Source organism: Uloborus diversus, chromosome 1 (assembly GCF_026930045.1).
Source record: "Uloborus diversus isolate 005 chromosome 1, Udiv.v.3.1, whole genome shotgun sequence".
NCBI classification, from domain to species: Eukaryota; Metazoa; Arthropoda; class Arachnida; order Araneae; family Uloboridae; genus Uloborus; species Uloborus diversus.
Window position 1 is genome coordinate 130283391 of NC_072731.1, and position 288358 is coordinate 130571748.

The 288358-nt window shown below is 33.4% G+C and overlaps 2 protein-coding genes across 3 annotated transcripts; one reads left to right on the top strand and one right to left on the bottom strand.

Annotated features, from left to right (window-relative positions):
* Positions 1 to 364: 364 nt before the first annotated feature.
* LOC129232154 (tubulin monoglutamylase TTLL4-like) lies at positions 365 to 102329 on the bottom strand. Its single transcript, XM_054866398.1, has 19 exons — positions 102218 to 102329; positions 77877 to 78444; positions 73831 to 73874; positions 54869 to 55030; positions 49130 to 49240; positions 45015 to 45097; positions 38683 to 38868; positions 32596 to 32675; positions 30993 to 31121; positions 28631 to 28753; positions 27170 to 27268; positions 25696 to 25830; positions 21159 to 21195; positions 20923 to 21008; positions 15372 to 15477; positions 10865 to 11069; positions 5731 to 5804; positions 4029 to 4066; positions 365 to 490 (listed from the first exon to the last, which is right to left on the bottom strand). The coding sequence occupies exons 2-18, from the start codon at positions 78332 to 78334 to the stop codon at positions 4034 to 4036; spliced, it is 2151 nt and encodes a 716-aa protein (XP_054722373.1). The 5' UTR covers positions 78335 to 78444; positions 102218 to 102329; the 3' UTR covers positions 365 to 490; positions 4029 to 4033.
* An 8693-nt stretch (positions 102330 to 111022) lies between these two features.
* On the top strand, positions 111023 to 149227 carry LOC129232165 (cyclin-dependent-like kinase 5). 2 transcript variants are annotated; one of them, XR_008581327.1, is made up of 11 exons: positions 111023 to 111198; positions 111436 to 111524; positions 116351 to 116418; positions 116823 to 116940; positions 119192 to 119287; positions 122020 to 122094; positions 132292 to 132388; positions 135939 to 136008; positions 140195 to 140259; positions 143025 to 143105; positions 144002 to 144059. XR_008581327.1 is itself a non-coding variant. In XM_054866412.1 (11 exons), exons 1-11 carry the CDS (start codon positions 111162 to 111164, stop codon positions 144098 to 144100), a joined length of 891 nt encoding a protein of 296 aa, XP_054722387.1. In that variant the 5' UTR covers positions 111023 to 111161; the 3' UTR covers positions 144101 to 149227. The 2 variants fall into 2 exon arrangements, 1 of the variants encoding a protein (XP_054722387.1); XM_054866412.1 differs by having other exon boundaries at positions 140199 to 140259; positions 144002 to 149227.
* The last annotated feature ends 139131 nt before the right edge of the window (positions 149228 to 288358 follow it).

Sequence of the window (288358 nt, forward strand, 5' to 3'; positions counted from 1 at the left end):
ACTGAAATTGATTTTGCAAAGAAACCTTACATGATAGAAGTAAATAGATAGAAAATGTGGATTCAATACATTAACATTACATAAAATCATTTTACCTTCAATAACAGTTATGAATAACACTAGCTGCTATTTCAAACTTATCTGAAGATGACACGTACACAAGATGGCATGTACACAATTGCTTGGTTAAATATTATACTAAGAACAGTTCTTTTTATTAACTTGTAGCTGAAGATGTGTCATTTGTCCGAAATGCCCTGAGTTTTAGAAAAGTCAGTTCTCTAGGTATCCATGAACCTGAATAAAACAAGCTGTGTGCATCCCTCAGAGCACAAGGATGTGAACAAAGAAAAAAGGACATAAAAATAAATACACTTTATTATTTTCATCAAATGGCAGTTATGTACATACAGAAGTCCAGTTAAAAGGTTAAAAAAATAGCCTCCTGCGGATGAACACTGAGCAAAAAGGAGAGGTCATATTGTTTTACCTGAAACAGAAAAGGAAATACATTCAATGATCAAGAAAGCTCAATGCTCAAAAGACTTGAAGTATTTTTGAATTTTTAAATAACTCCACCCACCAAATTGGTTTTTGTACAACATTGGATAAAAATAGATAGATAATGATAGATTTAACTGCTTTAGACTCAAAGATATTATGCTCAGTATTTTTTTTTAATCAATTTTTTAAAATTTTCCTCATTTTTTATTCCTAATTCTACAAAAAAAAAATATACAAACCAAATTTCATGTGAGAGATTATAAGATGGTAGGCAAATTTTATTGGTGTTTGATAGAAAAATCCGATTTTTTAATTTTAATACCAGGGTTCAAGATTTTGAATTTTGCAAATTGTGATCCAATGTTCACCCCTGAATATTTTCTTAACACTAGAAAGACCGGAAGCGGTCATTTTGACCACAAGCGGTTTTCGAATGATCATAACTGCTACACCTAATTTTCAAACTCGTTTTCCTTCATTGACTTTTCCTAACTATTTATTAGGATCTTGCAAAGGTTAATTTTATTTCCTTAGGTTCAGTATTGTAGTTGCGATAAAAGTGTATACCTAGAAAGACTGGCTATGGTCATTTTGACTGCTCAACGAACTTGTATTTATGTGTCTAGTTTTTTTTTTTTTTTTTGTTACCTAATGTATGTAATATGAATTTGTTTATTGTCAGGGTGATCAGTAACATTATTTTGTAATAAGTGGGTTTGAGCCGCATCTGCTGGTCAGATATACTTTAAACCGTTAAGAAAATGTGAAACACCTGTTGGTCACATGCGAATTCTTTCCTGTTATCATGACAGGAAGCAAAGTGGAGAAAAGGGAGCATATTACTGGACAAGTGAAATTTTTTTTTGTTCTGAAAAGTGGAAGGTTTAAAACAGGTGGATTCTAAAATTTTGGCTGGAAATCTTATGTGCACCAGAACATGTGCTTTCTTGAAATGTAGACATTTATTTCCTACGATGTTCTTGAAGTGACCACTTACTTCATGTTACTAAAAACCGTTGATGAACAAAACTACTTTAAAAATGCATTCCTACAACTGTTGCAGAATGAGTCTGAAACTGATTTTGGTTCGAAAGACTTATCTGAAGAATACATACCTAGCGAAAGGTATAGGTTACATTTACAGGTGATTGTAATATTTTTCGAAACCTAGATTCTGCACAAAGAGATTCTTCTTCAGAGTTAGAATCAGAAGAAACTTCGCTAATAAACCCTGATGCGTAAGTTATCAAAAACAATAGAGAAAAATGAAAAAGCGTCAGATGCGAAAAAAAAAGAAATTCGAAAACAGAACTCTTTCTCTCAAAGAGAGAGAGAGAAAAAGAAAAAAAATAGCAAAGAATTGAACAGTTTAGAATAGGGTAGGTCGATGCAAGTTTAAAAAAAAAAATTCTTCGATCTAGCAGCTTTCAGTGCTTAGGTCATTAAGAAAGAAATTACTGGTACAAAGATTGAATGAGATTGAAATTTAGCAGACGAACTCCGTAAAAAGTATATTTCCTCCCAGTCACATCCCCTGATCAATTTCACTACAAATGATAAAGTCTCACCCTTGGGAAAAAACGAAAACGTCAAATGAAACAATGCAAAAATAAAGCTACGAAAATTTGTGCTAAGTGCAAAAAAAGTTTATGGATCATGTACAGCTTAAGTGATAAAAATAAGAATTTGTAAATGATGTAAAATTTAGTAATGTAAGTGCATTGCGATATTTTTATGCATTTATGAAAACAATCACATACATAGTTGGAATTACTTATTAGTTATTTCATGCATTGAAAATATCTTCTATTTTGTAAAAAATTAAGCTTTCTCAAGATCAATTGTGTAATGCATTTGTATATTTCACTTGATCAAACGTAAAAATTAAAAAAAGTTGCCTGAGATGGATTTACGAATTATACTATGATTAAATTGTTAAACTAATTCATGACGCATCAAAACAAATCTTTTCCATGATTCAAAATCCTGAAAAGAAATGATTTCCAATCTTTTAAGCATGGCGGTTAAAATGACCACTGCTAGTTTTTCTAGGTATACAGAAAACGTTTTTCTAGTGTTAAACAAGCAAAACTAAATGCTATAAATTTCAATCAACCTTCAAAATCATTACCAGTTTTATTTGTGAGATGAAAGGTATTTAAATTACTTTTTGATCACAGAATAGATGGAAAAGCAAACTTCAGTTAAGAGGCAGAAATGGACACATCTATTAGTTTTCAGGGATGCCAGTTTTTGCAGATGTATTTAGCATCTAAATTAAGCAGAGTTACTTAAAAATAAGCAGAACATGCACATCATATTTTTACTTTTCCCCCTCATTCAGATAGACCCTTCTTAACTGGGTGTTTGCCAATTCCATACAACCTGAGGTGAAACTATTTTGGTTAATTGTAAACAGAACTTCTATTTTGCATCCAGCACTATGAGAAACCTTAAAGCCTAGATTAAAGAAATATAATATTCAAAATATTATATTTCTTTATTTTGTCTGCTCTTTAAAGACAATTGCTGAATGCTCTGAAGTCAAAACTTTCAAACCCTGCAAAGGATGTAAAGATATTGCACATTTCAATAGACTAGTTGCTAAAAATAGACCTTGAAGAGAGAAAACCTTAAAAATTTCTTATCTTGTTATTTTTGATTGAAAGGGAACATCATGTAATCGAAAATATCGGGGGAAAAGTGATGAAATTAAAAACGATGATACAAGATGAATAAAGTAAAAAAAAAGGGCAATAAATTTCGAGGTTTTATATGTTTTCCTCCAATTTATATGTTGAAAGTCTTCTTTCAACAGACTTGCTATGGGAAAAAAATTAACCATTTTACATGTACTACTATTGAATAGAAAAAAATCGAGGGAAACATAAAAACATTAACAAAATTGGGAAATTGAGAAGTATGACAAAAAAGCGGAAAATTGAAGAGCCAAGGAAGAGTCTCATTCATGCACGTGCATGTGTTGTGTACATGCATATTAATTTTAAGGGGTTTAGGATCTTTTATGAAGGGGTACAGAAATCTATTCTCTTTTTGTGCCAAAGCACTTAGGCTGTAACACTAATTCTTGGATTATTCAAACAGGGTGTGATGTGTCGCTTTGTTGTGATAGAAACTTGAAAATTGATTGCTTTATGATTATGGATGAAAATATACTGAAGATTATTTTAGATCCTGTCTTTTCAACCAGCAAAGATTACTGCTTCAAGAACAGAATAAAAATGAAGGAGTAACATTAGAACATCCAAAAGGCACACACAATAGGTATAAATTTTAGAATTTTTTGTCAGAATATCATGGGTTATGGTTTTGATTTACAAAAAACGACTTTCATGAATAAGTATAAACAGCCTTTGCATATTACAGAAAAGAACCGCTGATGAGGAAATATATTTGTGTCTAGATTTTCTGAATATCAGATATTGATTGGGAAAGAAAACGTTTTTTTCTTCAAAAAGGAAAAGCACTAGCCTAGCAAACAAATGAGTAAAATTGAATAATACCTTTGTCACGCACTCTCAGGTGCAGGGTCTGGATGGACCTAAAAAGAAAAGAACAATTTTAACCACAATGCTGTTAAAGAACAATTTCATGTCTAATTTGCAAAGACAAAATGAGGAGAATAATTCAACTTCTCTTCAAATACCCAAAGAATTCAGTAATTACGCAATTTTTGAGAGTGACTGTGAAATTTTCTAACAAGTACTTAATTGATTATGAAAAAAAAAATGTAAATATTTAAAAACCACAATTCAATGTTCATTATAAATACAGCTATTATGTGAAACTAAATATGTTAATTGCTCTACTGTTACTAAATACATGTGCCAAGTCATTTCTACCTGCAGTTCTCTCACACAGTCATGTATAGGTACAACAACAATAATTAAACGCAGACCCCGAAGTGGCTTTTTTTTGGGGGGGGGGGGAGTAGGAAATAAGGAAGCTAAAGATGATAAAGTAGGAAAAGACAGGATTACACACAGGTCACGAGGAAAGAAATTTAGCAGAAATTTCATTTCCAGAAGAAAAGATAAAGTTAAGAGTTATTTTTTTTAAAGCTGGACACTTTTGATAGTTGATGTCTTCAATTTCCGTAAAAATTTCAGGATGTGTTACGAATCATTCTTAACATAGTGATACTATGGTAAGAAAAAGTGAAGTTTCTTTTACTAAAAAACTGATTTGTTTGTCCTTGAGTAGAAGTCTAAAGTTTAAGGTCGTGAAAAAAAAAGAGCAAAATATATGATTGCTTTGCTTCAAAAGCAATGAGTAAACTGAGCCAATTTTATTAAATGTGGATACTACTTGATACTAGATACATGCTAGCTTAAATACTTTGGTGACTCACTAGGTCTATTGAAACAGCTACTTTTTTTGCCTTGTTTAGGCCCGGATATCTGCTAAAGTCTTGAGTAACCCCTGGAAATAAGTATATGATTAACTACTCACCACAGTGTAGTACAAAGAAAAATATAAAATAGCTGTCGTATCTCTTGACTTTAATAGTTAAACAATCTCAAAGTCAATGATTTTTTTAAAGTGTCTAAGTTTAGAAGTCAATAATATGAAAATTTAGGAGATATAGGACTATGAGCCATGTATATGTCTCAACCACACACATTCTCTATTTTTTTCACATCATTTGTCAATTTAGACCCTTTTAAACCTCCAAATTTATAAGAACTACTTCTCAACCCGGAGTAGCACATCTCATACTTTCCCCAGTGCTGCCAAGTTAGATTGAAACAGACTATAGGAATAAAGGTTAATTAGGACCAAAGTTTTGACAAAACACTTATCTATTGTTAAAAATAGCTTAAATTCATAGACAGTAGACATTTTGTTTCGAAAGCAATCGAGAATTTTTTTTTCATACGCTATAAAAGGTTGTTTTGAACATCTTTTTCTATTTGAAGCTTGTTTCATCAACATTAATATAGTTACAGCCTGCTTACATACAATGTTCTCATCAATAGGACGATTCTTTATTTTTACTTTATTATGCAAAATGGTTACATGTTTTCAACGAATGCTTGAATTCAAAGGCTCATGGTTCGTATACAAAATTAAAAATGTTTTCACGGATAGAATGAGCTCTTTCAACAAAATATGGCTGAAATTTATATATTAACTACTATATAAAGCATGCATATATGTTAACATATGTTCCATCAGTATCTGTTAAAGAATGAATCATCTCACCAAGAAATTTCCTTCCGAAACTTTCCTCTTGAGGTGGTAACGTTCCTTGCACAATGATTGGAGAAGCTGAACACCTGCAAATAAAAAAACCTTACAATAATTGTATGCAAGAATAAGTAAAAGCATTATAAGAAAATGAGAATAAAACTTTACTGAAGGGTCATTCCATGTCAAATCAACACAATTTTGGTAGATTTTCAGAATTAATGTCTCAGATTTTCATGATTTTTGGTATGCGACTATATATTATAGACTTATGAAAAAATACCAAATTTAAGTTATAAAGCAATTATTTTTAAAGTTAATAATTTTTTAAATTGATTTTTTTTAAGTTCATATTTTGGCACGTTTAGATGCCTACAGACTGGCAACCAGTGATGATATGAACTTGGGAGTGGTCTTATTTTAAAGCTGTTGAATGGGGCTTTAAAATGATATGCCATAAGATAAAGGTTACAATCTTAAAAAATTTTAAAATTAAATTTTTAAATTTAAATATCTTAATGAGCAGCAATTTTAAAATTTTCAAAAAAGTACCAAAAAGTAGTTTGTTGCATCGAAAATCATGTAGCAAAATTCTATCATCAGATCTCAACAGGATCAAGAGGTCAAAAGGGCTTCAAAAATACACATGTTTTGCAAATAGTGTACCAAATTAGTAAAATTTTATTTTTTTAATTACTAATTTGTCTATGCAGCGTGCAGGGCACTATTAAAGTAATAAACCACGATGATTACTTTATAGTACCATGTTTGGAAACCTCTCTTTAAAAGAAAACTAAAGTGGATTAGACTAGCAAGTACCGGAAAATCCCTTTTAACTCAGATAAAATGGGGATTTCCCTCAGGGGGCAGGGCCGGCTCTAGTAGTTTTGCCACCCTAGGCGATATTGACAAATGTCACCCCCCTCCCCCATTGAATAATAAAAATAATAATATAAAATAATAATACATTAATAAAATCGAAATACTAGTAAAGTTCTTGAAATTTTGTGAGTTCTATTTAAATTCCAAACTGGATTTTTCACATCCAAGCACTGGTAAACACTTTAAATGAGCTTTTTTAACATTAAAGTAGTATATCTTATGGTGCTGAAACAGATATTAATACACTCCTGTTTGTGAAAATTGCAGGAAATGTAAAGGCATGATATACAAATGATTAGAATTGCAGATCGGTAGCGCATGCGTATGCTGAGCAGCGCCCTCTGAAAGGCGGATCGAACCGAATATAAATAGATGGCTGTAGCAAGGCGTGTATGATTATCGGTGGTTATACGATAGAGTAAACGTTAACCAAATCTTTACTATGCCTCTTCAACGAAAGAAAGCGAAATTTGAGCAGATTTCGGAGTTCGAACGGGGCAGAATCATCGGCCTTTGTGAAGCTGGATTGTCTTATTGTGCAGTAGCCACTCGTGTGCAGTGCAACAGCAGCACAATCATGCATTTTTGGAAGCAGTGGATGGACGTTGGTCGGACATCTCGGAAATCCGGGAGTGGACTCTGAAATTAGACGTCAGCTCGTGATGACAGACACCTGGTGCATATGGCGCTGACGGACCGCAAAGCTTCTTCTAGACCAGCGTTTCTTAAGTTGTGTTCTGCGGAACCTCAGGGTTCCACGAAGCTCTCTCAGGGGTTCCATGAAACTTGAATGTTTTCATTCCACATCTTTTAAATTTGTCACTTAAAAAATCGATAAAATCGCTTTTCTAAAAGTTAAAAAAAAAAGATTACTTTTACTTTTTTATACTAATCTGAGCTTTATTACTCATCAGGGTTAGCCACTATAGGAATAATTTTATTTGTTGCCTGAAACAGTGCCTTAAAGATTCAACTTCGAAATTTTTCCAAGCTCAGTCATAAAGCATCTCTTTCTCACTTTTAAACACTTCAATTTCGAAAAAAATCCGGAAGAAGCTATTGACCCCTTAATATTACCAAAGATAGTTTAAAAGCAACTTGGAACGTTGAAAAACTTATGGAATGACACCCCAAATTCCCTTTCCTGCATCATTAGCAAATGTTGCCTAAAATTACGATTTTTGACGTACATTTCAAATATTTTACTTTTAATACCAGCCACTCTCCCAGAATCTATGGCAGCAGTTGAAAGCACAATTTTAACATTTAACGAGTGAGGACCAATTTAAGTCAACATAACATACAGTGACATCAAAGTCAGATATATAAATAACTTTAAAATTTATTTTCCTAACTAAGAAAATATTTTAATCATCTAACTCATGCATATATTCTGAGGTTAATTATCCCTTTTAAAAATACCGAGAATCACAAATAGGCATAGGCGGCTCCTACGAGAGGGCAAGGGGGTAATTGCCCTTTCACTTTCAATGGTAAAGGGACTTTGCCCCTCCACTTTTCTAAGTTCAAAACTAAGGGTCGAATAAAAAATGACAGTCATCTATTCACGTGTTTAATAAAAGAACTGACTTAAAAATTGTTTGTTTTATTGTTTTTTCATGTTATTATTCCGTAAAAATTAAAATGGAACTTTGATTTTGTAGGAGGGAATTTTCTGAGGCCGTCTGGTCCCTCTTTTTGAGTCTGATTCTCGAATTTTGGAAGAAGGTCAATTCATTAACAATGACGTAAAAATTCAACATCCCCATTTTTGAAGAAAGAATTTAGCTTTAAGGGTGTGTCGCCCACCAATCCTGCTCCCCTTCCCCCTGCACCTCCTTTGACCCTTTACTTTTTTGGGACACCGGTCGCCTATGCAAATAGGAGTGTTTTGGTATTTTATAATAATTAACAGTTAGCATTAATTACCATGGTTTATAATGAAGTCTAATTATCAATTTAACGAAAAATAGTTAATGTGACAGTCTGAGATAAAAACCTGAGCTCTCTCTCAAACAGAATCTTAGCTACGCCACTGCAAACTATTGACAAAAAACTAAAAGCCTTTAAGGGTGTATTACAATTATTTCTAAGCAGCAGAGAATTAAAAAAAGCTGGACAAAAAAACCACGGAAGTTCTGTGACTAGACCATAGATGAAGGATATGTCTCTGAAACTATGTTTTGTTCCCTACCTCCAGGACATTTTGCTTGAAAACTGTGATGCTATGAGCGTGAGGAAAGGTTTCACCAACATTTAGACACACGGCAGTGTGTCAGCCAAGTTCGGAAATCAGGCGACACATCTGCCAGTGTGTATCTTACACGAACCATTTCAAGTTACTTTTGACTCCCTCATTATTTATTAACTATTAAACTATTAAATCTGTGTGCTTGAAATTTTGTATGTCTAATAGAGCTGCCTATCAGAACTATAATCCTAAATTTCATGAATGTACCGCTTATAGTTATGGAATTATTATCTGAAAAGTGTCATTTTTTACACTGACTCACTCACTCATCAAAATGTTTACGAACTTCCAAGTGTCTCACATACTTGAAATTTGGTATAAGGATAGATTTTCATGCATATGTAAAGGGCAAATCTAAAAAGCCAAAAAACTACATTAAAATAGCAAAAAACTACGCTATTTTTTATGAGCATCACGGCGTAATCACTTCACCGCACGACTGCAAAATATTTTGCCAAATAAATCAAAACAAATGGGCTCGTCAAACGTTGTCAAAACAAAGTTGTTAAAGTTTTAAATTAACAATTTTATTTCTAACCAAAATGGGGCTTGAAACAATACTTTAAGTTCCGCTAAAATTAAAAATGATCCATCAAATAATTAAAATTGCAAATCTAGAGTTAAGCCTTTAAAATCAAAAATAACCAGCTTCAAATTTTTTAAAAACTTTAGATTTCAATTAAATGCAAAATTTTACAGGAGGAACAAAAAGGCAGCAATAATTTTAATAAATGAGAAATATTTTCGCAAATTCTGCATATTTTACGATCTATGTTATGATAATCTCCCCGAACAATAAAGAAACTATAGACAAATTTTGAGATGAGTTTTAGCAATTTTCCTAATTGTCGACAAATGTGAGGAAGCCAAAGAACAAGATCTAATGTACGTTGGCCTTGCTGATAAATGGGAAAACAGATGATTATTGCCCAAAATTGGTGATCGTGCCAAGTCCCCAGTTATCAAAATATCTTCATAACTTCTAATAAAAAGAAACCGCAAACCAGTGTACCGTAACAGCAGGCAAAAAAAAAGAAAATCATATATTTGCAATATATGCTTTTGCATTTATAACTGTCTAAATTAGAACATAACCTTTGATTTAGTTTTTCAAAAAGTAATGATATCCCAACAAAACATAAATGTGAAAAAGAAGCCAAGTTCAGTTGAAATGAGGTGCGGGAAAGACGGTGTCACCGACAAAAAAAGTTCAGATCTAAACAGTTACCAAGTTCCATAGCAGTTCCTCATAGAAGTTGGATTTTCCCATGTTCTTCAATTCATTTAGAAAACAATTTTTTACTTTCTTTGATACTGGATTTAAAACTTGGCAAGTTTGGAAAAAATTTTTTAAAATAGTGATGACTAAAACTTGCCACAAATTTAAAATCCATTATCAAAGCAAGTAAAAAATTGCTTTCTAAATGAACTGAAGAACATGGGAAAATCCAACTTCTATGAGGAACTGCTATGGAACTTGGTAACTGTTTGGATCTGAACTTTTTTTGTCGGTGACACCGTTTTTCCCGCACCTCATTTCAACGGAACTTGGCTTCTTTTTCACATTTATATTTTGTTGGGATATCTTTATAATGGAATGCAGATATCAGGGTCATTGGTCTGAGTTAATGCCTACCAAATGCTGCTGAACTATTAAAATGAGATTGTCATCCTTTGAGTTATAAAAAGCAATCGAAAATGAAGCATTTACAATAACAGGTCAAAAGTAACCACCAATTTTAGAAAAAAAAATTGTTTAATAAAAAAGGACCTATTTAATAACATCTATTGCACAGGATTTTCTTTTTTTTAACCTCCCCTTCAAATCATCTTGTGGTTGTTATGCATCTTTCTCCAGTGGGCTTTCGTGTATCTTGAAAACGAGCTAATTAAAAAATATACACTATCCTAGAAGTTTATCTTGATCTGGAATTAGTAGGAACTATTTAAAACCAGAATGCAGACAAAAAGTTCTTTTTTTGTTGTGTAGTGTAATTAGTCAGGAAGATCACTCACCCTCTTGTCTCTGGGCATGGTAAGCCCTCTCCCATGCATCTAATAGCAGGTTGTAGTAACGGGTGTGTTCGAAGAGGGGAAAGTAGTGGGAGGTGGTGTGAGTGGGGAAGATGCGAGAGAATGCTCCCCGCCGATGGAACTCATCCTCACTCTCTACCAGGCACCGAACGTCATCGGGTGTTAGGGATCCCAGGATGTCTTGGCCCTGGAAAGGCAATTCTTTTACAATTCTTAACTTAAGGATCTTTTGTTAAAGCAATCAAGATTGCTTATTGTTCACTTAATCAATGGCTGGTGTTTTCTCTTTTCATTTACATTGTACTTATAATAGAAGAAAAACATGATCCATTGCCAATGAATGACAAACGAAATTCACAAAAGCTAGATTATTAAAGAAAGAAAGTGTCTCTAGGAAGAAATATTAGTTTTTTTTCTTTTGGATTTAAAAATGTGCTCATTCTCATTTATCCTTTCTTTTCCGCCTTACTATATTAACTCTTTAACAGGAGATAAAACTTCTCTTTTTTTTTCCTGTTCCTCGTTTTTAGTTATTTTTGTCTTTTGTCAACTTGTCAAGTTCTCAGCCATTTGAATAAAAAAAGAAGAAAAACTTAAGCTGTGGCAATTATGAAAAATTATTATTTCAAGCATTTCTGGAACTAAAGATTTTGGAAGGAATTCATTTCTTTATCACTTTGTTAGCTTTAAAACAAATAGGTTTTTTTAGATTATTTTTTTAAACAGCATATTTCATTTAGAATTACAAAAGAGCACAATTCTTACTCTATGTATAATTAATTTTGATTGCTTCAGGTGTTATGGCACAACCCATTTCCCCAAAATTTACAAAGAGAGCACAAGATTTCCTCAAAAATGGAGAAATTTTCCCCCAATCTGGAAATACTGATATCCCTGCAGCCTCAATTGTTTTTTCTGTCACGTGTTTCTATCCCTCAGCTAATAATTCAAAGAGAACCTTTAACCGTTCTGTCATTGTGACTGCAGGACAATCCGTATTGGTTTTTACATGTATAACAATAAAACAGTACGAAGCATAAACTGGTAGCGAAGACAAATTATTGATTTTTAAAAGAAAAGTATAAAAACATACATGCATAATTAATAGCCTATGTCACTCAGTAAGAATGCACCTTTCATGTAGTGAAAGAATTTTTCAAATAGTTGCTATGGTTCCTGAGATTACCTCGAACATAAAAACACACAAAAATCCGCTCCTCTCTCTTTATAATATTAGTATAGATTCAAACATACTCAAGTCAATGGAGTTTTAGTGATGAGACTGGAGTTTACAGTGACCTCCTGGGCAGAACTCAGGGAGCAAAATATTGCAAGTTGATAGATAGCTCATAGTACTGTATTCTAAGAATAAGCTCTCCCTCAACTTTTATCTTGGGGAAATTCCTGAAAACAGCAATAAAGACCAAGAGTGTGGTTTCAATGCAATCTTCAGGATTAATTCAAGACAACTGTACAGTACAAGCATATCTATTTCGCATTTATGTAACCAGAGTTACATTTAAAAATCATTATTTTGAATTCCCAATAAAAGAATGGGAGAAAAAATGCTGAACATTTTCCTGATTGTGCTAAACACAAAGTTTTGAACTTTACACATTTTTCTTGTTAAATTGCTTATGAATAATTGAATTTTATACAAAAGCACTTTAATCTTGTTTCCCTTAAACTAGTTCATCTCTTTTGGATGGGCTATTTTTATTTGGACTTGTAAAAGTCAGGTTTTAATCGATTGCACCATTTTGAAAAAACGGTGCAATTTCAAAAATAGCACGAAAGTCAAAACAGATAGTTAGAAAGAGTCAAAATAAAGTCAAATATACTAATTTAAATTGCAAATGAGCAATTTTCACTCATTTGAGAGAATGGTTCGTTTTTTGTGATCGCAATTTTGGCATTGGGTTAACTTGCTTGCGATTTTTTTTTCTATTTCAGTGCAATAGGCCAATGATAATTCATGGGGGAGGTTCAGTGTTTTCACCTAAACAAAAATTTCAGTATTTTATGGATAATCCAAAAATTAGGGCAAAATTAACTAATTTAGTTTATTTCATAATTTTGTCAAAATCACTTTGGGGATAGTTTTTTCCCCGAAGTATAAATATTTTGATATTATTCATTTATACAGTAAGATTCTCTGTTTAAACACTTCTCTGTCTGGACTCTTTTTTTTTTTTTTTTTCCCACCAGAGTATCCAAATCTCTTTCATTAATGGGTCCCTGGGACCCAGGTTATGGATAGTTGAGTGCGAACACTGATGACTTATTTGTTTTGTTTTTTTCTTTTAAATATGATATTATGAAGTAGAAATAGGAAATCTGAAAATAAGCAAAATTATAACTTTTAAAAACACAACGTATTCAACTTAAAAACATAATTCAAAAGAACAATAAAGAAAATAAAGAAACAATTTTTCAAGGCCTGGCTGTAATCTTTGATTTAAAAAACTTGAATCTATCAAACAAAAAATTTAACTTCTTATTGCAAGTTCAATACCTTTATAATTTATAGTAATAGCATGAAACAGGGATCTAACATATTTCTTAGTTAAAATCCAGGAGTATTTGAGAATATTTTCAAAAATTTCAAATTGTCATATAGAAAAGTGTTTTTCATTTAAGGAACACAAAAATTTTGTATTGCTTTATTTCAATAAAATTTTAGTATGATTCCAGTATCAATGGACACTTATAAATGTCCTGCTTACTGGACATTTTTACCTGGCCAAGAACACTACTGCAGGTCTGCATGTTGGGAATACAAAAAGGAGATGTAGGACAAAACATACTTTTAGAGAATGATAAAAACTCATTTAAAATTTTTATGCATTTCAGTAATTTTTTCAGTTTTAAACTGAATGCATAATAACCAGGGTCGGTATAAAACCTGTTTTTTCTTTCTTAATTAAATAATTAAGAGTAAATGTTGTAATTTCATTTCCTCATACTTATAGATTTCTGTAAGAGAATATTGTTTCAAAATCTTTAACTATTATAAAAAATACAATAAGTAAATGGGTCTTGGTATAAATAATCAAAGAAATAATTAACTGTGATAGTTCAGACATTATTAATTACAAATAACCAAGACTAAACTCTTGCAAATTAATTTCTTCATAATCAAACCTATCTACTATAAATTTAAAAAAAAAAAGAAGTAAAATTAAAATCACGCATTTTTAAGCATGGAAAATATTTTGCAGTATCTACAATGAATCATAAATCTGATGTACATTATACAACTTTATAAAAATCAAAAGATCAACCCATATTTTGTTTAAAGATTTTAAAAAAAATTTACAAATCATGTAATTTATTTACCTAATGTATCAGTGACAACAATTATAGAAACAGGGCAAGTAGGTTTTAAGAAAATCATTGTTTTCCATTGTAGACATTATTTCTGCGTGTTTAATGCATTTGGGAATACAATTTTTTTTTATCAAAGAAAAAAAAAAATCATTTTAATTTAAAACCTTAGAACAAACTTAAATGAAAATACTCTTTGAATAATTAAGACTGTCATAAAAATTAATGTTTGTAGATTCTTCCACCATTTATAGATGAGACTTCTTTTATTATATTGGGATAAAAAAGTTCTTAGAAAGGTGAAAATTTGGCTTTTTTTTTTTTTTAAATATGAGAACGGAGTTATATGAACGTTTTCTGTTTTCATAATTTTATACATTTTCTTTTCTTGCTCTGACTGCATCATCTATTGAGGTACAAAAAGTGTGCAGCCATAAGCACAATTTTTTGCATACTCTAAATGTTCTTGGACTTTTTTAGTTATTTTTTTCTAGTCATTTAAATATTCTAGTACTAAGATATTTTTACACTATGTATCGCTTCAATGGTACATAATTTATCTCAATACATCGTAAGTAATCCGGCAAATTAGGTAGTATATGAAGTTTTGATTGAAATATGGTTTTTGGACTATTTTGAAATGCGAAAGACTGAAAAATAATGATAATTAAAATTATAAAAGAGCTAATTGGATTTTTTTTCTCATCTAATTTCAGAAAAGCTTAGTTGGTCTGCTTTGTATATTTATGTACCTAATAGAAAAGCTGTATAGATTAAAAAAAGAAAAAAACAAAATAAAAACTATTTTTAAAAAAAACTGCATTACCTTAAAAAATAAGTTTCTCAATTTCTTAAATCTGTAATTTATCTATAAAGCTTTGCTAGTTACTTTGCATTAATTAGATTTTATTCTTTACAATACTATGTAAAATTTGTGAAAACATTTTGGGGAAAATGATAAAAAAAAAAAAAAAAAAAAACATTTTTGAAAAAAAAAAAACATTTTTGAAAAAAAAAAAAACAAATGGTTTAAAAAAACACTTGGTTTAACAACCCTGATAATAAGTGATTTCTTAGTTCTACTGCTTCCAAGTAATATAATAAATGAATTTGTGATAAACTACCGAAGAACTCAAAAAAAAAAAGTTGGATCAAGCATTACTTGATGGGGATATTCAAAGGTGTGGTACGAATGCTTCTTCTTTTCCTCGGGACTCAGGAATCTATGCTTGGGAGCCATGTACTTGCTTGCCATAAGAGAGGTGATCCTAAAATACAAGACATAGCAATATTTCAGAATGTGAACAAGAAACAGAGCATGGATAAAATATGATTAAATATTATATTTTACCAATGGATAAATACTGCATTTAAAAAAAAACTTCATAAAAAATATGTGCTAAAATGATCGCGAATCTCCCCCCCCCCCTTAAAAAATGAAATAAGCAGCCATGCCAAATTAAACTGAAAAATGCAGGTTTTTTTTTTTAAATCAAGATATCAATTTAGGGGCGAAAATTAGACCTCAAAAATTTAAGAAAACATATGTGTTAGTATAAAAATAATATTTCACAGACTCAATTCTATAAATGTCATACGGAATAATCAAGTACCAAGTTAAGCATAACAAAATATCTACTAACTGGCCAATTACAGCATTCAGCTCTATTGAGTATTTAGGTTGCATGTAGTTCAATTTTCACTGGGCATTTAATAACACACTTGCCAACGTTTGGAAATGGTATCAGTAAAACTTTTACCTAAACATTACGACCTCAAAGAACTTAATCCTTGGGATTCTAAAAATATCAACAGGGTGGCGACAGGAACTGTGAAAAAAAGTTCCCTGACTTTTCCCTGATTAAGTTCACCAAATTTCCCTGATTTACGTTACCAATGATAATGGTTTTCTTTCTTTGCTCTACTTGAAATCCATTGTATGTTTGCATAAAATGCAGTATTTTAAGCGTTTTAATTTGTGGAAAGTTGTTGAACTAAAGATATATTTTAAAAAGATGCTACTTTTTTAATAAAATGGTTAAAAAAACATATCAAGTCAATTTTTTTTTGGGGGGGGGGGGGACCTACAAAACAGTATATTAAATTTTTCTACAATGGAAAGATTATAGAAAAAAAAAACTACTTTACTTTCAAAAATCACTTAGCATAAGAATTTTAAGAAACTATTAAATTTACTCTTAAAAAACATGTGTATTTATGATAGAACTAAAAAGTAATTGAAATTATTTTGAACTAAGTTTTCAAAGAGTATAATAATTGTTGCAAAAATAACAAGTAATAGTGAAAGAATAGAAGTAATGTAGTTATTCTTATATAACTAATTGACATATTTATGCAAAACAGATGAAACCATTCGACATCTATTCATAGGGAGTTTTTCTCTAATCAAGAACATAGGTTTTAATGAATGAATACAGCATTTTAACAGTAAAAAAATTAAGATATTTATTTAAGTACACATGTTAACTCTATTTCAAATGATTTCAGTATGTAACAAAAAAATCTTGGATTGCTTTTAACAAACAACTTTGAAATGCAAGAAAAAAAGAAAGAAAAACAATTAGTTAATTTCAAAATATATAAAAGAAGAATACAACTTGGTTGTAAAATTAAAGAATCACTTCAGGCTGAAGAAAAGAAAACCTTTATAATCTGCGGTGACATCAAATAGTATAACGGCAAAAAACAAAGTTTTTTTTTTTATTGAAAGTTCAATTTTAGCAATTAAATTAAAATCGCGAAGAAGTAATAACTTTTAAGCTTTCATAGTATTAATTCAAAAACCAAAGATTTCTTCTTGAAATCGTGATTACAGTACGCTAATTACTTCGAGACAATGGAATAAAGGCAAAGGAGCTAAGGCGTTAATGAAGGCTCTCTCTTTGCCTGTATGGTTGTTTATTTTACGTAGCATTGAAAGCGTAAAAGGAAATTTCAAGTCCCTAGGTAAAATAAACAACCTAACAGACATAAAAGCAATCTTAGGACGTTCATCCTGTGGTTAATAAGTAAGATTCAATACTTTGACGTTGAGGAAAACAGATGCACAAATATGCGGCAGTGTATAATCTCACTTCATTAATTTTACTTTTTTTTTGAACAGTTAATTGGCGGAAAATGCGTAGGGAATTAGAGTACTTAATTTTGTAAAGCAAAAAAAAAAAATTTTTTTCTTCATAAAATCAATTTTCCCTGATTTTTTGTTATTTTTTCAAAATTCCCTGATATTTCCCTGACTTTTCCCTGATTAATAAAGTTCCCTGACTTTTCCCTGATCTCCCTGATTTCCCTGATCTGTCGCCACCCTGATCAATAGACTTGACATTAGCTACAGACATGAAAAAAAAAAAAAGAATAATAATTGCAAAATGATTCAGTCTAATAAATGTTCAATAAATTGGGCAGAGTGGCCATGGGATTGAACGAGTCACTAATAGTTTCTATGAATTTACTTTGAAAAATATTGGCTCTGATATTTAAGAATATAATTCACTGATGTGACCACCAACATTTAAAGAAAGGTTAAAAATAATGAAAAAAATTTTGAACTAGAGTAATTAGCAACATTTACCGACATTTGAAAATTTTCATTATAAAAATTCATTGATTTCTATATTCCATTTCTATCCTAAAAATCTGTTAAATACCTCTCTACTTTCTAAATGTGGCTGGCTATAATGGTTGCCACAGTTAATATTTTTTCTTTCTTGTCTTCGTGTTGCGAAAGAGAGTCAAACACAATGCTTGCAATTGCTGTATTAACCCTTCAAGCGGCCGTGACGTAAAATTCCTTCACCCAGCAATGTATTGAAGAGCGGCCGTGTCGAAAAATTTGGCCTTGAATATTCTGCTTCGAGAACGGCTGCGGCGTAAAATTCTATGGAAGAATATTCATGGCGAAATTTTTCGACACGGCCGCTCTTCGATACATCGCTGGGTGAAGGAATTTTACGTCACGGCCGCTTGAAGGGTTAATAAAACTTTTTTAGAGTAACAAATGGGGTCTGCTGATATTTTTCACATTAAGCTAACAACATCCTTAATCATTTTTCAAGACCAATTTTACTTTCTAAAATCTTTAAAAACCTAATATAAATGAAAATAAATGATCATTTTTATAAGTGGCCTTGACTCAAATCAACTGGAATGCAACTAGAGAGTACACAAAACATCTACTGCAGAATATGAAATATAAGCATTCAAAATAATGATAAACACTGTGTGATTGCACAAGATGTAAAATCACATAGTTAACTGGCGAATTTTATAGAAGCGGATGCAATGTGTAATCAAATTTTGAAACATGTAAAAAATTAGGGATGAATGTAAAAGTTCCTTCTCGACTTCTTCTAGTTTTCAAAATTATTCTAAATAAGCATTATTCCCCCAAATTTGCTTTTACTCATACTTGCCAACCTTTGAAGAAAAAAAAAAGATTCCACTAGAGGTACATAGTTGATTCACCAGCGACATTTCTGTGTTGGAAAAGGTTATTTTCTAATTGTAGGAAAAGGAAAACCACCAACATCAAACAACAAAAGAAAATACAAAATGAGGAAAAAATGGCTGATCGTATTAAATGTGTTTCCACAAAACTCCAGAACGTCTCAATGGGTGCTTACATAGATTCAATGGTGCTTACGTAAAATTCAAAAGTGAAAAACCTGATTTACCCTAGTGTTGAAACCAAATAAACAATCACAAATAATGTTACGTCACACGTCAAAATTTATTTTCCAACCATCATTTACACGAAGGTCTCAGGAGCTCCCACGATGTGGATCAAAAATACGTAGCACATGGAATAGATTGAAAAAGATAAAATTGCTAAAAAACAAGGTAGGTTTAAGTTTTAAAGACCAGTCTATTGAAGGGGTTCGAGTTGTCAAAAAGGGATGGATGGGCTTCACATATGACAAAAAAAAAGCGAGAGTTGATGTTGCAGTACTGACGGTATCAAAACCAAAAAAGGGAGGATATAATTGGGGAGGGATTCATTGCGACTTCGGCTGGGAGGATGATGTAACGCAAATATGGAGCTGGCTATGATGCATCGGCGATGAACATGAGAACTTCTTATACACAAAGAAAATGGCGATGCAGGCATCAGAACTAAATTCCGAGTCGACCGCACATAGCCAAGGGCGCCCATATAGGGGGGCAAGGGGGGCTTGAGCCCCCCCCTTATAAATTAGAACTTTCTTGCTTTTCAGTACGTTTTTCTTTGCAAAAATGTAAAAACATTTGTTCTCCAGCCATTAATGAATAAGTAATTAAAAATGGCAAATTTTAATGACTCTAATATGGCCTGAAATCTGTTTTTATGGGGAAAAGATCCTGCTAAACCATGGTTAAAATATCTGAGCCCCCCTTACAATTTTGCATATGGGTGCCCATGCACATAGTGCTTATATTTTTCCAGGCATCACCAGATGCCGATGCCATTCCAGCAATTTTGAACGAAAACGGGGTTGAACTTACAAAAAAAGTGACAACTTTTCATGAGACATGATCGGAGCTAATTCAACGTGGACGCGGCCATCTTTCTTTTCTTTACATCTTGGGTAGCATATTGGGCCGAAATCTTCGACTAATCCGTTATTTCATGTTGTTACCAGGGCTAATCAGCTCCTGTGTGGTTATTTTTCACTTTGCAGCTCCTAGGAAGTAGATGGATTGGGATTCATAATCCCCATCATCATTTCGTTCAGCGACCTTTCACAGGTCTCGCGTCCGCAGCTCCTCAAACAAAACACATCCTTTACATGTCACAGCTAGCAAAAAACTCCCCCAAAATTTTACGAAACATCACAGCGAAAACCCCACGCAGTCGTGTGAAAACTAGATATTCATGCGCGCGGTCACTTAGCACAGCCAATGGGAACGCAGGAAAATGACATCACAGAACAGTGACCATGCCTCCAGCCAATGAGTGAAACAACACATCCCGGGAAGAAGGAGGCAAAACATGGCTGCCAAAAACTCGGAAATGACGCCATTAAAATACTGAAAATCAGAAATTGCGAGCATCGGGGGAAAAAAAACACGAATTAATGGAAATATATGTGATTACTATATCACAATTTCTTCACAACAGAGTTATTAAATTATGCTTTTAAATAACATAAATACTTAATTTAAAGTGAAATGGAGATTTTTCCCAGATGTAAGCTAATTGATAGCAGCAAGAAAAATATACTGCAAAGGAAAAACCAAATAATGAGTGAATTTGCTTTAGCTTAAAGTTTCGCACATTCCCCAGTCTCTACTGAAAAAACTAGCTACATTGGAAAAATTCTTATTCCCTGACATTGGTAGACTAGAAAAGGGCACCATCTATTGAGAAGAAAGTGAAACTTTTTGATGATTGACTGAAAAAACTGCAAAAACGGAAGAAAATTATAAAAAATGGGAATTTGGGAGATGGAAGCAAAAAATGGGAGTCTCCCATGAAAAAGGAGTTGGCAAGTATGTTTACCTCATCATTTTTCATTATGACGCTCACAAACCTTCTCCCACTTAAGTTCCTCAAAGATCACCAAAAATGGGTCTTCTAACTAAATATTTTTGCTGCGGGTTATGCAGACAACTATGATACCACAAACTATTTACAGAAATTTACAGTATTGTTTACAGACGAGAAAAATATGCATGGCTTCATTTGACTGTAAAAGCCTTTAATGTCCACTTACCCATAATCTTCTTGCTCTGACACATGTGGCGTATCTCCAGGAACCTGGAAGCCTACCAGATTAAATATGTCTTGCACCAGATGACCCTTTACAATAAAAAAAAATAATAATAAAAATAATTGAAACAAAATAAAAATAAATAGAATTAAATCAAATGGAAGTAACAACTTGAATAAAAACAAGAATCTAACGGAAATTAAAACTGAGCTATGAGAATACAAAATGGCAATACTCACTTTGACACTGGAATCTAGCATGGATCGGGTATGTAAGCTGAAATGGAAATGTTGAAATTTAAGATAACTTAATCAATAGCACAAATGGAGTTGTTTCTCACAAAAACCTTTTTTATGTATAGAGCATTGAGAAAACCCATTTATGAAAATAATTTTCTTGTACATCAACCCATTATTTAATTTAAAATTAAACTGCGTAGACGGGATATTCAAAATCGGCACTTTTGTGCATGATGTCACTAATGATGAATGCAAGCATACAACATATTATGCATTATTAAATATTCTTATTATTACTATTGAAGCATAATGGTTGTAGCTCATTGGTAAAAAAGATATTTGTACTAAAGGGAAAAAAAAACAAGAGCTAAAAGGGAAGGGGGGGGGGGAGAAAAACAATTCATCTTTCCAGCACTGGAGATCATATGATAGATGTTATTCAGAAGCAAGAAAATATTTAACGATTTTTGTAATTTTTCCTAATGGTCTCCTTCATTTTAATTTTTAAGTGTGTTGTACAAATCGAACACATGCATGTAAAAAAAATAAGTTTGAACAAAAATTTTGATGTCAAGGCATCTAAATGAATTAAAAACACTATTTAACAGTTGCCATTATTTTATTGCCACATTGTATCACAAGACAGTTCTAAAGCTTTATTTTCATTCAGGGCCTTAAAAATCAGGTGGCACACTTGTTTAAAATTTTTCTAGCAATCTTTATAAAAAGGATTTAAACCCTTCAGGTACTAGTAAAGGCTTTGTTACATTTTTGAATATAATAGTCTGTCACAGACTAGATTTTGCGAGTTTTAATTTTTAATTAATGCTGTAAGTATTCGTTGCATAAAAGAATTTACTAGGAATTTGCAAATATTGACATCTTATACACCAAGTTCCTTGTCAATATTTTATCTACATATGCCTAATTAATTCTTTGTGTAATGAAAAATACAAAGGTAATGGAGATCTTTGGTGATTTCTCCTAACTTTAAGAAGTGTTATTAACAATTTAAACTGATCGAAAGACGAACACTTAGAATAATGGAACTGTTAACAAAATGCCATCATAGCCGGAGCGACCTTTTAATCTGAATAGTCTAAAAATACCCTGTTGAACATTACTTTAATAAAATTATATATTTAATCAATTAGTTTGGTGTTATTAATTGGATTCAACTAACGTAATTTCAGGTTATTGATGTATAAGGCTGAAACTATGCGGAAAAAGAACACTGAATTTACTTTTTTATTTCTATCTAAAACTTTCCAAAAGATTTGGCTTACTTTTTGAATAACAATTAAAATACTTTCTACGAAGTTGATTTTTAAGTGAAAAGAGATTCTGACTTATACTTTACAGGTTGATATGATTATACTTTAAAGGTTAAAGGTTTTATGAGTTTAATTAAGTGGCTAAATAATGTTCTTTTGTGCCATAGGAGAAGCTTGCAATGACCAACTGCAGCAGAATGCTACAGCTATGGTTTTACTCTTCTCTTCCTCTTCTCTTGCTACTTTTTTAGTATGGTTTTAAAATTAATTAGCTTTGGATTCCTTTCTATTGTTCATGTCAAAGGATAAAATCTCTCACTTTCAAAAATTACGTACACACTTTGCCATTCTTCAGGTAGCATGCATGCTATAATAACACAGATTTCTTATCACTTCTCAGAAATTCCAACAATAAACTTTTCCAGATGTTTTCATTATTTTACTGAAAATATTTCAATCATAAAGAAAATTTTGATCAGGTCTAAGCAGTCTAAAGTGTCATAGTAGCCAGAGTTTCACAATAAAACACTTGTCAGGAAATCCAGAGCCACTAAACGTTAAAATTATATGCAATGAGGTCGAGACTTAGAATTAGTGACATTACATCTGGACTGTTGTGAACACTTAATTAGACATAAACGGTTAATTGAAACACTGGTAAAAATAATATGTACTGGTAATTAAAGGACAACATTGATGGAAGAGTCACGCAATAAGTTAAAGGATGTTTGTTTTTTCGGAAAAGATGTTTGTAGTATGGTAACTTTTGAAACAATAACTGACCAAGCTGAAACAAATTTATTCATTCAAAAAAATGCATTATTCAGAATACGAATTGAATGCACACAGCAGTAGATAGCACATTGCGTAAATATTCAGCGAATCATCATCATTTGTGATGACCACCAAGGTGTGACGCCACACCTTGTTTTAAAAATCTGTGATTTAAAAAAAAAAAAAAACGAGCTGATGTGTGCATCACATGACTTCCTTTTACTCCAATTTAATGTCATTTAACCCATTATTCGCTATTTTAATGTGATTCAATATTTATTCTCTAAATATCACCAACAATGGCCAAATTGAAACCAAAAAAAAAAAAAAAACTCCGCCAAATTTGTCGCCAAGTTGGCGACAAAACTTGGCGACCAAAAGACTGGCGATATATCGCCAAGTGTCCGACAAATTATAACGCCACTTGAGTTTACATCGAAATTAACAATGATTTCCCCCCAAAAAGGTGCAAAAGACCCCCTTAGGAACATCCGAAAGCAACCAAAAGGGGAGGTGCACAACTAGACCCCACTACGAGTCTATGTACCAAATTTCAACTTTCTAGGACATACCATTTTTGAGTTATGCGAGATACATACGCACATACGCACATACGCACATACGCACATACGCACATACACACATACGCACATACATACAGACGTCACGAGAAAAGTCGTTGTAATTACCTCGGTGATGGTCAAAATGGATATTTCGCGTGTCTATACATTCTTAGGCACTTTTCCGCATGTGGTCGAATCGAAAAAAAAACTCAACATTCATTTGGGGGTGAGCAAAATGGAAATTAAGGGCGATTTTTGAGTGAAAATTTTTTCGCGAATACAATACTTCCTTTTTTGTAAAAGGAAGTAAAAATTGAAATTAAATACTGGGAAAATCAAAGTATTTTCTGGCTTCAAGTTATTTTTCTTTCTTATTCTATTAATAACAGGAACTGAAAGTAGAACTTTTGACCAAAGGAAACACCCCCATTGTCAAGGAAGTTCTGTAAACAGCAGTTCAAAACTTTCTTCACAAGTGAACAAAACATTCAACATAAAACAGCAATGTTGTAAAACAGGGTTGCCACGGAAGTTCAAGAATGAAATTCCCTGACATTTCCAGGTTTTCCAGGTGGTTTTGAGAAAAACTCCAGGTTATCGATCTCCACCTTCATTTTGCAACATTAATATATACATCTCAAATTTTGATAAAACTTACCTCATTTTCAAACTTTACAAACAATGGTTACCAAATTTAATTTTCTCAAGCTGAAATAATCAAAAATATGTAATAAGGGAGGTTTAATTTTTTTTTCTCTCAGCTCGAGTCCAAGACACCCCTTATTCTTTTTAGACTTACTAATAGTATTGTGCTGTAAAAGTTTGCTATGGCGCAAGCGCCAATGGCAGAGAGTTGATAAAAAGAACTGCAGGGGGAAGAAGAAAGAGGGGAATGACAAAACGACGAATGGGAAGGGAATGGCGGCGAAAAAAACAAGGCTGAAAGTTTTTTTTTTTTTTTTTGACGTCATAAACCCCGGGCCGCGCTAAGAACGATCGATCGGAAATATGCAATTTTTCATTTTCCCTGACATTTCCATGATTTTCCGCCATTTTCATTTTTCCTGACAATTCCAGGTTTTCCCGGTGCGTGGCAGCCCTGTAAAAGAACATGCTGATGAGAGAGCATGGTCTTGATGCCTAACACATTATTCACTCAGTTCCTGTAAAGTGATTAGAAAAGATGCATGGCGCATGTGGACTCCCTTGGGAATAAATATTAAAAGAATTCACTACAAAAATAAGAAGGCCCTTTTGTCTTTCTAGGTATACAGCAATTTTAGGTATTTCTAGTATTAAATCTGAGGTGGCAAGTCCTCCAAGTTCCCTATTCAAATCAACTTTCTGCAGTGCTAGAATATGGGTTCTTCAATTCTTGATCTGGATTAAAAACAGAACTGTCATCACAGCCTTGCCCAACTTGTTAAACTAAGTGTAGTGATAGGTACAGAGGACACTGAAGCGTAGTGCCCATTCAGTAGTTATCTAAATATGTTATATTTTATCATATCTAGTTGTCAGGTTTAAAAAATTATTTCTCTTGTTCAACAAAAAATTATCCTCTTCAAATGAAACTTTTTCTAATAACACAGTAAGCTCTCATTATATCACAAAACAACCTTAACTACAATTGGGGCAAACCTAACCTGTCAGCACTGCAAAGGCTATGCAGATCCAAATCACAGCATTATGATGCTGCCAGGTTAGGCAGGTTAGGTTTGCCCTAACTATAGCAGTATTGTGGTACATATTACTACAAAGTACATTTTCGTTACCACTTAATGACATCTAGTGAGAAATAAAATAGTTAAACACAGATTCACTTCAACTGCTATATGGAGTTGTAGTCATTAATCAACATCATTATTAGATATGAAATATATACACACTAAACGTTCAAAACTAGAAAACTGAAATGTATCAAACCTGGGAGAGATGTTGACTTCGAGCAGCCAGGGCTTCAGATTCTTGTCTAACATGATGTCAAACCCGAACAGCTCATAACAGTTGTAGGTGCTTTTTGAGTATGTGCGTACCAACCTCGTCATGGGAGTCTCTGCACTGAAATGAAACAAATTCTTCAGGTCCACATGGAAAACATGAAATGTCCAGGATTTTTGATTTTTTTTTTTATTTTGTGAATTTTTAATTCATTAGGAAAAATGCAATAAATTTTAAGAAAGGGAAAATGCTATTCATTTTGTTGCCAGCAAGAAAGATCTATCATTCAGCATATAAGTCAAAGTACAAACCGCATAACACACCCAAATGAGCAATGAAAAACTTCAAAAGCACATATGAAATAGTGAGAAGCAAAGGGATGTAAGTGGACATTTTCAAGTTTTGATCAAAATGCATTTAAGGAAAAGGTCCAAGGTAGGTTTTCATTGATAAGCTTTTCTAAATTATGCTGCACAGCAGCATCCACCAGAGCTACTAGTAGTATTTCTTGCCCCAAGACAAAAGAAGAGGTTCACCTACCATTTGCACTGCTTATCTCCAAATTTTTAAATTTTACCACTTTCATCTTTTTGCTTCTCACTGCTTCATATTATTTTTTAACAAGCCCGAGAACGGTACTCTCTTTACTTGTTCCTTGCTTTTCCTATGAGTTTTGAAAGCTCTTTACACAAGAAAATTCACAATGATTAAGAAATACCAATTTTTAAATGGAATCGTTCAGTAGAAAAAACTTAAAGAAAAATACACCTTGCAAAATAAAGTTTCCAAAAGGGATACACTAAAATTACTAAAAAAAAAATGAAATAGTATTAAGAATAGTTCATTGCTAAATGATCTAAATAAATTATTTTCAAGAATATCATTGATTAACACTAACCAAGACAAAAATGGAGAAAACAGAACTTCAAATATAGAAATTTTCAAGTTATAGTGCAACAAAATTTGGTATAAAATGTTCATTGTGCAAAAAATAATTCAAACTTAATAAACAAAAAATTATACTGTACTTTCTCTGGGAAACTTATTTGCATTACTAATTTCAGATTAAACTTAAAAGATTTCAGATTTTTTTTCTTTTTTTTGCGCAATCACTAATTGCTCATTGTTCTCACTTGACCGTTTTAGGGTCCATATTTTGATTTTATTTTTGCCCCCGCCTCCCTCTGCAGCATCACCATCGACCAGCCTCAATGCTGCAGCTCCTCCAGCGAGCTGCTGGGCGGTGAACATATCCTACACACACACGCCTGCACACATACGCACTCTTTTGACTGCCAAAAGCATAATTTGCATTCAAGATGTCAAGAATTCTTTTTTTTTTTTTTTGTAACCATTATGTACTTTCCAAGATGCAAGCATGTCTGGGATTAGCATTCTAACTATATACTTTTAAAAAAAAAGTAATTAATTAAAAACAAAACGAGAAACATGCACTTACCAGATAATGGTCCTGATTATCATGTCAGTGATGGTCTCCTTGATCTTTGTTACATCAATGCCACAGTTTGTCATGTACGTCCAGAAAGCCTTTAAAGTCCTGAAAAGAATTGAATGAGATTCAGAAAATATGAATCCTACTAGTTATTATAAATTTTATATGCTTTTATAGAGCTTTTAAGTACTTATAATTTGAAGCAGCATTTCCCAAAACTGTGGGACATAGCATCCCAAATGGGGAGGAAAAAAATAATAAGTCTTAAAAGCAAGGGATTATTCAAAAGAAATTTGTATTATTCAAGAACCCTTCAAAAATTCCTACAACTATTTAAAAGGTACTGCTCACAAAATTCTGATCAACCAAAATAAACCTTTTGCAAAGTCCTTTAGTAAACAAGCAGGGTGCTAATTGAAAAGTTAATCGATATTGATACATTTTTGGTTTACATTTTGAAATTTCACAAAAATATTTAAGGTAAAAATACCAGTAGTGGCCACTTCAAGGTTTATATTTGAAAAAATAGGATTCTAAGTCTCCAAATGGATTCAAAAGTGCATCAATTGGGAAACCTGGAATCCTATTTTTTCAAATATAAACCATGAAGTGGACATTACTGAAGCCTTATATAAAGCACTGGTCACTACTGGTGCGTTTACCTTAATTTTTTCAATTTTTTTTTAAATTCACAAAAAATAGGAACCTGTAAAAAATCATGAGCAGACCCTGTGAAGGGATAAAACTTTTTCACACAAATTGACAAAAAGAGTGACCAAAACCAAATTTTAAAAAGCATTAAAACTGATCATGAATAGGGTTAATGATTTAACTTTATGTAACACTGCTTTTAAATCTGAATTTGTATCATAAATTTTTAGAGGAAGTATCCCAATATTTGAGAATAAATTGAATACAGTCGAACCTGGTTAAAAAGCTCAGAGACCTTCAAAATCAATTCATCTTAACCATAGTTTGCCTCATGCAGGGATGACAGTGGACTCAAGTAACATTTTCTGAAAAAGGTGAAATTTTTGTGGAAGCTTGATTTTTTTCTGGAAATTAAAATTTTTCCGAGATTTCTAGGTTTTTTAGATTGTGTCACCATCCTTTACCAGAAAAGAGATAAACTATATTTTTCAACAATTCAAGTATGTATAACTAACTAACTAGCTTAAGATTGAGGGAAGTACATCTACAACTGACAACATCAATTTTGGACCAACAGAGTCATTTCCAAGGAGAAAAAGGACTGAAAATTGAATTAACTTTACTAAATGGCCAAAACATGATTTTCCGAATAAATTTTTAACATGACATTTTGTTACAAAAACAGGTCTCATAAATGATTAATAAAAAAAAAAAAAATGCTAGCATACATGAGGACTTAAAATAATCAAAAGTAATAATAAGCAGAAAATAAAATAAGAATAGCATGATAAATGTTTTGATTTTTTACAAGCTCACCATTTGTGACCTTGACAGGAATTTTCATCTTCATTGTATGTATAGGTTGAGCTTTTCCGGTTGATGCTGTAGTTGGTAAGGTGGACAAAACGGTTGCTGAACGACTTGTCCGAAAGAGAGTACCTGCAAAAATATTGCACAGGGTTTGTGGTTAAAAAAAATTCTGACTTTTCTAGGTTATCCAAGTTGTTTCTAAGAAAATTCCAGGATACTCACTTCATTCAAAATTAAGTTTAAATAACAATATTTGCAAAATAATTGAAATAATTTAAAGTAGCAATGCGGAAGAACAAAAACATTTCCCCTTAGATTTAAAAGAGAAAAAAAATCCAGGAATTTGTTTTCCCTTTTCTTTCTCTTTCAAAATTATTATTTATTACTATTATTCTACGTTTTGTTCAAAATTGTTTTTATTTATTTACTACTTGTTGAAAACAAAGTACTTTCACCTTATTTTAGCGTTTTTTCGATGCCACGTGTCTTCTTAATAGTATATGACACAAAACATATTCAACAAAATAAAAAGCTATTTTTCAGTATAAATATGATTGACTTGTTGCATTGATCGGCATACCATATAATGCTTAATAACAAAAATCAACATCACACGATCATAAACTGATGATAATAATCAACAGTTTTTCCTTTCACTTATTAAAGGATGCTTGCATTAAAATTCTTTTTCTAGAAAATAATTAATTTTTAAAAATTCATAATATGTTGCACATTTTATGTTACTTTCAATAGAGTACACTGAGAATGAGATAAACATCCAATTCTGTTTTCAGAAATTTACGTCTACTTTTTTCTTCCAAACCACCAAATATGGCGACTAAATGAAGAATTTAAGATTGTAAGTAGATTTTTGAATGTGTAACAAAAATGTAGTTATAAATAATTAATAATCCTTAAAAAACTACAATTAAGACAGAATAGTCAGTTTTTAGCACTTAAGCATCTAAATCAATCAGAATAAAAAAAATGTTCTAAAGATAAAATTTACATTTTTCCAGAAAATAATTAATATTTATCCGAAAATAGGTTGTTTTCAATGGTTTGCATTGGATTTCAAAATTATTACTCTAAAAGTTCTTCCCCTCATTTGTCATGGCCAGTCTAGCATATTATAGACGAACGCGCAAACAGCGTTTGCAGAAAATTTTTGACTCTGCAGAAATTTGTCAAACTGCCAAAGTTAATTAAAAAAAAAACATTAAAGGGAATTTTTTTAAAAAATCCTGGTTTGTTTCTGTTGAAGCCTTTTTCCAAAAGCCTTTGAAAGCATACGTGTGAAAAAAATAATGGTTTTAGCAGTTTTTCTTCAGTTGGTAGAAATTAAGCACAAACTATATGTAATTGTAAAAAAAAATAAATGATTGTTTTTAGCACTTTTTTTTTTTGGCCTTTTTCATATATTTGAATATAAATTTAATTCTTTATTCAAGGGTGAGTTAGGCAAAGTAATTATTTGCAGAAAATTTTCCAGTTAGGATTTGTGTTGGCAGAAAGCTTTTCATTTTATATCTGGTCATGGCTTGTTTCCAATGAGGTCTTAGCACTCTTAGAGCAAGTTCTACTAGAAAAATGTGACATTTTTCCAAAACATAACTTTTACAAATTAACTTTGCATTTCAAACTACCTTACAAATGAGAGCTGAAAATCCTTGTTAAAAAAAATCGAACTATCAAAAATCAAAAAATAAAAGGAGCTAGCGGTACCCGACGCGCGTTGCTACGCCAACAAAAAAATACATCAATATACTGATTTTCATGACAATCGGTTGCACGGGGCAGAAGTTGCTACTCTGCAGTGCCACCTGGCTTCAATGAGCATATTATGCACCTTCTCTGTGGAAAAATACATATATATAGCAATTTTCATAATAATCGGTCCAGGTATCAAGTGAAGCCGTGACTATACTCAAATTTTGTGCTCACGCAGTTTGCAAGATCAATCAATCGCTAAAAATATCAAATAGAAAAAGTTTTAAATCCCCCTGATGCATGAAAAGCCATAAAACAATAAAGAAAGAATTTATTTGTTCAAACTCAAGAAAAATGGCAACAGCTAACTTCTTATCAATGAGATCTTTCACGCGAATTAATTTCTACAGCCGATAATTTCATTCGTATTTATCCAATGGATTGTGACTTAAATTGGAATAAAAAAGGAACTATCGATCGGATTTTTTTCGAACTGGTCTATAAACATTCCCAGTACCAAAAATAACAAACGGTGAAAGTTTCAGCCAAATCTGCCGGGTAGTTTTTGAGTTCATGGATGACATACAGACAAACATTCATTTTTATATATATAGATAAATGCAGATCGAGAGACTCCAGTATACAAAGGAAGATTTACTTTTGTGAGGCGAAGCGCACAAGTCCATCCTGGAAGACATAGATTCGAAGAGGCTCTATGGAGGGCACAAGTACATATACCCTCAAATCAAATTTAGTGCCATTGATCAGGTATGGGTCACTCAGGTACCTGAAATACAAAAATGGTCACTTCATACTTCACAGATAAAAATAGAAAAACATTTTTGTTTTAAACCATCTTTTTCCCAATTAAAGTTTATCACACTTGAAGTTTTAGTTCACCTCTGATTTCCATAAGACATTTTTATAGAACATTTCTTCTTCAAAACATTGCTATTATCAGGGATGGGTATAGGTTGTCTTTTGCACCGAGTAGTGCAGTTCTTAAAATGCATAAATCGAATATGGTGACTAAATTTTCTTAATTTTACTTCTTGCAACAACGTTAGCCAGAAACAATAATGAAAAATATATTTTGCAATTCGAACTGTTTCTGTGAGAAGGATATTTAAAAATTTAGAATTGATAACTAAAGCTTCACAATTGTCTTCATTAGATGCCAAAAGTATGGCGGATGTGTTGCAGCTGTTCCCAAGAGATGAGTTGATTGCTGATCAGTTAAAACAGACCAACTGTACTTTTTAAAAATTTCAGTATTGAATACAAACACTCGTACAATAATATGAAGTACTGAAAACCCAAGAAAATTTCAACATACTTTAAGTTTTGGCATATTTGTTCCAAAACCTACTTCTGGATCTCTATAGTAGTACAACCATTTTGTTTAATTTGTTTCAGTCTTTTCGATTTCAATAGTTCGAAGTTAGTATAAAACTAATTTATTGTTAGAAGTTGGCAGTGAAACAAAGCAATCATTTCACAAAATTTCCATATTAAAAAATAATCAAAAATTCAAATAACTGTTGCAGTGAAACTAAATCACTAATTTTATCAGTAATATCTACTGCAGTATGTGTAATTTACATTTATAATTTGCAATAATAATTTCCAACTCAAAAAAACTTTCAATATGAGAAAATAACGGGGATATTAGAAAACTTATTTGAATGGTTAAATTTTCATAGAAGTTTCTTTAGTACCTCTTTAACATTGTTCATAATACAGAAGCTTTCTCATTTCAGTTTATTACCACCCCAGAAATAAAAAAACTATATACACACTTATATACATTGCAAAATCACTAAAGATGTCGGGGGCTTTTTCTGCTCAATATATTATTGCTCTGTTTGTTACATTAACTATTAATGAAATTGCATAGTACAAGTTGAAGTTCTTTCTTTGCTTGAAAGCTTGTAACTAATAAACACATTAATGTCCACAAGGCTTCTCTGTATTGTTTAAGGCTTAAATACTGAAGGTTTTCTTGTCGGCTACAGATCTGACTCCAGAACAGAAGGTTGCACATTCATATCACATCCGAGTCCCCAATATGTGGCATACGGACGTGGAAGTGAAGGTTGAGGAAAGCGGGTCCGTGGCAGGGTTTGAACAACGGACCTTTGTGACGCTAACCTAGTACTTTACTGGTGAGCCAAAAGGATCTCAAAGCTCAAGGGAAATGTAGGGTTTTGTGCTCCTTGAATACACGCAACATAGAGCAATTTAAAAAATGAAAATAATACCTCTGGACAATCATGGGCTTTTTAGGTATTTGAGACCACTTGTAAATGACCTTGACGCCAGTCCCACGAGCAGAAGCAGGCTGAAACAAAGACACAAGGTCAACCACTTTTATTCATGGTACACGGCACAATATCAAAGTCAATTGCAATAACTCGAATATTACCATAACTCGAAGTTTTTATCAAGTCCCGATCACTTTGTCTTAAAATCCATGCTAATGATTCTCAATATCTTGAAGTTAACTTCCTTTAACTCAAAGTTTTTTCAAAAACGACTCAAAATTTATTTTGAAAGAATACAAAAAAAAAAAAGAAAGAAAGAAACAAGTGACTATGAAAGAAAAATTAATTCACCTCCACTTGCAATTCCGGCACAATAGACCTTTAAAGCAAGAAGAACGCCTGTTAAGTCAATGTGCGATAAAGGAGTTCCAAGTGCGGAAATGGCTTGTTTTCTTTTGCTGTACTGTGCTGTTTAAACTTTGACATATTGCTGGACTACGAATTTGCTTTTAAGCTGACAAGTTGTAAAGTCAACTGATTGTACCTTTATTCAAAGGCTGACCTAAGTTAAAATGCGATCCCCTTCGTTCTTTAGTTTGATCATTTGCTGATAAGAGACAGAGTGAGTTTTCTTTACTATTAAAGATATCTAAGTAAATACAACTATATTAAAAAAAGAAAGAGAAACTTCTTAAGGGGTAGAATCTATGAATCCAAATTTCAAGCGAATAAAGATGTGCACTTTTCCTGAAGTAGAATCAGCTCTATGCAAGTGGTTCCAGCAATATTGAAATCAAAACCATGCTTTTGATTTTTTTCTCTCAATATTTTAGATTAAACTGTGAACATTGTGCTTAAAAACTTTTAAGTTCTGTAATTTTGTCGGTTATATATACATATTAATTAAAATATTTGATAGTTTTTAATATCGAAAGGTCAAAAACCAAAACTAGCCGTAAGTTGAACTTCTGATAAGTCGAAGTTTTTCGTTGAGCCCTTTAGATTCAAGTTATCGCGAATTGACTGTATATTTGATGATGATTATTCAATGAATCCATAATGATGCCCTGTCCTATTCTCACTAAATCCGCCAACATTCTCTTAAGAAAAATTAAATGGAGCTGTATGTTTTGGTTTTTTATCTCACTGTGTATTAAACTGATATGGCTTCAAGTAAATCCAATATTAAAGTGGAATATATGGAGGAACATACAGTCTAAACAACTGTGTCTTTTAGCTAGTCCAGATAACTTTACACCACGGTTATTAAAGGTTTTGACATCCACAGAGACTGCAGTTTTTTCCTTGTTATGACTCAGCAGTTAGGAATAGTGATTAATCGAGCTGGAAGTTGATATCATCTCATTGAAGCAAAGTGCCAACAAACTAGAGGCTTAAGTTAGTTCACCAGCGAGAGTTTGCAGCCATGCTGCGGTTCAACTTGGTTTGTCATATCACATGCTAATGCATGCCATGTCTGCTTAATTATTATCTGCTTAAATGAGATGACATCTCTCTCCATGTGGATTAATCTCTATGCCAGACGGATGAGCAGGACGAACACCTCGGTGTGTGTAAATAAGGACCCTCTTGGAGAGTGATGTCTCTGGATGTGGTAACCGGGTTGATGGTTATACTGCGTGCAATTCTGCCTCTGATCTGGCTTAAGGGTCATAACTTACAGCTTAATACCCAAGCTTTGCCTTCAATTTTCTTGTTGCACTGCACCATGGCTGAGAAATCTCACTGGTGAGCTATATTAACTTTAGCCCCAAGTTTGTTGGCACTCTCTGCTTCAATGAGATGACATCTGTCTCCAGCTCAGTTAGTCACTATTCCAGACTGACGAGTCCATAACAAGGACGAAACAGCAGTTTCTGGAGGTGATAACTAGAAAATCGGTATTCTGAATGGACTAAGTTTTTTGCTGGTATTTGGATAATCATTTAAAACACTACCATAATAATTATTATTAGAACTTAATACAACATTCATTAAACTAAGTCATACTCTGAGAAAAAATTTTGATTTCCCATATTCACACGTATCATTATAAAGTTAAAATAACCAACTCAATAATATTAAAAGTTTTGAAGTTGAAGTTTAAAAACTTAATTATTATTGAAATTTATAATAATATAAGTGACCGTAGAATATGGGCATCAGCAGAAATCCTCAGAGAAACAAGAGGGGTTTTGGCGCGATTGTGAAAAGTACTCGTTTAGTGAATTTTGGCGAGAATTTCGAAGCTAACTTCTTTGCGGAGTTTCTAGAAACTCAGCAAAATGTGAGGTTGTTGGCATCCTGCTAATACATAAAAGCTGGTAACTGTGCTGTAATATATTAGAAACAACTGTTCAATCAAACTAAAACATGAAAAAGACAGGTAGTTTTTCTGTGACCAATTTAAAATACATGATTAGTTTTAAAAAGGAAACAATAACAAACTAAGAAAATGAGAGCGGGAAAGCTTTTTAAAAATATTTCATAAAGATTAATTTTGAAAAATAACCAAAACATTAACAAAGATTGACAGGTTGTCTTAGTAGCTCATTGAAATTTGAAAGTTCAGTAAAAGAATTATTTAAACAATGGGCTTTGAAGTTGGAGAGAGATTACTGCGAAAAATATTATTAAATGAAAAAAAAGACTACATAAAAATCAAAAAAAGGAAAATATATAAGCCCAGTAGTTTGGAATGTTATTAAGTGCTACTGAATAACTACACCATTGAAATAGTTTTATAATTGATACACACATAAGACAAATCATGAATTCAAAAGCCGAATAGAAGGATCAACAGTCAGGACCCAATCCTTTTTGAACAATCAAGAAACCCCTTAGAATTTGAATGGGTCCCGACTGTTGATTCTTCTATTCGGCTTTTGAATTCATGATTTATCTTATGTGTGTATCAATTATAAAACTATTTCAATGGTGTAGTTATTCAGTAGTACTTAAAAACATTCCAAACTACTGGGCTTATATTTCCTTCTTTTTAGTTTTTTTGGTTTTTTTGCAGTTGGGTTTTTTGTTTTTGTTTAATAATTATTTTTTATTTTACACTTTTTAGTTAATTTTCATTGGCTTAGTTATTATGATTATAAGACGGTAAATTTCACAACATTGTCATTTCATTGAGAGAGTTTATATCGTGAAAATTATTAACCGTCTGATGGTGCGCACTACCTTCTATCGATGCCTAGCTATCGCCCTGTGCCTTGAACCGTTTGGCAATCAACATTTAACATCAAAAAAATAAGTGTAAAATGCTTTTGAAACATACTTAGTAGGACGTGATAGGACGTTCAAAACCATCAGAGAGGTAAGTAACTTGTGGTGGTCTAAACTACTGATCATTAGTCCCTCTAGGAACCTAACTCGGCTTAAAGCTACATATGCTTAACCTTTAGCAAAAATGTGCGAACTTAAGTCAGCTATATAAACAGCTTGTATAACTCATGATAACCGGAGCTCGAAAACGTCGTCAGTCAAATCCTTTTAGCAAAACTAAAAAAGTCTCAAGAAAGTGCACATCGTGAAACTCAGTCCCCTGAATCACGACAAAAACTAATGCAATATGTTAGAAATGAAAATCGAATTGAGTAAACAAAAAAATTCAGGCAGCGAAAATGCTACCTGCATTTGTTGCACGCTACCTGCATGCGACAAATGCAGGTAGCATTTTCGCTGCCTGAATTTTTTGTTTGCTCAATTCACCTGCATGCGACACAATTCCGAACTGACAATGATATGGTGGTACTTGTTAATATGGTGAATTTTAATTACTGTCATGTGTTTAGTGACCCTCCCAAGGTTAAGACAAATCGATTGATGTAACAGGGTGGCGACAGGAACGGCGAAAAAAAGTTCCCTGACTTTTCCCTGATTAAGTTCACTGAATTTCCCTGATTTATGTTACCATGGATAATGGTTTTCTTCCTTTACCCTACCTGAAAACCATTGCATATTAAATAAAATGCAGTGTTTAAAAAATTTTAAGCTGTTAATTAAAAAAATATATCTTGAAAATAAGCTTCTTTTTTTAGTAAAAATAGTATATTAAATTATCTACCGAGAAAAATTATAGGAAATCTAAAACAAATGCTTTACTTCCAGTATCCTGTTAGCATAAGAATTCAAAGAAATTATTAAAACTACTCGTAAAGAAATATCTAATCATCATAAAACTAAAAAAGTTTATTTGGAAATAATTTTGAACTGAATTTTCAAGCAGCATAATTGCTGCTGTGAGAATAACAAGTAATTGTGAAAGTATAGAAGTAATGCAGTTTTACTTATATAAATAATGGACATATTTATGTAAAACAAATTGGAACCTTTAAACAACCAGTCATATTGAGCTATTCTCTAATCAAGAACTTAGGTTTTAACGAAGGAATGCAGCATTTTAACTATTAAAAAATAGTAAAAATATTTACTTATGTTTACAACTCAATTTCAAATGATTTCATTATTAGTCAAGAAAAAAAATCTTTTTAAACAAACATTGAAATGCAAAAAAAAAAAAAAATAATTAATTTCAAAATGTATAGTGTATAACTTGGTTTTAAAATAAAAGATATTAAAAGTCTGAAAAAAAAATTATATAAAAAAAAACCTTCGTATAATCTAAAGCGACAGCGAATAATAAGATGGCAAAAAACAAAGTTGATTTTCAATTTTAGCAATTAAATCGAAAACGCCAAGTAAAATACCTTTTAAGCTCTTAGCAGAATCAATTATTTAAAAAAGAAAAAAAATCTTGAAATCGTGATTACAGTACGCTAGCTACTTCAAGACAATGGGTAAAGGCAATGGAGCAAAGTCTTCAATGGCAAATACATCTTAGCCTGTTCGGTTGGTTATTTTATGTAGCATGGAACGCCTGGCAGAAAAATTCAAACTATGTAAAATAAACAACTTTACAGACACAGAAGCTTAAGAAATTCATCCTGTGGAATAACTTAAGATTCAATACTTTGATCTTAAGGGAAAAAAATGTACAAACATGTGTCAGTGCATAATCGCACCTCACTACTATTACTTTTTTTTAACAAATAATTGGTGGAAAATGAATAGGAAAAAAGGGTGTCTAATTTTGCAAAGCAAAAAAAAAAAAAAAAATTCTTCATTTGATCAATTTTTCCTGAATTTTTATTATTTTTTCGAAATTCCCTGATATTTCCCTGATCAATAAAGTTCCCTGACTTTTCCCTGATCTGTTGCCACCCTGTGTAAGAATCATCAAAATTGGCCAAGGCGTTTAGCCTCTACAACGCCACATAGGAACAAACTTTCGTACATACATAGACTCATAAACACATTACCGTTTTTTGCACCGCGCACGCGCAGTCTGCTAAAAATGGAGAGAAAACACAATTTTTCGTTTTTAAAGACTTTTAATAAATAAAAAAATAACAAAGCACTTTAAAAGGGTCCATTATCAAGGATCAATGAAATTTTAAAGCACGTTTTTATGAAATTATTTTGATTTCATACTGGAATATTTCATTAAAACTAAAAACTTATTGATTTTTTTAAAAGCATTTAACACATTTAAATTTTACATATGTTCCTTTTATGCAAAATTTTTTACAACTGACATTAAATAAGCATATCAAGTATATTTATGCAGAACAGTATATGAGAGTGCTCAATTTCCTCATGTAACAATGTTTTAAGTTGCAAATAGTTTGAGGAAATTTTGACTTAAAAGGTAATGCTTTGGGAAAATTTTTAGCTCTGAAAAATTTTTGCACACCTGGATTACCTAACCTTAAACCAATTATTGGGGTTAAGGGCTTGTAAAGCAACATTTTAGAGTGTATTATAAAATGATTTCAACAAAATATGAGATTACTACCATTCAATCAAAATTGTCAAAATATATTTTTGTGCAGGGTAGTTGTATATTCCCAATTATTTTAATTTCTTTTACTTCTAGTTAAAATTCATCTTTATGTGAAAATAAAATAGTTAGCATCTGCATGAGGAATAGGTTGTATAATAACATAAGCTTGAATAAGATTGTTTCTAATAGTTCTTCTATAAAAAATGACAACAAATGTTGGAAAGACTAACTGGTTTGAGGATCCAGCACTTGTCTGCGTCCCAGGCATCCTTGAGGGCCTTATGGTCTTGGGGTAGCAAAAACGTATCAGGAAAGAAGTCACAAGCAAGATGCCCTCGCCGCTCTCGCAGGCGCTTTATATTTGCCCACAGCTTGTCTTTGCGGCCCAGGTGAAAGCTACCAGGGAAATGATTGACCTGCCCAGGAAAAAGAAAGCATTGTCATGACTAATTAGGGATATATATTAGTTAAGTAGATTCTTTTAATATTTTTTTTAAATATAAATATACAATTATTTTGTGAAAATGCAAAAAAAAAAAATATTCGTTCACCATTATATTTTTCATTTACTGTAAGTACAGTTCCATTAAAGCAGAAAATAATAGTAGTCAGTTTTAATTTAACTAAAAATATTTGCATTTGATTACTTTTTCACTCAAATTAAAACTTGTGAAGAAGATAAAAAACAATGCTGCAGGAAATCAGATAGTACATCAATTCAATTTCATTTCAGTGAATTACTTCAAAAAAAATTATTAAGAGTTCAAATTCCACCGGCAGTTTTTCAGACATTCAAACATCATCATATTAGAAAAATTTATATTCTTCAAATGGTAAAATTTTTTTCGAAACTTGGTGGTTCCAAAAGTTTCAACAGTTTAGATCTTAAAACTTTGGAAAGCTCCTACTACCCTCTCTGGGTACCATAATGCAGTTTCATTCTAGTGAAAATATTTGCACTTCAAAAAAGTTTTAACAGAAATATAATTCACCACCATTTCAAGGTAGTGTAGCATCCTCCCCCCCCCCCCACAGACAGAGATGATGAAGATGTGAACTTTTTTTTTTTTGCAATGTAATCTGCAAGTAACTTGCACTTGTATTGCTATCTTCTTTTTAAGCTTTTATCGGTGCAGATTTAGATTTTACGATCAATCTAATTAGCATATATTGTTTTTTATTTTAAATACTAAAAAAAAATATCTTTGCTTTTAGTCTTGTCTATCAATTATTGCCAAATAGGATTTTAATCATTTCCTCATTGGTTATCTCTGTTCTTTTGCAAAAATATTAAATTCAAACAAAGGAGCTCAAGGTATTTTAATTCAATGTTTGGCTTGAAATACAATATTTTTTAAAAAGTTTAATTTACATTCATCATGATCTTGATGTCTACTGAAATATTTCATGGCATAGTGCAGATTACTAGAAAGTTTTTATCTAGGAAGGGGGATCAGTAATTAAATACTGTTCTTACATTACAATTCAGAGGATTTTGAAATGCCTAGAGTACTCTTACGAAATAAATAGTCAAATTTATAACCCAAAAAGATGTTGAAAAACAACCAAAAGCCAAATTTTAGCATTAACTAAATGCTCCTTAGGAGTGGGGAAAATGTGCTTAGAGGGCATTTGGTATCAAGCAAACCCTTTTCTAAAGAGAAATAACTCAGGATAAAATCACATTGTTTAATTCTGAAGTCATGGCTCATGGTGCAGACAACAGTTTGAATTTTTACAAGGTGTTTTAAATTGTTATTTCTCCTTTTTTTTGGGGGGGGGGCAGGGGCGTAGCTAAGGGGGGGGTTTTGGGGGCAACCCCCCCCCCCCCCCCGAAAAGTTAGTCTCAAAAAAAAGAGAAAAAGAAGAGAGAAGAGAAAGAAAAAAAGGAAGAAAAGGAAAAAATTCCAAGCGATTATATATATATATATATATATATATATATATATATATATATATATATATATATATAAAAGAACTAACCCCCCCCCCCCCCGAAAGTCGGGTCTAGCTACGCCACTGGGGGGGGGAGGGCTAAGTACATTTTGAGTGGGTGCATCATTACTCTTTGGTAGGAGGAGGGGAGGTGCACCGCATTGAAATAATGCCCTTTAGCAGCAGTGCCCCTTTCAAAGACCAGTACCCTGCCCTTTTATCCTCTAGAGTGAACACTAGATATATGCATTGATAAAAGCTTACTTTTATACAAAGGACGCCTAAGCTGGATTCCGTATCTACCTTTAAAACGTGCCAGATTTGGAACCAAATTTTTCGAACTGTGTGAATCATACAGTGCTTATGTTTGGGACTTTATCATTTATACTGGCAAAAATACAGAGCTATGTGTTTCCCCAGAAAATACATCATGTCGACAAAGGATCTTTAATAAACCCTCTATTAGGCCTAGGATGCTGCTTAACTTTAGATAATTTTTATAACAGTCCAGAACTGTCAGATATACTTCTAAAGAACAAAACTGATGTATTTGGTACCATAAAATCGAACAGAAAAGACATGCCTCCCTTACAGTCAGTGAAACTGAAGAAAAATGAGACTGTTGCTTTCCAAAGGGGGAGTTCTCATTATGAAGTGGAGAGATAAGAAAGATATCAGTTTGATAAGTACTATTCATAATAACTCGATGATTGATATCGAAACTCGGAAAGAAACTGTAAAAAGACCAATAATTGTAAAAGATTACAATAATAAAATGGGAGGAATGGACCGCCTGGACCAGATGCTGTCCAACTATCCTGCAGTGATAAATAAGCAGAGATATTATTTGAAAATATTTCGACATTCATAAGATATGTCAGTGTTTAATGCATATGTTTTGTACAGGAAAAATGGTGGCAAATTAGACCACTTATCCTTCACGCTTGACCTTATAGACAAAACTATGGATAAATATTACACGACTACTAGGAATGCACAGAGAGAGTGTCGTTTGAGCAGCTGTGATATGTCACAACTCACTGAAAGGCATTTTATAGACTACTAGTGGTACCCGCACGGCTTTGCCCATAGTAGAAAATTAAATGGTCTTTTAGTTCGCCTGCATATTAACAAATAATGGATGATGAATTTCTCGCCAATTTTCTATGTTCATTTGCTTGCCCATGTTACGGTTCCACGTAATGATAATTTGGTAATTTACTCTTCCGGGTTGTGATAATTTGTTTGGAAAAATTTTCTTAAAAAAATTTAATAGAAAAAAAACAAAATTGAATTTTCAAAAAATTGCTTCGAGGTGCACACCCCCATGCTAAACTAATTCTGTTCCAAATTTCATGAAACTCGGCAAAGCGGTCTAGGCGCTATGCGCGTCACGGAGATCCTGACAGACAGAGAGACTTTCAGCTTTATTATTAGTAAAGATATTCTTCCTACTGCAAATCAGAAAGAATCAAGAAGATGCTATATTTGTTGTAGAAAAACAATATTAGGGAAAAAAGTGCGCAAAGAAACGTGATACTATTGTAAAGAATGTGATGTAGGATTATGTAACACCCCTTGTTTTAAAATTTATCACACCGTAAAAAATGTGTAAAGAAATAGAGTTTATCTGTTTACATGTAAGTACAATTTGTGTATATTTTTCAAAATAATGATCCATCCTCCCCATACTGCTTATTTATTCATAATACACCTAACATTCATTTACATTCATCCTTTGAACAGATGAAAGTGAGGAGAGCTGTACAGAGAAAACAACACTACATTCAGCGAAAAGCGGAAGGCCACTAGGGAGAAATTTTCGCGCACAGTCGAGGACGGCGAAAGGGTTAAAGCTTGAGATTAAAAAATATAACGCTTAATTATGAGAAAAGTGAAATATTTTCCATTTTTAAAACACGGTTAAAAGTTAACTATAATAATCCTGAAAATTTTACTTATATCAGATGAATTGACTTACTCCATCAATTACAACTATATATAACTTTAATGTTTTGATTAAATAGTTAATAAAATACAAGCCTTCAAATATGCAACGTTAAGCATTTGTGAGAATGATGTTCAATTTGACCAATTTTCAATCGCATGTAACCATTAAAATAAAAAATATTTAGCCAAAATATTTTAGACCTTTTTATATAGGCCTAAAAGGAACATGTATACCAAATGTCAAAAAAATCTGTTGCCATGCGGCCACCACTTTTTTGTGAATTTTGCTCATTTTGTATGGAATGACCCCACTCACAAGATCGAAGTATACACAAGATGCTTAAGAAACAAAGTTTTCAAAAACAAAGCAGAATTGGGTGTTTTAACTTAACTGCAAACTAATGAAAATAACTTAAAATGTAAAATGTGCTGCAAATCGTTTTTTTTTTAAATAGTTTTCTTTAGAAATGAAAAAAAAAATTTTAATTTGACCTTATAATCATTACTTTGGACACAAAAGTGTTAAAAAACTTTTCAACTAAAGTGTAGTCCTCATGAGAATTTTATTTTTACATTATTTTTTTGCTACCAATTAAGAAATTTATATCTTAATTTTTGGTGTAGTTGCCATTTTTGGTCATTCCCAAGATGTTGGTACGCAAGATTCTTTAAGTGCCTACGTTTTCATAAATGGAATTGGATGTTTATTACAATACAAACTATTGAAAATTATACAAAAAGTGCATTTTCCTCGGATAATTCTTAATTATCTAGAAAAATGCAAAATTTTGTCTTCAGAATAGTACCTATCTTATTGCCAAATAGACTATTTCATCATAATTGAAGTTTTTAAGGATTTGGAATTTATTATTACTTTTATATAACAAATTCAAAAATCTATTTATAATCATGAATTTTTGGCATAGATGGAGTGTTTGGTCAGGGTTCGCCGATATATATGATGATATATATCACAATATATATCCAATATTTATTTTGAAAATATTATGATATTTTGATATTTTCGATATTTATTTTTTCAACTATGGTATTTTCAATAGAAAAATTATATTAATCATAGTAATATAGTTCATTTATTAATAAAAATAGTCAAAAAGTTATGTACTATATTTTAATGATGTATTAATACATCATTATTGTAACAAAGTAATATAATATTCCTTTTTATTTCATATTCATAACATTATTAGTAATGTAGCAATTTTAATTCATATCTAAAATGCCTAGTTAAATTTTCAACGTTGGTCAGAAAAATAAAATGTCTAATGACAGTGCATGGACTAATGCATATTTTTTATTTCTGAATAAAATAACTGTGAAAAAGTAGCTAACAGAAGAAAAATGAGTATAACAGCTAATGCTAAATTAACTCCATTAAAATTGATGAAAATGTAAAATGAAATATTAGATATAAACAATGAAAGAAACATTAATTTTAAGTCTACATATTGTAATAATAGTATAAGAAAATAAAGAGTGGTTTGAGGATGCATTTACTATTTCGAAGGCTTTAGTTTGTGCTGATTGAAAATATCGGATATATATCAAAATATCTGATATATATCAAAATATCGGATATTTTCGATATTTTGGAAAATATAATAATTTTGAACCCTGTGTTTGGTCATTCTCAAGATGGAAATAGACAATACTATTACTTGCCTAAGTTTCCAAAAACAGAACTGGATGCTTACCTTGATACAAACGATTGAAAATAACACAAAATGTTCAATTAACCATTTCTTCTGCACAATTGTATTTGGTTCTCATTGCTTTGGAGGCTTAGTTATAAACTAAAACTTTAATATAAAATGCAGTTTCCTGCCAACTTCTCATTTACTAACTGATTTATTCATTTTTTGGAAAAAAAAATTCAAAAACCTATTTTAACTTAAATTTTCCGTATTTAAATAAATATGAATTGAATAATTGCTTTTCACAGCGTGAAGAGTTAAATTTTATAAAAGTAATGGAAACTGCCCCCCCCCCTTTATACAGTAGAACCTTGATTATCCGAGCTTCGATTAACCGAGAATTCTGCTAACCAAGCCGATAATAAAGTCTATTATTCCAACAACAATCCAATTTAATGAAATAAGGAATTTTCAATTTGAAAATAAAAATATTTTCTGAAAATATGTGTTTTTTAATGCATCTTTCAAAATTTAACTTGGAATAGCTACAAAAAATTCGATTGGCTTTTTAAAACGTACTACAAGTTATTTTCCATTTTAGTTTTTTAACTGTAAAACATTACTTTTTATCTGTACATCTTTCACGAATATTCAATCGTATTTTTAATTAATACAATTTATGATCTTGACAAGTTTTTATATAAAGTTTCTATTAACCGAGAATTTTGACATCAGAGGCTCTAGCGGTTCCAATTAAATCGAATAATCAAGGTTCTACTGTACTTTGAAACCTGGTGACAGTGGTGGTCAATAAGTTTTTCGGGTCTTGTGGATGCTGGCCAGTTGGAAGTCTTGACCTTTAGCAGGGACTTGTGCATTTTATGAAAACTTAAAATAAAACTAATAATAATGCTGCAGATTATTTTCAGCTAGCCAAAATAGTGTTGCAGACTGGCTTGAAAGTTTCTGCTACTGTGCACTCAACAACACTACATTACATAAAGAAATACATGAAAACAAACCTTTTGGTAGTGCTTGATGTCCTTAAAGAGTGCACACTTAAGGTGCTTGCCCCACGTACCAATCCAGTTATCTGTCGTCTCAGCTGAAAGTGGAGATAAATATGAATCTTGTGGATGTTTAATGAATAATGAATGAAAGAATGGAAATGAATGAATAAGTAAACAAAATAAACTTTTACTTTCTCCCACTTGCACTTGAAAAATAGCACTAAACATTTAAAATCAAAACATGCTTAATATTTACTAAAGTACTGTCAGTAGATCTCAATTAATATAAAAAATACTAATACAAAAAAAATATTACAATACGGGTATCAAATGTTGAAAATATCTTGCATAATTGTATATGGATCCTTGGAGCATTTTATTTGTTGACTTGAATCATCAATATGTTTATTAAAAATGTTGCTAGTTAAGTGATGCTGCAAGCTGTCAATGCATTTCCTAGCTTTTAAGTTGAACAGATCATTAAAACTAAATAGAAGTGTTGAAAGAGAGGTTAGGTTCTATGAATTAAAAAAAAAAGAAAAATCATCATAGTGATAGATAAATACATAATACAGGGTTCATATTCAACTTTGAAGATTAAAACTAAGGGGTTTTTAAGGAGTTTTGCAAAAAGGTCATTTTACTTTTTAAGGACTAGTTTTTTTGTTTAAAGATGCATTTTTCAAAACGTATTTCAGAAAAAATATGCACAACTCTAATATTTATTTTTGTTTTCATTCAATACAATGAATGCACAAACATACTAAATTTATAGTAATATATGCATTTACTGCTTCTTAGACTTGAGCGGTCTCAGAATAGAATTCAAATATTGGGGGGAGGGGGGGGGGGGTAACCATTGAAATATGTTTTATTTTGAAAATGAATACAAAATAAGTGATTTTGATTGAAAATTACTATTTTCTCAGAAAAAACAGGTGCTAACAATTTCTTAACCAAAAAAACTTTAAAAATAATAATTTGCTAAAATAAGAACTATTATAAGCTGACTGAAAGTAGCAGAGGCCAAAACAACTTCCAACTATCAAAATAATTGAAATATTTACAGAATACAAAAGGACAAACTCAAACATAACAAACAATTTTCAGCAAAGCTTGTGTTTGATTTTGGCATAGAAACATAAGGTTACACATATGAGATTGAAATACAAAACATTCAATTTAAATATTAGTATACTTGCCAACATCTACTGCGAAAAAATTCAGTAGATCACTAAAAAATCCAGTAGATATTTACGACAGATTTTTCAATGTTGGATAGGAAATAAAGTAACTTTTTATTATCCTTCTTAGTACAACCAAATGTTCCTTACATTTTATACACAATCAAGAGAAATGATTAAAAGTTAGGAATCTCCCGGTGTTCCAGTAGAGTTGGCAGATATGTATTAGGGATGCTTTTGAAAAAATTGAACAAATTATTTTAATCTTAGATGAAATAGATGAAAATTTTATAGACCATTTCAAAACTTTTGTGTGACTCTATGCTGATAAACATAGAAAACTGACAAATTTTTAAAAATGTTCTTCTAAAAAGTATGAAAATTATAATTCTAAGAAACAGTGGTACTACTGTTTAGCTATTAAGTTGCTCTTTCATCTATTGCAGTGGTTCCCAATCTTTTTTCCCTTGCCAACACCTTTCAAATTCGTAAAGAAGTTGGCGAACCCCCTGTGCAATAAGCAACAAACAAGCAAAAAATAAAAAACCCTCACATGCAATAAAGAATGGAAACATAACTACAAAATATGAAAGTAAAAATTTAAATTACTGCTAAAAGATTAACGCAAAACATATTCAACTAGAAACAAAACCGTATGTTTGTAGAATAAATAAGCTCAAAGTTTGGCTAAAATATCTTACAGTTTCAGTCTTACATTAGATTCAGCATAAGTTAGGTCTGTATTTATAATTTGCATTTGTATTTATTTCTGTAGGTACTGAAAATCCCTTTTACACAGAAATGTTATCCAAAAGGGTAGTAAAATTTTTAATGTGTCCTTTTCGGACACAACCATACATTTATTTTTATCTCTCTCACCGAGTTAGAATATCTTCTTCAAAAAGACTACGAGTCTAGTTGCTTGCACACATTAACCGTTTTGAGTGCGGAAGAATTTTTTTGTTCTTATTCTAAAAGTGTGAAACAAAATGCACTGTTCTTTTTATTTTACCTAATTTTATTTTTGGAAAGAATAAAATGCCTATAACTCGAATTATTTCAAAAAAGGTGATTTCTGCCAACAAAAGTATTCTTATAGTCACTTATTACAAGAGAAGTTTTCTGCACAAATTTCATGAATTCCTTTTTTACATGCATCGCAAATTAAGTGCAAGTTTGAATTCTATTGCTTTTTTTTTTTAGGGTACCTCAAATTTATAAATTTTACCCAAGAAATTTTTAAGTAAATAAAGTAATTTCTCTCCTCAGTGAAACACGTGCAATTGCTGACTCACCTTCCCCCCCCCTCTTTGCTTTACTTGTCGCCCAAGGTCGAAGGATTTCGCAAAATGAAAGGAAACGATGTGGTGCCATCTATTAGCAACATTTTCAACTTTTTTTCAAACTTAGAACTTTTTTTTAACTCAAAAATAAAAAAAAGGCACTGTATCCGCCTTACTCGTTATATGCGCCACAACTGCAATTTTTTAACTTTTTTCTTGTACGCGCTGCAGTGCTTATTCCCGAAAATATGGTAACCAAACAATCAGATTTCCTGTATTACACGATATTCCGGTCCGGAACAGACGAAAAATAGCGGAATTCCGGTAAAAATCGGTATAACATATTCTCTCGTTTTGGACTGGCAATAGAAGAAAATCCTTAAGGACATGTAGAATAAAAAAAATAAGGAGTTGTAAGGAGATAATAGCAAAATGCAGGAGTTTTAAGAGCCCTTATTTTCTTTCAGTATAAAGCAGGAGTTTGTAAAGAGTTTGTAAGGAGCGTATGAACCCTGTAATAGGTTCAATGTGCACTAAATTCAATACATGCACACAGAATGAATAAAGAAAATATAATTTAACTTATGTTTATAAAAAAGAGTTAGTTATAATAGTCTTTTTGACAGTTTTTCATCCTTTTTCTCCGTAATTCCTTCTAGAGCAATTAATGCATCCATGATCACTCCCGTTAGTTTCCTGACGGGGACTTGCTTCACTTATAAATTAGTAAAATCATTTGTCCTTGGTGAGAAATGGCTCAAAATTTTCACTGTGAAAGTTTTTGGCTGTGTTACCTGAAATCTCAGGAGTTTGAATTTTGAGATAGGGGAAAATTTTATCTGTTTGCAATGTTGCATCCACAAATCAAATCTCAACTGCACAAAACAAAATAAAGACGTCCTATCTTAAACTACGTAAAATGAACCTGATGTAAAATGATTGTCTACTCTATATACATATAAAAAATAGAGAAAAGGCCAAACCAAGAACCTATAGATGCACACAAGCAACTAAACTAATAAAATTAAAAGAAAATAAGAAAATGCAATAACACATTAAGGATAGTACCAAATGTTTGTACTATCATTAACATGTTATTACTTTTTATCACTACATATATTATTATATTCTTACATTAAAATCTCAGAAATTTGTGATCACTATGATTACTGTCAAAATATGATCACACCATTCAACTAGCTTAAAACAGTTTCATTATCAACAGATCCACAATTGTAGTAAAAGTTGCTGTGCTATATGCTGGATGCAGAAAAAATTAGTATTTACCCAGGCAAATCGGCTTATGCTGCCGTGCTAAGCACAAAAGTGGTATCTGCACTTTTCATCGAAATTGAGTTACTGCCATCCGGTGGTCCTCTGTCACATATTTCACCTAAATACAACAATTAATGGTCATTTGTCAATGGGAAATATTTTTTTTTTAATTCCTAAAAAGTTGCATCCGAATCAAATACATGGAGGCACACAACTTTAAACGGCTATTTTTCCTTTTGAACTCAGGTGCAGATACCACTTTTGCGCTTAGCACGGCAGTATGTCTTAGGACTACGTCTCTTAAGATGAAGGCTGATTTTAAGGAACCTTTTGGAGCAACAAAGCTAGTATGTCCATCACTAAAATAAAATACAAAAATGCTCACCTTCTAGAAGTTTGAAACCTTTTTGCAACAGCATCTCTTTAATAATGACAGGTGTTATCGTCGAAAGCTTCCATTTCATACGAGTAAGAATTTCTTTCGGCAATGCTGTCACTGCAAAAAGGAGGAAAATCAGAAGATATTTTAGAGTTAATTTGAAACTTTGAGTAGGCAAACCAGATAAAGAATGATACAGCCTTGCAAAATATATCACTGAAAAGCACCTTAGAAAAAAAAAATAGAAACTGGGCTTTCTGCAAACACAAATCCTAACTGGGAAATTTTCTATAAATAATTACTTTGCCTAATTCACCATTGAATAAAAAATTAAATTTATATTGAAGTACATAAAAAGACAAATAAAAGTGCTTTAATATCATTTTAATTCTTTTTTGCCATAACATAAAGTTGATGCATGTTTTCAACAACTGAAGAAAACTGTCCTAACTACCTATTATTTTTTGTCCAATATCACTCACATGATCATTATCCTTATTTTCATTTTGTAGTGAAAAAGTTCATGTAGATCTGAAACTACTGAAGTTGCTGACAAAGATATAAAACATAAGCTACCTGCTTTCTACTTGAAAATTTTATCAAGATGTTTGATTTTGTAAACAAATCGACAAAAAAATACTCATTTAAAATTAAGTATTACTACCACCAAAATTAAAAGCCTTTTTTTCATACGAATTTATGTTAAAAAAGTAAAATTAATGAGGTGCAGGTGACATTTTTTACTGGCACGGTGCAGATGATGTTGGAATAATTACTGAGGATGAAGCAATAATGGTTCTTCCTTAGCCAACTTTACATAGGCACAGTCATTTAATGTTTCCAATTTCTTTTTCCTTATAGTTTTGGCCAATTTACTCAAACTGATCTTAATCAACTGTATTACGTTCATTAAACACACCTTTATATGTAAAAGTAAAATATATACCTATAGGTGGCTTTCAATACATTTCACATATGAAATTGTTTTGTTTTAAAATTTTCCGTGATACAGATTTAAAAGACAGTAAATATCTCATAAATGGATGCAGTTACAAAAAACTAATACACACTAAAAATTTACATACATTATCATTTAAAGATCCCCTCATCCCTTTTTTAGGTATGATTCATTTACCCCTTACAATGGGGTAAGTGGGACACCAATCCGATTTTTTTAAAAAATATAATCGTTAGGAATATTGAACGTATCATTTTAGAAAATAATGTTCAACTTTTGTTTATTAATAATGTCCAAGATAAAATAAGACAATAAGTTTCATTTTTTTTTGTTTCAAAACTTATGTATAAGGTTTCAAAAACAAGCTATTCTCAAAAGGGGTCCCACTTGCCCCAAACAACCCTATATGCTTCTCAATTTAACGATATCCTTGATTTAAAGATAACTTTTTCCAGTCCCTTGACAATCGTTAAATCAAGGTTATACTACAAGGTTTGTAAAGAAAACACGCATAAAAGGTGAACAATAACTTTATTTTACAATTATTCAGGTATTACAATATGGTCTTCTTCAAAGTACTCTCCTCGAGACAAGATGCACTTCTGCCAACGCTGTTTCCACTCTTGCTAACTGCTCTGACGCCTCATCTATACTCTTGGACGAGATCATGAGAGGTTTTTTTATGGCCGAGGGATTTTTAAGGGAAGCTCTGAACAAGAGAGCCGTACACACTCTCGGGCGAGTGTTTTGCATGAAGAAGCCGGTGACGTCACTAGCATTCCCACACTTTTCGATCTGTCAATGTCAACTCCGCTTTGTTTGTTTACAAAATGGACCACAAAGTAGCTGCAGCTTTTGCGCCATGTGTGTGCATATTTGTCATCATGTGTGTGCTCTTTTGTCATCAAGAAGACAAAAGAGGTGTAAGAAACTTTTGAACTTTGGTAAATTTGTAAACGTAGTATGCAATTGAATAGAAAATTAAAATATGAGAGTAGGACAGTGGTGCACTCCGGTGTTTTTTCCAGGAGGGGCTAGCATTTTTCGGATAAGAGAAGAGGGGCAAAATCAGCATTTTTCCAACCCCTCCCAGATTCATGTAGTTTTTTTTTTTTTTAATTTCAAAAAAGTATAGTTCTATACAGGTTTTATTTTAACTATAAACGGACTTAATGAAATTTCAGCAAAGATTAGATTTTTTTCTCTGTTCTCAATGCTATCATTCTCTCTATCTACCGAACTACAAAATCAGTTGAAATTTCCAAATCATGAAAGATGCAATTCAATCTAATGAGGGTATTTCCATCAGTAAAAGTACAATTTTTAGTCACTAAAGTTGACAAAATGAGAGAAAAAAAAAGAAAAACATTGAGCAAGGAAAATCTTATATTCAAAACATTTAATTTTTAATTTTTTTTTTTGTCCAATTTTTTAAACAAGACGTGGTCCTTATGACGTCACGAATGATGTACTAAGGCGCATATCCCCTTTTCTCACTGAATGTTTACGCTTGCTGTCTACCGCGTTTCCAGGTTAGGATAATTCAGAAGCGAATTATATTGCGCTCTATGCTTGCTATCAACCATATCGTTGCCACTACATATGAGTAAAGAAGCTAATTGAATATTGTGCTCTGCGCTAATGGTATCAGTGGATGGTATTTCATCATTTGTGATGTCATGTGCAAAAGAGTAAAAAATGAAAGCGCACAGGTTAAAATATTTTTTTTAAACATTAAACTTTGTCAAAATAATTAGAAACTGGTCAGACCCTAGTTTTTTAAGCATGCTCTTTCAGAAAAAATACTTTTAAAATTTCGATAACAATCTCATTATGCTGAAATCAAGAAAAAACATTGAATAAAGAAATATGAAACTAATGTTATTTTTAAACAAAAAGAAAAAAAAAGATGATGACTCCTTTGGAGAGAAAATTCTTTAGGGAAAAGATTTTTACAGCAGTTGTATTTGAGGAAGAGTTATTTTCAACCATTTCCTAAAATTTCCAAAATTGAAGACCAAAAAAGCAATTTTAGGCCTTTTCTTTAGTCTGGTCAAGAGGGTTATGGCCATTTCTGTGTTTCTGATCTCTGGGAGGGGCTTAAGGCCCTTAGCCCCCTCAGTGGGTGCGCCACTGGAGTAGAACACATTGTTTAGTCTCATCCTTCAGTAACAAAAAATATTTTTTTTTAAAAACTTGAAGCAAGTTGATGTACTAAGCATGCATACCAGGGCTGTCGAGTCGGAAGGAAAGTGACCAACTACAACATTTTGAAATCTACAACTCAAACTCCGACATTTTTTATCTATTTATTAATTTTTTTTTTAATTTTGCCTCTCATGGGGAAGAGGGAAAATGAAGAGGTTTAATTTTCTGCTCTTGAATGTTTAACAAATAGATGTTGTTCAAATTATGTACTTTAAATTTTTGAAAGCTGTATCTTGAGAGAACAAAAGCTTTTTTGCCAAGTCGAAAAACCTTTTTGAGAAGGGGCGGTCCGCCCGGGGGGATACCCATCTGGTGGGTATAATCACGGGCGGATCCAGAAATATTTGTAAGGGGGGTCAAGTTTCAATGGCCGGCGTTATATCTCCCACGTAAAAAAGCCTTTCTTAAGCAGGGGGTGTCCATCCTCCCCCCCCCCTCCATGAAATGAAGGCCCATTCAAATACACCCTTCCTACAATTTTTCAATGGTTAAGCTCATTAGAGATGATTGTGCTTTTGAAAATGAACAAAAAAAAACTGAAAATAGCACTAGCATATTCAAACAAACCCAGTCAATCCTTTGAACTGTGACGAGCTGAGAAGAAATAACTTACAGAACGAAGCAAAAAAACAGGTTAACATTGATTCCATGTACTATTTTTTCGAATCTAAAAATTTGAAGATTGGTAATAATCATAATAAAACTCCTGTCACAGGGGGATCAGTTGATCCTTTGTTCTTCCCCTGAATCCGCCCCTGGGTATAACTAAGGGACGACGTAGGTAGCTATTACCGATAGTTCGATAAACAATCAAGCCAGGTGGTTGCCAATGACAACTATTTTCTTATTAGTAGGCCTTTATACGTATGTAATCGAATCAATTGGTAGTCTTTTTTTTCAATGCAAGGAGAGTCTGAAAATTTAAAAAAAAAAAAAAAAAAAGAAGCCTTGATTCGGGAGTCGGCCTGTTTTCTAACGACTTCGACTAACTTTTACCTCAAAATCAATCCGACTCCGACTCCACAGCTCTGATCCATACATAGCAATATTTAAATCAGCTAAGAATCTTATGAATTTTATGAGTGCTGTCAAAAACATTGTTTTTCTAACAGTTGAACTGAATTAACTCATTTTAATAATGCTGTTTCAAGTGCAGGTGAATTATTAAAAGTACAAGCGAAATTAAGATAAAATCTGAGAATTAAGTTTTACAAATAATTATAAAGCCTGATTAAGAATTCTTAATATTTTTAGAGTTTTGAAACCTTAAATATTTCATATAAATGTACTAAAATAAAACACTAGAATTTCATAGTTAATTATAAAATTAAATAAAAAGCAGAAAATAATAATCAACTTGCCCATACAATATTAAATATAACCAGCCATAACGAGTAGCGAAGAACGAAGAAATGAGCCATGCTTGCTGAAAACAAAAACAAAGAATATTCCGCGCGCGAACAGTTGGCGGCACCATCATGGCGCGGGACATTCTTTTGACTTGTGTGTAGTTAACCCTCAGAAAACGGATACGTCCAAGAGTGTAGAGGAGGCGTGAAAGTCTTCAAATGTGATGCTGTCCAATTGCTGTGTCATTTCTGCCTTGATGGCTTCCACATCTCCCAAGTGCCACTTACAATGCACTGTTTTGCATTTCGGGGACAGGAAGAAGTCACAAGGGGCTAAGTCGGGTGAATATGGCGGGTGGTCTGTCACAATGATTAAGCTGCGGCCAAAAAACTCACGAACAACAAGTGACTAAAAATTAAAAAATTCTTCTAAAATTTAAAAAAAATTAAAATGAGCAAAGTAAAAATTAATATTACTTTCTCCGAGTAGCTTGAATTTGAATGCAACTAAATTGAAATTTTCGAAACAGGCTTGCCAAAATGGCGATTGATCACGTTTGCTACTAAATAATAGAAAAATGATAAATGTTAAAAATAATGCTCAATACAAAGTTAGAGATGTTTAAGCGATAGAATTACATTGTGAACAAAGGCGGAGGAGTTTTAGATCAGCGATGCTATTGAATTTCCAAAGGCGTGACATTGGGACCAAAATGTAAAAAACAGCCCTAATACTTACATTTTAAATGTCATCCTTAAAAGTTGGCTAGCATGTGAGCATATTGTTTTGTTGTCAGGAAAAAGTGTTCAATCGCGAAAATTGATTGTTAGAATTGAATCCACATAATTTCCCCAGAAAGCTCAAATTTCCCCCGATCTTAGATCACTGGATTGGACATATTCTGCACCTGTGGTTCACAGTTTGTTCCTTCAGAGCATTGTCTCCTTAAACTTGTTTCAAACACTCAAAAATCTCTTGGCCATTCGTGAATTTTGATGCGTTGTTCCTCAATCAGAGAGAGCTCCATGCCGACGGCAGGTGAAAAAAGGTAACTTTCAACAAACAGCCATACACACCTATTTACAGCTGAGCGTTTTGACTCGACCTGAGCATAGAGGGGATTGGCTACAGCGGCAGTGCCACTTGGTGGCGCCGTGATTCATCACCACAACTTATTTATACATATTTTCCACACAAACCTTGTATACATAGAAAAAATCTAAGAATACCTTTCTCATCCTTCGTGGGGAAGTAGAGGATACGGGCAACCCCTGTAAAGAGGCTGGTAATGAAGGGACTCCTTCCTTCGTCCACAGGGTTCAGGCAGGTTTGATCTGCACAGATGGCGGAGGAGGAGTCACGGGAGACTTCTCTGATATTATTTACTGCCACTGCAAGATGAAAAAACAATCAACTACAGTGAAACGGATTGAACAATGACAAAGAGTACATGTTATGTTCTGCCAGATGTCACCCCTTCATTAGGCAGTAAAATTGGGAGACATAATTTAAATTAGATCAATTTTTTAACTTTTGTTTTTCTGTAAAAAGTTTTCCTATAAAGATGAAAGTGTTTGTAGTGACAACTCTTATAACATCACTAGGCTACCAGGGCCATAAATATTCTAGGTCTTAGGATGATTTTCGAGTTTCACTGTATTCCCCATACACTTGGCAATGAAAAGAAATCAACATGGTTTTTGCTGCAACTAGATTGCAGAGCTGCCAATCAGGCTTAGTATTCATTTTATCGACCCTACTGAAGGGATGAACAACCGAGACGACCATGCCAAACCTGGGAATCAAATATACCCAGGCCGAGGACTGTTGATGGCCTTTGGAAAAAGTGAGAAAGGTGACAAATTTGAAAACAAAGGTGACTAAAAGGTGACAAAAAAGTAACTAAAAGGTGACCAAAAACGATTTGTTAAGAACTCGAAAAACAGAAAAGGATTATCCCTTTTTACTGACTTTTACCCAAATAGCCTATTTACTTTTTTTGGTAAGTACTTTAATTGTAAAGATTTCTTTACAATTTTGGAAATGAATATTATAGGGGATAGAAGTAGTAAAATAAAAAATTTTAAGACATTTTCAAAAAACTTTCAGTGTAAACTCTATGTAACCTTAATATATATATATACAGTCGGACCTCCATATATCGAAGTAGCAAATTGCCGGAAAAAAATTTGATATATGGAAATTTCAATATATAGAAACAATCTTATTTTGTCATAAAAATTTCCTAAAACATTAAAATTAAAGCTAATTTTCGTGCATGAAACCCAATTTCTAATTTATACGAGCATCGGATTAAACGAAAGTTAATAACTGAAAAATTAACAGAAATTACATTTTTGTGCCTTCATACATCTTCATTCTTCGGCAGTTCAACTTGATTCGCAACATGAGGGGATTTTCGTTTTGACAACGTAATCGAGAGACAAATAAAAAATCAATCTACTTAACTTGAATGATTTTTACTGAAGCTAAAAAGACTAGGAATGATAATCAACAGACAAAAAGGATAACTTGAGACTGATTTTACAGTGTTACTGGTTACAACTAAGATTTGAAATAAACTTGAAGGAATTTAAGAACTCCAGAACGAAACAACGACCTTTCTACACACCCCTCAATCTCAGATTTCTTATGAGTGTCGTAGCAACCTTTAGTGAACATAATGTTCTCCCCTAACCTTCATTTTTCATCAGATAAACAGTTTAAATCGGGAAAAATCTTCGAATATCTCGAAAAATAATTTCGATATGTAGAGATTTTTTTGATATATAGAAACAATTTTTCTATGTAATGAACATTGAAATTTGCTGGGATTTCGATATATAGAAAATTTCGATATGTGGAAGTTTGATATATGGAGGCTTGACTGTGTATATATATATATTTATTTATTTATTTAATCAACATAATAAAACTTGAAATTGTGAAGTAAAGAGCAAGATGATGCATTTATTGAACTTATAATTTATATTATTCAATCACATTTTTAGTGTTGTTTTTTTTTTCTCTTTTTTTAGCTTGTTGAAAAATTATCAGTATTCTTTCTCTTTTCTTAGTAAATACAAAGCATAAATATTAAATCGAAAGTCAATAACTTTTCAATAGAGAATAACTGAGAAAACCAATATGAAAAATCAGACTTAACAAAATAATAATTGTACTTACAATGTAAAAATAAATTGTGAAGTATGAAACTGAAAATATCATTTCATATGCCTGAAAATGTTCATAATTTTTTCTTTCTTGTTTTTATTTATTTTTTATTTTTTTAGCAAGCTCTGAAAATATTCCATGACATGTCCAATGGAGGTAATAAATGTAGTGTTAAATCAAGTTATTAAAAATGCTTCAATGCTTTTTGCAAAAATTATGAAAATAATTTTTTTCTACTTTTAAAATATTGCTTAGAAATTTTTTATATTTTTTCTGAAATCCTCATACTTTCATTAACATTACTGTAAATTTTCATAAAAATTGGCTGAAAAATAAATGAAATACAAATTATTTTCAATCAACGAACAGAATCGTCATAGTTTGGAAAATACTAAGCATTCAAAATTTCGACTGGCTCTAAAATGAAAACTAAACCAGATTAAGAAGAAAAAATTGATGTGGATACTTTTCTACATTAAAGGACTAAACTCACGAAGTTTTATCAAAATCTTTGTCGGTGGGTGTCAAAATGCCATTTTATTGGTTGAATTGACCCTACTTTAATCAAATCAATCTCGCCATTACATAAAATAAAGTTTTTGGAAAGCATCTGCATCTAAAAGCTTTATTTTTTCTGAAACTAGCCATAATAAGGGTTGAAACCTAATAAAAAAGACTTTCAGAGATTCTCTGAGACGCACCAAAAAAGGAAATGTTTAGAAATGTTTACACAGACCAAGTTCACTTCGCATTTGCGCAGCAAAAATAGAACCCAAACTAACCATTTCTGTGCAAACACAAAGTGAAACTATAAATGCAAATCAAAACTTTTCACTATTCCGCACTCAAAGAAGACATCGAGGCACGCCTCCTTAACCCATCACCCCTTTTTCAAATCGAACCGCTTGTGGCTGTGTAGTCGCGGCTTTCGAGGTCAGTAAAAGTAAAACAAGCAAGTAACGCACCTGGCTAGAGATGAGCGTGAGATTCAAAGACTCCAGATGATGTTACTTGATAAACACAGAAGACAACTTGCATTTGATGACCGCTCACTCAACAAAGTGTGCAGAAAGGAATTGTGCAGCTGAACTTTAGTCGAACAATGCTCTATGGCCAGAAATATGATAGGAAACAAAATGGCGTTTAGACAAGACTTGCAGAAAATGAATCTGATGGTCGAAGGGGGGTAGAAAGACTGGTTCTGCTCATAGGGTGCAATTGCAGGCAATAAAAAAAATTCCCTGATTTCCCGGTAGCATAGCTATTTTTCTTAAACAACAAGGTGGGCGGGGGGGGGGGGGATATTTAATGCTACTTTTTTAATTAATTTCACTGTTAAAGCTATCATTCAGATATTTTTCAAGGATTTAATTATTTTAAAAAAAATCCTACGACACATTTCAAGAAAGGTGAGAAAGGTGACAAAAGTTGCAAAAGGTGACTAAAAGTAACCAAATTTTCAAAAGGTGACTAAAGGTGAGAAAGGTGACTGACTCCTCGGCCTGTATACCTCAAAACTTCAACCTTAATTGGTAGTCAATGTCTACTAAAACCACACAAAATGGTAGCTAAAATTTAAAAAAATGGTAGCCAAACTATAATTCAATATTGCAAAAATTCTAGCTAAAGTGAGGTGAAAAATACCTTGGGAATGGTTAACAATACCTCCCTCCTTCCTGCTACCCCATACTTGCCAATGTTTGAAAATGGGCATGAGTAAAACTTTTCTGTGCTCACCATTATCTCATACTATAAAAATTTGCTCAAAATTAATTAAAAACACATAAAATCAAGAATGATGTAAAAATATAAGTGCAAAGTGTTAATTAGATACATTGGCCCGCACAAACTTGGAGAAATGGTGGTGCATATTTTAGGATTTTTCAAATTTCAGGCCATAAAAAAACTCATCTTAAAATTGGGGAAAAAAAAGGCAAAAATTTTAAAATATTCATGAATTACTTTATAAAAAATGATAAACTAACTCTTTCAGCTGTTAGGGTCAGGTGGGGTGGAATGGGTATAAAAACAGGCATTTTTGAAGTGATTATCAAAATATTCAAATCAGATATCCAACAATTAAAAAACCATAACTGAGTTTTTACATTTCAACAAGACACTTCACATATCCATAGTTATTATTACTGGAATAATTTTATTGTCTAGGGAAAAAACTATTATTTCAAAGTCTTTTTATACACATTTGACACCATGGGGTGGGGTGAAATGGGTAGTATTATTTTTAATTAAATTTCAGAGTGAAAATATGAATTTATATTTATTATTTTTTCACCAAGACATTATTATAAGGGTAAAAATCTATTGAACAATATAGACTGTAATTTCACTGCAATTAAGGTATTATGTCCAGGATTATTGAGGATTGGCTGACCTAGTTTTTTGATGATGGTTTTTTTTTTTTTTTTTCAATTTCCATCTTCGCATTATTGGGGAAGGTGGAAAAATTTCCCATCAAAGACTTTTTAATAATTTTTACAACATAAGCACAAGCATCTAAAGATTCTAGAACTTGAAGCAATAAAATACTTTTAAATTTCTTAGCAATGTATTCAATTAGCACCCAATCTTCTGTAGATATTGTACTTGTACATGATCTTAGTGGAATGTAAGTTTGATCAGACTGATTTTCAATTTATTTAGTCAGCTCTGGCTTTGTCTAGTGGTTGTGGGGCATGACTCATATTAGGGGGCTGGCAACGATAATTTCAGTATCGATAGCATGCTTTATAATTTCATATTTTAGATGGCTTTCATGTCTTTTCAAATGCCTTGCAAAAAGTTTGAACCATTCTTCAAAGATTGTGTCTTCCATCCAACCAGATTTAGTGCAACCATAAGCAACTCCACAACATAAGGATTTCAGAATATAAAACTTCTGATAAAATTAACATCTTAACTTCAGAAAAAAAACTTTTACTGAGAAAAAATATTGATTCCACAGCCTATGTCATTAAGCCTTATATTTTACCCATTCTACCCCCACTTAAAATTTTATTAATTTAATTTAAAATGTATTGTTACAAATCCTGTAAATAGTAATTATTGTAGGAACGTAACCTGTAAATAGTTTCCCGTAATGAATATACAACCCCTTTTCATATGGCTAAAGTATACGACCCCTATTTCCTTTTTGTTCATTGATAAAATTTGATAACGGTCTACTACTTTACAGAAGGGTGTGGAATATTTGAGAAATTTCTTTTCGGTGTCTATATAAGCTGTTAGCGATGGATAAACAGTGGAGTTTCGATTGATATTTCGAACTGAGAGCATTTTTGCTCTGTTTATTGCGAGGCATTTCGCTGTGTTGTTTTCATATTTGGAAGTAAATACGTGTGTAAACATTGAGTTTACGGTGTTGTGTGATAGTTGCTTAATTGCTGATGAATAATTTAGCAGTTGTTGACGATCTTTCCTGTACATAGTGTAAATAAATTTCCTGTGCTTTATCAAGAACTGTGTCTTCATTTCAAGAAAGTGGAAGTCGCACCGAATCCGTTACAATTTGGCGCCCAACGTGGGGCTTCTTCTGGACTTTCTTGGAGTAAGTGTGACTTTGGACATTTTTTCATAAAGACTTTGAATTTATAGACTTTGTTTTTATGGTGATTACTCGCGCAATGGATGACCAATTAAAACAACTTCTGGAAGCAATTAATGCTGTGAAAAGCGACTTGACTGAAAGTTTGGCGGCTAATCAAGAACAATTAAAAAATGATATGGCGGCTAATCAAGAACAATTAAAAAATAATATGGCGGCTAATCAAGAACAATTGAAAAATGAATTGGCGGCTAATCAAGAACAATGGAAAAGTGATTTAATGGTGCTGAAAAATGATTTAGCTTCTAACCAAGAGGAAATTAAAAACGACCTTACTTCGGTAAAGACTGATGGAAAATAAATTTAATGAGATAGAGCATCGAGTTGATGCTTTTGATGAAAAACTTGAAACAGTAGAAAACCGTATCGCAACAGTTGAAAATCATGTGGATGAGAAAATTAAAGACCTGGAAAGGAGATTGGCGACCGCGGAAAGCAGCTCTGTACAGTTTGGCGCTCCCACATCGGTTGCTCGACCGTCCATTAAACTTGCCACATATGATGGGAAAACTTCGTGGCAGGTTTACAAAACTCAATTCATGATAGTGGCGGAAGTGAACGGATGGAACTCTGCTACATAGGCCTGCCATCTTGCAGCATCCCTGAGAGGTGACGCAGCGGACATTCTTCAAACCCTTCCGGACAGCCAGCGCCTGGATTTTGCCGCCCTCACATCTGCGTTGGAGCTTTGCTTCGGTGAGAAGTGCCAGAAAGATTTCAGCCGACTCCAGTTGAAGTCCCGTTTCCAGAAAACCGGGGAAACCCTGCAAGAGCTAGCGGCGGACGTCGAGAGACTGTCTCATCTTGCTTTTTACGACTGTCCTGCGGATGTTCGAGACAACCTGGCACTCCACTACTACATCGACGGGGTTCGAGATCCGGAAATCCAGAAAGCTCTACCGATGGCGGATGTCAAAGACCTGAATTCTGCTGCTGTGTATGCGATGAGATACGAGGCCGCCCAAGAAGCAACTCGTATGGATCGCCATCTAATCCGGACTCAGGAAGCTGATGAGTCTGATTCCAGGTCGTCCCACCTCGCTGAATTTGAGAGACAACTCGGTGACTTGACAAGACATCTGAGCAGCATAACAGCCCAAAAGAAACAAGAGCAGAAGTGCTGGAAATGCGGTAGTGAAGGACACCTGCAAAGGAGTTGTCCGGCTCGCCAAGCTACGCGAGGGAAGGAAATCACCACCACTAGAGCTCTGCAGATTTCCTCTTCTAGTAGTGGCAGTGATGGACTTTTCATTTACGCCCATGTAAATGGGAATCCTTGCAAACTGATTGTCGACACTGGAGCCAATGTGACAATCGTTAGGACAGATGTAGCTCGTGAATTTGGATTGAAACTGCTGTGGACATCGCCACGCGTAAGTCTCCAGCCTGTGACAGGTGACAAAATCGAGATTGACGGTAAAGTGGACTTGGAAATAGTGTTTGGGAATGCCACATACCATCATACGGCATTCGTCGCTAATATCACGGACCCCTTCATTCTCGGATTGGACTTTTTGAAGAAATATGACTTCACTCTCGACTTCAAGACTAATGAGCTGCACTCGATGAGAGAAGACATAGCCGTTTTCCCTGCAGAAAGTGATGTAAAATCCGCTCATCAAATAATAGCCCAAACAGATTTATCGATTCCCTCAAGGTCAGAATCATTAATACCTGGCTCCCTTGAAGAAAGCAATAGTTTTCGATTTGGACTCATTGAATACCCTAACCTAAGCAATAGCCTAAAAGGAGTGCTGGTAGCATCTATGCTTGTGGACCTTTCTAAGGATGTAATTCCTGTGAGAGTCGCCAACATGAGTGAAAGGCCAAGGAATATCCGAAAAGGTGAAGTGTTGGCAACTTGTACTCCAGTAAACTGCATCATTAGAAGAATCAATTCCCCCGAGACTGTGTCTTCCGAGTCCTTGACATCGAAGTTAATTGGGAGTGCGCCGTTATCGAAAGATCGAAGAACTGCTGCGGAACAATTGGTGGATGACTTCAAGCATCTGTTTTCATCTACATCGGAGGATGTTGGCCGTACGAATTTAACGCAATATAGGATTTACACTGGAGAACACCCCCCTATTAAACAGCATCCAAGACGACTACTGTTCGCCAAGAAGGAAGAGGTTGAGACCCTCCTGAAAGAGATGAAGGAGAATGATGTAATCGAACCTTCTTCCAGTCCTTGGGCCTCTCCCATCGTCTTAGTCCGAAAGAAAGATGGCTCCACCAGATTTTGTGTCGATTACCGACGGCTGAATGAAATCACCAAGAAAGACAGTTACCCTCTTCCACGGATAGACGACACCTTGGACACTCTTTCCGGACACAAGTGGTTTTCGACCCTGGACTTGAAGAGCGGCTACTGGCAGGTTGAGATACACCCTGATGACCGAGAGAAGACAGCGTTTACAACTGGACAAGGCTTATGGCAGTTTAAAGTGATGCCCTTCGGCCTCTGCAATGCACCAGCTACGTTCGAGCGTCTTATGGAGACAGTTTTAAGAGGACTTTCCTACGAATCCTGTCTGGTCTACTTAGACGATATCATCATCGTGGGACACAGTTTCGAAGAACATCTGTCAAATCTTAGGAAGGTGCTGTAAAAGCTTAAGGAAGCCAATCTGAAGTTAAGCCCGTCCAAATGTAATTTGTTCCGCCGGGAAGTGAACTACCTTGGTCACATCATCTCTTCTGAGGGTGTACAAACCGATCCAGAAAAGGTATCCGCGGTCAAGAGTTGGAGTCGTCCCGAAAACATCCATCAGCTGCGAAGTTTCCTGGGGCTCTGCACGTACTACAGGAAGTTTGTGAAGGGTTTTTCCAACATTGCACGACCTTTGCATAAGCTGACGGAGAGCAAGCAAAAGTTTGAATGGTCCAAGGAATGCAAAGATGCATTTCTACGACTGAAGGAGGCTTTAACATCAACGCCTATCCTCGCCTATCCTCAACCTGAAAAATCCTTCATCCTGGACGCTGATGCGAGCAACGAGGGCATCGGAGCTGTTTTATCCCAAGAAATTGACGGAAATGAACATGTCATCGCTTACTGGAGCAAATGCTTATCAAAGTCGGAGCGAAATTACTGCGTCACCAGAAAGGAGTTACTGGCCATAGTGAAAGCTGTAGAACACTTCCATCATTACCTCTACGGCCGAAAATTTCTGCTTCGGACAGATCATGCCTCGTAAACTTGGCTTTTGAACTTCAAGAATCCAGAAGGCCAGATAGCCAGGTGGATACAGCGGCTCCAGGAATATGACATGGAGATCAAGCACCGAAAAGGGTTGTCTCACGGTAATGCTGACGCTTTATCAAGGAGACCCTGTCCTGAGAACTGCCACTATTGTTCCCGAATCGAGAAACAGTATGGAATGACTAGCCCTACCGCCTATCAGGTGACAGTGACTCCAACATCATCAGAACCTGATCCATGGAGTGATGACCAAGTTCTAAAAGATCAACTTGAAGACCCCGACATAAAACCAATTTTAGAGTTCATGGAAAGTGACAGTCGACGCCCTAGCTGGCAGGACGTTTCCATCTTCAGTCCTGCAACAAAAAGATACTGGGCTTTATGGAACTCACTCCATTTACGGAATGGCATGCTACACCGGAAATGGGAATCTGACGACGGCAAGACATCTAGGTGGCAGTTACTACTTCCCCGATCAAGGATTTCAGATGTTCTGAAAGAAATACATAGTAGTGCGACTGGAGGACATTTTGGTGTGTTGAAAACCCTCAATAAAGTTCGGAAGCGCTTCTTCTGGAGCAAGGCGAAGGATGACGTGGAGAAGTGGTGCCATTCTTGTGACGCCTGTGCTGCTCGTAAAGGACCGAAGAGAAGAAGCAGAGGGAAGCTACATCTGTACAACGTTGGAGCTCCTTTCGAACGAATTGGGATCGACATCCTGAGTCCTCTACCAAGAACTGCTGATGGGAACAAATACATTCTTGTTTCCATCGACTACTTAACCAAATGGCCGGAAGCATATCCCATTCCAGATCAAGAGGCTACCACCGTAGCAGAGACTCTAGTCCAACATTGGATCTCGAAATATGGAACACCTTTACAGATTCATTCCGATCAAGGGAGGAATTTCATCTCTGCTGTGTTTAAGTGCCTATGTAAAATTTTCGGAATTGAGAAAACTAGGACAACACCACTACACCCACAATCGGACGGCATGGTGGAGAGATTTAACCGCACAATCCTAAATAATCTCTCGCTTATGGTCTCCAGAAATCAACAAGATTGGGACAAGAAGCTACCTTTGTTCCTGCTGACCTACCGCAGTGCTGTCCACGAGACTACCGGATATGCCCCATCTCAGATGCTCTTCGGACGAGAGCTTCGGCTACCTTGTGATCTCGTCTTCGGTCGTCCTCCGGATGCGCCTGCATCGCCTGAGGAGTACATCCAGGATCTCCAGGCCCGGTTGGAAGACGTTCATAACTTCGCACGAGAGCGAATCAACATCGCGGCGGAGAAGATGAAGACCCGATACGACACAAGGTCGACTAGACATGAATTCAACGAAGGCGACAAGGTTTGGTTATGGAATCCCATCCGACGGAAAGGTCTTTCACCCAAGTTGCAGTCGCATTGGGATGGACCCTACAAAGTCCTTAACCGACTAAATGACGTCGTAGTGAGGATCCAAAAATCACCTAATGCAAAACCTAGGGTTGTACATTATGATCGGTTAGCCCCATACTATGGCCATAGTTCATGAGTATTACGTAAACAACCATGGTTGATAACATAAAAGTTGTAGATAATTTTTGCTTTTAATGTTTAGTAATATTTCTTGTTATTATTGTGTTTTCTGTATCTGTTAGTTATTAATTAATGTGAATATTTGTAAACTTGTTATAGAAGTTCGACACCCTTTCTGGGGATTGTACTGCCTGGGACGTGCAGTCCTTAGAAAGGGGGCAATGTTACAAATCCTGTAAATAGTAATTATTGTAGGAACGTAACCTGTAAATAGTTTCCCGTAATGAATATACAACCCCTTTTCATATGGCTAAAGTATACGACCCCTATTTCCTTTTTGTTCATTGACAAAATTTGATAATGGTCTACTACTTTACAGAAGCGTGTGGAATATTTGAGAAATTTCTTTTTGGTGTCTATATAAGCCGTTAGCGATGGATAAACATTGGAGTTTCGATTGATATTTCGAACTGAGAGCATTTTTGCTCTGTTTATTGCGAGGCATTTCGCTGTGTTGTTTTCGTATTTGGAAGTAAATACGTGTGTAAACATTGAGTTTACGGTGTTGTGTGATAATTGCTTAATTGCTGATGAATAATTTAGCAGTTGTTGAAGATCTTTCCTGTACATAGTGTAAATAAATTTCCTGTGTTTTTATCAAGAACTGTGTCTTCATTTCAAAAAAGTGGAAGTCGTACCGAATCCGTTACAGTATGGAATTTTTCTTTTCTGATTTTTTCAGTTGACAAATGAGACTTTCTTAAATGAAAATAACAGCAATAGAATGCTATCTAAATTCAAACAAAATCCTGAAAACAAAGTTTCAAAGATATCAGTTAGTTTTGACTTTTACAATGTAACTTTCAAGAAGGCTGCGGCTAAACTGATTATTTCCATACAATTTTTTCCTGAACCAAAAAAAAAGTCAAACTATTGTGAATAACATGAATGTTTTTATTTACAGTAAACTCTCGTTAGTACGCCCCCGCTTAGAACGACTTCCCGCATATATCGACGTTTTTTTCCGGTCCCTGGGACCAATATGCTTTTAATATTAAAATCTATCCGCTTATAGCGCCCCCGCTTATAACGACTTCCCGCTTATTTCGACGTTTTTCTAGAGTCCCCACAGGAAAAATCCCGTATATTGCGTCCGTATATTGCGTCGCTAGTAAACTTTTGTATCTTCGCGTTAAAACATGAGTTCTGTTACCGGAAGGCAACCAGTTCGACTACTTTATTCCGACCCGTGAAGTACGCCTCTTTGTCCCTGTTCGCATTCGTTATCTCGGAATTCCAAGAATTTCTCACCCCCTCCCCCTCACCTAAGGAAAAGGTCCACCTTGTAAAAAGTCAAAAAATCATTGATGGGGAGCTCTCAGATCAAGTAAGTATGCTCTGTGAAAATACTCAATTTTATCTTAAATCGCCTCCAATGTTGACCATTTTTAAATGAGGCCTTCTAGTAGTATGGTTAAATAATTTTTCACATCAGTTGAAAGATTAAAAGAAATTCAGAAAAAATACAAGCTGGGAAAGTTTGACAAATTCTCGTAGAAAAGCATTGCGCGCCCCATTTGCCTGTGCCGATACGAAAGAGCGAGGAATGGCAGGAAAAGGCAACCCGGATTCGTTTGATCTTCGCCGCCGCGTCATCTCCCCTCGATTCTAGCTCCATGACAGGAAACAGGCTGGCGCATCAGCCATTCTGGTTCCAAAGGGTTGTAAGGAAATTTGAATTCGCCAAAAGAGCGGTGCTTTTATTGGTGCCAAGAGAGCGATAACTACGCCATCTACGCTACGTGCTGTGAGGGTCCATTCGGTTACTTGTTCACACGTTAAGAAATGGCTAAAAGAAAAGCTCTTAGTTTCGATGAGAAATTAAAAATTATACAGCAGTATGATGAGAAAAAAGGAGTTACGAATAAGCAGCAATTTGCAAATGAAATAGGAATACCTGTATCTACATTAAAAACTTTATTAAAAAAACGGGAAGAAATTGAATCCAGCGCCTTTTCAGGCATCAGTAAAAGACGGAGGGTACGTAAAGGCAAAAATGAGGATTTAGAAGAAGTGCTGTACCAATGGTTCCAGCAAGCTCGAGGAAATAACTTGCCGATCAATGGACCCATTATGACGGAAAAAGCCAACGAAATAGCCAAAGGCTTGGGCATAAATGATTTCTCTGGATCAGCTGGTTGGCTGGATCGATTTCGAAAAAGATATGGCATTAAATATCGTCAAATTAGTGGTGAAGCCGAAGCCGTAGACGACGACAGCATTGCTCCCTGGATAGAAAATCTCCTCCCTAATCTACTAAAAGACTATGCACCTGAGGACGTATATAACGCTGATGAATTTGGATTATTTTTTAAATTAATGCCAGACAAATCCTTAGTTTTAAAAGATGAAAAGTGCCACGGAGGTAAGCTAAGTAAAGACAGACTGACTGTATTAGCATGTTCTAATTGGACTGGATCTGACAAGTTGAAGCTGATGGTGATTGGAAAATCTAAGTCACCACGGTGTTTTAAAAATGTGCGAACTTTCCCGTGCAACTACAAAGCACAGAATAGAGCCTGGATGACTGGGTGTTTGTTTACTGAATGGGTGCAACAGTTGGACCGAAAATTCGGTAAAGGAAAGAGGAAAGTCCTTCTGTTTGTGGACAACTGTCCCACTCATCCCAAAGGAATCCCCCTCAAAAACATCAAGCTCGAGTATTTCCCCCCCAACTCTACCAGCAAGCTTCAGCCATTAGATCAAGGAGTCATTAAAGTTTTGAAGCAGAAATACCGTAAAAAGCTGGTACAGCGTTACTTACGTGAAATTGAATCAGGAGAGGACTCTTCCTGTAAAATAAATGTGTTGGATGCTATCCATTATGTTTCGGCTGCGTGGGATGAGATCGCGCCAGATGTGATAAGAAATTGCTTTCGAAAAGCGCATTTTGAGAGCAAATCTAATGAAAATGACCTGAATGTTGCGGATTTTCTGGACATCGAATTTGAGGAACAGTATCCTGGATATTGTTCAGTTGATGATGATTTGCCTATCACGGAAACTCTAGAAATTCAGGATATGATTGACATGGCGAAAGGTAAGTAAGTTAACTTATTAAATTTTTTCCTTTTTAAAGTTCACCCTTACTTCAGTTTAGTATTTATTTTACTTTCTCATTTAAAGATGGAGAATTCGAGGTTGATAATGAGGAAGAGGAAGAAGATGAACCTCCCCAACTTCCCTCTTTTATTAGCGCCTGCGATTCCGTAAGCGTTTTGCGGCAGGCGCTCTCTTCTACCGAAAACTCGGAAGCGATGCTGAGAGAACTTAACAGGATTGAAAGTTTTATAATAAGAAATTTTAGGAAACCAACTTCTTATGATGGAGGAAAGCAACTCCTTATGGAGAATTTTCTTACAAAAAAATAATAGCATAGATGTAACTAAGATGTAATAAAGTTGTAGAGGTTAAAATGCATACGCGTTTCTTTTGCTTTTAGACTGTTATTTTTATTTCAGCGATTAAAAACGAGTTGTCAGATTTTTGTAAGGTATGTTTTTTTTTTCCTGTTATCTTCCAAAACGGCATTTTAAAGAGTTCTGCTTATAACGTCGTCCCGCTTAATACGACGTTTTTCAGAATCCCCGTATTTATTTTTTAATTGAGGGGTTTTTCTGTAAGTCAAAGATTAATAAACTACCCATTCCACCCCACCTGACCCTACTTAAAAAGTCTTTGATGCTGTTTTGCAGACTTAGATAAAATGAAAAGCTTTCTGCGAACACAAATCCTAACTGGAAAATTTTCTGCAAATAATTAATTTGTTTAACTCACTAAAAAATTAAATTTATATTCAAATATGAAAGACAAAAAAAAGTGCTTTAAATCATTTATTTTTTTTACAATAACATATAATTTGCTTATTTTTCACCAACTGAAGAAAACTGCCAAAACCATTATTTTTTTTACAAATGTGCTTTGAAAGGCTTTAACAGAAATAAACTCTGGGATTTTCTCAAAAATTCCCTCAAAAAAAACTTGTTTTTTTTTTTTTTTTTTTTTTTTTTTGAATCAACGTTTAGCAGTTTGAAAAAAAAATTTTGCAGAGCCAAAAATTTTCTGCAAACGCTGTTCGAGCGTTGGTGCATATTATGCAAGACTGCTGTTTTGCTCTAACTCTGCAGTAATCTTTTAGCATCTGTTTTTGTTTAGCAATATTTCTAATTATATCTGCAAAATAAGAATACATAATATATAGCATATTGAGCAAAAATACAAACGTATTTTTTAGAATAAATATGTTTTTATGTGATTGCATTGCTTGGAAGGCCTATAGTGCATAATATTAAGGCGAATGTATTATCCACGAATTATGTGTTTTAAACAATTATTTACACAAATAATCACTATTTGTAAATAGACTGAAAATATAAGCATGTAGTGCAAAAAAAAAAAAAAAAAAACAGGAGGTGGAATTGATGCAGATTTTGGAAGTTGGCGGATATGTTTAATTGTTGCTTTACTCTATATTTACCATTTAAATTAACTGATATGAATCAACTAAAATTTTAAGAAAGTTTTAAAATCATGAAAAAAATACTGCATTTAAGTAACTTGCAACATTGCCCCACATTTGCATAATTTTATCATCTGAATTCCATAATTTCGACATTCCATAGTCATCCCAAACGTTTTAATCAAGTTTTAGAAGAAATGATAAATCTAGCTTGATTCAACATGGTTGCAACTGGTTTGAAATTCCCAAAAGAGTGTGGCAAAATGGTGGTCGTATAAGTCCTCTGTTATGGAATATGAGATAAGACAAAAAAAAAAAATGACAATGGTAAGAACAAAATTAGCGACATCCAAGCACTAGAATCACATAGCAAACCAAAACGGGAGAAGTTTACAGAGGCTGCAATCGGATTTCCAAATGTGCAAAAATTTCGACTATTGCAGTTAAAGTTTGGTTATTGGATGCTCCCCTATCCAATGGCCAAATTTTTAGTGGGTAAGAGAATTGGGGAAAAGGCGATGTGTCACGATCATTGATCGGGAAAGGGTGAAAATTAGTCGCGTTTGGCGACAGTAAGTTTTGAGCTTTAGAATTGAACCCGTGTCTGAGGTTTGGAAGCACAAAGCGAATGTATTATCCAGTATGTTGTCCAGAATGTATTATCCCAGTCCAGAATGTATTATCCCACTGAGCCCAGAGTCGTTATTTATTTATATTTTGTAAAAAGTGTGGGATGCAGGAAGAAATTGGACAAAGTTAAAATTTGCCTATTTTCCATATTTTAAATAAGTAGAATTCTTCCTAAGTTGGCAGCTCTCCACATTTTATTCCAAATCACCAATGGATAAGAAAATCCTTTATACACTACAAAAATTGATGCTTGAAGCAATTTTAATTCTTAAATTTCCACTATTTAAATATAAATAATAAAATGTATAATGTTGTAATGATGAAAAAGGGTCTAGTAAACTAAAAATTTGAACCTTAAAGTCTAATCTAATTCTCGACCAGCAATTGATTGCCTTATTACAATGAAGTGCTCATAGATCTACTGAAATTTTGGCAAAACCTTGTTTTAAATTATGAACAGTTCTTGCAGTTTGATGGAGCTAACACCCCTGTAATACCCTATTATAGATATGAACCATGTTCAAACTAGCAAACATGTACATACTAAACTAAATGCACACTACTAAACTGAAAGTGTCAATCCCCCACTGGCGAGTATCTAAAAATTTGAATCTTCAGGTCTAATTCTTGACCAGCATTTGATTGCCTTATTACAATTAAGTATGTGCTCATAGATCTGTTGAAATTTTGACAAAGCCTTGTTTAAAATTATGGACAGCTCCTGCAGTTTGATGGAGCAAACGCCCCTCTAATATGATATTATAGACATGATCCATTTTCAAACTAGCAAACATGTACATTAGGGTGTCCCGCCCCCCCCCCCCCAAAAAAAGTTTTTTTTCAAATTGCACACCCTCTTACATTTATTTGGGGGGGGGGGGCCAAAACAAGTGTAAAAAAAAGTTTCATATAATTTGAACAACGGCAACATATGCCAACTTGCACCAGAACATATAACACAAAAATATTTAACCAAATAAAAAAATATTTAGGTGTCTAGCAGGAGGCCTAAAGTTCATAATTTTCTTTAAAAAATAGTTTTCGGAATATTTTTTCAAAAATGTGAGGTAAATTTGAAGAATTTATTGAAAGTAACTTAAGAATTTATCAAACTGAAAAATATAAACAGTACAGCCGGTTATTAGCTTTAAATAGAATTTTTTGCTCTTTTGCAATATTTAAAGTCTCCCCAGATAGTACTCAAAATATGGATTTTCTTTAAGTTTAAGTAACATTTTTCATTTTAAATATATTACTTTTCATTTTTCATTTGCCATTGTTGATTTGAAACATTTTTTGAATTTGATATTTCATTTAAATGTATATTTATTTTTTAAAAAGATAAATCAAAAAACTTTTTTTTTTAAGAAAATTATAAATTTTGGAACTCTGGCTGGACACCTAAATATTTTTTAAGGCTATAGGAGCAATGTTTTATCAACATAGAATTTCAAACTTCCAAATAACAAAATTTCGGCCTCGTACACAGGGCTGGTTCACACTTTCAAGTGCAAGTCGGCACAGGTTGCCATTGTTTTATATATATATATATATCAGGGGTCTCTCCAGGATTTTTCACAGGGTCCGTTTTTTGTGAAAAATCAAATAATTTTGTGAAAAATGAATTAATTTTGTAAAAAATCAAAAAAATTTGCAAAAAAAAAAATTGTTAAAATGAAATTTTAGAATTTAGAGATGGCACAAACTGCATCAATTAAACTTAAAGTTGAGTGTTTTCCTTTTTTATGTCGAGAAAGTCATTCTGGAGTGTTTTTCTGATATTTGGAGTGGGGGGGGAGCATCGCTCTCTCATGTATCAATATTTATCTACCATTTTACACTATGTTAAATTATACTAGAAATACTTCTGTACAGTATTTAAAATAATTGTGACAAAAAAATAAATAAATAAAAGAAAATTCTGAATAGGGTTCAGCATTTAACTTTTTGACCCCCAAGACACTCTTAAAAAGCACAGAATTTCGTTTAAAAAACTTATAAATTCCGTGATTTTAACAAAAATAAAAAGATATTTTAATTGTTTACCTCTTAACAAAGCGTAATAATCATCAAAAATTCGAAAAATCGGATTCCCATAGCGGATGCAAAGAGATCCCAATTCTCAAAGTGAAGGTATCAAAAGTATAAAAACGGCTTGTAAAAGAAATATTTTTGATAAAATTATTTTAAAATTGCATTTTTCCTATGATAAACATTTCATTAATATCTGTGGACACAGTTGACGCAAAAAAAAAAAAATAATAATAATAATAATAAATAAATAAATAAAATAAACGATCTATTCAGCATTTTAATTTTTGACTCATAACAGAAAATGGAATTTTGCTTTAAAAACTTGAAATGAGAGTTCTAACAGAAATAAAGAGACTTTTCATTTATTTGCATCCTAATAAAGCAAAGTTAGCTTGAAAAAAGAACAAAATATGATTCTCATATCGGATGTTAAAATATTGCATTTTTCAAAATGTAGACATCTAAAGAAAAAAAAAAACGGTAATTAAAATAGTTTATTTAAAGTTAATCATCCTTGTTAGCATCGAAAAATCAAAACCCATATAATTTTCTCCCAAAATAACAATTAAACAATCGCACGCACCGTAAAAACGCAAATATTGACAAGCTGGCAAAATGATGAGAATATTTTCTAATCAAGTCCTTATAAAGGTTCAACGCCAGATGCTAAGTGGTGATAATTTTGAAGTTGGTAACCCTATCTGAAGCGATCAAATTTTTTCCTCACCCTTACTATCCCTTTGCAGTTTTGAGTTCATTTTGCAGATATATATTATTAATGTTTATTAAATCATGAGTGGAGAAAAGTGCTTACCAATGCCTTTTCAGAAAAGTTTACAACAACACCGTTGCTAATTAGCTGTGATAAAACAAACAACCATTATATTTATTTGGCAGTAGCAATTATTTATCGCTTGCAGGAGCATGGCAAGAGTGCCGATTTTTTTTTTCTTTTCAAAATTAGCCGATTTTGTATAAGTTGATCCCTCTAATTTGACTTTAAAAAAGGTTCCAACAATTATTGGTTTATACACAGAAATATGCGTTATTTTGCTTTCAGATTTGCTCTTTCAATAAACAATTTGTGAAAGATCCGATCTTGTTTATCAGAATTTTATGAAGGGTTCGTTTTGTTTGATTGGGATTTTGTGAAAGGTCCATTTTGTTTGATCGGGATTTTGTGAAAGGTCCGTTTTGTTTGATTGGGATTTTGTGAAAGGTCCGTTTTGGTTGATCGGATTTTTGTGAAGGGTCCGTTAACCGACCCAAATATCCTCTGGCCAGACCCCTGTGTGTATATATATATATATATATATATATATATATTGCAATTATTTTGACCTAAAAGGAAAAATATAAGAGAGTGTGCAACTTGAAAAATAGACTTTTGTTTTTTTGGGCACACCCTAATGTACATTACTTTTTCACTAAGAGCTATTAGCCACAAGAACTTACAAATTTTCAAAAATAGAAGTCGTACCTGATTTAGAATCTAGCAGGAGATTGCCCTCTTCTGAATCAATCCTGAAAGTAAGCTTTGAGTTGAGTTCAAGATTATAAATTCAGTATATGAAACACGAGTTATCTATCTAGATCATCATTCAATTTAGTAGACATCAGGATCAAGTTAAGAAGTTGGGTAAAATTACATAAATTTCAAAAACAAATAAAAAATTAACATTTGTTAAATTCAGTATTTTATACAGAATAAATAAACTAATAAATTTAATACTATAATTGAGCTCAAAATTATTTAAAATGAAATAAGCTAATTTATTATTGCAAAATAATAAAGTGGCTAAAATAATAACTTAGCTAAAAAATAACTTACAATTTTTAAAACCATTGAAAACTTTACAGGAACAAAAGGATTGCAAAGTTCAAAGGAACAAAAGTATTGAAACTTCAAGCATGGCAAGCAATTTAATACAAGCACATGGTTTATGTTGGCATATTTCTTAAAATAGGACTTTCAGATTTGCCAATATTACACAAAAGACACAAAAAACAAAAAAAAGTAAGAGAAACTTCTGTATCTTGGAACTAGATTAATACAATTCCGAAATTTATAATTTTAATTCTTAGACATGAATTAAAGAAAAATTAATCCACAAGATATAACATTTATCCATCCAATTATTTTTTTTAAAGGTAATTCAAAATTAAGTATACAGTAGACCCTCGTTTTACGCGGGGGTTACGTTCCACGGAAATGCCGCATAAATTGAGACCTAATAGTAGTGTAAAAATAGGGGTTAGGTTCCATAGAGAAAAAAATACTTCATTCTATAGGGTTCATACTCTACTTGGATGAAATAATTCCATGACTTTTCCAAGACTTTTTCATGACTTCTATGAAAATTTTTATGACCTCGTTACATGAAGAGAATAGCACTATTTAATCTCAAACTTGGTAATATTTGGAAATGAGCATTAGCAAAACGTCTATATGAATGCCACAGCCTCATTGAAACTTACTCCGTTACTCCTAATGGAAAAAATAGAAGTGCATACTTAAAAAACCAAAATTATTCTTATTTGTCTTTATCATATAAATTTAAGTAAAGTAAAAATGCAGTGAAGCGAATATGATGATGCTTAAATGTCTGATATTTTTTTTAAAAACAGGCAGAACGATATTGAATGGGACAAAGGTTGAATGAGTCATCACTAAGTTTCAATAAATTTGCTTCAAAAGTTACCTTTTAGTGTCAACAGTGCCTTTAATCATCCACGTAACTTGACAGTATTTTGGTTCTTTAAAGTAAAGCCACATAGTTTAGTTCTTTATGATTCTAAACCAGATCTTTTTTGAAAAAACCATTCAGTAATGAATCAATCTTCTGATTCAAAAGTATATTTGTTTTGTTTACAAATTTGCATATTTTCAAATGCATATAAATTAATAGGTTCAGAAATTCCAGAACACGTTTAATTCCGACATTGAACGTAGCAGTGGGTCGCATGGATTAGTTTTGCGTGCCGTATGTTGGGCACTACTGTTTTAGAGCATTAGAATTCCTCTTTTTCTGTATTCTATCGCCTGACTTAAGATCTTTATTTTCTAAAACATTCAACAAATTACGATAAACTCTGATAAATTTAATAATAAAGTCCTTACGAGTGATGGAATCGAACTCGCAACCAATTGAATTGCTTTTTTTGTTTTGGGTGGGCGTGGCAAAACTAAGAACGTGAAATTTTGCTACTACAGAATATGAAACATAAGAAGTGTTGAAAATAACAAAAAATTTAAAATAAGTGATGTCCCGGCAGTAAAATCACATCGCAAAAATAGCAAGCGGCTGCGACAGAAGTGGATGCAATGAGATTTCATAATTCAGATTTGATTTTTGGAACATTCAATTTTCCACTTTTAATAGCATTTATGTGCTAGACTGCTAAATCACTCAAGATTTCTAATTCTCCTTTAGCTACTGTTCCTTTCTCTTTGTCCAAGACATTTTTCCATAACTTGAAATAAATTTCCACGACTTTCAATGAAAATTTCAATTTTCCATGACTTTTCCAGGTCTGAAATTCTGTTATTTTTTTCCCATGACTTTCCAGGATTTCCATGACCCGTACGAACCCTGATTCTAGTGATGACTAATTATATAATAAGTTTAATGTGTACTTATATCGATTTTTATGTACAACATGCATAAAGAAAACAAATTTCGTGTTCTGTTTATAAAGAAGAGCTGGTTATGAGTCTTTTGGCAGTCATTAAGAATTTTTCTCTGTAATTATTTGCAGAGCATTAATGCTTCCATGATCATTTGTGCCATTTCCATGATAGAATCTTCTTTTACTAACAAATCAGAAAGATCATTTCTATTGTTTAGGAATGGCTCAAAATTTTCAATGTGAACGTTTTTGGTTGCGTGTCACCGACAGGGTTGGCAAGTTTCTGCCGAGGCGGTTAAAACCACTGGTAGAAACTGGTTAAAACTGGCATGGCAAAAACCACTTTCTGCCACATTTGCAGCAAAAACTGGCAAAAACTCACAAAATGAAAAAAAATTAAATTATTGACATGCAATAGGAAGTGCATGGGAAAAATAATTATTAACCAAAGCACAATTTAATTACGATATTACCACAATTTAAAATCAAAATGTTACATTGTTTGGACCCTGCAGTTGCTTCTTAGAAAAGGTGGTTTCTAAAATCTAAAGTTTCTCAATCTAATATGTACAAATGAGAAACTTTAGAATATTCCTGCAACAGAAAAGCTAGCAGGCAATGCATGAAGAACAAGCAATGTTTGTGAAACTTTCATCTATTATATATTTTTTTTTTAACTGTAGTAACTGGGGTAGTGGGAGAAATTCGACTGAAAAAATAAGTTTCGAGAAATAGGGTCAATTTGTTTTGCAAAGCTGTGACATTAAGTACAAAATCTATGTTAATATTGGCAAATAAAATTCTGGCACTTTCTTCTTGAAGCACGTGATAATTTCGATCACAAACAATTTAGATGAAGCACATAAGTGAGCAAACTAAAATCAGAATTGCCTTTTAATTTTGTAAGTCACTCCTCTTTCCTGAGCACCTATATTATTTTTCGTCCTTTATTAGATTAATTCAAACATTAGGAGCATCTGCAATTGAAAAGTTCCCTTCTCGAACTAAATCAAGGGCATTAGCATAGGATTTTATTTTTTTAAATGATGAGTTTACTTAAATGAATATCATTTAGCAATCACGTAAGTAATTAAAGATGCTTTTAAGTTTTTGCCAGTTTCTGTCGGTTTTTACCAGTTATAACCAGTTTCTGCCACTGGCACGGCAAAAACTAGTTTCTGCTGGCAGAAAGCCAACCCTGGTCACCGAAGTCGATATCGTCGTTGGTTTTGGCCTCCTTTGTCACTCCTAAAAGCTCTTCTTCCAGTGAGGCTGTGTGAGTTTAATAACTTTACTTCTGGAAAGAGCTCTGGAACCAATCCCATAAAATGTCTCCAGGGGCCCAAGTTTGGTTATTAGCACGCCAAAATGCAGTTTATTACATGTAATCTGCAATCTTTAGGAGAATGGATTTTGAAAGAGAGGAAAATGTTATCTGTTTGCATTGCCGCATCCACCTAAAACTAACTCATTTGCGTAAAATAAAATAAAAGTGTCAAATCTTAAACTGCATATAATCGAAACCGCGTAAAATAAACCTGAATAAAACGAGGGTCTACTGTTCTGATTTATGCTATTTTTACTTTTGGAGATTAATTTTTACTACATTAATTGGATATCAAAAATAGACATAAGCTTTTCCACTTGTTTTAAGTTGCTAGAACAATTAATTTTTCAAAAACATATTTCCCAAATTTTTGATGCAACAAACATATGACTAGTGCTTTAATAGTCACTGATTAGCTTTTATGAATTTTCACTACTAAGATGAAAGCACAAACTTAAAAAACTTAGGACATTCTGAATTTGGGGACTTTTTATGTCTTTAAAAAGCAGGAGAATTTTCTCTAGTATTTAACACTAATACAGGAGAGTTGACATTTGAATGAAAATTACCTTGAAACATCATCTACATCCTGACAGGATGAGTTGTTTTCAGGAGCCAGTCCTAGTTTTGAATCCACAGAGGAAGAATCCACGAAATCCATCGTCATTTGAAAATCTCCCACCAACTTTGGACTCATTGTGGGTACTGCACTAGAGGGAGGAATGTACACCTTTGGAGAATCCCATACTGGGAGCACATTAGAGATGAATTCCATATCCATGTTCTGCAGATTGTCCCTCCTCTTCACACACTCCATCAAGATGTTGGTAGCCTCACGCTTGCGAGAAAAGACTCTCGGGACATGTCCTTCAATGCATGCATTCTCATCCTGGGTTATGAGTGGGCCATCTCCATAAGAAGGCATCGATCCCTTAACTGCCGATTCATCATAACTGTATCGCACAGAAGAACTCTCTTGGGCATAGAATGGAATCGTTTCTTGAAGGCACACCAGTGTTTTTGACATTGTTATGATGTGAGACTGCTCAATATTATATCAGTATAGAAGCTAGGAGGGAGGCAGAAATCAAACAAGCAAAAGGGGTTAAAGTGGGATCACCTTGTTTGACCTTGTTCCTGAAAAAATTTAAAAACACTTTAAAATACCTAAATATACTGCATTAAACATTCTTCAAATATTTCTAGCTTTTGAAACTTATAATAATAGTGAAGTTATTCATATATACAAGGGCGGACATCTGGGGGTAAAAGTGTTTGGAGGGTCAAAAATACTGACTTTACTGACAAAAGAATATCATACTTAGTGAAATAAATACTAGCTTTGTTTGTAATATGCAGCAACATAATGTACAGCTAATTTGGTACAAATTGTGACTGAAAGTTTAGTTTAATTCATATATTTATTGTATAGTGAATAAAACTTTTCTGAAACTAGGAAAATAAATTAAAAGATCTTGCAACTGTTTCAAACAGTGGCGGCTCGTGCCTTGAAAAATTGAGGGGGCCAGATCATGGGTATTATATTTTACACTATTTATTCTTTGTGAAACGAGATAAGTTTCTTACTTTCCAGGCGCAAATGAAATATAATCACTACGAATTCACTTGATAGCGCTATTTCTAATATAAAATATCGACTTGGAAAATATTACGTAAGAATGGCTTTGACCCCCACCCGCTCAGGGTCTGGCCAGAGGATATTTGGGTCCGTTAACGGACCCTTCACAAAAATCCGATCAACCAAAACGGACCTTTCACAAAATCCCGATCAAACAAAACGGACCTTTCACAAAATCCTGATCAAACAAAACGGACCCTTCACAAAATTCTGATAAACAAGATCGGATCTTTCACAAATTGTTTATTGAAAGAACAAATCTAAAAGCAAAATAACGCATATTTCTGGATATAAACCGATAATTTTTGGATTTTTTTAAAAGTCAAATTAGAGGGATCAGCTTATACAAAATCGGCTAATTTTGAAAAAAAAAAAAAAAATCGGCACTCTTGCGATGTTCCTGCTCCTGCAAGCGATAAAAATTGCTACTGCCAAATAAATATAATGGTTGTTTGTTTTATCACACCTAATTAGCAGCGGTGTTGCTGTAAACTTTTCTGAAAAGGCATTGGTAAGCACTTTTCTCCACTCATGATTTAATAAACAATAATAATATATATCTGCGAAATGAACTTAGAACTGCAAAGTGATAGTAAGGGTGGGGGAAAAATATGATCGCTTCAGATAGGGTTACCAACTTTAAAATTATCACCACTTAGCATCTGGCATTGAACCTTTATAATGACTTGATTAGAAAATATTCTCATTTTACCAGATGGTCATTGTTTTTACGGAGCGGTGTGGTGCGGTGCGATGTTTAATTGTTATTTTGGGAGAAAATTATATGGGTTTTGATTTTTCGATACTAACAAGGATGATTACTTTAAATTAACTCTTTTAATTAGCGTTTTTTTTTTCTTTAGATGTCTACATTTTGAAAAATGCAATCTTTTAACATCCGATATGAGAATCATATTTTGTTCTTTTTTCAAGCTAATTTCGCTTTATTAGGATGCAAATAAATGAAAAGTCTCTTTATTTCTGTTAGAACTCTCATTTCAAGTTTTTAAAGCAAAATTCCATTTTCTGTTATGGGTCAAAAATTAAAATGCTGAATAGATGGTTTATTTTATTTATTTATTTTATTTTATGTTTTTTTTTTTTGCGTCAACTGTGTCCACAGATATTAATGAAATGTTTATCATAGGACTCTAAAATGAAATTTTAAAATAATTTTATCAAAACTATTTCTTTTACAAGCCGTTTTTATACTTTTGATGTCTTCACTTTGAGAATTGCGATCTCTTTGCATCCGCTATGGGAATATGATTTTTCGAATTTTTGATGATATTTACACTTTGTTAAGAGGTAAACAATTAAAACACCTTTTTATTTTTGTTAAAATCACGGAATTTATAAGTTTCAAACGAAATTCTGTGCTTTTTAAGAGTGTCTTGGGTCAAAAAGTTAAATGCTGAACCCCCTATTCTGAATTTTATTTTATTTATTTTTTTGTTACAATTATTTTAAATACTGTACAGAAATATTTCTAGTATAATATATTTCTGTACAGTATTTAAAGTAATTGTAACAAAAAAATGGTAGATAAATATTGATACTTGAGAGAGCGATGCCCCCCCCCCCGCCAAATATCAGAAAAACACTCCAGAATGATTTTCTCGAAATAGAAGAGGAAAACACTCAACTTTAAGTTTAATTGATGCAGTTTGTGCCATCTCTAAATTCCAAAATTTCGTTTTAACAAAAAAAATTTTTTTTGCGAAAATTTTTGATTTTTCACAAAATTAATTCATTTTTCACAAAATTATTTGATTTTTCACAAAAAACGGACCCTGTGAAAAATCCTGGACAGACCCCTGATTATATTATACAGAAAATGTTTCAAAACAAGAAAATTATTTAAATATTTTACAATACAAATTAATTTTACCTTTATTGAGGAATTAATTTTCAGGCTGGCCAGAAATTTGGGTCCGTTAACGGACCCTTCACAAAAATCTGATCAACCAAAACGGACCTTTCACAAAATCCCGACCAACCAAAACGGACCCTTCACAAAATTCTGATAAACAAAAACGGATCTTTCACAAATTGTTTATTGGAAGAGCAAATCTCAAATCAAAATAACGCAGCATGTTTGGAACCTTTTTTAAAGTTATATTAGAGGTATCAACTTATACAAAATCTGCTAATTTTGCAAAAGAAAAAAAAAGGCGCTCTTGTGATGCTCCTGCAAGCGATAAATAACTACTAAGGCCTAATAAATGCTTATTGTTGGTTTCTATAAAAGAAATTAACAGCTGAAAGTCAGTTTGGTTTATAATTTTGCTTGTTTGTTTTATGCAGCGGTGTTATTGCAAACTTCTCTGAAAAAGTCAGTCGTAAGCACTTTTCTCCTGCTCATGATTTAATAAACAATAACATATAGCGAAATGAACTTAGGACTGCAAAGGATAGTAGGGATGGGGGGGGGATGAATGTGATTGCTTTAGATAGGGTTACCAACTTTAAACTTATCGCCACTTAGCATCTGGCGGGTGCGATGTTTAACTGTTATTTTGGGAGAAAGTTATATGGGTTTGATTTTTCGATGCTAAAAAGGATAATTAATTTTAAATAAACTCTTTTATTTATTGTTTTTTTCTTTAGATGCCTACATTTTGAAAAGCGCAATCTTTTTACATTCGATATGAGAATCATACTTTATTCTTTTTTCAAGCTAACTTCGCTTTATTAGGATGCAAATAAATGAAAAGTCTTTTTATTTTTGTAACAACGCTTATTTTAAGTTTTTAAAGAGGAATTCCATTTTCTTTTATGAGTCAAAAAATTAAATGCTGAATCGATGGTTTATTTTTTATTTATTTATTTATTTTGATTCAACTGTGTCCAGACATTAATGAAATGTTTATCATAGGACTCTAAAGTGCAATTCTAAAATAATTTTATCAGAAATATTTATTTTACAAGCCGTTTTTATACTTTTGATGCTTTCACTTTGAGGATTGCGATCTCTTTGCATCCTCTTTGCATCCGCTATGGGAATCTGATTTTTCGAATTTTCGATGTTTAGTACGCTTTGTTAAGAGGTAAACAATTAAAATATTTTTTATTTTTGTAAAAATCATGGAGTTTATAAGTTTTAAACGAAATTCTATGCTTTTTAACAATGTCTTGGTTCAAAAAGTTAAATGCTGAACCCCTGCCTGAATTTCTTTATTACAATTATTTTAAATACTATACATATAACATTTCTAGTATAATTTAACATAATGTAGAATGGTAAATAAATATTGATACTTGAGGGGTGCCCATCTCCCAGAGTGTAATGCCGCCCTCCCGTACTCCAATACTCGAAACACACTCAAGAATGATATTCTCAACAGAAAAGAGGGAAAACACTCAACATTAAGTGTCAATGATGCAGTTTGCGCCACCTCAAAATTCAAAAATTTCGTTTTTACAAAAAAATTTTTTTTGCAAAATTTGATTTTTTACAAAATTAATTGATTTTTCACAAAAATAATTGATTATTCACAAAAAACGGACCCTGTGAAAAATCCTGGACAGACCCCTGCGCTCCCAAAGTAAAGCTATGTAGAGATTTTTCCAACCCCCCTACCCCTCGAAATCATTACGTAATTAATGAATGGCCCCTAAGAAGATCATTCAAGCTGTGTCAAATAAACAACATACAAGCAAGGTAATGGTCTCGGCAAATCCTGCTGTATATATAGAGCTTCAATGCGTTGGTGTTGAGGGAAAAAATATAGATAATTTTTTTAACACTTTTTTAACAGATAATCCACAGATCATAAGCAGGAAAATATGGTACAATCCATTTTTTTTAAATTTCAAACATGTACTCACGAAAAAATAGGAAAATAAAAAGTTATAAATTATTGTCTAAAAAAGTGAGGGGGCCTGGGCAACACCACCGAGATTCTACTCAAGGCCAAACAGCGGGAGGAAGATGGCTCCCCAAGAAGACCTATGCGACTGGATGCAGATACCGATATTTTATGCGATTTTCTTTCTTAATCCATCGTTTAAATAGTTTCCTTTTGTCAGCGAAATGCTTATTTTGATGCTCGTGACGCGCATTTCCTTTCGGTGAAAACAAAATAATTCCTATTACAATTATTAAATGAGTATGAATACATTCCTGAAAAAATTATTGAAAGTATTTCTGTTTGTCTTCAGCATTCAGTATGATTATCTCTACAACACATTATCAACAATAATATTTTTTTCAGCGTGGGATAATTTAATAGTCGTGTTTAATGTTCACAAAAAAAGCAAAGATTCCAGTCATGGAACTCATTTATTCCCTTTTGGCACATCAAAATATCACTAAAATAAAATCCATTTCACTATCTCAACAAATAAATGCACAAATAAAATATAAAGAAAAAATTAAATTATTCAAAATATCTATTTTATATTTAAAAAAGACATTTCATAACAAAATTAGACTTTAATAAGTTAAGATTCATCGCTTGTGCATCTGTGTCTGACTTTTTTTTTTTTTATTTAACAGTGCAAATTTTGATAGTTCATTAGTTTAGATCAAAAAGGATCAACACCAGTAAAAATCTGGAGATTTTTCTGACTAATACTTAAGTGGGAATAAAAAATAAAAAAAATATTCTGAGAAAACATAAGGAAAAACACCTTTTTAGCTATTTTCATTTCATGGCAGTAGCTAGTTTTTAATAATAGGTATAAGTTGACTGCTTCTGCTTTTAAAACAAAGCATGATTCAAATTAAATTTTACATTAACACTCCCACCCCTTAGCTACAACCACCATTTTTTCAACTATAATTCTGGGAAGCAGAGGTACCCACTATTTCCTACAATTATTATTTCCATACTTTTTAGAAGAAATTTTTTTTTAATTTGGCAGTTTTCTATGTTTATCAGCTTAGAGTCAACATAATTTCTGAAATGAATTCAATTGTTCAGTTGGAATGAAGAGGGCAAAAAACTTTGATAATAAAGCAATCTGAACTAATGGAATCAATTCGGCTAACTCCTATAATTTTGGGATAAGATTTTTAAATAATAAATTTTTAAGATTTATAAATATATTGTTATGTTTAGATAAGATGTGATGCTTTATGATATGCTTAAAGATAAGGTTTCCATCATCCTGTAAATTTCTCGTGTAAAACAGTATGTTCGACAATTATTTTTCTAAATTATATTAGTCATGATGTATAAGAAAAACTGCAAATTTTTTTATCTTGTTCTGAAGTAATTTTGAAGTAAAAGCAATATTGCCAAAGTCGGAAAATCTGTTACACACACAGAAAGAGGGATATAAATAATTTTGCTAGTTTAATTAAAATTATGTGATGCAGTATAATTAAATTTAGAGTAACATATTTCAAAAATGCAAAATTAATTTATGTAAAATAAACTCATTTCAATCAATGACTTTGTTAAAAAAAATCACTAGATTCAAATCAATTGATTTAAAAAATAATCATTTGATTTAAATCATGATTTTAATCACGATTTAAAAAAAGCTGATTTAATTCAACGAACCCTGCTTATAACATTAAGTACATTAAAATTAAATCTGTGAACTAGTTTACTTTAATAATGTTTGGAACTTGCGTTCATTCAACAGCGTGCAACAATCGTGCCAGACAGTTTTTCCCCAGAACAATCAACTTCAGTAATTATTAGTAATTATTATTATTATTGTAAGATGCATTATATATATATATATATATATATATATTGTTATTTAATGAAGCTGTAAATTTTAATGTTCGAATATGCTTCATTCTGCTAATATTTCATTCCCTTACTTTTTAAATTTTGTAAATAATTTATGTATTTAAGAATTTTGAATATTTTTCATGACCAATATTTTTTTCACATAAAAAGCCCTTACATATGTCTATCTCTGTAAAATGTTTCATTTGATTCCACTCACTTTAACTTTTCTGATTTTTATAAGCTCAAAATGGCTGCTTTTATGAAAGTGACTCATTTCCATTTTTAGGTTCTTAAAAAAAACCCTCTATTTAAAGTACAGAATTTGCTGCCCTATATATAGTAGGAACTATTGCTATATTTAGTAGGAACTATTGCAACATCGGTAGTGGGTACTTCCAAAAACTAAAACATTAGATAATTTAGAATTTATAAAATTTATTATTTATTTAAACTTTTATAATGATTGTAAAAGTGTTTATTTTTTGACACGGGGTTTTTGACTTAACATGGTTAATATTAAAACTGACATGGTTAAAATTAAAACTGTCAAAAGCTTGCCCACCAGGGTTTTTTCCATATTAACAAATTAATGCAGAAAATTTAAACATTTTAATAATAATATAAATGATTACATATTGTTAAATTATTGTTTTGAATTAAGAATTTAAATTCACTTTCAACAGATATTTGTTGTGACGAGGAAAATAATTTTAAAAAATGAATGCATAAAATACGGAATTAAACAAAAATTTAATTTTCATGAAACGTATTTTAAATATTTCTGTCTCATTGAACGTGAAAAATATTTTATATTTAGGATACAACCAGACAAAGGAACAAAAACACTCATGAATAAAATAGGTATAAGGTATACTGAACCTGATACTATATTACCAGTGACTGTAATAGGGGAGGGGGGAGCGGAATAATGATTTACTTCCTGGTTATTCACGTTACTGTATCTGGTTTATGATTATTCAGTATTTAAAAAACGGCTAAAAAAATCATTTTGCTAAAAGTAATTATTGACATTTGTTATTCAATGTACCAGTCTTATTTTCGAGAAACAACAACAGAATTAATTTGTGCACATTAGTTTTTAATGGGGAAAAATGTTAAGAACCCACCCGAGATGACTTAGTTGGTGCAAAATCCTTGCGTGTAATAGATTTAATCCATCTTTTGCACATCTCTACATCGGCCGAGAATTAAAAAAGTTTACATTTTATAGGTGCTGTCGTAACTGCACTGAAATCCAGGCACACAGTATCTGAACGGCATGATTGATACACTTATACACAATAACAAAAGAAATAACTATAATAAGCGAAACTTAACCACTAAACAAATAAAATATGCGAATCAACAAAAACAATTCACAAAGTAAAGTCATAATCCCAAGAGTAAATGGCGGGGACAAAGCATAGCGACCGTTACTTTCAGCAAATTCAACGATGTGAGAGATTGAAAACACTCCCCCAGAAGGTTTGGGGAAAGCACTAACAGGTCTTCTTCGTGTGACTCATACACTTCCCTTCGGAGAGGTTGTTTGGCCTTGAGGAGTATCTCGGTGGTGGTGGCCTGGGCCCCCTCTGGTCCCTCCCACGAGCCGCCACTGGTTTCAAATATTAAGTGATTGAGAGCAGTTTTTATACACTTTTTTCTTTAAAAACTCAGTGGAAAACAAATTTCAGAAATATTCTGAACTCAGGAAATACAAAGTGAAAATATATCTATAAATTATACACTTAACACTTTTAATTTTTAGTTTAAAATATCCTCGTATGTATAATAGCCAATGATCGAGTAACCTGCGAGTTTCATCAATGAAACTCACGCCACGGCATGATAATTTGATAACATGTTTTGGTAATGTTTAACATGCAGGAAAAGCAGGGTTGGCAAAAACCCGGGTTTTTTTTTTAAGCCCATGGACCCAGGGTTTTTTTAAAATAAAACCCAAAAAAACCCAACTAAAGCTGGGTTTTTTGAAAGAAATGTGGGTTTTTTTGTCTTTTTTTTAAAGAAAATGTGGGGTACTTGTAGCATATTGTAGCGTAAGTATATGGACGAAGTGCAAAAGTTTTCTTGGGGTAAAAAAAGCTGGAAAACTAGTTAAAATTCAGCGTTTTCTGAAGAAAAGTATCGAAGACGACGAAACCCAAGAATGGTGAAGTTTCAGATTTTTTAGTTTCCATGATTATTAACAGTTAAGGCAGAGTTACTTCTTGAGTGATAAACTCTATTGTTCATTTTTAATTACATTTTTTATTTATTTATTTATTTATTATTATTATTATTATTATTATTTTTTTTTTTTTTTTTGCATTTTACTTTATTGTATTTCATTTTGTTATGCAAAATTACTGTAGAAGCTCAAGTAGTATAAATCCCTATTTACTGAATTCCAGCTTAATGAAGACATTTCTTTGAATTTTATGTTGCCTGTTTTTCTATTTCTGTGTACAGAGTAAGAAATATTAAACATTTTCGTAAGATAATGAAAATACTGTACATCTATTCCGTTTTCTGTCCGACTTTGTAAAACCTGTTACTTTCTAAAAAATATACCTAGTTTATTCGAGATTTGTGACATATTGGGTTTTCGAAAATAATCCACATGAAAGCCATTTTGCTAGAGTAGTTTCCTCTGTACAATCTACAACTATTGAGAAAATCAGAAGTGACAGGACTTAGTCAAGATAATTTGAGTTATTTATTGACCAGTTAAAGTTAAATATATATTTTTTAATCTTTGAAGTATTTTTTTTAATGCTGTTAAGAGTTAAATATTATTAAAGTTCAAAATTCATTTTTAATGTCCATTGTCTGTGGTGCAGAACAAATAAAAAAGAATTTTAAATTGTAAAAGTATTTAAATTAATTACTTTTTCAAAAAACTTCTCAGAAAATTTTAAAAAAAAACCCAAAAGTGGGCTAAATAATGGGTTTTTTTAAATAGATTTTTTCAAAAAAACCCATTGGGTCCAACCCAATTGGGTCCAATGCGGCCAACCTTGAGGGAAAGGATTTATTGTGACAAGGCTGAACTCGATCTGGTAACTTAACTGTTTTACTGGTAAGACTCATTTCAGGGGAATGAAGAAATGAAAAAATGATCAATAATGAAAGCTACCTACTGGAGTTTAGGGTTAATCCACTGGAGTTAGGGTTACAATTTCAACTATCAAAATATCACCAAACAGGCGATGGCTTTGTTCACCCTCAAAAAACAATAATTTAGATGAAAGAGTCAGTTTTTAGCACATTAGCGTCCAAGTAATACGGATAAAATAATATTCTGAAGATAAAATTCGAAGAAAAAATTTTTGCATTTTTCAAGAAAATAATTATCCAGGGGGGAGGGGGGAATACGGCACATTTTGCTTCCGCAAAATTAATGGATGCGGTGTCTATCCACTAGTTAAGCATTATATGGGGTTAAAATGAGCTAATTTTTAGATTTTTAAAAAATGGGTTTTTTGAGTAAAATCACTTCAAAAATCGCTAATTTTTGAAAATTTTCAAAATTTCAAATTTTATTTACGAGGCTGTATGCACTCAAGGATTCTAATAAAATATGTTATGAAACTATCATATAAGGGCTTTAGACTGCAATCTCCGTTTAGTAAAAAAAACTTTTTTTTCATGGAGAAAAAAAATCATAAAATTGGTAAAAATGCAGTTTTTTGGCGGCAAAAATGATTTTTTTTCTTTATCAAAAAACCTAACTAAACTTTCAAAAATGATGTCTAGAGGATATATGGTTCATTATTCATTTTTAGAAAAAAGAATTATTCAAATAGGTTTAATACTTTTGAAATAGTGTCCATTTCAAATGGAGTGTTTTGCCGTTTTTTTCCAAAATGGCGGATTTTGTGCAGAATTTTAATAGGCTGTAACTGAAGAAAAAAAAATTTCTTGCAAAATCCTTTTGGGGATATTTCATATGTCCCTTAGTTGTAACTACTGTATTTTTTCCAAAAAAATCGGTGATGGACACTTTTCATACCTGCCTGCCTTATTTGAAATGGAATGACTCTATTTGGAAGTATTAAACTACTTTCGCCATGAAAGCTGTTCAGAGAAGCATAGAATACTTTATTCCACCCTAGGTTTTTGGCATACTTTGCATTCGATGTGTTTAATTTGTGTTTCTACTATGACTTTAGCGAGCATTCATTCTTATTATGTGTTGTGCAATTTCTGTTCTATTTTGTATATTGTTTTTGATATAGCTGTTCTGCTCATTTGCCATGAAACTAAAAATGATTTTATTTGCCATAAAACCCGAACGATCCGGTTTTCGTAAAGTAATGATTTTAGCTGGCTTTTGAAAACATTTTTTCCTAATAAAACCCGTAAGTTACGATCCGGTTTTCGTAATTTTTCTGAGTACTATGCATTTAATTTTAAGAGTAAATGAGAGGACTTGATTTTAAAGTTATTCATTTAAAAAAATAGAAAGCAGTTCCTTCAACAGATAGTCACACAATGCCGGTGACCTTTCCGTCATGGCAACATTTAGTATATTTAAACGCTCTTTTTAAAGAGGCATTCTTCACAATTGCTACAATCATGTTCATCGGCAATGTTGTTTTGAACGCGTAGGCGCTTTGAGCGTCGTATTCTCTGCTTCATTTCAGTTCAAAATGAATAACCCTTTATTCTTTTATTCTCTGAAAGGTTTCGCCAAATTTGTTTAGGGTTATAGTAGTTTTAGTATTGTGCAAGCAAAGTAGCCTTGGCGAGTTTTCGCGTTTTTAGTTAAACCATTTTTTGTTCGTGACGTGGCAAGGATTCAGAATAACAACAAGAAGGACAAATGAGAAAATATGTTTGGTGCTCTCTGAGCCTGTTTTTAGTCATGGCCAGTATGTGGCATTAGATCTTTTGAAGCAGTGTCAGTTGTGGCTCATTTTTAATTGTGTATATGAGGAAGTTTTCTCGTAAATACATCCCTCGGGGGAGCCTGTAACCCCTAGAGGGCGCGTCCCCAGGTGGCGGATAGAATGCCTTCATTGGTTTTCCAATGGGTGGTAGAAGGGAAATAAAATACCTTCCGCGGACCAACAGGTAGAAGTGCAATCTCTCCAAAGCAATGACAGACACTTTTGTATCTATAATGGTAAAGTTGTGCACATTGCCAAGGCAGTCATCTTACATACAGCAAAGTTAAACTGTCGAAAATCTGGCTAAAGCAGACAAATTAACATTATGAACGTAATTTTCATATTGGTTAAATGGATGGTTAAATGCAATTACCAACTTTAATTTTTACGGAAAATTTTAGCTTGTATTGGCATTGGATTCAAATTTCCCTTAAATCGAGCGCAGAGCAACAATTCCAAACTAAATGTAATACATAAAGTTTTATGTAAGCTTATATCACACGAAATTTATGTATGGGAGGAGGAGAAAAAAAGTAACTATGGTAAGTGAAAACGAAACACGTGATAAATATAAGCTATAAACTAGATCAACGCTTGTAATAAATAGCACTTTCTTGTAACGTTATTTGTGATTGTTCAGTAATAACCAACTAACGATAAACAATTTTTTTTTCAATAGACAGGGTATTAATATGTTTTCCAATCGTTTTTAAAGATAAATCCAACGAAATAAAAAAGAAAAAAAAAAGGTTATTTCAGCAAAAGTAATTAATTAAACAAAAAGGAAACTAAATATTGGTGCACATAATACAATGAAATCTATTAAGTTATATGAGCTAATATCGCACGAAATTTGTGTGAGGGGGGGGGAGGTGCAGGATAAAGAAACTCGGTGTAACAGAACGAAATATTGGAATAAAAGAACCAAGCAATTATGGTAAGTGAAAACGAAACTTAGCTTGATAAATATAAGCAATAAACTAGATTAGCGCTTGAATTGAATAGCACTTTCTTGTAAGATTCCTTTTTAATTGTTCACAATTAACTAACGAAAAAGTAGTTTTTTTCAATGTTCAAAGTATTAATGATTTTTTCTTATCGTTTTTAAAGATAAATCCAACAGAAAAAAGGAAAAAAGCAACGGCTTTTTCAACAGAAGTAAACAAAAAAAAGAAACTAAATATTGTTGCACATATTACTGTGAAATATTTAATTTTAAATGAGCTTATATCACTCAAAATTTATGGGGGGGGAGAGAAGGTTGATCAAAGTAACTGAATAAATTAATTGGAGTAAAAGAACTAAGAAGAAAGAAGATCGAGGTAACACAATAAAGTAATTGGAGTAAAAGAACTTAGCAACTATGGTATGTGAAATCTAACTTAATGAAATCCATAAAATTAAAAAAAATAATAATTCTAATGGCTAAAACACAGAATTAATGTCTAAATTCTAGAACAAATATAAGAAAGAAAGTAATTTTAGGTCCATCGTGAATGACCGCGCGATATTATTGAGTTCCAACAAATTTTTCGTATCAATGGCCCCAAACTAGCTAACTGCCGGCATCCACCCAGTCGGATACTCGGGGTGGGTCAAGTGAAATCTCCTTTCTCTTTAAATCAGGCGAGCGAACTGTGAGAGATTGAACACTAGCGCCACCAGTGGTGATGGAATAATCCGATCACTTTTTCGCCCCGCTGCCAAAGGAGATGAGGCTCCTTCCTTTTAGCCACCCTGGTTCCTTGACAAAGAAAACAACAAAATACCAAAAACTTGAACAGAATGTAAAACCTAAACCATTTGTGATTCTACAAAAATATTTTTTTGCTTTTTCAAATGCATGCAAAATTTTATAAAAATCGGAGCCTGAGTTCAAAAATGAATAAAAATAAGAAAGGCAAGCAATATAAAACGATACGAAAAAAAAATGAAATAAAAGATCCAGCAGAAGAAAAAAGGGTTTCAGCGGTATTCTTTCCACCTTCTCTAGACGCAAGGGTGCCATTTTTTTATTTATGTGTTTTATAAATACGATTGTACTTCTCTTTATTTATTTTGGAACAGACATTTTCCTCTTCTAACTGGTGAAAATTCGCAACTCCAACGAACTATAGGGGGCACTGCAGTCACTGTCTAATGGTCGACTTAAAAACTAAAACAAACGCATGTGGTAACGAAGAGAATGCTAAAAGTGTTCTGATTTTTGCTCGTATGCATGATATTTTTCGCTTTATTCTTTTTAAATTCATTTTCAAAGTCTTGTGGATATTCTGGCCCACGTAGAAAGAAATGAGAATTCAAGAAGCATTACTAAACATCAAAGATTAATGCAAACTACGTAGTTCGTAGTTCTAAGCAGCTATTTCCACGATGTTGAATTCGATATTTATCAATTCTTGATAAAACTAAATAATGATTGTGGCCTGACAAGAACAACAATTAATGCTAGAAAATTCAATATGACATTACAAATTATTATCGAAAGAAGATGATACTTCTTTGCCTTGCTTGGCTAGCGCTTATTGTTTTGCATTTGTTGCTGAGTTATTTCTCTCGAATTCCCGAATCGGTTAATTTAAAATTTTTCTGTTTCGATTTTTCAAATTTCTGAGTTGCGATTTAATTATGTCAAGTTATGCAAATCAGCTGCAGAATTCTTACGGATATATGGTGGTAGTTTTCTTTTCAGTTGATTGACCATTATTTCTTTTTACTTATCGAATTCTGTAATCTTACTACCATTTTATTCCACTCATGATAAAAATTAAAAATGGTTTAACTAAAAACACGAAATCTCGCCAAGGCTACTTTGCTCGCACAATACTAAAACTATAACCCTAAACAAATTTGGCAAAACCTTTCAGCTGAGAATAAAAGGAATAAAGTGAATTCTTTCTCGGTGAAACATTTTTCAATTTGTTCTACGATAATATATTCAAGAAAATATTTTGCATACCGTCCATTCCAACTAAATGCTGCGGTAAAAGATGGTTAGTTAAATTAATTTAAGATTGAAAAAAACTCATGTTCTTAAAAATTAATACAAAACAATAAAATTTTTTACCTTGTATAACGTTATCCAAGTTTGTTAATCCAGTTTTCGCTTTCACTATTTTCAATCAACTCATATTTTAGAAGGAAATAAGGAAAACTAACATTATTTTGCGAAGCTCGAGAATACTACTAAGGGACGAATTAATTTCTGTAGCTGAAAGCAAACTAAGACTCATCGATTGCGTTAATAAATACTCAGAACAAACTGCCTGTGTTTACGTCAACAGACACACGTGGAACGCAACGTGGCATCGTTTTAGTTTCATCGGCAGTTTTGTAAATCATCACAAGGTAGCGTATTCGAGCGCTGGAGTTCCGAATTGACAATCTACAACATGGCACCATTTTGAAAATGCGGGACGCCATTTTGAAAATTTACCGCGAAACTTTTTTTAAAAAAATTTTTTTTAGGAGAAATAAAGTAAATAAATGGATATGTCCTCTCCTCCAGTAGGTTTTATATTTTAAAAAGAAAAAAAAAAGGAAAAACAAATAATATAATCCAAACAAAAAATCTTGCAAAAAAAAAGAAAATTTAGCGATATCGTTTTTACCTTGTTTCGATGCATTTTGACTCAAAGGCGCCATGTTTGTTTATTCATAGGTAAACCAAATGTACAAGATTAATTTTTTTCATTTATTTTGGAAAGGACATTTTCGTCTTAACTGGTAAAAATGAACAATCTAACAACGCGACGCCATTTTGAAAACTCATAGTTCAAAAATACCGCAAAACGAAGAAATAGCCATTTGTTACGGAGAAATAAAGTTGAAAAATGAATTTAAGATCAAAAAAGCATAATTTACTAAATTGGTGTATGAAATTTGTCTATTTTTACGATAACGTGTAAAGAAAGCCGAGTTTTCGAAATTGCAAGTTTTGAACCGAATTTGTCGTCGTGATTGCGATTTTTGTATCTGTTCAGAACAACACATAGCACAACTGCATATAAATCTAATAATATTTAAAATACATTAAATTACTTGCATTTCGTGGTAAAATAATTCTTAATGCTGGACGTAGAGACATAAAGAGGACAATACTACACCCCCCCCCCCCCCCTCCATCCCCGGCGATCCGATAGCCAAACTTTTAGTGGACAAAAGAACTTGGGGAAAGATCATATGTCAAGATTGTAGATCAGGGAAGGTTGCATTGGCAAATTAGCCACATTGGCGACTGAAGTGAAAATAATGGTCGCCAAAATTTGAAAATTGGTCGCATTTGGCGACTGGCGACCGCGAGTTTTGAGCTTTAACCACTAACGAAGAAAAGTGTGGTTCAAGTCAGGTAAAGAATTTCTTATTATCAAGCTTTCATTCATAAATTTGAGTGTTTAAACACACATATTTTTCTGGGAACGTTTGGTTTGAAATGACTTGAGTCGCAATTTTCTTCGTTTGTGGTGTCACTTTCTTGGAATTATTGAAAACTACAGGAATACTTAAAGTGTCCATTATACCCCAGAAAAGTTATTTTGTCCTTTTGAGTGCTTTAAGAAGAAATTTTCTTTTTGCCTGCAGTAACAGATTAAAACCATAACTTCCTTATTTGGAAAATACATTTTTTTTTTCCATATCAAAAGTGTCAATTTGCCACCCCTAGAAAAGTGCCGCCCGGGGCGGACCGCCCCCCCTTAGCTACGCCACCTGACTATGGCATAACATCAATAAAAACATGAAAATATAACAGTAAAATATTTTTAGACTTTAAATCTTCGTTTTATATGTATGTTTGATTTTACCATGGAGTTTGATTTCTACTACTGTAATATATGGATGCCTCACTTGCCAAATCGATCAACTCCACAAAGAAAAAGTAGAGAAAAGTTATGAAAGAGATTGTGTTTCACATAGGAGTAAATAGGACCTCGTGTTACATTTTTTGCCATCACATGGTCAGAAATGAACTGAACCAAAACTTTAATATAAATTCCCGAGCTAAGCATTGATTAAGCACTACTAAAGCAGAAATGATGATTTTTTTGAAAAGTGGAGTTAATCGATTTGGCAACTGAGACATCTCTCCATATAAATGTAATCACGCCCAATAGCTTATTCATATTGTTAAATTTTGTTACTTTTAAGTAAACTATGATCTAAAATTAGTTGCACCAATGTGTAGTTAAAAATTTGTTTTTAATAAGTTAACAATCATTCTATTTTAATTAAATGATAAATTTATAATAGATAATCAGGCCGAGGACTGCTGATGGCCTTTGAAAAAAGTGAGAAAGGTGACAAATTTGAAAACAAAGGTGACTAAAAGGTGACAAAAAAGTAACTAAAAGGTGACCTAAAGCAATTTGTTAAGAACTCAAAAAATAGAAAAGGATTATCCCTTTTTACTGACTTTTACCAAAATAGCCTATATATTTCTTATAAAGATTTCTTTACAATTTTGGAAATGAATATTATAGGGCTAGAAGTAGTAAAATAAAAATTTTAAGATATTTTCAAAAAACTTTCAGTGTAAACTTTATGTTACCTTATTATATATATATATTTAATCAGCATAATAAAGCTTGAAATTGTGAAGTAAAAAGCAAGATGATACATTTCTTGAACATATAATTTATGTTATTCAATCACAATTTTAGTATTGCTTTTTTTCTCTTTTTTTAGCTTGTTGAAAAATTATCAGCATTCTTTCTTTTTTTCTTAGTAAATACAAAGCATAAATATTAAATCGAAAGTCTTGACAGTAGAGAATAACTGAGAAAACCAATTTGAAAAATCAGACTTTAACAAAATGATAATTGTACTTGTATAAAATGATGAAAATATCATTTCATATGCCTGAAAATGTTCATGATTTTTTCTTTCTTGTTTTATTTATTTTTTATTTTTTTAACAAGCTCTGAAAATGTTCCATGACATGTCCATGGGAGGTAAAAAATGTAGAATTAAATCTAGTTATTAATAATTACAAATACATAAGTGACGACCAACAACAGGCTCTGGGCCCAGCTAGACTGGCCCTAAGCAATTTGCAATCCCCAACTTATCAGGCTTAGGAATAAAAAATAATGCCGAATAAGCAGGAATGCTGTCATGGTCTCTTCTGATTTGATCAAAATAGGGGTGATAAAGATAACGATGTGAGGGTACTTTAGGGCCGTGGTAGCCTGATCGGTAAGGCATTGGACTCGGGACCGGAGGGTCTCGGGTTCGACTTCACTGGTCGAAGACCCACCGTCGTCATTAATGGTGACTGGGCGACGTTAAATATGCTCGTGGTCACAATGTCCTCCAAGTGAAACGATACCTCTGGAGGTGCCAGACTAGGAAGTTATTCGGCTCCTGGCCTGGTTCTAAATTGTCTCTCGAACTGTCCATAGATGGCACCACCATCTATTGTGTTGTCTTTGTGCTGTCCTGGGAAAACAAAATCCTGGAAACATTGTGGATTAATAGAGGTATAAGCTTCCCCAGTGGAATAGCAGAAACCTCAATCTGTGTGTGTGAAAGAAAGAAAAGAAAGAGGGTACAGTAAAACCTGTAAAGTTGACCACCTTTGTAAGTTGACCACCTGTCTATGTTGACCACTTTTGTCAGGAACGGAATTTGTCCTATCTCATATAATGAAGGAAAACCTCTGTAACTTGACCACCTGTCTATCTTGACCACTAATGTATGCTGAATTTGGTTTGAAGTATTGTAAAAAACCCTTTGTAAGTTGACTACTTGGTTTATTTTTTAAAACTTTCTTCAGCAAATTATTTTATTTTATTATTTATTAATTATTATTATTATTATTATTATTATTCGATAGCTTTCCAAGAATGTTTTGAATGCTTTGATGACAGACTAGCATTTTACTAACTAAACAGCAGCATAAAGCTTATGCTGCTCTTTATTCTCTAAACTTGTTTTTCATTTGTTGTTCTATTTGAGATAGCTTTTTGTTCTCTGTTCAATGAAAATAAGTGTCAGTAGAAAAGTTAAATCTTTTCTTTCAGTTGCAATATGTTATGGCAACATAGGAATTGGGCAAAAAGAGTTGGCCCGGATCTAGCTATTTTGGGCCTCCCTGCAACAAAATATGTTGGGCCCCTCCCTAGTGGCCAGCAGTGTCTATTTGTAAAGTGCATAAGTCTTAGTGCTAGTTTTTTTCTATTTTATCTTCAATTTCTAGGGTCATTAGCCCCTTTAAGGATGCGGGCCCCTCGCACTGCGGATACACAGATCTGGGCTGCTAATGAGTAAAGTTACATGTGTCTGGTGCAAGGGATTAAGAGATAGGATATTTTAATTTTGCCTTTATGAACTAGGAGAGTCGAGCTTGTTACTCTTTGTGCTATACATAAAAAGGCTTCAAAAAGAAAGTTAGTTGAACTTGAGATTAATAAAAAATATGAAACATTGAAATTAATTGAAAATGGAGAAATCCAGAGGAAATTAGCTGGCATATATGGAATTTCTAAACCTACAGTGTCTAATATAGTTAAAAACAAGGAAAAAATAACAAAATTATTTTTTGTTTATTATTAAAAATACTGATAGGTATTTTTAATTATTGTTTCACTTTCAATAATGTTAAACACTGAAAGTGAGTTTAACAGAAAGAGTACATGATGCAAGAAATGACAAAAAGAAAAAAAAAGCATTCCCGCCCTTTATAAGTTGATCACCTGTCTAAGTTGACCACCAAAGTGCTGAACCGCAAGTGGTCAACTTACACAGGTTTCACTGTACTTTTGTTTTTTTTTTCAATCGGGACTCATTTGTTAGATGCGTTGGTTGCCTGTTTTTTTTTTATTTCTTTTCTTTTTTTTTTTAAACATAAATTTTTTCCTTATTGAATCTAGGAAAATAATATCGCATTTATCAAAAATACTGTCATGGTGCATTTTGTTCCAAATAGGTTTACAGCAGTTTTTTTGTTCCAATTCAATAAATAAATAAACACTAACTGCCACTTATAAAATCTCTGGATTATAAAATCAGCAGCTTTTTGAAATGAATGTAGAAGAACCAAATCATTACATTACCAAACCATGTTAAAACCGTACTTTAATAAAATCAATCTCGCCGTTACATAAAATAAAGCTTTTGGCTAGCATTTGCTTCTAAAAGCTTTATTTTTACTGGAACTAGCCATATAACGCATTGAAACCTAAAAAAAAATTTCGGAGATTCTCTGAGAAGCACCAAAAAAGGAAATGTTTACACAGACCAAGTTCACTTCGCACTTGCGCAGCAAAAATAAAAAACAAACTAACCATTTCTGTGCAAACACAAAGTGACACTATAAACACAAACCAAAACTTATCACTATTCCGCGCTCATCGAGACATCAAGAAGACATCGAGGCACGCCTCCTTAACCCATCACCCCTTTTTCAAATCGAACCACTTGTGGCTGCTTAGTCGCGACTTTTGAAGTCAGTAAAAGTAAAACAAGCAAGTAATGCACCTGGCTAGAGATGAGCGTGAGATTCCGTGAGATTCAGAGACTTCAGATGATGTCATTTGATAAACACGGAAGACAACTTGCATTCGATGACCACTCACTTAACAAAGTGTGTAGAAACAAATTGCACAGCTGAACTTTAGTCGAACAAAACTCTATGGCCAGAAACACGATAGGAAAAAAAATGGTGTTTAGACGAGACTTGCAGAAAATGCGTCTGACGGTCAAAGGGGGATAGAAAGACTGGTTCTGCTCAAGGGGTGCAATTGCAAGCAATAAAAAAAAAAAATCCTGGATTTTCCGGTAGCATAGCTATTTTTCTTAAACAACAAGGTGGGGGGCGGGGCATATTTAATGCTACTTTTTTAATTAATTTCACTGTTAACATTTAGATACTTTTCAAGGATTTAATTATTTGAAAAAAAAATCATAAGACAATTCAAGAAAGGTGAAAAAAGTGACAAAAGTTGCAAAAGGTGACTAAAAGTAACCAAATTTTCAAAAGGTGACTAAAGGTGAGAAAGGTGACAGACTCCTCGGCCTGATAATGTATTAGAATTATATAATTTTATCACATCAGAACAATATTTCATTTTGTCCAATTTCTTCCGGAGTCTCGGATTTTTTATAAAGAAAGTGGACAAAATAGCACCCCTGATGCAGACCCCCCTAAGATCAAGGGCACATCCACTATAAATCTTGCAAAGGACTCCCCCCCCCCAAAAAAGAGAAATATAAACCTGCCTAAAATTTCAAAGGCATAATCTGTGTCATGACACCCCCCCCCCTACCCCGGGTAGGCACCCCTGCACATTTTTTCTAATAAATTAACTTTACCTTGTGCTTTACGTACTGTTTATTTTTAAAATACACAAATGAAATTAAATGTCCTATCTTTCATACTTTTACTGAGAATTGTATTTTATGTTTTTGTCTAAATTTTTAGGACAAGGTATAAGGTCACTTATACAGCAAGAACTCATGATGAAAGTTAAAGGCAACAAATTAAAATAATAATTTAAACACAAGAAATTTTTACTCATCTCGATTTCGTACACAAATGTAGCTTTCATGTATATTGTATAACCTCAGAGGTTCCCAAACTTCAGACCTCTGCGGACCCCCACCAAAAAAATTATGAACTTCGCAGACTTTCTTAATATTCTTACATATAAAAGTAATCATACGAGGTAGGATCCAAAAATTATGTGACAACATTCGCCAATGACAACCAAAGCACGAAATTAAAATTAATCGTTTTAAATGCATTGTATTGTTCTTCCCTTTGATGATTTCCCCTGTCGTGTAATTGAGTTGAAGAGAACGACTATTGAAAGAGAAAAAATATGATTTGTTGCTGCATATGAAAGTACGGTGAATGCATAGCTTTGGAGACGAAATAAACTAATATTTATTTAAAAAAAAGGAAAGATTTTAACTGTTACTGATAAAGTACATCATTATCATAGCTAGTCATTAATATAATCACCAAAGGCTCTTCTATCTATAAACTACACACCGAGTCTTACAAAAAGACGAATTGATTGGATCATCAAAAGCAGTTTGTTTCTGATATATTATTAAAAGTCAGTAAGATTTTAGTTGTTCCTGATAAAGTGCACCGTTTTTGTAGCTATTAGGCATTAATATAATCAGATTTTCAGTGACTGAAATTATTAGACTTTTTATTTTACATGCATGCCATGGGCGATAAGGTCACTTTCAAAAAATCATAAAACATTTTATGGGAAAAAATACCAGATGCGGTGTCTATCCACTAGTTAAGCATTATATGGGGTTCAAATGAGCCAATTTTTAGATTTTTAAAAAATGGGTTTTTTGAGTAAAATCACTTCAAAAATCACTAATTTTTGAAAATTTTCAAAATTTTAAATTTTATTTACGAGGCTGTATGCACTCAAGGATTCTAATAAAATATGTTATGAAACTATCATATAAGGGCTTTAGACTGCAATCTCCGTTTAGTAAAAAAAACGTTTTTTTCATGGAGAAAAAAAATTATAAAATTGGTAAAAATGCAGTTTTTTGGCGGAAAAAATGAATTTTTTTCTTTATCAAAAAACCTAACTAAACTTTCAAAAACGATGTCTAGAGGATATATGGGTCCTTATTTATTTTTAGAAAAAAGAATTATTCGAATAGGTTAAATACTTTTGAAATAGTGTCCATTTCAAATGGAGTGTTTTGCCGTTTTTTTCCAAAATGGCCGATTTTGTGCAGAATTTTAATAGGCTGTAACTGAAGAAAAAAAAAATTTTCTTGCAAAATCCTTTTGGGATAGTTCATATGTACCTTAGTTGTAACTACTGTATTTTTTTCAAAAAAATCGGTGATGGTCATATGACACTTTTCATACCTGCCTGCCTGATTTGAAATGGAATGACTTTAAAGAACAAACAAGTATTCATTTAGAAACAAAAGCATGACATTTAAGCATATAAAAATTTGAAGAATTTCCAAAATGTGAACTAACAAAAACAAACATTATTTTTAAAAAAATCATGCGCTTATTTTAATTAAATAGTACAGACACACAAAAAGAGAAAAAAAAAATCCAAATGTTTAAATGACTTTAAACTCATGTTTGCTCCAGAGAAGTTTTGATTCAAAATTTTCAATATTACTTTTAATATTGCTGTTGTAGGACAATGAATTTTCATAATAATGGGTTTTATATTTAATCATTTAATGGGAAAATTACATGACATTAACTGTTTTCCATCATAACGTTTTTAAACTAAGTTTTTTAGGAATTAATTATAGCCTAAGTTGCTCCCTGATAATGTAGCTATCTATGGTGAAAAAATGGTTAAAATCGGTCCAGTAGTTTTGAAGATTACACCAGACATACATACAGAAGTAGCCATCTATGTATAAAGATTGTCCTATTTTGAGTTATGGAAGTAAAATTCTATTTGAAATTGAATTAGGAACAAAAATGTTATCACCAAATTTCTACAAGTTTACTAATAAACATAATCATAAATGTAATGTTAACTCCTTAAGTGATTTATCTTTTCAACTTATTGTCTCACTGCACTTTGATTAAAAAAAAAAAAAACAGATTGATCAAAAGACTTTAATCTTCCATTTCTCGTTTTGAGCTCTACTGCAGATGCCACATCTCTGTGCTTAGCACGGCAGTATTATCGAAAGCATCATTTTTAATTAATCATTGGTCGGCCACATTGGTGTTATTTGGCAGAACCTAATTTTATTTAACTTTGGTACCAAGCTTGAAACAAGAAACTTCATTTCCACACAAAAACACAGATTGTGCACCTTTTAAATCCACTGAATTACTTCAAATTTTAAAAACCAGATCTAAATCTCATTCTCAGTTGAGCAGTACCTACCGCAGGTAAATGAACAAAATTTGGAAACATATATGTGCCCAAATGTGAATTGTAGAGTTCCCTGTTGTGTTTTTCAAAGGGCGCAGCGCCCTGTCTTTTATTAAAACCACCATGATGCATCCTACACTCTAAGAGATGATGAAATTTGCCCCCTGCCCTTTATCTGTAGGCGTGAAAGTCTTTCCAGAATGTGCGATTATCTGCTTTAAGTAGTTTAAGAGGTTGGAATTAAAGTTTCCTAAAAAGATATTTTCATATAGAAATGTTAAGTCGCAACCACTGTAAAATTGAATGAGAAAAAAAAAAAAAAAAACAACCAAGCTATATGAAATATCATACAGAACAATTTAAATGCTTCCCTGTGTAAGCAAAACCAAAGCATACTTTCAAAACTAGTATGATGTATAAGACCTACAACTTATTTTACCTCAGAAATAAAATATATATATGTATGTTTATATTTTTATTTATATATATATATATATATATATATATATATATATATATATATATATATATATATATATATATATATATATATATATATATATATATATATATTTATATATATATATATATATATATATATATATATATATATTACCATTTACAATATTCTTGATTCTAAGTCGAATTTTGTAGATGAATACAAAAATTAAAACTACGGAAAAAAAATGGGGGAAAAACAAGTCAACAAAATTAACATCAGCTCAAAAACATGCTGCTAAAAATAACTTTGGACCTTGTGTAAGTGAGATGTTCATCTAGTATATATTTTCTGATCTATTTACTTTCAACTGCGAAAGAGTTGTCAGTATTGAAAAATGATATCTTTACCTTCGTTTTTGTAGAACAAAACTAAAAGTTTCCACATTGTTGGAGGGATAAAGTGGTGTAAAAATATTAGCGCCGTTTAAATATTCCACGCGCCGACACCGCCATAATAAAATGAAAGTTGAGAGTTGAGGTAGTGATGTAAGAAGAAGGAGAACTATCGAATTTCAGGAGTGTTCGAAAACCACTACTGCTTTAGTAACACTGGTGTTATGGATCGAATACCCAGTTATACATTCATAAATTTCAATTGTTCTTGTATTATAATGTCTATGTTATTGGTTTAATGATTTCTATTTTCTATATCTCTTGTGATATTAGTAGATACTACTAATCAAGACCAACTTGCTCATAATTTCTGATTTCGCAAAAGCGACATCTAGGGGCACAATTATTGCCCCTGTCCATTTTTTTTGCATTGGAAAATAAAGGCTCTTGAGACAACAGATCCTCGTAGGATACGAAACTAGACGTTAAACCCTAAATTACATATTTCTTCCCTATTCCTTATTGCATAAAAATAGAAATCCCCATCAATCGATATGCATTACACTCGAAACGTAGCCTACCAGAATTTGCCGTTGTTCTGGAGCCTGTTGTTTTGACTTGTGAAACTAGGAACAGGATCAAAGAATTTCACCACTAGTTGTCGCCTTTAACGATGATTCTAACTTCCTCTGAAAACATTATGTGGTTTTGAGCATTTGGACTAAGATTGCTTATAATATTTTATTATATTCTGGTACTTTTTTGAAGCTTTGGACTCACAACAGTTTTTATATTTCTACTTAATCTCCATAAAAAAAGACTAAAGAGAAAACTAGGTGCTTGTCACGCCTACTACTACGCCGTCACTAAAGTTCCCTTCAAATTGTTTAAAGGAATAATTTTGTACGATAAAAAAAGAAGTCCATAGTTTTTTCTCTGAAACTTATAACTTGCACTGTCAATGTTATGTAAATTTACCAGCTGCAAAAAAAAATCATATTTAATCCCTCAGGTGCCCACCTTTTTATGAGTGATGGAAAACTGCGGGGTGTTTCCTCTCTAATGCTAAGAAATCCATTTCTCCTCAATGGGATTCCATTATACGATCGAAGACCCTTTAAAATTACAACAGTAAAATTTTAAACGGCGCATGGTCTGTGTCTATAGTCCGTGGCCAAGAGTACTTTGATATATATACGAATATTTTGATATATATGTATCTATCCGATATTTTCGACCCGTGAAAGTTTGGATATTTTGTAAAAATTTTATTGTGGGGGCCTTTTGTTGTGGAGGCCCCGGGGCAGTAGCCCCACCTGCCCTCCCCTAAATCCGGCCCTGATATTGGGCGCCGGGAACATTGGACGATTATATGAAAGTTAGGCGCCGTCGATTGGAAGCACAGCTTTTGGACACCGAAAATGTTAAACAGCAACAAAATTCTGGGTGCCCAATGTTCCCGACACCCAATGGACCTTATTCACGGTTTGGCAACGGTCCCATCAGCTGTCCGTCTGCGGGTATTTTGACCAATTACGTAGTGTCAGTAGTGCTAAAAAAACTCGTTTTATTTAAGGATTACTGGACTTCATGCGCATAATGAACATGTGTAGGGCTTAAAAAGACTTACGAATGCATGGAAAATGCCGAGGAACGGGAAAAATAAAAAGAGAATTCGAGTTTTAATCATGTTTCTGATAAGGAACCAAAGAGGCTTAAACCCATGAAAATACGATAATAAAGAGAGTATTTCGTATCAAATGAATCGTTCATCATTCTTTTACAACGTTTCTTAGGGTAGAATTACGGTAACCGGGTCGCGTTGGCGTAATTTTTCAAAAACTGCCAAATTTGGCACCTACGACTCAATGTAAACAAAGTAGTACAATGTAAACAAAAGAAATCATTCAATGAGTGTTGACCCAAAGACAAGGGGCGGAGCTTCGGATTGCTCAAACTATCACCTTAGTAACTACAACTGTTTATTAACCCTTTTCTTTCTCTGATTGCAATCGTAAAGAAAAAAAAAGGGCATTAAAATTCTTTTTTCCTTTTTAAAATATTGCAAAATATGGAAAGAAACAAATGATAAGGCCTATTTTTTTATAGAACTATATTATTTTTCATACTTTGAAATAAAAGTTGCAGAAAAGACAAATGAGAGTTAACTTTTTTCAAGACGTTAACTTAAACGTGGGAAGATAAAGCGCGTTATCTACAGAGATGAATATTTGAGACATACAAAGAAACGTGTTTTGAGATTCGATACTAACAATAGCGAAATGATGGAATTTGATCTTTTTGTTTTTTCAGTGGAAAGCAAGTAAGCAAGCTTGTACAAGAAAACTAAAGTACAACCCATAACAAAAATGCGAAAAAAAACTTAAATAAAAATTTGCCGATACTGCTCTTTACTTTCCCATTGCAGTAATATTGAACTCATTTTTTTCTGTAGGAAAAGAAATAAAATATCATGAATGATGTATGTGAATGAAAAGGTTCATGACGTATATGGTGTTACTTTCTATTAACATGTTTAATTTGCTAAGGAACATTAAAATGAAACATAAATTTTTACCGAAATTTAATAACAGTAAATGTTGGATAGAACACGACATTAGTCTGAAATAAAATGAGAAAAAGCCATTAAAAATACTTACTGTTTAATTAAGACTTAAAACGATCTACTAAATAAGTTAAATCATATCAAAATATTCATTCAGAGAACGTTATCATAACTAAAATGAGAATTCTAACTTACTGAATAAGTGATTACGATAATTACTAAATTTTAAATTTCAGATAGAACAATAAAACATGAAAGAAATAACTTACTGCAAACACATTCCAAAAACGTATCCAAAATGTATGAATAACTAATTTTTAAATCTAAAACTTAAAAGAGTTAAAAGTGACAAACATTTCGCGATGTAAAATTTTATAAAATGTTTCGAAGATCTAAAATTTGAAAAAACACAATATGTTGCCAATTTTCAGAAAAAATCACCCTTGTGAAAATTTAAAATATTATTCTATGGAATTAAAAGAAAAAAAAGGATTTATTGGACAAATAAATTACAATTTTGCAAAAGTGAATTCTGAAATGGCTGATTGGCCAAACGAATAGCAAATCAGCTTTGGTGTAGGGTTACCAAAATTGCTCCGTCGCCAAGGTAAGGTAGCGGGTTGCCAGAATGAAATATTTATCGCCGCGACCCGGTTACCGTAATTCTACCTTTCTTAGTTAAAAACGTAAAAAACCTCCCATTTTTAAATAGAAAGAAGAGTTTATAAGCCACACAAAAGCAAGTGTTATTATACGCTGTAGTTCCGGATTTTCGTCTGCTACAGTTCCCACAATGCACTGCAGTGAGGGTTTTTACCATAGACTAATAATAAGAGTAGACCGAGCTGTGGCAACCCTTTGCTGCTCATGAACCAAACCATGTGACTAGTGGATATCCTAGCAACAGCGGGCGTTGATCGTAGCAGACGATCGAGCAAGCGAGAAATAAAATAAATAGAATTGATGGAACGCGGAATATTTATGGAGTCCGATTTGTAAATTTGTTATTCTAAGTTGTAAATATTTTGTTAATATAGTGAGTTTTTCGTTTAGATAGTATTTTCTTTAGTCAATTTCAATAACTCTCTAAGCAATTAAAGATGCAAGCGCCCAAATAGAATTGGCAAACGGTAAGATTTTTACCTCCAATTTCAATTTAAGATTCCGATTAGTACATTTTTGCGTTAACGCAAAACGTTAACTCCATTACGTTCACGCCAACGCTGACGTAGCAGTTCCAAATGAAATAAAAGTTACTGAAAACTGTGATCAAAGACTAATTACTAATGTCAAAATAATGCATAACTAAAAGAAAAACAGTTCAATCTCTGCACCTGGAAAGAAATTATAATGAAAACACATTACTTAAAATACGTGTCGAGTGCCAAACTATAGATAATGTTGCCATCTAGCAACCATGCCGCCGAAGTTTTCGCTAAGCCTTCCACCAGTCACATGATGTATCCATGAACCAATTTTTTCATCAGCAAGTCTGGGAAAGCTCGGTCTACTCTTATTATTAGTCTATGGTTTTTACCCGCAGTGAAGCGATAGTTACCGGTTGAGCTCGTCGAGCTCAAGGAATGCTTGCGTTCGACGAACCTCACCGGTCGACCGGTTACTAACCGCTCTAAAAGCAGTTGATTAGTTGATTGGAGTCAGTGGCGGCGCACAGTGTGGCATAGTGGGCAAAAATCCACCGAACTCACGGGTTTTGAGCTAGGATCTTCTATTATGGCTCAAAATGCGGCAAAATTCTTCGACTATTTCGTAGTGGTGCTACAATTTTGAATTTCTTAACCCCCTAAGAGCCGCGGAGCTCAGAATGGACCCAAGTCGCGATTTTGAAAACCAAAAAGTATGACCATATTTTTTCCCTGATATGTGGCTCAATGCTTAGTATAAATCGAGGAAATGGATGATAAAACACAACTTTTGATCGCTGCTGGGTGTTTAGAAATGCTTTTTTCCACCGTATAAGTCATTAAAAACATGATTTTTCAGGTTTTTTCCGTTCAAAAAATGGGTTTTAACGGTCTTCACACATTTCCCGCTAAAGAACAAATATCTATTTTAATTCTAAACTACAAGTTTTAAATCATTTTCCAAAGTTCAAAAGGTAAAAACCTCCCTAAAACACCGAAAAATTGCTCAAAGTCCGAATTTCAGCTCGAGATCCTACCATTGTCCACGGGAGTACATCTGTGCAATAGCGCAAGCAGCTTTTTTTATATGTATACATTTATATGTATACATTTCGAGAATAAATCGTCTGCGTTCGAATAAAGACCTTTACATTTAGAATTTCCGAATGCTTTTGATGTTTTTAAGAAAATTTAATGTATTAAAGTAACAATTGAACAAATGTGTAGACGCAAAATTAGTATGTTGTCTGTTTCCTCGGAATAATCGTAATATTTGAATTGTAACAGGTATTTTCACTCTTTTACGTAAGTGTTTTTGTTGGAATTCTAACTTAAAATATAAAAACACATGTTAAAATTTCAATGTGTTTTAAACTAAACAACGAATGCTCAGATGAACCCTTTTAGCCCTAGTTTTGTTCCTAACAACATCATTTATAAATTATAATACAAATGAATTTGAGGTAAGGCTGAAAGGATTAATGAAATTATATGATTTTACTTCACTCTATTTAATTTAAAAAACAAATATTTACAAATATATGTCCATTGGCTTTCAATTTAGAACTATGAAAAACAGTAAAGACATGTTATTTTAACTTTATTATAAAGTTTAATAATTTATATTAAAATTTATGTTGTTTTTTGGTCTTACACGCAGAAACAAAAAAAAAATGTAATTTACATAATTTTTTTTTAAATATTTGTAACAGAGAACAAAAAGAGTGAACATACCTGGTACAATTCGAATATTACGATTATTCCGAGGAAACAGACAAACATACTAATTTTGTGTCTACACATTTGCTCAACTGTTACTTTAATACATTAAATTTTCTTAAAAACATCAAAAGCATTCGGAAATTCTAAATGTAAAGGTCTTAATTCGAACGCAGACGATTTATTCTCAAGATGTATACACATAAATGTATACAAATAAAATAAGCTGTTTGCCGCTATTGCAGATTTATTCCCGTGGACAATGGTAGTATCTCGAGCTGAAATTCGGACTTTGAGCAATTTTTCGGTGTTTTAGGGACGTTTTTACCTTTTGAACTTTGGAAAATGATTGAAAACTTGTAGTTTAGAATTAAAATAGATATTTGTTCTTTAGCGGGAAATGTGTGAAGACCGTTAAAACCCATTTTTTCAGCGGAAAAACCTGAAAAATCATGTTTTTAATGACTTATACGGTGGAAAAAAGCATTTCTAAACACCCAGCAGCGATCAAAAGTTGTGTTTTATCATCCATTTCCTCGATTTATACTAAGCATTGAGCCACATATCAGGGAAAAAATATGGTCATACTTTTTGGTTTTCAAAATCGCGACTTGGGTCCATTCTGAGCTCCGCGGCTCTTAGGGGGTTAAGAAATTCAAAATTGTAGCACCACTACGAAATAGTCGAAGAATTTTGCCGCATTTTGAGCCATAATAGAAGATCCTAGCTCAAAACCCGCGAGTTCGGTTGATTTTTGCCCACTATGCCACACTGTGCGGCGCGAGAGCAAAAAATGACGTCGGCGATGCAGTTTTGCGAAGCCTTTTTAATCATAAAATATTCTCAGACAAATAATTGAATTCATGGAATTAATTTTTGTACTAACTATTGGCACTTGAGTACCTAATCCACTTAATTGCTAGGACAAAAATATTTTATGACCACTAGCGCAATCAAAAAGAAGTTTTTTTTAGTGTGGCGGGGGGGGGGGGGGACGGCACATTGAAGGGAAAAAAATGACCTGATAGAAAAGGGGGTCCGGGGGTTCTCCTCCGGAAAAATTTTGAAATTTGTAGTTTAAAAATGCCGTTTTAAGCTTTGTTTGCTGATGTTAGGGGAAAAGAGGTACAGAGGTCTCGGTGGAAATTTCTAGAAATTGAAGCCTTAAAAACGCAATTATAGGTCATATTTTATTGACTTTAGGGTCAGAGACTGTCCCAGATCAATTCTTAAAAAAAAAAAAAAAAAAATGGTCAAAATCAATCCCCTGCAAATTCTCGAAATTGAAGTTTCAAAAACAGAGTTTTAGACAAGGAAGGGAGCTCTTCCCTCGAAAAATTTTGAAAGTTACGGTCTTAAAAACTTTAGCAATAATTTATATTTAGGAGCCATTCCACTTAAACTTTTTGTTAATGTAGTTTTAAAAACCCAATTGCTTATGATATAAAAGAAAGGCAGTATGGGGACCCTTGCCCGAATATTTTCTGAAATTCAAGCCTTCAAAATGCGATTGTAAGGCCATGTTTTGTAGTATTAGACTCGGTAATTTTTGAAATTCAAACCACAAAACGCAATTTTAAGCGATTTTCGATGTTGTTGAATATATGGGGACTTTAAGCTGGAAATATCGCGAAATTAAAGACCTGGAAGCGAAATTTCAGATGCCCCATAATGCTTTCAGTTTGTGTGTGTGTGTGTGTATGGAGGAGGGAGGGGGTTCGGAAGAGCAGCATTTTGAATATTTTCTTATTTTTAGACGAACGTAGAAAACAATAGAAAAAAGAAAAGAAATAGGATGGGGGTGGGGGGAATAGAGTTGGCTGATCAATAAGTTGTAGCTATTGAATATTTTTAATTCAGGCCCCGACAGAATTAGGCCCCGCATTTGCTAAAGCTGGCTCTGTGCAGTCTCCCCTGCACGCACTATTTTGATTACTTTTGTGTCTGTTGTATTTAATAAGAGCTTCAATTGAAAACATGGAAATTTCTTAAAACTTCTGAGAGTTTTGCGAGGCCCTGTCTACGCGAGGCCGTCGGCAGTCGCCGACATCGCCGACGCCTAGCGCCGCCACTGTGGAGCACGTGATCATTAGCTGTCACGTGATTAACTAATCGTAGCTACCGATCGTGCTCGTCGAACGTAAGCATTGAGAGCGTTTCAAAATTCATTCGCCGCCGGGAACATATGGCGCCGAGCATTTTGGACGCCGGAAACATTGGGCGCCGAGCAGTTTGGGCCCCGGGAATATTGGGCACAATATGCTCGGCGCCCAAAGTGCTCGGCGCCCAAAGTTCCCGGCGCCCAAAATGCTCGGCGCCCAAAGTTCCCGGCGCCCAATTTACGGCACCCAATGTGCGGCGCCCAATCTTCCTAGACCGCCGGCAACGGCAACTCGACCAATAACTTTCCCTTTTCAGTAAGCTCCCAAAGAAAAAACTTACACTTTCAAAATCGGGCATAAAAGTAGTTCAGCTTAACTGATTAAAAAGTTTCTCCAAACAAGAGGCCCGGTCTCAAACTTTTAAAGGGAGAAGGGTCAGGGGCGGATTGGAATCCCCCAGGGCTATCCCAAGGGGGGGGGGATGGCGAGCGGGGCAATCGCCCCGGGCGCCCGGGGCGATTGTCCCGCTCGCCAGGAAATGAAGGGGCGCCGCAAGGCGTCCGCTCGTTTCGACGGAACTCGACGACATTCACAAGAAAAGAGGAGGGCCTTGCGGCGCTCCCTCATTTCGTGTATCATAGATCCACAGTCATAGACACACAAAATAGAGAATCATTTTGCAATGATTCTCTATTTTTTTTCCCTAGGGCACGAAACATTCCTCTCTCTAAGTTTCCAAAACATTCATTTCCTTTGTATCATTGATAGAATATTCGTTGCTAATTGCATGCAATGCGTTAATAAATACTCACAACAAACTGCCTATGTTTACCAACAGACACACGTGGAACGCAATGTTTTACCTTTTTCTTTAATTTTATAATCACCGCAAAGTAGCGTATTCGAGCGCTGGAGTTGCGAATAAAAAAGGAAGGAAGAAAAAAAAAATAGCATACGGAAAAAAAATGTATCAATATAAAGTCCTTTTTTTCAAACATTAGTTATTAAAACTATCGGCGATGAAACAAGTAAAAAAAGCCCGCATGAAGAGACTCCAGCGGGTTTTTACGGTTTTATCAGGCTTTTTGAACCATTTGTTTTGATCAGAAATGACATAAAAATGAAAAAACAAAAATGCCTTAACTTACTCAGCATCGGAAATAACAATGATCACGTGACCTTTTAATTTGCTATATGTGATGTCACAGGAAAAGATCACGTGACTATGACGTCACATGAATCTATCCAATCGCATTTAGAGGTTGTATTGTTGAGTTTAGGGGGAAACATTTTTGGGAGTTCGCAACAACAGGCACCAAACCAAAATAAACCAAGTCAATGTCTTGATGTTGTGATTGTTTTTAACGGTTTTGTGATTGATTAGTAACATTTCAAAATTTGATTTGTAATGACTATCTGTAATTATAATGCAAAAGTATGAAAAGCTGGAAAAAATCGGGGAAGGTAAATTACTTAATAATCCTGTCTTTGATTAATATTAATGACTAGAAAATCATATGACCGTAACAGAAAGTTCACACTGTAATAATTGTTTCTTTACAGGAATTGTCCATTTTTATGCTGTGCATAAACGTAGAATGCAATGTTTTTTTTTTTTTTTGCTTTTCATCAGCAGCATCTGCAATAAAGAAAATAAGTTAATAGATGATTATATTAAAATTATTTTATTTTTATGTCTAGGTACATATGGAACTGTGTTTAAAGCTAAGAACCGAGAATCACAGGAAATAGTTGCACTTAAGCGAGTGAGATTAGATGATGATGACGAGGTAATTAAATACTTTTATATACCTATGCATTATATTTCAATGGATTTTAATCAGGGTATAAATTTTGAAAAATAAGTCACTGGTAGATGATGAACTAAAAAATTTTGCTGGTCCTTACACTTGTCCATGGTTTGCGTTCTAATTTTTTGAAAAATTTAAGAGGAAAGACAAAAACAAGCAAAATTAACAGGACAAATGGAGCCAATTAGTAGTTTTGTGTTAGACATCTCTGAGCCATGGGAGAGGGGGGAGGGAGAGAAGGACCCAACAGGCATCTTCCTATAAACCAATAGGAGGAGATGGCAAAAGCAGGGCCGTATACTTAGGGTTGAACCCCCCCCCCACATTACAAAGTAGTACTTACTACATAATACGCTGCAATACTTCGAAGTTTTAATCACATCAAGGACATTAGACCACCCCTTGAACCCAGGCCCGTCGTGTAGAGGGTTTTGGGAGAGGGCGTCAATAGCCCACCTTATTTTGAAAAACTAATGTTTTCGCATATAAGAGGGGGTGGTTATGTGATTTCCAGATAAAGTTTCATTGAGTTCATGCCCTCCCCCCTTCCTCAAAAATTTCAAAATAATGGACCATCTTGAACTGAAAAAGAATTTACTTCGTTATTCATACTGGGAAAACAATAAGGAAGTCACTTGGGTTAAATTTTTATTAGAAGTTTCTGTTGTGTCTGATGCATATTTCAAAATATTTTAAACTCACTGGATTAAAATCTGGAATCATTCATTTATTAGGGCAAAATCTTTGCAGACTCTTGAAGGGGACCATTTGCTTTTTACATTTTAACGAGCCCCCATTGCGGTATTCTTTCCCGTTTGTTGATGGTACAACATTAGACCCTAAATCTTACTCTAAAAGCTTGTGAAACTCTGAAAAATGTTGCATAGTTAGTTTTAAAGTCAGTAGAATGCAAGTTGATCCAACTCAAACAACAGCAATAATATTTATTTATATATATTACATGCTGTGAAATAAGGCGTATGCTCTACTCATCTTGCTAACCGCGAACTGTTTAGCTGTCTGAAAACAGCTGACAGATTTTTACGTTTGTACACTTCAAGTATAAAATCACTGACTGAGTTTCAAATCATGATCAAATTTATTCTTAAATGTATTTACTACATTCTGATTTATGGTAAAAAAACAACCAATACTATTAGAGACAGAGCAAAGCATGCGTAGGAATTTATTTACGCATCAAGATACTTGCCAAAAATGTATCAATGTAATTGATCCCGTCAGTTCCACGAAAAGGTACATTTTGCAGTTTTAATCTGCACATTTTCCTCAATGAATAGAAATTTACTTCCTAAATGCAGTTCTAATTTTTGCACAGAGTTTTAGCAATTGTAAAAAAAACTTTGTTTTTTAATTAAACTTGTTCTTACATGTTCAGTTGTAACTAAATGCCTAATAAATTTTGAATCTCTGCCCTCTTCAACTGTCACACACATGAAAAAAAGTAATGTTTTTGTTCCATTGAAATATAGACCAGAGCAGAGGGAATTAACCCAGATTTAGATAACTTCACATAATAATTTGTGTTAGGAATTGACAAAATTATTAAATGGCAAGGGGCGGTCTAATGCCATTGATGTCATTTAAAATTCGAAGTATTGCAGCGTATTAGGTATTTACTCTTTTGTAATGTGTCACTCGTGTTTTAAGAATTATATGAAACAATCTCAAAGTTCAAGCTTTTTACCGGAGCAGAAATAATTAACTCACAGGCTTGAAATATTTATGCAGTATAGTTTGTGTTATTAAGTTTAAAAAGCTTAAAGTTCTGTGTAATTTTTTGTAAATTTTCTCTTTATTTGATCTTTTTCCAAAAATTTCAAAAATTCAAGTCTCTTGCTTAGATTAAGAGACATTAACTCAGATTCACCAATTTTTTTTCATTGATTAGTGTTAGGGAGTCATAAATTTTCCACACTAAGGCTAAGAGCTCTGCAGAATTTGGATTTTTTTGGCCCACCCTAATATACAGTGCTGTAGCTGGAAAAAATTAATAATTTAATTTTTTGACATGCTGAAATAAAACCCTCAATTTTTTAAGTGGAAAACATATTTTACCATTTGAGAACTGAGAAATATCTTACAAAGTGAACTATAATCAGGGGTCTGGCCAGAGAATATTTGGGTCCGTTAACGGACCCTTCACAAAAATCCGATCAACCAAAACGGACCTTTCACAAAATCCCGATCAAACAAAACGGACCTTTCACAAAATCCCGATCAAACAAAACGGACCCTTCACAAAATTCTGATAAACAAGAACGGATCTTTCACAAATTGTTTATTGAAAGAGCAAATCTGAAAGCAAAATAACACATATTAATCAGATAATTTTTGAAACCTTTTTTGAAGTCAAATTAGAGGGATCAGCTTTGTAAAATCTGCTAATTTTACAAAGAAAAAAAAATCGACACTCTTGTGATGCTCCTGCAAACGATAAATTGCTACTGTCAAATAAATATACTGCTTGTTTGTTTCTTGGAAAGAAATTAACAGCTGAAAAAAAATTTGGTTTTAAATAATTTTGTTTGTTTTATCAAAGCTAATTAGCAGCGGTGTTGTTGTAAACTTTTCTGAAACGATGTTGGTATGGTAAGCACTTTTCTCCCCGCTGATGGTTTAATAAACAATAATAATATATATCAGCGAAATGAACTTAGAACTGCAAAGGGATAGTAAGGGTGGGGAAAAAATATGATTGCTTCAGATAGGGTTACCAACTTCAAAATTATCGCCATTTAGCGTCTGGTGTTAAACCTTTATAATGACTTGATTAGAAAATATTCTCATCATTTTACCAGCTTGCCAATATTTGCGTTTTTATGGTGCTGTGCGATATTTAACTGTTGTTTTGGGAGAAAATTATATGGGTTTGATTTTTGGATGCTAACAAGGATGATTAACTTTAAATAAACTGTTTTACTTGCCGTTTTTTTTTTCTTTAGATGTCTACATTTTGAAAAATACAATCTTTTAGACATCCGATATAAAAATCATATTTTGTTCTTTTTTCAAGCTAATTTCGCTTTATTAATATGCAAATAAATGAAAAGTCTATTTTTGTTAGAACATGCATTTCAAATTTTTAAAGCAAAATTCCATTTTCTTTATAAGTCAAAAATTAAAATTCTGAATTGATGGTTTAATTTTATTTTTGCTTCAACTGTGTTCACAGATATTAATGATATGTTTATCATAGGACTCTAAAATGCAATTTAAAAATAATTTTATCTAAATTTTTTCTTTTACAAGCCGTTTTTATGCCTTTGATGCCTTCACTTTGAGAATTACGATCTCTTTGCATCCTCTACGGGAACCCGATTTTTTGAAATTTTGATGTTTAAATACGCTTTGTTAAGAAGTAAACAAATAAAATCTCTTTTTATTTTTGTTAAAATTACGGAACTTATAAGTTTTAAACGAAATTCTGTGTTTAAGAGTGTCTTGGGTCAAAAAGTTAAATGCTGAACCTTCGTCTGAATTTTATTTATTTATTTACTTATTTATTTTACTACAATTATTTTAAATGCTGTACAGAAATATTTCTAGTATAATCCAACATAATGTAGAATGGTAGATAGATATTGCTACTTGAGGGAGCGATGACCCCCCCCCCCCCCCCCACTGCCAAATACTAGAAAAACATCCCAGAATGATATTCTCAACATAGAAGAGGAAAATATTCTACTTTAAGTTTAAATGATGCAGTTTGTTCCCGCTCTAAATTCTAAAATTTCGATTAAACAAAATTTTTTTTTTAACGAAATTATTTGATTTTTCACAAAATTAATTCACTTTTCACAAAATTATTTTATTTTTCACAAAAAACGGACCCTGTGAAAAATCCTGGACAGACCCCTGATAATTGCTTAATACAAAACCCGAGTCAAGTTTTTTGATTCATTTTTCATAGGCATATTTTCTTACTTTTAGTAGATTATTTTAGTTATTTTTCCTTCAAAGAATCTAACGGCTCTAATGAAACATTTCGAATGTACATGAGTAGGCCGTGCAAAGAGATCTCCTGCAACTTTTTTAAATGAACGAGTTGAATGAAAGGATAAAAAGAATGAACAATCCTCTGATGAACGAATCATTAAAAAGAACGACATTGCCCACCTCTACTACAAACCATTTAAAAAATGAAGTTCTGCCTCATGAAAATTACTCAGCACTGATAAAGTAGCAGTAAACTTTATTTCTGAAATTAAAAAAAAAAAAAGTCAATATAACTGTACCATGTGATTTTGTTATAGGATTTGTTGGACTATAGACTATATGTTGGTCATAAATCAAATTTAAAATCAACAGTATTAAAATTATTGAGGCTGGTCCAACGTGCCACTTGTTCCTCCAATGAGCTCAGTGGTAAAGGTATTAAGCCACCAAAATCTTATCAGTGCTGTTGTTTTAAGACAATAAGAGCAAAAACTGTATGTTATAATGCTGCAGTAGAAATTTCTTGATCTATCTTCTCTTGAAAATAAAATTTAAACATTGGGAATAAAAGTGAAAATTTTCTCTCAACAGTTTCAAAACAGGATGTTGCTTAAAATTTTTGTTAGGAAAATAAGAACCAGGCAACAAATTGGTAGTTAAAGTAAATTTAGTTACATCAACGAGAATCCACAGCAATGGTTCAGTTTTTAATCAAACATAATGTTTTTTACAGACACTTGTTACAGTATAAAAAAATTTCTTGCAATTGTGTTAGATTTTTTCCCTCTCTGGAATAACTTTGTTTCTCCTTGTGTAGCAGCGTTTGAAATTTATATTTTTCTTTTTAGGGTGTTCCCAGTTCAGCACTGAGAGAAATCTGTCTTCTTAAAGAACTGAAGCATAAAAATATTGTGAGGTAAAAGCTGAAAAAAATTCTCAAAACTGTGAATGCATAAAAGTGCGGCTCAAGTCATTCAAATCAAACTTTCCCTTTGAGAAAAATATGTATGTTTTAACAAAAAAATTTATGGTTAAAAGCTAGATAATGATTAGAACTTCTACATGACTTGGGCCGTGCTTTTCTTCGTGTGTGGTGTCGTTTTCTTGGAATAATTAAAAACTACAGGAATACTTAAATTGTCCTATCTGGCCCAGAGAAATTATTTTGTCCTTTTGAGTGCATTATGAAAAGTGCTTAGTATTTTTAAAAAAAATCTTATTTAACTTAAATCTTGGCAATCCTCTTGAAAGTTCTAAATTTCACTAGTTCTCTCTTTTTTTTTGAGTCAAGCAATAAGTAATCATTTAAAAATTTTACAGGTTGCATGATGTTCTGCACAGTGAGAAGAAGTTGACCTTGGTGTTTGAGCACTGTGATCAAGATCTGAAGAAGTATTTTGATAGTTTGAATGGGGAAATTGATGCTGATGTGGTCAAGGTTGGTAATTTTCTATTTACTTTGAATTCCACTTCAATTGCTATTTTTCTTTGCTTTTACTTTTTTAAGTGCCATTCTTTATTAATATAAGTGAAAGAACCAGAGAGGAGTCTACAATATGCTCAGGTTTCAACTAATACAGTATACTCTCGATATCACAAAGTCGAAGGAACAGTTAAAAAAAATCGATTTTTCGAGATAACATGGTCATAATCATAATAAAATAATTTTCTACAAATTAGTCACAATATTTAAATAGAAGGGGAAACATGTAATGAAAGTTGAAAAAAAGTCTTAATATAATAACAAAAATTTTAATTTTTTAAATGAGCCATAAACAATAGGGAAAGAAGAATAAAAAAGAACGCTTTAGTAAAGTAGCAAAATTTAGTGATTTACCACAACTAAACTTATCAAAAATTTGGATTACCAAATTTGCAGAAAGGTTTCAAACGAGTTTCGGGCTCCCCGTAACAAAAGAAGTTGGACAACGGCTTGCATCGTTCCCTGTGTCGTTAAAGGGGTTTTACGTTCATCTCCCCTTTTCAGGGAGGTGGAAATATAACCAAAAGGGGGCAAAAAGTGTTAGGTAGGTTTTTTGGGCTTCTCAGGACTTACATTTTCTGACACCCCCCGGACTCTAGAATGAAAGTGAGAGTAGATATGCTTCTCCGAATCATTCCTAATCCCTGCGAGAAATAATGAAGGGTGTGAGCAATTTTTCGAAACATTCCTAAGTTGCTTCGTGACAATAAACTGCACTTTTCCGGAAAAAATTATGTTTGACTTCAAAAAATATTCGACATAACAAGGTTGTGATTAAAAACTCTTCGACTTAAGAATGAAAAATAACACTAGATAAATACGCAAAATCAAGGGGAAAAAATAACTTTTTGTTTTATCATGGTTTTCGAGATATCAAGAGTGTACTGTACTTAGATAAAGTTTTAAGAATTCTTCAAATCACCTGGCAGAGTTAAATCCCTTCTGCAGTTTTCCATTAGAGAGAGAGAGCCCAGGTGCTTCCATCTGATAAGAAACTGGGTGTCAACTTCAATTTTACATTTGGCAGCTTTGTTTTCGATAATATTGATGTTCACTAGCGCCAAGGGGGTGATAGGTGTTAGCCATTCTCTAGAGTGAGTGGATGAAAAGGGTTGAGAACCACCAATCTATGCTAATCAGACTCAAAAAAAAAAAAAAAAAAGAAGTGTATAAATATTGTCCTAAAAGACTTTTTTTTTTCAAAATCTGATCCTTTTCCCTTTTTTTTCCTTTAAATTTTCATTTTCATTTATTGCTATTTAACTTCTTTTCTCTATTTGCTTTTTTCTTTTCTAAAAAAGTATGAATGTTGTTCACCACGACAATTTGAAAATTTTGAATCTAAAGACTGCTCAGCAGTTAGAACTTAAAACTGCTAATTATAGGTGTGATAAATTCATTCAGCATAGTTTCTTGTTCTAGACAAAAATAACTTTTATCAAAACATAATTTTTCAACTGATTAATCGATAACAATTGGCTGATTATGGGTAATTTTCAAAACTATCAACAGTTAAGTGCCCTGATTTTTCCATTCCATTTCATGTTGATAAAGTTATTTTTTTGGCACTGTATAAACATGTAATGGGGCATTATTTAATACTTCATTCATTGCATTCAATGCATTATTTCATGATTGTAAATAAGCCTTTTTCTATTACTTATTTAACAAGTAATGGAAGTTTCTTTATCCTGAATAGAAAGTTTGCATAACCTATATCATTCTGTGTGCTATGTAAATAGGCCCGATTTTGTGTACCCTCAGTCCCCGCAGTTTGGGGGAGGGGCGCATGTCTTTAAAGGGTCTAATGGCCCAAGAAATTGAAAAGAAAGTTGAAAAAAAAAATAGCACTAAGACTTATTAATGTTACAAATGTACACTGGTGGCCTCTGAGGAGCCGCTGGCAACGTTTCAAATATACCCTGCTGGCCTTACAAATTTTGTTACAGTGGAGCCCAAAATTTATTGATCCTGGCCTGTATTTAAAGAAAGAAGTAATATGTCTTAGTTAAATGCAACTGAAATATATTTTACAGAACTGTTTATTCAACATTTTGAAATTTTTATGCAGTTTGGGTCCTTACGTGCAGTTTGTGGGAGTGTTACCCGAGGGAAGCCAGTATCCTGTGTGCTTTTTTTTTTTGCTTCACATACATTGATTTACTTTCTATGATCGGTAAAAATATTTTTATTCCCTCTTTTCCAGTCGTTCATGTATCAGCTCCTGCGAGGACTGGCTTTCTGCCACAGCCACAATGTCCTGCATCGAGATCTCAAGCCACAAAATTTGCTCATCAACAAGGTAAGTATCAAGATTTTTTCCTGTTTCTTTATTTTGAAAGGTTTTTTTCAAACAAGTACTTTTTATTTTTTTCTAATACAATATGTAGAAGAAAGTATTAAATTCAAAAACATTTTTTCATTTTTAAATTTTAGCGAATTTGTTTCGACTCTTTTTGGAAAATGATTTGTGGTTCTGCTTGTGGGTCATGTGATTCTTAAAATGATTGAAATTCAGATCAAATTCGATATACAAAGGGTCGCTGAAAGGGAAATGTTACTGATTAGTATTTGGCATGAATTTCTTCATGCAAGTGGCCAGGGTTGGCAAGTTTCTGCCGGGGCGGTTAAAACCACTGGTAGAAACTGGTTAAAACTGGCATGACAAAAACCACTTTCTGCCACATTTTCGGCAGAAACTGGCAAAAACTCTCAAAATGACAAAAAAAAAAAAAAAACACCATTGACAGACAGTAGAAAATGCATGGAAAAAAATAATTGCTAACAAAAGCACAGTTTAATTTACAATATTAACCCAGTTCAAAATCAAATGTTTTTTTTTTTTCACCCTACATTTGTTTTTTTGAAAAGTTGGTTGCAGAAATCTAAATAGTTTCTTAATTTATTATGCACGAATGAGAAACTTTAGAATATTCTTTCAACAGAAGAGCTAGCAGGCAATGCATCAAGAAACAAGCAATATTCATGAAACTTTCAAATTGTATACTTTATTCAACTGGTCTATCATGTAGTAACTAGGGTAGTGGTAAAAATTCGATTGGAAAAATGAGTTTCAAGAAGTTGGGCCAGTTTGTTTTGCAAAGCTGTGATATTAGGTACAAAATCTAGATTAATATTGGCAACTATAACTTGACACTTTCTTCTTGAAGCACATGATAATTTCAAACACAAGCAATTTAGATGAAGCATATTTGCCAGCAAATTACGAACAGCCTGTTTAATTCTGTATGTCACTCTTCCATCCTAAGAACCCATATGATTTTCGTCCTTTGTTAGATTAATCCAAATATTACGAGCATTAGCAATCAAAAAGTTCCCTTTCTGAAATAAATCAAGGGCACTAGCATAACACTTTATTTTTTTATAATGATGAAATAAAGTTTCATTTTTAGTTTACCTAAACAAATATCATTTAGTAATTTCTTTAGTTTTTTAAGACAATTTTAAGTTTTTGCCAGTTTCTGCCGGTTTTAACCGGTTATAACCAGTTTCTGCCACTGGCACGGCAAAAACTAGCTTCTGCCGGCAGAAAGCCAACCCTGCAAGTGGCACAATCAAACTTATTTTTTTTCATTTAGTGTGTCTGCTGTATTAGTGTGTTTACTAAGAGGTAATTAGAATTTAGGCTCAATCGCTCAAAAGAGGTTGGTGTGAACAAGCATTTCCTTGTTAAATATGGCTGCTGTTTTGCTTCAAATTATTTAGTGACTTTGTTTTATTTGAATTGCTGCCAGCTTAGTTGCAGATATAGATTAATTCAGTGTTAGATATAAGCAGAGTTTAAAAGTTATAATCTGAAAAACTATATAATATTTGAGCTAGTCTTTTAAAGCTCGAATGACACTTTTGTCTTAGGCCCCACCTGGCCTACATTGCTAAATGCTAATACTTCTAAAATTCTCTCCACAAAGGTGAGCTTCTTTCGTTTGATTGAATAGACTTTAATTATTAAGTTGTGTAATGTTGTGGATGCCAACAATTGATTTTGAGGTTGAAAAAAGTATTAATTCCTTTCATGTGTCCCATGCATGAAATTTAGGAAATTTTTTTTTGGAGTTCTCTGGTAATCATGGGCAATGATGTCCAAGGTTTTGTGGCAACTGTAAAAAATAGCATAGCAGTATAGCTACCTCCCTTTTTTTTAATATTAGCTGTTGCCATTGACTAATATTTTGTTAATCAGTATAAATGCATCAATTGAACCCTAAGTAATAGACATGCATGTGCTTTTAAGAAAAAAAAACTGTAAAAAAAGTTTTAAATGCCATTTAAAGCTAACAAAACAAGTACGGAATATTACTTTGTTGAAATTAGTCTCTTATTTAATTCATTAACAACAGACCATTTTATTCCTTAATATTGCTTCTTTTTTTATTGCCTTAATATCCACTGCTCAATCTTCCCAGCAGTTCGAAAAATGTAGTGAAATACACTTAACATGAAAATGCTTTGAATGAGAAATCGGTTAACATAAAATAATATAGTGGTCCAGAGTATATTCTGCAAGTTATTACAATTTTTTTAACCCGAAATTTTTTTTTTCTCCACTCAGTTGCGTGTTTAACGTTTTTGGCTGTATATGTATTTTTTGATTAGCATGATTTTTTGAAGAAATAATATATCATCAGCTGTGATTGACTTTGCCATATATGGGGTGAATTTGAACACTTTTCAAATGTTAGTTTGTTTCATTTCTTAAGCTTGACAACTTCCTTTTTTGTTTTGATTAAAAGAGTGCATTGAATGAAAGAAACGTTTAATCTTTTTGTTGCCAAGCTTCAGAAATGATACAAACTTATCATTTAAAAAGTGGGCAAATTCACCCCATACATGGCGAAGTAACCCTGGTTGACAATACCAAATAAAAGTTAAATATTCACAATGTAGATTGTGTGTTAAAATTGATAAGCTGTTCTTACTACTGTGCATCTGCAGTGTTTATATCATATATTCTTTGATGTACATTATTGGCTGAATATGTACTTGTAATGGACTTTTGTCTCATGCTTCTAGAATGGAGAGCTGAAGCTTGCTGACTTTGGATTGGCCCGGGCATTTGGCATTCCAGTAAGATGCTACTCTGCAGAGGTAAGCAGATCTTGTTTCTTTTGTTATTATTGTAATTCATGCAGTCTAGATTTAAAAGAATATATGTAATATAAGGTTAGACTGCCTGTAATTATTGCCTGGACTGAGAGAATTAACCTCTTTTTGATATGTGATAAAAAAAATTATTTATTATACTTTTAATTATTGTTGCCATATATAGTGCAGAACATTTTTGTTCATATGGCTAAGAAAAGGAAGTTTGTGGTTGGTTAGAAGGAGTGGTTAGGTTAGAAGGTGTAAGTCACTTACTTTCATTTAATTGAAGGTTTTCTAAAAAATATCTGTAGCAGAGCCAAGACTGCATAATGTCTGAAGCTGTCAGATATGCCACATTAAGAGTTTTTTCCCCAAAGCTAATGTATTCTTATCTAAGAGTAATCAGTGAGTTTTTTGAATAAGTTTTGTATTCATTTTCTTACTATTGTTTCATTTGTTGTAATATTTGAACTAAAAGCATTCAGCTATTATGCTCTTGCTCTCCTTTTTTGTTATAAATTACTAGAAAATTGCCCGTCAAGGTATGACGGGTGAAAATTACTTCTACATTAGAATGATGCAATTGCCTATTTGATAATATTTTGATAGTTGAAATTTTAACTCTTAACTCCAGTGGATTAGCCCCAAACTCCAGTAGATGGCTTTCATTGTTGATCACTTTTTTGTTTCTTCATTCTCCTAAAATTGCTGTCTTACCAGTAAAACAGTTATGTTTCTGGATTGAGTTCAGCCTTGTCAAAATAAAGTATTTTTCTGCATGTCAAACATTACCAAAAAGTATTATCAAATTATCATGCCGTGAGTTTCATTGTTAAGGACATCAGAAATGTTACTTGATCATTCCTTACTATACAGGGTGTTCCGTTTTAACCTGCAAAACCTCTATTTTCGCCACCATTAGTCCTAGATGCATACTTCCAATTGCAAAAATGTTCAAAATCAGATGCAGAGTTAAGATATTGTAAGTTTGAAGCGAAAATAAATATGAGCCGAAAGACACAAAATGTAACTTTTTATATGGACCCTAGGACCCCTAACTTATATTTAGGGAAATAACCTCCTTTGAAAGATAACACTAACACAAAAAAATTAACATTTGTGTGACCAAAACTCAAGGAGATATTAGAGTTCAAAGTTTTAAGGGACTACATAGAAGATGAGATTGGAACTTATTATGGTTTGACCAATGGCATTTTTTGGCTCATTGGCCGATGCTAATTGTTCAAAGATGGCCAATGGCCGATTGTTTTTCTTCAAATGCTTAAGGCCGATAGCAAAAAAAAAAAAAAATCAAACGGAAATAAATTGCTAAGATTTTCAGAGATTTAAAACATCATTTATTCATTTCACTTTACTTCCTTTCTATGAATAGGGAATTGTAATCACAAAAAAAAAAAAAAAAATCAGATTTCGACCTAAATTTCTATTTTGCGATCACCCAATTTAAAGTTCACAAGTTTTTTCGGCACATCTGTACATGCATATGTCTCTAAGAACATATAGATGACCGAAATATCCATTTTGAACACCTCCTCAGTTAATTATTGCAAGTTCTCGTGTGATGTTTTCATGCGCGTAGACTTGCGTCACTCAAAATCGTTATGAAATGGTACTACATACTCATACGTACGTAGTATGATCTAAAAGTTTGAAGACAAGCTGTATGAAACCTTACCCTGATTAGTTCATATTAACACATCACATCGATCTACAAAATAGTCACCTTGAGCATCTATGCACTTCTGCCAACCTTCGTATTGCTTTTAGAAGCACTAGTGTAAGCCATTTTTCACATGCTTTGATTGGTTAATACTCTGATATAACAAATAAATAACAACGTTTCGTTGGACTTAGCTCCATGTGACTTTTACCTATTCCCAGCAAAAAAACATTTGCAGGGACGCTGCTTTCTTCATTAGATGAAGACAAGGATGGATCCAGAAAGTATTCAAGCGGGGGGGGGGGGGGGGGGACAATCAATTTCATTTTTTTACCCTTTTACTAATTTCCAAACCTTCACCTCCTAACATCATGGAAGAGCGTCTCAAATTAAGTTTTTTTTTTTGAACTTCTATTTCTACAAAATTTCGGAGGAATGAATCCAATCCTTCCTTTACCTTAAAGTCATCGGTGTTGTGTATAATTGCTTATTTTTAGACTTCAATTTAAAAAAACTTTCCAGAGGAGAGTCTCCTGAACCCCCCTCCCCCCCATTTAATGAGAGTCTCCTGAACCCTATTTAATGACAGCTAAGATCATCTAAAATTTGAGTTTTTAGAATTTTTAAAAACTTTCTGTACAAAGTTCCGATCCTTATCACTAAAGTGTTACGAAATGTACCCCAATTGTACTTTTACGACTACAATTCGAAAAATTTCAAGGGAGAGCCCTCTCTTTTGTAACATAAACGAAGTTTGTATAAAATTATGTTTTTGGAAGTTGAGCACCTGAAATATTGAGAACATGAGTTCCTGCATTTTGGCTCAAGGTAAATGCGATCGCCCCTATCTTGTATCCGTCCTTGGATGAAGATAAAGCTGCATCCAGTGCCGTAGCAACAACAAAATTGAGGGTGTGCGAAGAAATTTTGAGAGTCCTCCCCCCCCCTTACCCATTTTGATTTTGAGGTAAATTTTAGCTCACTTTTTTCAACAATTCTATGTAACATACGAAACTTCTAGTACTTTTTTGTCAATCGGAAAATTAATAAAATAACAACATTTAAAATTGTATCTAAAACATTAAAATGTACCTATAATGTTAAATAAATACATATATATTTTGGGGTAGGCATTTTTGGTGCACACATTTTGGGGAGATTTGGGGATCTACTAACAGAATTTTTTTAAAGTAAAGTTTTAAAAACATGACTGTTGGCCCTCTGTGGCAACTTTAGGAGCCCATCATTTTTTTCGAATTGAAGCTCCAAAAATACTTGTTAGCAAATCGTCGAGGACGTCAGGGGGACGGAAGTTCGGAACTGTCCCCCGCAAATACTGTGAAGTCAAATCCTTATTACGAAATTTTAGACAACCTTTTTATGTTGGTGGTTGAAGGTGGGGACTCGGGAGTGTACCCCCAAAAGTTCTTTGAAATCGTGGATCTAAAACCAAACTTAGACGATTTTTTTGCGATATTAGGGGAATGAAGGTTCTAGGGCGCTATCCCCCGCGGAAAATTTCTAAGACTGAAGTCTTAAAAAAGTCATTGCTAGCCATCTTTACCATCAGGGGACCGGAAACTTTTTGAAATAAAAGATTTAAAGCAATTTACAACGATCTTTGATGATGTTAGCAGGAGGGAGTCGAGGGATCTCCATCAAAATTTTAAGCCCAAAAGATGACATTTTAGACTATTTTTAATAATGTTGGCAAAAGAGAGGGGGATATGTTTGAAGGCGCACCTTTGATTTAAAAAAAAATTAGTTTTAGTAGTACAATTTTAGATGGTAACTAGCAAAAATACTATATGCGATGGTAACTTGCCTGGGTCAGTAATAATTATGAGAAAAAATCATTACTTACTTTTGTTTTCTGTTTTAAGTGAAAGAACTTAAACCACATCTTTTTCACGTGTTTAAAAATCGAGCTTCTTCCTTACTCATAAAACTAAAATAGCAATAAGTATAAAGAACAAAATAGTATTGATTTAGAAACGAAAGCAGTATATTTAAGCATATACAAATTTCCAAAACATGAAATTAATCTTCTCATGTTTAAAAAGATTAATCTGTTGATACTTTTTTTTTTAACATTGAGTCTAAAACCTTCTCTGTATGGCTATTGAAATACGAAGTGTTTAAAAAAATGTAGCCGTGCTTGTAATCCCTTAGTACTTGCTTTAGTTTTTTTGGGAAATTTCAATCATTTTGGGCTCTTGGTGTGATTTTACGGAATTTGCGGGAATCGTTTTGGGATACCTTTAATGATGCTCCCCCCTTCTTTCCTTACCTTGTAAAACGATATGATATTAATTTTGTCACCAGATGCTGAGATACTTTTGGTCACCATAAAATGGCTCTAAAGAGTTTCATCCGAAATGTTTCCGAAATAAGTAGTAAAATTTGGCAATTGTTTGAAATTGTGCAAAAAGGAAAATTAATGGAGGTTTTTGTGGTGTTTATGGATTTGCCTAATTTAGTTGCTGGATTATTTAACACAGTAAAAAAAGTTTTTTAAACATTCTTTGATTGGCGATATTTTGTTTACATGGTGAAAGCTGAGAAACATTATGATGTAGTCTTCGGCTTCAAAAACAGCGACGTTGAAAAAACTGCCAATTGCATCAGCTACGGAAATCTTTCTGCAAAAATTTTGGCGATATTTCTGCTGGTTGATTGGATAATGAGTAAGTGTTCAATCAGCATAAATAATAATAAAAACCTTAATTACATTAAAGTTCCGTTTAAATGGAAAATGATCAGCCAAATCCATTCATTATTAGCCAATCTTGTGTAAAAACGTTACTTTCAAGATTTAACTTGAGAAAAGCCTTGAACAGTCAGACGAAGCGCAAAAATATTCAACAATACAATTCCAACTATCAACTGGGAGTTGAGATGATACATTAAATAATGAATTGGGTTGATTAAAGCCTTCTAACATGGAACAAAAAAGCTCATAACTCGTTTTTTATACAACTTAGAACTTTCTAGCAGATGCCATCTTCAGCAGAAAAATTAGTGCTTTCGATGGACACATAATTTTGATATGTGCATGTATTTTTTCGTCCCCAAATTGGGGCATTTATGCTAAAATTAGGACTTAAATTGGAATAAATGGAATAAAAAAGGAACTATCAATCGGATTTTTTCGAAACAGTCTATAAACCTTCTCAGTACCAAAATGAACAAACAGTGAAAGTTTCAGCCAAATTTGCCGGGTAGTTTCTGAGATATTAGGGAACAAATTTACCAACATTCATTTATATATATATATATATATATATATATATATATATATATATATATATATATATATATATATATATATATATAGATATATAGATATTGAAGGGAAGAAAGTTGACTTTTCAGTAAAAAATAAATTTTTCAGAACACAAGTCTTAAAAACGCTATTGTAAGCAAGTTTTTTAGAACGCTAGGAACAGTGTGAGGTTAGGTTAAAGGGCGCTTCCATATCAAATTTTCGAAATTGAAGCATTAAAAACTCAATTTTGACGATCTTTAACAGTATCAATGGGAGACGGTTTGAGGGATCTCACCTTGGAATTTTTTTAATCAGAAGTACTAAAAACAAAGTTTAAACAATAGGGGATTGAAAAGCTCTCTCCCGGAGAATTTTTGACACTAAAAGATTAAAGACACAACTGTATACCATTTTTGGTAACGTAAAGGTCCTGCAATTATTCAAAGTTGACGCATCAAAAAAGGCAGTTTCAACGATCTTCAATGACTTTAGGAAAAGAGGATCTCAGACGAAATCTTCCGGAAATGTTTAGAAATTGGATTCCAGAAAACGAAATTTAAGTTAATTGCTAAAGATAAGGGGAGCAGTGGCGTACTTATGACATCTAGCGAACTTGGGAGAAGACCCCAACCCCTGCACCATTTCATAGTAATTCTGTAAAATTTGCAAATTTATAATGAAGCTTTAATTATGCTCGGTATTGAATCATAATCAAACACAGGATACATTTTTCATTTCTATTTATAACAAAGCAATCTTTTAGCTTATTTTTTTCAAAATTGCATAAATTTGAATTTTTAAAACTCTAGAATATGTACAATAAGCATAATTAATGCAGTTACTAAAAGACAAACAAACTACTGTAAAAGAAAATAAAAGCACAACAGTCTCTTACTGGAAAATCAATACAATTATAAAAAGTAAAACTTGACTTGGGGTCCTGTCTCAGAAGTCAAACGTTCAGAAGTCAAAAAACTGTTGAGGTGGGAGCTTAGTGGAGACTCATTTTTTTTTTAAAACCAACATGTGTACACAATTCACTACAATACATATATTATGTAGAGAGAGAGAAAGACACACAAAGGAGTGGGGAGGGGGGGGGGAGTCATTACTGAAATGTGAACAAAACACACTAATTGGCGAAATAGCTTTATATACGTAAGATAGAGACTTTGAAGTGTCATAATAGTACAGTAAAATTAGGCCAAAAAATGGCCAAACCCAAACATCCAAAAAAAAAGACGAAACCTGTTGCAAATTACTTTTTACCCTTCCAGCAAGAAGGGGTAAAAAGTCCCAGCACTTTGCGCGTCGGGTTTTGGGGGAAAGGGGGGGGAGCGAAATAATCTTCTATTTAAATAAAAATAATTTCTATTACTTAAAAAAAATTCTCAAACCTCGCAGAAACCACTCTATAGTAGTAAAATAATAAACTCTCACAGAATAAAATTCTAATAAACAGGGGTGAACAGGCGGAGGGGGGATTCGGGGGGGGGGGGGGGCTCCATGGAGCAGCTTTGCGTCATTGGAATTTTTAAGGCAGGTTTTTCAAGGATTATTTCTTTCTTTTTTGAGGGCTTTTATTCTGGATGGGTAGTCTGTCACACTTCAGGGGTGCGCCATCGCTTTTTTTTTGGGGGGGGGGGGACCTGAATTTACATTCTAAAATCAACTATTGCAGTGAAGTTTATGAAAAAATTTCCCTGATTTAAACTTTCCCGAAATACAAAATGTCACACAATGATATGGTAATATCAGAATGATAATTCTAAAAGATCTAAGCGAGCTCAGTAACCAAATTATTTGTGACTGGAGTTATTAAACTGTTTAGAGCGCTGGAAAACCAAATTCCTGTGCAGCATAAAAAAAGTTCAAATTGACCAAAATTTCCCTACTTCTTCTTGATTAACTTACTTCAACTTTTCTACAATCTTTTGCCACCACTGTAAAAGGGGACAAATCGAAATTGCCAATAGTGAGACAGGCAATGCTGCAATTCTGCACCCTCTAAGGTTCTCGTTTGCAAACACCAAGCTACCTCTCTTTTACGCAGCTGGTTATGTGAATTATGCTAAATATGCAGACATATACTTACAACACTATCTGAAACTTTTGAGTATATTATGCGATAAAAAAAATTTGATCACATTAAACATCAGCTAAAACATCAGCTATCCAACGATCTAACGCAGTGACAAATTCGAGTGGTCAAGAACCTGTAGTGATTCAACAATAGAACAAGTCTTGATGAGAGCAATGAGCAATACAAATGCAACAAATAGAATGCTAAATATTTACACCTTTTTGTCTCTCAGTTTGGAAATTACAATCTGTTTCTAAAGCCCCCAGAAGTTTCTTCCCTCTCAAGTTGGTAGTAGTATTGCTCGCTGATGATAAAGTGAGTTGCGATGAGACCTTTAACGTTCGTGTAGTAACATCAAAGGATATTGAAGGCAAACAATTTTGCGGCATTTCTTTGTAAAGGAGGTTAGCTTCTGTTATGAGAGTAGTTATTATCTGCAAAGATGTGTAAGCCCAAACCATCTTTTACACCGAATGGTATGAACAGTAAAGATAGAATAACAAATTGCTAAAAACTTCTGGTACGAGTTATGCACTGATCCTCCATCAGTATTAGATGAAACTGGTTTCAGAAGGAAAGAAATCATGTATCGTTAAAGTGCTATTATCTGAAGCAAAAGGTTCATCCATCATCACAGAACGAACAACTGGTGTCATATATGAGGCAGTGAGAAGCAAAGGGATGTAAGTGGACATTTTCAAGTTTTGAGTAAAACGCGTTTAAAGATAACATCCTAGGTAGGCTTTCATTGATTTTCTTTTCTAAATCATGCTGTATAGAAGCAACTACCAGGTCTACTAGTACCATCTCTTGCCCCAAGATAGAGAAGAGGTTCACCAACCATTTGTAAAAACCGTTTGTACTGGTTATCTCCAAATTTTTAATTTTGCCGCTGACACCCCTTTGCTTCTCACTGCATCATATGTAATAGATGGAAGATACCTGCTTGATCATATTTTTGGTTCTGTAAGCTTCAAGGAAATATGCCAGCAATGCAGTGTATAGGTCACTTGTAAGTATGGGAAAGCTAGTGTCATTTTTGATGGGTGCAAAGAAAGCACCACAGAAACATAATCTGTGTCTTATTACAACAGCCAAGCTCTAGAAGACTTTCTGCGCCTCAAATCTTGTGCTTGCTCTGAGGGGTTCATTGGATATAGTGAGTGTTTGAAAAGTCTGAAAGTGGACTGAAGTGTGCAACTATATGCACAAACTGTGCTAGACATAACTGCAACAATAACGATTTTGCTGAAAATCTAGATTCTAAAAAACATTTTGATATCGAAGACTTTTTGTTGCAAGCTTTGGAGAAATCATTTGAAAGCAAAAAACAGTTCAACGTGATTTTCTGGCCATTGAATCAAATGTGCACCATCAGGGGGGGGGGGAGGATAATATTTTAGTATATAATTTCGTTTTGGGAGGTGAGCTACTGTTCTTATGAAGTGGACAGTCCTGATTTAATGCATTTTAGATTTGCATGAAATAATACTTCTACTTGAAATAAAAGGGGGGGGGGGGGTTGAGTATTTATTTTATTTTGCGGAGAGGGGGGTGCTGTAGCTTTGAGAGGAGGTACACCATCGCTCTTGGAGGATGGACACACTTGATTTCTAACTTTAACTTAGCATAAAATAATGTTTCCATATGAAATGTATGGAGGGGGGTTCGGGGGGTACTGCTTCGTTTTACGGGGATAGGGGGGCTCTGTAGCATTGATGGGTTATGTCATCCCTCTTGGGGGTCAAACACCTTTAATTTCATGCTTTTAACTTTAGTATAACATAATATTCTCCCTTTAAATTTACTCTAAAAATTCTGGAAAAATACCCAAAACAGCAATTTTTAGATGCCCCCCATTCAAAAACCCGACGCACAATGGGGTGGGACTTTTTGCCTGTTCTTATTGGGAGGGTAATAAACAATTTGCACCAGGTTTAGCTTTTTTTTTTTGGATGTTTGGGTCCGACCCCTATTTTTACTGTACTATAAATAGACCTTCTACAGCATACCATTTTTGAGTTATAGCTTATGAGAGATACATAGGTACATCCAGCCACAAAAAACAACACAATAATTAAGTTGTTTGTACCTGAATGCAGTATAAAAAATTCTTTCAGGGGTGACTAAAATAGAAATATGAAATTTAAGAAAAAAAATTCATATGACTTACTCTCTTTACTTTGTATTAAAAAGTAAAACAGCAAAGGTCCTTTTTTTCGACAACATCGGCCAATTCCATCGGCTTTTCAATGTTTTTTAAGGCCGATAGGCCAATGTTTCTTGCCTGTTAGCATCGGCCGCTGATGGCTAAATTGTTGAATCACTGGCGCTGATGTATCGGTCGAGTCCTTGAACTTTTCCCCCTTTCAGAAGAATGACAGGTTATCAAAGTAAAAAAAACAAAGTATTTGTATTTTTCATTGCTATTCAAAAATAAATGCAAATGTTATACCATGATACGGAAAAACACACTACGAAACCTCAATAAAGTTGAAAAACCACACTCTATGCACACATATATTTTTAAACCACTGTTAACTCCATATTTTCCCCCAAAAGACGTTATTGTCGGCAAGTGTAAAGTGGTGTAGGTCACAAAATGCTGCGTTTCATATCTCCGTGAATATTGGTCGTACTAATGTCAAATTTTTTCTGTTGGAATTATTTTTCAATGGAGATTATTTCCCCGAACATAAGTTAGGGGACCTAGGGCCCATATAAAAAGTTAAATTTTGTATTTTTTGACTCATTTATATTTTTGCTTCAAACTTTCAATATCTGAACTCCGCATCTGATATTGAACATTTTTGCAACTGGAAGTATATATCTTTGACTAACGGTTGTGAAAGTAGAGGTTTTGCAGGTTAAAATGGAACATCCTGTATATATGAGGATTGCTATTGTGCAACATGCAAAAAAAATTCTCATGGGCTTATGCCTCAAGCTTATTGTTTTCTTGTTTGTTACTTACTGCGGCAAAAAGGGTCGGCCAATTTCATTTGGATTTTTAAAAGGATTTGCAAACCTAAAAGGCTGTTAACCACTGCTCTAGTTTCATGCATTCTGTCTTATTTTTACACTTTTCTTTATTTGCATGTGAAAAACTTACCCTCACAACTTTCAAGCTTTGACATAGTCAATGAAATGAAATTGTATCTGATGTAGGTGGTGACCCTGTGGTACCGTCCACCAGATGTTCTGTTTGGGGCAAAGTTGTACACCACTTCCATTGATATGTGGTCTGCAGGGTGCATATTTGCTGGTGAGTGACCCTCCTTTCTTGAAACATTTAATTATAAATGTAACATGGTTTTAAGTAACTTTTTCATGTCTTAATTTTACATGATATTTTATGTTTATGTATATGATACTTAGATATTTTTCAGTGATTTTGACAAAGCACATGTATTTGTAGTCAGTTTTACAGAGTACATGAATATAATCATCAGTATCTTATATAATAACTAGTGTCAGTATGTTATGTTTTATTTTATTTTTAAACCATTAAATCATCACAGTTAACAATTGTAAATATCATTCATAGATAAATACCACAAGTTTGTAAATTTTTACTTTATATATATATATATATATATATATATATATATATATATATATATATATATATAATGAAAGAAGCATTAATTTAAAATCTATATATTATAATAATATTAGGGATATCCGCCCCATGCTTGTTTCATTCGCCAATCCCCGATCGCCACCTGCAGTTGCTTAATGCTGTCTGCAACTGGTGGTAATTGATAATTTGAACACTTTTTCCCCTGGATGTCTAGTTAACATTGTAGATGTTTTGTAGTTTTTACCAGTTCATATCTCCGGCTCCTTTTGGGTTAAAGGGGTGAGACAAGGTGGGGGGGGGGGATGACTTCCCATGGAAGCCCTGTATCCATCAGTACCAGTATTGACCAAGGCTGTGGAGTTGAAGGGAGAATGAGTGACTCCAGGAATTTTAGAGGCTTTGACTCTCGACTTCTTTGCCCCATAATTAGACCAGCTGCTGGAATTTTAAACCTTCCAGTCTTCTACCCCAAAATCAGTCCAACTTCATGACTCACCATCCCTGGTACTTACCTGGTAGACATTGAAAGTCTGGAGAAGACAGGGTTGCAAGCACACACGTACAGAGTGCACAGGTTTTATAGTATAGATTTAAAAAAAAATCAACAGTGACTTGAGGATGCAGTTACTATTTAAGAGCATTAGTTTGCGCTAATTGAAAATATTGGATATGTATTGAAATATTGAATAATTTTAATACTCTTGAAAACATTGTGATATTTTCAATCCCTGATTCCTTGCACAAGCCATCTAAGCAAGTACATATCCAAATTGATTTAAAATGATTTCCATTGTTTTTTAGCTGCAAGAAAAGCTTAACAAGTTTTTCGGAGCTATTTAGAATGTTCTTTTGTTATACAGTTGAACTTGCTTAGAAGAAGTGCTGATTTAGCGAGAACCCGGATTCTGTGAGAAAACCAGATCTGGTTGATAAAAGTAAAATCTACGGAAGCATAGCTTGCTTTTGATAAGAAAATCCCGCTAAAACTGGGCAATAATTTTGTGATTCATCAAGTTTCTATTGACTTTCAGCTAAGCTTTATCCTTTCTTGGGAAAAATTCTTTTAACACTCTGAAGTCAACCGAAAATTTATGATGAACCATAAATCCTGAGAACAAGGATGGATGATGACCTTTTGTTTCTATTTGTGTTGTTGAAAAGCATTTGAATTTGAAAATAACATATTTAATGGTGCCAATGTTATCACTTCCCAAAAGATATGACATAGATTCTTTCAAGATATACTTCCAAAATTATTGTTGCTAAAGCTCAGTTTAGTGCAGATGAGGAAAAAATAATGAAAGTGTCAACAACAACGAATGTGAATAATTTGAAGCTGAACAACCTTCAATATACTCTGGCTTTTGAAGTTCAGAAAATGTTTTAACCTTTTACGAAGCCATGGTGCAAATGACGATGGTTTTAGATCATGAGTATCCCTCAAACACAAGAGACAACAATACATTTCAGAAACAATTAACCAACTTTGGTACTGTATAGAAATAAAATGACAAAACAAGTATTGATGAATTTTGATTGTTTTTTTGCATAAACTCGTTTTTTACGAACCCTCAATTATAACAAGCAAATATCACGGTCCTTTGTGCTTGTTATAAGCAAGTTCAACTGTATCTTTCACTGTTCATCTGCAGTTAATTTCAACGTAACATTTTCAAATCTTTGTTAAATGAAATGCCACGTGGAGTTGGAAGAGTGAATCAGTGGGGCGTAAGGCACACATGTAATAGAAAATGAAAAAAAAAAAAAAAACATTTTGAAAAAAAAAATAGAACCGACTTCAAAATTGCTCTAAAAAGTGAAAAATAATTTTATTCTTTAAACACCATCGATAATACTTTTAAACATAATTTTTGAAGTTGGCGCAAAAACGATCGATAAAATCATTCACAGCCATAACTCAACTACAAGTATAAATTTAACCACGTCCAGTTTCTTCACTACCACATGCATTACGCATTGATGACAGCATATTTGAGTAACGATATAAATGTTTCGTTCCTAAGTTTGGATGATTTTTTGATAACAATATGAACGAAGCAAGGTTACAATGGATTTTACTTTTTGTTTTTGCGCCAACTTCAAAAATTATGTTTAAAAGTATTATCGATGGTGTTTAAAGAATAAAATTATTTTTCACTTTTTAGAGCAATTTTGAAGTCGGTTCTATTTTTTTTTTTCAAAATGTTTTTATTTCATTCTTTTTAGTGTAAATGTAGATATTTCAGTAAAAGTAAGAAGTTACCTAGTAAGAAGTGCGGCTCTATATCACTGTATTGCTTTAAAAAAGCCTTTATTCAAAATTATCATTACAATTACTATTAATGTTACAGTTATATGGCACCAAATTTTTATAACAATGAGTTTCATATTGTTGCGTAGATGAAGATAGCGAAGACAATTGAAAGCCAAATGAAGCGAATACTCGTTAGTCTCAACTCGAGATCTTTATTCAGAACCACGAATGAACGTTACATCTCCTTATATACAACTTGAAAAAGTGCTGGAACTTTCCAGACTTGAAAAGATACAGAAATTAATAGAACATTCGAGAAAATACGGGAAACAGTAGAAACGAAATTTTAGTAAAATTCACTTTGCCCTAGTCGGGATTTGATCCCGGGTCGCTCGCGTGGGAGACGAGAATTCTACCACTGAGCCACCGTTATCCACGGATGAAAAGTGCGAACTTCGCTACAATATCATTTTAATCATTTAATAGGGAAATTTACTGTTTTTTGCCCATAACTTTTTTTTCTAAAGAACAAATATGGTCAAACAAAGTAATGGGACCTAAGTTGAGCCATCCTCTATCCATTAAAAAAAGAATCATCAAAATCGGTTCACTAGGTGGGACGCTATGAGTGGACAAACAAACAAAAAAAAAACATACATACGGTATGAACTGATAACCGCCTCCTTTTTGAAGTCGGTTAAAAAAAGAAAAACATCCTGTTCCTTTTTGTAGTTTATTGAAAATTTGATGCACTTGATTTTGTTGGTTATTGAAACCCAGAGTGTCACTTTTATCATTTGTTCATATTGTTCTTTACCCAATAACGATCTTTCATTAAAATTGTAAAATGTGTGAATGATTAGGAGTAGTTGGAGCTTTTTCAAATGATTTGAAAAAAGGGACAATTTTTAACCCATCTGGTCCTTTTTCTGCTTGTGCCAAAAAAGTTTCTAATGTTCTGAGGTCATTTTTTTCTAGAACTTGCCAATGCTGGCCGTCCGCTATTTCCTGGCAGTGATGTGGATGATCAGCTGAAACGCATCTTCAAGTATCCTTTTTGAGACAGGAATGATATATTTTTACCTTTTAAATTCATAAAACCACCTTTTCAGATATTTTTCTCTTGTGTATTTTTCAATTTTATTCCTCAAGAACTCAAAATGCCTTTTTTTTTCTTTCATTAATGTGTGACTTCATAGCTTTCTATATTTATGGATAATATATCAGACAATTAGGCACTTAATCTGTCCTGCAATCAGGGCCCAATTTCCCAATAGGCAGAGTAGGCAGCTGCCTAGGGTGGCAAAATTTTCAGGGGCAGCAAATTTTGCTTAAACTACACATTTTTTAAATGATTTTTTTTATTCTTGAAAGTAAAATATCAGCATCCTTTCCTTTTTCACAGAGAGAATTTTTTCTTGTCATTTAATAATGATTACTTTCACACATCTTATGAAAATCAAATGTTTTTCAATCATGGTAATTGATTAGCTTAAATAGTAAGTGAAGACAAAAAGCGGGTGTTGATTTCAGAAAGTGTCGTTGTGTTTATCCAGAAATCACAAGATTGGAGTTGGACTAAGGTTTTTAGAGCTATACTAAAGTTTATTCAGTACTGGTTTCTTGAGTGATTGATGTTTATTTTCTTTTTTAGCCTACTTTCCCAGTAAAAGTCAGAAAAAGAAGAAAAAAGCATGAAAGAAGGCTTAATGCATCTTAAAAATATCACCAAAAAAGTCAAAAATAAATAAAATAATTAAATAAATATCGAAAAATTAAAAATTGCAAAGTAGGGTATTGAGATGGGGAAAAATGTCTGTCGGTCTGTCTGTCTGTCCCCCCTAATAACTTTTGAATGAATAGTCCGATTCGAACAAACTTTTTTTTGTTCGAAAGATCTCGGCGAAGACACCTCATTCCCATATTTCACTTTTTGATTTGAACTATTTTTTGTTCAATTTTGAACAGTTCAAAAAAAAAATTAACACTAGCGCCTAGGAGGAAATTCAAGGCAATTCCGAACTGTGAGGCGAATTTGCGTCAAACAAACTTTGTAGGAAAAAGCTTTTGATGAAAAACTTGTATATAAAATATCTTTTTGATTTGAACAATTTTCTGTTCAATTTTGAACAGTTCAAACCCCGTAACATTAGCGCTTACGGGGACCTGAAAGTCAATGTAGATTCCGTACTTGAAGGCGGATTTATTTCAAACAAATTTTGTTGGGAATAGCTCGACGCCAAACTCCAGACTCCGACTCTGAGAATTTAAGGGCACCTGACTCCGACTCCTGTGCCCGACAATTAATCAGACTCCAACTCCCCGACTTCAACTCCGACTTCGTAGCTTTGGCAAAAATTTATACACGGAGGACAAATGACTGACTCCGATTCTTGGATATTCGACTCCGACTCCTTTATCTCAAAATTAAATTGACTCCGACTTCACAGCTACGGTTTTAACTGTGAAATATTTATTGTTGATATGACTTGTTTTTATTTTCATGCTTAAGTTTTAATTTAGATATCCAGTTTTCGGCAAATAAACTCGTCATTTATGTCATAAAGTCATTTATGTTTCTACATAAAGATATGCGCAGACGATTTTTTTTTTGACAATGAAAATTATTTCTTTAAGTTGACATTTTATTGATTTTTTATTTATTTTGGTAAGTGCATTAATTCATTCAAAAAAATATTTTTGGCAACAGAGGAAAAGAAACGATTTTTTTTTTGATATGATGTATTTATTTTAATGAGCTTATTAATTTTAATTATTATTTTTTCGTTTTGAAATCTGTTAAAGAATTTTTTTTAATGGAAAAAAAGTGTATTAGCTGCTTTGTTTAAAAGGTGCTGCTATTTTATTTGTTCGTGGTTTTTTTTTACGCATCTATTTTTTTTAGATGAGTAAGGAATATATTATTCCTAGAAATCAGCTTAAAATATTAAAAAAATATGTTTGAAACACTTTGCGATTTTAGCTCTTTTTGAGAATATTGATCAGGTACTAGAAACTGGTATGGGTATACGGGAAAGTAGGCTTGTTTAGTTCCAGACGGAACTTCTTGTTACATTATTAACATTCAAAAATTGTTTTCTGTTAATATTAAGTCTCGGAGGCAAGTGAAAACAAGTGATGAGCGAAAAAGGCCGAATGGTTTTAAATGAAGGAAATATGTTAAATTAAAAACCAAAGAACAAAAAATAGTCTTTAAAATTTTTTTAAAGTAGTATATTTTTTTCAAATGGGCAGTTTTCAGAAATGGAAACTTTGCACACTTTGCAAAGTAATCCAGCTGCAATTTACTAATGAAATATTATCGAATGCTGTTACCTCCTATTGGTGCGCCCTGGAATGTGAAACGTCATCATTTTTTCATAAGCTTGACAGTTTAAATTTTGGAAACACTTTTTTGCATGTTTTTTAGTTTTTGCTTCTTGGAGGGGGGCATGTATCAATTCTGCTTAGGGGTGGCATAGAGCTAAATTCGGCCTTGCCTGCAATATCTTTTTTCCTTTTAAATCACGTATACATTCTTGTGTTTGTTGATGATTGCTATAGGCAAAGTAAGTTTGAGAAGAAAAGTTCTAATTGCAGTGTACAATTCAGATTGAGAAACATTTTTAAAAGTGTGTGTCTGAGGATACTATTTTCATTACATGTGTTGTTGTGAGGTTTCGTTGAAAAAAATCAAAACTTTGTTGTTTTCAAAACAAGTGATACATGTTGTAAATTTTATTTTAGCTAATGGAGTTATTTTCATTATATTTTGTTTTTCACTCAACTCACGCATCAGACTTCGTAGTTGTCCTGATGTTCCTAATAAATAACTTTTTGTCCTGGTATACCAATGAAAAAAAAAATCAATTTTAAGGCTCCCAACAGGTTTTTGGTTTGTCTCGAGAGAAAAAGTGAACTTAATCTTATCATTTAAAGGCTAAAAAAGGTGATTAGTCGGCAGTAATCAGTAAGGCGTCATTTTGCCGATTAACTTATTGGCCAATGTTAGCTGATTAATCGGCTGAAACATTGTTTTTATATTAAAAGTACTTTTGCGTGGAACTAGTGCGAAATGAATTTTAGCCGATTAATTGAATTTTTTTCTAAATTGAAATTACTTTTGCTTAGAACAAGAAACCATGCTGAATGAATTTATTGCAACTATCAATACAACAACCAATAGTTTTGAACTCTAGCTGTTGTTTTCCCATTTGATTCAAAAATTTCAAATTCTTGTAGGGATGTGAACAACATATTAATTTTTTGTTTTGAAAAAAAAAAAAAAAGATATGGGAGATCACTGGGAAAATGAAACCAAAAAAGAAGAAAGGGACCAGATTTTGTAAAAAATGGACTTTTAGGGACCAGTTAGCAGCCTTGCAATTTGCATTTTTCTATGCCTATGTGTCCAGTACCAAAAAAAAAAAAAAAAAAACCATGCACTGATAAACTTGATTGCAACACCTGATGACCTTTCATTATGATGTATGGAGATAATATAGAATCCAAATATTATATATTGTGAAAGGTTCCAGTGCAACTTCCACTTTCTTGAAAGTACGACACAGTTCGTAAGAAAAATGCAGGAAATTTATTTACACTATGTACAGGAAAGATCGTCAACAACTGCTAAATTAATCAACAGCAATTAAGCAAATATCACTCAACACCATAAACTCAACGGTTACACACATATTTACATCCAAATACGAAAAAAACAACACCGCAAAACGCCTCGCAATAAACAGAGCTAATACACTCTCAGTACGAATTCTCAATCGAAACTGACTCTTTATCATGCGTAACGGCTTTTATACACACCGAAAGAGATTTCTCAACTATTCCAGAAAATGCTGCACACTTTCTTATTTCTTTTCATTCACAAATCTTATCAATGAAAAAAATAGGGGACCGTATACTTCAGCCGAATGTATAGGGGCTGTATACGTTCATTACGGGAAAGTATTTACAGGTTACGTTACTACAATAATTTTAGAGGACAGATAATTTAGTAAACGCCAAATTCAGACAAATTAATCACAACAATAATTACTATCTACAGAATTTGTAACAATATGTATCGGTATATATGTGCACTATGCTCTTTTAAAACTGTTAAAAGTGTCCTGATTTTTGTACTGATGTTTTTGTAAAGCCACTACGAAGTCAGACATGTTCATCCAAATAATAACCAATGCTTATCTTATGCCATAATCTGACCTTAACTTTAGTCATGCTGCTGGGGACACCCACTGAAGAGACTTGGCCAGGAATGAGCCAGTTGCCAGACTATAAGGTAAAATTCTTCCTTTTTATTTGCAGGAAGATCTAACTTTTGTGGAAATCATACTCAGTTTACGAGAATTCATTCAGAAACAAGGCCTGCTCAACCTCATTGTTTAAATTTAATATAGTAACAATAGTAATAGTTCTGCAGTTTTAATATGTATTTTAAAAGTATTACCAGCATTAACCGTTTAAAACCAATTTAGAATAAAATGTTTTATTTTCATATTAGATATGAAACTATATTGCATATATTGTTTTCTAAAATTGATACACCTCTTGCCCAGATTACTTTTTATGGAGATTTGTCCAGGGAAGTGGAATGCCATATGTAGGATTTAAAAGGTAGAATTCAAATATAGATGAGCAGAACAACTGGGCATATCAGCACAGCTAGAAAGTCATAAGTTCTTATCACGATCAAATTCAGTTATGAATTTGATCGCTCATTTTTCTTTACTATGTGCAGGGTTCGTACGGGTCATGGAAATCCTGGAAAGTCATGGAAAAAAAATAAGAAAATTTCAGACCTGGAAAAGTCATGGAAAATTGAAATTTTCACTGAAGGTCATGGAAATTTATTTCAAGTCATGGAAAAATGTCCTGGACAAAGAGAAAGTAACAGTATCTAAAAGAGCATTAGAAATCTTGAGTGATATAACAATATATAACACATAAAAGCTATTAAAAGTGGAGAATTGAACGATCTTAAAATCAAATCTGAATTTTGAAATCTCATTACATTCACTTCTGTCACAGCCACTTGCCTTTATTTGCCACGTGATTTTACTGCTTGAGCATAACTCATTTTGAATTTACTATTATTTTCAACATTTCTTATGTTTTATATTCTGTAGTAGTGAACTTGCACTTTCCTGATTTTGCCACATCCACTCAAAAAACGCAATTCAATTGCATCAAAGCTGGTTTCCATCATCCTTAAAAACTTTATTGTTAAATTTATCAGAATTTATCTTAATTTGTTGAAGGTTTTAGAGAATAAAGATCTTTATTCAGGCAATAGAAGACAGAAAAGGGGGAATTCTAATAGTCGAAACATTAGTGCCCATACATACGGCCTGCTAAACTAATCCATACGGCCCACTACTACGTTCAATGTCGGGACTCGAACATTATGTTCTGGAATTTCTGGACCTATTAATTTATTTGCATTTGAAAAAGTGCAAATAAATAAACAAAGCAAGTACTTGTGAATCTGAAGATTTTTTCAGTACTGAACGTTTTTTTTTACACAAATATCTGGTTTTGAAACATAAAGAACTAAACTATGTGGCTTTTTACTTTACAGAACCAAAATGCTGTCAAGTTATGTGGATGATTAAATGCACTGTTGACACTAAAAGGCAACGTTTGAAGCAAAATTATTAAAATTTAGTTGATGCTAATTCAACCTTTTGTCCCATTCATTATCAGTCTGCCTGTCTATAACAAACATATTAGACATTTAAGCATCATCATATTCGATTCACTGCATTTTTACTTTACTTAAATTTATATGATGAAGGCAAATAAGAATAGTTTAGGTTTTTAAGTGTAAACTGATATTTTTTTTCCGCTATGAGTAAGTGCTTCAATGAGGCAGTGGCATTCATGTAGAAGTTTTGCTTAATGCTCATTTCCAGAAATTGGCAAGTTTTATATTAAATAGTGCTATTCTCTTTGTATAACAAGGTCATGAAAATTTTTATTGAAGTCATGAAAAAGTCTTGGAAAAGTCATGGATTTTTTTAATCGAAATAGAGTATGAACCCTGTATGTGAATTCTATGGCTTGTACATTAGTAACTTTATGTTTAATATTATTTTCGAATCCGTCTTATATTTACCGGGTAAAATATATAATTTCCTAAGTCAAAGCTGAAGGAAGGTTAGATTTGAAAATGATGGAAGAACTTTATTCATTCCTTAAAGAACTGCTTTTTTTTTCTAGCAGTAGTAACAAAGTGAAGGAATTTGTTTTTCGATGTTACAAAATCAATTTGTTCCATTTATGAACATTATTTTAATCCAACAATTTGTTAGTGATCTGGTGTTGCGATTAGAAACACATCATGAAAAATAAAAACACATATCCAATAATCATGAACAGGTATATTTATGTAAAGTTGTTGAAAAGCATTGGTTGATAAAGAAATATTAAGTTTATATGAAAAGTAATCAAGTTATTGGGATAATGTTTTAGTGTGAATTTCAATCAAAGGTGCCCACCTGGGGGTGGGGGGTGGGGGGTCATGGCGCAAACTGTACCATTGAAATTTTTAGGGGGGTGTTTTGAGGGGTATTTTTCTCATTGGGGAGAGTCTCCATGATGTTGAGGGACAGCAGGGTGCGCCCTTGCCCTTGGGGGAGGGGGGGAGGCACCCCTGAATTCAATTGTGGTATTAATAAAATTAATTCAGAATGGTTTTACATTAAGTTTTTTCAGCATAGAATGTCTCACCACTTTTAATAATTTTTTTGAAAATCGTTTGGAGACCAAGGAAAGGACAAATTCAGTGTGACATTCATGAAATAAAACCAATGGATCTAGAAAAAATGTCTTTTTAAAAGAGTTGATGTTTATTGGCACAGCTATTTGGCTAGTATTCTATTCCATAATGAATCTTAAAACATGGACTATATATGAATAGAAGTTTCTGTTATTAGCTATAACCTTTTATGTTTTGTTTTGAAATTAAATCTGGCATACCTGATGGGCCACCAAGGCAGAAGAAGGCTGATGTGTTTTTTAATTTTTGTCTTGTCTCTTGTGTAGCCTTTTCCTTTGTATCACCCAACAGCAAGTTTTGCTCAAGTTGTCCCCAAACTGAATTCCAAGGGTAAAGATCTGCTGCAGGTATTTAGATTTTGTTTTCAATTAGCTGTTAGAGAAAAAATTTATATGTTGTTGAAACCCCAGTAGAAGAATCTTTTTCAACAGTCTGCGACACAGATTACAAAGTAAAAATGAAGGCTTTCACAGCCAGTGTTAATAATGTTGTAAGATTCCGGGCTGTAGTGCCGTGGTCTGAGTGTTGTTACTCCAAATGTTTCAACGCATTTGCGGCGGCCATCTTCAGTGTTAGCATGGTCAAAGCTTCCAGGGAAGCGACTTCCTAGCAACTGATGCAGATATCAAAGTGTTGTCACTATTTATGTGGGAAGATCTAGCTCTCTCTTTGTTCTGGACCAGGATTGGCTGATGAACGAAGGGAGAGCTAGATCTTCCCACATAAATTGACAACACTTCAATATTCTGCATCAGTTGCTGGGAAGTCACTTCCCTGGAAGCTTCGACCACGTTAACACTGAAGATGGTTGCCACAGATGCAGCCGAAACGTTTGGAGTAACAACACTCAGACCACGACACAACAGCTCGGAAACTTACATCATTACAGATTACAAAGCTCAAAAATAGCCTGCAAGGTATACCCGCATTAGATTTATCGTAACACATATTATGAGTCATCAACAAAGAATTCCTAAAAATAAAAAATTAAAATCTCTCTCCCTTTATTCTAAAAACATGCATAACAGTTTGTGTCTTATGTCTTGAAATATTTAATGATAAATATTTAGAATGAATTCTTAGATATAACAATGTAGGTAAGAAGTTTTGTTTCATCACCAGTAAATCTGCTTGATAAATTCGATTTCCCTCTTCAAAAATATACTTTTGTGCTTTACCCATAGAACTCACCATACACTATTGATGTACATGCAATATAAATATTGTCTTTTTTCTCTCATAGAAGTTGCTGGTGTGCAACCCAGCCATGAGGACTTCTGCAGACGAGGCAATGCAACACTCCTACTTCGGAGACCTGCCAGTCGCCATCAAGAACGGTTGATATCATCACATTTCCCGAGAGGCTGTGGATTCTCTTTCCCTAGCATCAGTGATTTCTCAATTGACTGGAATCGAGAACTCCTGGCCTGTTTCTGCTTTTTTCAACCATACATCAAAATGACATTTGATTTAAGAGCCATAATAATGACTCTTATAATAACATATGTCTGCCAATTTTTCTGAAATTGTGTAGTTCCTTCGGATGTTTCTGAAAATTTATTAAAACCTCTTACACACGTCTAACAATTTCAAAAAAAGAAAAAAAAAAAGGACTAATGATAGAAATTTATCTAAGTTCAACCATCACTAGCTGGAAAAATATTAACTTAAAAAAAGACTCTGTAAGTATATCCTTCTATCTATTTACGTATTGGTATGATGCATTGAGGAAACTGGTGTAGAAAATTTGTAAATTGCTTTGCTCTTAATGCTGAATTTCGGCACATTTCTAATTGTATCAAAAGCAGTACAAGGCATACCGAACAAAAATACAAGACAGTTTTTCCTGTCTGGAAGGAAAAAAAAAAGCTTTTGAAGAAATAATTTTACTGTTTGAAGTGAAAGTTATTGATAATCAGTACATTTTTGTTGTCCCCCCCCCACTATAATGTTCATCAACGTTACAAGAGAAAGAAAAGGAACCCACCACTTCACGTCGTTTTAGGTTGAAGATTTTTTTATTATAACACAAATAATGGTATGCAGTAAAGCATTCTTTGCGTATCATATATACTGTTGGTCAGCTTTTTTTTTTTGCTCAAAATGTTTCTTGCATTATAATTATCTACTGCAAAAATTTTACTGTTGCTTTTTTAAATTTATTTTTCAGTTTTTTGACTCTCTTACTCCACTAAGATGTTTCTTCATTACGCTATTAATTTCTCATTTATGTGGTGGCTTTTATGCAGTATTTTCTACACTTTCACTTTTCAGGATTGCCAACTGTAACATGATATCAGTATTGACAGACATATCTTATTGACAGCATCTTGATGGAAGCAGAAACAGTCCCTCTGGTTCAGAAAGATTCTCTTCCATGAGATGTCATCTGATTGTATGTTGAGGATTTATTGTTTAAATAGAGGAACAATTACAATGATTTTACAACTCACCCAGTCATAGTTGAACAGCCATCTAACATTGTTTTCTGTATGTTTTTCTGCTTGACTCTTCCCTAAAAGATTTCTGCCATTTTATCTCAAAACCAATTCTTTTCGTATGACACTTGTTTGTGGTAGATGTTGCAATCTCATTTTCTATTCATTCCAGTACACAGCAATCATAACCTCTTTTTTTTAAATGAATCATCTGTTTAATCTTCAATTACACCTTTATGTGAAAAAATAAATAAATCCTGAATTAAATATTTAGTGTACTGTGCAGTTTATAACAAAAAGTGAGATTTAACTTCCAAAATTGTTTGTCAATGGAATCAAAAAAAAAAAAAAAAAACCTTTTCTATTTCATTTTATTACGATTTCCCAAAAATAAAATGAGAGAAAATTGTATAAAGCTTTGTGAATACCTAGCACAAAGTTAAGCTTAAATGAAGCCAGATAAAATGTTTATTTCTGTATGATTAGGTACCAGCAGCAAGCATTGTTGAAATTGCCCAAAAAGCAATTAGAATTACAGATTGGGGTTAGAAGAAACCCCCTTTTCATTGCCAAAAAAAAAAAAAAAAAAAGCTTATTAATAGAAAATACCCATTATCACATGCTCAAAGAACCAAATGCTGTGATGACTTGGATCTATTCTTCAAAGAAGGGGATGGATTTCTGATTCTCTTATTTTTTCATTTTAAAAATTAATTAGTTTCAACAGTTTTAATATCTTTTGGCATTTCATCAGGTTTCTTTTTTCTTATTACCTTATCAAAGATTTCAACTATGTACATCAGCACTGAATATTGACGCTCTAGATTTAATTGTGTTCAATTTTTCCTTTAATGTATGGATAGTTTCCATAGAACTAACCTGAAAGTCTGAAATTGAATTCAAGAATGTCATTAAACATTCTTCAATACCTAATTCATGAAGCCTAGCTCTTTTCTTCAAATTATCTATTTTGCAATAACTTGTAACACATTTAAATGCATCAGATTTTCAATTACATATAACCGAAGACTTTTTTAAAAGTTTAAACTTCTAGATTCAGTGTAGCATGAAGGAAATTGGTGAAAGTGGCAAAAGAAAGATTAAGTCAAACAAGTGCAAAGTTAAAATTGTATGAATGTTTTCATTTAGTACTCTTTCAAAGTTATGCCTATCAGAGCTATTACAAACATTTCTTGTCACACAATGGTGGTTTCTCCTACGATTTGCACTATCTCCAAGTTTTCACCCTTGTGTCTTACACTGCTTTGTGTTAGGGGACTCCTTTGAGAAGACTAGAAACAATGAAGGAAGAACTTGCATTCGCCTTATTTTCCATTTTCTAATCTTATTTTCTTTTTTATTTTGGAGACCCAATCGTCATTCTAACTTGATGCAGAGCCCAAAGGAGTTAGATGATCATCTTGCTGTGAAAAAGGTGTAATTTGCCACAAGAGCTTATGTGACAGAGATTTTTTTTGTCTGTTTTTTAAAAACTTTTTAGTATCATTAGGAGGCTTTTTAGTATCATTTGGCCTTATGTTTGCTGGCTCTCACCGACCCCTGATGATTGCTTTGCAATCTTTTTTGATTAGCAAAGATTTAAATCATCTATTAGAAAGATTAAAAAACACGTTTCGAGTTCCGTTTGGAACAAAGTGAAAATCCCCCTCTACCTTCTGTAAAAAATTGAATTTAGGTAAAGAGCTTATAATTAGAACACAACCCGGCTCCCTATCGAAGGCAAAAAGAACTTGATAGAATTATACACAAATGAGATATTAAGAAAAAAGCATTTTAATAGCATCCCTTTTCCAGGTTCCAAACTAACTTGCACCAACTTTTACTGAAAAAGGCGCTAAAAGGTGTCAGACATTGCAAAACTGCAGTTTTGTACATTTGAATTCAGTCGATTGCAAAGTCGTGGTCTCTAGTAATATATTTTGCAATTTTGCTATTTAGCTCCAAGCTTGAATTGAGTTGAGCCTCTAAATTTTTGCTAAAATAGAGACCCTTATATCTACTGTTCTAATTAATTGAAAAAAATTGCAACTAGCTTTATTTGATGCAGAAAAAGAAAATCTTTTGAACTACATATAATGTTAAGAGGCGTAGGAAATCTTTCATCCATTTAAATGGGAATTTTTGTGAAATTTTAGCTTAAAAAAATAACTGCAAGAAAAAAACAGTTCGAAATCTTTACTAATAATAAAGCTGAAAGTCTGTATGTGGATCTCTGGATGTCTGTTACGCGCATAGTGCCTAGACCATTTGGCCAATTTTCATGAAATTTGGCACAAAATTAGTTTGTAGCATAAAGGTGAGCACCTCAAAGCGATTTTTTGAAAATTAGATTTTGTTCTTATTCTATTCCAATTTTAAGAACATTTTACCAAGCAAATTATCATAACGTGGAGGAACAAATTACCATAACATGTACTAGTAAATTATGATAATGTGGACTAGCAAACATGCGACCATGGACGAGCAAATCAACATAGCAAATTGGCGAGAAATTCATCATCCATTATTTGTAAATATACACTATACAGGCAAACCCAATGACCTTTTAATTTTCTACTACAGGCAAAGCCGTGCGGGTACCAATAGTTAAAAATAAAAAACCAGAGATGCAAACCACCGAGGCTCGAACTAATTTTCTGCAAAATTTCAAGTCTGTAGATGCTATTGGGTCTTTTGGACACAGGCCCGTCTCATACAGAATTTCTCAATTTCTTTGATATTATTTTTTTTAAATATATAGTATACCTTTATTGAATTTTTTAAGTTATTATATTTGATGAAAGTAAGAAAATGTATTCTATTATTTTTCTAATATCTGTCATGATATGACATATAGTTACTTCATTTAGTTCATTTATTTAAACAAAAAAATCATTTTATTATCTCTTAATTGGTATAAAGTAATTGAAACATGGTAAACAGAGGAAAAAAGAGATACTGTCGCCCTCCTTAATCGAATATGGTCGGTTCCAAAAAATATTCAATTTAAGGGGGAAACTTATTTACCTTTCTAAATTGACAACATTTGTCTTAAAACGTAATAATAATAAATCAATAGCTATATAAAATAAATAATTAATGTTATTGCTAAAAAGTTTTTGGAATAAGCTAAATACACAACAAAAGTTTAGTAATTAGTACATATATTACAAGTATGTATTAAAATTATAAAAAGTAACTTTCAACTTGAGTTATGAAATCTTTGTCTTTGTACCTTTTTTTTTCAGTACATTATTTTTTGAAAATTTCCACAATAGGGGATTTCATGCTCAAAGTCTTTTGGGAACACTTTTATGACTCCCCTTTTCCCCTCCTTGTCTAACGTATCTTACATTTTGCATTTATCAATTTATCATCATCTAAAATATGTATATTTATTTATGTTATTCAATTTAATTATCGACTGCATTTTTTTTTTGTAATGACGAAGACAAAAGATTTGATAGCATAGTGGAAACGTTTTGATGATTTATGAATGTTGTTTTTCTTGCTCCTTGTCTGCTATAAATATTACTTTATATTTTAACATCAGTTGTTTTTATTTTTTTTCTAACTTATTAATAAATTTTCTCAGCAGAAATATTTGCGAAAGCTGATTCGTTTTATGCGATTATCCGGGGAAATTATTCGATTAAGCGGGGATCTTTAACATTGCATCTGTTGGGAAATATTTGGTTCCGGGAGGTTTTATTCGTATAAGCGGGGTATTCGTTTATCCGTTACCCGATTAAGGGGGGCTGACAGTAAGTGTGATTATCTGATGCATATTCCACAGCTAAGGGTTCAACTTAAAAAATCTGTAATTGGCAGAGTCAAGTTGTTGTGAAATGATCTTTTTCTTTTCTTTTCATTTCCGATGCTTGAAATACATTTGTTTCTTTTGCCAAAGATGTATTTATGTTACGAATTCGTTTTCGGATCTGTGTAATATATTATTGTTATCAGATATGTATATTATGTTTCAGGATTTTTATGTATTGTTTTTATTAATAAACCAACTTCATTTGAGACATGTTATTTTGTTTGAGTGCTGCCTGCAAGCGTACACGAATGCAACCTTTCTTTAAAAGAAAACCTAACAAAAGACCCATACAAAATATGCTTTGTGGCTCACAGAGTTCTCAAAACTTGCATACTTCATTTCCATTTTCTTAAATGAGATTTAGATGAAATAAAATTAAGTACAGTTGGATCTCTGTTTAACGACTTTCAAGGGACCGCAGAAAATCGTCCTTAAGTAGAAAGCTTCCTTAAACAGAATGCTTTTAACACTACTTTAGTACATCTGGGACTGTGAAGAGTTGTCGTTAAATAGAGAATGTCATTAAATAGAGCGTCGTGAAACAAAGAGCCAACTGTACAAGTAAATGTGACATCCTGCTCATTGGGACTAGGCAATTTCTGCCCGTTATTCAAAAAATCTAGTAAAATGATAATTTTTCGCAATCAGTAACTGATTTAGGGGGGGGGGAGCGCCCCCCAAAAGGATAAATTAATTTATTTAATTTAATATTTTTAACTAACTTCTCTATAACATAATTTCTTTTACAGTTAGTTGAAAAGAACACACACAGGATATTTTAAATAAAAGCATTTTTGTTTGTCACAGAAGTAATACAGAGTCTGAGACCAGTGCTGCAAAATACATTTGACTCACTGGTTTCGAATTCAAGGACTTGTAATAATGAGATTCATCCATCAATTCTTCTTTGATGGAATCAATTGCAGATTTAAAAAAAATAAAATAAATAAAAGCAAAAAAAAAAAAAAAGACTGCGTGAAAACTAAAAAAACTAAAAAGAGCCCACTAGTTTTGAATGTTATTAAGTACTACTGAATAACTACACCATTGAAATTGTTTGATACTATACAAGATGTAGGTTATATCTGGGCTTCCGATTATGAAGGTTATAAATTGCTTTCTTTTGTGCATGCGCAGTGACAAAATATAAGTTCCCATGAAATTAGTTACAATATAGAAAATTATTACTTTTCTCCTTTGTTTACAAGATCATTTCCTCATCTAATCAATTTTATGTATATGTATGACGATGTAAAATTTAAATCAAATTATTAAAGCTTCTATTAATTTTTTAAAATAGCCAAATTGTAAAAATTTAAATCTTTTAACTTTTTAATTCTTTCTTACAGCGAATATTCGTAACGTTTTTTTTTTTTTTTAAAGAAAGGCAGAAATGATAATGGGGTCATTTCCAAAATTTTAAAAGTATTTTTTTCTGAAAGAGCATGCTTAAAAACATAGAATCTGACCATTTTTTGAATAATTTCTTTAAGTTTAATATTTTAAAAAAATTACTTAAATCGGTGCTCTATCATCGTTTAACGCTTCTGCCGATGACATCACAAATGATGAAATGCCATTCACGGTCCAAAATATTTAATTCGCATCTTTACTCGCGTGTATTGGCAACTATATGGTTGATGTGTTGGTTTTTAAAACCTTTCCTCCTTTTTTTTGCCATTTTCAGGCCTTATTTTTCTTTCAAAGATCGGAAAAAAATACGATTTTTAAAAATTTTTGGTTTTTGATTTCTTATTTTTTTCATTTTCCCCCTTGAATCTTCATCTTCCGCTATATCTGCCAAAAACGTATGTTTTGGAATCATGCCAACGACGTCAAACACGTGCTGTGCCGGAAGACGCAAAAGTCAAACAAAAAACGTGGCTTAGCACCTTCAGTCTCGAATTTATTGAAACTTGGCATGGTTATTTTTTTGTGTATTTATGAAAGTGTAAAAAATATTTATGGTGAATTTCAAATGGTTTAAGCTTTACAGCCTGTTAAAAGTTTTGAGATTTCATTATTAAATGAGGCAGCTGCAAGTTATTCTTTTGATTCCGAAATCGCATTTGGATGTTTTAAAAACAAATTTTATGTTCCAATGCAAGGAAAAAGATAACCAATCGTTTATCTACATATATATTTATTTTCAATTCTTACTATGAAAAGTATGGCCGACCACATAAAGAAATTTTAGATTTTTCTCTCTCTTGTAAATTTCTACTTTACAAACAGACTTAATTTTAAAATTTATGTTCTCACTTGTTTAACACTATGAACTCAAAATTTTTTAATGAAAAAAAATATTTTTCTCTAAAAAATATGAAATGTTGATACTATTGTGTGATGCAGCCAAGATTGACCTCTGGCCCCCAACACTTTGTTCAAGGACTCAGGGGTTAGAATTTGTTGCTTCTTTTTCAAAATGTAGATTTATTTAGGAGTAAACACTCTTGCAAGAAATGGTACAATGCAGCAAATTGTACAAAATTATTATACTTAATTAAAAACTGGAAAAATAGCAATTTTTTGTTGAGTTTTTGAATATCATGACTTTCAGGCTTTATTTTGATGGGGTTTTTATATCATTCCTTTTACGAAATTTTTTTGAATATCATCCCTTTTGCGAAATTTTTTTGGATTTCCTCCTTTTTGCTCTCTGACCACTCTCATCCCTGTTGATAGCAAGCGTAGAGCACAATTGTAATTCGCTTCTTAATTATTATAACGTGAAAATGCGGTAGAAAGATGCGCCGTAGTGCATCATTTGTGACATCATAGAGACCGCGCCTTTTTTGAAGAATCGGACATTTTAAAAAATTAATTAAAAAATAACTGTTGGGAAAATGAAAGTATTTTCTGAGTCCATGTTATTTTTTTGCTTATTCTATCAATTTCAGTGACAAAAAGTACTACTTTTGACTGCAGGAAACAACCCCATTCTAAGCAATATTCCGTGTTCAAATGAGCCAATTTATTAAATTGAGCAAATTTTCATTCAGTCTTCAAACGTTCTGTGTGTATGCTTTTTATTTGTTTATTTTTGAAGTAGCAACTACATTTCAAAAGTAGCTTGTAGTCGCTTCATTAAAAAAAATAGTTGTGGTTGTAGTCAGGGCCGCACCAAGCTTGATCGGCGCCGTCGTGCAAATGTCTTTTGAGCGCAGGGGCGGCATTTTATTTGGGGGGTCAAGTTTCTTAAATATGAGTTACCTCAGTAGTCAGTAGGGTTACAAAACACACACTGACTAACAAGAAGTGGTCATAAAACTGGTCTAATATTAACAAAACATAATGTTTAAGAATATGATAACGTATAAAATGAATTAAAATTTATGACAAAATTTTAATTCGCTTTATATAAAACACCTTGATACTACAGTTTTTGCCTTTTAGTGAATTTTTAATGCATGCTTTTCGGAATTCAGAAGAACAGGAAATCATGCACTATTCCATCAATGCTCAGGGTAGTGCTCTTTTGCCAGTTCAGCTAAAGATAAAATTTTTTTGACCCATGGTGACCCGTGGTTTTGACCCGTAAATAATTCTCTAACCTCCAGAGACATAAAAATGATCTAACTCAACTAGCTGAGCTGGTTGAAATAGTTAAAAAACTAATTGAGATTGCAAAGTTATGCATAAAAATACACTTTTCAGATCTTGCTCTCCAAAATCACCCAGGCAAGTTTAAAAATTGCGAGGGGCTTCATTTTTCATCATTGAATAATCTAGTTTCTATCTACAAAACAATGTTTCCTGACTCATTGAAATATTTTATTTTTTGTTTTCAACATCCAATCCAGATAATATAGAGCAAACAATACAGAAAAATATTCATCAAATCTTGGGTTATTCCATTAAAAACGGAATCTATTAGTTTATACAAAATATTAAATCAATGTTTGACTTTTCATCATCATGTAGATATCTGTCACATATTCTAAATTGATTTTTTTTATTTTTAAATTTGCGCAGAGTAAGATTTTTTTTGTTGAAAAGTTGCACGCTTGGTTGAAATAAACATCCAAGTTAAAATCATTAAAAGTTTCAATTGTAGACTGAACTGAAGCTTCAACAGTCTAAAAAGAAAGATAACGGGTTGAAGATGTTTTGATAGAGTAAAGCATTGTTCAAAAACTTAACACGATATAAACAAACTAAATAAAATTTAAACGAAGCCATTCATATTAGAGGGCACCAGCATTGTCACCATTGAAAGAATCGTTTTGCAATAATTCTGCCAGGCGTCAAATCACTACTTTGAAATTATCGAGAAATGCTTTATGGTTTTAACTATCGAAGACCATCTTGTGTCACTCCGAGTCATAGTTAAAGAACCCCAGAAAATGAATTTGTTGATGTGCGATATTTCTTTTTCAAAAATAGCATGTATTTTTTAGAAGTTTCTGTGAAAGAATGCTATGCGTTGAGGTGCTGGAATGTTTCTACTCGAAGAAAACAATACATACTCAATAAATAAACATACACTTAAAATATGAGCGTAACAATCAATGTGAAGTCCCAAGAAATTCTCTTTTGAAAATCATGCACACCACTTGCTTGCACGGGCCTCTCATATTGTATATAGCATCGTTCCAGATCCAGGCCCGGATTTGCGTTCCCATACATCCTGCAGTGAGGGGTGGGGCACGTCCTTAAGGGGCCCAACGATCCAAGAAATTGAAAAGAAGAAAAAAAACTAGCACTAAGGCTTATTAACGTTGTACACTGATGGCCTTTGGGGAGAGGCCCTACATATTTTGTTGAGGAGGCCCGAAATTTACAGATCTGGGCCTGATCACTGGACACACAAAATGAAAAATTTTAAAGCTCGCCATGGTTCTACGTCAGTTTTTTCTGTGCTGAAAAGGCCAGAAAGTGCTGTATGAATTCAACGGAGAGCACTTGCTTGTGCCTGGAAATGTGTTGAGTTTCATCAACTATTACTGAGAAAGAGAGATTTTTTTTAATGAACGTTGACTTGGAATTTACAAAAATTGAATTTACCCATTTTTTAGCATTCTTCTCAAAAAATTTGGGGGTGCGACCGCCCCCTCTTGCCCCCCTATTTGCCGCCCCTGTTTGAACGTCTTCATGCAGTGACGCTCGAGCAAAATATATAGTTAATTACTTAGGGTCAGATTTTGTAAACAAATGCAACATGGAAAAAATCACATTTGGCATTTAATTTATTAAAATAAAAACAATCTGTAAATTTTCAATTTTGGAACACAGTGTACGTGTTTACTTCTTATCTCTAAGTTATTTCGAGTATGGGTGGGTGTAAGGGACGGGCGATTGAAACTGACTTTTGAAATCTGACTTTTTCTCTTGGAAACCTTGCATTGAGCTTCCGTTAAAAAAGAGATAGCCAGTTTCGGTTAATCAAAGCATTTTACTCCAACAATTAAAAAAAAATCTTGGAATGTGATAAAACAATTATTGCTTGCTAGTATGCAGCTTAAATTTCTAATATTTGATATACTGTCCAGAAAGCAAGATGTCTATTTCTGGACTTTATATTGATCGAAATTTAGTTTGTTTCTGAAGAGAATGTTTCAAAATATAGAAAATTCTGAAAAACCTACTTTACCAAGATAGCGGGTTTTTTTTTTCAGGTTGGGCCCGGTTTGACGAATCCGACTTGCGATATGCTAATGCGTTTTTGGAAAGAGAAAATATTTTGAACATCAAAGTTGACACCGCTCTAAATATCTCTCTAATTAGTAAATAATTATTTAAAGTGTTATACTGGATAGATTTCTAAATTGAAGTGTTCAGGATATTTCCATTTAAAATCTGAAACTGAAATCTTTTGCGGTAAAATCAAAATTTTAAAGTACGGAACCATTACAAAAGGCATTGAATTTAAAATCCAAAACAAATATTTTTTTTTTTTAATTTAATGCACAAATAGTTTAAAAGATAAAAGGGGGAGGGGAGAGGAGTATCAAAAGTAATTATGGTCAACACTTTTCAGAACTAAAAATTTAACCTAAATTATTGTCTACAATGTATAATTATTACACACATCTAAGTAATATGCAAATGTGCTTACCGTATTTTTTTTTAAATGTATGATAACGTGAAGCAGTGGAATTAAAACGAACTAAAAATCACAAAAAGACTATGTTTTCACAGAAAATAATACAAGATATTCACCTCAAGAACCAAAATGGGGATAAGCAAATTTCTTGTTCCTCGTATGCTCAACCTTGTGTAATAAAGGCATACCGAAATAGCATTCATGGCTCCACATTAAGAAGGAAAATGCTAATATATGCATTAATTAATGTCACTTGCATTCAGTGTAAAAGATAGCGCTTTTGAATAGCATGTTTAGACATATCAAGTCGATAATTTTCCCTTTTAGATTCTCAGAGAGACGGATTAATTGTTTCAATGAGCAGTATAATTTCACTGCCTCCATTAAATGTCATGAAGAATTCCATTCTACTTTATGGTTAGAGTTTATTTTCTCTTCATTTGAAGCATTTTTGATCGGTAGAGTTCGGCGCCCTTTGGGCTCTGGCGCCGTCGTGCGCGCACGACCTTGCACATAGGAACGGAGCGGCCCTGGTTGTAGTTAACTACATTTGTAGTAAATCAGTTGTAGTTGTACTTCGCTACAAAAAAAAAAATGTAGTTTTTCCAACGACAGGTTGTGACATTATTTCTGTTTTAAAATTTGGACTCGGTTCTTAGCCTATTATAAATAAACAAAACATAATTTCTATTCTCCTTTGTAGCAATCAGGCCCAAGACTAGGATTTCTCATAAAATTCTAAGGAATTAGTTCTAAAGAATTTTCCATCCTTGGTGACAATACCAAAAACTAAAAATTGTAATTACAAAAATTAATAAACATAGTTTAATAAATGAAACGAAAATAAATTTAAAAAAATGTTTGACAAAACTTATTAAGTATATAATTTGTCGGTGACAAAAACGTGCTCTAATTTTTCAGTCTTCTTTTAACAAAGCTCTTTATTTTCCACACAATTTTACATTTTGGGAAAAGTGAACAAATATCGTTTTGTACCTAGTATTAATGTTTATCCAATAAAAACCACAGTCCTTGAATTAAACAGGACTTTCTTAAAAATGAAATCGTACACCAAAGGAATACTGTCAGGTCTGTCATTTCCAATTTTCCAGGGGTATCAAAGAATATATACATAACGCAAATTTTTCGAGAAATCGCAAAAATCATTCCCACTTAAAGGTGAATACAGTAAACTCCCGATTATCGGCGGTTGGATTATTCGCGGTTCGGATTATCCGCGGGGCTTTTAACATTTTTTTTCAACGGTGGTGATTTACGATTTGTTATTGCATGTTTTTAGCTTTTTCATACATTTTTTTGAATTAATGTTACTGTTTTTCCTATAACTTTTCTGTATGTGTGATTTTTATTCCTATTTTTCAGCTATAGTATACACCAGTATTTTTTTTTACCTATAATTCGGATCATCCGCGGTTTCGCTTATCCGCGGTTACCGTGCCATTCTAGTCCGCGGATAATCGGGAGTTTACTGTACATCATTTTTTTCAAAAGCAGAAGTGACTATTGTCTCTCTCCTGACCCCTCTAAATGACGAACCTAAATAATATTTTTTTTTATTCTCGTTACATTTTACACAAGACAAGAATCATCCAAAATCTCCTTTCACAAGAAAAAAAAAGGTAAGCTTTATAAATTTATCTGGTTTTCAACAAGCTTTTCATCATTGAACTTCTCCAGTTTAATTCTTTTTAACTGAGAAGGAATAAGATATAATGCAGAAATGTACGCTCTAACTCCAAATTTAATTACTCTTAATTTAGGTATTATTATTTTACACAAGAAAAACAAATATTACCCTAGATGCTTAGCTTTGCCAGATTGATTCAACAGTTCTTTCAACATTTTCTCCAGCTTAATTTTATTTAGCTGCGAAGGGGTAAGATATGTAGCTGAAACTTGCGCAGCATCTCTAATTTTAACCTATATTAAAAGTAAAGCTATTTGTTTATTTAATCATTGCTCCAATGGAAGGGGTTTAAACCCTAAAAACCTCCCATTCCGCACGGCCTTGGCAGCAATGTTAATTGCGGTTACTTTTATTAATTAACGTACTTATATTGTTTAAAATTTTATTTAAAAAGTTATCATTGAGTTCTATTTTCTCAAAGTTCATCGTATTTTTATGTGTTACTTTTTGTAAATTGAGATATATGTATATCTTTTATGATTCGTCAAAACAACATGTGTATGTTAAATTATAAAATTTGTATTTGATTGCAAAAACTTTTCAAGTGTCGAAAATATTTTATAAAATGTATATTAGAGTAGTAGCAATATCTTTTTGTTTTCTACAATCATTATGTTACTCACATTATTACCAGACAGTGACATTCGCATCCGTACATGCCAAAAAATATGCTGAAACGAGTATCTCGTTCATGGAAAAAGACTGCATTTCAAACAAATGTTCCTACAAAAGGAACAAACTATTTTATTTTGTTGTTTGTGTATGTTTTGGCGGCAGTAAAAGCAAGATAAAAAGCAAGGATGAAAGTGAGAATGACGAATATTTAAGTGACTCATGCCAGTGACTTAAATTAGTTGCAAATTTAAAATTATTAACGATTGATATTAATGCTATAGACATTCAGGTAATCAGTATGGTCTCTGGGTAATTAAAAAAAATATGTTTAATTTTAAATTTATTGTTTTACTTTTACATTTAATTTTTATTATCATGATATATTTGGTGACAAAATGGTTATGAAGATTTTAAGGTATCCGCACATTCGCGTTTACTAGAAGTCTCTCACTATTTGACAAAATTTGTAATTAACTGCCTAAAAATTTCAAGGGGGCATTTTCAGCACTTTTAAATTTTTTCAGCACTTTCATCATCATTAATTGGCCAATTATGAACAGCTGATTGATCGGTGCTCGGCCTATTTGTTTATCGGCGCATCCTTAAATTAAACTATCGATTAATTGTTATCACGGGTATTTTTTTTACACACATCATTTCACAAAAGCACAATACACGAATTAAACAAATTAAAATCATTTCTTTCAATGCAAAATAACTTTTTTACTTCTTACCATTTTGATCGAGGAAGCAATTTTTATTTTGGATCTCCGACAGGAAAAAATTTTCTACGAAAACTCCTTCTGGTCCCTTTTGACGAAAAACACTTCAAACTGCACTTTCTGCAAACTTATGCCCAGTAAACTCATCATATCAAATTTTCGAACTGCACTAACCAAAATCATCTGTTGTACTCTGACGAGTCAAGCTGGAAATGATCGAATGATCAAAGACTGCATTCCTACAACTCTCTTGTGACAAACTCTTTTCGTATAATTGATGCCATCTGGCAGATCAAGGGACCGACGCAGTGGCATATATATGTTTTTATTTTGATGGGGGCCCAAACAACCAATATTAGCCCCACCCCCACACTTTTTTTTGTAATTTCATTTTTTTGAAGGGGGGGGGGGGGTAACAGTGCCTTGATCTTTTCATTTTTTTCGATGCGGGGAAAGGACTTCATACTGTCAGTAATTTTTATACTGTCATACAATGCCGCAACCAGAAAATAGTTTTTGGAGGCATTCTTGAAAAATTCTCGCTTCTGGTGGGAGAATAGATCGGTGGTCCTCCCCCAGAATTTTTTTGGAATTGCAGTCCTAAGAACGCAGTTTTAGACGATCTCTGGTGCTGCTGCGGGGAGGAAGAATTCGGGGGCCCTTCTGCGGAAATTTTTAGAAATTGGAATCTTAAAAATGTCATTATACGCTATACTTGTTAAAGTTAGTGTAATAAGAGGAATGAAACTTTTTGAAGTTGCCCCGGATTGATTTTCTTTTTAAACAGAGCGAAATCTAATACCCCTCAGCCCATTTTTCCAAATTGAAGTTCTAAAAACGCAGTTTCAGACTGATTTCGATAATTTTGCGGGCAGGGCAGTTCCGGAGCTCTCCCCAAAAACGATTTTGAAAGTCCTGAAAAACGAAGAGATGTTCAATTATACTAGGTGGGGGGGGGGGGATTTAAATGCTCTCCACCTTAAATTTATCGAAATCGTAAATTTTTCATTTTCAGATTTCATACGGGAGCAGTCGGACCTTCGTCCGAAATTTTTTCATAATTGAAATCTTAAGCGCGACTGTGGACCATATTTGGTAATGTTTGGGGCTCTGCCATTTTTCAAAATTGCAGCTCCATAATCTTAAACGATTTTCGATGCTTTTTGCAGGCAAGGCGTTTGGTAATTGTCCCCTGGAAATTTTTCGACATTGAAGCCCTGAAAACGAGGTTTGAGAAGCTCTTCAGTGGTTTTAGTGGTTGGAGAGGGCTTACGAAGTGTAGCACTTTGAAGACTTAAGAAAAAGAAAAAGAAAAAAAAAAAAATGGGGCGGAAGTAGTAAAGAAATAGGATGTGCTGGACGTAATTACCTGATCAATAGTCAGTAACTTTTGAAACTTTTATTTTAAGGTTCTTTTCAAAAGTAATTCAGATTTTTTCCCAACATTAGGTAATCTTTGGAAAGGAATAGTTCGAGAATCCTCCCCTGAAAGGTAGAACGCAATTTCAGGTCATCTTTGGAGACGTCTAGAGGTAAGGAGTGGTTTTAGACATCCCTCCGCAACTTCTCAAAATTGAAATTTTAAAGCACAATTTCAGACTATTTTTGGTAGTAAATTTAGTGAATAAGGATTGGTTTGGGGATCCTCCTCCAGAAATGAACGAAAAACGTCTAAATAAATGCATTTTTAGAACATCCATTTCCATTATTAGCCCAATCGAACAACTAAACCTTATTTTAAATTTCTTGCTGGGGATGAGTGTTAAAGAGAGAAATATTTTGAAAACCCTTCTTTTTAGAAAGACAAGGTAGAAAAATGGGGGGGGGGGGGCAAAGAAAGAGGAATTTAATTTCCTAAGCAATAAACTGTATCTGTTAGAAACATTTTAATTTAAAGATTTATTTTGAAAGAATTGAGATTTTTCCCTAACATTATTTGCTTTTCTTTTTGTAAAAATAAATTCGCTTTTCCAAGACACGTTCTTTTCTTGAGTATGGAGTACGGATCCCCTGACCCCCTTCTGAACACCATTGCCTGTTGCCATCTAAAGCAGAATTCCCAAACTTTAACGATTCGGGGCAGCCTTTGAAGAATTTGAATTTTCTCAAGGTATCCTAATCTAGTTTTATATACATATTATTGTTACTATGGACACCTCTTCCTGCGGCACCTAGTTCGGAAATCTCTGATCTAACGTATTATAATAGTTATCACTATCATATTTATTTATTTACTAGCCGCCTTCGGCGACCAGCTGGTTCGCCTTCTTTACGCCATTCGCCTTTCTGTGCAAGCAGCCACCTACGGCGGCTGTTAGGCTAACTTGTCATTTACCTTTTTACTTCACGTTTGCCGCCTTCGGCGGCTGTTTAAATAATTTTGGCAGCAGTATTAATCAATCCATCTCTATCTTTTTTTTTGAGCCATTCACATTTTTACGGCGGCTATCTACCTTTACGATCTATCTCTAAATTTTCTTATGCATCTCTATTTTTTTAACCTTCCCCTCCATTTCCTAATAAAAACAAAGATCACTCAAAAAACCACTTTTTTTATTTAAGTAGAGCAAAAAAAAAAAAAAAAAAAGCTCAAATTCCCGATAGTGTGCAAAAAGTAGCGTTTGACAAAGATAAAAAAAAAATCTCGCTGTTTTTATTGAATTAAATGCGCACAACTATGAAATGTAACGTAATATAGATACAGCAAAAGGTCCAGTTTGGGGGGAGGGGGGAGAAATAAATGCAATCCCTAAATAAAACAAAAAAAAGGAAGGAAAAAAAAGCAAACGCTGCCGGAAAAACATGTGGTCATCACGTCATAAAATGTAGAAGTAAGCTATATAGTAAAAAAAAAAAGATTAACATTGCTTGCGATTAAGATTCAAGTAGTGACGTCACAGGCATAAAAGATTGAAGAACGCTTTTTTCGACCCATGCGTGAAAAGACATAATGTGTTCAGCATTAAAAAAATTGTAAAAAAAAAACTATTGCGTATTTTTAAGAACTTTTTTCTTCTGAAGAGGGCGAAATGTTTTTACTATTACCAACTTAAATTTTAGAAATGAGGCTTTGATACCTCTCGCAGGATGATATTAGAAAAAAATAAAACCCTGGAAAAAATGCAAATTAAAGGTTTTTTCAAAAATTCATAAAAAATACAAAAACTGCTCTATCTTCAAAATTTTTTCATTCATCATATTTAAAATTGAATTTCCTACACTATAGTACAAAAAATATTTGTGTGGTGCAATTGGTTCGGGGTCTGTGAGGTAAAACGTACTAAAAAGTGCAGAAAACCACGTAAAACATTAAATAACTTTTTTTCTAATTAAAATTTCAAAAATCGAAGCCAGAGGTGCACATCTTCGGCAAAATCTGCAACTGTATACCAAATTTCATCTTTCTAGGCCTTACCGTTTTCCCGGGAAGCGCGCCACACACACACACACACACAAACGTCTTATTTTATTATTATATGTATAGATATGTATAGATTCCTTCTTCTTCCTTTTTTTTGGTAGCTAAAATTGTGGAAATTGTTTGTGAGCAACTAAAACCAAAAATAACTACCTTTATTTAATTTTTTTTCCAGATTTTGGAGGGGGCCCGGGCCCCCTCAGCCCCTTCCTTGTATACGCCCTTGGACCGACGAGGTTTCTTCGTTTACTTGCAGATGTCGACCCCTAAATGACACTCGGCTCACGTCGGAGCGAGGGAGTCGCCGAGTAGGGGTGGCCCTTGACCGATATATTACACATCCCTCATTCTCTGTTGAAAATATCCGATAGCCCGATACCCTCCTCTATCTGTTTTGTATCGCATCTCTTTTGCTGCTTAGACAGACCAGTTCAGTCTCTCCATTTCTTCACGACGCAGCAATACCCCGGGATCCCGATGAAAGGATGTTATCCGTAGACAATTGCCCGGGAAATTGCTGTAGAATCCTTTCTTTTTCGGAAGTAACAAGTAACGAATTTTAGCAACATTGAACGAACATGTGTTTAAAATAAAAAATTTTTAGCAAATCAATTTTTTGCATTGAAATTTTTTGAAATTCCCCGATGGAGCTAGGAATTTTCCCCGATGAGGGGGCAAGAGGTCTGCGACAGGGGGCAATTGCCCCCCCCCCTGCACCCTGTCTCGTGCCGCCCCTGCAGGAAATTCAATTCAAAATTTCAAAAATCAAAAATTTTATCATTGATGACTCTTATCAATATTTCGTTGACAATAAATGTTTGTTTACGAGCTACCGGCGATTTCCTTGCGGGGAGGGGCACTAAGATAATGTGTCCTTTTTGGATGGTTATAAAACTGAGAACTAGGAATTTACAAGATGCTGGCGATTTTCTTGCGGGGCTAGGGACAAAGATAATATCTCCTTTTCGGCAGGTCTGCGACACGAACCATGGATTGAAGACTTCTGTCCCCCCCCCCCCCCCCGCCACCACTCCCAGAGGTTCTATTATTCTGAACTGAACTGAACGTGAGAAAGTTGTCAATTAATTAAAATATTTAAGACAAAAGATTTTTTTTTACAAAATGTTTTTTTTTTGAAAATTCTGTTCATGTTAGTGTAGGGAGACATTGATCTATCAGGAAGGGGGCGGGTTTCCGGACCCCATGGACCCTCCTTAGCCACGTCCTTGTGTGTATGTACGCATAGGCGTGTGTGTATGTGTTTAAAGGGTCGTGTGGGTGTGTGTGAGCGTTCGTGGGTGTAGGAAATGGACGCCCCCGCCCGGGAGAAGCGGATTCCGGGGAACAGTGCTCATCACCAGAGGAGTCGCACCTGCAGGAGCCCCTGGTCCAAGCTGAAAAAGGCACCAAACATCGACCCCCGGTTTTTTGAGCAATCGTGATTGCTCAAAAAACCGGGAAAACGTCAAGTACAAGAAATGCATAGAAAGCAAAAATTAAATGGGGGAAAAAAAAAACACTAAAGGTAATAAAGATGACTCTTTCAAAGTTATAATATATATCTTTTTCGAAAAGAATCTTATTATTCATACCATTTTAGATCATTTCAACATATCTAATTGCAAATCCGAGCAGTTAGATTGAAAATATTCACTAACAGTGGATTGTTTTTAAGTTATTGAGTTCAAAGTAAATGCAGTCTCTTCCAGGATTAAAACACTTTGCAAGTGTTTTTCTTTCTGGTTCTGGTATTTATGAAAAGGAAAATAGTCTTTCACTATTTGCATGCTCTTCAAAGTAATGAATTTGTAAGAAAGGACTGTGCTTCCGGTGCTTGTTCGCCTTCATTCGCGGACAAAAAGTCATAAGATCGGGTACGGATGGAGCAGTAGCATTTCTGTTTTAATAGATTAACTTTCAACAACGCGGAATTTCATTAAAAAAGACCACAGGAAACATATTGCTTATTTCAGAACCTTTCTTTCTTTTTTTTACTTCCCGGGAAAAGGTAAAATGCGGGAATTTCATAAATAACAAACTTGCAATCTGGATGGAATGAATATTATCAACATACGGAAAAACTGGACCTGATGGTAGTGGCCTTGATCCCTTAGAAACCGGGTTAGGGCCCACAACCTTTCACCTCAGTTGAAAGCCGCATGTAGGACAGAGCGGAGAAACGAAAGGCATGTGAATTACCTCGTCAGATGACCACTCTCCATCCCGTTACTGGGCCAAAGACGACCTGGGACAGTGACGATGACGATGACGTCGCTCAGGGACACGACACTCTTCCATTTTTTGAGAGAAAAGCACATTTTAAGAGTTTGAAAACTGGGGTACGAACAAAAGCCGACATGCTTATGGTCTTTTCACGAACCCACAGACCTATCCATTGTTGCACAAACAAAACTAGTTGAAAACTTCCCGTCAACGTGTAGAAAAGAGCAATTTCACTCAAAGACTTTAAATATGCTTCATTAAATGAACTCTTTGAAGAAGAGGGACTCGACTTCCATACATTGAGATTAAATCTGGACCACTTCCGGAAACAATATGGAAAAAAAAAAAAAATATTTTGTTTGCTCAGTAACGGAGGTCTCTTCTGAGACACGTCCGTTACTCAGCCAAAACATATTATGAAAAATTGTGCAAGGAAATCTCCCAAAAAACTGGGACCTGATGAAAAAAAAAATGGAATGCGGGATTAACATAGATTCAGAGGACGTAAAATCGGGGTTTCACTGCAGTTGTTTTGTTAGAGTAAAAACATTAGAGCATTTTGAGGTAGGGTAGACAGGGACATATTTACGAGGATTTTTTTTCAATGAATTTTCTAATTTTTATGTTTGAACCTAGGAAATTTTTGACATTGTGGTTTTATGAAGCAGTTAATGAAGTCAAAATTTGTATGCATTCAGTTGTTGCTCAGCTTGTGTTTTTAACCGCAAAAAAATGTTTTTTGAGTTCATGTCGGCTGCGTAAACTTGCCCCAAACACGGGGCAAGTTTACGTATCGAGTGAGGCACGTTCACGCATATTAAAAATAATACCAAATAGTAAGTGAAATAGATATTTAACCAAATTTATATATTTTATTTATCTTAAAATACTTTAAAAACAAGAAAATCACAAATAATTAATTAAAGATCAATTTATAGTCTAAACCAAAATCATAGGACTTACTGCTATTTAGTCATCTTCTTTCATCACTGTTAGATTTTACTAACAAAATTAAAGTATTTCTTTTTGCATACTTGGCAAGGGATTGCGTTTTGACATCTAAGAAGTTGAACTCTGTCTTGTCCTTTTTTCGATTAGTTAGGTGCTTTCAAGCGCAATTCTCTACTTCGTAAACAGAGTCATTCATTAATTTCCTTTTTACAGAGTGTACATACTTTTCCCTGTCGCAGGTTTCAGACTCATACTTTTTTCTTTGATATCTTCTATTTCTGCTTCAATAGAAACTTGTAAATTTTAAAGTAATTTCTCCTTTTTGTTTTGCTCTGCCCATTTTGTTTCTTTTCTTTGTAGCTTATAACTGCTCTTGTCTGAGGGCTTCTTTAATCGGAGTATCAGATAGGATTGTGAGCATCTTCTTTTTTTTTTTTTTTTGTCTTTCCTGGTTCCTAAGCTTTGGTCCTACTTTTTCAAATGGTCTCAGTTGGGGTAGTCCTTATGTGATGATGTGGAAAGCTTACTGCGAAAAATACTTGGATCATTGATAAGCCATTTCATTATTTTGACATCTAACGTGGTTTTGTTTAAACGTAATGTCTTACCATCTTTAAAATAAAGAAAATGTATCAGAGGCTGAATAGTGTATAAAGTTAAAGCTGAACAAGATTGAAGACATCACTCTACGATTGTAAGCTATAAGATACGAATCTTTTACTTAATTTAAAACGAATAGTTATTTTTAAAATTAAATAACCTGAAAATACTAAAGGTTTGAAACATCAGAGAGCAAAAAAAGCGTCCGAGTTCCGTTTAGAAGTAAGACAGAATGGTAAGACACAATAAGAACTTGCGTAAATGTGCCGCGATGGAAATGCATAAACGTACCCCGTCGGCAAGTTTGGATTTATTTTTACCGTTCAAAAAAATTCGATAACTTTTCTGTCCATACAAATACAATTCCCAAAAAAGGGTAAAATTCTGCTATTTCTTATGTGTTTCTAATGTCTAATTTCTTTTTATCAAAGTATTATTCATTCACAATAAGCTTCAAAACGTTCAACACAAAATTTACTCGGCTTGGTAGAAAACAGATTTTTCTATCCGCATGCTAAAACCGAAGCTCGACTTATAATCAAAAACTTGTGAGAATATTTGCTGGGGAGCAGCATCAATCTGCTATGACTGTTTTGGCTCTCCAGTTATAACTCGTTTTTGAAAAAGGCTCTGCGTAAACGTACCCAATGCGTAAACGTGCCCCGGTCTAACCTATAAGTTTTATTTTTTAAAGCATTTATCTTGTGCTTAAACTTTTGCGCCGTACTGTACGTTTTATAGGAAACATAAAAGGAAAAAACAGGAAAGCCTTTAAGGTAAAATTTTTCTCTAGGAAAAGGGGAAAGGGGGATAAAATCCGACAATTTTGGAACTTCCCTGAAATGTCTCAAAATCAAATTTTGTTATAAAACCTTTTCCTCGCTTCCTTGATTTCAAGACTATTGAAATTCGAAAATCAAAATGTAATCGCTAACATTAATATTTAATCATTTTCTGCAGACAATTTTGGGACAGTAATATTTAAGGGCGTGTTCAGTGAAACAATTCTAAATGCTCCTTCTGCTCTCTTCGCAGCAAAAACCAGATTTTATAGCTTTGGAGGAATGCTAGGAATGCAATATCCACGAAGAAATTATGATCTACTGCAAAGGAGGACCAATCAATAATCTTCATTTTGGAGATGAGAGCTAAGAGCTCGGAATATATATGATGAACTACTTGGCTTTTTATTCTCTGAAATGAGCTAACTTTCAGACTTTTAGAAACTTCCAATGCAAAAAAAAAAAAAAAAAAAAAAAAAAAAAAAAACAATTAAATACTTTTAAATGGGGTCGTTTCCAATATTTTAAAAGTATTTTTCTGAAAGAACATGCTTAAAAACATAGGATCTAACCATTTTTTAAGTACACCGCCAGCTTTAGCCCTGGCTATTGGGCGATAATTTACTGAACATTGTTTAAGTAATTCATTTAAGTTTAATATTTTAAAAAAATTATAGTACTTAAATCGGTGCGCTTTCATTGGCACTTCTGTCGTGTGACATCACAAATGATGAAATACCATTCAATGTTGCCATTCACAGAACAAAATATTTAATTCGCATCTTTACTCACGTGTATTGGCAACGATATGGTTGATAGCAAGTGTAGAGCGCAATTTTAATTCGCTGCTTGATTATCATAACGTGGAAACGTAGTAGAAAGATGTGGCAAAGTGCATCATTTGTGACGTCATAAAGACCACGCCTTGTTTGAAAAATCGGACATTTTAAAAAAATAATTAAAAAAAAAAAAAACTGTTAGGAAAATCAAAGTATTTTCGGGGTCCATGTAATTTTTTTTGCTCATTCTATCCATTTCAATGACTAAAAGTAGTACTTTTGACTGAAGGAAACCGTCCCATTGCAGAAAAAGCAAAATGTTTTGCTATAATAATGAGAAAAAAAAGAAAGGTATATAATTAATAATGGTTAGAAAATTCATGTAGGATTTTGTGATTCAAATACTATGAGCATTCGGCAATCTTTTGCAAAGTATATTACTAATTATATTTTTATTTAAAGTTTGGGTTTTATGTATTTTGAATTGTTTTTCGAAAGTCATTTTAGCAAGAGAAATCGTGAATTTTGAACTGCTTTTATCATCTGATTTTAAAAGTTCTGGCGGGAAATAAGTTCGGTTGAACGTACATTAATAATAAATATATACAGTAAAAAATAAATAAATAATAACTCTTGGATAGAAATTACAATGCTTTTAGTCTTAATTAAACAATTTTGCACATTTATCTTTCCGATAATGTGCAGGATACGTATGTAGGGTAGACCTATCAGTAAATGAACACTAAAGCGAAATTTCATTTTCAAAAATTCCTAGCATAGCTGAAAATGGTAGTGTTTGGCACATGACAATAAAAATATGTACTACCCCTGCAGCTGATTTTTTTTTTTTTTTTTTTTTGTATGAATTGAAATTGAACGTTATTATTGATTAAATGACCTCTAAAAAATTAGGGATGCGACCTCAAAAATCGGAATGAGTGGCCACAATAGATGCTTTTCTTCCAAGTAAAAGCTCCATTTTACTTTTCATAAAAGTTTTTGAGAAAAATATAAAACTCACACGTATTTAGTTAGTTCTTCAGTCTTTAAACACGTGAATCGATCAATTTTTTGATTTTTCGAGCGATTGTTAATTTTTAACTTATAAAAGTGGAGGGACAAAGCCCCTTTACTTTGAAGAGTGAGAGAGCAGTTGCCCGCTCCCCGTACGATCCGCCTATGCTCTAGTGTAAGGGAGGCGAGATGCATAGTTTGTATAGTCCTCATCAAAAACCTGAAATACAGCCCTAAATGCAAAATGTATATACAAAGTAATCCATTACACTTCTAACTATTTTGCTCCAATAAATATTTTTACTTCTCCTTGACGATATAGTTGATGTTACTCATTTTGCGTTAAATCAATCTCTTCACCAGCAACCAATCTCAGATTTAGTCACCGAGAAAAACATGTAAACTTTTCAAGTTTCAGGTCAAAGTATTCTTCACAAATTTTCTTTAAGTTCGGAAGTGCCATTTTTAACAATATTATATGTACGTATTTCTAAGATATTCGCTTTGTTTCTATGAATATGTTTATTTCTTATGGGCGATATTTGATGTTATTCATTTTACGTTAAATTAATTTCTTCACCAATAACAAACTTCACTTTAGTCGCCAAGATAAAATTTAAACCTTTTGAGTTTGGGATCAAAGTATTCTTCACAAATCTTCTTTAAGTTCGGAAGTACCCTTTTCCTATTGCAACAATATTGTATGTACTCCCAAGATAGACTGTATAGGCGCTTAAAATGCTCCTCTTATCTCTCTGAGGCACTTTTATGCCGAGGTTTTTGTTCATTTTTTACGTTCAATTTAGTTACAGCTATTTCAGATCTCAGACATCAAGAAAAACATTAAATATCTTTTAGTTCTGAAGTGCCATTCGCTATAACCGCTCTATATACTCACAAGAATGGGTGCAGACACTTAAAATGTTCCCTCAGCCGCTTTTATAGTGCAGCTCTTACTCTGTTCTGTTTTATCATTCGTCTCAAATATTGCTATTAAAAGTTTAAGATTTCTGTCTCCAAGAAATACTACTTTTTTTAAAAAGAAAATTACTTTTACTCTAAATAAAGAAGCAAAATTGCTCAAATTTTTCCAGAGCTGCGGAATCGGAGGAAAAATGCCCGACTCCGAGAATTTTAGAGCGTTTGACTCCGAGAATTTTAGAGTGTTTGACTCCGACTCTGACTCCTTTACACCAAAATCAGTTTGACTCAGGCTCCGACTCCACAAGCACTGGCAGAGTTGTGAACTTGGGGGGAAATTAACCGACTCCGTCTCCGACTCTTGAAAGTTTAAACCTTCGACTTCCCCCCGACTCCGACTTCTTTGCCCCAAAATCAGTCCGACTCCACAGCCCTGAATTTTTCATGTCATCAGGTGAGGTTTTAATACGTTTTATTACTGTGAGTCACAGGGACGTAACTAGGGTTTCCAATCCCGAGTCTCGCTGGATCCAGTAGGATATTTAGTGGGATTGATCCCGCTGGATTTTGCCTTCAATCCCGCCGGATTCCCAATCCTGCAATTTTTTTTTCCATTTAAGCGTTTTCCAGCTTTTGCCGCACATAAAATGATTATTTTCACAAGCATCATCTGAAGTTTGAATCTTCTTCCTCGTCTTCAAAAGAGAAATCTGCAAAAAGAGCAAGAAAAACTGTGTTTCATATCTTTTTCTGAGAATGAATTGAAATTCTCATTCGAGGTTTCAGTTTTCATACTTTCAGCCATTGAGAAAATGCGTAAAACTTTAGCATTTTCGAAAAACATCACTAAAACTCAAAATCCAGTAAATTACGCTTAAGAAAAAATAGAGAAAGAGTATTACATTTTCCAAAACCCGCTGGAGTAGCCTGAGTACAATGTTGGAGCACTTCTGTAAGTTTTAGTAATACACTCAAAACCTTTAAGTTACAAAAAGTGCTCTCCAAAGAAAGCAATGAAAAATCTGACATTATTTATATATTCGGCGCGACTTTAAATGGGGCGACAGAAACTTGTATGAAACATAAGATGACTTGCATGGACAGGGCAGTAAGTAAAGCTGCTCAAGTTTTCAACACGCTTTCATTAGCTTCACTTGTATGTTTGTGAAAAACTCCCCTTTGGACTAAGAGTTAGTGCAGTGGCGGATGGGGCAACATGAACCGGCCCTGGCATTTACAGGCCAACCGGCCCCTTAAGACTTGCTCCTTGCAGAGAAGACGCTCCCACCGTCCTTAAGTTTTTTTTTTTTTTCAGATATAAAAGATACAGCGGATACATCTTCTAGTTTTAGTGGGGAGTCACCATTAGAATTTGAGTATTCAAATTAGGAGAACTGCGTTTACGAATGTGGAGAAAAAGAATCAATAATACGAACACCTGCATAGTAAAATTAATATTCTTGCTGATGATGGGGGGAAGGGGGTTCGGGGGCACTCCCCCGGAAAATTTTCAAAATTATAGCTTCAAAAACGCATTGTTAGACTTTTGAAATGATCTTGGGCGATGTTTGCGGGAGGGGGTATTTGGAGAATTCCCCCAAAACCTTTTCAAAATCAGAGCTCTAAAACGTATGCGTAAGCATTGTTTTGAAACACTAGGGGGGAGAAGGGCGTTCAGGAATTCTTTCAGGGCAAAATTTCTCAATTGAAGTTCCCAAAGTGCCAATTTAGGTGACAATTGACGATCTTTGGGGGGAGGGCTATGTTTTTATTTTCTTCTATATCTAATATATAAGAAGAAAGTATTGGATTCGTGCAAATTTTCGAATTTTGACGGATTCGAACGTTTTGAGGTGTGCTGAGTCCATTTCGACTATTTTTGGAAAATGTCTGTCTGTCTGTGTGTGTGTATGTGTGTGTGTATGTATGTGTGTGTGTATGTGTGTGTGTGTATGTGTACCAGTTTTTTGTGGCCGCTCTACAGCAAAAACTGCCGCATGAAATCGAACGAAATTTTGTACACATATGTGGCCCTATGTGAACTTGTGCCCATTGGTTTTTGGCGTGAATTCCTCCAAGGGGGGTGGAGCAATGGGACGTTTTTTGAGTTACACGTGCTTGCTATTCCTCAGGAAGTAACTGGCGGAATCAAACAAAATTTGGTCCATATGTTGCCATTAACAGGAACAGGTGCTGATTCAATTTTGGTGTCAATAACTCAAACGGGGGTTGAGCTATAGAACGTTTTTTGTCGTCAATTGTGACTGCTGTATCTCAAGAAATAATGAACAGAATGAAAGAAAAATTTATCGGCAAGTAGCCCTTAGTGGGTATAAGAGCTGATTTTATTTTGGTGTCAACAGCTAAAAAGGGGGTAGCGCAATCGCCCGTTCTTTTTTTTCCATTGTGAGTGCCCTATCTCAAGAAGTAATGCAACGTTCTGGTTGGAATTTGGGATATATGTGAATACATATGTAAACAGGCTTTGGTTCAATTTTGACGCCAATCGCTCCAAGAGGTGTAGATTCTTTTTTTTTTTTTTGAATAAAAATAGCTTTATTAATGCAACAATAAGAAAGATAAATCGTAATAGATTGTCGTCTGCGTATTTCTCGTGATTTTTACTTTCTTCTATTCGGAACTCCAGCGCTCGAATACGCTACCTTGCGGTGATTTACAAAACTGCAAATGAAGCGTTCCACGTGTGTCTGTTGACGTAAACACAGGCAGTTTGTTCTGAGTATTTATTAACGCAATCGATGTGTCTTAGTTTGCTTTCAGCTACAGAAATTAATTCGTCACTTAGTAGTATTCTCGAGCTTCTCAAAATAATGTTAGTTTTCATTATTTCCTTAATAATTGGTAAAAGCGAAAATACTGGATTAACAAACTTGGATAACGTTATACAAGGTAAAAAATTTTATTGTTTTGTATGAATTCGTAAGAATATGGGTTTTTTTTAAATCTTAAATTAATTAAACTTACCATATTTTACAGCAGCATTTAGTTGGAATGGACAGTATGCAAAATATTTTCTTGAATATATTATCGTAGAACAAAATGAATAACCGAGAAAGAATTTACTTTATTCCTTTTATTCTCAGCTGAAAGGTATCGCCAAATTTGTTTAGGGTTATATAGTTTTGGTATTGTGCGAGCAAAGTAGCCTTGGCGAGATTTCGCGTTTTTAGTTAAACCATTTTTAATTTTTATCATGAGTGGAATAAAATGGTAGTAAAGATTACAGAATTCGATAAGTGAAAGGAAATAATGGTCAATCAACTGAAAAGAAAACTACCACCATATATCCGTGAGAATTTTGTTGATGATTTGCATAACATGACACAATTAAATCGTAACTCAGAAATTAGAAAAATCGAAACAGAAAATTTTTAAATTAACCGATTCGGGAATTCAAGAGAAATAACTCAGCTACAAATGGAAAACAAGTGCTAGCCAAAGCAAAGCAAAGAAGTATCATCTTCTTTTGGTAATAATTTGTAATGTCATATTAAATTTTCTAGCATTGATTGTTATTCTTGTCAGGCCACAATTATTATTTGGTTTTATCAAGAATTGATAAATATCGAATTCAACATCGTGAAAATGGCTGCTTAGAACTATGAACTACGTACTTTGCATTAATGTTTGACGTTTAGTAATGCTTCTTGAATTCTCATTTCTTTCTACTTGGGCCAGAATATCCACAAGACTTTGAAAATTAATTTAAAAAGAATAAAGCGAAAAAATCATACGTACGAACAAAAATCACAACACTTTTAGCATTTTTTTCGTTACCATGTGCGTTTGTTTTAGTTTTCAATTCCGCCATTAGACAGTGACTTCAGTGCCCCCTATAGTTCGTTGGAGTTGCGAATATCTATATATATAAAAATGGAGTTTGGTAAATTTGTTCCCTAAGATCTCAGAAACTACCTGGCAGATTTGGCTGAAACTTTCACCGTTTGTTCAGTTTGGTACTGGGAAGGTTTATAGACCAGTTCGAAAAAAATCCGATTGATAGTTCCCTTTTTATTCTAATTTGTCCACATTTTCGCATAAATGCCCCAATATGACGGTGAAAAAATACGTGCACATATTAAAATTATGTGTCCATCGAAAGCGCTTATTTTTCTACTTGAAGATGGCATCTGTTAGAAAGTTCTAAGTTGTATGAAAAACGAGTTATGAGCTTTTTTTGTTCCATGTTCGAAGGCTTTCCTCAACCCAATTCAGTATTTAGTGTATCATCTCAACTCCCAGTTCATAGTAAGAATTGTTGAATGTTTTTGTGTTTCGTCTGACTGTTTGAGGCTTTTCTCAAGTCAAATCTTAAAGTAACGTTTTTTTCCCCAAGATTGGCTAATAATAATTAAATTTTGTTGATTATTTTCTATTTCAACGGAACTTTAGTGTAATTAATGTTTTTTTTTTAAAAATTATTTGTGCTGATTGGATTTTTTAATCATTATCCAATCTAACAGCAGAAACCTCGCCAAAATTTATGCAGAAAGATTTCATTAGTGGATGCATTTGGCAGTTTTTTTAACTGTCGCGGTTTTTGAAGTCTAAGATTACGTAATAATGTTTGTCAGCTTCCACCATGTAAACAAAATATCGTCAATTAAAGAATCTTTAAAAACTTTTTTTACTGAAAATAATCCAGCAACTAAATTAGGCAAATCCATAAACAGCACAAAAACTTCCATTAATGTGACTTAGTGCACAGATTCAAACCATCGCCAAATTTTACTACTTATTTTGGAAACATTTCGGATGAAATTGTTTAGCGTCATTTTATGGTGACCAAAAGATTCTTAGCATATGGCGACAATATCTCTTTAACAAAAATTAGTAACGTACCGTTTTACAAAGTAAGGAGGGGGAGCAGTATCCAAGGTATCCCAAAACGATTCCCGCAAATTCGGTAATATTTTAAATCACACCTAGAACCCACAATAATTGAGATTTTCCAAAATAACTAAAGCAAGTTTAAGGGGATCACGGGCGCGCGGCTACATTTTTTTTAAACAGTTCGTTCTTCAATATACATACAGAGAAGGTAAGACTCAATGTAAAAAAAGAAAATAAGTATTAACTGATAAATCTTTTTAAACATGTGAAGTTTAATTTCATATTTCGGAAATTCTTCAAATTTGTATACGCTTAAATTTCGTGTTTTCGTTTCTAAATGAATACTATTTTGCTCTTTTTACTTACTGCTACTTTAGTTTTATGAGTAAGGAAGAAGCTAGATATTAAGCCACGTCAAAAAGGTGTGTTTTAAGTTCTTTCACTTAAAACAGAAAACGAATGCAAGTAACGATTGTTTCTGATAATTATTGCTTACCCAGGCAACGCCGGGTATTTTTGCTAGTCTAATATATAGAAGAAAGTATTGGATTCGTGCAAATTTTCGAATTTCGAATTTTGACGGATTCGAACGTTTTGAGGTGTACTGAGTCCATTTCGACTATTTTTGGAAAATGTCTGTCTGTCTGTGTGTGTGTATGTGTGTGTGTATGTATGTGTGTGTGTATGTATGTGTGTGTGTATGTATGTGTGTGTATGTGTGTGTGTCACGTCTGTGTGTGACCAGTTTTTTGTGGCCGCTCTACAACAAAAACTACCGCAGGAAATCGAACGAAATTTGGTACACATATGTGCCCTTATGTGAACATGTTTGTGCCCATTGGTTTTTGGCGCGAATTCCTCCAAGGGGGGTGGAGCATTGGGACGTTTTTTGAGTTACGCGGCCTTGCTATTCCTCAGGAAGTAACTGGCGGAATCAAACAAAATTTGGTCCATATGTTGCCATTAATAGGAACAGGTGCTGATTCAATTTTGGTGTCAATAACTCAAACGGGGGTTGAGCTATAGAACGTTTTTTGTCGTCAAATGTGACTGCTGTATCTCAAGAAATAATGAACGGAATGAAAGGAAAATTTATCGGCAAGTAGCCCTTAGTGGGTATAAGAGCTGATTTTATTTTGGTGTCAACAGCTAAAAAGGGGGTAGCGCAATCGCCCGTTCTTTTTTTTCCATTGTGAGTGCCCTATCTCAAGAAGTAATGCTACGTTCTGGTTGAAATTTGGAATATATGTGAATCCATATGTAAACAGACTTTGGTTCAATTTTGACGCCAATCGCTCCAAGAGGTGTTGAGAGTTTTTTTTTTTTTTTTTTTTTTTTTTTGCGAATAAAAATAGCTTTATTAATGCAACAATAAGAAAGATAAATCGTAATAGATTGTCGTCTGCGTATTTCTCGTGATTTTAATTGTATGGAAATGACCGGAAATATTATCCCAATGATTTAAAATTTTTAACTGTTGCCATCTTATGTTTGTTAACAAATAAAATATTTGTAATTAAATCAAGCAAGGCTTTTAAAATAGCTTTCAATTTTCGCTCTTTGCTTTGCTTTTGTAATAATTCAGACATTGGGATGGTCGTCAAGTTTTTGCATGTGTAATTTTGTTTTTGTTGGGAATAGTGCTTCCTCGTTAAGCATGGGGAGGGATCAGAATTATAAGAAAGATATAGAAGAAAGTTTCGTGATGGCCACAACATACTAGTAATTGTATGGAAATGATCGGAAATATTATCTCAATGATTTAAAATTTTTAACTGTTGCCATCTTATGTTTGTTAACAAATAAAATATTTGTAATTAATTCAAGCAAGGCTTTTAAAATAACTTTCAATTTTCGCTCTTTGCTTTGCTTTTGCAATAATTCAGACATTGGGATTGTCGTCAAGTTTTTGCATGTGTAATTTTGTTTTCATTGGGAATATTGCTTCCTCGTCAAGCATGGGGAGGGATCAGAAAAAAAAAAAAAAAAAAAGAAAAATATAGAAGAAAGTTTCGTGATGGCCACAACATACTAGTTTGAAATTGAAGTTCTTCAAAAAGTTTGTTACCTATCAATTGCCCCCCCCCCCTCCTAAAGTCAGTATCTGAAGGTCTTATGTGCATATAAGGATTGATGAGGAATATTTCACGCGATATCGCGTGAACAGAGAACGTATAATTTTGATGAACGTCTTTAAACTATCTTTGACAATGTTAATGAGAGCAAAGATCCGGTGTCCTCCCCTCCCCTCCGGGAATTTTTTTCATTTAGTTGTCTTAAAAATGCATTCTAGGTGATCTTAGGTAATGTTTGGGAGAGAAGAGGCTCGAAGGGGTGCTCTCCAGGATTTTTTTCGTAATTGAAATCTAAAGAAAGGGATTGTAGGTCTTCTTTGATAACGTAAAGGGGACCGACAATTCTGGAAAACTGAAGCTTAAAAAACGTTATTTCATCGACTTTCAATGACGTGAGGGCGAGGAATTTTCGGGACATATTTTGGAATTGAATCCCATAAAACGAAATTTGAGAGGACCTTTAGTGATGCTGGCGAGCGTGTAGGGAACAAAAAAATTTCTAAGTTAGCTTTTAAAACGCAGTTTTTGTCGATCTTCGGTAATGTTAGTGGGTGAAGCTGTTCGGGGACATTCATTCGGTAATTTTTCGAAATTTGAATTCTAAAATGCAGTCGTAGATGATATTCGCTGATGTTACCAAGGGTTCAGGGGCTCTTTTCAGAAATCTTTTCGGGATTGAAGCCCTAAAAAAGAAATTTCACACCACCTTTGGTGATACAAGAGGGAGGAGAGATTCGATGACCTCTGAAAAATTTCTTAGTTATAGTCCTAAGAAGTAAATTTTAAATGATCTTTAAAGATGGGGTGGAGGCACTTCTGCAGGATTTGGGTGATCACTCTCCTGGAAGCTTTTCGAATTTGAAGTCCTAAATACGAATTGTAGGCCATCTTTGATAACGATAGGCGATATGAGATGGGACTGCGTTCCGATTTAGAAACTTCCCCTGCACTCTTTCAAAATATAAGTTTTAAACATGTTTCTAATCTACCTTGGAGGTGTAAAATGAAGGGTAAGGCTAGAGGATGTCTCTCCCTTCCGCATTCTTTGCTAAGTCTCTATCTTTTTATTAAATTATTGATACAAATGTTATGGGAAAAACCTCCCCCAGTATGTCTTTTCCGAGATCATTTTAGTTCTTTGTTTTTTTCATAGTGGAATTTTCAATTTCCAACCTGATGTTGGAAGTTGTTTGAAAATAAAGAGTTTGAGATTCGTTAAAATATTTTTCAACATTTTGGACTGATGTGGTACTTTTCAGGGACACCAGATCTTATTCCAACTTAATTTTACTTTAAATATCCTCCAGCTAGAATAGCTTAATAAAGTTTTATTTTACTTTCGTTTTATACATTGAAGCACTTAGTATTCATTACGTTGCAATGTTTTAAATCTCCCTTACTGCATTTTAACTTTTTTTCTATTTAAAACATGCTTCGGCGGCCCCTATTGAAACCGCCATTATTATCCAGCTATTCATTCATTGTATTAAATTAAAATTTGTCATAGGTTTTTTACTATGTACTGAATACTTTTTTGGTTGATCTTTTTTTTTAATTTGTCAGAATGTCTCGAAAAATTTCAGCTGCCTTTAGTTAAGTAAATTATAATAAAGAACCGTGGATGTTCCTAAATAATATTTAAAGGTTTAATATTCAAGGGTTGCATTTTCTTTCAAAATTTTGTTGAGAAAATATTTTTTTTCACGGGAATTCCACTTGGTATTTTGTTACTTCTATTTAATTTTTTTAAATACTGAGAAGGTTTTCTTTTTCTTTTTTTTTACTTTGTTCATCCCTAAATTAAAATTGGCAGCCACGGTTCTAAGCCACCCCTGGAGGCGGCCCTGCCTTTACGTGTTCATTGTCCCCTACAGATTATTATTACAGGCAGCTGTTAGAGCCTTAGAAGGTCCTGGACAGTTATGCAACAAAGTTATCTTATCGGCCGACCGATGAATTTACAGACACACAGTAAAGCATCTTATTGCTCACAGCAGAGCATTTTTTAAGGAATTTTTACTAGGCGACACAAGTTTATCATAAGAGTAAAAATTATTGAGAAGGTTACAGCCTTTTTCTCAAAAAATGTATGCATAATTGTCGCCTCAAAGTGGTATTTCTGTAAGTACTGTTTGTTCTGTGGCGGCTGTATAGGATTTCTGATTTAAAAGGAAGCGATATGAACAAACCTTAAGCATAGTATTAACTCCGAAGTAAAGGGGGTCCGGGGGTTTCTCCCCCGGAAATGTTTCGAAATTTTTAGTTTTAAAAACGCATTTTAGACGATCTTTGGTTATGTTAGGATTGAAGAGGTTCGGTGTCGCTCACCTGTCTATTTTTCGAACTTGTAGCTCTAAGAATGCAGTTTTAGGCGATCTTTTTGATGATGTTAGAGTGAGGAGAGATTTGAGGGTCCATATCCCAGGAAATTTTTCTTTATTTGTAATCTTAAAAATGCATTCTAACTCTTTCGTAATATTATGCGCTCGGGTGCGACTCCCTCCCCACGCCCGTTTTTCGAAATTGAAACGTTCAAAACGCAAACATTATGTCCAATAATGTTCAGAGGAGGGTGGTTCGGGGGTTGTCCGGCGGATTTCTTTCTGCAATTGTGGTGCTAAAAACGGAGTTCAATGCGCTCTTTTTGTGATGTGACGTGGAGGAGTGATTCTAGGGCCCGCAACAAGAATTTTTTCTAATTTGCAGTCTTAAAGATGCATTCTACTTGTCTTTGATAATGGTAGGAGAGAAGAGGTTTGGAGCACTCCCTCGGAAATTGTAGCTCTAAAAAAAACTGAAACCCGATTACGGCAAAAAAAAAAAAAAAAAAAAAAAAAAAAAAAAAAAAAAACTAAAAGATAAGAAACAAGGTAGGTGCTGTTTCATATCATCGTCCTATTGAGTAAAACTAGTAATTTGATAGGTTAGATATTCCTATTTATTTAGTTCTATTGAAATCCTCTGTCACTTTCACATTAATAACATTATAATTCAATTCAAATGCCGTTGTCGTGCGTTCTCAACTACAGTTGTACTATACCGCACGACTATGAATTGAATTATAATGTTATTAATGCGAAAGTGACAGAGGATTTCAATAGAACTAAATAAATAGAAATATCTAACCTATCAAATTACTGGTTTTACTCAATAGGACGATAATATTAAACTGCACCTATCTTGTTTCTTATCTTTTAGGTTTTTTTTTGCCGTAGTCGGGATTCAGTTTTTTAATCTTTTGTTTTATTTAAATATTTTCCGTTTTAATCTAAGATGGAAAAAAATAACAGCGTGAGTAATTTACGGTAAGCATTTTAGTTTGATATACAAGAATGGTAAACTTAATTTATTGCTATTACATGAAGCTGATAGAAAATTTAAACAACAAAAGATTGATTTTACTTAATAAGACTATAATAGTAATCAACACCAAACTTGTTTCTTACCCTTTGTTCCCTTAGTCGGGTTATTAATAAATTTGTTTAAAACCCACGCTAAAAAAATCCTTTAAAATCGAGTTTTACAAGGTAAAATCAACTCCTCCTATTGTTGAAGTCGATTGATAGCGTACGTTACTTGGGCCATAATACCGAATCAATTGACACCTTATTCATGAAAGTCGGATAAATAGTTTAGGTGCTACAGTGGAACATACACAAATACAAAGATTGCTATTTTTTTTTTTTTAAGCAAATAAATCGTCTCATGCTACATTTGAAGTCGGTTAAAATATAGCCTATGTTACTCGGGCTATAATTGGGAATCGATTGACAATTTATTTATTAAAATCGGATGAATAGTTTAGGCACTACGGTTACGTACATACGTAAATACAAAAACATACATAGACTGCTAAAATTATAACCCTTCCTTTTGGCTTCACCCGTAGCCGGGTGAAAAACAGAAAAATGTTCTGCCAAAAGTCAGTAACGTTTCTGAAACGGTCCTTGAAGCTTTTTAAAGAATTGGGAAATCTCCTCTGTTAAAGCCAGCCATGTCTCGGGAGCCTTCGAGAAGAATGTGGTAGGTGGGTTTTAATTAATTAATTAATTAGAACCTCGCCGCTCCACCAACAGAGCTCCAGAAGCATTAAAGCAGACACGACAGAACTGCAAGTAAGAACTAAGCATACTCCTGGCAAAGCTGAAGCGATCCTTGACTAATTCGCTCTTACCGATAGTCAGTCTAGACAGACAGTAATCATGGTAAAGTCGACACGCTTAATAAACAAGCTCAGTCAGTCTTTAAACTGGTAGCGAAAAAAATATTTTTCACAGCAGTGAAAAGTCTGCATTCGTGTAGGTTTTGGCAATTCAGGAAACTGTTTGGCAAATATACTCGATTTTCTCAGGAAGTGGATGAAAACCTGCGAAATCCCGAAACGTTCCACTGAAATAGCCAGTAACTTCGGCCTTTTTTTACAGTGTAGTCGTTCAAGTTTCGTGGGTGATTTTCGTATTGTTCGAAGATATTTTTAAAAGATTCAGGACTGTAAGTGTCAAATGTAGCCTATGTTAGCCGGGTTACAATTAAAAAACAAAATAGGATGAATAGTCTTGACGCTGCGGTGAAACAACCGTAAATACAAACATACATAGACTGCTAAAATAATAACCCTTTCTTTTGACTTTGCCGTAGTCGGGTGAAAACGAATAATACAATAGCTTGAGCACTATATACCTGCAAGCAAGCATCTTAGTTTGAAACACATGAAAGATAAATTAAATTACAGTGTTACTACATAAAACTGGAAGACAACTTAGATTATAAAAGATTGCTCTTACTTAATAAGAATATAATAATAATCAACACCTAAATTGTTCTTTACCTAATAATGTTTTTTCCGTAGAATGGTTACAGATTTTGTTATATTTATTTAAAACCCGTGCTAAAAAGAGAAAGAAATGAAATTGGTTTAAATCAGGTTGTATTAGGTTAAATCAAATTTTCCTATTGCTGAAGTCTGCAAAAATATAGCCAATGTTACCCGGATCTCAATTACGAAACGAATGATACCTTATTTATCAAAATCGGCCAATCTTGAACGATGCTGGCGAAAAGGAGAGGAGGGGGACCCTCCCCTGGAAACTTTTACAAGTTTTTTTTTTTTTTTAAACGCAGTTTGTAGACGATCTTTGGTAATATTAACAAGAGGAGTGGTTTGAAAGATCCCATATTAAAAAGGGAATGAAGAATTATTACATAGACTAGCATATAAAGCCAGTTTTGTTACTATTTCTAAAACATTTATGATCAGGGTCGGATTTAGACTTAACGGGGCCTTAAGTTATTTCAGGTATGGGGACCTTTTTGTAATCCGGACCACTTTGTCGGTGGCAAAAGAGGAAATGCTAAAGTTTTTTTTTTTTAAATGACTATTATTACTTTTTTTGCTCTATATTTGTCTTTTCCCCTGAGACACATAAAGTTATGCATTATTTTCTTCTTCCTTCCTTTCTTCTTTCTTTCTTTCTTTTTTTTTTTTGTGTGTGTTTTTTTAATGTGTGTTTGCCTGCCTTTTTGGATTTCCCTTAAGAAGGGGAATATGATGTAGGGCTCCCAATTTAGGGGTTCCGGGGGTTCCCCCAGAGGGAATTTTGGAGAAAAAAAATATATAGTAAAATTCTGCAGTTTGAAGCCATATAAAGGAAGATTGGAATCAAAAATATTCGGGGGAAAAGTAGGCAAACAAAACTTTTTTTAAATTATGTATTCTTGCAAGTTGAGATAATACACAGTAAAATTTTTTTATGGGTCGACACATCGATGAGGCAGTCGACAGACAGATAGAGCGAGCGAGGAGAAAGGATAATGCATTGTTACTTGCGCTCATGGACTTTCGATGCAGCTAGTTTTTAATCACCTCTGCAACCCTCTACAAATTGCTTTAAAAGAAATAGGGTACACACTTAGAAAATAGGTAGCAAGAAAGTAACATACTACCCATTTGAACAATTCATAATTTATACTCTTAGTAAGAAATAAAATTGAAGCATACTTTGACGAACATACATTGAAGCACAAACTGAATTTAACATATTTTGGCACTCCTCCCCCTTATCAACTCCAATTTGTTAGAAATTTTAAAATTCAAGGCTTGTAGCCACATTTTTGCAAAATTTCAAGCATTTGAAAATGAAATTGATTTTTTTTCAAGTATTTCCATTTTTTTTAGGAACGACAATACACAACTTTTCGTTATAAGCAATAGCTTTCAACTAAAATGTAAATCCGGCCCTGGAAATGATAATATAAATAACAAAGTCTCCAAAACATTTTTACAAATTAAAAGCGGTAACGGCGAACTAAAGTAAAAGTTTCAGAAATAAGTAAATTTTTTTACGAACCAAACTTGCTCTTCAAAATCCTTTGTTTGAATCATCAAAATGAATTTCAATTTCATTATAACTTTAAAAGGATTTTTAATTACAGCTAAAACGTGTTACAAATGACTCCATCATTTTTCAGTCCTGTTGCCTCGAAACTGGAGAACAAATAAATAGATTGCCAGTGCCTACAAGTTTCAACGCGCGAATCCTTTTTATTCACAAAGCCATAAAAAAGGAAGTGGTATGTGTGGTATAATCTTCGGTTACCCTAAAGCAAAAATTACGGAAAAGAATTCCAGGAAACAATCCCGACCCTTCAGCCTTAGGCTTCACTCTCGGAAAAATACCTCTCTCTTTGCATCTTCGAGTGAAAAACAGCTGTTTCCGTTCGGAAAACTCCTTTTGCCGTCCCGTCCCAAGTAGTGTTCCTGTACTGGTCCCTGTCCCGTACCCTGTACACAGATGGCCGTGAAATGGTTGTCGGCTATCATCGATGAAAAGGCTAATGAGGTGGGGTGCTAATCGATTGCTTAGCCTGGCGCCGAGTGCGTGGTGGGCCGGTCCACAAGGGAAGAAAAAGAAGGCTTTTCGTCATGTACGAGTCGACATTTTTTTTTTTTTTTAAAGAAGGCAAGGATCTTCCTAAGATTTTTACAAAGATTTGAAATCCGTTTACAAAAATGAGTGAAACAATTTTAGATTTTCCAATGTCGCAAAGTGGTTTGTTTTCGCATCTTCTGGGCGACAGATTTTTTTCATTAGTTTTTTAAGGAAGAAAAAAAAAAGAAAAAAAAAAGTTTTTTTTTTGTACTATTCAATTGAAAGATTTAATGCGGCCCAAACCGAGGCGGCCCACCGGGCATTTGCCCGGCTGCCCGCCGGCCCCATCCGCCACTGAGTTAGTGGCTTATTACTGTTAGTACATTCCGCCACTTTATGAGCGTTTGTTGGCCGAGCGGTCTAAGGAGCGGGTCTTCGCTGACGTCCACCTCCGGAATCATCGGACGCGCGTTCTAATCCCGTCTACACCGAAATTAAATTTATAATCTTTCAACTCAATTTTCGCCCACTTTTTGTGATCGAATTCTTTTAAAATTTGGAATGCAACCTCAGACCCGATGACAATGCAATATTCTATAATCAAATTAATTTATTAACGGTAAGTTTTAAGTTTATTCTAATTAACACGCTTTTATTAGCTTAACTTATATATTTGTGGGTATGTTTGTGGGTCCAACTTTCCGTTGGACAAATAGCCAGTTGATTATTAGAATTACTTACAACGTACAAATCAGAGCTGCAGAGTGTAACAATGTTTGCACATGAATTTACCAGAAAACATTCAAAATGCCTGATGCAAATAATTCAATGGAATACTAAGATACATTCCATTATAAAAATCGAACACACGCACAAAGATTTCATTTAAGAATTACAAATGTTAGCAATATTTAGTATCTAAATCTTATTTGAAATAAAATACTTGTTTAAAAAACTAAAAAAACACACGCTTTTGTAGCAAAATGAACTAATACGTAAAAAAAATAAAATAATAGTTTAAAAAACTGAAAAAAAAAAAAAAAAAAAAACACGCTTTAGTAGCAAAATGAACTAAAGAGTTAAAAATAATCTTTGGATGACAAGTATATAAAGTAATTGATCAAACACTTAATTTGAAGTCTTGAGAAAAAACCCAGCAAAAGAAAATAAGTACCTATTTTAAAAAGTGATGAAGTTAAGCAGATCTTTTTTTAAATGTTCACAATTATTTAATTTTAGTAAAACCAATTGCATTGGAGTCACAGCATGTGTTTTCATCAAGTGCATTGTATTTTTGGAGCAAAAATCCTTTGCCATCTCATACGAGCGGCACACTTTTGCTTAGCAAACGATAATTGCTAATTTAGGGTCTGACTTTGTAGTGATTTACAATTGCTGTACGGAATTCAAGAAGACTATTAATTCAAGTCACAAAAGTAGTCCTTCTTAAAAAGCACAATTTTCTCTATTGCACATAAAAAATAATTTTTTTGAAGTATAAAGTCAATCCCGAAATCCCCCCCCCCGAAACTTTCTGTGGGGAAAATGAGCCGAGATAATTTGAAAATAATCGAAAAGTTTTAGTTTTGTTCGATTTTTCTCAATGGGAAAAATATCTTGCGTTACACAAGTAACAAGAAGTTTCGTCTAGAACTAAACGAGCCTACTTTCTCGTATACCCATATCTAATTTCTAGTATCTGATCAATATTCTCAAAAATAGTTAAAATCGCAAATTGTTTCAAACATAACTTTTTAATATTTCAACTGATTTCTAGGAATAAAATATGCATTATACATCTAAAAAATTAAATGCGTAAAAAAATAAATAAATGAACGAACAAATTCAAAAGCAGCACCTTTTAAACAAAGCAGCTAATACACTTTTTTTTTTATTCAAAAAAAAAAAAAAAAAAAAAAAAAAAAAAAAAAATAAAATAAAATAAAAATAAAAACCTTTCAAATTTTCAAAATTAATTTTAATTCTGAAATTTTGAATCCAAATTATGTTTTTCGCAATCACGAGTTGCAACAGGACCCTACACATTGGGTACTACCCACCCCACTCGCTTGTTTCTAGAAACGGTTCCTGTCCCTCCTCTTGGATGGTTACGTGTGTTGTGTACAGTTGTATGTGTAGGGTAGTGTGTGTGCGAAGACCTGTGTGTATGCACGTTGGCGTTATGAGTGTGTGTGTTTCTAGGACATGGACGCCACCGACCAGGATCAGCAGCTACCGGGGGAGTGCGCAGGACCAGAGGAGTCGCGCCGGAGCTGGGCTACAGAGAGTGGTAGGGTTTAAAAATGAACCGGACATGAAGGACGGTCAAGTGAAAGCAATTAGTAATCGTGTTTGCTCAAAAAAAGAAAAGAAAAAACTTTAACCACATTCAAAAAGAGAAAAAAGAAAAAAAAAAGAATTAAGTTGAAAAGCTGATTAAAATAAATACATCATATCAAAAAAAAAAAAAAAAAATCGTGTTTTTTCCCTGTTGCCAAAAAATAATTTTTTAAATGAATTAATGTACTTTCCAAAATAAATAAAAACGATAAAATGTCAACTTAAAAAAAAATTTTCATTATCAAAAAAAAAAAAAAAATCGTTTGCGTTATCTTTATGTAGAAACATAAACGACTTCGAGTTTATTCGCAATTCCAGAGCTCGAATTAGCAACTCCATAGCTCGAATACGCTACCTTGCGGTGGTTAACAATACTAAAGAAAAAGGTAAAACATTCCATTCGCAACTCCAACGAACTATAGGGGGCACTGCAGTCACTGTCTAATGGCCGACTTAAAAACTAAAACTAACGCATGTGGTAACGAAGAAAATGCTAAAAGTGTTTTGATTTTTGTTCGTATGTATGATATTTTTCGCTTTATTCTTTTTAAATTAATTTTCAAAGTCTTGCGGATATTCTGGCCCACGTAGAAAGAAATGAGAATTCAAGAAGCATTACTAAACGTCAAAGATTAATGCAAACTACGTAGTTCGTAGTTCTAAGCAGCTATTTCCACGATGTTGAATTCGATATTTATCAATTCTTGATAAAACTAAATAATAATTGTAGCCTGACAAGAACAACAATTAATGCTAGAAAATTCAATATGACATTACAAATTATTATCGAAAGAAGATGATACTTCTTTGCCTTAACTTGGCTAGCGCTTATTGTTTTGCATTTGTTGCTGAGTTATTTCTCTCGAATTCCCGAATCGGTTAATTAAAAATTTTTCTGTTTCGATTTTTCTGATTTCTGAGTTACGATTTAATTATGTCAAGTTATGCAAATCATCTACAGAATTCTTACGGATATATGGTGGTAGTTTTCTTTTCAGTTGATTGACCATTATTTCTTTTTACTTATCGAATTCTGTAATCTTACTACCATTTTATTCCACTCATGATAAAAATTAAAAATGGTTTAACTAAAAACGCGAAATCTCGCCAAGGCTACTTTGCTCGCACAATACTAAAACTATAACCCTAAACAAATTTGGCGAAACCTTTCAGCTGAGAATAAAAGTAATAAAGTAAATTCTTTCTCGGTGAAACATTTTTCACTTTGTTCTACGATAATATATTCAAGAAAATATTTTGCATACCGTCCATTCCAACTAAATGCTGCTGTAAAAGATGGTTAGTTAAATTAATTTAAGATTAAAAAAAACTCATATTCTTACAAATTTATACAAAACAATAAAATTTTTTTCCTTGTATAACGTTATCTAAGTTTGTTAATCCAGTTTTCGCTTTCACCATTTTCAATCAACTCATATTTTAGAAGGAAATAAGGAAAACTAACATTATTTTGAGAAGCTCGAGAATACTACTAAGGGACGAATTAATTTCTGTAGCTGAAAGCAAACTAAGACTCATCGATTGCGTTAATAAATACTCAGAACAAACTGCCAGTGTTTACGTCAACAGACACACGTGGAACGCAACGTGGCAATGTTTTAGTTTCATCGGCAGTTTTGTAAATCACCGCAAGGTAGCGTATTCGAGCGCTGGAGTTCCGAATTCCACGTGTTTTCTTTGGCGGTAAATTACAGGCTTCCAACAGTTTGTGGTGTAATGTAATTTCAAAAGAATAGAAAAAAAAAAAAGCTTCCCACAAGCACAATGAAAAATTACTGCCATTCATGAAGCGTAGATGCGAGTTATAAGTTACGGCATTTGTTTGTTTTACCTTTTTCATCCGCCATTTGACAGTGGCTGCAGCACCCCCTATAGTATATTGGAGATGTGAATACGCCATCTTGTGGTGATCAACAATACTACCGAAAAAGGTAAAACATTCCATTCCACGTGTTCCTTTGGGGGTAAATTACAGATTTCAGACAGTTTGTGGTGTAATGTAATTTCAGAAGAATAGAGAAGAAAACTTCCCACAAATACGATGAAAAATTAACGTCATTCACTTAACGTCAAAGCAAGTTATAAGTTACGGCATTTGTTTGTGTTACCTTTTTCATCCACTATTAGACAGTGGCGACAGCGCCCCATATAGTTTATTGAAGTTGCGAATCCGCCGAAAACTGAATACATAAATTGAAATTTTAGAGTAAAAATAAAAACAAGTCAAATAACAATCATTATTTCACAGTTAAACCATGGCTGTGGAGTCGGAATCGGAGTCAATCTCATTTTGGGATAAAAGAGTCAGATTCGAGAGCCAAAAGTATTTAATTCAGAGACTCGGAGTTGGAATCAGTCATTTTCCTTAGAGTCCGCAACTCTGCCAATGTTTGTGGAGTCGGAGTCGGACTTATTTTGAGATAAAGGAGTCGGAATCGAATATCCAAGAATCGGAGTCAGTCATTTTTACTCCGTGTATAAATTTTTGCCGAACCTACGAAGTCAGAGTCGAAGTCGGGGAGTCGGAGTCCGATTAAATAGCACAGGAATCGGAGCCGGAATCAGGTGCCCCAAAATTCTCGGCGTCGGAGTCTGAAGTTTGTCGTCAAGAGCTATTTCCAACAAAATTTGTTTGAAGTAAATCCGCCTTCAAGTGCAGAATCTACAGTTTCCCCGTAGGCGCTAATGTTAAAGGATTTGAACAGTTCAAAATTGAACAGAAAATTATTCAAATCAAAAAGATATCTTATATTCGCAACTCCAACGAACTATAGGGGGCACTGAAGTCACTGTCTAATGGCGGACTTAAAAACTACAACAAACGCACATGGTAACGAAGAAAATGCTAAAAGTGTTGTGATTTTTGTTCGTACGTATGATTTTTTCGCTTTATTCTTTTTAAATTAATTTTCAAAGTCTGGTAGATATTCTGGCCCACGTAGAAAGAAATGAGAATTCAAGAAGCATTACTAAACGTCAAAGATTAATGCAAACTACGTAGTTCGTAGTTCTAAGCAGCTATTTCCACGATGTTGAACTCGATATTTATCAATTCTTGATAAAACTAAATAATAATTGTGGCCTGACAGGAATAACAATTAATGCTAGAAAATTCAATGTGACATTACAAATTATTACCAAAAAAAGATGATACTTCTTTGCCTTGCTTGGCTAGCGGTTTTTGTTTTCCATTTGTAGCTGAGTTATTTCTCTCGAATTCCCGAATCGGTTAATTTAAAAATTTTCTGTTTCAATTTTTCTAATTTCTGAGTTACGATTTAATTGTGTCATGTTATGCAAATCATCAACAAAATTCTCACGGATATATGGTGGTAGTTTTCTTTTCAGTTGATTGACCATTATTTCTTTTCACTTATGGAATTCTGTAATCTTACTACCATTTTATTCCACTCATGATAAAAATTAAAAATGGTTTAACTAAAAACGCGAAATCTCGCCAAGGCTACTTTGCTCGCACTATACTAAAACTATAACCCTAAACAAATTTGGCGAAACCTTTAAACTGAGAATAAAAGGAATAAAGTAAATTCTTTCTCGGTTATTCATTTTGTTCTACGATAATATATTCAAGAAAATATTTTGCATACTGTCCATTCCAACTAAATGCTGCTGTAAAATATGGTAAGTTTAATTAATTTAAGATTAAAAAAAACCCCATATTCTTACAAATTCATACAAAACAATAACATTTTTTACCTTCTATAGCGTTATCCAAGTTTGTTAATCCAGAATTTTCGCTTTCACCAATTATTAAGGAAATAATGAAAACTAACATTATTTTGAGAAGCTCGAGAATACTACTAAGGGACGAATTAATTTCTGTAGCTGAAAGCAAACTAAGACACATCGATTGCGTTAATAAATACTCAGAACAATCTGCCTGTGTTTACGTCAACAGACACATGTGGAACGCAACGTGGCAAAATGTTTTAGTTTCATTTGCAGTTTTGTAAATCACCACAAGGTAGCGTATTCGAGCGCTGGAGTTCCGAATACATGTTTTCATCAAAAGCTTTTTCCTACAAAGTTTGTTTGAAGCAAATTCGCCTCTAAGTTCTGAATTGCCTTGAATTTCCCCGTATGCGCTAATGTTAAGTTTTTTTATACTGTTCGAAATTCAACGAAAAATAGTTCAAATCAAAAAGTGAAACATAGGAATGAGGTGTCCTCGCCAAGATCTTTCGAACCAAAACAAAAAAAGACCTGTGACCCCCACTTCCCCCGATCAACTCTAATTTGAATTCTGAAACTTTGAATTCAAATTATGTTTTCCGCAATCACAGTTGCGACAAGACCCTACTCATTGGAGTTATTGTTTCTAGAAACTGCCCCCCCCCACGCCCCCAAGCTTATTTCTCCAACTAGTTGGTTAAGTGTGTAATGTTGAGTGTGTGTGTGTAGGCTTACTTGTGTGCACGTAGGTGTGTGTGTGTATGTGTGTAAAGGCCCGCGCGTGTGTGAATGTGAATGTGTATGAGCATGCATGTGTAGTACATGGACGCGACCGTCCAGCAGAAGTGGATTCTGGAGGACAGTGCTCAGGACGAGAGGAGCCGCGCCGGGGGGGGGGGGGGGTCGGTGGTGCTGCAGAGGCCCCTGGTGCAAGCTGAAAAAGGAACCACAACATCAAGGACGGTCAAGTGAGAACAATAAGCAATCGTGATTGCTGAAAAAAAAACGTTCGAATCGGACTATTCACTCAAAAGCTATTGGGGTGGGGGGGGGGGGACAGACAGACAGACCGACAGACATTTTCCTTTCATCGGGTCATCTGCCCCTCTAGATATGTCCGTTTGAAATATTTGACACACGTGAATTATAGGAACATACTGTTTTCCCTCGTGCGCATGTACGCGAACTGCCGAAGACAACCAAAATAAAAAAAAGAACGGTATTTAGTCTTACCTATCCCACATATTCCGGTCTTATACGAGGTACTATGTGAAACAGACGTATTGAAAATGAGTATTTAAGCTAAGCCCATTAGAGAACTTTTGCTCTATGAGTTCGAGTAAGGCTACAATGCAGCCTGTCCTAAATGTGAAGGCGTGGTAGATCACAGCGGTAGATTTGGGAGATAAATACAAATTTATTTTATCCGGGGGAGGGGGACAAGCCCTCATGGCCAGTTTTTGTAAAACACTCGTTTTTCAAAGCCAAAAAGGGAGGGGGAATTGGCCTGTTTAAATGACGGGTCAACCCAGGACAGTCCTAAAATCTACTAATGAAGATCAAGATGAACGGAAGAACAATACGCGGTTATGGAAATCCATCAGTGAAAGGTTATTAAGCAAGGAGGGGTGGGGAGACGGAGAGAGAGAAAAGAGAGAGACAGAGAGAGAGAGAAAGAGAGAGAGACAGAGAGAGAAAGAGAGAGAGAGAGAAACAGAGAACAACGTTGAGAAGTTTTTTAGGCTACGTATATACAGCAGGGGTACCCATCCTCGTATAGTAATTGGAGGTGAGCAAAGGTGCTCCCCCCAATTACTATACCTACGAAAACGAGAACGAGAGCCCCCCCCAAAAGAAAAATTCTAATAAAAACACCCCCTTCTAACAATTTCAATGGCGCACAGTGGTTCAAGGGCGGAAAAAATAGCCATTTTTAAGTTTTAAGATAAAAAATATTTCATGCCGTAATTACTTAGCCCTTGAGTTGTAGTAACTTACTCCATAAGAGTTTTTTGAAAAAAAAAAAAATCGTTTTTACAAAAATAGGCCGCGATTGTTGAACAATTATGTTTTTACTTTTTTTCGGACGTACGCCTTATACTTCAGTTTTAATTCATTCGTTCAATAAGGAGGACTAAAATTTAATAAAAGCCATTTATGATTGGTTTTTCACACTTTTAGGATGCATATTACATTGTAGTTAAAAATTAAAAATTCATCAAAATTGAAAACTACCTGAAATAAAAAAACATCATTTTCTTAAAAATATAATGAAAAGTATTGTGGAATATACTTTTATCGGCGGCTTCCGGTGAGCTAAAATTTACATGTATCAATAGTTTGATCCTTCCTGTAAATAAACAACAACATTTTAGCTGCGACCACCTGCGACTGCAGTCGTAGCAGATGTTTATGTTTGATTTTCGCTATTTACGAATACCAATATAGTAAGTTAGAAAATAACTCGTAACGGTATGACAGGGGTATATTGCTTTTTTATCATAGGAATTGGTCATCAAATTTGACATGCTCCAGACTAACGTATGTCACACTTTTACTACTTTGCAGGAGAGCCTAAAAACGTTTGTTTACAGTTTTCGAAAGTTGGGACTTTTGAAACATTCATCAATAAATATAGAGGATTTTTTAAAAACAGATTTCCGTTGTTATGGCTTAATGCGGAGTATTATTCTACATGCAATGCAGTAGTAACCTGAAAATAACAATTTTCGGACCCGTTTGGTTTTAAAAAAGATACATATGAGAAAGAAATTTTTAAAACTCATACAGAATTATATATAAAAAGTTAAATAACGATTCTGTTCATAAAACAATGAAATTAGAAAATCATTAAACGTTTGAAATTTCTGATTTCCTTTTCGAAATCATTCTAGTATAAAGCTGTTCTCAGTTTGTCAAAATTGCCAGAAAATATTGTTCGAGGGCATCAATTGCAATAAATAAACCTTGCATGTGGCGTACGGCTGATTTAATTTATATTTTTCACTAAAAATAGAAATGAATTTGAACTACAGAGAAACCCCGATTTCACGTTTCTCAAAGGTCTGAATCAAACATAAATTACATAAAATATGGGAAAACGTCAATGCAAATCCAAAAACATTAAATATGGGAAAACGTAAAATACGGGAAATGTATAAAAAGCAAAAATCAGATAAGGAAACAAAAATAGCAATAAAGGTTGCTACGATGACGCTTATAAAATGTAAAAATGCGATATTTTACAAAAAGAACATTATTGTACACACCAGTTTAGATCATTCTAACACATTAAGTAATGAATTCGGGAGTTTGGATTGAAAATAGTCAGTAATAATGAGTCATTGAATTCAAAGTAAATACAGCATCTTCCAGGATTGGAACACTTTGCAAAGTTTTTTCCTGGTCTTTATGATAAAGAAAATAGTCTTACACTATTATTAAACTCTTAAATGCAGTATTGAAAGAAGAGACGAGTTGTGTTTCCTCTTCTTCTTGTTCAACTTCATTGGCGGCCAATAAGTCCATAAGGTCAGCTACGGATGGAGCAGAAGCGTTTCTGTTTTCATGAATTAACTTTCAAGAGAGTGAATTATGTTTAAAAATGCACAGAGGAAAACACTTTTCTTAATTTAAAAACATTTTTTTCTCTTTTTTTTTTAACAGCCAAGGGAAAACGTAAAATGCGGGAAATTAATGAATAACAAACTTTCCATCCGCGTTAAATTAATATTATTAGTGTACGAAAAAACTTGACCTGATGATAAAAAATGTAAAATGTGGGGGAAAACGTAGATTCGAGGGACGTAAAATCGGGGTTCCGCAGTGAATACGATCAGCAAGCATGAAGATAAATATTACCATGCAACAATTTTAACAATTTTCCAAAGCATTTTTTGAGAATATTCAAAGTTATTGAATTTTCTCCGCTTTTTTATCGTTTTGAACCACTGTGTGGCGCAGGCTGAGCCATTACCCCACCCCCCTCCACTCCCCAGTGGGCACCCCTGTGTGCAGTGAAATTCAAGAACTTTTTTTTAAGTTAGCAGAAAGAAGGTTAATTTCCAGTGGTCTAATTCCCGACTTTCCGTTAGATGTCGCTAGATGCCGCTTGTGAATGTTCCGTGTTTCCCCGCCGCTTTTCGTTGAGTAGGAGAGTTATTTTAGCCGCCGTCTCCTCTTAAAACGACCGAGAATGGTTTGAATGTAGATTATTCGACATTTTACGCTAAGGGAGTAAATTCGAAATTTTCGCTCTTAAACGTGTGATTTTGAATGAACTCATGGAATACGATTTTTTAACAGGTAAGAATTTATTTCTTTATCGGTTCAATTTATTTTGTGTGACATAGTGTTTTCGCATGTCTTGTTTGAAATCTTTTACAAAGCGTGTTTTGATTGGAAATTGATAAAATGTGTCAAAAAACGATTTTTTTTGTTGAATTGTTTTAAAACGTTTTTTGTGTGTCTTACTTCGCTTAAAATAAACTTGTTGATAAATTAATTTGTATATCAAATGCTTACATTAAAAAGAATAATAAAAATGAATAAAAACAAGAAACAATCAAATACAGTACAAGTAAAACGGAGGGGGAAAACAATAGAATTACGTTAATCAACATTTATATTACGGTTTACGTTCCGTCCTTTACACGTTCTTAATTTTTATTGTAAATTGATACCAGGATTAAAAGAGCATCATAGACCTAAGAGAAGACTCGTAAATTTACATGAAACATTATTATGTCATTGTTTCCCAGAATATGAAAATAAAGTACAATAACTGCTTTTTAATTGTTACATTTCTAACGCGGCAAGTGTTTTCCTTATAGTTATGAAATCTGTTAGTTATTTGCGCGGTCAAAGAATAAGAATTCTTACTGGTAGCCCATTATTCAAGCTTATGACTGAAGGGTGGGTCTGGGTGGTCAATTGTCCCCCTGGCTATGAAAAATCAATTTACATGTAAGTCGGTGTGGTTTTTGCTGTTTTTTTTTGGAAAAACTTATAATGAGTATCTTATTCTTGCCGCCCCCGAAAAAATTCGAAATGACGGGACTGTGAACATTATTTAACAAAATTAAAGAAAAAAATAAGATTGAGACACACTAAGAGTTATCCCGTACTTTTTATGTACAGAAGTTTAAGCTGATTATAATGACAAGACTCCAGCATCAAAAATTGTTATATTTTACCAGGTTCCTTATCTATTTTATAATTGCAAACATTTGAAGGCATGTAATTCGTTCTTTTTTAATGTAATTAGAGTGCACTTGAATCTTTTTTTCGACAATGAAAAGAGTCAAAGTTCCGAAAAAAAAAAAAGTTTTTTACCAATTTAAAAGTGTGAATCCACACTTCTTGTTAAACCCGATGTTCCCTTGTTAAACTGTCACAATGTTACGAGACAACCTCCCTTCCCCTTAGCGTGGCATTATTTGTGGTCAACTCTTAAGACCTGACATTAGCCCAATATACCGCACCCCGGCTACAAAAGTGATACAACTTGGGGAGAAAGAAAAAAAAAAAAAAAAAAAAAAAAACGGCATTGAAGAAAATAAATGTTTTACGCAATATTACTTTTGACTTTATTACATTCTCAAGTACTAGAATTCGTGCAAAACATTTACATGGTGTTACATTTACTGGTTGTTTTTTGTAGTCTAAATTAATAATGTATGCTTAAATTTCGAAGAATTTTCTTCTAAATAATGAAGTTTTGATGATGTATAACAATTAATTATATCATTTATATACTACCACGAGTTGGTTATGTAAACTAACTTTATGCGAGTTTTGTGGTAAGAAAGAGCTCTTTAGATTTTACATAAACCATTAGTACGTTTTTTCCCTTTAAATTTTTGAGTTGTCACTTCCGTCGCCATTATGCGATATGATCTTATTGTTCAACCCGCTCTTTTCTGGACAATACTGCAGTGTATGATTTGGTTTCCGCTGGAAAAAAAAGGGGTAGGGGAAAAAAAGCGTCTTAATTCTATTGAATCCAAAACGCGTTTCGTTAAATATCTCGAAAACTCGTTTCTGCAGATACTGCCGTTTACCTGCCATCGGCACAGGGCCGGATCGATAAATTTTGAACCCCCCTCCTGCAAAAAATCAGCCCCTAAACACCCACTGGATTGCTCTATCTTCCCTCCGCCCCCCTAAAAAAAGTAATTTTTTTTTTAAATGAGAGATTGTTGTATGTTTTTAGCTGCTTCAATACTTGAAAAAAATTGTTAAATGTTCTATTCATTTATTCTTATTGTTGTTTTAAGATTTTGTAACGAACTTGTTTAAACGCTTCTGAGTAGCTGTGTGTGGATTTTTTTTCTCCTGATTTTTGGAAACTCATTTTATTTATGAGTTATGTCAGCAAGAAAAAAAGTCTCCTACAACTTAACATTGTCCTCTCCCCCACCCACGCTAGTGTAGCGTACATGTGTACTATTTCGCTAATGTGCTCAAGTAATAGTTGAGTTTCAATTTTTACCCACATTTTTAACAAAACATTACAAAAATATATTTAACTGTTAAAACTTGAGTATAATTATTAAAAAAAAAAATATTATTTTGTGGTTTTTTGTCCCGTGGGTACCTTAGAGGCTTGAGCCTTTTCTTACGGCGGTATCTCTTACGGCGGGTACGTAGATCCGGGCCTGGCACGGCAGTATAATGATGCAGTATCCGAGGGTAGCGATACGGATGGGACTGCTTGTAGTTCCGCAATCTACATAAGGAGGACTGGGAAAAATTCCCAAGCTTCGACAACCATGGAACTGTTTTAAACACTCCGTCGGGCGCAACTGATCTATTAGGCACACCGAATTCTTTAGTTAGCCACGTCCCCTCAATAGCTCATGGAAAAATGTATATTCATTTTCTCAAATAAACTTGTTACATTCGAAAATCATGAAAAACTGTTTTATTTCTCTTCTTTGGTGTTTGTAGTTGACAATTTTTTTGTAAGAAAATGTGAACATGCGTAGAAAAGATCAGTAGATCAAAGTGTGCCTCCCAGGCTCAATGCGCCCGATCGTGTTCTACAACATATTGCGCCCGACGGAGTGTTAAATGCGATATTGTTACTGGCTTTAAAACTGGATAGTTTCAGCAAATTTAAATCTTTTTGCATGTAATCATGCTTATAATGGAGACATAAACATTTTTTTCTACATAATGAAATCTGTCAAAAACGGATATAAGGTTTTCGTTCTTGTTTTTTTCATCGGTGGGTAATTGAGATGAAATCACGAGTTTCGATGATTCTCTGTTCGTATTTTTATACAATGCTACATTAGATAACAAAAAACTGCTCTTTATGGAACAGAAATTAGCCTTTGGACATGTGCTTATTACTAGAATTTCTAAAAATTGGCATGGTACATTTTTAAACTTCAAACATGTTATAAATAATGTTTGCCTACAATTTTTTTTTCTCACAAACGGATAATTTTACTGTGACTTTGGTGTGCAAGTTCAAGGTCATTGAACATAAACTCATCATTTTTTACTTCTGGGTATTTTGTTCAAACGAGCTCAACGGGGGGGGGGGGGGAGAACTTCTGAGTAGTTAAAGGGAAAGCAATAAGTATTGATAAAATTCTGCCTTCTACTACAGATTATTTAGATTTTTTTTCATAAAGATTTTTTACAATATGAACATTTTTTAAATAAATACTACTGTATTTAGTGCTCAATCGGGGGAGGAGGAGTTATCGGAGACCGTGCTCCGGGCGGGAATTTCTGAAGTGCGGCAAATTCAAGTGTAATGCCGAAGTGAGGTTCCGAAAACGGGCCATGACTATCTTACACGCGATCAAAGTGAGTTTAAATCTGTTCTTAGCATTCATTTTAGTTTCATAAAATATCCTGGAGACAGTCGCGCCCCCCGACACCAGGCCTCCTCCCTCATAATGTCTGCAAGAATAACTTAAAAATGCTTTTTTAGGATTTAAACTTCGAAAAAATTTCTGAGTAAAGCCTCTTACTCGCCATTTCTATCTAATTCGGCCTAACTAGAGATGGGAATGGTAGAAAAAGAACCCGGAAACTTAGGGGAAAAAAGTTTGTTTTCAATAGGGTTTTATTTCTACTCGAGAAAAAATGGAAAATTTGAAATTTCTAGCACAAAACTATGTAATTAGAAATTTATATTACTTATATTTCAATGCATTTTTTGTTGAAATACTTTTTTGTGCTCAGTACACCACATGAAAACACCAATTTTGATAATGCAAGCTGTAAGATAATTTAATTTTCCTGCACATCTAAGTATGATTTGCTTCTTTCCTTATTAACACTGTAAATGTATACACAGAACGAAATTAGTGTATCAATGATGTCAATTAGTGGAAATGCTTAAGTGAAAATTTTCATTTGATGTCTGTAGAGATGGGCATGGTCAGAAAAATAAACCTAAAAAATTTGGGGAAAAAATGTGCGTTTTTGGGTGAAAAATAGTTTTTCTCCAGATTGATTTATTTCCACTAAGAAAAAAATTGAAAGTTTTAGAAATTTTATGCTCAAAATAATGCATTCAGAATTTTATAATATTTACATTTCGATGTTTCATTTTTGCATAAATATTTTTTTATGTTTAGTATTCCGCATGAAAACAATAACTTTGATAATGGAAACTGTAAGATAATGGGATAGATAATTTGGTTTCGCCAACTGCTTTGTAAGCAGATAGGCGCGGGTTCGATTCCCACCTGTAGCCCTGGGTGTTCTTTCATTCCTATGTAATGTACATCTTTCATGTGTATTGTCCTGGAAATAAAATATGGAAAAGGATTGTGGACTAATAGGGGTAAAAAAGCTTCTCCGCTGAGAATAGCTATATAACCCAATGTGTGGTATCATAAATCAAGTCAAATGAAATCAAACTTAAAATTCATTGTGCACCAAAGTATATTTCATGCTACTTTTCTCTCATAAAACTGTAAAAGTATACACAGGGCAGAATTATATCAATAACATCAATTATTGGAAATTCGTTGAAATAGTAATTTATAAAAATCACATCCTTTTCAAAATTAACTGCCAAATGATGATTTATTAATTTGTGTGTTTTGGATTAAAGAAATCTGACTGGCAGTTAGAAAAGAGAAGTTTTTTAATTGTAAACGTTGTAAGCGATGGCGTACATAGCACCTCCGCAACCCCCGTGGTGCGAGGGGGAGGGCTCTAGAGGTATGAAGGCACACGCTCTGAAAAAATAACACTAGTATATTAAAAGTATAAAAAAATTCTTATTTGGGGAAGGGGGGAGCACCGAAGTCTGTGTACGCTACTGGTTTTAAGCATATTTCTATGAAGGAAAAATGAAATTGACAGTATATTTTTAAATATCAAGTTCTCTCTCCACGGTTTAAAAATTCCCGGAAATTTTATGTAGACCTAATACTGCCTGAAATAGTGCTTTTGGAATTTCAGTTTCAAACATTTTCCTGTAGTAAACCTGTCCTCTCCCTTCTTAAATATCTCCAAAAATAGCTTTAAATTGTGTTTTTAGGAGAACTCCAGAAACTTCCCCTCCTCTTCCCTTCACTTCACTAAAGATAGCATAAAAATGCGTTTTTAGAACCTAAATGTCGAAACATTTTTTGGGGAGAGTGCTTGAATGCTCCCCTTTCCCGTAACTTCATCAAACGTAACCAAAAACTTCATTTTCAGACATTTAACAACGAAATTTTTCGGAGGGAAAGCAGCGAAGAATAATTGTCTCCCATAACGTTCTTAACGTAGCCTAAAATTGTGTTCTTAAAATTTCAATATCAAAGAACTTCTGAGGCCAGTTCTTAAACCTTTCTTCTTCTCTTAATCGCATCAAAGGTAGTCAAAAATGCGTTTTTTTACAGAGCCTCCAATGAAAAAAAAAATTCTGCAACTTGGACACTAAAGATGGCCTAATATTACGTTTTTAAGATTACAGTTTCAAAGTTTTTTTCCAATATGGTTCTTTATTTTCCTTGTTTGAAAATAATTAATATAATTCTAAGTGTTTAACCGAAATAAATAGTGAAATGTCCATTGCGCAAAAAACATTTAATTCTTTGGTTCTTAATATGGTGACTACTCGTCCCGTTTAGAACGGAAAAATCACTTCTACAACAAACATTTTAATATTCTTAGGGTTATACTTTCTGAAATATTCTGTTAGAATGCCAAAAAGAAACGAAAAACAGATTCCTGGAGACCACTAAAATGTCACTGATAGTCAATTGGAGGAGATAAATTAGAATTTTTCAGCAGAGATGAATAGTATTCCTTTTTCGTTGTTTCAGTGAAAAAATGTTTCATGCGACCGAGAGCAACAATTGAAATCGTTTTGAATCGAAGACATTGCTAATGCTACAGTGTAAATTCCAGGATACAGAAAAGTAGTCATATTTAGTTTTAGAAAAATTTCCAACTTTCGTTTTATCTTAGCAATTGCATTTTTATCATCTGAACAAAGTAAAATATTAGACTGACAAAAAAAATTTTGAAACAAAAATAAAATTGAAACAATTTTTAAAAACAAAATAAAAATAATAGCAACTGTAAAATCCTTTTATATATTTATAAAACTGAAGAACTCTTTTTTAAAGTATCATCAATCAACAGTGTGGCAATGTGCCTCACATACTCTGTTGACGAATATAGTTCATACCAGTCAAGGTATGACGGGAGAAAATTGCTTATGCATTTGATCGAAGTAATTGAATGTTTGGTGATATTTCGATAGTTGAAATATTAACCCTAACTCCAGTGGATTAACCATAAACTACAGTAGATAGTGTTCATATCGTGGACCATTTTCTCGTTTCTTCATTCTCCTAACATGAGTCTTACCAGTAAAACAGTTAAGTTACCGGATCCAGTTCAGACTTGTCGAAATAAAGCTTTTCCCTGCATGTCAAACATTACCAAAAAGTATTATCCAATTATCATGCCGTGGCGCGAGTTACATTGTTGATGACGTCAGCGAAACTCGATCATTCGCTATTAAAAAATGAGGATTACGACAGATTGTAACTCAAAAAAAAGGCATAAATGTTTCAAATTTTAGTTCGTGTCATCGAAAAGCAGATCTAGGACTCTCCAAAATATGAGCGAGATATTTTGCTTGAGAATTGGACACATTTTTCTGAGATCACTTTCGCTGAAGTCACTTTAACCGTAGGAAAGCATTCCAACTGTGCGTGACGTTATGAACGTCAAACGTGATAATTACTCGGTAAGAAAAAGAAAAGAAAAAATTCTTTGAGAAAGGTGATGAAATGCGATTCTTTTGGAACATCACTCAGATACGTATCTCAAATTGTACAGAAAGGAATATTTGAAAGAAACGAAGCATGGACTTTTTTTTTTTTAAACTTAGATTGATTGCAGAAATCTGAAACAAGATTTTATGTTTCTTGCATTTTTTGCTATCCTAGTACAGTTATTTCATAAATAATTTACTGATATACTGTCGGCCCCGCTTAATCGAATATCGCCGGTCCCAAGAAATATTATTCGATTAAGCGGGGAAATTTTCTTTACCACTCTAAATTGACAACATTTGTCTTAAAACGTAATCAGTACCTACATAAAGAAAATAACTACCCCTCCCCCCCAAAAAAAGAAATAAGCTAAGTAAACAACAAAATAGTCTAATAGTTTGTAAGTAGTGATGTGCCGGATCGTTAAAAAAGTAGATCCGCGGATACGGATCCGGATCATCAGTGTCAAGATCCGCGGATACAGATCTCAATTTTTTTTAAACCCAATTCAACTATCTAAGTGTAAAATTTGTTACGGAAGGTATTCCCGTCAGAATAATGGCAGTTCCTTCAAAAAATGTCAACTGCGGCAAAAATATAATCAAGAATATGATTTACTCTTTAAAGAAATCTCCGTTAAAATTGAAGGAGACTTGGAAGGAATGGGCCAGCGCTGCTTTAATGCTTAGATGGAATGTGAAAAATTATTTCTAGCTTACTCGCTAAATGTAAGATACAGGAGCAAGAGTGTAAACCTGCTACTGGACAGGCTAGAAACAATTTTTCGCATTTTATTTCAGCATAAATGCAGCGCTGACCCATTCCTCCGAACTTACTCCAACGGACGAAATACAGAACCGGGAACACCTTTACAAACAGAATTTAGTCTCACTTTTTTTGAAGGATGCCGAGAAAAACAAATATGAAGAATAACAGAAACCCCAAATCAATAACAAAAACTAATATTAAATTAAAAAAAAAATTAATTTGAATTTTGTTATCTTGAATTCAAATTATGTTTTTCGCAATCACGAGTGTGTGTTTGTATGTGTGTGTGTGTGGGGGGGGGGGTGTATGTGTGTAGGCATGTGTGTTTGTGTCTGTGTGCAGTCATGAGTGTGTGGGTAGTTGTGTGTATGAGTGTTTGTGTGCGTGGGGGCGGTGTATGTGTGTGTGTGTGTAAGCATATGTGTTTGTGTCTGTGTGCAGGCATGATTGTGTGGGCAGTTGTGTGTATGTGTAGGTGTCTGTATGCATGCGTGTGTGTATGTGTGTGTATGGTTGTGTATGTGTGTGTATGTGTTTGTGTGTGTGTTGGTGCGTGTATATATGCGTGTGTGTGTAGGATATGGACGCAACCTGGAGACGGTTTTCGCTAGAGGAGCAGCATCGTGAGGCCGGCCGACGCGACGGGTGGTGCTGGCAGAGGGTGGCGCCGCGCCGGTGGGAAAAATGATAGCACGCCAAAAACAGTCAAATGAAAGCAATAAGCAATCGTGATTGCTCAAAAAAAAAAAAAAAATGTCCCAGAGAGCCGACCTCATATTAAAATGAATTTCACGGGTCAGAACACACATTTGTTAACAAATATAAACTGACAGCAGGTAAAAATATTAAATCATTGAGCTTTTTCTCCTCATCTTCCGACTATGAAATCACTAGCATCACACGTATAAAGGCTTAGAATTGCACATTAAGAACTTACTTAACGAGATTATAGCTCCTACTGTATATCAGTTGGAAGTTTCAACTTTCAATTAGGGCCAACATTTTTAACGTATGGGTAAATTTTTACTACCATAATTGCGAAAAACGTTAAGTCGGTTTTTAATTAATATCTCCGGTAATTAAAGTTCTACAAAAACGAGGCCAAGCTAAGAACACTTTCGATCAAGTCAGCTTTTGAACGAAGAATGAACTATTAAAATCAATTCATTCTGTTTAGTAGCTTGAAATGCTACAAACACTGATACACACTTTTAAAACTTATTTCCCCTTCCTTTTGCAACGGGGGGGGGGGGGGTACAAATTGGCTTCTGAGTAGTGATGTTCCGAATATCCGTATCCGCGGATATCCGAGGGAAAATAACGATCCGTATCCGTTACTTTTTTAACGGATCTTAAACGGATCATTTCTATTCTAAAAATTTTTAAATATTTGAATAAAAGACTCTTAAATTCCGTTTAAATTAGGTTTTATTCCCTATTTAAACTATAAGACCATTTCAGAAGCCAATTTGTACCCTCCCCCCCCCCCTCCGTTGCAAAATGGAAGGGGAAATAAGTTTTAAAAGTGTGTATCAGTGTGTCTTTTTGTGGCATCGTAGCTCCTAAACAGATGAACCGATTTTGACAGTTCATTTTTCGTTCAAAAAGTGACTTGATCGAAAGTGTTCGGAACTTGTCCTCGTGTTTATAGAACTTTGATTACCAGAGATATTAATTAAAAACCGATTTAACGTTTTTCACAATTACGGTAGTAAAAATTTACCCGTACGTTAAAAATGTTGGCCCTAATTGAAAGAACGAAGTTTTCTGCTTTTGATATTTATTTGAAACTTCCAACTTATATGCAGTAGGAGCTATAAATCTTGTTAAGTAAATTTTAAATGCAATTCTAAGCCTTTATACGGGTGATTATACGATTTCATAGTCGGAAAATAAGGGGAAAAGCTCAATGATTTAAAATTTTTACTTGCTGTCAGTTCATATTTGTCAACAAAGGTGTGTTTTGACCCGCGAAATTTATCTTAATATGAGATCGGCTCTCTGGGACATGTTTTTTTTTTTTAATTTTTAATGTAATATTAGTTTTTGTTATTGATTTGGGGTTTCTGTTATTCTTCATTTTTGTTTTTCTCGGCATCCCTTTAAAAAAAGTGAAACGAAATTCTCTATTTACTGTTTGTAAAGATGTTCCCGGCTATGTATTTCGTCGGTCGGAGAAGTTCGGTGGAGTGGGTCAGCGCTGCATTTATGCTGAAATAAAATGGGAAATAATTTTTCACATTCCATCTAAGCATTAATGCAGCGCTGACCCATTCCTTCCAACTCTCCCTCAATTTTAACGGAGATTTCTTTAAAGAGTAGGGTCTGGTGGGGGAAAGTGGTCAATGGGGTAAAGTGGTCATTCGTCAGATAAATGGCTATAGCTTGGAAATAAATGTTCGAATGAACGTGAAAATTTTATTTTAGGATAGGGCAGTTAAAAACTACATTTTGAATACAAAATTTCACATCTGTCAAAATTTTATTTGGTAAAATAAAATACTTTGTGTGAATATGAAAAATTTCAAAATCTGAACACCTCTTTTAACTTTCTTGGAAAATTTTGTTGGTTAGAATTATGAACAGATTGACTGCACGGGAAGCTTCCTACATGTCTCAAGAACTCTTACTCATTAGCATTTAACTAAATCTATTTTGGTTAATTTTTCAGAACAATTTAAGTAAGATGGGGTAAAGTGGTCATAATATTAGGCTTAACGAATATTGTCCTTCTAACGTCACGTAATCTTTAAGTATGAGGCAGACACAAATGAAATATTGATTTTACTTAATATGTATTGTTTTTCAGTAAACAGAGTTAAATATACGAGTATATGCGTATGCATGCGCATATACTCGTGTACACTGTAAAAAAAATCCGGAAACGTTTCTGAGTATATCGTGCAGCTGCGGTTCATGAAATTTTCAAAAACGTTTCTGAATATTTCGGAATTCTCTTTCTATAATGTCCAGAAACGTGTCTGAGTATTTCGGAATCCTCTTTCAATGTTTCTGAGTATTTTGGAATACTCTTTCTGTAATTTTCAGAAACGTTTCTGAGTATTTCGGAATCCTCTTTCCGTAATTTCCAGAAATGTTTCTGAGTATTCTGTGCAGCTGTGGTTCATGAAAGTTTCGAAAACGTTTCCGAGTATTTCGGAACTCTCCAAACAATTTTCAAAAACGTTTCCGAGAATTTCAGAATCCTTTTCCGTGATTTTTTCTAAAATATAATTTTTTACTATAGTATTGCATACCATATCAGTTTCAATTCTTTCATACATAAGAGCAATGAAACAAGCAATTTTAGAATCATTCGTGGATTTTTTTTTCTTCCTGAATTGCAATGACAAATAGCATGGTTAACAGCATAACATATGCACAGTTATACATTTTTGAAAATTTATGAAATAATATAGTAGTTTCATTCCTATTCACAAAATCGTCAGGGGAGGGGAGGGGGGTACTTTCTCAAAAGTGGGATTGTTTGTTAAACAATGTTAAACTTCAGTTTTTCTCTCAATATTTTCAAGACAAAATTATCAACATATTGTATTTTTAATGCAGAACTTAAAAACATATCTTGTATCAAACTTGATAGCTTTTATTTTCGGATAAAATTTGACAGAACTTACCTTCCCTTCGCGTCAAGTCTATTTCTCTGACGAACAAAGTGTACCGAAAAGTGCCAACAGAGAAATTGGTGAATTTAAATATGACACCAAGTCCTCCTGTTGGAACCATTCGGGCTGATTCTTCTGTTCTTGCCCTTTTCCAGTTCATCACAAATATAAATACTTAATCAAAATAGGTTACTGATTTTATTTTTACAATGTGCGCAAAATGCATTACATATTTTATTTATTAAAACATTGAATTCTATTGCATGATTACTCCATTATATATATGTACGAGATTCCCCCCTCCACACCATAAGAGTGATGGTGAACCCATAAAATGCTATAAAGCGCCCCCCCCCTTAAAAAAAACAATCCCTGAAAATGTCAATGGCAGTCGCGCGGTGAACGCCCCTCGTCTTCTCCCCATATGTACATTGTATATTAATAACATAGTATTTAAAAAAGGATCACTTTTAAAACGACATGAAATAATATTTCTTTTTATTTCGGCTTGTAAATGCAGCTGTTCCATTTTTGCCTCTGACTCATTCCTCCTGACTGTCCTATATTAAACTAGTATATCCACGAAGGAAATGTTATTTACCGAGCAACTAATGTCAAGGAATTTTTTATTGTCAACCACATTTAACAAAATGAATAAGCACATGACTTAATTGCATAACTATGTTGCTTACTAATAGATAACTGGGACATTTTCTAATGGTATAAATATTTTTAAATAAATGGATAAAGTATAATAAAAAAAGATAAATAATACTGGCACATTTTTTGTGAAGCATATTACAATACTAGAAAACATTTGCATTACCATATTTTTAATGAATTAAACCATTGATTTTTTTTTGAACCAATGTGTGTATATCCAAGTATTTCGAAATAACTTTTCTGTGATTGCTTTTCAAATATAAATCTTATTTCTTTTGCGTAATTAATCATTTTCAATTGGTTACAACAAATAGTACACTGCGCACATAGGTATGTAGGATAACTTTAAATTAATTCGATAAACCCAAAAACAGTTACAATTGGAGCCTTATCAAATGCAAATCAACAAAAATATAAATGTATATAACAACATGTTTTAAAATATTCGTTAATACTTACAAATGAACATGAGCGGAAGAAAATCTAAGTACATCCATTACAACTGGATAAGTAATCCAAAGGGTTTCGTTTCATTAAGTAAAAAAACGGGTGTTGAAACTATTCACGCTTGAACACACAATATCTATGTAATCATGGTCGCACTAGAAATTGTAAAGAAGCAAATCGTTATTAACTAACTTAATAGCTGCGTACATCGTCTAAAAAATCAAGGGCAGCCCAAAATGCAAAGGCGTAAAATTAGTTTTGACACAATTTAATACTCTCTAGACATAAATAACAAGCAATCCAATGCTAAACAGTTGCTGACTGCAGCAACCATAGATAAGGAAAAAATAAGCTCTCGTTATTTTCGACTCACTGGCGCCAGTGTTGAAAGGATAAAATACGTTTCGAAGCATTGCGCCTCACTTCCGCTTCTAGATTTCTTGAAATAACAAAAAGCTTTCTGAATAATGAGGAGTTCGCTATTAGATGAAGGATTCTTAGTATTTCGGAGACGTTTCCGATATATCTAGAAACGTTTCCGAAATTTGTTACAATGTAGGCACGTATAAACATACGCATTCACATAAATGCACCAATAAACGCGTAGTATATGGGTATCTGCAAGTATTTTTTGTCTCTAAAGGTATACGTTCGACTATACACGTATATACCCGCTTATACTCGTATATATACGAACACTTATTTTCTCAGGTAGACGCGTATATATGCGTACGTACTCGTAACTCGAGTAGACACTTACACACAAGCATATGATATACACGTATACAGGGTAAGATTAAACTCTTGGGCAAATTCTTAAAAGATGTAAGAAGGGAGTAGAAGAAACAAGAATCATAAGAAACATATGGTCACAACGCTGACGCGCTACATGCACGCAAAGCTAGAAACTGAGGGATGAAAAACAGGTCACAAATTTATTACACAAAGATAATTTTACACAACATTTTAGATCTTAAGAAAGTGTTAAAATGATTGATGAACTTTGTGGCCGGTTGCTGTAATACATGCGTCGTAATCACAAAGCACTCTTTAACAGCAAGCAAAAAACTTTTATCAGTCGCTGTGCCTTTGTTGCGATGCGTGGATTAGAGCTACTACAGGCCGTAACTTTAACATCTGCTCTAAATATTTCTTAAAAACTAAAATGTTGGTTTAAATCATCTTTTTTTTTTTTCCAATTGGGCTGTACAAGAGACCCACCTGAAGAGGCGTCTGGGTCATAACCAGACCTAGTGCGCTCCCCTACAATCCTACAATGCATCAGTTTTTTTATGTGTCACCATTAAGGCGCTGATGTATATGACACAGTAGTTTTTTTGACGCCCAGTTTCCATCAGGTGGAGGCACCTGAGCTCTTTTTGATGCGACATTGCACTAGGAATTTAATTTTTTCCTAGGGAGTTCTAAGCCAAACGTCCAAAAGTTTTAAGCCCTAGGGATCTTTTACATGCCGCATAATCATACGACATGTGCGCTGATGATTTTGTTCATGTCGAAAATCCACCCACCGGCATCCCCAGTTCAGAACCCGGGTCCACAGACCTGCAAGGCGAGCGCCTAACCATCACGCCACCAGCCGGTCAGGTAAATCATGTTTGTGTAACAAATTTGTGGCCTGTTTTGCATCTATCAGTTTCTGGCTCAGTGTGCATGTTGCGCGTCAGCGACCATAATTTCATTATGATTCTTTCCTTCGTATCCTCTCCTCTCACACACACCTTTGGTTTTTGCCCCAGACCTTGGATTCACTCTGTAAGCATATATGTATATTAGGGGATATACCTGTGTATACATACATGTACTGATATAAACGTAAATGTACGTATAATACGTCTATACTGGTACATTATCGTGTTTGCACGTAAACATACGTATAATACTCGTTGCTTCCATATATATGTACGTGAGTAGACATGTACAAACACGCACTGGATATATCCACGAAATAACTCGTGTATACCCGTAAATATATGTATGTATACCTATATATGCGTATATATGTCTACTATACACGCATATACTCAGGTATGCATGTATATACTCGAGAAAGAAGTGCATACACGCATATGATGTTCGTTTATACGCGTATATACTTGTATATACACGTGACACGTATATACTCATTTAGACATGTATACTGTAGGTAATCACGTATAAATGCTTATGTATACCCGCATATACTCGTGCATATACTTGTAACTGTAATCGACTATAATCGAAATATACAAATATTACGGTTATTTATAACGGTTTTGCATCTATTTTAAACTGTGACCATTTTAACCCTTGCTATGACCACTTTCCCCCACTCCATGGTGTAAAGTGGTCATAAATACATAGGGAAATGAAAGTGTTATAAAACTAATTAAAACAATATTTTTTCCCCTGAAATTCTATGTACCGTGTTCTTTAATAATCCAATGTAAAATAACAGCAAGAAAAGTTGAAGTGTTTAATGAATTTATTGTACTTATTATCCACCTAAGTTGAAAACCTACGATTTTATGACCACTTTACCCCACCAGACTTTAAATCATATTCTTGATTATATTTTTGCCGCAGTTGACATTTTTTGATTATTCTGACGGGATTATCTTCCGTAACAAATTTTACACTTGGATAGTTAAATTGGGTAAAAAAAAATTGTGATCCGTATCCGCGGATCTTGACACTAATGATCCGTATCCGCGGATCTACTTTTTTAACGATCCGGCACATCACTACTTCTGAATGATACCTTATAGTTCAAATAGATAATAAAATCTAATTTAAGCGGTATTTAAGAGCCTTTTATTCAAATATTTAAAAAAATTTTAGAATCGAAATGATCCGTTTAAGATTCGTCAAAAAAGTAACGGATACGGATACAGATCTTTGTTTTCCACCGGATATCCGCGGATACGGATATCTTGGACATCACTATTTGTAAGTACGTATGAAAATTATAATATAGTTGCTTACAATTTGAGTTGTGAAATCTTTGTTTTGGCACGTCTTTTCAGTACAATATTTTTTGAAAAATTCTGTAACAGTGAATTGCTTGCTATAGGTATTCGGGAACACTTTTCTAACTCCTTTTCTTCCCTCCTTGTCTGCCATGTTTTACATTTAATATTTATCAATTCATTATGGTTTGAAATGTGTATATTTCTTTGTGTTATTTAATTATCGACTGCACTATTTATTGTTTTTTTTTTTTTTTTGTAACGGCAACGACTAAAGAAATGAGATAGACAAGAGGAAGTGTTTTGACGGAATATGAATGTTTTTTCTTGCCTGTTAAAGGCAAAAAAAAAAAAAAAAATTGTTTCATATTTTTACGTCAATAATTGCTCTTACCTCGTAAATTATTTCTAATTTATTTAAAATTTTTCCCAACAAAAATATTTGCTACAGCTGATAAATATTATTCGATTATCCCGGGAAATTATTCGATTAAGCGGGGATCTTTAACATTGCGTCTATGGGGAAATATTCGGTTTTGGGAGGTTTATTCGTGTAAGCGGGGTATTCGTTTATCCGTTACCCGATTAAGCGGGGATGACAGTATCGACACTTGTCTAGTTAAATATTGGAATGCATGCATATTAGGGGTGAATTCGCAAATGTTTTAGTACCGGAACACTAATGAATGTTATTGAATCGTGAGTCGTGATCAATTTTATGGGAATTTATTTTTCCAGAAAAGTAGTATACCGGAACAGCTTTCCGGCCTCAATTCACCCCGATGTATGCGACCGTGTACAGATTCCGGCAGTATTTGCAGAAATAAGTTTTCGAAATATTTGTGGAAACGCATTTTGGATTCATTACTAGCAATGGGGAAATGTTGGAATAGGATGTTTTTTTCGAGCTTTTTTTTCTCCTACGGAAACCAAATAAGCAAGCTTGTACCGTAAAGTTATGGGGGTGCGGGACACATTTTGAAAAAAAAATGTTATTAAACAGTTAAGAGTTTTGAAATTTTTTGCACTGATTCACCGTCTATTTAATAAGCAAAATCGTAACATGAATATTAAAAAAAATATTTTTTTCATTCAAATTTAATTATTTTTTTGAAAAAAATGGAGTTGCTTTAAATTGCTAAAACTCAGAATATTCTTGGTCAATTTTGAATTTTTTTTCCAAAAAATTATGCGCAAATATTTAAGCTTTAATTTTTATTCGAAGATTTCAAAAATATTTGTTCAATAAAAAATAGAAAATATGTGAGGAAAAATTTTGAAAAATTCAAGTATACTTTTTAAAAAAATCATATTTTTTGAAAAAGACTAAAGTAAACTGTTTGAGAAAATATGCTCGAAATTTCATAACTTTATCTTTTTCAGTTCTTGACTTATAAGAGTTTAAATGCAAATCGGGAAAAATTGCATCGTAGAAAAAAAAAAAAGCGTTCAATTTTTTTAAGTTAAAAAAAAATAATACTATTTAAATGCATGCAACAAAAATAATTACATCTTTCGTTCTAATTAAGATAGAAACAAGATTCAAACGTCCCGTCCTTTTAAGCATAAAAACGCTGAATAATTTTTAAATTGATAAAAAAAAATTGAAAAAAATGACGATTTTTGTGTCTCGGACCCCTTTAACATACAATAGGTGCCAAAAACGCAAAAAAAAAAAAAAAAAAAAAAGTCGGAAAAATGAGAAGTTTGCTCTTACTGCCATTTACCTGCCCACGTCAGTATGTATGTATATACTAGAACATTGTGCAAAAAAACAATTTTTATTTCCAAGTTGCTATAGCACGGAAAAGTTGCGATTGGTAAAGACTTTAAATCGTATATATCTTCTAACAGCACAACGAATCTGAAAATAAAAAAAATTGAAATTTTCGCCTTTTTTTCTGATTTACATTTGCTTCAATAATTCTTGTTTAAATACTTCAGGAAAAAAGTTACAGCAGGTGCTATAACGTTAAAAAAGTAATTAATTTTCTGCGCACAAATCACCTTTCGATCCTCAGTGACGTTAATATGACTATAATTATATGAGAAGAAATTATTTTAGAAGAAATTATGTAGTTGATTTCACAATAGTACTGGGTATATATAGTAATTGACTTAAATTGACGCCATGCGAAATTGCCATTGGCTCATGCGCTTCATTTAGTGTATTTTCCTTACGCACAATTAGATCATGTCAATTTAATGGAACCTCTCTTCGATTTCATTTTGTTTTTTACATTTATTTTTGATAAGGTGCCATCCCTGGAGCTTTTATTATTGGATAGTTCACATAGTCAATATTATCTTTGATAAGTATTGTAGACTTATGAAATCAAAATTTCGAAGTATAAGGAAGAACTTGATTTCAAAGAAAAGACTGAGGGTTTACAATCGGAGCAAACAAAACTTTTAGATGCTTGGGCCAGGAAATGGGCCATGCATGTGCATTGCACTTAGGAGTGTCCAATTTACACGAATAGCACCTGTGAGCATCCTAAATTTTTTTTTTGGTAATTGACCTTGAAGGATCTTCCTATCTTCAAATAAAATTTGGATTTAAAAAAGGAACTTCAGATAAAAAAAATAAAGTACCGTGATTGTGGCTACTTCGGCCCATTAGCACTTTTCATCTTTTCCCAATAATTTTGCTATTATTCCTATTTCTAAGGTGTGGCAATGTTTTTTACACATCTAGAGTACTCTTAATTTATTTTTTAAAAATTTATCATTTTTTCCTAAGTGTTTTTACTTTTTTAAATTGTTTATTTTTGTTTCAGTCAATGTCACCTTTACATTTGGGTTATTTTGTTCCTTGGAGGTTTTCTCCATTTAAAGTCATTGTAAACTAACCAGAGTCAAATGGCCAGAGCCATTTCGCATGACTTGTGTTCATACGAAAATAATTTTATTTAAAAGAAAAATATATACGTTTTATATGAAGTTTAAGTCATACGTATTTTTTAAGGAAAGTTAAAGAATTTTAAAAGTGTTTGTGCAATACTAATTATTCTATTAAAAATTATCGACAGAGAACAGTCATCCCTTCATTAGGTTTGGAGGTTTTATTAATGGAACCCTATTTGTCGAGCAAAGGATCCTTAATTATCGTCACTGCCATAACTTGCAGGTGCATCCAATATCCCAGGAAACCTGAGCCCATTCCTTCTACAACAAAAATTCCTAAACTTTCCAACAAATTTTCTAACACTTTAAAGAAGTGGATGTAGCTGAATAAACTTCTTCGGGACTACCACAATATTTCAATTTCTCATCATCCGTAGTAAAAATAATGTCACTGTGACTTGATGAATTGAGGTTGCAATCACTCTCTTCATCCGTTGATGAAAGTTCCTTTTTTTTTCCTCGTGTCTTTTATGTTCAGGGTTTTACTTTTAGCTTTGATTCTCTTTTCCAAATACCTCCCTGAGACAGATTTTTTTCAAGTTTTTATGCTAGACAAAGTAGGTCGTGATTTTGAAGTTGTAAAAGCTGTTGTTATTGTGAAAGTTTTAAATATAAGCCTTAACGAAAATTAGAAGTGCAATTATACTGCAGCGTAAAATATTAAATAATGTTTATAAATAGGAACTCAACAAACAGTTAGCAGATGTAGAACTGTTCCCACATGTAAAAGTTTAAAAAGGTTATATAGGAACGCACCCCCTTCCCTGCAACAAAAACGGTAGGACCCGTCCCCAGAGGCAGTGTATATTTACAACTAAGTGCTAGTTTTTAAAAATATCTCTTGAGCCGTTGGGCCCTTTAAGGACGTGCCCCTTCCCCCCGCGGGGTCTGCGGGTACGTAGATCCGGAGCTGTAGGAACGCGTGGTGAGCTACCAAACTGCTTGGTAAACCTGACTGAATGATTGATACTGCTTACAGCAGAAATTGATAAACTTAATTTGAAGGCTATTTCCTGAAGGTTAGCACAGAACGATGTATTTTTCCCCATTTTCGGCCAAAGAACGACTTCAGCGCCAAAGTAGCCTGCATTCACGGTAGTTTTACTACACGGTAGTTTGAAAACTAGTTTTATTAAAAGCGTTGCTTTCAGAGCGAGAAGTTACTTCGCGAATTCGAGTCATTAAGGGCAATCTTTTAGGCATAATACAGCAGAGTCGTTCAATCATAACAGGAGATTAATGATGAGTACGAGTCAACTTATGCTAAGAATACTGTATCCGTGGCAGATTAGGGTTTAAATCAAGATGTAGCTGCATAAGAAAAACATTTAAATCCAAGTAAAAATAAGATTAAAAAAAAAAAAAAAAAAACCAGAAAACTTTCACTATAAAAGAAAAAAAGTAATCCTAAAAACATCACCGCGTAGAGATTACAATGGCGCAGTCTGCAATATTCGCACCCCTGAGTAATCTATGGAATTCCGTAATTTACTCAGTTGTGTGTATATTCCGACCACACGTATTCGTTATCTTTGCTTTATGAAGCATCCTCTCATATATATATATATATATATATATATATATATATATATATATATAATAGCGAATTCACTGATCGAGTAATGCACCTGACGTCACCAACAATGAAACTCGCGCCACAGCATGATAACTTGATAATATGTTTTGATTATGTTTGACATGCATGGAAAGGCTGTATTGTGACAAGGCTAAACTCGATCCGGTAACTTAACTGTTTTACTGAAGAAACGAAAAAGTGATCAACAATGAACGCTATCAACTGGAGTTTAGGGTTTTAATCCACAGGAGTTAGGGTTAAAATTCCAACTGTAAAAATATCACCAGTCTGGTAAATTGCTGCGTTCAAATTTAGAAAAATTTTTCACCCGTCATACCTTGACGGGCGATTTTCTAATTTAGTAATAAATAACCTTTTAAAAACGAGATTTTTTTTTTCAAATAAAAAGTTTACCGCTGAAATCACCTCGTTTAAACGGATCAAATACGTAGAGTTAAAAAGAATCTCTTAAACAATAATTTTAAACTATGCTAGAAAGATAGGAACCATAAATACACCAAACATAAGCTTTTTATTTTGATGAAATGTACAACTTCTGAATAGTAGGTCACACAATAAATTATACTAGTAATCTAACAAACAGCATGGAAAACTCGGACCGTCAGCTTGTCACCGCTGCAGCTGAACTACAATTGAAAGTATTTGCGAGAAACAATCCATATAATTCTGTTATAAAGCATTGTTCTTTGCTGTAATATAGGAAAAATCTGCTTATTTAAGAACGTGTTTTGCTTATGTATTAATGTGTTTTGCTTATCTTCCATATTACTTGTATTATCCGGAACGTCTTTTGTGCCCGTCAGTCTGGATAAGCGAGGTTGTACTGTAGTTCACGTTGGAGCTAAAGCGATTTGCTTGTTATGGAAAAATCTTTTTCTTCACATGAAATCCTACCCTTTCTTATGTTTCTGACGTTATTTAGATGTTGTATAAATTTCTGTTGATAAATTCTGTGTATCCACCAATCAATGGTAACGTTTCAAAGTTTGTTTATTTTTGATTGGACAGCGATTGGACATTTTGATTGTAAGAATGGCAACAGGGATTGCCCCTCTTTGTTCGCATGAATTTCATTGATTGTCACGGCCTATAAGCGTAAACAAATCAAGTGCGGTCATGCTCCAATAAAATTATTTAACAAGTAAGATAAAGGAAATAAAAAAAATCCACGAGACTTCAACCTACCTGAAAGTAAGTGCATGTAAGTTTCATCACTAACTTACTTTTGTAATTGTACTTATTGCTGATGTCAAAAGCACTTGGTTAACTGCCTAAGGGGGAAGTAGCTGACTTCATTGATGTGAGACAATAAGAAAATCAGAATATTGCCAGTAGACAATACATTACTCAGCAGCACTTACAGAGGACACTTGGGATTCTTCTTAAGAAAACTCGATTACGAACCTTGATTTTCGCAACGTTTAACCGATGTCTTCTCTTCTGATTACGTTGCTTTTCGTGCAACGGAAGTCTTTTAGACTTCGTCAAACCTGCTGTATACAATCTATGAGTAAGGTTTAATAATTTCTGGGTGAAACAATAAAGAAGAAGAATGTGTTATACGATCTTCAATTTTTCAAAGTTTTCGTAACTGTACGCGGAATTACAACTGATGGAAATCAATCACTTGGCGGTAAAAAATTGAAACTAGAATTTTCTTATTTCATGTTTCTTTTTCCTTTGGTCCGTAAATCAATATATCGTCACCTCAGAGCAACACAAAGGCATCTAATTCCGGAAATAACACTAAGATATCCTACTGTTGCTCTGAGGCGACGATATATAGCAAGTTTCAATGAAATTCGTTTAATTGGAAGAGCTCTACGTAGGTCTTAACAGGGTGACTTGAAATATAGCCATTCTGTAACAGGAAATATCCAACGTTGTTTAGCACAAATAAACAGATTACAGAAACTAGGCTAGACAACGTTGGATATTTCTTGTTATTCCTCGGCACAAAGTTATTTATTTATTGCTTAATAGCCATTCTGTGGTGTAAAAATATTTAATTTTAACAAATCCCTTTCAACATTTTGCCATAATTAACTAATGGCGTAAAAATTATCCATTGTTTGGGGATATCAATTTTAAGGAGGTAGAACAAAAGTTCTTTTGGACTCTTTTTGGTTATACACCTGTTCAGCCCTGCGCTACGTGCTTGTAGCTCTTTTCAGGATTTTTGAGTCTTGGTTGGCTTCACCTCTCCTGACAAAGTCTCTCCGAAAGTACTATGGATGGTCGCTAGCAGTGATCATGGGTGCAGAGTTGTTAGAGGTGTTTCCTCCCTTTCAAAGCCTAAATTATGTGGGTGTTGCTGCCATCTATCGAGTCCAAAGTCGGACTTATTTGGTAGCCTCTTGCTTCTTTGGAGTCTCTTTCTCATACCGTAAATCTACACCCGCTACGAAAATGGTGTTTGGGTCTACCAAGTGCAACTGACAAGAACAACAAATACATTTGCTCATTTCATTAGACTCACTTTATTAATTTTATAACGAATAGATCTGACCTCAATGTCACGGCAAAGCAGGGGCGTGCACAGGGGTGAATCGGGCTCGAGCCTGAAAGGGGCCAGATATTTTCAAAATGAAAGGGGGGGATATATATAAGGACGTATGAGTAAGCACTATGGAGGGGGCCCGTAAAACTCATTTGTGAAGGGCCTTAAATTTCTGTGCACACTCTTGCGGCAGAGTAAAAGCGATAAGCAGTTTTGATTGCTTAGAAAAATAGCTTACAAGTATTCATGTACGAAGAAAAGTAATTAGGCACAACGAGAAAAAAATCGTTTGAATTTAACGTCTTGAATTCAAATTATGCTTTTTGCGATCACGAATTGCAATAGGACCCTAATCGTTGGGTTTCAGGTTTCTACAAATGGAATAGAAATTTGCACCCGTCATATTATGACTGGTGATTTTCTAGAATAGGAATACACGAGAATTTTATGGCCGATATCCACCAGTACAATTATCATGAAGATAATTTATAGCGTATAACGTTATGTATTTTTATTTCTTATCAATCTTAAATGATGGGAGTAGTCATCTGGAAATTTTGTATTTTCGATGAAGTTTTACTGTTTACAGGGGCGTAGCTAAGGGGGGGGGGTTTGGGGACAACCCCCCCCCGAAACGTTAGTCTCAAAAAAAAGAGAAAAAGAAGAGGGAAGAGAAAGAAAAAAAGAAGAAAAAGAAAGAAAATCACTACGACGTTTTTCTGTGTAACAAAGGTCAAAAATTCACTTCGCTCCCCCCCTCCCCCAATGCCATTGAAAATCTGCTCCATGAGTGACCCTCAAGTATAAAGACGCCTCCCTCTGCTGCGACAATTTTTTGATAATTGAGTGAAATTTGACACTTCGCTTTAGAAATGAGATTGTTTGTTAAATCCACGTATAGGCAGCCTTTCTTTGTCATAGATTCTGCAAATTTTTAAATATGTTTAATTTTATGAGCCGCGCAGTGAGAATATTGCATACAGTCGAATCTGTATATTTCGAATTTCACATTAAAAAAAATCGAGATAATGAGGTTTTGAATTACGGAGGCTTTAAGAAACTTTTTATAGAAATTTGAAATATGATGGTGAAAATTTGAAATCGATACTAAAGACAATATGGGCTCTTGATTAAAATTCCTCTTTATTAGTTTTGTTAGGTATTTATTCTATTATTACATTATTAAGTGCTTTATTGCGAGTTTAAGGAATCATTTTGACAGTAAAAGAAACTTTAAGCATACTTTTTCAAGAAAATTTTTTTTATTGCTTTTTGGTACCTGATTTTTTTTGGATTCATTATTTATCCTCTTGAGGTTAGCAATTGCAGCAAATCTAACTTGGCCAGTAGTCTACGATTTTCCTTTTTTCATCACTTGAAAAAAAACTTATACTTTCTTTTCACTCCTATCATTTTGGTTTTCTAAGGAATCACAATTTTAAGAAAGAGAGCAACCAAAGAACAGTACGAATCCAGATAACAGAGCGAAATGGCTTTTAACTTGAATGACCTTTAACTATGAACTTTAATGTTCATCTTAACATGCCAAACCTGTGAATTTCACCTATTAACTCTTCTTCCAAGAGAGTTCGCGAAACGACTGTCCTTTGGTTAATCTTCCTGGAAAGCCTATTCGTGGAACGCATTTACTGCCTCCTCAGCTCTCGAAGACAATTCCTCTGTTTCTGAGTTGAAGAAAATGTTTTTGTTTGCTGCTTTGAAGATCATTGGGCTTCGAATCCGAAAATGATAGCATAACCGGAATTCGAGACGATAGAGGTTTTTGTTGGTCTGGTCTCGTGTGTGTTATAAGTCATAGTCAAAACTACCTTTGCTAACCAGAGTATCCATTGCAATCACATTGATTCTTCAGCCAGTATTTACTGCGTATTCTTTTGGAAACGACAGTCTGTTTAAAGTAGTACATTCTAAGTGAAAGTTGTTGCATAATGAAACGAACAAGACCGATAACAAGGTTTTTTCAACTCAAAGAAAAAAATTAAAATGACGAAAAGGATTGCTCTAAAAAGAGAAAGTTAACGTCGTCTGAAGAAAACGAAGTACAGTCTGCAAAGCAGCGTTAGTCCCATCGGACCCTTCTGAAGGTAATTTTATTTTAATTCAAAAGAAAAACTGCATAGCATTACATGAGTAAAATGTTTAAAAACGAGATGAATCTAGATTATTTCTATTAGCTTGGTTCGGATTAAAAAGTAGAAAATAAAAAAGACTTCTGTTCATAATACCCGAAAATTGCTGTTGCTCTCTCAAATAGATATTTATGTAAATTCTAAAGCAGCTAATAAAATAAAAATAAATATCTTTATAGATATATCTTTATAAATATAATATCTTTATAATCTGACCACCGATGAGTGAAAGTCAAACATCCAGTTTACAGGCGGAAATGGAAGTATCTATTAGCTTTCAGGGATGCCAGCTTTTGTAGATGTGTGTTAGCCTCTAAATTAAGCAGTCACCCTGAAATGAACGGAACGCGCTCATCAGATATTTGATTTTTCCCTGATTTGGATAGACTGATTTTGACAAGACGTTGCTAGAAAATTTCACTTTAAATTAAATGGAAGGAAAAGAAAAAAAAGTTGAATTTTCCATAACATTAAAAAAGTAAAAAATTCTTTGCTTTTGTTTTGTTTGACACAAGTATCGGAATTGGGGCACCCCATTCCAAAGTATGTAAGATTCACCTCCCTCCTATTTTTTTTAATACTAAAAAAATTTACACACACACACACACACACACATATATATATATATAAGTTCATCTATACAGGTGTTTTTTCCTGTAAAAATGTAGTTTTACACAAAAAATTTCGTTTGAAATGTCAATTCTGCTTGAGTTAAGAAACCTGAAAAATAAATAAATAAATAAAATCAAACAGCAGACGATTTGAAACTATGAATTGAAAAATCAGTGCAACATCAATTTTGATCTAGTGAGGATAACAAACAATTCCTTGATTGCTCAAAAAGAAATAAAAAAGGAAAATTATACCACTTCGACTTTTAAAAGAAATTAGCAAGTGCTTTAGCTCGGAATATCACATAGAGCAGTGGTTCCCAACTTTCCCCCTTGCGAACCCCTTCTAAACTCCGCAGGAAGTTGGCGAACCCCTGGGATACTAGGTAATAAGTAACAAGCAAAAAAAAAAAAAGTGTGCACACACACACATAGACAATTAAATTTGGGAGATTTTTTTTTAATTTGATGCTGCTCCATACTTTATAACAAGAATGAAAACATAATTGCAAAATATAGAATTACAAATATTGCTACCGAATCAAAATATTAATACAAAACATATTCATCAAAAAATAAACAGTGATTATTCTGTATTGAGCTTTAATCAACTTTGAAAAAAATAAATAAATAAATGGAATATTTGTGGAACAAAGAGGCTCAAAGTTTGGCTGAAATTTTTCTAACACAAGGGTATATTTATCTCTATTACTAAATCAGAAGTCAACTGAATAATGATCTTTAAAATACCTTTCAGTGTATCAGATTAACTAAATGAACTTTTATCTTCCAGTAAAACGATAAAGATCTCTAGGTTTAAGTCGTTTTGAAATGGACTACAAGCCTAGCTGTTTGATAAGGATATGCTGCGCACATTAACCGTTTGATTGCTGAGGATATTTCTTGTAATTACGCTATAAGTGCGAAGTAAAATGCGTATACTGAAAAAAAAAAAATGTCTAATTTTCAAGTTTCGCGTTTACCCTAATTTTTACACAAAAGGTGATAAAAAAACAAACAAATATTTTAATCTCACTTACTACAAGTGAAATTTTCTACACAAATTTCATAAATTCCTTGTTTAAATATAGTGCAAATTAAGTTGCATGGTTGAACTCCGTCGATTTTTTTTCACTGTGTAAACCTCACACTGCCAAGCTTGCACCCACGAAAATTTTCTAAAGTAATTTACTTCTCATACTTCCTATGGTTGCCAGCCATTCTTTTGCTTTTTCGACAATAAAGCTCGAAAAATATTGTGGTCTATGTAGTGTGAAAATTATAGCAACCAAGAGCAAGAGCGATAACTCTTCGTTGGACTCAAATGGTAAAGAAACTAAATTTCAAAATATTTGAGACGCTAGCATATGCTCCATGTAATGTTTCCATCAAATTTGATCAGCTTTTCCGATCAAAAGCTTATGAGGAAATGAACGCTTTCAAATTCTTTCATCTGAGGACATTGACGGCTTCCCCCCAAACATTCTCAATGAAAGCATTAAAACCGGCGCTTTGCAATGACAGGCTTCTTTAAATGTAAAATATGTCAGCAAGTATGCAAATATTTTCATGCTAAGAGTTTCGAATGTGTGAGACCAAAATGAATAAAAAAGGAGCGAATCTGCTTGAAACGGCTTGAACACGATTCCTTAAACATGATTTCATCAGAAAGAGACACGTTAAAACTTCGTCATTACAATATTTTTTTCGCTAACCCCCCGAAAACTTCTTGCGAACCCCCAGGGGTTCGCGAACCACCGGTTGGGAACCGCTGACATAGAGGGAGCATGGAATACTGTGAAAATTCATTTTCTGAGTATGTTTATAAGAAAGAAGACAAAAGACGCATTCTTTGCAAATTCTCTTCGCGTCAGATTTTTGATGCTTGTCACGAAATTTCATGTCGGTTATCTTTAGAAATATTCTTCCTTGTCACACTGCTGTAGAACTTTCCGAAGAAAATGCCTAAAAGTTATCCTAAAGGTGTTGGTTTGTCCTCCAGTATGAAACTGTAAGAACGTGACTGACAGGTCATTCATCTAACTCGATTTGCTGAAAATCCGAACATGGGCTTTTAGGAAAACTTTGTTTGAATAATTTTGCAAAATGTGAAGTTAGAAAATATTGAACATTTATATATTTTTTAAACGAATGAAAATGTTCTAGGGTGGAAACTTTGGTGCACGTGAAAAGGAAAGTTTAGCTAGATCCTTGCTTTTGAAATTCAGTAGTATTTCATGGATTTCTTTTGAAATATTTTTTGACATTGCTCTAAAGAATTAAATCAATCACATCAAATGTCAAGCTCTTTCATATTTCAGAGATGAAATAAATTTATCTTTTTCAGAAAACAGAGAGATTGTTTTTTTTTTTTTAATTTATAAGTTATATTGGGCAATCACTTATTATCCTCACTTGACCAAAGTTGATGTTGGTCTGATTTTTCAGCTTACCATGACGACAAGAATATGTTTAACTCATTGTGTTAATATTTATTAAGAGGACAAATCTTCGTCGCCATGGGGTTACAAGTCGTTTGCGTTCATTCAAGATTTGTTTTAAGCATATAACTTAACTCCGCTGACCCTTCTGTCCAGCAGCCTCCGCCAATGGGACCATTCCCGGACCGTTGCGTCGGCGTCTATGTCCCGAACTCCCCCCCCCCACACACATGTTTACATACACATGCCTGCACATAACACGCGCCAACAGATACATACATAGACACATACACACACTCTAGTGATTGCGAAAAACGCAGTTTGAATTCAAGATGTTAATAATTCGAATTTTTTTAAAAAAATTTCCTTTGATGCATCGCAATTGTGGAATGATATATGCATCATAATTAACATATGAACATACTCCAATCAGACAACTGTATATATTTTAATAGGATTTGAAGAGTAATCAGTGCGCAATATTGATGAGATTCTAGTAACGTCATTAATTAATAATTGCAATTTATGTCATGTGCGCTATCCTTATTAACATTCCTCTCCTCAATATTTTTTTCTTCAACTTTTATGCGCTCTTTTCCCCCATTTCTTCTTTTCTAGAAGCACCGCCGGACTAGAAGTCCACATTATGTGCGTTTTCTACGCTAATTAGTTTATCGAATTGCAAAAGCGATTACTGGCATCAGAAAATAATTGAATAATGTATACATTAGTTTTAAAAAGATACGTTCAAAAAGAAATTCTCGGCAAAATATTTTTTTTGTTCTAAGAAACTAGAAATTCTAAAGCCGCTAGTTTCTAAAGCTTTTTTTGAACGCAATATAAATAATTCGGTTTGCAAAATATTTCTCGAATATTAACGAATGAATTCGCTGAATGAGTGTAATGTTGTAATATGCATTGACGAATTCCCAATATTTTAAGTTTTGAAGATTTTTCAAGACATACAAGAAAAATTAAATTTCCAGACTTTTCAAGATATTCACGAATAATTTGTTTAGTTAAAAACGTTTATCAACTGCAGATACGTAGTTAACTGTAGAGCCAGGAAACATTTTTTTCGTATCGAGAATGACTAACATGAAAATCAAATGTCCGCAGATAGCCGCATTAAGAATGACCAACAAAATCCGAATAACATGGAATCAAGCCTAATTAAAAAGACGAATATTATTACGTCATTTAGGATCACGTGCTTCCAATAAATGTACTTGAATTTCAAGTTTGACTGAAATGAGAAAATACACATTAAAACTACGTATGTAAATAAAAATAATTGAGAGCTGAATCATATCTCGTCATATACATTCAGTGAAATCATCTTTGCCAACAGCATAGTGTAGTGGTTAGGCGCTGATCTCTTATGCCCAAAGGCCCAGGTTCGGTCCTGGCACCAGTCGATGGATTTTCAAGATGCAGAAAGTAGTGTCCATGTCGTATGATTGGCATGTGGAAGATCCCTCGAGCAATTGTTTGACTTAGAGTGTTCTTTGCAAAATTTAATTCTAGAGCAATTTTGCATCAAATAGAGCCCAGGTGCTTCCATCTTGCGGGGAAACTCTCGCGGTAAAAGCATCCGCCGATAGTTTTTACTCTTTGGGAAACATAGTAGAGATTTTTGTGTGTGTGTGTGTGTGTGTACTATTTAAAAATAAATAAAGCGCACGGTTTTTTTAGTGATCTTTGTTTTTGTTAGTTCATATTTTGGAAATTCTTCCAATTTTTGTGCAATTTGAACTGACACAAAGGGTTTGTGTCATTTGAACTGATACACAAGGTTACAAACCTTGCAACGCAATTGGTATACCCTGTATATGTTTCACACTAGATTTTTTCGTTGATATATATATTATGTTTGTACTGCATTCGTTTAATGTGTGTCCCAGGTTCACATGAGCACCAGTATAGAAGTAGGGGAAAGGGGGCACATATGTAAACACTTTTTAGCCTTCTTTCCTAGTAAAAGTCAGAAAAAGAAGAAAAAAGCATGAAAGAAGGCATAATGCAGCTTAAAAATATCGCGAAAAACAAAAAAAAAAAAAGTCAAATAAATAAAATAAATAAATATCGAAAAATTAAAAATTGGAAAGTAGGGTATTGAGGTGGGGGAAAATGTCTGTCGGTCTGTCTGTTCCCCCCAATAACTTTTGAGTGAACTGTCCGAGTCGAACAAACTTTTTTTCGTTCGAAAGATCTCGGCGAGGACACCTCATTCCCATATTTCACTTTTTGATTTGAACTATTTTTTGTTCAATTTTGAACAGTTCAAAAAAAACTTAACATTAGTGCCTACGGGGAAATTCAAGACAATTCCGAACTGTGAGGCGAATTTGCTTCAAACAAACTTTGTAGGAAAAAGCTTTTGATGAAAAAAATGTATATAAAATATCTTTTTGATGAAAAAAATGTATATAAAATATCTTTTTGATTTGAATAATTTTCCGTTCAATTTTGAACAGTTCAAATCCCTTAACATTAGCACCTACAGGGAAACTGTAGATTCTACACTTTAAAGCGGATTTACTTCAAACAAATTTTGTTGGAAATAGCTCTTAATGCCTAACTCCAGACTTCGACTCCGAGAATTTAGGAGCACTTGACTCCGACTCCTGTGCCCGCCAATTAATCGGACTCCGACTCCCCGACTTCGACTCTGACTTCGTAGCTTTGGCAAAAATTTATACACAGAGGACAAATGACTGACTCCGATTCTTGGATATTCGACTCCGACTCCTTTTTCCTAGAATGAGTGACTCCGACTCCGAAGCTATGGTTTTAACTGTGAAATAATTATTGTTGATATGACTTCTTTTTATTTTTACGCTAAAGTTTTAATTTAGGTATTTAGTTTTCGGAGAATAAACTCGAAGTCTTGGCGAGATTCCGCATTTTAGTTAAACCATTTTTAATTTTTATCATGAGTGGAACAAAATGGTAGAAAGATTAACACAGAATTCGATAAGTAAAAAGAAATAGGGGTAGATCAACTGAAAAGAAAACTACCACCATAATATCCGTGAGAATTTTTTTGATGATTTGCATAGCATGACATTATTAAATCATAACTCAGAAATTAGACACATTCGAAAGAGAAAAATTTTAAATTAACGGATTCGGGAATTTAAGAAAAATAACTCAGCTACAAATGCAAAACAATAAGCGATAGCCAAGCAAGGCAAAGAAGTATCATCTTCTTTCGATAATAATTTGTAATGTCATATTGAATTTTCTAGCATTAATTGTTGTTCTTGTCAGGCCACAATTATTATTCAGTTTTATCAAGAATTGATAAATATCGAATTCAACATCGTGGAAATGGCTGCTTAGAACTACGAACTACGTAGTTTGCATTAATATTTGACACTTAGTTATGCTTCTTGAATTCTCATTTCTTTCTACGTGTGCCAGAATATCAACAAGACTTTGAAAATTAATTTAAAAAGAATAAAGCAAAAAAATCATGCATACAAACAAAATTTACAAGGCTTATTAGCATTTTCTTCGTTACCACGTGCGTTTGTTTTACCTTTTTTGTCCGCCATTAGAAAGTGGCTACAGTGCCCTCTATAGTTTGTTGGAGTTGCGAATTGGGTTCACATGTGCCCCTAAAAAGTGGCACACGTGGACAAGCCTGGGGTACATATGAACACGATTAGAAATGCAGGACAAGCATTATATTTCAAGGAGAAGCTCTTTAATATGACACATATACGTATATACCAATGACATTGTAACGTTTACAACCTATGGTGTGTCAGATTATTGTAGAAAAAAAATTAGAAAATAATTTTTTAAGCTATAAGTATAACTCTGCTCACTAAAAAATTAAGTTCGTAGCATATTCTGATCACTGAATAGTCAAGAAAAATTTAAAAGACTAACTAGTACAAAGACTTGTATTGTGTCAAGAATTTTGCTATATATTGCATTTAAGCTTCATACAGAATATTATACTGAATTTAAAAATTATTTCAAACTCTACTTTTCAACGAAATCAAAATATCTTGTCTTTATATTTAATGTAAGTATTATATAACACTAAACTCTTGACTAATTATTAAGCTAAAAAAAATTAAAAAATAATGGAATTGAAAATATTAATATTTAATAGTAATAATAACAATTAACAACAAATTTACAAACTGATTGCAGAAAAATAATTATAAATATTTACACATTTTCACATTTATAACAAGTTACTCTAATATTAATATTACAGAGATGATATATGAACTGTTCACATGTGACTCTAGATGTTATGTTCACATGCCCCATCATCTACTTTAGAACTTACTAGCAAAAATAAAGAATTTATAAATAAAAAAAAATAATAAACATTGTCATAAATTTACATGATTGTCCATAAAATGGTTTGCAGTAATAAAGTTTAGTTTATTACTTAGCTCAAAATATGTTTTTATGTAAAGAAGACTCATAAAATTACATAAGCATCTGCTAAAACGAAGAAGTCGTCACCACAAGAACATAAACTGGCTCCTTGCTCTAAAAGTTTGGCCAAGAAATAGGTCTGGTACTGCCATTACTTGAAGATTTTCAAGATTTTTCGCTTCACGTTATCCCAGAAAACACATCATGTTCACATTGCCCCACGCTCCCATGTGCCCCCCCTTTCCCCTATATGTGAACAACTGAAGACGTTTTTAGAAAATACCATTATGCAAGGAAATAATTTAAAAAAAAAATCTCAAAACTCCGTGACACAAAGAAATAAATTATTCAATCATTAGGATATTTTTCTACTAAGAAATTGATAATATGTTTTGAAAAATGATAAACTTAAAATTTTTTTTCTCATGTGCCCCCTCTTTTCCCTACTTTAAATTATTTTCTTCCAAACTCATGAAGAAATAAAAGATACATTATAGATTGGTTTTTGAAAAATCCATTAATAACTAACAAGTGTCCTTGAAAGAAGAAAATGAACAAGTCACAAAAAAAAATCTTGGAAAACCATACCATTACTAGTAAGGTCTTAAATTTGATTGTCTAGAAAGAAATGTTACGTCTTACGCTTTTAATTTCCGCTTTGTATCGGAACTAAAGTTCAATTAAAACGTCAAATCAAGTTCGTAGATGTATGTGAAGGCAAAAGAAAAACGAATTTTTCTTAGTTTAAGCAGAAAAATTCTTGAACTGTAAGTTTCCAGCTTCAACTTTTTAGAGAAAATGTAAATTAAAAACATATAGCAATTATAAAAATCTTTGGGGAACTGAACCAGCTGCAATGCATAGCAAGAAAAGAAATCCTTCAAGGATTGACTTAAAAAAAAAGTCCTTCTAATAAATAGGGAACAATTTATTTTCTTCCAAAACGTCGAGAAACATTGTAGTTGATTTGCATTAAATCCAAGCGTGCAGCTTACCCGAACTTAATAATGAGTAATTCTATGAAATAACTAGCGGTACCCGCATGGCTTTGCCCGTAGTTGAAAAGTAAAAGGTCATTTGGTTCCCCTGCACATTTAAAAATAATGGATGATGAATATTCTCGCCAATTTGCTATGTTAATCTGCTCGTCCATCTTGTGGTAATTTGCTCGTCCATGTTATAGTAATTTACTGGTCCATGTTATGGTAATTCGCTCGGTATTTCTGCAGAGGAATTAATTTCACCAATGGTGGCTTAAAATTGGAATAGAAAAAGAACAAAATCGAGTTTTCGAAAAATCGCTTGGAGGCGCACACCCCCATACTACAAACTAATTCTGTGCAAAATTTCATGAAAATCGGCCGAACGGTCTAAGCGCTATGCGCGTCACAGAGATCCAGACAGATATCTAGACTTTCAGCTTTATTATTAGTAAAGAAAGATTCTCTAATACAGACGCTTTTTTCATTTAAAAATGACTCATTAATTCTGCAAATCTTTAGTTCTGAAATTAAAAATCGGGTAATTTCTTTTTTTTAGTAAGTTACTGCCCTATAGCCGAAATACATGAAATACACCGCCAGCTCAGTCATTCCTTCCGAGGACTGCAGTTTCAGGGCTTATTAGCACTCATTAGCCGGAATAGGAAGTGCCTGAGCTGGAGGTGGAAAACCTCTTAAGGAAACTGCAGTCTAGGGATGGAATGACTGAGCTGGCGGTGTATTTCATGGTAATTCCTTTCACATAATGAAACTTTTTCTCTTTTTGTAAAAGATGTTGATCAGTTCGAGAACTGTGTCGTAACTTGAATTTCCATTTAATATCTCTTGGTATTTGTTTTTTGAAGCAAGCTCGTCTCTTATCATCATTAGTGTCACAAACACAGAAATTGAAGATTTCCTTCCTTTTCGTCATAGGTAACCTTGTTCTCCGGACTATTTGAGAAAGCTCTAAATGACCGATCTCTATCTATTCAAATTTGTTGCAATTTGATGTACAGTGCATCGTGAAGTTTTTCAAGCAGCCACTTTCCTTTTCTCAAATTGTTTTGTAACTAGCGGGATGACTATGCTTTTTAGAACACACAAATCTAATTGTGCTTATAATTTTGTTCATACCACACGGATGGCTAAACTCAAACTTCCTTCAACGAATAAAAAATTCCTTTGTATTTCCAATAAAAGTTAAAAATAACAAAATTAAAAAAAAAAATTATAAGCACTTATCACAATGCACTCAAAAGGATAAAATAACTTTTTTAGGTCAGAAAGGAAAATTTATTCCTGTAGTTTCCAATTATTCAAAGAAAAAGACTTCACAAACGAAGAAAAGTTCGGCTCAAGGCTGTAGAGAATGTTTTATCATTATCTAGTTTTCAATCATAAATTTGAGTGCTGATGCATGCATATTTTTAATAATGAGGAAGTTCGGCTTCAATTGACTTGAGCGCACTTTTCTTCGTTTGTGAAGTCTTTTTCTTGGAATAATTGAAAATTACAGGAATACTTAAATTGTCCTTTCTGACCGAGAAAAGTTATTTCATTCTTTTGAGTGCATTATGATAAGTGCTAAGTATTTTTTAAAAAAAATATGTTATTTTTAAGTTTTTCGTTTTCAAACAAAATTTTGTTTTAGATTTTCATTTTTTTTAGCGTTAAGTTGTAATTTAAGATTAAACAAATCATTTCGCGAAAGTCCTAAGTCTCTAAGTGGTCTAGTTGCTGAAATATAAGCAAAAGAATGGTTTACAGCGTATAAGTTACTTGTGATAAAGATCCTAGTATGTCTCTTTTCTTAGCCCTGTTATCAATTACTGGCATAGATGAGGATAAAAACCCTAAGAAAGCAACGTCAGTGATTAAATTTCCTTCTTGGCCCCAGAGAAGTCTTGACTCAAAATTTTCATTATGATTAATATTAGCATAACATTTGCAAGGCAACAAAATTTGTAACAATGGCGTTTATATTTAAACATTTAATGAGGAAATTACATGAAATTTGCTATTTTCCATCCTAACCGAAATAATGATTTTATTTCAGAATTTTAATTTTTCAACGCTAAGTTGTACCTTAAGATTAAGCAAATCATTTAGTGAAATCCAGAAGTTTCGAAGTGCTCTAGTTGCTGAAATAAAAGCAAAAGCAGGCTTCAGATTACTTCGTGACAATCAGGCCAAGTATAGTAAAAGTGCTTAAAAAAAGTTTCATTTAATACTAGTTACTAGTCATAAAATTTGCATAACTTTCCTCTGAAGATGTGTTTTCAATCCTTATAATTTTGACCACCATTGTAGTAGTTTAACAAAAAGAAAACACACACACACAAAGGGCAGTCATAAAAGACACTGAATGAAGACTGAAGTTCATGAATGAGTTAAACTTGAATAAAAAATGGGAATGGTGTGGACAGAGAAATAGAGAAAAGAGGGGGAGGGCGCTGTAAATCCGCTGACTTTCCGATCAAAGTGGTGGTTTTAACTTTTGTCCTTATAATTTTGATCACCACTGTATCACCCCTCTTAATTTGTGAAAACAATCTCAAATTAACCCTGCATGTACCAAAGGTGAATTGGGGAATTCGTAAATTGGCTAGAACCGAAAGACATTAAGAATTTATTGATTCCTGAGTCGTGACTAATGTTATGTGAAAGGATAATTTTTTCTCCTAGCAGAGCAATGCCGAAGCGTTTCAGCACCTATTCAGCCATGATATAAATATACTCCTGGTATTTGTTTTTGTTGTTGTTGTTTTGGTCTTTGCCAGCTAGGTTCGCAATATGCGGTGCGCTGCTTCACTTTTCGAACTGTACCGTAGTTTGGTGTGAAGTCCGACTTCCACAGTACACACATGCCATAAGGACCCATTTATAGGGCAGGCAACCATTCACAGAACAACAACATATTCACACAAACAAAAGACTAGGACAGGAGAGAGAAAGTTCATCCATTCCTAAACCGGGATTTGAGCCAGGACCGCCCCATCGCAGTCAAACTTCTCTGACCACTAGATAAGGCAGCAGGCCTTTTTAGTTTTTAAGTCAGTGGAACGACCATATCAAACATTCGTACCGAATTTGTATTCTGCGGTGTGCAGGTAAACTACAGTATCTGCAGAAATGAGTTTTCGAGATATTATAAGAAATGGATTCAATACTAACATATTGGAATTAGATGTTTTTTTCGCCTTTTTTTCGGCGGAAACTAAATAAGCTTGAACATTAAAGATAATTTACAATAGATGACAAAAATGCAAAAAAAAAAAAAAAAAAAAAAAAGGGGGAAAACTTGCAGTTACTGCCCTTTACCTGCACACGGCAGTATTTATTTTTAACAGTCTCACGGTGATCAAGGAAAAGGGTGTAACGCTTTTGAAATGACAACGAAAATGAAATGAGCACGCGATTATACCGTGCGCACAAATATGAAAGATTAGAAACAGGGTGTGGTTCACAAAATGCATGCTTTAAAAATGTATATTAGGGAGCAAAATGCGTCGACAACAAACTACCCATAAATTAATCTACTATTAATTTTCCGTTTTCAAACATTAATGACTGGTTAACTATAGAAAAAATATTTAAGCACATAAGAGAATTTCACTTCACTCTTCTGGTTTATCAATTTTTAACCTCATATTTTGTCACCGAGGGGCAAAACGCTCAAACAAATCGAGTGCTTGATTACAGGGCTTTATAAAAGTTTTATAATTTGCTTCGTTAATATGTCATATTCGTGCAAAAATTGACATAAGAGTTTGAACATAAGAGGCTAATTTCAGGTTCATTGCAGGCCGTCATTTGGGCTATTGGTTGGGGGGGGGGGGTGTTAGAAACACAATGAAATTAAGTATTTTAGTGCGCAGTTTGTTGTTTTTTTGCCCCAAAACTGTATTGAACTCAACACTCCCCCCCCATTCCTCCCGAAAAAATTTGAAGTGATGGGCCTGGATCACAGTAACCATACAAATAGCAAAATAAATTGTCGTTTGTGATGGGATAGTTGTTTCTGGAATCCACCTTTTTTTTTTTGGTTTACATGAAAAATATAATTTTTTACTGAAAATTAGAGTAGCTTCGAAAACTAATTGTTTGGAATCTACTCTAATTTTGAGCATGAAAGCGCATTTTTTCATGTAAACCATGAAAAGTGGATTCCAGAAGCACTTATTCCGTCACAAACGACATTTTGTTTTGTTACTAGGGGTACCCGCACGGCTTTGCCCGAACTTGAAAATTAAAAGGTCATTCAGATCGTCTGTATATTTACAAATGACGGATGAGGAATTTTTCGCCAATTGGCCATGTTCGTTCGTTCTCCCATTCCACGTCTTGATAATTTCGTAATTTACTCGTCATCTTATAATAATTTTGCTCCGGAAAATGTTCTTAAAATTGAAATAGAAAAAGAATAAAATCGAATTTTCGAAAAATCGCTTCGAAGTGCACACCCCCATGCTACAAACTAACTGTGCCACATTTCATGAAAATCGGCCGATCGGTCTAGGTGCTATGCGCGTCACAGACATCCTACAGACATCCAGACAAAGAGACTTTCCGCTTTATTGTTAGTAAAGATTAGTATGGTTACTCTAACACATTTTCAATTCATATTTAATCGGTTGAATTCATATTTTATTTCAATTAAATTTTCAACCAAACCTAGATTCTTTCATTATGTTGGCTGCACAATAAACGTAAATGGTTAAGAATTTTCTGTAAATTTTCTTATACGATTTGATGCATGTAGCTTCTGTGTTTTTAATCCTGAAAAAGATGTTGTAACAGTGCCCAAAAGAGATGCTATCAAGGTTCTCATCCAAAGATCAGTAGAAGCACAGAAATTATTTTCTTTGAAAATGAAAGTTTATTTTGACAATTTTGAACTGATACTGATTCAAGTTAAATCCTTTTAACGATTTCGATCCTGACTGTTTTTTTTTTTGTTATTTTTAACCATTTAATACATTCATGGTATTTCTTTAGATATAACTAATTTTCTAAGAGTTGATGCTTTATACTTGTGGTACCCGCACGGCTTTGCCCGTAGTAGAAAAATTAAAAGGTCAATTGGTTTGCCTATATATTTACAAATAATGGATGATGGACGTCTCACCAATTTGCTATATTAATTTGCTCGCCCATGATCTCATCCGGTAGTTTGCTCGCCCACATTATGCTAATTTGCTCGGTAAAATGTTCTTAAAATTGGAATAGAAAAAACAAAACAAAATCGAATTTTCGGAAAATCCCTTGGAGGTGCCCCCCCCCCCCCCATGAAACGACCTCATTTTTCGCCAAATTTCATGATAATCGGCAGAACGGTCTAGGCACGGTGCGCGTCACAGAGATCCGGACAGATATCCAGATCGAGAGACTTTCAGCTTCATTATTAGTAAAGACTAGCCGCCTTCGGCGACCAGCTGGTCCGCCTTTATACGCCATTCGTCTTTTTGTGACAGGGTTGCCGTCTTCGGCGGCTGCTTAGACAATTTGCGACGGTATTAATCAATGTTTTTCTTTATGTATCAATATTATCATTCTCCTTTTTACGCCAATGTTGCCGCCTTCGGCGGCTGCTTAAATAAATTTCGTGCCGGTATCAATCAATCTATATATATCTATATCATTAGTAGTTTGAATAAAATATTTTCTCGACCTATCTCCAGTTCCGTCGTTTGGAATACTTTAAAGGAGGGGGGGTGGCGACACAAACGGCGTACTCTTCATGCAAATTTTGTCGAAAAATAACAAAAAGCACTCCCACTTTTATGTGAAAGCATTGTTTTTTCAAAGTCACGGTGTGTGTGTGTGGGGGGGGGGCATTGACACCCCGTTGAAGTTTTTAAATGACGGGCATGTCTCTTTCTTGCAGTCCATCTCTTATATCGACCTCTATATTTGTCTATCTATGTATCTTAATATATAAAAATCAATGTCCTGAGATAACATATATATATATATATATCAACGCACAGCCAATACGGCTGAAGCCTCAGACTTGAAATTTGGCAGGCATATCCACATGATTACGAAAGTATCCACTAAGAAAGGATTTTTCGAAATACCAATTAGTTCGGGAGAAATTAATTAAAACCCGTTAATTTCTGTGAAATTAAAACCTGTCGTTGAAATTTAAATCCCTTATTTTCAGAGGCTTTCCTCCATTCAAATCATTATTCAGTACTTCATCTCAACTATTGGTCGATAGTGAATTTTAAATTTGATATTGTTTTTGTTTCTCACGTGATTCTTCGAGGCTTTTCTCAAGTCAAATAATAATGTTTCTGTCTTTTGCTTTCATTTTTTCAAAACTAGAAACGAAGTTTTTAAGAACATCATCATAGGCGGACTATCCTTTTGAATTTAAAAGAGTGCAGTTTCTTGTAAAAGTTTGCTTTGCAATAACCGTTAATAAGTCACAAGGACAGACATTAAAAGTAGCAGGGATCAATTTAAAAGAAGACTTTTTTTCACACGGCCAATTTTATGTAGCTTGCTCCAAAGTCTGTTCATCAAGCAGCTTAATAATTTTAGCACCAGAAAAAAAAAAACAACCTAAACTGTTATGCAACTGTTATGCAAAGAAGTTCTTGCTTAAACATAGGTATAACAATAAAATGTGGATGGTCTGTGTTTGCAAAGATAATCAATACTTTAAAAGAATCGTTAATAACAGTTAAATATCGGTTAAGTACAAGGGCATATAACATAAGGAGTCCAGGGGCCCCGGGATCCTCCCAAAATTAGAAAAAAAATATAGGTAATAAGTAATTATTACAGGGGATTTTCGAAACTAGGTGCCCCAAACACTGTTAACCCTTGCTAATTCCATTACCCGAGCAATGCCGGGTACGGGAATGCTAGTCTATATATACGATCTATGCATATCTACCTCTAACAGTAATTAACAATCTTTTTTATTTATTTAAGTATTAATTCGAACAAAAAACATTTTTTGTCCATTCAATCTCTATCTCTGTATCTACCTAACCTAACCGCCAATCCGTAACAGAAACAAAGATCATGCAAAAAATCGCGGGCTTTATTTATTTAATCAAAATAGCCCGCAAAAAAAAAAAAAAGGCTCTATGTTCCCCGTAGTGTGCAAAAAGTAGCGCTTGGAAAAATATAAAAAACTAAAAAAAAAAGTAAAACGATTTCAGTTGGATCACGTGATGAGGTAAGTTCGGAACTCAGCCGGCAAGCGAACAGCTCGCGCTGCGATCTGCATTAAAAAAAATTGTAAAAAAAAACTATTTCGTATTTTTAAAAACTTTTTTCTTCTGAAGGGGGCGGAATGTTTTTACTATTACCAACTAAAATTTTAGAATTGAGGGTTCAGTACTTTTCGCAGGATGGGTTTCAAAAAAAACTAAACCCAAAAAAAATGTAAAATAAAGGTTTTTTCAAAAATTCATAAAAAACACAAAAATTGCTCTATCTTCAAAATGTTTTCATTCATCATGTTTAAAATTAAATTTCCTACACTATAGTACAAAAAATATCCGTCTGGCGCGATTGGTTCGGGGTCTGTGAGGTTAAAAGTACTAAAAAAGTGCTAAAAATAACATAAAACATTAAATAATTTTTTTTCTAATTAAAATATCAAAAACCTAAGCCCGAGGTGCATATCTTCAGCAAAAACTGTACCTGCATACCAAATTTTCATCTTTCTATGCCCTACCGTTTTCCCGGGATGCGCGCCACACACACACAAACATCTTATTTTATTATATGTATAGAAGATAAAGAAACCATCAGCTCTTTGCGCTGTGCTCAGCGTTCAACGCGTGCTGTTCAAACGTTTCGATTTTAAATAGAATAGGAAGCATAGTTGCTGTCTTCACTGTTGACGGCTTTGCTGCAACATGCCTCTTACTGTTAAGAAACCCCATGTACATCCTTTCCTGTTCCTGTAAAAGACAGGATATGTGATGCGTACGTAGTCCGGGGTATTCATGATTTTATCGCCAAATACGGTCTTGATTTAACGCTCTAGTAGTCTGAAAGCCATGACTTTGCTTGAAAGCATAACTTTAAAATTCAACCTTGGGAGAATGTTTGTTCAATATTCTATCTTGACGGATTTTCGCGTGTATTTGCTTCTAAGAGAAGTCTCAATATACCGGCGGGAGGAAGGCATCAAACCTACAATTTGTACTCTGAAACAGTGACTTTAATTATAGGTGTTTGCATGTTTCAGTTTTTAATGTTATTTTTTTTACATTACATAAAGTATAATAAGGTTGCCCCGTACTTACAGTTTGGAAATTGCAACATAATAAGATACTAGTTGCCCGTACCGACCTTCTTCGGGTGAAAAATTATTTATCTTAAACAAATATTATGCAGATACTGTTTATTTTTAAGCATCATGGTACACAACATTTTTGTTTCGTTTTTACGAGATTTTAAAACGAATTGATGCCCCTCATTTCATGATAAAGGGAGCAACATGCTACTGACCATAAGTAAGGCAATGTTCCAGTATGCAACGTTGTACTGCGTTAAATTATACGTTTGACTTTCGGATTTTCTGAAGGTGATGGCAAAGGAATTTTTAATTGGAAATTGTAATTACTTAAATCGGAAATGGAAATCTGTAGGGATAATGAGAGGGCGAGGATAATGAGCCAACCTACCTGCCACCGGTCCTGTAAGAATAATACTCTAAATCCTGTTACTCCGTTGGGATTTTAATTGGAGTAGAATTCCCATGAATAGATTAGGCGAAGATGGATGGAACAAAGTGAAATAGCTCATTTTCGCTTACTTATTCAATTGTTTATTGCTAGCGGTACCCGTACGGCCTTGCCCGTAATGGAAAAATTAAAAGGTCTTTTGGTTCGCCTGTATATTTACAAATAATGTATGGTGAATTTTCTCGCCAATTGGCTTGTACCCATGTTACGGTTCCACGTTATGATAATTTCGTATTTCGCCAATTGACTTGTGCCCATGTTACGGTTCCACGTTATGATAATTTCGTAATTTACTCGTCTATCTTATGATATTTTTGTTCTTAAAATTGGAATAGAAAAAGAACCACATCGAATTTTCAAAAAAAAAAAAAAAAAAAATCGCTTCGAGGTGCACACCCCATGCTACAAACTGATTCTGTACCAAATTTTATGAAAATCGGCCGAACGGTCTAGGCGTAATTCTCGTCACAGAGATCCAGGCATCCTCCGGACATCCAGACAGAGATACTTTCAGCTTTATTATTAGTAAAGAAATCACTTTTGTATTCATTAATTTGCTTGCATTCTTTCAATTAAAAAGTCACTAATTTTCTTATTCGCTCACTATTGTATTTACTCATAAAATTTTTCTCATACACTTATTATTTTAATTATTTCATTATCTATTAATTTCTTCATGCATTCTTTTGTTTACTGATCCACTAGATCAAAAATATTATTAGTTCTTAAATTTAAAATATTTTATTCGAAAAATATATTCTTTTTCACTTTGCCCCATGAAAAAAAATAGTAAAAAATGTCCTGTTTTTTGAAGGTATAAATTTTAGTGACAAAAATTAAAAATAATATTTCAACTCATTTTTTTTATAGATAGACCAAATTTCCCATTCTTTAATTTAAAAAGAAGTAAATATTCTTAACTATTTCACTTTGCCCCACATTCTCTTACTAAAGTAACTAAAATCCATTTACGGAAAATACGTAATTTTGTTATTAAAAAAAAAAAAAATTGACACTGAGCCCTTTGCTGAACATATGAAAACATAGTTCATAAAACTAAACAAAGACCAAAACGTCTACTTAATTGTTTGGTAGAATTGTCAAACTCAATATCAAATTCAATCAGAATCAAACTCAATACCCCAATGCTTCTTCCTCTCGACTTTGACTAATCCCTCCTAACCACACAAAATTCAAAGGTTAAAATTAAAACAATTTAAAAAGGAAAATACTGTCTGACCACGAATTGTATGGAAAGGCAAACATCCGGTTCAAAGGCGGAAATGGACGTATCTATTAGTTTTAAGGGATGTAAGCGTTTGCAGATGTACGTTAGCCTCTAAATTAAGCAAAGTCTCATTTATATGAGTGGAACACGCGAATCAGATTTTTATTTTCTCTCTCATTCAGATAGACTCGTCTTAACTGGACGTTTGCCAATTCCATACAATCCGTGGTTGAACAGGAGAAACGTTTTTATTAAGTACTTTTATTATACTTGGCCTGATTGTCTCTGAGAAATCTGAGGCATGGTTTTGCTTACATCTCTGCAACTAGACCACTTAGAGACTTCGGGATTTCACTAAATGATTTGCTTAATCTTAAGGAACAACTTAGCGTTAAAAATTAAAATCTAAAATAAAATTATTGTTTTTAAGTTAGGATGGAAAACAGCAAATTTCATGTAATTTCCCCATTAAATGTTTATGTATAAAACCCATTGTTACAAATTTTGTTGCCTTGCAACAGTAATGCTAAAAGCAATTGTAATAAAAATTTTGAATCAACGCTTCTCTGAAGCAAGCATGAAATTATCAAGCATAAATCCTAGAGAGGATCAAGGATTAAATTTTAGTGCCAAATGCTTAAAGTTTTAGTCACGTATATAAGTTTTTTCCCTTTCAGTACCGAACATTTATGTGAAAAAATAAGGTTAAGTCTCGTGAGGGTAAAATTATTCTATTTCTGAAATACATTTACACTAAAAAGAATAAAATAACAGAATTTTTAAAAAAATAAAAAGCACTTTTCATAATGCACTAAAAAGGACAAAATAACTTTTCTGGGTCAGGGAGGACAATTTAAGAAATCATGTAGTTTTCGAAAGTTCCAAGAAAATGACACTACAAGCGAAGAAAAGTGCAGTTCTAGTCATTTCAAACCAAACTTTCCCAATAACAAAAATATGCATGTTTCAACATTCAAAGTTATGATTGAAAACTCTCGTGTACTTTGCTTAATATTTCACTTTGTTTTATAGATTGCTCAAATATTTTTATGCTGATAAAACCATGCATTTACACTACATTTACCAGAGTCACTTCCACGGAATTCAGAAGTTTTCGAACTCTTTATATATCTCTATTAGTTTAAGAAATACATGGTAAACTATTGAATTTGAAGTCGCAATTTTCGATTCACTTCAGCTTAAAGAAAAAGTAATGTTGGATTTCTTTGGCCAACGACTTTTCGCTACCTTATTACATAACAGCTGTGTCCCCCGGCTTTGTACGGTCTACCTCGGAAAGTTGAGCCAAATGCCGCGTGTTCAACAATTAGGCTTGACCAAAAAAAATTAATGAATAAAAATGCAAAATTTCCCGACAGATCACGGAAAAATAAACAAAAAATAAACATTTTAAATATCCCGATTACACGAAAAACCTCGAAACAAAAGTAAGAATTGCATTTGTTCACAGTCGGAGAAAAAATTGGCAACAGTCAGATCTTTCTTTTCAACGGTTTTATTCATGCTTATTAAAACGGAGCTTGCGGCAGACGATCAATTTCCGTCTTAATATTGATGTTCCTATACTTAAAAATCCTTATAACTTTTTTCATCGTGATTTTACAGCCTTAGTGCTTTTGAAATCCGAAGGCAGTAAATCTACTTCAGGGGTATTTTTCGCAAACTTTAGAATGAGACTAAAATCGTGACAACTGGATAATTATTTCGGTTAGAAAGAACCATTTTCGGGTCCTAAAACTAAAATTCCAACTTTTTTGGCTTTTGAACCCTCCCCCTCCTACGTTCCTTTTCTGGTGCCTAAGCACTTCAATGGTAACTGTAGTCAAAGTCCGACGTAAACTGTGGATTTGTATAGAAAACATGTACACATACATAGATATTCTCTGCTTCATTTATACAGATTGCCCTATTTGTTTGTCTGTGCGTTTCACGTCTGCATATCATGAACGAATAATCAGACCGAATTGCATAGAAACGAAAAATGAGATACTAAACAACGCTAAATGAATTATGTGCCGCAGTAGAATCCTCCCTCCAATTGTTTATTTATGCACTGCGGTGGCGAATTTTCCTCCGAGAGTAGCAAAATGAAAGGAATGCATGTCGTGACACCAGAGTTTTTGCCATAATGTCAACCGCTTCAAATATGTAACAGTTTGCGACTCCATGCTTCATTCTACATTTCATGATGTTTGGTGAATGTATGAATGATGTACCGACATTCTTTGATTCTGGAGCAGCGCCAGAAATATTGCATGAAAGGTGTGGCTGATATGATAGACTAGCTGTTGAGCAATTGGTCTCCATTTTATAGTTAAAAATACAATTTGTTTTCAGTAATGGATTTCAAGCTGAATGAGATACCTCTTTTTAGTTTATGGCTATAAAATGTCATGCCTAGATAAAATAATTCAGTATGGTCCCTTTAAGTTACCAATGCATGAAAGGTGTGGTTGGTATGATAGTTTAATGATCGTCAGTTGTTGAGCAGTTGTTTTTCATTTTTTTTAGTTAAAATATAAGCTTACATATTTAGAACTGAATGAAGTTAACTGAATTTAGAATGAATGTCGTTTGATTATGCCGCAGAGGAAAGAAGCTCCGAGTATTCATTTGGCTTGAAAAATTTTCAAGTGCAGATTCGCATTACGAGAGCGCAGGTATCTCCATCTGGCGAAAAACTGAGCGGCAGAAATTTCTAATGGTAATGACAATCCGACGGTAGTGGTGCTAGATAAAAGAATGTCTGCCAATGCTGGGAATTGTGCTTGGTTTGCAAATGTCGAGAAGCAATACGCAGCCCCACTTTAGTTCTTTATTTTCAAGTTAAAAAATTATGCATGCATCAGATTTATCTATGTCTAATGATACATAAGTATAAAAAAGAAAATAGTTTACAAGCACTTTAAAAAATGCCAAGCTGATTCTATTAATAACTTTATCTCAGTCAAAATTAGTGTAAGATATTAATTTTACATCACAGAGTACTATGTTTTAGGGAACAATATTATCACGAAATTATCAATTTAATGAAATATTGAAGACTTTTATGAAATGAATAAACGCATACAAAATTTCATCAAGGAATCCTAAAATACATATTGTTTTCATGAAAATATTTCCCACCGGGAAAAGCACAGGAATCTAGAGGTTTTAACTAGGGATAATAGAAAGATATTTTAGTAATATAGGAAACTCTGGCACGATTTCCTATTGATTTTGGCACAATCCACCGCTTTCTAATGATAGAATTTATCTTCCTAAGTTGGCAGCGACGGAAATCTGCCCTTTGTTGTGTTAACAAACGCGGCCACAGATATGCACCTCCTCCTCACAAAGAAATCTCTTCACTATTCAGTTTGGCGAGACTGCTCATTTAGAGTACGGCTTAATGCCAGTATGGTGCTGGAATTCCATTTGAGCTCTTTCTGCTAATTGACGGCATTACATTGTACTAAAACTAAAATATTTCGAAGTCCAGAATGATGGTGGCCATAGTGCTGTATTGTACTATTTTGTTTCATAATTGCCGGAGAGAATTTATGAAGATCAGTCGTTTTAACTTCTTTTTTAAGCAATCAAGATTGCTTATTCATCTCGCTTTCTCCGGTAAACTAAATAAATTACACGAGAAATAATTACTTCTGTACTGTCTGCCAATTTCATAGCAACCGTGGTCGAACGGTCAGTTAAGGCGAGTTGACAGAATTGAGAAGGAAAATATATAAAAAAAAATATGCGCGTATTTTGTTCATTTCAATGTGACCGTGCTTAATTTAGAGGCTAACACACATCTACAAAAGCTGGCATTCCTGAAAATTAATAGATGCGTTTATTTTTGCCTCTAAACCGGATGTTTGCCTTTCCATCTAATCGTGGTCAAACAGTACTTATAAAATTAATGAGGAAAAGAACAATATCTGAGGTCATTGTCACCTAAAAGAAATAGTGTGAGGCTCACACCAGATTTTTTTTATTTAGCATGGCAATACAAATACATTAGTGTTAATGGTAACCTTAGAGCGACGATATTATAGATTGCGCCTTTCACTATTGCCAACGTAGAAAATGGCCGTCAGGAAAAAGCAGAGGTTTTGGTTAAAAAGTGAGGGGCTGCTGTATTTGATATTTTCATTTCCATTATGGAGAAATAAAGGTACCAGTGTTACAAAATTGTGAAAACACAGTTCCTGAAAAAGGCACTTGAGTAAAAATTAGATAGTTCAGCCATCACCACACTAGAGTCACTAGTGTGACTAGTAGTAGTACTAGTGACTCTAGTACGGTGATGGTTCAGCCCGCCAAATGGTCACGGGACTGCTGTGATTAATATTTTAAAAATCCGTCTTTCATATTTATTGTTTTCTTTTTCATAGTAAAGTAGGCTAGAGAAAAAAAGAGAAAAGCTCGTTAAATTTAATAGAAACGTAATTTCTTAAATAAACTTAACCAAAAAATTACACTACAAAATTTTATTTTAATCATCCATAGATTTTTTGATTAGTAATTACTGCACTACGACTGACACTTGATAGTGACTCATACTTGATAATGACGGTTATGGAAACAATTTTCATTCCTCGAAGCGCTACTAAGCAGTAAATAAACTTCAGTATTTTTTTCAAAAACCCATGCTAAGAGTTATTTACCACTTTTCGCAGATAAATCACTTCTTTTTTTTGAATATATAATTAAATAACCAGTTTTAGCCTATCCATCGCTCGCAAAATAAAGGAGGTATTTGGAAGCTGTCATAGAATTTAATTAAAATTTTCTGGCGAACGGTTGGAAAGCAGACGAAATAAGCTGGTTTCAGAGCATTGTTTGCTAGAGCATTTGAGAAATTCATCTGTTTTAATAACGCGTAGAAGAGAAAAACGCATATTTGAAATGTTTAATATTTTTTCGACAACAAAACGTGTAAAAAAAAGCATATTAAATATTTATTTTATTTCTATTAAATGCGTTTATTTCTTTTGCTCTTTTAATGAAATTGTAGCTGCTTTATTAAATAATGTAGTTCTTGTGCGTTGGAATGTATTATGTTTAGTAAATAGTGATAACCACTGGCGCAATTAGATTTTTACTTTCTTCTATATCTAATATATAGAAGAAAGTATTGGATTCGTGCAAATTTTCGAATTTCGAATTTTGACGGATTCGAACGTTTTGAGGTGTGCTGAGTCCATTTCGACCATTTTTGGAAAATGTCTGTCTGTCTGTATGTGTGTGTGTATGTGTGTTTGTGTGTGTGTGTGTGTATGTGTGTCACGTCTGTGTGTGACCAGTTTTTTGTGGCCGCTCTACAACAAAAACTACCGTATGAAATCGAACGAAATTTAGTACACGTATGTGCCACTATGTGAACTTGTGCCCATTAGTTTTTGGCGCGAATTCCTCCAAGGGGGGTGGAGCAATGGGACGTTTTTCGAGTTACGCGTGCTTGCTATTCCTCAGGAAGTAACTGGCGGAATCAAACAAAATTTGGTCCATATGTTGGTATTAACAGGAACAGGTGCTGATTCAATTTTGGTGTCAATAACTCAAACGGGGGTTGAGCTATAGAACGTTTTTTGTCGTCAATTGTGACTGCTGTATCTCAAGAAATAATGAACGGAATGAAAGAAAAATTTATCGGCAAGTAACCCTTAGTGGGTATAAGAGCTGATTTTATTTTGGTGTCAACAGCTAAAAAGGGGGTAGCGCAATCGCCCGTTCTTTTTTTCCATTGTGAGTGCCCTATCTCAAGAAGTAATGCTACGTTCTGGTTGAAATTTGGAATATATGTGAATCCATATGTAAACAGGCTTTGGTTCAATTTTGACGCCAATCGCTCCAAGAGGTGTTGATTTTTTTTTTTTGCGAATAAAAATAGCTTTATTAATGCAACAATAAGAAAGATAAATCGTAATAGATTGTCGTCTGCGTATTTCTCGTGATTTTAATTGTATGGAAATGACCGGAAATATTATCTCAATGATTTAAAATTTTTAACTGTTGCCATCTTATGTTTGTTAACACATAAAATATTTGTAATTAATTCAAGCAAGGCTTTTAAAATAACTTTCAATTTTCGCTCTTTGCTTTGCTTTTGCAATAATTCAGACATTGGGATAGTCGTCAAGTTTTTGCATGTGTAATTTTGTTTTTGTTGGGAATATTGCTTCCTCGTCAAGCATGGGGAGGGATCAGAAAAAAAAAAGAAAAATATAGAAGAAAGTTTCGTGATGGCCACAACATACTAGTTTTTCTGGGAGAGAATTGGTCATGATAAGTCTGAATTTTTTCCTGGACGGGATGGGGGGAGGCGAATGAACCTTAAATGGGTATATATCACTGTATTAAGATTGATAATATTGAAAAAAAAGTCGAGGAGTGGTCAACCCCCCCCCCATACAATGCTCTCCTGATGAGAGTATATTGACTCCTGCTATTTATTTTCCTTTATACATTAAAATGTGAGCTTTATTCTCAAAGACAGTCCTTTTTCTAAAGGTTCTGCAAGATTATTTTTCAATTTACAACTGATTTTCTTACTGTGAGAAAATATTTGTTCAGCTCACTTAAATTTTTTTCTCCTATCTTCACCAGTTCTTAGCCACTTTGTGAAAACAGGCAAACATCCCTCTGGGCAGTCACTCAAAGCTCAGAGTGTATGCGCACGATGCAGCTGAAAAATAGTAAAGATTGAAAACATTAATACTTTGTCAAATTATTAGTAATTTAACAAAATAATTTTTAGCACAAAGAGTTCCGAAAGATCATACATTGTTTCAAAGTTTATCAAAGTTTGTATCGAACTCGAGATTTTCACTAGGAAATATTGCCACGCCCCACCTTTCTTATACACAGAAAGTACTTCGAATAATACTCCCTCTCTTGTAACCAGAAAATCAAACGATAGTATAGTAATTTAAAAAGTAATGAATAAATAAATAAGTAGCAGTCAGACAATGTTTCTGGATGCATACATTATTTGTCCTCGTGTCCCCGTTAAGAAAACTCGCCAAATTTAGCGAGTTTGGTCGAGTAATAGACGATATCTTTCGCCAAGCACGGTTAATCACTATTTCAGACTGATTAATCTATAACAAGGACGAAACTGCAGTCTCTGGGTGTGATAACAGAGCTGTTGGTATATTGCATATAGTTCTGCCTTAGTCCTGGCTAAGGGGTTTGTAACTTACTGCTTGAATTTCATTAGTTCAACTTGAGATCCCTCCCACTTTTTTTTTTTGGATGAATTGAGGCATAACATTTTGTGCACTGTGCCCAGTGGCAGTAAATGCTTAGCTGATTGAGTGAAAAGTGAAAGTAAATTTATTAGTAACTAATAAGCATTTTTAAAGTGAAGGTAAAATTTACGCTACTGCTCATTACCTAAGCTTTTGCATTCTGTTTACGTGTTTAGCTGCACCATGATTTCGCACCCTTGCTGGTAAGCTAAATAAATGTCTTTTTGTTAGAATTTAACAAAAAAAAAAAAAAAAGAAAATGATTTAAGTGCCGTTGATTAAATCATATTCTTTCAGCGAAACGTTTTTTGCACGCTGTTCCTTATATATAATAATTATTAGCATATTTTCCTACTGTGCTAAGCGTTTTCCAAAGGCTTGGAAGAGAAGGATGTTGTTAGTAACTGCGTCCTTTCCAAACAAAAAAAAAGAAAGAAAAGAAAAATAGTCGAGTTTGAGTTTGAAACCAATGAAGTCAAGAAAAGAGCTAAGAAAATGATTGAGAAGCTAGTAGGGGCATTGAAAAGGGATATAGTTAGAGAATGTAGTCTAGTTTATGTCCCATAAATGTAGAAAATGGTCTGTTTAGACTTCCCAACTTTAATTGGTAAATTATTGAGGTGAAGATTAATGTTCTCATAATAGAGAAGAATGAAACTTGATTCGGTAAGATGGGACGTTCAAGATTACTGTTGCACAAATGCCGGAAGACATTTTAGGACAATTTTGCATTTGATTGTGAAGCTGTCTTAATTTAAACATCAGTGGGAAAACGGCTACAATTGTTCAACAGACGAAGTTTCATTATGAAAGAAAACAGGTGGTGACAGGCAAGTACTGTAAGGTATATTATGAAAGAACTGTGATCTATAGAGATACAGTAATTCTCTTGAACTGAACTAATAAAAAAATATTTGACACTGTACACTAATAAATGAAGTCATTCTTCTTATTCTCGTTTTTTTTTTTTAATTTTTAATTTTGATACTTTAATTTAGTGTAGAAGGTTTTTTTTTTGGTTTCTTTAGCGATTGTTTTATTTCACATTTCTCTCAATTATATTCTCTATTCAAAATACTCCTGCTTTTATTAAAATATTGCAGCGAAATATTTAGAAATGAGAAAGACAGAAACGGTGATATTATACATCAAATTAAAAATTTGAGCTTTGCAACTTAAGATATATAGTGAGACTTTGATTAGTTAAAGCTTGCCCTTGACAATGTTTATTTCTTTTTGATGCGATCAAGAAGGGTGATAAACTCTGAATTGAGTAAAATTTCGTAGTAGTTTATCGAAGTTGTTCAAACTCGAAACCGCAGCAATAACACTTTCTTTTTTCACTGAACTACCTAATATAGGAGTGAAAATTGACAAGGTCAAGCTCCGATTTATTTGAGCCACCCTATATACTTTAACTTTACATATTTCTTCACAATCTAAGCACAACGTTTTACCACAATACAGTAAAGTCCTGTTAATCCGAGGTAGCTCAAATACTACTACTTTTTCCGAGTATTAAAAAAAATTGCAAGGGAATTAAGGGTTGAATCAGTGACACTAGTTGACTGTAGAAGAAAATGCAAAAACATTAAGAAGGGGAACGTCTGAAATCTAACACACGATCCGATGATTGCTAACCAGGAAACATCACGATCAAGGAAATTCGAAAAAATTCCAAACTGGTGGCATTCGAAAGAGCATTGGAAAACATGTTTAATAGCACTGAAACTACGTGCAGTCGTGACCACGTTATCGAAATATGAGGTCTTAAAAATTGCCGAAATTTTTAGTAAAGTCGCCAAATTTAGCGAGTTTTGTTCAGAAATGGAAGGTACGGCGCGAATTCAACATCTGCCTCTGACAAGACATTTCACTTCCATATTTGGTCTACTGCCATTACTGCGACCGATCTGTTATAGGGTTCGAGCACAAAATCTCGTTTAAAATTCCACAGATGTAATGATATTTTAGCATCTAATAGAACGTATTAACTGAACACATTTGAATATACCGTTCAAAGTTTAAACTTTTTTGTTATTCTTAAGACTGTCTGCTAAAAAACTGATGTTTAAAACTTTTATGCTTATGCGGGTGAAGTATTTCCACTGAAAGAGTTTATTCGATGATGAAACTGTTTTGAAAAAAATATGATAACCGTAGAGAAACGGTAAACACACTTTAAAGTCCTTTTTTTTTTTTTTTTGAAACGTCGTAAATCTGAAGTCTTCAACAGTATCTAAATACGAAGAAAACGACATTTTTAAAGATTTCAAACCATGTTCTCAAATTTAAAAAAAAAACGATTTCTGTCAGTTATTTCCAGTGTGTTTTTCGTTATGTGTATCGTTTTCAAGTTATGTGTAAGCCCTCTAACAAGTCAAATAATAAAAAAAAAAACTGTATTAATTTTTATTTTGCACGTATTTGAATTCCCTTTTAACGTGAAACATAATTGGTAAAAGTGATTTTCAGTATTTTTAAAAATGACTAAATAACATGCAATATGATGTGCATTTACGTTATAGCGATTTTCAGTTGCAGTGACAGACTTTTTCGAACTACAGGGGTTGTTGTAATGAACGTCGACTATAAAATTTTTGATAAGAATCTGTTATGAAGTAATTTCTGACATCGTTAGTTTTGCTGCGCAAATTTTTGACATTTACTATCCGTTGTTTTCTTTTTTTTAATTATTATTTTTTTTCGATTTTAAATTAAAAATTAAATATTTTCGCTAGCAGTGATCAGACAATAAAGCTTCATGAATGATAATAACTTTTGAAAAAATAAATAAGAGCTGGGATATTACAATCCATGATCATTTTCTTTCAACATCAAAAACTATCCATTTTATTTTCAATATATAAGCTTTAATAAGCATGTTTTTTTTACTTATTCATATTAATTCTCGTACATAATTATTAAGTACTTACAACACATTTCATAACAAGAGTACAAACTTAAATTATTTAAGTAAAACATTCTTGAAATGCACTTAAATTCTAAAATGCATTATTATCACGATTACAAAGTTAAATCCTACGTTCAATTTCGTTATAAACTTGTAGCTCCTCTGGATAAAGCTCTCTAGTTTCCATTTCACAGGCTTCATAGTTACTTTTTGATTTTACACACACAAGTAAAGGGTTAATTCGAAACATCGTTTACGCGCTTTGCAGATGACCAGAAATGGGAATGAGAGTCTTGCTAGACGCAGGCGATGAAATCACGTGGTATTTTCCATTTCTTGCCAAGTCTTTAAATTTGGCAAATTTTCGTAAGATTTCGACAGACTTTGACCCCCCATATCTCAAAAACAAAAGGACGAGGGCACACAATATTTGGGTCAAATTTTTTTCTAAAGATACTCTTTCGAATGCGATCATTTTTAACTTTTTTCATGATTACTGAACTCGTGATGTTTCCTGGTAAGAAACGGAATAACAATGCGCAAAGTTAAATTAAAAAAAAAAAAAAGTGAAACTCTCTTCATGTGATTTTCTGAAAATTGAAAATACATTTCTATGTTTAAAAGTCTTTTTTTTTGCTACTTCCCTAATTTTTAGTAAAAAATTGGTGCTTTTCTTCGATTGTATTATGTAGTACGCATTATCCAAATTTTCAGTGATACGAATTGGTGTCGATCCTAACCATCTTAGATTATAGGGGCTCGACTGCGAGTATTCTGTTCTATATGTATCGTATAAATCAAGTACATCAAGTCTATCTGGCTCCCCTTTATCCAGATCTCCAGTTAATCCGGATTTAATTTACAAAACTTTTGTAAAAGAAAAATATGTTGCATAGATAATAATTTTAATTACGATAAGTAAACTATAAGTACGATAAACAATCACTTTTTATTTTAATTAAATGTATAACCTCAGTATAGATCGTGCAATAAATTATAGTAATCTAACAAACGTCATGGCGTACGTTAGAGCGTCAGTCCGACAACACTACAGTAAACTATAAATGGTAAAGTGTTTGAGCGAAACGATCCTATGTAATTTAGTTACAAAGCGTGTTTTTATTTCCTTTTACATAAAAGGAAGTATTGTATTCGCGAAAAAACTTTTACTCAAAAATCGACCTTAATTTCCAGTTTGCTCACCCACGAATGAAGGTTGATTTTTTTTTTTTTTCGACTCGACCACACGTGGATAAGTGCCTAAGAACGTATAGACCCCCGAAATATCCATTTTGACGATTTCCGAGGTAATTACAACGAGTTTTCTCGTGACGTCTGTATGTACGTATGTGTGTATGTTTGTCGCATAACTCAAGAACGGTGTGTCCTAGAAAGTTGAAATTTGGTACGTAGACTCTTAGTGCGATAGTGCGATCTAGTTGTGCACCTCTACTTTTGATTGCATTCGGGTGTTTCTAAACGGGTCTTTTGTAGCATTTTTGGGGGAAATCATTGTTAGTTTCGAAGCAAACTCAAGTGATGTTACAATTTGGCGGACACTTGGCGATATATCAACAGTCTTTTCGTCGCCAAGTTTTGTCACCAGCTTAGCGACAAATTTGGCTATTTTTACTTTCTTCTATATCTAATATATAGAAGAAAGTATTGGATTCGTGCAAATTTTCGCATTTCGAATTTTGGCGGATTCGAACGTTTTGAGGTGTGCTGAGTTCATTTCGACTATTTTTGGAAAATGTGTGTCTGTCTGTGTGTGTGTGTATGTATGTGTGTGTGTGTATGTATGTGTGTGTGTGTATGTATGTATGTGTGTGTGTGTATGTATGTATGCGTGTGTGTGTATGTATGTATGTATGTGTGTCACGTCTGTGTGTGACCAGTTTTTTGTGGCCGCTCTACAGCAAAAACTACCGCATGAAATCGAACGAAATTTGGCACACATATGTGCCGCTATGTGAACTTGTGCCCATTGGTTTTTGGAGCGAATTCCTCCAAGGGGGGTGGAGCAATGGGACGTTTTTTGAGTTACGCGTGCTTGCTATTCCTCAGGAAGTAACTGGCGGAATCAAACAAAATTTGGTCCATATGTTGCCATTAACAGGAACAGGTGCTGATTCAATTTTGGTGTCAATAACTCAAACGGGGGTTGAGCTATAGAACGTTTTTTTGTCGTCAATTGTGACTGCTGTATCTCAAGAAATAATGAACGGAATGAAAGAAAAATTTATCGGCAAGTAGCCCTTAGTGGGTATAAGAGCTGATTTTATTTTGGTGTCAACAGCTAAAAAGGGGGGTAGCGCAATCGCCCGTTCTTTTTTTCCATTGTGAGTACCCTATCTCAAGAAGTAATGCTACGTTCTGGTTGAAATTTGGAATATATGTGAATCCATACGTAAACAGGCTTTGGTTCAATTTTGACGCCAATCGCTCCAAGAGGTGTTGATTTTTTTTTTTTTTGCGAATAAAAATAGCTTTATTAATGCAACAATAAGAAAGATAAATCGTAATAGATTGTCGTCTGCGTATTTCTCGTGATTTTAATTGTATGGAAATGATCGGAAATATTATCTCAATGATTTAAAATTTTTAACTGTTGCCATCTTATGTTTGTTAACAAATAAAATATTTGTAATTAATTCAAGTAAGGCTTTTAAAATAACTTTCAATTTTCGCTCTTTGCTTTGCTTTTGCAATAATTCAGACATTGGGATGGTCGTCAAGTTTTTGCATGTGTAATTTTGTTTTTGTTGGGAATATTGCTTCCTCGTCAAGCATGGGGAGGGATCAGAAAAGAAAAAAAAGAAAAATATAGAAGAAAGTTTCGTGATGGCCACAACATACTAGTTTTAAAAATCTGGTTTCATTTGACCACCCTTGGTGATATTTAGAGAGTTAACTATTGAATCACATTAAAATTGCCAATAATGGGGAAATAACATTAAATTGGTGTAAAAGAAGTCATGTGATGCACACATCAGCTCGTTTACTGCAATAAAAGGTACATCTGCTTATTATAAAGAACTTGCCTTGCTATTACCCATTTTCCCCGGGTTATCCGGATTATCGATCATCCGGGTTGACTTTTCCAGTTAGTCCGGATTTACGAGGATGTGCTGCAATTCAAAGTGTAGCGTTTTTCATTTTTTTCTCTATTTCCATCATGCTTGCAGGAATAAATGTTTTTGCAACACGGAGTATCATTAAATGTTGATGTGTATGTGCTAAACTTGTTTTTTGAACTTTATCTGGGAAAGTATTCTATGTTACGAAGACCAAATTAAAACTTTCCGAAGGAAATAATGAATAAAACAGGTTTTTTTTTTGTCCAGAAATGAACTTTTTTATGACATGAAAGAAAGGAAGAATGCATTCTGTTAAATAAGAACATGAACTGAGATGGATAACACTAACTTGCAATGAATTTGCTGCTTCCGAATTTAGAACCTTTTCAGGATCTTTTCGAAATGAACTTTTTTATGACATGAAAGAAAGGAAGAATGCATTCTGTTAAATAAAAACATGAACTGAGATGGATAACACTAACTTGCAATGAATTTGCTGCTTCCGAATTTAGAACCTTTTCAGGATCTTTTCGCCTGCTGAAAACAAATTCCAAGCCAAAAAGTTCCTTTCACGTAGCATTAACTTTTTTAAGGGGAAAGACAAAAGTTAATTCGATGCAAAAACAACATATTTTCGATATTTTTTGACGACAAAAGTTTGCATAATATATTTATTTCTGCAATTAGTAGGTACTAAAGTAATATATAAAGAACATTCTCCGAAATTGTAGCAATTTTTATGAAGAAATGAACCATTTCATTATAAAAATTCTTCATAAAACAATTTGCAGGAGCCTTTTTTTTTTTCAAGTTTTATTGCGGTGCCCCTCTTAACTCAATTGGATCATCGGAAATCAGAAAACCAGAATGATTTTATTCGTTAATAATCTTCGGCAAGTAAGAATGTCAACTTTATTTTCTTAAATTGATTTTCAAACTTTTTTACAGCACTTTGAAGAAAAAAAACTATTTTTTCATCAAAAATTGAAAATTTTGTTATTTTAAAACTACGTACAATTGGAATTATATAAAATTGAATGGAAATTAATGATAACCGACGTTGTTATCTGCGTAAACTCATTAACTAACAAAATCATTTTAGTTTTTTATATTCAGTGATAAGTTATGAGGCCTCACAATGAAATCTTTTTTTTTTTTTTTGACGTCCGCTGAAAGCCGCTGTCTCATTTTCACATTTCTTCATAAAAATTGATGAAATTTTCAAGGAATATTCAAAGATCACTTTATTATGAAGTAATAATAGAAATAAATTTACATTAACTGTGTCGTCAAAATAATTATCAAAAGATGCTTTTCCCTTTGTGTCGGATTAACTCCAAAATGAAATTGATTTCACTTTTGTTAAAGCGTAATTTCTGTACGTCCAAAGAGCAATTATCTAACTAAATTCAGCAAGTCGTGCACATTAAATACTGTTTTACAATTGAAGTAAAAAAGGATTACGAAAACGTTTGTGATGAAATTCAAGTAATTATACTATCTATGAAAAGCAATTGAACCTTACGTGATAGAAGGAAAAGGATTAAAAATTCGGATTTCGCATTTCGACATTATATAAAATCCCATTTTTTACTCTAGGCAGCAAACAAAAAGCTAAAATTCGCAGACTACTGTAACAGAACAAAATGAGACGAGTTTTGGGAAAAGTGGGATCTTTTGGAGTGTAACCGAATTTTCCGGTTTTCTTGTTCCTTTTTACCCCAGTCGATCTCCCGATCCGTTGCCCTTGGCGACATGTTACCCTAGGAGACAAATACCAAACAGAAGTCTGCAACAAGTAGCACCAGAAGGGCGGAGCTCAAATGCACATGATTCGCTACAAGGCAACGATCAAATGTTCTAGCGGTACATCGCTTGATTGAATAAATGCTTTCGCCCGGATTAATTTAATATCGTAATTTCTCATTACAAACAGTGTCGTGACTTGAAAGACGTTAAGCAGAAAAAATGTGTTTACGTTAAAGCTAAGTAAAAATTACTCGACAGATAAAAGACAGATCTTCCGTTTCAGCAGAAAAGCTATAATGTAATAAAAGATATGCATCAATATAAGCAAAAACAGGGGCGTTCTGAACTTAAATTTTTGAGAGGCCGGAAATTCTCAATTTGCAGACTGAAACTCCAAATTTTTTCGAATGATGTTGATTTTGCCGATTGGAACTCCAAATTTTTGACGAATGGAACTCTAAATTTCGCCAAAGGATTTTAATTTTGAGAGTAGAAATAAAATTTGCAAATCATCAAACAGAATTTGCAAATTTCGTCAAAGAAAAGTTTTGGAAGTTCACAGTGACCTCCCGTGACCTCCCATCCTTCGCGCAAAAATGAATAAGATGCAATAATTTTTGCAAGCTAAGTCTGAAAGTGCAGGAATGAGGTATTGCCTTCGATTGCCTTTGACATTTTAAAGAAACGTATCGTTGCAATTTCTTTCTTTTTTTTTTTTCACATTAGAAAATTTTTGCTTCGCGGCGCTTAATGGGATAACTATTTGCCTTCATGAGGGAATGCTTGGAGCAACGTTGGGTATTCTAGAATAATTTCTTGCACAAGAGGAAACTACTTTAAACCTGGAAAACATTCGTTTAAGATTCAAGAGCTTGAGAATTATCTTGAGAAACGAAAATTAGAATCATAGGAAATATAAGAGAAAAATTGGCGAAGTTTTAAATGTAAATTATCTATATATTACATCCAAACATCTGTAACAGTATTTACATCGGTACATACTGTCCAAATACCAAAGATTCAGTTCCAAACGAACTAAATAGGGATGGTGCAAGTAGCTTTATTACTAGTGTAAGCAGTGGCGTCACTACGGGAGGGGGCGGTGGTGGTTCGCCCCGGGTGTCACCAGTCTGGGGGGTGACACCCTAAGTTGAATCGCAAGTTTTTGGAAAATATGAAGCTAACATGCATTTTTGAGACTACAAACCTGAAAATTTTCCGGGGGGGGGGGGCGGGTAAACCACCGAACCTCCCCCTTTTATCTATTTTTTGTACATTAGCCGACTAAAAATTTCGTTATAACACAAATGTTGTTTATGAATTGCATGAATTTCATGTTTTCATTTTTTTTTTCCTTTTGCGTTTGTGTGTGTGGGGGGGGGGGTGACACCACAAACTACCGCCCCGGGTGTCACCCATGCTAGGTACGCCACTGGTGTAAGGACTGATAACCTACTTAAAACATGGGTGTGACACTTTTGAAATAGTGCACTATATTTGTTTCTAAAAGCCCGACCCATGTTTAAACACTATTCTAATAGAGAGACGGCCAGGATGATTTTGAAAATTGTACTTTTCGTGACCGAACAGCTAGAAGAAAACTTTTCATCCGAAATTGGATGTAATAAATGCAGTTTCTCATTTGTACGAGTTGAGAGTAGTATAATGTAATCGTGAAAAAAAATTCGCTCAAAAATTTCATTTCGCTTATTTGCCGAATGGATGTTGTAGTTTTTTCAGCAAGTCTGTACGTGCATACAAAACTACGGATGTTCGGAAAGTTTAAATGTTTATTTTGACCATCCTCGGGTTAATTATTGCGTTTTCTCTTGATTGTTTGTATATGAATGCGAAATGCACGCGCGTATTTCGTATGACTAAGAAATAATTAAAAAAAAAACCTTCAGCAAACTCTCGTTTGCCTTAGGATTTTTTTGTAAGTAAGTCTGTATCGAGTTTAGTTGTTTTCCTTTCTTTTCGGTTGCAAGCCAACCCCTAACTCTTTTTATTTTTTTTTGTGTCAAATTTAAATAGTATCATAGATGGCTGAACAATTCGCGATATATCTCCATGTTCGCGATAAATTTTGTAAAGCAAATGAGATGTAGAACCCAGTGTCTGTTGCGTGACACGGGAAATATTTAACAAGATTCTCATAGAACCAACATTAAAACAGCCGCTATTTGCAGCATGAGTAAAACAGTCTTTTCTGCGTCGGTTAGCAACAAACAATGGGTGCAAGCATTTAAAATGTTTCTGGTTACTTAAACGCAGTTATGTTTTATTTTTGTTTCTTTTACGGCTTTCATTAAGTTATTTGTTGCTGCACTTTCAGAAAGGGCGGATTCAGAAATTGTTCAAGTAGGGGCGGTTGAATTTTCAACTCACTTCTACTACGTGTCTAATTTACATATGCTTGGGGAGGAGGGTGGGGGGTTTCCTACCACTCCAGTTTTAACTGGCACAGCTAAAATATAGAAATTTATCCGAACTTAGCCCTTTCCTTTTCCGTTAAAAGAGTTATTCTAAAATTCCGTTCTAGGTCTTCAATTTCGTATTAATTCCAGAGAAATGTTTTGAAACGCCGTCCCCCTAACATGATCGAATGTCGTCTGAAATTGCGCTTTTTTGGAACTTATTTTCGAAAAATTACCGAAGCAAAGTTACTGAACTCATTTTCCCCCTGAATACTGCCTGAAATGTCTACAATCACATCGGTAAGTATAACTTTAAAAAGCTATTTTTTAGGACGGCAATTAATTAGTCTATTAATTTAATCAGGTATTTCTTAATGTTTTATAAACAAATGTGCTGACATTAAGTTGGATAAGTACAGCTTTTTTATATATTTTTTAATAATGACACGTAGCTAATCAATCATTTTAATCATTTATAACTTCATATTGGATTGGATGTACCAAATCAAGATTAGTTAAGCTTACCCGTTTTGGGCTCCCTCGTTGGGCAAAATGGGTTTTTCAAATGTTTGTAATGTTTGATGATAAATAAATATTGGGTTTGAAATAATACAAAAATCACTTTTTAACCGACTTCAAAAAGGAGGCGGTTATCAGTTCATACCGTATGTATGTTTTTTTTTGTTTGTCCACTCACAGCGTCTCACCTAGTGGACCGATTTTGATGATTTTTTTTTAATGGATAGGGGATTGCTCAACTTAGGTCCCATTACTTTGTTTGGCCATATTTGTTCGTTAGAAAAAAAGTTATGGTCAAAAAACAGTAAATTTCATGCAATTTCCCTGTTGAATGATTAAATATAAAACCTATTGTTATAAAAATTTGGTGCCATACAACAGTAACATTAATAGTAATTGTAGTGATAATTTTGAATGAAGGCTTTTCTGAAGCAAGCATTAAGTATTTTCAGTGTCATTGCTCTATCGTGGGGGTGAACCTAACCTGGAAGCGAGGTAACAAAGTGATTAGGATCTGCTTAGCTTTCACAACGCTACTAGGTTAGTTTTGCCTCAACTATATATAGTAGTATTTTTATAGTTATAATCTATGCCAATAACAGATGATCTGAGCTAAGTAAGGAGATACAGGATTGCATAAAAAGCAATTTGTATGCTGTGAAATTTAAATTAGTTAGGTAAAACGTAATATTAAATGGGTTATAATTAAATTAACACAAAAATGAATTCCAGGGACAAAGATAAATTTTTAGTGTTAATCACTTAAAGTTTTATTCGTGTTTTTAGTTGTTTTTTTTAGTATGGAGCATTTTTATGAAAAGATAAGGTGAAGTTTCGTTATGGATAGTAACTTCTAAATATTTCTGAAATACATTTACACTAAAAAGAATGAAATAAAAAAATTTTGAAAAAAAAAATAGAACCGACTTCAAAATTGCTCTAAAAAGTGAAAAATAATTTTATCCTTTAAACACCAACGGTAATACTTTTAAACGTAATTTTTGAAGTTGGCGCAAAAACGATAGACAAAATCATTCACAGCCATAACTTAACTACAATTATAAATTTAACCAGGCCCAGTTTCTTCACTACCACATACATTATGCATTGATAACAACATATTTGAGTAACGATATAAATGTTTCGTGACTAACTTTGGATGATTTTCTGAAGAAAATATAAACGAAGCATGGTTACACTGGATTTTGTTTTTGCGTCAACTTCAAAAATTACGTTTAAATGTATTATCGTTGGTGTTTAAAGGATAAAATTATTTTTCACTTTTTAGAGCAATTTTGAAGTCTGTTCTATTTTTTTTTCAAATTTTTTTTATTATTTTGAAGTTCAAGAACCCTGCTAGGAAATAAAACCGAAATTGTTGTGATAAAAATCCCAAAACTATTATTTTCGAGCGTTCCGCTTTGGGCCACCCTCCCCTATATAATTTTATAAATAAATGAGTGATAAACACAATATATGCTATTCAAAAGTGATTGATGAATAATTAAATACTCATCAATCAAACTAATCTTACATAATTAAAAACTGAGCGTATATACCTATCTATGTCTAAGTTACTTTTCCCGAACGCCGGTGAACTGAGCATGGAACCAGGTATCGATAGATTCGTGATTTTCCCGTCTTTATGTTTGGCTATTTAACATTATCCTCTGATAATAATTAGCCGATATATCAATTTAAAAGCTATTAATTGCGATGCTTAGATTTTGACATAAAACCCCTATTTTTCAAAGGCTTTCCTCCATACACCACTGCACCTATTTGAAAAATTCTTTCACTGTATGAAAGGTGCTTTCTTACTGAATAACATAGGCTATAATTCGGAAAAAATCCTATAAATAGTTCTTTTTTTCCAATTCAGGCCGAAATTTCACGTAAATTGCCTATTATTGGCTATTAAAGGGGTGAAAAATTACTTGCACATATTAATATCATATATCGTTAAGAAGGGTAGAATTTTCTGCGTTCTAAACAATTTATTTCAATGCTCTAACTTAATTACGGCGGGAGTAATTTGCGTTTTTAGCTCGAACTTTTTTAGGCTTAGCTGAAATTTAGGCACTACTTTCTTCATTAAATCTATCAATAAAAAGTGAAGGAATTGTCCCACAGTTTTCTTTTTGACACCATTAGAAAAAGCGACATTTTTTACTCAGATCTCTCTCGACCTATGATCGAAAAAATTAGCTTCTATCTTCAAAGGAAAAAAAAGTTACAAGCGTTTTTAAATCAATTTCGAAATATGTCATTTTGATTTAGGTTTTCATCCATTTTATTTTCGCGTTTGCGTGGTTACGCTTTTTGAATCCATTGTTTATTTCCTTATTTTGCATCTGATTTCGTAAAGCATGGTGCCACTCAAGCGCCAGCACATTGAGTGGGGCCATGCTTAAACTTATTTTATTTCAAGTTTCCATGGTTACGCTTTTAAAATCCATCTTTTGCATTTTAATTTCTTAAAAGTATTTTAATATCTGTCGTCATTGTTTGGAAAGGTAATTTTGCATGGTGTTCTTTTTCTTTTATTTAAGTTATTCTTTAAGTTTAGGGTTATTAGGTTTTTTTTATTAGGTTATTCTTTTAATTGTTGAATATATGTCACTTGACACAATTTTTGTTTTCAAGTAGACCAGGAACGGCCGGGCAATGCAGCTCTTAATGTATAAATATTTGAAAGCTACTGTTAATGTCATTTTATACTTTTTTGATTGTTTGCCGAAACATTTATTATTGCCAAAGAAAAACATCCGCTTCACTCTCAAAAGGGCTGGGTTCTGGTAGCGTGTTCGCTTGGCCCGTTAGGCGCTGAGCAGGGAGGGTTGAGTCTAGGATTATTGTTTTAAGGCAACCGTTAATGTAATTCATTGTTTTGGCGATTTGTTTTGAAAGAAAAGATATTTTTGATTTGTTTTTATCCGAGTGAAATGTACGACATTTTCTTTTTTTCTGACGATGATTTTTGAATGTTCCACGGAATGTTTTTTTTTTCGTTAGACGGATGGATTATGATAACGTGGTTGCTGGGCAAGTTTGACGATAAACAATAGAGTTGCGGAATTATTTTTACATTTGAAAGATATTATTTGATGGCATTTTTTTTATTTGGCGAAATAATTTAAATTGCAGTAAAAACCGCTTCACTGACTAAATAGAGTTTTAAAAAAACTGTAAATCTAATTTAATGATTTGACGAAAAGTTTTAAATTCCAAAGAAACTGATAGTTTTTTTTTTGAAAAGGTGTGCAGAGTGTGTTACCTCGAACGTATAAACACACAAAAATCCGCCCTCTCTCTTTATAATATTAGTAAAGATTTCTTTCACAAGTGTCTCAAACTTTAATTGTCTATGTATATTTAATTGTTTAGTATTGTGTTTTGTTCCTTTGAGTAGGATAAGGAATCATGTCCCACAATTAATTCTCACCTCCGTTACCTAAACACAAAACGCCATTTCTCATTAACACATGGCAGTAATGACATCACATTTTATTTTACATGATACAAGGGATGATGTCTCCTTGTTTATTTTCAGCCATAAAGAAGCTTTAAGATTTTTTTTGAAAAACAAGAAGATAGATTTTGTTTTAAAAACCAAGTGTGGTTATTGGAAATTCTCCCCTCCGTGAACTTGAATTTCTGGGATGTAAATTAATGTACAAAAAGAAGTGTGCATGTTTCCATATACTTAACATGTGCAGATTGTAGGCGCAAAGGAAAAAATTCTTTCCCTGAAAAATGTATCAATTAGGCCTATATTAACGGAAAATTCCTCACCTCCGTGAACCTTACCTTTGTGACAGACCTTATCAATGTCATTATTTCTGAGGTGAAAATAAATGATGGAGTGGAAATACATCAATATAAGGCATTCTACTAAACTTATAAATTGCCAGAATATTCTCAAATTTACTTAATGCTATTTTTAACACACATTTGAAATAAAAGGATAACTAAAAATTAACCCGTACTTTAATTAAGAGAGCATAATATTAGATTCCCACTAATCGTTAAAATAGTTCATTGTTTTTGCACAATTATTTAAATTACTACTTTGATATTAAATTGGCCTCTATTTTTAAACATTAGAAAACTTTCTTTTTTCTTTAAGCGAACAAGGCATTATTATTTTTTTTATTATGAGTAAAATAATTAAAACTTAGCTGGGCCATTGTTTATGGTTACTTCTAGTAGGTAATACTTTCATGTAAGAATGAAAAAAAAAAAGGTTTCGAAATTGAAAAACATTTGATTTCAAAAGTTACATCTTCTGGAGAATGATCTGTATCTACACCATATGACCAAAAGTATTGGGACAGTTTGAAAAATTCACATTTTCATGAATTTCTCGAGAAATAAAAGACCAATTGCTCTGTAATATTTTTCACATAAAAGGTATACTCCAGCTGCCATTTTCCAACAAAAGTTAAGTTTACTATTCATTTAGGGGACGAGCAACAAATTGAGGAAACAAAAAAAAAAAAAAAGGTTTTGTATCATTTTTCATTGCAAATAGCTGGGAATAAGCTATAAATTCAGAAATAAGTTAAAACCTATCTAGAATTTATTTTTATATTTTAGTGAAAGTATCTCTTATACCCACGGAAATATAAGCATTTCTTTCAAAAATTCAAATTTGTTTTGAAGCTTTTCGGCTCAAATCACGCAGAGTTTTCCATCAAACGTTACTAAACTTTCAGAATATTTGACAGCACATTAGAAAAACCTGATAATAAAAAATTTGAAGTTTAAATATTGAAAATTTAGTTAAATATGAAAGTTTAAAGCAATTAATTTTTCACTGCGCATGCGCGAAAGATAGCAATTTAAAACTTTCATAATCAAAAACCCAGATATATCCTAAAACTTATTAAAAAAAATTTCCACCTTGATATCTTTAAAATGTAAAAAGTTATCAGCGATTTAATGAGCGGAATTTTAATAATTCTTGGCTAGACGACGAATCGTGAGGGACCGTTAGCAAATAATCCGTTCTTATGAATCACTCTGCAACGATAACAGGAAAGTGTTGCCAGTTTACGAACGACCCCTTACCATTTGTCGCCTATCCAAGCATTATAGAATTTCGGCTCATTAGATCGTTGATAACTTTTTACATTTAAAAAATATTGAGATGGAATTTTTTTATGAGTTATAGGATATATCTGAGGTTTGGATTATGAAAGTTATAAATTGCTATCTTTCGCGCATATGTGGTGAAAAAATAATTGCTTGAAACTTTCATATGCCATTAAATTTTCAATATTTAAACTCTGATGTGCTGTCAAATATTCTGAAAGTTTAGTAATGTTTGACTGATAACTCTGCTTGATATGAGCCGAAAACATTAAAAAAGAATTTGCATTTTTGAAAGAAATGCTTATATCTCCGTGGGTATAAGAGATACTTTCACGAAAATATAAAAATAAGTTCTTGATAGTTTTCAACTTATTTATGAAATTTATAGCTTATTCCCAGCTATTTACAATGAAAACCGATCAAAAACCTTTTTTTGTTTCCTCAATTTGTTACTGGTCCCCTAAATGAATAGTAGGCTTAATTTTTATTGGAAAATTGCAGCTGGAGTATATATTCAAGAGCAGTTGGTCCTTTATTTCTCGAGAAATCCGTAGAAATGTAAATTTTTGAAAGTGTCCCAATACTTTTGGTCATATAGTGTATGTATGTATGTATGGATTGCAATATCGAGACAAAAATCCAATACCGGTATTCAGTATTTTTTTTAACGTGATACCGGAATTCCGGTATTAATACCGATATTAGAAATTTTTAATGAAATATTCAAAAAAGTAACGTTCCGCAGCCATATATTATTAATTTGTGCAAATAGTGCATTATTTACTTATTGTGACCAAACATAAAATGAAGGAACAAATGTCATAAGAAGAAATCAATAATACAAAGAATCATAATGAGTTTACGTAATTGTCACTAAAACCGGGAACTCAATTTATTGAAAAAAATTCTTGCAGTTGAAAATATTCTTTCTGAATTCAAGCAGACTGATGTTACGTTTAATAATGCTTCTGTGGTAGCCTGGAAGTCCTTCATCTTCAAATAATTCGGTTTCTAACTTGTTGGTTTTGAAAAAAAAATCATTTTTGCGAGTGTGGATGTTTCTTTTGTGTTGCGGGTAGTTTTTTTAATCTTTATTATTTATAGCTGTACTGTTGCTTATTATATATACTGTAATTGTTCTTCGAGTGGCAATTCTTTCCCGGTATCAACATCATCTTCAACTATTTCCTTTTGGTCAGAATACGTTTGTATCTGCTTTTATTAACCCTTGGGTTTGAAATTTACGATAAATTTGATCTTGTTAGTTTCTTTTTTTTCCGTTTTTTTCCCGAAATTCTTTACAATTACGTAAGTTTCTGAAAATATGTTCCAACTGATTATGCCTTACCTCTTTTCAAATGTAAAACAGGCTATATAAATATAATCTCGCTTGGTATAAAGCTAAATAGCGAGACAGAACAGCACGCTGATACCGGTGACAACAAATTTATGTTTGTTATGCTAACAAGAAAAAGTTTTTCTCAAAATTCAGTACAGTTGAGGCAAAAAATTAAAGAAACATATCATAAAGAATTGCTGCATTTGATGGTTGGAGTAAATTTTTCCATAGCAGAAACACATTCGTAATTACACTGAAAATTAGCGTTCACTAGACGGCAAGTCAATTAAATGGAGAAAATAAAAACTTGGTTCTCCTAAACTCACGAACGTAAGATTCATCACACTAACTGGTGAGGAAGCTAGCATTTCAAAATTGTTCCGCTACTTTTATTCATCGATATTCTAAAATTCGTGCTTTTGAAACCAAATTTTGCCTCAATGGATTGATTTTGGAAATGTCTCACCGAAAAAGAAATTTTTATTCTGAGTAACAGTAGGGTAGACCGGGGTACGTTTACGGGGATTTTTTTCAATGATTTTATTAATTTTTATGCCTTAACTTAGGAAATTTTAGACATTGCGATTTTATAAAGCAGTTAAATGGAGTCAAAATTGGTTTATTCAGTTGTTGCTCAGCTTGTTTTTAACCGTTAAAAAATATTTTTGAGTCCAAGTCGGTTGCGTAAACTTGCCCTGGACACGGGGCACGTTTACGTATATTTATTTTGACACCTAACGTGGATCTGCTAGTGTTTTGAAGATAGGTCTTACCATCGATAAAATAAAGCAAATTTATTACAGACTGAATAGTGTAGTAAGTTACATGTGAAGGGGCATGAAGAGAGCACTATGTGATTGTAAGCTATAAGATACGAATGTGTAACTTAATTATATGTCTAATTTGTTAAATTGTCCCTATATGTCGAATTTAGTTAAACTGAAACCTCTTTCATTAAAAACTATTTATTACTTTTAGCTAATACCGAAAATACCAGTATTCTACCGCGTCTAATACCGGTATTACGAAATTGCAAAATATGTCCAAATACCGGTAATCGGTATACGGGTATTGCAATCACTATATGCATGTATGTATCTCATGTTTCCTTTTCGGTTATTTTTTCGCAATCTGCCGCAAAATGTTACTATTTGTTTTCGTTCCAACCTGATTGTTGAACACGCGTCACTTGGTATAAATTTTGTTTTCGAGGTAGACCGTGCAAAGCCGGGTGTCACAGCTTGTATTGACCAATTGACTGAATGATATTAAACTGCTTCCCTGCAATACGAAAGTTTCAACTCTATCGTGTGTCTAAATGACACATCCTGTTTTTTAAGTTTTTTTTTTTTTTTTTTTTTTTTTTTTTTTTTTTTTACAGACGGTTTTACAAAACCCCCGTTTACTTGGGACTACGTTAGAATGATTTACGCCACTCTCATTCCAACCCCGACAATTAACCTTTTAATTTACATAGACAACCCATGTTGCAACCGAGAGAAATCGAGTAATGCAGTTAATGGAATTGAGTTCCGGATTTATTTCTTCACCGGCCTCATCCGCAGAGGCTGAGATGGAGGTTGATTCATTCGTAAACCAAGTGGAAATATTCTCCAGAGATGGGAGCTATTTTTAGTTATCTCCCTTTCCCAATTATGGTAAAGATTTTTGTGCTCTGTTGCGTCCTCTTCCAGATTAAATCATCGGTGAACCTTAAACGGACAGGGTTCGCTCTCTCTCTTTCTTGATGATGCGCTGGCCGCGGGATATGGCGGAGGCTTAACCGTCGGAATCCGGTTGCAAGAAAAAGCATCGGAGATGTATTTTATTTTGTGTTTGGTTCCCGTTCAAAACTGCCGATAATGTTTCCCTGTTGTTGATGGTACAAGGTGGAATTGGAAAGGAGCTGAACACAACACGAAAATATTTGATTTTTTTTCGAATTTCGATAATTTCATTCTGCAAGTTGTATGAAACAGCTTCAGCTGTACATAACAAGTAATTCTGTATACCAGTGAGTGGATTTTGGAGGGATGGGGGTGGAGGGAGGCTGTTTCTGTAGGGGCATAAAAGATTTTCAAAGATAATTATAGGGGCATAAAGAAAACGAAACATTGTCCGAAATCTTCGGTCGAATATCTTTTCACCCATAATTTCACTTGTGCATTGAATAAAAGATTCCTTGCAACCCCGGAACGCGTGTATACAGTTTACCTTTTTGCGTTGTTTTACTTTCTTATACTTTTCAAGCACTAAGGTATTAAGTTCTTAACGGCGTAAGTGTTTAAAAAAGTAAAATAAAAAGGTATATCTAACTATAATTTACTTAATTTTGAGGTCAAATGTAAATATTAAATAACCAAGCCCTTTAATAAATATCGTTAAAGGGACCTGATTTATACTTCAACAACAACTAGATTCCAGATTACCTCAAAAGAATGTGGATTTGTTTCATTTTTTCTTGGATTTCATTTGAAAAAAAAAAAAATCGTTACATGCCGTAATATTAGTTTTGTGTGAATCTGTGTTTTCATTTAAGTACCAGCTTTGGCTATTTTGAACCAACTTCAGTATCCGATTGTAATATTTGTATTTACCGCAAATGGTCGGGAGTGGGGACTTACATCAGGGTCTAAGGAGGGGCACAGAACCTGAAAGGAGGGTTGAGAACCACTGATGTAAAGAATACTGCATTTTTCTTCTAAAGAATTCGACATACGAAGCTTAAGTATTCTTTGTAATATCTCCATACATATATTCATGTTAGAAAACTATTGGTTTAATGTTGACGAAGTAGGAAATTTTGTTTTTTACTAAATGCTTTTTTTTTACAAATTGTTTTTGAATGATACCTATTTGTGGAATTTGAACTTTCTAAATGACTCAACATAAATAAATGATATACACTTTTGTTTTTCAAAGCAGTGTTTCAATTTTCTTTCTTAAATAGGTGAGATATGAGTGACATTTCGTAGAATTTTTCAGTAGTACTAAAACATGTAATTTTACTTCACCAAATGTATATATTAAGCAAATACATTATGTTTAGCCTACTCAAATAATTATTCCTCACGCAAAAATGAGAAGTTTCATAGTTTTTTTTGGTAATAACGGATGTTTTTGGAAATTTATATTTCTTCTAATATAACACTTCCTTTTCTTTGAGGAAATTCCTTTCATTCAACATAAAATATTGCTAACTTTAGACAGAATATAAGACAAGGAAAGATAAAAACGCGTGTAAATATTTATGATTTAAACTTCTGCTGCTATATTGTTATGTATAGCGTAATACGACTCGGGCTTTCAAACAGATTACCTTATTACAGGATTCTGTGCAGAGGATTTTAAATGAATATGAAGCGTAAGGACTCTCAACGTGCATCCAACAATTGAACAATGACATTTGAACTATTTCATTGGAATTTAAATTTGTATATTATACTTTTAAGGTGAAAAAAATGTTTCATTTTGAAATTTAGAAGCATTTTTCTGATTCAAAATATTAGAACATTTTGTTTTAATAGTACATAATTTGAATGTCCTTTTAATTTATTTTAGCAATTGTTTAAAAAATAAACCTCACATTTTAGGAAATTGACAAAATTAATTAAACTTAATGATTGTACAAAATTTTTTTTAAAATTTAGATTTAAAAATGGCTTTTAGTTAAAAGCATTTGAATATTTTAGGTAAGTTGTTCATTATATTAAAACAGTAAAAATTGATTTTAAGATATTTTAGTTTTGCTTTTTCATTTTTGTTATCAATTATTTTAATCCAGATACCATTAAATTAAATTCAAAGTCTCTCCTCTCATTTCTAGATTCTCAAAAAGTTTGAGCTTTCTCTAAAACACTGATGATTGAACATAAAATAAAGCGTGAATTTCATCCATACACTGTTCAAATTATATAGATAGTAAGGAATCAGTTAAATAATTTACGTCCAAATTTATTTATATATTTTTTGCCATAACCGTTATATCAAGAAAATTATAAAAATTAAAAAATACAAAAGACTGAAATTCATAAAACTCAAATAATTCGTTTTAATACCTTATATCTATTTCAAAAGTAATTAAATGTAGCTTATGTCATTTTGGCCAGTTATTTCTTAGTTACATGAAAAAAAAAACTAATCATATTAGAATTGTCGTAGCTTTGCATGTCTAATGGACCATATAGACATATGCCCCCTCCATCTGCACAAAATCTACAGAACCAATTTTTAAACTTGACATATGTTTTATTGTTTTATTTACGTCACTATTTAATAGTTTCTAGTTTCACGCGTAAAAAATTCCCATACTCTATCTTAATGCTTATGGTCATTTAAGGGTTAAACAATAATAGAAACCAAATTGAGAATGATTCCTGTTCAGTATGTAGTAGTAAGCAAACCAATAACTAAGGCACAAATTGCAAAACGTAAATTGTATTTTAATGTTTCGGATACACTACGAGGGTCTTTTTCAGTGCGATGAGTTATTGCTTTCTGACAAAAAAAGATAATGAAAAGACCCTTCGATGTTCGCTTTATTTACGTGGTATTATTATCTTGTTAATATTGTCAAAACGCAATAATAAAGCGCCTGTTAGTCATCTGAGAAAGAAGTTCATTTCTTAAAATAGGAAGAGAAGAAAGAAAATACATGTTTATAGCGACCTTTTGCTGGTATGAACGTATTTTTCAAATCAGTTTTATAAAAGAGAAAATCATTCTTTGACGGTATTACAATGTTGAACTAAAGAAGAGTTAACATTGTAGTAAACCATTCAAAATTCACCGTCTGAAACATTTATTTTATTACTTTATAATTTATTTCATATGAGATATTTTGAGTGACATAATTTAAATCTTAATACATCGTTTGCCGATTAAAATTTTTTAACGTTTATGTTTAAAATAAAATTTTAAGTTTTGATGATTAGTACTTAAGATTTTTGGAATCATTGATTGAAACAAAAAAATGTACTCCTAATCTACTTTCATTATGTGATTATACACAATTGAAATACTTAAATTGAAGCAATAGTTGCATTTAGTTCGCAGAAAAGTAAAAATGACAACTTTGCTTCTTTATTGCCACCCTACTCTCACTTTAAAATTGAAATTAGCATGGGAGGTGTAGCAGTCTCTGACCATTGGCTGCTGAAAGAGATAAAACAAAGACCCACTTACATAGGATATGACCTGTCCGTCCAGTGAGACATCTGCTTTGACCGCTGAAAATTGAAAAGTTTTACCTCTTTGGCTAATTTCTTAAATCCCTGTAAGGCTTTGATTTAAGCTTTAGAGCTGCGAATTCCATTCTTCAATTTTCTTCTGTGTATTGTATTTTCACGAAAATGGACACTTCAGAAATAAGTCGTGGTAAAGTGCCATCTCCTGAGACGAACTTCAGTACCTTTCTTATTATTATATACTGCGCGAAAATGATTCTTTAAAAATTATTTTAAAAATGTATTTATACCTTCGTATAACACAGTATAATTTGGGACGATTTTTAATTATTTTAATTTTAAATTATCAATTCTATTTTTTCACTGTTTAAATGATAGGTCTAAAAGGAAAACGTGAGATTCGTAACGCAGCATTTCTATTACAGCAAGTTATATTCGCACTTGTACCACAAACAGTCTAAAAGGGAGAGTAAAGCACAACAACTAGGACAGGTACTTTCAACTCTCGATAACTCGAAGTCCCAAAGGATCAGCTAAAACCTTTGAGTTACCGATAGTTCGCGTTATGGGAAGTTCCAACAACTTTCTCAAGAGTTTGGGTCCCAATAAAAACTTTGAGATAAAGAAATTTTCGAGTTATGAGGCTTCGAGTTATAGAGACTCGTCTGTACTCTGATATTTTCTCCACCGAAGAATTTCTTTTCGAATATAAAAAAAATCTTGAATACTGCTACATGTAAAAATTACATTTATGTAGTAGAAGCGTGAAATAGATGATAATGATCAATTATTATAGCTTACTAGTAGTACCCGCACGGCTTTGCCCGTAGTTGAAAATTAAAAGGTCATTCGGTTCGCCTGTATATTTACAAATAATGTATGACAAATTTCTCGCCAATTGGCTATGTTCATTCGCTCTCCCATTCCACGTCAGGATAATTTCGCAATTTACTCGTCCATCTTATGATTATTTTGCTCCGGAAAATGTTCTTAAAATTGAAATAGAAAAAGAACGAAATCGAATTTTCGAAAAATCGCTTCGAGGTGTACATTCCCATGCTACAAACTAACTTTGTGCCAAATTTCATGAAAATCGGCCGAACGGTTCAGGCGCTATGCGCGTTACAGACATCTTACAGAGATCCTGACATCCAGACAGACTTTCCGTTTTATTATTAGTAAAGATTAGAAATTATATAATGTCTAATGAAAAAAGCAATGAATTTGAGCTCTAAATTATATTTTATTGATAAATAAACGTTAGCGCACGTTGTGAAATAGTGTTTATTATAGGCTAATGTCTATCAATTAATTTCAAGCATGGACTTAAGCAAGCATATACTTGTAGATATAATGCTTCTGAATTTTCTCAAATAATATAACTTTTCTAGGCTTTCTTTAACTCAGTTTGAAAGCGTTTTTTTATACATTTTTTTTCCTCAATGTAACTATTTGTGCAGGTTTTATTCTAGTTTTTTTATAGTCAAGCATTAACTATATTTTTCTTTTACACATTAATCATAAATATTTTTTAGAAAAATACTGATATAGGCGGTAATAAAGATTAATAAAAAAAAAAAAAACGGAATAAAGGATGATTTTGTATTTATTAGCTCAAACAAGGATTAAACCACTCTAGCCAACAAAGCAAAACTTATTTGTCTCTGAAACGAAAATGTTTATTTCTCGAATATATGCCGAATTCATCAATTCTAATATGTGTTCTCCTATCTAATCCACAAGTAGTAATTTTTACGATGCAGAATGTTGGAAAGCTTCCAAATGTTGTTTTTCTCAAGCATTAAATTATCCAATAAATGTAAAGCTGCTAATGTCGAGTCAAACTACATTACCTTAGTAATTAATCTTATAAGGTTAATAGCTTATACACATGACATTAGCGGTTGATGCGTAAGATAAAAGCATTTAATGGGTATTTGGTGTTTTTAATCTAGTCGTTTGTCTTTGAAACGGTTAAATTGTCTTTTCTGTCCCTAAGCGTTGCTCAGTAAATTCGTTCGAAAGGATTAAACGCATTATTCCATGACATTTCAGTTTTCTTTAAAACTCGATAATTTTCCAAACTTATTGAGCAGTCAAGATTAATTTTGATTTCCCGTTGACGTGGCTTGGTGTTTCTCGTTGTATTTTCCTTGTAATTAGTAGACAGCGAGACATTTGATCCATTGCTTAATGTAGCAAAGAAACCTTAGGTCCAATAATTTCGTGTTACAGTAGATTGATATTAATTTTACTCCCTTTATTATTGCTAGCTAACTAATTACGTGCTCTATTTCTTCATTTGACGAGTGAACGCTACGATAGCGTTAGACGATATAGTGTCGCCATAGCTTTTACTCCGACGATAAATCTTTTTGCTTCTTACTGAATCTTTTTTTATTTAAACGTTGTTTACGACCTTTTTTTCAGTTCAAAGATGATCGATAAAGGAGCTGTTTTATACTACTTATTAACGATCTTATTTATTGTATTTTAAAAATACATTTACAGCACTTGCTTAGCTGTTTGTTTGATTTAGTATTACGACTGAGCGCATTTATGTTTGACAGGATTTTTTTTCATGGATGCTTTATATGCTATAACTTTCAAAGTGTTCTGATTTATTAGTGTTCTTTTTGCCTGATATTTACTGGGAGTAAAAAATCTGCAAAGATTGTCTGAAATTTATGCAAAACGAATCTTGTAGAAAAATGGAGTAATCAACTTTAGGACTTGAAAATTGGAAAAGAGAGAAATAAAAAAAAAAAAGTTTCAAACTAAGATGACCATTATATTTCAAAACTGAAGTACTTAGTTACAAGAAGTTTAATACGTCAGAAATAAAATATATTTTTTGTTTTGGAATTCAACTATGTGGAGCACTCAGTCATCTGTACTGTCAAAGCCGACGTGTAGGGCAGAAAGAACGAAAGGTTTACTTTCTCTGTCTCTCCTGTGCAAGCAGTTTTGAATTTGATGAATAGTGGATCAATAATTATCAGACATGCGAATAATCAGTTGATTTTTCGAACTGTCGTAAGCATCTTCAACACGGATAGTTGACGCGTCAAAGTAACCAGGAATTAAGGTACACGTGCATACGTTTTAAGTCTTCAATGTTAAAATATCGATTTTTTACAGTACGCCGTTGGTGTACGCTGAAAACGTATTTAGTTTGGAAATTTTATGTGGGTAGCATTTGAGGAAAATTCTTTGTAATTTGCTCAATCTACTGTTGCGGGTTTGACATTTTTACGCATACATTAGTACTATATTTCAGGAACTTCAAGCTTTGGCTTTTATTGTGCATGTATTTGAACATAAGTAACCATCGTGTACCTTAAAATAAAGTATCAATTAAAAAAAAATGTTTATTAGGAATCATTATTAGCACATGTTGCGGGTGTGACATTTTTACACATATATTAGAGCTATATTTCAGGAATTTCAAGCTTTGGCTTTTAATGTGCAAACATTTGAACACCAGGAATTTCAAGCCTTAGCTTCTAATGTGCATACATAAGTAACCGTCGTGTACCTCAAAAATAAAGTATCAACTTAAACTATGTAATTTATCTTTAAACATGTGCAGATATTACCTTTTATTCACCCGCAGTTCATTATTTTTTTTAATGCAAAGAAACTTTGCAAAAGTCGGCAGTTTTAAAATTGAAGCTGGGAAATTTGAGCTAACAGCACATTGAAAACATGCTAAATTTTTATTGTGAAGGATTTTGAGAGCTACTTTGGACAATAATATCTTTTACATAGATAATATTTACTCTGCAAATGTTCCCCATCAAAAACAAGTATTGTGACAATAGAATTACGAGCTACTTTTACGAATTACTTTTTGTTCAGAATTTATGGCAACCTAAATCCAGTAAAACGTTTCCTCACGGCGTTTTTTCAAGAGTTTATATGCGTGCTAGACAAAAGCTAATGAGCTTAGCTCATAAAAATAATGGAACACATTTAGAACTATAATTATTTCCCAAAATGTTAGGGCTCCAGTGTGACATTTTTCTGCAAGATTAGCTTTAATATGGCAAGCGTTTCACAAAGCTGTTCGACCATTTTGGAGCCCTTTATATTTTAGAAATCCTTGAACCTCAGGATTCTAGTCTTGGAAGCTGAAAATTTACATAGGTTAATTTCGAAGGTATGAAATCCTGGAATGATATATTTTATACTAGAAAATACTGTCTGATCACGGATTGTACGGAAGGACAAACATCCGTTTTATAGCCGGAAGTGAACGAATCTATTATTTTTTTTAGCGATGCCAGCTTTAGCAGAATCAGAGTCTCATTCAAATGAGCGGAATACTAGCATCAAAGTTTTACTTTTCCTCCTCATTCAGATAGATTCGCCTTATCTGGATGTTTGAAAATTCCATACAATCCGTGGTTGGACAGTCGATAAAATGAACTTCAGATTTATGTGAACATTAGCTTTTCCCCGTGGTTTCGCTCACGTTGATGTACATTTTTTAAATCGACTCAGTTCAATGGTCAACACAGGCAGAGGTCAAATAGTTACCAAAAAACTGGTTTGTCCCCAGTTTCGTTGACAGTTCAAATTTCTCCCCCCCCCTTTAATATATTAAAAGGTATGACAAAAACTGAAAAGGAGAGGGAGGGGGATAAATGTAATGTCTGCGAAACTCGGGAGACACCCAAAAATCACACAATATAAATCAGAAAAACATTTAAGAGTAGTAAAGAAGTTAGTACGGATAATTCTTAAAAATTCCAATTCAAGTGAGGCCAACAAATCTTAATTAGAGTCCGACATTTCCCTCATAATCCCGATCCCCGTCAAATGGTGTCCAGTGCCACGCCGGCAATCTAAATTATTGCACAGCTTCTTGCCGGAAAAAGGAATGGAGCTCAGGTGACGCATGTCCCTTCTGAACAAATTAGGAGGAATAGGCCTAAAATTATAAAGGCAATAGTCCCAAAATACGGTCAACAGTCAAAAGAAATCATCCTTATATATTATTTCTGTAGCCTGTTTTTGGTTTCTACGCCAGATTTTCCTCAATTCTTGATCGATTTCTTTGATTTCACCTTATTTTAAAGCTTATGGTGCTGGCTACTGACGAAAAATAGACCCACGGTCTAAAATTTTTTTTTTTTTTTTTTTCGGCCGAAAAGCCTATTTTAAAGAACCAGAATGAGGGTTTCGGTTAAACTTATAACTTTAATTTGCGCTATGACCGACAGAGCTGAATAGCTTGATCGGCAGAGCGTTCTCTTCGTAACCAGGAGAATGCGTGTTCGGGCCCGCGTTCGGACAATCTGCAACAAAAAACTAGAGAAATATCGCGCATTACATGAACACTTAAGTGAATAACAACTAAGAAGAAATAGAATAAATGAGAAGGAAACGCTCCTTGCTGATATGAAAACTTGAAGTGACTTTGTGCTAAATTACTTCTGAATTGTACGTTATTATTTTTTTTCTTTTCTTTTTAAGCTTTGGCTCTGGTAAGAAAAAGCATAATGTAAGCGAAAATATAAGTACCAGGTTTAAGATTTCAGACTACAATAGAATTGTTTTTTGTTCAGAAAAAAATAATAAATCGTATTTTGAAGTATATATTCTTCTAATGAGTTTTTGACTCATTTGTACAAATAAAAAAAATATTACCTCAATTGGAAGGGTAAAATATGTATATTTTCTTCTTTTTGCAAGAAAACATAGCTTATCACATTTTCACTACATTCGAAAAGCTACGCTTAAAAAAGAGCATAGTTCAATTTATTTTGTATCTTAACCGTGCTGTTAAATGATGAACACGTGCTGCCATCTAAGTCATAACGGTTCAAGCAGCCTGCGGTAACAAATTGTAAAAATTTTCAAGAATAAAAAAATGTTTCTTCAATATCTTATCTTATATATTATACCCCTCTCATTTTAAAACTTATCAGGCTGGCTAATAAAGAAAAATAGACTTACGGTCGAAAAATCAAGTTTTCGAAAACACCCCTTGCTATTTCAAAACCTTGATGCTGCCTGTAGTTCTTAGGCATTTTTTAAAAGCAAAGTTCTAATGCAGTTTTCCATTTTTTACGTCGCTTTCGCCAAAAAAAAAAAAAAAAAAAGCCTGTGTGTGTGTTCATATTTTAATAAAGCTTAAAAGCACTGGACTTAGTTGTTCGGTTAAATTGATAAGTTTTTTTCGGTAGAGCGTTCGACTATAAATTATCTGAACTTCGGGCAAGTTTGGGCAGTCCGATATAATATCAAATTTATATTAGTATTACGCATTACATACAAACGTAATAAAATAAATGCAGTGGGAATGCTACTTGGTGTTTTGACTCTTTTATGCAGGCTACAGTTATCGTTCGGATAAGTTGATTGTTAATCGAAGGGTGTTCTTCCTTTTTTTTAAGCTTTGACTACATCCAGATCACTCAGCATAATATAAGCATAAAAAAGTATTAGATTTACCTCAAGGAAATCCTTTTTGTACAGAAAAAGATTTTCATTGTATGCTGAAATGTAGATGTTTCTAATAGCAGTGTTCGACCTTTTGTACAAATGAAAAAATACTACACCAAATTAAAACTACGAGTTTCACCCAGTAAATATTTAATTTTTTATTCGCGCGAATATGATATAAAGCATTAAAATGATTATCAACTTCATTAGCAAGAAATCATTTTCTACTGCTCTGCTTTCTGCTGAAAAAAAAAAAAAACATTTTGTCTACGTTCGAAAAATTACACTTAAAAAAACGAACTCAGTTCAACTGGTTTTGGTTTTGAATTTTAAGTGTTCGATTAAAAGAGAAACATGTGAGGCCATTTAAGCCGTAACGGTTAAAGAAACCTATGTGAAATAGTTCAATATTCAAAGATGAAAACACTTATTTTCAATCTAATTTATTACTTCTCTAGAATGTTCGTTTCAATCGCTACATGAGATCTTCGTCATTCTTTAATCAAATTCCATGCTTTGCGAATAATTTTAAATCGTATCATGCTGGTTAATGACAAAACATAGAAGCATGATACGTGAAATACACCGCCCTCTATTACGCCCTCTCTACGTATTTCTGCTTTAGCCCTGGCTTATGGGCGGTAATTTGCTGAATATAGAAGCATGATCTTATTATTATTATTGTTATTTCTTTTTTTTGGCAAAAAGTTTTTTTTGCTGTTTTTTACTACGCATTCCTTCAATGAATAGCTTTCAAAAAGGAAGGCGCAATTGCTAGGTTTGTTGGGGTGTCGGGCTGTTAATCAGAATGGCGCCAATTCGAATCCGTGCCAATAAATATCTCTTTAATGTTTCTTTTTTTTCCCGTCAAATGCTCACATGGGCAGGACTCTAATTGCCACAACCTGTTTTTTTTACATGCACAATTATTGCTTTTTCACGAGTCACTACTCATTCACACTTTTAATGCTATTTATGTTTGAATTGAAAATATGTACGACCAAAAGGTGAGCGATGATCAAATTATCACAACGTTGTATTTAACGAGGTTTTGTCACAGATGTCTTTAAATTACATGCCTTCTCTTCTGCGCTTACTTTTTTTTCGGTTCTTCTTCTTAATGTTCTTCCTTTGAAATTCTTAAAGAACGAAATACCTTATGAAACGATTCGAAGCACAGTGCGGAGTTCCGCACGGGTCGACTAGTGATTCTAATAATGTCCACTTAGAGTTAACGTCAACGGTCCTGTTTAAAATACCAAAAAGTTCAGAGTTAAAATACTATTAAAACTATAGTAAGCAGAACAGTTTTTTTTTTAAATTCCCATTTAAATAAGGACAATAGCACAAAAAACTTCTCATTTTGGAAACAAATATTCCCTAAAGTCTCTATTAGAATGTTGATATCAGCTTTTTCAAGTAATACCGAGCTCCCTCTGAAAATCTCCGTCATGATTAATTTCAAAAATCTTCATCAGTAAGAGGTCAGCTAGCATAGAAAAAAAAAAGAATAAAAAGAACAATAATCTCCAAAGTCGCCTTTAAAATGAGGATATTAATTCCACAAAATCCTAATTAGCATCATTAATCCTTAAAAACACACACTCAAAAAAGAAAAATGAAAATTAAACGTTTCATAAAAATTTAAAATAATTCACCAATGCGCTAACGTAGTCGCCTGGTAAGACTTGGAGATTAAAAAAATGCATTTAGAGGATGTTTACATTTTAATAGTAGCTTTAACGTTATTTGAGCGTGTTGTTTTACGAATTTGGTGGATTAATTTTAACTGCAATATCTTATAGTTATTTAATGATTTTTTTTCTTTTTACCAAAATTAATTTGGCGGAATTTTTACACTTTAATGCAACTTTTTTAATGGCTTTAACGCCAGGATTTTTGAACACTCGTCATAACCACGTTATCGTAACACAGCCCATCAAATAAGTTTTTAAAATGTCATTTTATTTAATTTAGTTTTTTAATTTTGTAATTGAAAGCAGAGTTAAAATGTGAAGTAGTAAATCCAAATCCATTACTTATCACCAAAGGACCACATTCCCATACATTCGCCAGAGACTTGCCAAGTTGTTGAAACTGCGCAAAAAGTTTGCTTAATCTAATTCATAAAATATGATTTTTAATTCTGAACAGAAGATGCTATAAAGAAAACGTTCTGCATGTATTTAGCCGTTCCTGCGGAGAAATAAATCTTTCTTCGACGATTATTGGGGGAAGGGGGGGGGGCAGACTCGATTTAATGGTTTTTTTTTATGTAGTTGACAGATTATTGTACATTTTATCGAAAGCGTTTTAAACTTGTCCTGTTGCGACTTTTGATATCCACAGAAAGTTATAAAAAATCTTTACCAAACAGTTTCCAATTTTTTTTTTTTTTTTTTTGAAAATATGGGAATGCAATTCTATTTTTGAGACTTTAGTTGGCGAATTTTGCACAATGATTATTTTTTGATGCATTGATGATTGGTTTCAAAACACTTGGCGACGATTAGAAATATTTCTAAGACTATTTGATATCTTTCTGCCAAAGTTCGGAGTTGGTTGAGCAATACGTAAGAGCCTAAAAGTACAAAGTGATGATATATACGTGTATGTTTTTTTTTTTCAAAGTGCAATATAAACTTAATATAAAGACCTTTCCTTTTTTAAAGCGCTTAAACAATAAGCCTGCTTTGGTGCAAGACAAACTTAGCAGCTTTTTTTTGAGGGTGATTTACATTTTCCAAAGTGGCTGCTATTCAACCCAAAATATATTGCACCTGTTGCATGCAAGCCAATAAATTAACTCCTTTAGGGTAAACAACAGCTTGTACCAGACTCGTAGATTTAATTCTAAACGAATGGTCATGCATTTGCTTTCAGAAAAATATATCATTTTGGCGACAAATGACTATCTGTCTTGGCGAGAGCACTTTGCAATATAATTCTTTAGAACTCAAGAAAAGCCATGTTTTATAGCATGAAAACATTACTTCTTGCCTTGGCGAAAACATGTCGTAATATAAGTGTTGAGACTCGTAAATACAGAAAACATACAAATGAATTTGAATGTATATTTACAAATGAGAATATGTACAAATGCTTGGTTATAATGCGTATGTGGTAGAATTACGGTAACCGGGTCGTGGAGATAAATATTTCATTCTGGCAACCCGCTACCTCAACTCTGTGACGAAGTTATTTCGGCAGCCCTGCAACAAAGCTGATTTGCTATTCGTTTAGCCAATCAGCGATACAAAAAATTGTAATTAATTTGACTGAAAAATATATCTTTTCTTTTTATTCCGTAGAATTATTTTATCAATTTTCTGAAAGGTGATTTGCTACGTTACAACCCCTTAAGAACTCAAAATAAACAGTAATATTTTCTTCTGTTGCGAAACATAAAAAGTTAGAAAACTGAACTTACTTAAAACAGGTAAAATTAAACTGGAGTTCCGACAATAAGTCTAAGAATCAAGATAAGCCTCATTTTAAAAAATACTTTTTTTCTGGATAAAAAGTACCCTATCTTCTATTCTGCACCCCTGAAATTGCTATAAATTATTTCAGGATGATATGTTGAATAGTTAGGGCGTGAAAGAATTACAAACAAACAAATAACCCTTTCGCCTTTATAATATTAGTAAGGATTTGGTAGATTCATCATACTAAGGCTACCCTATATATACCCCTATACATAAGGCCCCTATATCTATATATCGGCTCTACATCTTATTAGTGGATCTGAAACATGGAGAACTTGTCGGAAAGTCCTCAAGCTTACAAAATACTTTTATTAATTTAAGATGTTGAGAACGGTAATGGACAACACAATTCGCAACTCCAACGAACTATAGGGAGCACTGCAGTCACTGTCTAATGGCCGACTTAAAAACTGAAACAAACGCATGTGGTAACAAAGAAAATGCTAAAAGTGTTGTGATTTTTGTTCGTATGTATGATATTTTTCGCTTTATTCTTTTAAAATTAATTTTCAAAGTCTTGTGGATATTCTGGTCCACGTAGAAAGAAATGAGAATTCAAGAAGCATTACTAAACGTCAAAGCTTAATGCAAACTACGTAGTTCGTAGTTCTAAGCAGCTATTTCCACGATGTTGAATTCGATATTTATCAATTCTTGATAAAACTAAATAATAATTGTGGCCTGACAAGAACAACAATTAATGCTAGAAAATTCAAATATGACATTACAAATTATTATCGAAAGAAGATGATACTTCTTTGCCTTGCTTGGCTAGCGCTTATTGTTTTGCATTTGTTGCTGAGTTATTTCACTCGAATTCCCGAATCGGTTAATTTAAAAATTTTCTGTTTCGATTTTTCTAATTTCTGAGATACGATTTAATTATGTCAAGTTATGCAAATCATCTACAGAATTCTCACGGATATATGGTGGTAGTTTTCTTTTCACTTATCGAATTCTGTAATCTTGCTACCATTTTATTCCACTCATGATAAAAATTAAAAATGGTTTAACTAAAAACGCGAAATCTCGCCAAGGCTACTTTGCTCGCACAATACTAAAACTATAACCCTAAACAAATTTGGCGAAACCTTTCAGCTGAGAATAAAAGGAATAAAGTAAATTCTTTCTCTGTGAAACATTTTTCATTTTGTTCTACGATAATATATTCAAGAAAATATTTTGCATACCGTCCATTCCAACTAAATGCTGCTGTAAAAGATGGTTAGTTAAATTAATTTAAGATTAAAAAAACTCATATTCTTACAAATTCATACAAAACAATAAAATTTTTTACTTTGTATAACGTTATCCAAGTTTGTTAATCCAGTTTTCGCTTTCACCATTTTCAATCAACTCATATTTTAGAAGGAAATAAGAAAAAACTAACATTATTTTGAGAAGCTCGAGAATACTACTAAGGGAAGAATTAATTTCTGTAGCTGAAAGCAAACTAAGACTCATCGATTGCGTTAATAAATACTCAGAACAAACTGCCTCTGTTTACGTCAACAGACACACGTGGAACGCAAGGTGGCAATGTTTTAGTTTCATCGGCAGTTTTGTAAATCATCTCAAGGTAGCGTATTCGAGCGCTGGAGTTCCGAATAGAGAGGTATATCATAAATAAATTATTTTGAAACTGGTGCGAAATCTTTGCGTATCTCTATAAAATGAACAAAATATTGTTGAAATCAGACAACATTTTTACGCATTTTAAAAAGATTTTTTTTTTGGGTAGTATGTCAAGTGTAATTGAAACACTAAATTTGACTATTCTCTTCATGTTTTATACTTTCGATGTTTTATACCTAAAGCAAATTCTAAGTAAAACGAGCTGATGTGTGCATCACATGACTTCCTTAAGCGTTTTACACAGATTCCACCCCTCCCCCTATTGGCAATTTTAACGTGGTTCAATTGGAAACTCCCTAAGTATCGCCAATAATAGCCGAATTGAATTCAGATTTAAAAAAAAAAAAAACCGCCAAATTTGTTGGAAAGTTGGCGACAAAATTTGGTGCTTAATAGTCCGGCGATATATCGCCAAGTGTCCGCCAAATTATGACACCACATGAGTTTGCATCGAAATTAACAATGATTTCCCCCAAAATGGTAGAAAAGGCCCCTTTTGGAACATCCAAATGCAACCAAAAGGGAAGGTGCACAACTAGATCCCACTACGAGTCTACTTACAAATTTCAACTTTCTAAGGCATACCGTTTTTGAATTACGCGAGATGCATACGCACATACATACGTACATGCAAAGTTCACGAGAAAACTCGCTGAAACTAGCTCTGGGATCATCAAAATGGATATTTTGGGCGTTCATACGTTCTTAGGTATATATGCACGTGTATTCGGGTCGAAAAAAATATTTCGTTGTGAGCAAAATGGGAATAAAGCCCGATTTTTGAGTGAAATTTTTTTTCGCGGTTACAATGCTTCCTTGACGATGTAAAAGGAAGAAATAAGATTAAGTTTCGGATTTCTCTTAACCAGGGCTCGAAAATTATATTGCCCAACATGCCCGGGGAATGTAAAAATTCCGATCGGGCATGAATCTTTTACACATACATGCCCAGCTGGGCATGCAATTATTACAATTTTTAAATTAAGTATTTTTAATTTTAATGACTTATTATGCACTATTTATTTAAACTTTTTTTATGTTGAATATTGAAATAATTCTTGATTCAGATATAAAGCTGTGAAATTAATGTTTTGTGTGATTAATGCTAGACAACAAGCTTAAATATTTTTATCATTATACAATTAAAAAATACCTGGGCATGTAAAAATTTATTCGGGCATGTACCTTTTAGACAAACATGCCTGGTAGGACATGTAAAGTTTTTAAGATTTTTCTAGTCCTGCTCTTAACTAACACTTAAAATTAAAGGAAGAAAAATCAACTAAAAATATGAAAATGACTAAGTTTAAATTTTTAGTGTTCAAGGGAAACTTTTTAAGTAAATCTCAAAAAATAACTTTTTTTTCTTTTTTAAAGAAGTGTAAATAACCATTGGCGACATTTCTTGATATTGACCTTTATTCAAGAGTTGTCAAATCAAAGACAGGCAAGCTTTATTGAGTTTTCAAGCTTCAGATGCAAAAGATGAATGGTTGTATCACGTGAATAACATATTAGAAAAAGGCATGCATGCATTTGAAAATTCATCACGAAATGCTGTCAATTTCAAATATTCATCACATTTATCATAACGAAAAAATGTATTTCGAATGCTTCAGTAACATCACAGATTAGAAAACCAACCTTATGTAAAATTCAAACTAAAACCATGGAAACAGATGTATAGAAAATATTAAACATTAATACTGAATGAATATCTCAAGATTCTGAATTTCTACGTATATGCACATTAGAAAAATGAGAAATATAAATAAAAAAATTCTTTCAAGTCCTATTTTAAATTACCTTTAACTTGTAACGATTAGATTTTCTACATTTATTTATTATCACATTAATTAAATTTTATTTAATGAACTAGTGGCACCCGCACGGCTTCGCCCGTAATAGAAAAATTAAAGGTCTTTTGGTTCGCTTGTATATTTACAAATAATGTATGGTGAATTTTCTCGCCAATTGGCTTGTACCGACGTTACAGTTCCACGTTATGATAATTTCGTATCTCGCCAATTGGTTTGTGCCCATGTTACGATTCCACGTTATGATAATTTCGTAATTTATGATAGTTTTTTTTTCTTAAAATTTGAATAAAAAAAGAACCACATCGAATTTTCGAAAAATCGCTTCGAGGTGCACACCCCCATGCTACACCTCCATGCTATTACTAACTTTGTGCCAAATTTCATGAAAATCGGCCGAACGGTTTAGGCGCTATGCGCGTCACAGACATCCTACAGACATCCAGCAGACATCCAGACATCCTCCGGACAGAGAGACTTTCTGCTTTATTATTAGTAACTAGTGATACCCGCACGGCTTTGCCCGTAATAGAAAAATCAAAAGGTCTTTTGGTTCGCCTGTATATTTACAAATAATGTATGGTGAATTTTCTCGCCAGTTGGCTTGTACCCATCTTACGGTTCCACGTTATGATAATTTCGTATCTCGCCAATTGGCTTGTGCCCATGTTACGGCTCCACGTTATGATAATTTCTTTATTTACTCGTCCATCTTACGATATTTTTTTTCTTAATATTGGAATAGAAAAAGAACCACATCGAATTTTCGAAAAATCGCTTCGAGGTGCACACCCCCATGCTACATACTAACTTTGTGCCAAATTTCATGAAAATCGGCCGAACGGTTTAGGCGCTATGCGCGTCACAGACATCCTACAGACATCCTACAGACATCCAGACATCCTCCGGACAGAGAGACTTTCAGCTTTATTATTAGTAACTAGTGGTACCCGCACGGCTTTGCTCGTAATAGAAAAATTAAAAGGTCTTTTGGTTCGTCTGTATATTAACAAATAATGTATGGTGAATTTTCTCGCCCATTGGCTTGTACCCATGTTACAGTTCCACGTAATGATAATTTAGTATCTCGCCAATTGGCTTGTGCCCATGTCACGGTTCCACGTTATGATAATTTCGTAATTTACTCGTCCATCTTATGATATTTTTTTTTCTTAAAATTGGAATAGAAAAAGAACAAAATCGAATTTTCGAAAAATCGCTTCGAGGTGCACACCCCCATGCTACATACTAACTTTGTGCCAAATTTCATGAAAATCGGCCGAACGTTTTAGGCGCTATGCGCGTCACAGACATCCTACAGACATCCTACAGATATCCTACAGACATCCAGACATCCTCCGGACAGAGAGACTTTCAGCTTTATTATTAGTAACTAGTGGCACCCGCACGGCTTCGCCCGTAATAGAAAAATTAAAGGTCTTTTGGTTCGCTTGTATATTTACAAATGATGTATGGTGAATTTTCTCGCCAATTGGCTTGTACCGACGTTACAGTTCCACGTTATGATAATTTCGTATCTCGCCAATTGGCTTGTGCCCATGTTACGATTCCACGTTATGATAATTTCGTAATTTATGATAGTTTTTTTTCTTAAAATTTGAATAAAAAAAGAACCACATCGAATTTTCGAAAAATCGCTTCGAGGTGCACACCCCCATGCTACATACTAACTTTGTGCCAAATTTCATGAAAATCGGCCGAACGGTTTAAGCGCTATGCGCGTCACAGACATCCTACGGACATCCTACAGACATCCTACAGACATCCTACAGACATCCTACAGACATCCTCCGGACAGAGAGACTTACTGCTTTATTATTAGTAAAGAAGAAGAAGATTACCATTTGAAAAAACTGTATTAACATCAAGTGTCATCAAGTTTAAGAAAAATGTATTTGAATTTGAGTGAATGAATAAAAAGTATTTTATTTCCGATTGAACATTTGAACAAGATATATATATATATATATTAGACAGTTTTTTTTTAAATATCATTTTTACTTTCTTCTATATCTAATATATAGAAGAAAGTATTGGATTCGTGCAAATTTTCGAATTTCGAATTTTGACGGATTCGAACGTTTTGAGGTGTGCTGAGTCCATTTCGACTATTTTTGGAAAATGTCTGTCTGTCTGTGTGTATGTGTGTCACGTCTGTGTGTGACCAGGTTTTTGTGGCCGCTCTACAGCAAAAACTACCGCATGAAATTGAACGAAATTTGGTACACGTGTGCCCCTATGTGAACTTGTGCCCATTGGTTTTTGGCGCGAATTCCTCCAAGGGGGGTGGAGCAATGGGACGTTTTTCGAGTTACGCGTGCTTGCTATTACTCAGGATGTAACTGGCGGAATCAAACAAAATTTGGTCCATATGTTTCCCCTAACAGGAGCAGGTGCTGATTCAATTTTGGTGTCAATAGCTCAAACGGGAGTTGAGTTATAGAACGTTTTTGTCGTCAATTGTGACTGCTGTATCTCAAGAAATAACGAACGGAATCAAAAAAAATTTTTTTTTCAAGTAGCCCTTAGTGGGTATAAGAGCTGATTTTATTTTGGTGTCAACAGCTAAAAAGGGGGTAGCGCAATCGGCCCGTTCTTTTTTTTCCATTGTGAGTGCCCTATCTCAAGAAGTAATGCTACGTTCTGGTTGAAATTTGGAATATATGTGAATCCATACGTAAACAGGCTTTGGTTCAATTTTGACTCCAATCGCTCCAAGAGGTGTTGATTTTTTTTTTTTTTTTTTTTGCGAATAAAAATGGTTTTATTAATGCAACAATAAGAAAGATAAATCGTAATAGATTGTCGTCTGCGCATTTCTCGTGATTTTAATTGTATGGAAATGATCGGAAATCTTATAATATATAAAAATGGAGTTTGGTAAATTTGTTCCCTAAGATCTCAGAAACTACCCGGTAGATTTGGCTGAAACTTTCACCGTTTGTTCTTTTAGGTACTGAGGAGGTTTGTAGACCAGTTCGAAAAAAATCCGATTGATAGTTCCTTTTTTATTCTAATATGTCCAAATTTTCGCATAAATGCCCCAATATGACGGTGAAAAAATACGTGCACATATTAAAATTATGTGTCCATCGAAAGCGCTTATTTTTCTGCTGAAGATGGAATCTGTTAGAAAGTTCTAAGCTGTATGAAAAACGAGATATGAGCTTCTTTTGTTCCATGTTCGAAGGCTCTCCTCAACCTAATTCATTATTTAGTGTATCATCTCAACTCTCAGTTGATAGCTAGAATTTTTGCGTTTCGTGTGACTGTTCGAGGCTTTTCTCAAGTCAAATCTTAAAGTAACGTTTTTTCACAAGATTGGCTGATAATAAATAGATTTGGCTGATTATTTTCCATTTAAATGGAACTTTAATGAAATTACTGTTATATTTTTATTGTTTGTGCGGTCAGACTCATGATCCAATCTACCAGTAGAAATCTCGCCAAACTCTTTGCAAAGATTTCAGTAGCTTATGCGAATACATTTGTGCAATTTTTTCAACTGCCGCTGTTAACAAAATATCGCCATTAAAGGCATCTTTAAAACTTTTTTCAAGATGTAAAATAATCCACCATAAACTAAATTAGGCAAATCCATTAAAGAGCACAAAAACATCCATAAATTTTTCTTTTTGCACATTTTCAAACAATCGCCAAATTTTACTACTCATTTTGGAAACATTTTGGATGAAAATGTTCAGCTCCATGTTATGGTGACTAGAAGTATCTCAGGATTTGGCGACAATATCTTTTTGACGAAAATTAGTAACAGACCGTTTTACAATTTTTGTTAGCCGGCCGAAGACATGGATTTTAGTTGTATTAATGAAGTTTTTACTATTAATTTTAATGTAATGGAGATTTTTAGATGAGCCGTTATCGTTATTTCAGAATGGTTGATGCTGATGTTGATTTTGAGGGACTGACGTCGATATTCTAAGATGACGTTTCGAGAATTCATTGAAAAGGGAATTTTTTGAAGCTATTATGCTAATTCTGTTGGGGTTAAAAAAGGGTGTCTTCCCAGTTTAGCCGACATTTCGTCCCCCCCCCCGTTTTCTTATTTAATCATACCTTTTGATACATTAAAATATTAAAGGCGGGAGGAAGTTTGAAATGTCGGCAAAACTGGGGATAAACCAAAACCAAAAAGAGAATGTTGATGTTATTTTGAAAATTTTTCTTATTCCGAAGGGAAGGGGGGGGGGGATGACTACTTTCCTTATTCAGATACATATTTTTAGAGGGACTGTTAACGATATTTTAAAACTGAAACCCTCATTCTAACTCAAATCTGAACGTTTTTTCCACTTCATAAGTATTCAGGTTTTGAACGTTTTATGTGTTTAAAAGTATAGTAGCTTAGTCTTATTTAAAAATACTTGACACCCGTATTGTTTTTCATAATATGCAGCAATATTGAAAATTATTTTAATGCCGCCTGGATTGGTATAAATTCAACGCTGAATGATACACTCAAATTGATATCAACCTTGCCAAAAATGTAATTATTTTCTTGCACGTTCTGTTGTTGATATTTTCAAAATTTATGGAACTCGCTTCTTCGTAATAGCTTATGCGAATAGATTTGTGCAATTTTTTCAACTGTCGCTGTTTTTGAAGCCAATGTTTCTCAGCTTTCACCATGTAAACAAAATATCGCCATAAAAAGAATCTTTAAAACTTTTTTCAAGATGTAAAATAATCCACCATAAATTAAATTATGCAAATCCATTAAAGAGCACAAAAACTTCCATAAATTTTTCTTTTTTGCACATTTTCAAACAATCGCCAAATTTTACTACTCATTTTGGAAACATTTTGGATGAAAATGTTTAGCTCCATGTTATGGTGACTAGAAGTATCTCAAGATTTGGCGACAATATCTTTTTGACAAAAATTAGTAACAGACCGTTTTACAATTTTTGTTAGCCGGCCGAAGACATGGATTTCAACTGTATTAATGAAGATTTTTACTATTAATTTTAATGGAATGGAATGATAATAATATAATAATAATATAATGATAATCTATATATATATATATAAATGAATGTTCGTAAATTTGTTCCCTAAGATCTCAGAAACTACCCGGTAGATTTGGCTGAAACTTTCACCGTTTGTTCTTTTTGGTACTGAGGAGGTTTGTAGACCAGTTCGAAAAAAATCCGATTGATAGTTCCTTTTTTATTCTAATTTGTCCAAATTTTCGCATAAATGCCCCAATATGACGGTGAAAAAATACGTGCACATATTAAAATTATGTGTCCATCGAAAGCGCTTATTTTTCTGCTGAAGATGGCATCTGTTACAAAGTTCTAAGTTGTATGAAAAACGAGTTATTAGCTTTTTTTGTTCCATGTTCAAAAGCTTTCCTCAACCCAATTCATTATTTAGTGTATCATTTCAACTCCCAGTTCATAGTTAGAATTGTTGAATTTTTATGTGTTTCGTCTGACTGAGACTTTTCTCAAGTCAAATCTTAAAGTAACGTTTTTTCTTTTTTCCCCAAGATTGGCTGAAATTAACTAGATTTGATTGATTATTTTCCATTTAAACGGAACTTTAGTGTAACTAATGTTTTTTTTAATTATTTGTGCTGATCGGATTTTTTAATCATTATCCAATCTAACAGCAGAAACCTCGCCAAAATTTATGCAGAAAGATTTCAGTAGCGAATGCATTTGGCAGTTCTTTCAACTGTCGCGGTTTTTGAAGTCAAAGACTACGTAATAATGTTTGTCAGCTTTCACCATGTAAACAAAATATCGTCAATCAAAAAATATTTAAAAACATTTTTTACTGTAAAATAATCCAGCAACTAAATTATGTAAATCCATAAACAACACAAAAACTTCCATTAATGTGACTTTGTGCACAAATTCAAACCATCGCCAAATTTTACTACTTATTTTGGAAACATTTCGGTTGAAATTGTTTAGCGCCATTTTATGGTGACAAAAGTATCTTAGCATATGGCGACAATATCTCTTTAACAAAAATTAGGGGGATATTTCGATAATTGGGAATTTGGCGCGGTCGTCTCATTTTTGGCGTAAATAATTTTATTTTGGTAACCCTGCTGATTAAAGTAACCCTATGTGAATAGATATTTCCGATCTCTTTGTTTTGATTTGCAAAGAAAAATACCTCTCGCGCAGGCGCTGGAGCCAAAAATTAACGCCAATGAAGAAAGATAGCCAGAATCCCAATTATCGAAATATCCCCAAAATTAGTAACATACCGTTTTACAAAGTAAGGAGGGGGAGCATTATCCAAGGTATCCCAAAACGATTCCCGCAAATTCGGCAACATTTTAAATCTCACCAAGAATCCACAATAATTGAAATTTTCCAAAATAACTAAAGCAAGTTTAAGGGGATCAGGAGCGCGTGGCTACATTTTTTTTAAACAGTTCGTTCTTCAATAGACATACAGAGAAGGTAAGACTCTATGTAAAAAAAATAAGTATTAACTGATAAATCTTTTTAAACATGTGAAGTTTAATTTCATATTTCGGAAATTCTTCAAATTTGTGTATGCTTAAATTTTGTGTTTTCGTTTCTAAATGAATACTATTTTGCTCTTTTTACTTATTGCTACTTTAGTTTTATGAGTAAAGAAGAATCTAGATTTTAAATCACGTCAAAAAGGTGTGTTTTAAGTTCTTTCACTTAAAACAGAAAACAAATGCAAGTAACGATTGTTTCTCATAATTATTGCTAACCCAGGCAACGCCGGGTATTTTTGCTAGTCTATATATATAAAAATGGACTTTGGTAAATTTGTTCCCTAAGATCTCAGAAACTACCCGGCAGATTTGGCTGAAACTTTCACCGTTTGTTCAGTTTGGTACTGGGAAGGTTTATAGACCAGTTCGATAAAAATCCGATTGATGGTTCCTTTTTTATTCTAATTTGTCCAAATTTTCGCATAACTGCCCCAATATGACGATTAAAAAATACGTGCACATATTAAAATTATGCGTCCATCGAAAGCGCTTATTTTTCTGCTGAAGATGGCATCTGTTAGAAAGTTCTAAGTTGTATGAAAAACGAGTTATGGGCTTTTTTTGTTCCATGTTCGAAGGCTTTCCTCAATACAATTCATTTTTTAGTGTATCATCTCAACTCCCAGTTCAAAGCTAGAATTGTTGAATATTTTTGTGTTTCGTATGACTGTTTGAGGCTTTTCTCAAGTCAAATCTTAAAGTAACGTTTTTTCCCCAAGATTGGCTAATAATAACTAGATTTGGCTGATTATTTTCCATTTAAACGGAACTTCAATTGTAATTACTGGGTTTTTTTATAATTATTTGTGCTGATTGGACACTTAATCATTATCCAATCTAACAGCAGAAACCTCGCCAAAATTTATGTAGAAAGATTTCAGTAGCGGATGCATTTGGCAGTTTTTTCAACTGTCGTGGTTTTTGGAGCCTAAGACTATGTAATAATGTTTGTCAGCTTTCAGAATGTAAACAAATTATCGCCAATCAAAGAATCTTTAAAAACTTTTTTTAGTGTAAAGTAATCCAGCAACTAAATTAGGCAAATCCATAAACAGCACAAAAACTTCCATTAATGTGACTTTGTGCACAAATTCAAACCAACGCCAAATTTTACTACTTCTTTTGGAAACATTACGGATGAAATTGTTCAGCGCCATTTTATGGTGACCAAAAGTATTTTAGCATATGGCGACAATATCTCTTTAACAAAAATTAGTAACATACCGTTTTACAAAGAAAGGAGGGGGAGCATTATCCAAGGTATCCCAAAACGATTTCCGCAAATTCGGCAATATTTTAAATCGCACCAAGAACCCACAATAATTGAAATTTTCCAAAATAACTAAAGCAAGTTTAAGGGAATCACGGGCACGCGGCTACATTTTTTTAAACAGTTCGTTCTTCAATAGACATACAGAGAAGGTAAGACTCCATGTAAAAAAAAAATAAGTATTAACTGATAAATCTTTTTAAACATGTGAAGTTTAATTTCATATTTCGGAAATTCTTCAAATTTGTATACGCTTAAATTTCGTGTTTTCGTTTCTAAATGAATACTATTTTGCTCTTTTTACTTACTGCTACTTTAGTTTTATGAGTAAGGAAGAAGCTAGATTTTAAATCACGTCAAAAAGGTGTGTATTAAGTTCTTTCACTTAAAACAGAAAACAAATGCAAGTAACGATCGTTTCTGATAAGTATTGCTAACCCAGGCAACGCCGGGTATTTTTGCTAGTATTATTTAAATGATTTAAAATTTTTAACTGTTGCCATCTTATGTTTGTTAACAAATAAAATATTTGTAATTCAAGTAAGGCTTTTAAAGTAACTTTCAATTTTCGCTCTTTGTTTTGTTTTTACAATAATTCAGACATTGGGATGGTCGTAAAGTTTTTGCATGTGTAATTTTGTTTTTGTTAGGAATATTGCTTCCTCGTCAAGCATGGGGAGGGATCAGAAAAAGGAAAAATATAGAAGAAAGTTTCGTAATGGCCACAACATACTAGTTTTATTTTCACCCTGAGGTCCCTCGCACCTACCGTTTGCACGGTTTTTTCGTTTTTAGGTGCTCAGACAAGCCGAGAAGATGGGACCAAAAGGACATACATTAGATAGAGGACTAATAAACATGGTACTATCCAAAAGTAATGAGCCTCACATTATATTGACGCATGCACACCGTACAGTTCACTCCGCTTGACAGCGACAGTGGCTGCGCTTTACAGCGCACCGCAGGTCAGTTGCCTCCCTGCTTTCGGAGCGGTACCATTAGCTTTAACAGTGACCCCCATACGGTGGTGCGTGAGACGGCAATGTGGAAAGTTCGTCAGAGCAACGCAAAGAAATCAAATTTTGCTTCCAGTTTCCTCCCCAAAACGTTCGCAAACCTTCAACAGGCGTTTAAGACTGAGTATCTGTCTTATTCGCAAGTAGAAAAATGGCACGAGGCCTTTTGTTAGCTCGGGAAGGGGGGGGGGGGTGACTGACGAACCCCAGTCTGGACGCCAGTCCGAGGTCCGTACTGACGCGAATGTGCACCGAGGGTGTTTGAGCACGGACTGGTGTTCGAGTTTACTATATAGCAAAAGCCCTGGACTTAATCGGAGACCACGGTGCAACGCATTTTTACGGAGAAGTCGCACGTGCTGAAAGTCTGCGCGAAATTTGTGCCGAGAGTTCTGACTGAAGAAGGTCCGAGTCAAAACCCCCATGGTGCCCCAGCCTTCCTACAGTTCGGGCTTGTGGCCTCCTGACTTCTTCTTATTTCCCCTATTAAAATGAACACTGAAAATGAAACGTTTCGACTCCATCGAGGACATCCAAGCATATGTCAAGGCAGTCCTTGAAGATATCCCGGAAGAAGACTTCAGGGATGCCTTTGAGCCAAGGAAAAGCCGCCTGCAGAAGTACATTGTTGCAGGAGGTGCCTATTTTTAGAACAATTAGTCAGTTGTACCGATCAG

Coding starts and splice junctions, on each gene's coding strand:
- LOC129232154 (XM_054866398.1), bottom strand. CDS start 78,334: ATGTCAAAAACACTGGTGTGCCTTCAAGAAACGATTCCATTCTATGCC. Junction 38,869..45,014: donor ACATCAAGCACTACCAAAAG/GTTTGTTTTCAT, acceptor TTTCCTGGGCAG/GTCAATCATTTCCCTGGTAG. Junction 25,831..27,169: donor ATAATCAGGACCATTATCTG/GTAAGTGCATGT, acceptor GTTTCATTTCAG/TGCAGAGACTCCCATGACGA.
- LOC129232165 (XM_054866412.1), top strand. CDS start 111,162: ATGCAAAAGTATGAAAAGCTGGAAAAAATCGGGGAAG. Junction 119,288..122,019: donor AAAATTTGCTCATCAACAAG/GTAAGTATCAAG, acceptor TCATGCTTCTAG/AATGGAGAGCTGAAGCTTGC. Junction 143,106..144,001: donor AGGGTAAAGATCTGCTGCAG/GTATTTAGATTT, acceptor TTTCTCTCATAG/AAGTTGCTGGTGTGCAACCC.